At 39.8% G+C, this 288,358-nt stretch overlaps 2 protein-coding genes across 5 annotated transcripts; one reads left to right on the top strand and one right to left on the bottom strand.

The window, feature by feature from the left end:
• Nucleotides 1-118,238: 118,238 nt before the first annotated feature.
• On the bottom strand, nt 118,239-230,897 carry GALNT1 (polypeptide N-acetylgalactosaminyltransferase 1). Of its 4 annotated transcripts, none has more exons than XM_050307406.1 (13): nt 230,740-230,897; nt 180,646-180,820; nt 162,757-162,987; nt 156,501-156,675; nt 141,689-141,855; nt 135,652-135,859; nt 134,006-134,176; nt 132,494-132,611; nt 131,393-131,573; nt 124,049-124,188; nt 123,148-123,246; nt 122,259-122,393; nt 118,239-119,887 (listed from the first exon to the last, which is right to left on the bottom strand). In XM_050307406.1, exons 3-13 carry the CDS (start codon nt 162,893-162,895, stop codon nt 119,741-119,743), a joined length of 1,680 nt encoding a protein of 559 aa, XP_050163363.1. In that variant the 5' UTR covers nt 162,896-162,987; nt 180,646-180,820; nt 230,740-230,897; the 3' UTR covers nt 118,239-119,740. The 4 variants fall into 4 exon arrangements, with proteins under 4 accessions (XP_050163363.1, XP_050163381.1, XP_050163354.1 ...); XM_050307424.1 differs by lacking the exon at nt 230,740-230,897 and adding an exon at nt 204,584-204,742 and having other exon boundaries at nt 180,624-180,820; XM_050307397.1 differs by lacking the exon at nt 230,740-230,897 and adding an exon at nt 204,584-204,742.
• On the top strand, nt 230,338-259,403 carry INO80C (INO80 complex subunit C). Its single transcript, XM_050307520.1, has 5 exons — nt 230,338-230,526; nt 249,449-249,559; nt 252,111-252,222; nt 253,868-253,935; nt 258,628-259,403. The coding sequence occupies exons 1-5, from the start codon at nt 230,395-230,397 to the stop codon at nt 258,757-258,759; spliced, it is 555 nt and encodes a 184-aa protein (XP_050163477.1). The 5' UTR covers nt 230,338-230,394; the 3' UTR covers nt 258,760-259,403.
• The last annotated feature ends 28,955 nt before the right edge of the window (nt 259,404-288,358 follow it).

Here is a 288,358-nt window from a genome sequence, read left to right as displayed (position 1 = left end):
TTACATTTATATAAGTTTAATATTTATGAGCCATGAAACAAGATGTTTCTGGTGAATAAAAGGTGAACTTCTATGCGAGCATGTAAAACTGAACTCTGTTTGGCCTTGATATTTTGAAGATAAAGTGCTGAACTTGAACCCAGAAGAGGAATTTGTGCAGACCCTCCTGACCAAAAAGGTGACACACGCTTGCCCAAGTGAATTAAATTGCTGTCTTTAACCTCTCAGTGCTGCTACTGACACTGACATCACCACTTAGCTGCAAACAGTCCAACCCCTTTGTCAAGAAACTCCAGCTCCTGTCATCAAGGTGTTCATTAGTTTGAAATGAGGACCTCTGACAGAGTTTGGACTTCTTCACAACCCTGACCTCATTGTGCACTATGAAGCAGTTGCATTATTTTAAATGCTTCCCTCGTCAGGTTGCCTTCCCTGTTGCTCTGATGTTCCTGTTTTCATACGTGTCCTTCATTTAAGGAGTCAAAGAGTTTCTGTTTATTTAAACACATACTATGATCTCTGCTCTTCTTTCACATCTCCCAGGAAAATCAAAACCAAAGAACAGCAAAACCTGTTCTATCTGGCGCACAGATCTGTCCCCCACTGCCAGTTGTGCCAACTCCCAGTGAGTGAGATTGTGACTTTTCCTGCTGTTTGCAGGCAGAAGCAGGGTAGCACAGTTCTCCTGCCTGAAATCTCACAGTAGTGGTGCCACTGAGGGTTCCAGCCATCCCATGCAGCCCAGCAGTGCCTGCTGGAGGGCTGCCTGGTGCACCTCAGGAGCATATTTCCTGCGTGTCTGCATGGAGTTTGCCTTCCAAGAGGAACCAGTGACAAAATGTAAAATATAATAAGCCTAATCTTATTAAGAATGACTTCCTGATTGTTGCCTGTTTCTCCTGCCGTGCAGCTAATCTTAAAGCTGCCATCCTCTGTTCTCTGTTAGCACACACTCAAATAGGTGTGGGTCTCCCACTAATGCATTGTCACTTGCTGGAAGTGACTGCCTTTACCTCTGCACCCACCTAGTGCAGCAGCTGAACACAGTATTTGCACTCAGAGCTTCACACCTCATAATACTTCAGCACCTCTTTAACTGCTTTATCCATTTTTACCCATTTGCAAGCCTCAGGCTCCCTACAAGTAGATGGTAAGCGGAGCTTGTAAATTAAAAACCGATATGCTGCAGGTTTTTAGCATTAAAAGACCCAAAAGTTTCCCTAGTTCATACCATCTGCCATTAACATCAACTTCACTGTCAGCAGGTAAATCTGGTGGTAATATTTGCCTATTAAAAATTCTATCACAGGCTTCATTCACTGCCATTATAACTTTCCAGTGTTAGAGAGGAAGTTCAGAGGATTGCAAATGTCTGAAAGTATTCTGCCCAAGGAAGATAAATGTCCGTTTGAAATCAATGTCTGTTGACAAAGAACTAGAAAGGATTTAAAATAAAGAAGAAATTAAATCTGTTTGTCCTGGTATAAATGAGTTGCTCTTAACAGGCTTTTCTGATAACACAGAAGAGGCAGTTGTGTCCAACCACAGCCCCAGGGGGTAAGAACAATATTCTCCACTGGACTCAGATATTGATCTGCTGGGTAGCCTGAGGCTTTCTGACATCTCCTGCTCCTAGTTCTCTCAGCTGATGGCAGGACCAGGAACTGGAGTAAACCATATTAGGACAAGAGGACACAGGCTTAAGCTCTGCCAGGGGAGGTTTAGGTTGGATATTAGAAAGAAGTTCTTTACAGAGAGAGTGATCAGCCCTGCCCAGAGAGGTGGTGGATTCACCATCCCTGGAGGTTTTTAAGATGAGGCTGGATGCGGCACTGAGTGCCATGATCTAGTAATCACAGTGGGGTTGGATCAAGGGTTGGACTTGATGATCTTGGAGGTCTCTTCCAACTCAGTTAATTCTATGATTCTATGATACATATTTGAACAGCAAGGACAGTCATCCAAGAGGCCCACCTTTAAAACATAGATCAAAACCTTTTAAACCTTTTTTTTTTTTCTTTTTCTCCGTTCCTTATGGCTTATGTTCTTCTCTGGGACACTGTTTTCATTGTAGGTCTTAGTCAAATAAGTTCATGACTGTGAACAAATTGCTGATGCCATTCTCTCTCTGATCTCAGTCATGCTTTTGAGAAAAATATAAGAGCTTTGAAACCAAAAACTGAGGTCAGCTTGAATGTATGATATGAAAACATCTTGAATGTCTGTGCTTTAAATCTTATCTTTTTCTGACCCGTGAAAACATTTTGAAGCTTTGTTCTTTAAATCTTATATTTTCTGACCCTCTCTACAGGAATATTACACATCCTACAGGAATGTTGTAAAGAGTAGCTAGAGTATCACTGGGACAGTCAATCATTTTTACAGGGGATGAAGTTGGACCATGTTCCGCTAGGGGACTTTGGAGATCTCAATTACTGTGTAAGTACAAAATGCTATTGAAATGTCAGACGTGCCAAGACAGGGTGGACTGATTCAAAGGCACAGGGCAGAACACTTTTGGAGTACCAAAGTTATGCTTGGTGCTCTAGGGCATAGAAAAAGCACAGAACAAAATCCAGTTCAAATAAATAAGATCATCTTTCTTATGAAAGAGAAAGTGGTGTTTAGTATTTCTCCCTCAAGGCTTATAATCAGCTGCCACTCAGGCAGAATAGATAATACAATTTTCAGACTAATCCATGAAATCAGGAATTGGAATACAAACCTTTCCAAGTGTTGTTTTTCCTTCTGGGTACCATGACTTCTCAGTATGGTGGCTCTCCTGAATAGGGAGGCTGTCATCCCTCTTCAAGGCATGTTCACAAATCACAGAGGAAGAGTTTGCCTAAGATGGAAAGGCAGAAGGTTAGGTTAGCTAGATGGAGATACGCGTGCACAAATCACTAATGATCAGTTTATGAATATGTTCTGTCTTCGCAGACATTAATGACATCCCACACTAACATCAGGTAGAATTATCTTTGTTGGTATGGATTCAGATTCAGTTACTGAGGAAATTCAGAAGCTTGAAAAACCATTCAGCTCTTTGCTAACTACTGTTTTTTCTCAGTAACTTCACGAGTGCACTGGAACTTGGCAGAAGTCTGCAGCTGTGGTAAATGTGCTTGCCTCATGTTCCTCCCAAGATGAGTATGGATCCCTCACATCAGACCATTAGTTCCTTCCTATTCTCACCTGCTCTGCAGTTATTCTAGTCCCCTAACTTCTGCTGCTTTCCTGGAATCTGGAGCAAACTCCATGCGCACCCAGGCTGGGAGCGTGAGCGCTTCAACACTGGACAATGGCAGGGATGCGCAGAGGGAGCTCTGCATTACTCTGAACCGTGGGGAACCAATTTCCAGGGTCTTCTGCAGCTTTTAAGGTTTGGGTGAGATTATGGAGGGGAGATGACAAAGTTTATGTGTTCAGTGGCCAATCTGTTTACGTGTGTGGAGAAGCATCATGGCAGGGATGCCTGGCAACACTGTGATGCTCATGTTATCACTCATGCATCCGAATTCTGGCTGCAGATTTGTTTGCTCTCTGTCACAGAAGAAGGCACAAGCACAGAAAAGCAGAAAACAGCTAATTAACTGTCTCAGTTTGCCAGAGAACCAAACTGATATGTTTCAGAGAGAATCACAGCCTTCAGGCAGAGACGGTGGGTGAGAGGGATAAAAAGTGGTGAAGTAAAGTTTTCCATGAGAAAACTAACTTGTGTAAAGTTGATAATGAGTATTGTCATTGCAGCATTCAGCTGAATCAATTCCCAGCAACAAGCTCTCGAGCAAGCAAGCAGGAGGAAGATAAGCCTCCATCTTCTTTCCCAACAGCTGTAGCCTGGTTTTCTTCCTCTTTCAAAAGCAGAGAACTGGTCTAGAGCATGGTGGGAGTGAATTCAGTGAATTCTTTCTGCATCTTTCTGTCTACTCTACAATAGATTGACTGAGCTTTGGTCATATGAATGATGAGCGGTTTGAGCTTTTTTTCTGCAAAGCCTTCATTTGTGTAGGAGCCAGATTACTTTTGCATGGGAAATATAATTCCTTACAGAGTTATCCTTTATCTCACAATCCAAACCAGCCATCACCAATTCAGCAATCTGAGACCACATATTGAAACTTAGGTGACCAGTCATAACCCGGGCAGCATGAATAGTGAATGAGTGAAGTCTGCAGAAAAGTTGCTGAGGAATATTTGGTTGGGCTTCCCCAGCAAAGAGAGGCTAGAGATCACTAGAGACTACAAATCCCTCCATAAATATAGGTCTGTGAACAACTCATGAACAAGAAGAGAAGTGAATAATTCATCATTATTTGCAGGGAAACATCTCATCTTTATCCTGCAAACTAAGCTAATTAAACGCAGGAATTATGGAGAGATTAGGAGAAATATTTAAGATTAGAATTATACATATAAATTATATACATATAAATTATACTTTACATACAAAATTCCATAACTTGAACATTTTTTTTTCATTTCATTTTTATAGAAAATTTGGCCAGGAGCTTTCCATTACCTGCAGCTTTATATTGGCAGCCAGCAGAGAGTCTCTGGAGCAAACTTCCAAGATATTCCTCAGAATATGTTTCTCTGAATAAGCTGAGAATTTACTTATAAATGTGAATTACCAAGGCCTGAGTCCTGTGGTGATCTTAAAAGAAAGAAAAAAAAAAAAAAGAAAAGAAAGAAAACAGAGAAAGAAAAAGGAAGTAATATTAATAAAGAATTTCATATACCCTAGTTTCAGTTGACTTTATGTAACATCCTTTATTATCCTTGAACCTTCAAATTTCAGGGACCCTTGCTTTTCTAAATCTCTAATTGTTAAGGAATGGAGCCTAGATCAGAGGTGAGAGGATGAAACTCAGTGAGTTTCTTTTTGCTGTCTTAAGTCAGACCTAAGACATTGCTATAGAATAGTTTGCCTTTCCTATCTGATGTGTGCTTTCTTCCTGCTGAAGTTTTCCAGGGCACATTCCTTAGAAATAGAGAGGTTTAGAGACAAAGAGCTCTCTGCTGGGCATATCTGAAACTGCTAGGCCAAGAAATAAAATAACTGGGACTTCTTATTCATGGTTTACTGAGAAGTTTACTAGAAGTCAACATTGTTGTTAAACAAAAACTCACAACTTGTCCCAGACCTGGATTCCTACTGAGGTCTACATGTTTTGCTTCTTTAAGAAGGATCCCAAACATAGCCAGTTGAATTTGATAAATTAAAAAATATCAAATTGCAAGCCTGGGAAGTTATGTCTCTAATAGCTGGTGTTTTAAGCACCTAAAATTACATGCCAGCAGGTCCCTTACTCCTGGTAAACTCTTACTTGTTACTCTTCTGATGTGTCCAAATTGCAAGATAAAATTATAAACTCAGTAACTGACATGTAGAAAGGCCTAAATTTCTTAACTCATTATGTAGAGAAGATTATCTCAGAATGGCATGTCATCTCAAAACTGGATTTTTATGCAGTTTGAGAATTAAAACTGTATTAGACTTAAGATTATCTCACAATCAACCAGCACATTGTCACAGAATCTATTTTAAACATTCAGAAGTGTCATTATCATTATTATTATTGCTCGTTACTTAGACTAATAAGAGCTCCAAGCTCATGACAAGGTTATAGAGCCAGTACAAAAAGAACTTTACAGTTATCATTTGCCTAATACAGTTCAAAACCTTCAAAATATTTCAAAACCATCGTTAAAAGAAGACAGACCATTTTCTTCAAATTCTGCTTGGAGGGGTTTTTGCTTTGTCTAAAAAGAACAAAGAACCATATTTTAGATTTGCAATCAGGCCAAGACTGAAAACAAATGCAGCTGTATAACCTGCTGTGAGACAGAAGGTATAAGAAATTATTTTCTGAACAGGTTTGCAAAAAAAAAAATTTTTGAGCAGATGAAGAGGAACCTTCTCATTAAGTAACAGGACTAGAGCAAAGTCTGAACCATCAGAGCTTACCTACCTTTCTTCACTTTTATGCACTCTGTCTCAGCTTTAGTCTTGGTAAAACATCTGTATTTGATGTGGAGTTGTTATCTTTTAGGCAACTCATAGTTGCTAGAAGATTTGGGAAGGTGACCATATGTGTGACAAACTAAAACATAACCCACTTCTCTGTGTTATAGACGGAAAGACAAACGGACCCAGCATCAATGAGTAAATGTTGGATGGATGCATCCCCCCTGAGCTGCAGATTTGGTTGTGGAATGACTCTCAAACAGATGTCTATGTCTAAAGGGAAAACAGCCAATAACCAGCTTGGCACTGGCAAAACTCAGGGCACCTCCTCAGCTGATGTGACCTGCTGAAGGCTGCATCTGCCTGGCAGTTGCAGTGCAATCATGAGCAGTCTCCCCTGGGGCCTTCACAATCCTACTCTGAAACCATTAGTTTAGCTAAGACTGGGACAAAGGCTTTAGTCACACATTTTCCATGCCTGAGGAGACTGCTTAATAATTTTGTCTGCTTAATTTAAAAGCCCTCTACTATCAGTCTTCTCCTCACAGTTATCAATGGACCATGATCAAGCCACCTCCTAACATTCTCTTCGATAACTCTTGGAAGATGATGTCTTTAGCATTCATATTGTCCTTTTTTTGTTCGTTTGTTTTTAAAATTTCTTTGCATCTTTTCGTTGTCCTTTCAGCATCAAAGACATTAGAAGTAGAAATAAACAGCAGGGGTGTCTTCAGCAGCCCTGCACAGAAAGGCAAGCCTCAGCCTCCATGACAATGGTAAGCATCCTTCTGGGTATTCACCCAAAGTCAACATGTCTTTCTGCTTGCCATTAGCTTTTGGGGACCTTCCCTTCCCTTGGTCATCCTCCATAACATCTCATACATTTCAAGTAGGAGCGCCTAATGAATAGGAAGTTTTAAAGCTTACCTGATGGTTGAGTATGAGGCAACATGGCAAATATTAATTGGGAATCTATTCTTGACCATATGAGACAGCAGGGAATGAAGAACAAACTCATAGTGGGCAAACTGCCTGGAAGCAAAAGATGACCACAGCAACCACTTACTGTGCTAACATGCTGGACTTGTATTAGTTTATTTAATGTTTAGTGTGAATTTCTTCCATACAAGAAAATATTTTCAATCATGCAAGAAAGAAGAGGTCAGTTTTATTCACTTTTTTCAGCGCAACAAAGATGCCCACCTAAATTGAATGGAATCCTGCTCAGAAAACAACTGAAGAGCAGAGACTGGGCAGTATGAGCAGGGACAGTCACTGAGATCCCTTTGCCAGGGCCCTGAAACACTTTGCTTCCTCTTTCGAGTAGTGATGAAATTTAAACTATGTGAGATGAAACATCTGTAAGTATGCAAAAGTTTGACAGGGGACATGGACTGCTTCTGGCACAGCAAGATGCACAACATGAATTACACAGAAATATGGTGAGGGAGGCACAGGACTCCTGGAGCAGCATGGTGATTGGGGTTACACCAAAGACAGTACACAAGTTAAGCTATTAATTGAGGGTGGGGGTGGTGGTTTTTTGGGGGTTTTTTGGTTTTTTTTTTTTTTTTTTTTTATAATTTATTTTAATTAAGCACCTTGTTTCCAACTATACCATCTGTGGTATCATGTTTGGTCTTCATAAGGTACTCTCAAAAGAAGGATAATTATGAATTTAGTAACAAGATGGTACTTTTAATATTTCCTGTAATATGTTTCTAGATTCTTACCCATATGTTTTCAGAAGATTGTATCATAGATAATCAGTGGGAAGCCAAGAACATGGTAATAAATATGTATGGTAGCAAAGCTGAGAAAGAAAATAATGTGCTCTCCCCTCAGACCCATTTCCTGCACTCCCTCTAAGACAAGTAGGTGGTAACATGTTTTCATTCCAAGTATCTGGTCGCTGGAGCAAAGAAAGCATCCTCCACCATGAGGAAAACGGGCAAAGTAGAGGCATATTAACATGAAACAACATCAAAGAAGAGAATAAACAATTTCCCTCCTTAAAATCATAGTTTTAGGATGGCAGCAGCTTCAAATGAGAAACAGACTGTGTGAACTGCTTGACACACTAGATTACATTACATTACTCTGAGGACAACACAACTCACTCTAAAAGCTGCAGAGACCAGTTTGAGAGCTGGTAGACAATGACAGGAAAAAAATCTGCCCTAAATCTGGGAAGAGTTTTTGACAATTATCTGTTCAGAAATACATCAAGCACAACAAGAACAGGGTCTAAAGCACAGTCTGTAAACTGCCATAATTTATTAAAGTGAGGGCATTTTGAGAGCTGGGAGGTGTATAACTGAGCCTCTGGGAAAAGGAAACGACCAAGAAATGAAAGAGTCAGAGAATGCTGCTGCAAAAGGTAAACCATGTAAAAGAAGTTAAAGATGGAAAAGTCCTGCTAGGTCATGTAAGTCAGTGCCCTTACAAGTGCATGAGAGAGAGAGACAACAACAAAAGTGCTCTGGGCTCAAACATCTTACATTGGCTGAGGCTGCAGCAACAAATTAAAGAGAAAATGGGCAGCCACCTCCAGGGAGGGTCTCTGCTGTGACCTCAGGGGAATCAGAAACACAGGGCTTGCTTAATCTTGGCACCTGCCTATTATGCCTCTCTTGGAAAGAGAGAAGTATCTTGGAAAGGCAGTCATAAATATCTGCCCTAAAGCTATTCCTTTTCTACTACTGGTAAATAAAAGACAGTGAAAAAGTCCATGTATGAGAGGACATGAGGTCAGTGAGGGAGAGATGGGACAGAATTTGGTGATGGATTGGATCCTTCTGGCCAGCTATGTTTCCAATTATTTGTAGGAATAGGTCAGTGACAGCAATGCAAGCTGCTTTGCTCAGAGGTAGCAGAATCCAGAAACAAGCATCAGCAAGTAGAAGAGAAAATAGGAGAAAAGAGAAATGAAAGGACAGGAGAAACTTAGCTGAATTTATGCTAACCCAAACAGTACTGGGGAATAAGAATGGCTTTCTCAAATGCCTTGTAGGGGAAAGGAAAGATGCCCAGGAAGTAGTTTCATTAATAAGTGAGGGGAAGATGAAAAAAATAGTATTTTTTCCAAGACCAGATTACCCCTTTACTATTTTTTTCTTGAATAAGATATGAAAAAAAAGGGTGTAGCAATTGGGAAATAATGAAAATCCTAACCAGATAGCCATCACTGTAGTGCATGTTACAGGAACAGTTGGAAATTTTGAATATCCATCATACAGATCAGCTAGTCTGGTTGCACTCATCCTCAGGTGATGAGGGAATAGCCAGTTAATTTACAGAACCATTGGCAATTATTTTTGAAAGTCATGGAGAACTATGGAAGTCCCAAAGGTTGGAAATAAAGCAAATATAGTATTGATTTACACAGAAGGAAGAATGATCTTGGCAATTACTGCCCAGCACTTTTATCTTCAATCTCCAGTAAAATCATCGACCAAGCAGTACAAAAAGAGCTATTAGAAAACTTCAAGAGGGCATTGGAAACACGAGCAACAAGTGACATGGGATAAAGAAGGAATCCATTCTAGGGGGAGATATTGATGTTTTATACATTGAAGACTAGAATCAAAAGGTAAGGGATAAAAGTAATTAAATCGAAACAGAAGCCTCCCTTCAGCAGCACTTAAGCACATACTTAAATCTTTCCAAGTCAGTTTTGAGCAACCACTGGATGAAAGCAAATGCTTGTTTGCATTCTTGAAGTTCAACAATGAGCATAAACAATTTGCTTAATAAAGACCTATAGGGAGAGCTAAAGTAGAGGGGAGACTGGTAAGGAGACCTACACAAAACTGTAGCAGGGAGAGTGATGAGGCAGCAGAAGCAAAATGTTCACAGGGTTCCATCTAGTTTTGACTCTGAGTAATATCTTCATTAGGGATGCAAAAGATGTTGCAAAGTGCACACTCAGGAACAAAAGAAAAAAGGCAAAACCACAGCAATACATATGTATCTACAGAATTGAAGTGAGAAGTAACAAAAGGTAAATCACTGTAAAACAAAACTTGCACTAACCCCTACTAACACAACCCAAAGCAGCATCATCTGAGAAGGAGTAATTCAAAATAAACAATGTCAGGCACTTAGGAAGAACAAAACTGGACAGAAAATTGTTCACTGCTTGTAAATGATGGATAAGAAATACCATAAAGCCAATAGATCACAGTGAAGAGCGGTGATGAACTCTCACCTGTGCAGTGCTGAGGCAGGGGGACCCGCACTGAGAACCCTCATTATGTACCAAACAACCTAATTAGAAAAGCTGGAGAGGGTTCAAAGGACAAAAGGCAAAAATTATTAAGGTGTAAAGGTACAGCATTTGAGGAGACTACGACATTAAAGTTTCATTATTCAACTTGGCTCTGTTATGATAAGACTTCAATCATGCCATCAACTGCATGTCCTACACAGAGAAAATTGAAGAACGATGTCTGGGGGCTGGTCATGTACAATCACTTTTTCTGATGCCTGTAGCTTTGTTACTGGCACAGAGACAAAGATTATGAGTTTACTCATGTGGAGCCCACATACCTCCGTAGAAAATGGAAAGGACAAGGAGTGAGGCTCTGTTGTGTTTCTTGCAAAAGGAAAGATCAAACTTCAAAGCTTAGAGAAAAGGGGGGTGGCACAGACTTAAGCCATGCATTCACGTTTCTAAATCTGAATGACTCCAACATTTATATAGATAAGACAGAGCTACCTTTTAGATTGTCTCATAGGCAATATAATCTCCGCAGCCTTAGCTGAGATTGATGTTAAATGCACATCAGGCATATCAGGGTTTAGGGTTCAGGCCCCTCAAGAATACTAAGCACAACTTCTGCAATTATTTTCTTACTTTACTTTGTCTTTCTGATGGTAATAGATTTTTTTCCCCCTTAAATAATTTCCTTTATTTCTTGCCATCTCTCAGATCATCCCAACTATTTATCATTATTCCTTGCTATTTTTAATGCTTAACATCTGTTTGAAGAATGCATACTCCAGCCTTGAAAAAGAGACTGCTAGTTTATTGAAGAAAATTATAGGTAGATAATGCTGAGAAAATAGTGTCAGAATAACATAGAAATGAGGCAATATATATGGTTGGAAAAATCTGATGTATTAAACACTATATAACTGCTTGGCAAAAGGTCATGGAGGTGGTCAGTTATCATTTCTAGATACCTGATTTAAATCAGACACAGGCCAGAGTTGATAAAAATCTTAATACTCATTAATGACCTCGTGCTGTCAGCTCAGCTCTGATTATTAGCGGGTAACTGTCCAAAAGAGGTGTGGGCTGACACACATGCATAGAGCAGCAGGCTGCCTTATTGCCAATAACTAAACAGGTCAAGACAGGTATAAAATATTCTTTTGATGGCTAAGCATTAGCTCCCAATTCAGGACTGAGACAAGCCTGAATGATGTGGAGAATGAGCACTCTGGCTGCATTCACTCTCCGGCATTTCCCTTTGGAAGAGGATTTACCAGGGAGACTACAAAAGACACAAAAGCATCTCCTTTCATTTGCCTGCTGCTGCATGGCCATATCCTGACACAGAGCTGGAAAGCAGATGTGCTTCTTTAGGGTCCCCTGTCCTTATCACAACTGCCAGTCCCATTCCAGTCTTTCAGTAGTAATATCAATCCCCCAGCTTTTCTAAATATCTAACTGCATCTTTCCACGTAATAATTTAAGCCACCACAGAGATGCACAGTTATGGCTGCTGTAGGATTTTGTTTCCAAGATCTCTTTTTCATTTTCTCAGAAATATCTGTCTCTTGAGCCAAAACTTCCCAAGATTGCTCTATGCCTGAGGGAGAATTTTGTTTTGTCTTTTTGAAAGTTTGATCAAATGCTGTACAGCCAGGGGTTTAGAGCAAGAAGACGAAAGGAAAAGGATGTGGGTTTTTTATAGCAAAAAATAGTTGCGACTTTATTTGAGCTTTCTTTATAGTTTCAGCCACAAAGAGATCAACTGCAAAAATGTTTGACAGGATGGCAGCTTTTACAGAGGATATTATGAGGTTTTGAAAGTCATATTTAGTGACGCAGGGAATTTTGTGCACACGCTCTCTTCTCTCAGCTCCAGCACCTCTAATAATACCACTGCCAAACAGCATTCTCTGAGAGGGCTGCTTGCTGTCTCAATCTTTCTGACTTTTCTTTTTTTTAATTTTGAAATGCTTCAATTTAGATTCAGAAAGCTTTTGTGAGTTAAAGCAATGCTCGTATAACCTATCTGCATTCAAAACAAAGGAGTGAGAATGGGAAGAAATCCAAAAACGCCATCTCACAAAATATATTCAAATCCTCCAACACTTTTAAGGTAACATTATCCCAGTGAGTTAGCTATTTAGTTTTGACACTTTTTGGCTTACGCTCTGCCTAGATAAAACACTAGCTTGTGACCAGTTACAGTTCTGGCCTTTTAGGAAAAAAAAATAATCAGGCAATGCTTAATAAAAGCAAGCAATAGATTATTTTCCATCAACTCAACTGCAGAATTTCTTCAACCAAAATGTCTGACACAGCAGCCATCACATTCTTAAGGACCCTCCAAAGATTTACAGCAATTTATTCTCAAAAAAATTAAAATGAAATCCGGTTTTAGGAGCAAAGACATGGAGGAAGTATTGCCTGGAGGATTAAAAGAAAAAAAACTCACTGAAAGTCTGGGTAATAAAGTCAGAAGCGTTCAGCTTTGGCCATTCACTGGAGGCATTTTCAAATACAGATATATTTTAATATATTAATATTTCTACCGGTTTTTGAGATATTACTAACTCTGCCAGTCTACCGTTCCTGCGGAAACAGTCTCAGGTGCCAGCTCAGGCTTCAGCAGCTACACTAGGAAACCTTCCAACTCACCAAGGTGAAATAGAAGCCCAACAGCATTGTGTTTAATATCCCCCTTGGAAAAGTGCAATTCTTCAGCACTATAACACTCAGGAACACCTTTAGAGTCCTAGTCTGGAAATCCCTAGGCCATCCTATTTCTTCATGCCTTTCTGAGCTGGCTGGTCTCTTCCCTCAGACATCCTGAGGCAAACACGCCCGCTCCCCGGAATGGCTCACAGCAGACATCTGTACCTGTGATGCTTCTTCAGCCCCACTGTCTCTGATGCACAAGCAAACCAGCAGTGTTGAAATGAAAGGAGAATCTTTTAATCGCAGTCAATGAACAATTATGAAGTGGAACACTTTTTACGTCTTCAGCATTATTTTATTAGCGTTGCTGTGAGGAATGTTTTTTAAAAAGAGAATTTAATGGATTCTTTTGGGCTTCACTCTGATTTTAGAGTTGAGCTAAGTGTTAAGTAACTAAATGCTAAATTACAAAGGACTAAAAACATTTCCTATCAGAGTTTCTTTAAATTTAGAGCGGTGAATAACAATGAATTTTCTTCTCTACTGCTCAGGCTGCATGGCAAATATCATGTCCAATTTTGTGTCCCCAGACACAAGTATGTTGACCAACAGAGTGAGCTAAGCAAAGGGCCACCAAAATATTTGGTGTGGTAGCACTTGCTGCATGAGATAGGACTGAAGAAACAAGGTTTGTTCAGACCAGAGAAGAGAAAAAAGTAATAAAAATTGAGGGACCTACCAGCAGCCTGCCAGTATTTACAAAGAGATTTTTGAGAAGATGGAACCAGACTCTTCACTGAGATGTGTGATCATGGAACAGGACAGCAGTCATAAAATGAAATAGGAGTGTCCAGTCAGGATATCAGGAAAAATCCTTCCACCATGGAGACAGTCAGGCTTTGGAGCAGATTACCCAAAAAAGTTGTGCAGGCTCCAACCTTGGAGGTTTCACGTGACTGACTGGATAATGCCCAGAGAAGGCAGGTCTGAATTCAACACTCGATCTGCTTGGAGTCAGAGCTAGGATCTCCCTAGAGCCCTTCCCTCCAGACTACGTGATTCTGCAGTTCTCCTAGGCACTGCACACTACTAATTCATCAACATTTTGGCCACTGCCTGTGGTGACTATATACAGTGGTTATCTTGGTGGAGCACGAGGACTGGGGCAGGCAGGGAGTCCACCTTTCTGTTTTACTGCACACCTGGGGGTTTCAAGAAACTTGGCATTCAAACACTAGTGCATTCCTTATAGCCTAGAGTAATGAATGCCTGTAGTGTTAGTGCATTAACCCATCCTATAGATATCGTGGATGAGTCAGAGTCAGTTTGTCTTCAGCTTCTGTTTCTTAAAGAAGAAACACTCACAGAAAGAAGCAGAAAACTTTCAGTTGTTTTTTTTTTTTAATTCAGTGCCTAGCTTCAGAAGGCTGCTTTGACCTCCTTTCCTTTTACATGACCTGTTTTAACCAGCGCACTCCTAGAGGCAGTGTGCCATGGGGATGTGCAGCTGGGACTCATAGGTATGACTGTTTCTCTAAGTATTTGTTGATGTTCTCTATTGTTCTGTTTGGAACCTTGGGCCATTTAAAAATGCTATCGTCACAAGGAGTTGCTTATGCAGTGATCCAGTTCTGCAAAAGGTGTTTCTCCAGCCATAACCACTCTATATTGAAATGTCTAATGATTTGTACAAACCATTTCTGTGGTTACTAAGCAGACACACACAGTCCCACACCTGCCTGAAACAGCATACTGAGAAGCCAGATATTTCCTCTTTCTTGACTCATTCCTCTCGTGCCTGCTTTCAGAGAGTAAAGGGAAACACCAGAGACTTCTCTGTCTAAATTGGAAAGTTATTTTCAGCATGACTACTCTCTGCCATACTAGGCAGTGAAGGTGGATGTGTTCAGGGCTTAGGGACTGAGCTTCTCCATATTTCCCCTGCTGGATGGGACTCAAATGTTTAATAATCCTGGCCCTCCTTATCCATCCAAGCAACCATTTCTCCACATAGCCACACAGAGCTCTCTGCTACAATATTAATGTAAGTCCCAAGGCTGTGGAGATGGTCCTGAGAACCTCAAAAATTGCCATGAATTGTAGGCAGACCCATGCATATAACAGAACGTTAAGACAGTTACTCTCCCCATCCAAACTCACGCCCCTGTTTCATCTGTGCATGCAGCCATAGGCAGACTGCCTGCACATCCCAGGACAGTGTTGCTGAGAGGTACACCAGACTCCTCCAAGCAAACCCACCCACAAGGTATGGGGCAACAGCAAGAGGGGCTCCAGCACTGGCTCTGGCACAAATTCTTGGCATTTGCTGCTGCATCAGTCTCCCTGCCAGAACCCAGTACACAGATTGGTTTGGATTATCTTACTACGAAGTTTGAGGGCAGAAGGGACTATGACGTGGTTTAATGGAACCTTACATGTATTAAAATTACACCTTCTCCACAAAATGCAGAATGGACCTGGCTTTGGTCAAATACACCTTCTAGAAAGGTATTTGTGGCAGAGAAACCTCTGCCTGGAGCACAGACTTTGGCATCAGGATTTGCGCCACTGTTCTGCCTGGGATGGAAAACCATCTGCAGTATCTAAAGGAGGACGGAATAACAGCAGCCTTTTCTTTCCCTCTGCTGGCAGAAAGGAGAGGAGCACCGTAGCCTTGTTCTCATCCAGAGCCTGCAGAGCTGGGTGCCTTGTACTGTGTTCAGTAAAGGACATGTAACTAGAAACAGCCATATGGATTTTGCTCTCTCTCTCTTTTTTATTTTTTTTTTTGTCAAATTTGCGTCCTTTAGCAGACTCCTTCTGTGCATTTGTTTAGATTAGAGAAAGTGTTTACAGGCCAGTTATGCACTCTTGACAACAGGGTTTTATAACGAATAGAGTTGACAACCCTCTAACTACTGACTCTCACATTAAAAAAAATTGATTGAGATTTCCAGCAGAATAATTATACATGTGTACAATCAGTGATTAATGAGCTTTTTAAGGAGAATTAAAACCACTGAATCATAGCATGTGACTTTCATATCAAGGGCAACAATCACAGCATCAGGATTTTGTAACCTTGCATAAAAACAAAAGGCCAAAATCTGTACTCGTTTTACAATCCACACAAGTCATCAATTTCTCTGAAGTTGGCATGGGGTGTATGTCAAGAGGAATTTATCCTGCACAGCTTTACATTACTTTTTACTCTTATGTCACCTCCATATTATGAGGCTGCCAGTTGATCTGGTTGCTCCATACAAAAAAAACCTGCTCACGTGAAATAATTATTCACCTCTGCATGCTTCCTCTCCCAACCTCCAAAAACATTCTTGTAAAGCTTAAAAGGGACACTTTGGCTGGCTGGGCTTTTTGTTGTTTGAAGGTTGGGCTCTTAAACTTGTTGATAATAAAGAACAGAGGATGGGGAAGCAGGAGAGAGTGCTCCCCTGTACCAAAACCATCATGCGCTTCTGCCACTTCTCGTTTGCGGTGAACAGGAAGGCAAAATATGGAAGCAGTGCAGGAAAGGTCACTCTCAAGTTACTTCAAACCCAGCTGAAGCTCTGATCTGCCAGATGTCTTACAAGAACTTGAGTTCTTTCTCATGAAACTCCATATCAATTTCCACACCAAAGAGGTTCAGATAAGCTTACAGCTCTTCCTGAACCTCCAAACCTTTTGAAGTTTGCCATCACTGCCGTTTTCCCCCTATGCTGCTGTTTTCTCTCATGCTGACTGAGCTCTTACAGAACTACCCAGCCCTGATAACCATGAAGAAAATGATAGGAAAGACAACTTAAAAATAGAAGGAAAAGTAGTGTTTTCAGAAATTACAGGCTGGAGCATGGAGAATTATGGCCAGTGATTCCAGGGTAATCCTAACACAGGATATCTAGTAAGTACGGCTTTGAGCACACATCATTAAATCTAACACAGACATTTGCTTGTTTTATTTTATACCTCTGCTCATGCTGACCTGTCGTGCTCAACCATTTAATCAGACATGACAGAAGGGAGACCTCCATGCAGAAAGTTGTAGGCCTGGAGATCAGGAAGAGGCTTTCTGGTTTTGGCCCTGTTGTTAGCTGCCTACTGCCCTGGGCAGGTCACCTCATCTCTTGCTGTCATGACTGTACACAAAGGAGTCAGAGGATCTTTCCTCTTCACAGGTCATGGTGAGGCTTCACTCATCTTGCACTGAATATGATCTTTCTGTGAATAGCTGCTCTCACCCCATTTGAGAAACATGAAGGTGGGCTAATCTGGAAACTTATGAAGCTGCATTTTACCCTCTGCAAATCCAGGATCTTTGGATGGGTAGGATCACCACCTTTTCCTTTGTGTTTGTAGATGGCAGAGCAAACTGAGAGGACATGGGTGAAATTTTGAATATTGAAAATAAATTAGGAAGTTGAACTCTTGCCAGCAAACCAGAGGCACAATTCCCTACAGAGCCCTTTCCTGTGGCCAGGAGTACAATGCCTATTTGTTATCTGTGAAGGTGTAGTGCTGCCAGGCTAATTGAAACAGACTGCTCCCTCCAGGATACACCAAACAACAGTGCTTTTACAGTGAGGAAGGGCTAGACAAGTAGGGGAACAGAGGAAAAAAAAAACACAGGTAAATACAGGTAAAAGTACTCAGAAATAGCTGAAAGCATGACTTCATTGTGCTCAGCATCACACCAAGCACAGCAATGCTGGTGGCAGATCATCAATGCCTATTTAACTGCAAGCAAGCAGCTGCTTAACTTCCAGGAGAGCAGTGCTTGCCTTTTACTCCCAGAGCTCTTCCTCAGGCTGACAAGTTGGCAATTGCAGCTCAATTGCTGGAGTATTTTATGCAACAGGAATTTTGTGCAGGGATGTGGCAATGCACTCCTGGTGTTTCCCTTGGCTGTTCTGTACCCAGCTAAATTTTTGAGCATGGTAAAGAGTTAACTGTGGATGCTGATCCAAACATCTACGGTTGGAAGAAAAGAGATAGATATTGGCTTCATTTCTCTATGGTCAATACAAAGATGGACAGTATTGTGTTGGTAGTAGGGTTTTGTTCTCTTTTATGTTTTTTACTGTATTCCCCAGACTTGTTCTCCATAATTTCTCACTTTGTAGAAAAAGAGCTGTGGGTTTCCTTCAGCTCTCTTCCAATATCTACATAAAACCTCTGGAGACACAAAAAGATGCAGGCAGAGCAACAAAATAAGCACTCTTGACCCTTTCCTTTGTTGTTAGCAGTTGGGAGCATTGTTATTGCTCAGTATCACAGAGGCATTCAAAATGTGCTGGGTGCTGGAGAGCGAAAACAGACCTCCAGCCCTGGGTGAGTTGTACAGTCTGGGTTGCTGTACAACAGCCAGTAAAAAGACTCAGAACTGGGCTTTGATGAATGGGCATCTTTGCGTCCTGCCTGCTGAAGCCTGGCATCGGATGTAGACTTCATGTCTTGAGCTGTCCCTCTTACAAATAATATACCTGGTGATTTTTGGACCAAAGAAATAGTAGCGAATAGTTACAATTGTGCAATCCTTTTTCTTAACACCCACAGTGTTTCATGAGATCTCAGAAAGGAACTTGGATGATAAATTCCACTTCCTTAACCAAAGCTAGGAACTCATTGGTGGAGCAAAGATAAAAGCAAGCAGCTCATTTCATCATTTTGACTTCCAAAGTGGCAATAACAAAGCTCTGGGCTTCTTTTTCACGATGTTTCCAAATGAACAGAACTTGTTGTGCAGCCACTGAACTGGGGATTTGCTGCCTCATGCTATTCTGGAAGCTCACCAAGACATTGAGAACCACTCTGGATTTTTTCTTCCCCTCACATCTTTACTAGTAATTAATCTTTTACAGGCTAGATTATGAAGTGAAGCTTCCTTGCAACCACTCCACCTGTTAGTCATATGCAAGTCCACTTCTTCCATAACAGAAGCGTGGGATCTGTAATGCTAAGACGAACAGGAAGCAGCAAAAGATATTTTAATTACCAAAGATGGAACACATTTGGAAGACAGATCCAAAATCTACTGATCTCAGCGGAAGTTTTTTTTCACTGACCTAAGCAGGCTTTTGATCAGATCTCCAGTTAAGGAAAATGATTTTGCTGCTGCTTAGCTGTTTTTCCCTGTAGGCTGATCGACCTCTGTCTTTCTCACTTTTCTCAGAGTTGGGCCACTGACTAGCCTGGACAGAAATGCTGGTTCCTTGACTATTCTGGTCATGTTGGTTTTTTACACTACCACTCAATTTTCCCTGCTGCTCTTCCTGGTTGCTTTATGCTGTATTTGCTGACTCCCAGGAGAAGAGACAAAGTTTTACAGGGGAGCAATGAAGCTGAATGACTGATACCAAGAAAAAGAAATCCCTGGATCTCACAGCCCTGCAGAGCCACTGAAATATACAAAAAAGATGAGAGTGGTGAAGAATATACAAAAATGAAAATAGCTTTAGAGGGCTCACCAAACTGATATAGTTCACAAATCATAAGGAACCACCTCTCTAAGTGGTAGGGACAGTTTCTCCACTCTGTAAGAGATCCTCATCCTCTCTAGGACATCTGCAGGAGATCATTTCTGTAAATGCAGTTGGAAAGCCTGTCACCTGATGTGAATGCTAGGGGCAAAAGCAGCATCACTTCAATGCAAACCCAGCATGAAAAAGCTAATAAAATATATGTCACTGAGAAACCAATTGTACCAGTAGGGTAAGAAAAGGTCACATATGAATGCATGAAAACTGGGCATGCAGCATAAACTGTTGATTGAAATCTTCTTTCCACTCCTATGTGAACACACTGAACATAAACAGGATCAGCACGCAAAGAAAAATAAGACCAAGGATTTTTCAGACTAGTGACCTTTGGCTGGATTTTCTTACATTTCTTTTTTCCAGTGGTACACTGGCTACTTAAGCATTAGGTGGGTTGGGCGCTCTTCCTCCTCAGTGAATTACTATTCTCAGACCAATATGTTTTACAGAAGAAATAAAATAATGGAGGCTACTCGCTTTTTCTTTCATGATGTAAAATCCTGGAAGAATTTGGTGGCCTCTCCTCCGAATGTTAAAACCAATGTTACCCGGTGCCAGCAGTTGGATCAGTCTGTTGTGTAAATGCTCGTGAGTGTGGTGACAGTGCTGTTGATTTCAATAGGGCAGCCCCTTTAGAACTGTATCATGTGCTCTGTGGTCTTAAAAATAACAATTGTAAAGAGATAACCTGCCGTGCCAGCAGTTATTTTATCTCCAGGACAAAGAAAGATGTATATAGACTTAATGAAGGGAAAGTGAAGCATTCGTTAGGACTGTAAATGAAATAGGAAATTATTTCATCTAGAGCAGCATATTGGGTGCTGTTGCTTTGTTATCTGATTTCCTGTAGCACTGGTAGAGACAGTGTGTTTTAATTAAGGTTTTATGTAGATTTGAGAAAAGTTTTATGGAACCAGATTCTGTTCATGCAGTTCTACCAAAAGCAGGGGGCTGTATGGAACCAGCAAAAAGTTTCCAGAATTTTCTTTTAAAAGCAAGTTGTGGAAAAGCTATGATTAACATATGCAGACATAGCCTTTCCATACAGTCATATGATACTTCCGTCATTCTGTCACCCTGTGTTGAAATAATTTTTTGTCTAACTTTTTAACAAATTTCATGTTGTATAATATAGCAGATTGCACACAGGAGCAAATTCATAGCACTCCAATTTGCCCTTTGTATGTTTTGCACATTATATAGTGCAATATAATGCAAAATGAGAAGTCAAATTCATAAGGAAACAGATCTAACTGCTTTAAAAGCATTTGTTTCTGTGGATAATTTAAACATCTTTCAATATAGATTCTTATTCACAAGGGTGATGCTCTTTAGAAAGTAGGGTGTCCATCTTCCTTCATAGCTTAGATTCAAATCAGATGAAAAATGAAGAACAGAAAGTCAGGAAAGTCATTTAAGAAGATAGGAAAGACAGAGTAAAAATTTTTACCTTGACACTAACAAAGCTAGATAGCAACAGAAAAGGTTACTAAAGAGACCTAAAAGGTTACTAAAGGGCATGAATACATGCACACACATGTATACCCACGCAGTACAGGACAACCCATGTTCAGTCTCCACATACTTGGTGCCTGACTCCATTTTGGCAGCTGATGAAGTGACCCACACTGAGAGAAAGTGCTTTTTGTCCAAAGCTTGTAATTGGCAATACACAGGGTATGAAAGAAGCATCATCACCCAGTGGAAACCAGACCCAGAAAGACAAAACCCACATAGTGAAGTCCCTTTTAATTCTGTGAGAGCTGCGTGCCTAAATGTCTTTGAAAATTTGCCCTTGAACAACATCTCCAAGGACCAACAGAAAATGTATAGTTGAGTAACATACATAAGCCAGATATTTCTAATGTCCTAATTGAATGCTTTACCCACAGAAATCACTGTTTCCTCCCCTCCTGCATGAGACTGCTGCTCATGTGGCTTTCACTGCCTTATGTTCTCCTGTGATAAGGGGTTGTAACCGTATGCACAGTAGTCTAAGCTGCTCTCAAATAACTAAATTATCAAAAACCAAATAATGTTCACTACCACAGTTTGCTTCACTAGTCATAATTGTAGGAACAAAAGAAATCCTCTTTCCTTTCTTATTAAATGCTTTGACAGTATTAGAAGAATTTCCTGAATTTCTTTATTTATTGTGTTACATTAATAAAGCAGAACTGAAAAGCTTTGAAGAAATGCCTTTCAATCACAAACCAGAAAAGATTACTGGGAGTAAGCCTAAACTCTTTACAAAAAAAATAATTTAAAATGACCAGAATAGAGTCAATGTCCACTCTTACAGGCTTCATCATTCATACAGTGCAAGGCAACTGATGAATAACCCAGAGCTGTTCAGGACCAGATTTTGCTCAGAGTAAGGTCTTTATCAGAACTGGCAGAAGAGAAATGTGCAAATACCTGCAAAGCACATAGAGATGCTACGATAACAACAGGCCCTGGAATATTTCTCCTCCTAAGGTATATGTCATGTTATTTGAAGGTCAGACCACTTTCAGCTAACAGCAAAAGCTGTAGTTCCTGTAACAGAAGAATTAATTAAGCTCCAAGCGAGAGGTGAGTTTTTATTAATCAGTCTGAAGCTGCTAACTTTTCCTGAACCATCCTACCGGTACGTGAAGAGGTTGTTAGCCATTTCTTAAGTCAAAATTACTTAAATTACCTTCAATTTGGAATTGATAGCACCATCTTGAAGTCTCCTTTTACTAAATCACACTGCTCTATAGCATTGAATTAGTGCCAAAAGTGCATGGAGTCCTGTCCAAACAAATTAAACAGGGAAAGAGGGGAAGCCTTGGCCCCTTCAAAATCCATTGAAGCATCTGCACAGGCATCCGTGTGTTCCGGATGGTCTTTTAACAAGAAAGCTACAGCTGGAAATTGTATTTATCCTCTATCAGACATAATGGAAAAAAAGAGCATTTTCTGGTTTTCTTTTATGTTTGGAAATCTCAGCATTCCCAAGAAAGAAATGTTACTGCTGCAGCAGTCACACGGGTGAACTCCTCGCACTTGATACTCAAGATGTTCTGTAAAGGCTTGTTCCTGGCCTTGTGATGGCTCTGGCTCTTGTCCTTGACCTGCCTGAGAGGGAGAGTCTTCTTTGGACACAATCCCATCACTGTTGCAGGGAAACTTTGATCGCAAACTGAACAAGCTATCATAGCTGGGAAAACATTTGTGTTTCATAGAGTGGAGTCAAGCCGCAACAGAGGGAGGACAAAATGTGATGCAAAAGTGCTCTAGGCATAGGAGCAGTGCAGTGGTCTTCGGGCTGGGGTGGGGGGAAGCACTGCAGCTTATCTCTGTTCACTGGAGATTCATGTTAACATTTTCAGCTGTGTGGGAACAGGTCACAGCATTAAACAAAGGAGTTTCAACTCACATCAGTGAGGGAAAGATGGGCAAAGATGTGATAAAAATTATTCTAGCTTCTAGCAAAGTTCCAATTAAAACTAGATGTTAAAGAATGCTGTTAGTCATATAATCAAAATTCTGTGTACATAGTTAAAATGCAATTTTGGTTCATGCAACCAAATGTAGGAAGCAAGATGAAACCTTAGAAACCTTCATTTTTAGGGCCAGCATTTCATCTGTTAATTAAAACATAATGAAAATACAAGGTAGGGGACAACATTTTAAAATCATCTCAGATCAGCACCTGAGATGCCCAGAGTTCCCTGCTCCCAGCCAGTTTACAGCTTTGCTAGAAACATGTGTTTGTATATAGAATAATTCGGCAAATTATTCATGCACATGATGAATTTTCAGACACAGGAGTTACAGGCCTTGCATCACTATCCATGTTGCATAAATATCATATATCTTCAAGGAGAGACTCTGTGATGGTCACAAGAGACATGAAACAGTAATTTAGAAGTATGTCAAACACAGGTGTGCCTGTCAAACACAGCCAGAACACATGAAACACAGCAAACTGCCTTCCTCTTACCTGGCCCACAACAAAGCTTTCAGCTCTTTGGTCAGCAGTGCAGTGCCACCACACAGTGACAGCTGACAAAAGCAGAAAGGATGTTCCTCACTGCTCCTGCCTTCACTGTTGCTCCTCCACCGCCTGCTGACCTCTCACAAGGCCCAGTAGGCAAAGTACCACACCATCAATTCACTGCTGAGATATAGAAGAAGCAAGTTTTCTTTCTTTCTTCCTAGTTATTTGCCAATATATGTGTGTTTTAATTTAACATGCAGCTCACATCTCAGAGAGATGTAGCCCAGTGATGTTGGGGAAAACTGGAGAATGAAGGCTGTGAGTGTTCCTTAAGACCATGGCTGGTGGCACAGCCAGGTTTACTCCTGCTGTGTGTGACCTCCACTGCTGTGAGGGACAAGCTTGAAAGAGGTTTTCCAGTGCAATAAAGGCAGTGAGTAGGGACAGTCTTCCAAAATGAACATCCCACACTTTAAAGAAAAACAAAAAGTCAAGTGGACAGATACGCAGAGAATGGTCAGGACTGGCTTGGGTAGTCAAACATTGAAAAATACTGCTGCATGCCTTTCCAAAATAAATACCTAAACACCTCTTACTTCACTCAGGAACTGCAATAAGCAAAACTAAAATTTGAAATCTTTTCAGACCTGATATATTAAAAAACCCCACACTTTATCCATCCATTTTAATGGACATCAAAAGCACCTGTGAGTGGCTTTAGGGCAGAAGCTTTCCTTGAAACATTGACTTCTAGGATGTTGTTGGAAGTTGGGACTTAAAATATAGTTGAATAGTCACATAAAAAAATAATCTGGAAGGCTGAGATCAACCAATCAGAGAATAAACATGGGCTATATATCTTATGAATGCAACTAAAATTCAAGAAAATTTGAATATCAAATGCATCCCATGACTTGTTTTTGAACACCCACCGGCAGCTTGAGACTCTCTTACACATTATTTTCCTTATATATAAAAATAGGAATGAAAACAGCAAATTTCAAAATAGAAATTATTTCAAGTACCTGTGGGTTTCAGATAATATTTTGCAAAAAGGAGTTTAAGAATATCTACATCTTATGGTACTATAAAATTCCCTTTTAAATTTTGTATTATGTAACATATTCTGTTAAATGTTATATTTTTTTCCTGATCAGATAATTAACAGAAATTATCAGTAAAATATTTCAAACAACAACCAAATTAGTCACGACATATTAATAGACAAACTGGTAAAGAGAAAATAGAAGAGAAAGTAATTGAATAAATTATTCATTACAATTTATTCAGTCAGCTTTGATTAAAATGCTTGTTAATCCTTTGAGGGTTCATGTAGTACAATATTACAGTAGCCCTGGTCAGGAATTCCAATAGATGAAGTATGATTCTTTTTTTTAAAAGTTACATCCTCAGATTTGCCATGCAATGCCAAAGCTGAATAAAAAATTAGTTTGGAGTTCTCAGAACGTTTTGTTTCTCTAGTTGTTTTCTCCAGCAAGAAAATAATAATTTGTTTCAATAGTGTCAAAACATTACAGTACAAAATACTAACGCAAAACATTAATATAATGCAGTATCATAAAAATCAGAAGTACAACAAATGTGGCATATTTTCTCCAATACAAAATTTTATCAAAAATGATAGCTATTTTGTGAAAGATTTGGACAGATTGAACACTTTCTTGACCCTTCTGGACTATGCCAAAAGCTCATGCTGTCTTTCCATGTCCATATTCTATGGCAAGAAACACCTATTCAACACTAATGATAATTCATGAATTAAAATTTCTAAAATTTAAACTGTGAAACTTTGTCAAGAAACCTCTCCACAGTGCTCAACACCCTAGAACATGGTGTTGGTTTCTCTGGAGAGGCATGGGAACAGTAAAATATGTTGTTTCTGTAAAGACCGCCTCACATCTAGACATGGAGCTGTTAGGTATGAGTCTATTACCATGACACCCTCTCACAGAAAAGAACAATTGTTCAAGTAGAAATAAAGGAAGATTCATATTACATGGATTTAAATACAGATCACACATTTTAAAGAGCAAAAACAGTTGTCAGAAACAGCACAAAACCAAGTTTACATATTCACCTGGGCTTTTAATGAACCACAAAAGGGCTAGCGCTCTGTCTGTTTCCTGCTGTTAACAAGCTGTCCGAACATCTGTGAAGCCTCACTGCAAGGATTCAGCTCCTAAGCACAGTGACCTTCCCTAAGGATGGTTCTGATGTGGGAATATATGTTGACTGTCCATATAAACAATTCCTTGGCTGTTGTCAGCAAAACCTCCTGCTTCTGATTTTCTCCAGCCTATAATTTGAGCAAGACATAAGTTTTAACTCTCCTTCAAGAGGTTTGACCAACCTCACCTAAAAATGAGCAATGGTCTTGCCTCTGAGGTCTGACCATGTGGAATCACCTCCTGTCAAAATGATGAAGGGCTGAACTATCTGCAGGCACACCAGTGGCTTGCCAGGAGGTTTAGCACTGCCACTGACCTGTGGAGGCTCAGCTCAGCTCCTTCAAACCAGAGTGTCAAACAGACATGGAGAAACGAGGTTTGCAGAAGTCCATAAAAGAAAGTAATGAGTGATGTTCACAACCAGACTCTGGATGTTCAATATGGTGTGGGCAAACACTTGGATGGATGGGTGGCACAGCTCCTGGTGGGGAGTTGCAGGAGTCTCTACCAGAAAATTGCCCCAACCCCTCCAGAAGAAGAACAAAGTCTCCTGGCTACCTGAACTTTATAGAAAGGGCCAGCAGACAAATATCAGTGGCAGCCAGGATTTCCCTGCATAGCTGCATAGGTTGGGAAATAACACACTTTTCCAAGAAAATGGTATTTCTCCCTCTTTCTCCTCCCCTTCTGGGCCTGCTCGTGTAGTCCAGTGAGGATGGTGCAGGACAGCAATAGAAGATGGTTAGTGTGGGTGAGCCCTTTCCTGCACATGTAACCTGGCACCAGCTGGGACTGTGGCGTGAAGGGCTGCTTGCTGGGCAGAGATCAGTGTGGAGTTAGTGCCCAGGCCCTGCCACGGACAGACAGGCAGAGATGCTTAGGCTGCTGTGTGTGCATACTGTATTAGACCCTAACAGAGTCTGGAATTTGAAAGCTCGCTCATGCTATTCAGTTAATTATAAAAGCTAATTTATATCTTTTATTGTTCTGTGAACTTGAAACTTCTATTTCAGTGAGACCAGAGTGACAGCTGATGCAAAATGTGCTCTTGTAAATAAACATGGGTTGAGGCAAATGCAGGGAGGATGTTCTACAGCAACAATCATTCTCGGTTAGGATATTGGAGGAAAAATTGCAGCACATTAAGAAAGCAATAACACTCAAGAGGGTGTGCATTCATCAGTCAATATGTATGCACAGGGAGCATGCAGGAGCACGAAGAGCAGCCAGCCATGCAAGTTTAGGTAACAATTACTCTGGTGCTGTGTATCAGGACTTGCTTATTGATCACACAAACTGGTGACGAGAAGAAACATCCATGAGTGCAGCTCTCACAGACACCAAGTGCCACTACAGAATTGCCACACCAACCTGGGCAAGTCACATGCTGCCTCTGGTGTCCTATTTTCCTTAAGGAAGAAATGGATTAAACTGACTGACTTTCCCAGGGGAGTCGCTTGTTCCGTACCAGGGAAGAGCAGCAGTACTTCTGCTGCTGCTCTCCATAAAATAAGGATAACATGTCCCCACAGAGGATGGTAGGGAAACTCCTTGTTAGCACAAGTGAGTTGCTCACTATTCAAGGCTGGTAGGAAGGGGGAGCAAGACCTTCTGTTCAGCAAGTGTTAATGTCCAGAAGGGTCCTTGCAAAGATCAGAAGAAAGAGTAAGCCATCAATATCTACTCAAGGCTGCTGCTGGGGCTGACCTGTACTGTAGTTGCCCAGGACCGTGTCTGTCTTGGTTGACCACAGAGGTTGGTTCCACAACCACATGGTACCCAGGGATGTGGATTGCTCTGATCCCCAGCAAAGAAACATCCTGCTACTGTAAGGAAGGCCTCTGAAACACAACCACCCCTTTACAAGTCCAGTCCCTGCTCAACATACTCATCCTGTCATCCCTGACATCAGAATTCATATTCAAAAAATAGTACCAGAATTGAAAAAAATTAAATTTGAGGTTCGCTAGCCCTCTTCCCCACATTGCATTTGCAACTGTGTTGTTTTGGGGAAAAAATGCATTTCATAAGTTCTGGGGTTTCTTTCCTTTTTTTTTTTTATTTTTTTAAAGCAAAACAAAAAAACCCCAAACATCAAAAAACCCTCACAAACAAACAAACAAACAAACCTCAAATTATTCTTTCTAAAAGGAAAATAAAATTAGCAAGGCACACCTCAGGGAATCAGGCAGGTAATCCACAAAACAGCCTTCAAATGCTCCGGTTGATTGTTTCTCACATTTATGATGTATGTGCACATGATATGCATAAATCCACTTGCCTCATACAGAGAAAACAAAAGAAGAGCGAGTTCACGGACTGCTTTTCATTCACTTACCATACACATGTTTCATTGCTGGGCATATGCATGCAGGTCACATAGACAAAGAACAGCAACAGTTACATATGGTGCCTACCGCTGTTAAGAGCCTGTCACACTGCACTTCCCAGTGTTTGAACCAGGGTAGGCTCATTTGAAATGATTTTGCAAACCACTCAGACTTTCATTTTGGAGGAGATGGATAGGAGAGGGTTATAGGACAGCTTAAATGTTATTTTTATGCATGATCATGAAGTTAAGTTCCCTTTCTTTCTCTCTCTCCCCTCTAGCTGACATCTCAGTAGCTACTTGAGAGCACAAATTGACCAGGAGTCTGCATCTGCCAAATAACTCTCCTTCTTAAGCTGTATTCATTAGCCATCTTTTTTTCTCTCTCTCTCTCTCTGCCCTTCAGAAATTAATTCAGTATATTCTTTTCAATATAACCCTTTCCACAAACCACATCTCTTTAATCTAAAAGTAAGCCAACATCTTGAACCAGGGAAAAGAAATTCCTCCTTCTACTGTCCTACCAACAGCCAGGCACAAGTAGATCTAATACACAATGTCGTGTGTGAATAGAGATACAGGTGTTGCAATTAGTGGAGTGCCAGGTCAGAATTTTAAAGTACAATCTTCATGTGCGTGTCCATTACAATGCTCTGTTCCCTAGATTTTCGGTCCATTTTGACCCTGTTTTTTTTTTACACTGGCCAGTTTTCCAACTTCTCTTTTGTGATGCTGGACATGGCTTCAGAAAGTCTTTCACCAGCCAGGTCCACATATCGCTAAAGGGGCACCCCAATAAAAAGTGACCTGGTTGCTCCCCAGCCCTTGTGTACCTTCACAAAAAGAACACTAATGCACTACAGCAAGAATCAGGATTGGCCCTAAAGTGCTTGTCCCATTTTTTGCTTCTAAATGACATGTAGGCAAACTCTATCCATGTATCAGAAAAATGACACAAAATTGGAGAGAAGGAATACTTCTTGTTTGAAGGCAGGCTGAGAGAGTTGGATTTATCCAGTCTGGAGAAAAGAAAGCTCCAGGGAGACCTTAGAGAAGCCTTCCAATACCTAAAGGAGGCTTTGCAAGAACGATGGGGCCAAACATTTTAGTCTTTTTTGACTTTTTAGTCACACTTTTTGTTGTGATAGGACAAGGTGTAATGGTTTTAAACTAAAAGAGGGTTGATTTAGATTACCACAGTGAGGGTGATGAGACAGTAACACAGGTGGCTCAGAGAGGTGGTAGGTGCCCCATTCCTTGTTAGATGGGGCTATGAGCAATCTGTTCTAGTTGAAGATGTCCCTGCTCATTGCAGGGAGGTTGTACTAGTTGACCTTTAAAGGTCCCTTCCGACCCAAATGATTCTATTAATACAGCAATTCTGATTTATTTTTAAACAGATGTAACTATTGTCTTTTTATTAAAATAAGTAAATGCAAACAGTGCGAATTAGAAGCCTCAGCAGAGTCAGCATATATAGAGGGAAGCTAATATCATCGTAGTTAAGTCGAAAATATCCTGTCACTATAAGCCTGATCTTGTCTCCCTGTCACTATTTAGAGTTACAAAAGTTAAACCAGTCTCCTTGAATTTTCATGGACCAGATTTGATGAGAATGTGCAATTTTGTTGGAAAGTCTGGAGTTAAATGGGAAAAAATATCTAGACGAGGTAGATGTATTCCTTCTTCTCTTTTCTTTGGTCATCTTTATTAGTATGCTGTGAAGAACCACCAGTCTTCCTTTTCCTGGAACACCTAGTATCTTTCCAAGGGAAAGGAAAAGAAGCTGATTGCACGCTCTGCAAAGAGCTTCTTACTTGGCCCATGCTTAGAAGCTTCTGCTCTGGACAAGCATCAGTTTCCTTCTGTGAGTATTACGACTTTGCATATGTAAAATGCACATTTACCATATGCATTATGGAGACATTGACTTTTAAAAAATCCCACAGAAGCAGACAGGTTGCAAAAGCAGGCTTGAATGGGATGCTATTGAAGTTGTATTTAGGAAGGAGGGTTTGATCAGGTGAGTGACTGCTCCATAAGGGGTCACCACCTCTGCTTGATGAACTGTCATGAGCTGCTCACACAGTGGACTTGGTGGTTTGGTTTAGACTGACTTCAAGATGAAACAAACATTATTTTGATGAAGGGATGGGCATTGATTAGTCAAGAGTTCAGCAGCCTCTCAAAATCTAAACAACCCCAATCCATGCATAACTTCAGAGGATGAGGCTGGTGTGGGTGGAACAGGAGTGGGAAAGCCACATACAGAGAGGAAGCAGATCCATGGAGGGATGCAACACAGTTCCCTTTTCTGTGTGTCCACAGCAACATGATCCCTTTATCTCTTTCATCTTTGGATAAGGTTGAGCTCAAATTTCTATTGCTGCAGGTTAGGTCCTTGCTTTCTGCTTCTGAATGCAATAAAGCACTATGACTCTGTAAGCATTTTAAATTACTTCGCATATGGTTTTGAATGCTTGACAGATTTATATTAAATAGAAATGGTTTTTATGAAATAACTATATGAAAGTGTTTCTTTGCAAATCACTGTGTCTGCTGTGAGCAGAACTTAAACCCAGGGCTTGAATATACAAATCATAGCTATCTGAAAAGCCTCAGGGAAATAAAAAACAAACCCACAAACAATTGAGCTTATGGTCCACCAAGGGGTTAAGCTGAAGGACAAGAACAGAAATGTAATTTTAATTGCGCATATTTTTCCTAGCTACTCCAGTAGCTTCTACCTCATGAATTCTCATGACAATTGCATAATGCTGAACCTATCTGCTGGGAATCCCAAAGGGAAACCTTAACCCTTTTACTTTCTTTAAGTTTGCTAATTAATTCTATTTCTTTCAGCAATAAGAGACAGCTTACCCAAATGACCAGTCCTGAAACAAACACTGACGTAGGTACTGTACTGCACTGTACGTGCTCTGTGCTTTCAATTTCCCTGCCTGGGTCACAGAGGAATAGGCAAACTCATTCAGGTAAAATTAGAATTGACCCAAACTTTGCTATTTAAATAGGTTTTTGAAACATTAGGGCTTATTAACCACTGCTTTGAGGGGTGGATTCAGTGGCTTCCGTTTAAGCTAATGTACCACTGAAGTCACTACAGGAAGGGTAGAATTAGACCCTGGGTAGTTTGTTTTCCCCAGCAGTGGCTGTCTGCTAATTGCAACTGTTGAATGCATGCATATTCATTACACCACGGAGTTTGGGAAGCTGCACGGTCTGCAGCTAATGTGCTGAATCAGATAGTAAATCACACTGATTAAGATACACACTTTGGTTTAAAAGACACACTAATCACACAGCTTTATCTTTGGAGCTGACTTTTAAATCACAACACAAGGGATGCTGTAGAGAAGGCGGGGACCTGAACAGGTGTCTAACGTCGACCTCCAGCAGCAGTGGGGCAGTGGGGGGAAGGCCAAGTGTCTCCTGCAGGACTGACAACCAGCACAGCCACTGTACCAGGAGGACCAAGAGTGTTTCTTGCAGACACCCAGTGACCTTAGATTTCCCACAGCTCCTCCTGGCTGCTACCACACTCCAGCTGTGGTGCAGTACAAACTCTTGGGAGAATCCAGCAGGATCCTGCAGAGCAATTTTTGCCACCTAGCAGCTAACTCAGCCCAGTGATGCGACTCCTGGTATTTTTAACATTATTCACAAGGGTTTGGATGTGACAAAGTCTTGCTTTGTGGTAAGCTAGAGGCAGTCAGCTGGAGAAGGCTTAACCCTATCACAGAATAGATACACCAGAAAATACATGCAGAGCTGACACTGCAAGCCATGTCTCATGCTTGGAAGCCCTGGGGACCTTATGGTATGAGATTTTGGGGTGCAAGCAACTGTTCCTGCTCCTCTTATGTTCATTCTGTGCCAAAGAAGACAATATGCATGAAGCTGCTCTGCTGTATGCACAGTAGGGCTATTTCTCACCTTAATACACCTTTCTTTACTTGGCTCTCAGATACACTGCAGGAGTCACTCTTAAGAGATGACTGTGGAGAATGCTTGTGGATTCATTATAGAGCACCTTTGGAATAATATCTGTGTTCAGTATTAGCCATTTCATGTCTCTCTGTCCTATAGGAAAGGAGTTCTTCCTTACACAAGTGGTTCTGCATCTGTCTGGAAGCCAAGTGTGGGAGAAGAACAAGACCTCTATAAATGTGCTCAGTGAGTTAAGTTGTTTGTTTTGTGATAAATAGCATACTATACTGATGCCTTCTAGTGTTTAACATTTATGACTCACAATTTAAAGCCTGAAACACATAGTGGTGTTTACTTCCAGATTTAACCTTCTGAAGCCCTCTTTGCTTGTGCTCCAGACTCATTTAGTTTGACAGGGGTGTGAATTCCAGCCATTGGACTGAAATTGCCAGTTAATGAGCAATGCCTCCCCTTTGCACAACAACAACCTCTGAAAAGGTGCATACACATAAAAAAGGCACACTGTGGTTTCAAAGTCTGTCAAGTGTTTGCAAACATATCTCCTTTTTGTCTGGTTCACTCTCAGCCTTCTCTGTAGGGAAGCGAAAGAAGTGGGAGGAAACTTTCCACTACATCTCTCTAGCTATGTCACCGTCACCAGCAGCATACAGAAAAGCACTATAGTCTGTAAGGTGTGACTGGAAGGATGTGTTGGACTTCCCTATTCTACCACAAGTTTTATCAGATCTGCCAGCTTTGGCTTACCTTCCTTGGGCTCTCCTGATACATAGATATCCAACACAGAAGCACATCTGCTGTGTTTGAGCAGAAGAGACACAAAAAGTATCATTGAACCCCCAACAAATACAATGAATTAAACCCTAGATCAAAAGAATCCTCATCTGGGATGAACTTGTATCCCATTCTGCATGTTAAGCTTTTTCTTCATCCTAGTTATAGGACAGCAAACTCAAGTTCTAGCTGTCCTTAAAGCCTGCAAGAGTTCAGAGCTGTGCAATAGCAACTCAAGCCTTTGTCTATCAAGTAGTAATGCTCCTGGAATACACCCTCTTCCATATCTAAATAGCCATCATTCTCCCTGCCTGTGTATTACTCCCCTTCACTTGAATTACCCAGAATCAGGCTGGGAAGACAGCACAGATGCAAGAAACAGATGCGATATATTAGTCATCCTAACAATAATAACCCAGGGAAGAAGTGGTGAATTGGGAAGTAGAAGTGGGAAACATTTCAGCTGAGGTTTGAATGTGCAGGACACAGGTTGGTATAGGTTTGAGAGAAGACAGACCTCTCACCAGCCAGTCAAGCTGTGTGGCAAGACAGAGAGAGGGCCAGGAGCAGGGCAAGACAGACAAGTTAGACTGCAGCAATCCATGGAGAGTTTTCAAAAGTAGAAGAGTGGCTTATAAGTAAAACACAATGTGAGTGGGCAGTGCTGTGTGGTCAATCCCAAATCCATCACCTCAGCATGGAAAAGTGTAAGCATGCCCTGAAATAATGAAATAATACTGGCAAAAATGACAAAAAATGGTAAGCAGCAGCATTCAGCACATACTTTAGTGGCTGCAGAGCAGGCAGCAGGGACACTCAGAAAGGAATGACTATGAGAAATAATTTCAATGTATTGGGGTGGTATAGTTGCACACAGGAAGGGAAAGAGATCTATATCTCTGGTTTTCTGCCACCCTGCTTGTGCCACTGTCCTGGTTTCGGCCAGGACAGGGTTAATTTTTTTCCAGTAGCCAGGAGGGGGCATGGTCAGGACCCTGATGTTATTAGATAGCACCAAAAGTCATTGCCAGGGTGGGGGAAAGGGAATCTCTCTCTCTTCTGAGGAGAATGGTATACTTTTGGGTTGGGAGAAAACGTGGCTGGCAGAATGGTCAGGTAAATTTGTTTATTGTTGGGGGATTTTCCATCTAATTTGTTTCTTTGTCTTATACATTTTGTTACTAATATTGATGCTGTTACTCTTTGTTTTCTCATTGTTGTTTCCAGTAAATTGTTTTCATCTCAACCTGACATCTTTGCCTTTTGTGCCTTCAGCTGGAGCGGGACGGGGGAATAAATGGCAGCATGGTTTTAGAGGCAGCACTAAACTGGAGAATACCGTTCCTAAACCATGACAGCCACTAAGCAAACAAAACCCCACAGTAGGTTGGGGATGGCAGTGGTTTGTAAATACAAAGGATGACTGAGCATTTCAGTTACTGCTCAATAACTACAATGCTACAGAGACTCTGTACCACTCAGGATGTGCCACTATTGATGCCCAAGCTACCATCTCCACCACCTACCTAACCACTAGCAGAGAGGATTGCCCTCATTATCAACCACAAGATGTTTTCCTGCGTCCATAGTTTCAGCAACTGTTTCTTCTTTAAAAGGCACCTTGATGCTGATGTCCTGAACAGCTCCTCTCTTCCACAGTGCTCACACTTTGAACTGCAGTCAGAGCAGGAGGGACAGAAAGCACCACAAGAGGAGCATTTGAGAGAGAGAAAACAGACAAAGGACATCTTTTGTGCTTTCAAAGCCTCTTGCACCAAGTTCTGCAGGTTTGTAACAGTCACTGCCAGAGAAACTCACACGGTGTTAGATTCTGTGGGAGGGAAAGATATATCTTAAAGGAACCTCAAGAGCACGGTAGCAAATAAGCAATGCCATTTCCTTTTTAAGATGAAAACAAACAAGTGCTTCTGAGGAAATAGCTTTCAGTATTTTATTTTCAAAAGCAGATTTTGCAGGATGATGTAGCTAGCCTCTGTAAGTAGGAAGATATCATCTTAAGCCCTGGGCAAGGGAATAGGAAGAAGCAGCGTGCTGCATAGGCAGACCCTTTGCCAACAGGAGAGATTAACTAGCATGCAGATATATACTTTATAGAGGTCCAAATGGATGTTGGGATATGACGAGATACTGCAGTTAAGTGGAAATAAGCTTCACTGAATACATGAAATGCCAAAGGATCTGCAGAGGAACTCTTAGCAGAAAGAGCCATTAATCACTGTAGCCAGCTGCATCCCATACACAGTGCTCACCTTGTGAACCTGAAAAATATTACTGTAATAAGAAAAAAGACGCCCTTCAAAAGCTTCTTCAGGTGCCCTGTGCAGAGACTGCAGTAACTCTTTTGGATGGATTATTTTCTGGCTGTATTTCTTAGTAGGTGGATTCCTCGGCTCCATTTCCAACACCAGCTGACATAACTAACATCACTTTCATCTGTCGCAGTCACCTTCCCCTATCTTTTCCCTACAAAAAGAGCTCAGAGAAGTGTGGGAATGGCAAGGGGGGAAGCTGAAAGGGAAAGAAATGAATTGGTTCATCTAGTTGTAAACTTTACCACCTCCCCCCTGCCATAGGCAGAGCTAAAATTCCTGAAGGCCTTTCATGAAGGGCAAAAACGGTGCCTTTTTTTTTCTCCAATTCTTTTGATGTGGCTGTGATTCTAATCAAACAATGAAAAATAAAACCCCATGCATGGAAACAAAATCACCTCTGGCTTCAATCTGGCTTACATTTCCATCCCCCGGAGTTGAGTCAGCATCAGGCACACCAGCTCCTTAAAGAGAAAAAGGTGAGCTGCAAATATTACTCACAGGCAGAGGCAGCAGCAGGCAGGGACAAGTGAGTCAATTCCCAGTTGGTTCCAAGAGTTCCCATCATCGTCTCTGCATCAGCACATTTTAAAGTAGGTTCAACATGACCTTGTAAAATTGCCCCCTAAGTCACCACAGGGGCTTTGAGGACCTCCTCATTCTTTACAATTCAGTTTTCATCTCTCTCTTTTTCTCATGCATATTGCATTTTATAAGTCACTTGCCCTAAAAAAGCAACAAAAAGTTGTCTGTGTATGTCAAGTTGCCTACAGAGAAGGATCTTTTCTATGAAGGTTTCTCTAGCTGGTACTACTCCCATTAAATCAGAAGCTAACTCCAGAGGATCCAGGACTGCTGCCTGGAACAAGCACTTAATTTTCTAAAAATAAATTGCCATTATTCATAGAATACCAGGCTGGAAGGGGACCTCAAGGATTATCTGGTCTAATTTTTCTTGGCAAAAGCACGGTAGAAGCACAATCTACACAAGGTAGTTCAGCATCCTGCCCAGCCAAATCTTAAAGTGTCCAATTTTGGGAAATCCACCACTTCCCTAGGGAGATTATTTCAATGGTTGATTGTTTTCATTGTGAAAAATTTTCCTCTTGTGTCTAATCAGAATCTCCCTAGAAGTAACCTATACATATTACCCCTAACCTTTTCTAAGTGACTCCCTCTAAAAAGAGATTCTCCATCTTCTTTGTAGCCACCCTTTAAATACTGGAACATGGTGATAAGGTCCTCCCTTAATTTTTTTTTTTTTCTAGGCTGAAAATTCCCAGTTCTCTCAGCCTTTGTCAGGCTTCCTGTTACTTTGATCATCTTTGTGACTCTTCCTCTTACATTCCTTCTAGGGAACCTGCATGCTTGATTACCTCTCTGGAGTGTCTGTGTACAAAGGCACACAGCATGAGGAATAAATAAGAACCAGAAATCTATGTGTGGTAGCAGGACAGTGATTGTTGTCGCAGGACAATTCCAGAGGCATGGCGGGATGACTGGAATGTTGTCACGGACGGCTGTGTGCTTTCCAAAAAGGGCAGGTCAGCAAGGTGAGCTGGTGGAGTTGCTCTTTATGTGAGAGAGCAACTGGAATGTACCAAGCTCTACTCAGGGACAGAGCAATGAGTTGAAAGTTTATGAGTGTGAATTAAGGGGCAGGCTAATATGGGTGACACTGTTGTGGGTGTTTACTGCAGGTCAGCTGATCAGGAGGAGGAAGTTGATAAGGCTTTCTGTGGATAGCTGGAAGTAGCCTCAAGGTCATAGGCCCTGCTTCTCCTGGGGGACTTCAGGTACCCTGATATATGGAGAAAAAAAATGGTTGAGCACACACAGTCCAGGCAGTTCCTGCAGAAGTTCCTGAAGATAACATTTTGATGCCAGTGGTGGATAAGCCAACGAGGAAAGGTGTGTTGCTGGACTTTGTACTAACAAACCGGAAGGGACTGATTGAAGATGTAAAGATTGAAGGCAATCTTGGCTGTAGTGACCTTGAAAAGGTGGAAATCAGGATCCTGTGTGAAGGAAGCAAAGCAGAGAGCAGGACTAGAACCCTGAACTGCTGCTGAATCAGAATGGTGTCCTGGTGACGGAAGACAGAGAGAAGGAGAAATTACTGAGTGTTTTCTTTGCCTCAGCCTTTACTGCTGAGGTCAGCCTTAGAAATCCCAGATCTTGGAGGAAAGAGAGGAAGGATGGAGAAAGAAAGACTTCCCCTTGGTCATAAAGGGCTGGGTGAGGGATTAGATAGACAGACTTAACACCCATAAATCCATGGGCCCTGATGGGATGCACACATGGGTGCTGAGGGACCTGGACAATGTTGCTAAGCCACTCTCCATCATCTTTAAAAAAGATGATCATGGAGAGCTGGAAAGGTGTCCAAGGACTGGAGGAAAGCCAATGTTACTCCCATCTTCAAAAAGAGTGAGAAGGAGGACATGGAAAACTACTGGCCAGTCACCCTCACCTCCACCCCTGGAAAGCTGATGGAACAGAACATTCTGGAAGTCATCACCAACCATGTAAAAAAAGGTCATCAAGAGTAGTCAGCATGGATTCACCAAAGGGAAATTATGCTTGACCAATCTCATAGGCTTCTATGATTGTGTGACAGATGGGTCAATGAGTGGAGAGCAGTGGATGGTGACTACCTCAGCTGCAAAAAGGCCTTTGACACTTTCTGTAACATCTCCAAAGGTAGGCTCAGGAAGTGTGGGTGAGATGAATGGACAGTGAGGTGGATTAAGTACTGTCTGAATGTCAGAGGGTCATGATCAACAGAGTAGAATCCAGCTGGAGGCCTGTAGTCAGTGGTGTTCCCCAGGGATCAGTACTGGATCCAATCTTATCAACTTATTAACAACCTGGACAAAGGGATAGAATGCATCCTCAGCAAGTTTGCTGAGATACAAAACTGAGGGGAGTGGCTCATACACCTGAAGGCTGTGCTGCCATTCCGTAGGACCTCGATAGCCTGGACAGTTGGGTGGGGAGAAACCTAAGGAAGTTCAACAAGGGCAATTGTAGGGTCTGAGGGTGGCAGAGCACTGGAACTGGCTGCCCAGGAAGGCTATACAATCAGCCTCTCTGGAGATATTCCAAACCCACCAGGATATGTTCCTGTTTAACCTGCTTCAGGTGACCCTACCATGGCAGTGGGTTGGACTAGATGATCTCCAGGGGTTCCTTCCAACCCTAAAGATTCTGTGATTCTGTGACTTATTCCATAATTTTCCCAGGGACTGAGGTAAGACTGATGGACCTGTAATTGCCTGGATCCTCCTTTAAGATCCTCCTTTAAGACCTTCTTCCAATCTTCTGGGGCATCCCCCAACCTACAGACTTTTCAAATACTAGAGAGAGTGACCTCAAAATGTTGTCAACAAAAATGTCTCCTAACACCCTTGGATGGAAAACATCAGGTCCCATCAATTTGTGGGGATCAAGCTCCTGTTCCTGAATCAGTACCTCTTTCACTGGCAGTGGGTCTGTGCTCATATCAACATGGATTTTTGTTGTCAAGGCCTGGGGACCTACAGCACTGGCAAAGACAGACATGAAGAACATGTTGAGAACCTCTGTCTTTTCAGCATCATTGGGAACTAATTCACCCCTCCTGTTCAACAACAGGCCAATATTTGCCTTCTGCTTCTACTTGTTTGCATACCCGAAGAACCCATTCTTGTAGTTTTTGACGTTTCTGGACAATTTCAAATCAAGGTGAGCTTTTGCTTTTCTAATTGCATCTCTGCATGCTTTGGCAACGCCCAGATAATTCTCAACTACAACTACTGCATGACTGACTTTCAGGTGAGGTGTGCCTGGTACCGTTGGTTGTACTTTTGCCTTGGGCTAAACGCTTTTACTGAGAAGTTTCTTGTAAAATGCCTGGGACACTGGAAAAGATGAAAAGCTGGAATACCTTATCCTCCTCACATTCACACTAGCCAAAGCAGTTGTGGGTCAAGGTCACCAGCACTCCAGCGTATTCCACAACCTCACAGCTCTTGCATGAAGAGGTAGAGATTGCTGACAGTTTTTATTCTTGCCCTACAAGGTACTTGAGCTTGTCTTCTCTTTTAAAACACAGTTCCTCAGCTGTTGTAAATTGCTTGAGACCCTCCGGCTTTCACAGAACAACTCCAGTTTACAGCAGGTGAAAACTGAGATGAGTTTCCATTCTTTTCACAAAAGAAAAAGAAAATAGAGATCAATAGCTTACCAAGTGGCAGACACTTAAAAATGATAAATCTTAGGATGTCTTTCTGTAAACATATTTATCCATCTGGTTTTATGGCTTGTATAATACCTCTCAAACTATGTATCTAGCATTGTCCTCTGTCTGAGGCAGTCCTTGAAATGTCTTCTCCCTCTTGTCAAGTCTCTCAGAGAGATTTTGCTCTAATTGTGCTCTAATTTGAGCTGTACAAGCTCCATAATACAAAAGACCAGATCCTATCTTACTCACACAAGTACTGACAAAGTTGCTCATACTTTCAGAATTGGGGTCATACAGTGAATGGAAACATGTGTCTTATTTTCCTTTTTGACAGGTACCCTGTCAGTTCATTAATCAGTCACTAATTTCCCTTCCTCCTATTTATAGCTACAAACCTTAAGAGCCTATGCCTTATTGTGCCGTGAGATTGTTGGCCCTCCTACACCTCTTTATAACAAGCAGCAACCCATCAGAAAGATTAGCCTGTGTCTGCTTAGTTTATGGTGATGACTTTGGTAGTAGCGCCCAAAGGAAAGTAATGAATGTTTCATACACAAGAATTATTTCTCACCTACCAGTGATGGATTTGCATCACCTCATTGCTGTACGATCCCCTTAGCTGAATCCTCCCCAGTGACTTAATAACCAAGCTGATTGCCTCAAGCAATTAAAAACTCCAGGATCTATTCCAAACTCATTTTGTTGCCAACTTAACAATACAGTAGTGAAGGTAATTGAGAAGTATTAAATGTTCTTCACTTACCATTTTCCTCTCTGGTTTCACGGCACTCTGAGGACACCTTGCCTTGTAATGGAAGGTGTGGTAATGAACTGAAGGAAGAGGTGAAAGAACTCTTCCCTCGTGGAGGCACTGATGGGCAACCAGTGCAGGTGGGACAGCTGCATGCTTCCTTCTGGCACAGCTGCTACCTTCCATCCTTCACATCCTTCCGTCCTTTAGGGATGTAATTTTCTGGCTTTCCATTGGAAGTCTAGAGCTAACATAGCCTGATCCAGTCTCTGACGTTCAACTGGCTTTTTGTCTCGTACTTTTACGCACACTTTTTAGGGAAAAATAACGTGAGCAATCAAAGTGCTTCATAGGTCTAAAGTAGAAAAATCTTGCCCCTAGGTGGGAAAAGTCCCTGTTCTGAAAATCTGCTGACCAACACACAGAACCATGGCTTCTGAGATGTTTTCCCAAAGCCTTTTAAGTAAAGCTGACTTGAAAATAAAAACGATGCCTTTGGATGGAAAAATGGAAAAGGAAATTTTGAAATGAGGTGCAGAAAGCATGTTTTTGTTGAAATTTGCAATTTTTGAGGGGAGGTTAATCAAAAACTGAGGAAAGTTTCAGTCTTGAGAAATTTCCATCTTGTTTTGAAATAAAATGCCTCTGGGAAAAGATAAAAAAAATTCAAGCAGGCCTACATTTAACCACTTGGAAAAAGTTATTTTAGTCAGGTAAGTTAACATGGAGATTTGCCAGATGATTATGAAGGGAAGAATTAGAAATATTTAGACTTATAATTTTCTATTACATTTCCACATCACATGGACAAAAGTGGTACATTAACTGTTTAAACAACACCCCACCTTCAACAACCTGTGGAAGAGGCCAAAAAGATTTCAAGCTTTTACAAAAATGTCATACAAAGCAACATTATTTAATAAGGAAAAGGGATTGTACTCTTCTGTAACTGAACTTTCTAAGCTTTGTTGAGAAAAAAAGCACGTTCTGAAAGATCAAATAGGCAGCTTTGTCAAATCAGTGAAAAAAAATATTTGAAATGTCTGCCACATCTATAAGGTAATTAAATTTTAACACAACCATGGCCTCCAGCCCTCACCCTTTTTCATCCATCTCACCTTCACCAGGTTTTTTAAAGTTGGTCTGATTTAAGCTCAGTATTGTGGCATATATTTCCAGATAAAAATAATGGCACAGCTAGGTAGCTCTGCTCACATTTTTAAAGCACTTTGATATTTCTTTTAGGACAATATTAACAAAAAGTGGACATGGGACACTCATATAAATAGACACAAGTTCACTTGTTTCTCTGTATTTACCCCCAGCTCTCAGTTTCATTTACTTTTTTAAGCCACTCAAAGGCTTCGTTCTTTAGACTGTTAGAGTCAGAGCAAACAAGCAAGTATATTATCCATCGGTGGGACAAGATATTTGGACTATGCTACAGGAAGATAAGGAATAGGGTATTAATTGCCATCTCCAACTCCCCTTCCAGTCATTTAAAAAAAACCAAAAGCTGTCTGTTCCTCTGCTATAATTGAGATGAGCCTTTACTGAATGTTTCATGCACCAATCTAACACACCACAGCATAATAGTCTTTGACATCTTCTTGCTTCTGTGGCTTTATGATGGCTAGATTTACAATAATTTGCAATTAAAGGAAGGATGACTCTATGCCAAATATACACTTTTGAACCCCAGCTGAGTCAGTACTACAGCTGTTCAAATAAAGTTAAATATCCCTAATAATTGAAAAAGTGTTTGTAAAATATTCTAATGGCAATATATCTTCACTGTAGGCTTGGGACTACTTAGACTATAAAGGAGTTAATGAGTAAAAAAATCCTTATAACAGAGAGTGAAGCTGTGCAGTTGATCGCATAGATCATACATGTGGATTAAACATGAGGAGCATCAACACTGACAGGCTCAGTGTTCCAGGGTAGGAGCCAATGCTAGTGGGATACCTGGATACCCCAAGCTCAGCCAGCCCTTCACTTTTCCAGAAAAAGGGGAAAACAAAGGAATGATTTGCATTTGCTGAATGGATAAACAATTTCTGTGTCCAAAGCAAATGTAAATGCAAATGCATATTGTATAGAGTGGTGGGGAATAAAGAGCCTAAGTCTTCTGCCAGCTGGCCACAACTCCTCTTTGTAGTAGTGTCAAGCAACTGTCTAGTGTTATATAATTTGTAACATGGTTCTCATGGAAAAAAGTTCTGGAGCACTTCTGATGCAGAGCCCAGATCTTGGTTAGGGGATTTGAGGTCCTGATCTGTGAGGGGGCTTGATCTGGAGGGAGATCCAGCATTTGTTTTCACTGCTCAGACTTTTCAAAAGTAAGGCAATGCTTCACGGAATCATAAAATGGTTTGGTTTGGAAGGGGCCTTAAAGATCATCTAATTCCAACCCCCCCTACAATGGGCAGGGACAATTTCCACTAGATCAGGTTGCTCAAAGCCCTATCCAACCTGACCTTGACCACTTCCAGGGATGGGACATCCACAGCTTCTCTAGACAACTTTGTCCTGTCACTACAGCCTTTTGTGAAAAGTCCCTCTCCAGCTTTCTTGGGGGCTCCCTTTAGGTACTGGAAGGCTGATGTAAGGTCTCCCCAGAGACTGCTCTCTTCAGGCTAAGAAAACCCAACTCTCTCAGTCTGTCTTCATAGGAGAGGTGCTCCAGTCCTCTGATCATCTTATTGGCCCTCCTCTGGACTTTCTTCAGCAGGTCCACGTCCTTCTTACGCTGGTGGTCCCAAAGCTAGACACAGTACTCCAGATCGGGTCTCACCAGAGCAGAATAGAGGGACAGAATAACCTCCCCCAACCTGCTGCTTACACTTCTTTTGATGCAGCCCAGCATACAGTTGGCCTTCTGGGCTGCAAGTGTTCATTGCCAGGTGCTCTACAGAGTTTCAGACCAAAAACTGAAGTGTTCAGAAATTTTTATCCACATGTAAACATGGAGTAGTATGATGCCATCCACCTATAAACTCACAGCTGAGGACCTGGATGAAGGGCAGTTTCCCGCAATGGCCAGAGAACAGAGCTATTCAGCACCCTGAAGTAATATATGGCCTTGTGCCAATGTCTCATATGGGTGTCAGAAAGACATCAGCCAAAATTTAACTTACATCAACATTATATGGTGTCTTAAATGTAGAAAGCCATTGCACAAGCATGCTGTGAGGGCAAAAAAGTTTAAGTAAGAAAAAAAAGAAAAATCCTGCAGCAGTCCACTCAATGCTTCTTTCCTTATGGTTGACTTTGTCCCACAGCTGCTCATTGCAGATGTTCATCTTTCTGCCAAACATTTCTGAAAAACCCAAAGACTACAGGTCATGAATAACTGATCTTTCAGTAAGAAAGGTATGAAAACACTGCTGGCAGAGAGGGAGGTAGGCAAGGGCTAAAAGAAAAAGCCAATTTATGGGCTTTCCAATCAGTCTCTCATAATTCATCTGCTGAGAAGGCACATGAGAGAGGGAGTCTTTATGTGCCCTGTGACTTCTAATCCACTACCCAAATCCACTATTGACATGAGCTGTTACCCAAGACAGGCATGCACAATGGTTCTTTCAAGAAGAAATCACCGTGAATGGCTTCCTCCTGGCACCAGCCCCCTCCCTGCACAGGAACAACTGCAAGGTACCTTCCATGGGTTAGAAAGATGCAAACAGCAAATAATCCTGGCTTCAGGCAAACACTGTGGAGACCACAGCGAGCAGTGTGCGACAAGCTCTGCACAGCGCAGAGCCCCACATGCTGGGTGTGAGCACCATCTCTTCCCACCGCAGCAAGGGCAATGTGCAGCAACAGCGGATCACAGCTGATATATTAAGCACGTCTACAGCAAACTCCTGCACCATCACTTAGGGAAAGGAATGTAATGGATAACATTTCCAGCTCAGCTGTACTGACACCAGTCAAGTTAAACCAGGATGGTCTACTCTGTGTATTCATTCTTGGCACAAAAGATACCTAAGTAATTTGGATGGTACCATGTGTGTAAACAAAACGGGATGTGACAGAACATAAAGAAAATGTCATTTCCAATGCCAGTTCATTTGTCCTGAAGCAGAAATAGTGGCATAGCTCTGCCTGCTCCTTGAGAAGTCAAGAAACAGCTTTAACAAGCAGTAGGAGTTCATAAGGATACATACTGTATCTCAAACAATTTGACAATTTCTCTAGTTCCCCAAGTGTGTCTAGTTTAGGAATAAGACACCTGTAAGCTTAAAAAAATCCCAAAGCTAAACATAGAAGACTAGAAGGATAAATTCACAGAAAGGGTAGCTTTCCAAAATAGAGTCAAAAGAGGTCAAGAAAAGCAAGGTGCTGCTTCAACCTCTGTGGATGAATGAGATTCCTACATAATATACAAATTTAATGGGAACATTGAAGCAGATTAATGTAACATTTCTAAGCCAAGTGTGTTACCAGGTAAAATGTAGAAAAGTTTCCAGTTTTTTCTGTTGATGGTTTTCAACCTGTACTACAGAGGTGGGATAAAAAAAATAGACAAAGTTTCTTGACACCAAGACAAAGGATTCCACCAGCAGTCATCAAGGAAAACCCCCGACAAGGTATGTGATGGAGGCTTTGGCATGTTTTGTGCTGTGGAATGTACCTGAAAGGTTACATCTGCTCAAGCTGTAATGTGCATAGAGAGGAATATTATTTGTAGAGGTAACCTGCAGAACAATAGAACCTCAGGTAGATTTCTCATTCAGAGAAACCTACACAAGTTTAAAAACCTTCAAAGATCAGAACCCAGTTCAGAGGTTTGATTACTCACTGAAATGCTAATACTTTTAAAGAGATTAACTCCACTGTACCTATGCACTCTTCCCCTTCCGCTTCTCTGCTCTTTGTTCCCACCACCTTTGTACAGTTTATAATAATTCTGATAACAGCAACTAATTTTGTCACAAGTAATTAGCCATTGCAGCACAGAAAAGGCTAACCCTGAAACAATAATTGTCCTTTCTAGCTTTTTTCCTGTACTTCCTGTGTTCAATATGTGAGCACAGATTTTTTTCCTTGTTTATTTCTTTAATGCTTTATCCTTGTAATGTTATATAATGTTGATGTATGTTAGGAGTCTTCATCACAGAACTCTTTGTTGCCATTCAATTCAAATGAGACACTTAACTATCCCCATGCAGTAAAATTGTTCCTGCTACCATTCAGTCTGTACCACAATCCAAAACCTGGAATAGTAAGAGTAGACTACAGCTTTATATTTTAATTCTGTCTATAAAAGGTTGACGAATGCCATAATCTAGAAACAGCAGAACGGGAATGCGACACAAAGGCTATTCATCAAACTCCTTGAAATTACAAGGATTGCAGTGACCAAAACCTATAGAAAAGTGCCAGATTTATTATAAGAGCCCAACAAGAGTTTCTCTGTTCCCGAAAATCTGTCTTCAACTAAGTTCCAGAACAATCATTAACAATATTTTAAGCATTGCCATTATCTTTAGAAGTTTTTGAAACTGATTACATCAGAGAAAAGAGATTTCATGCACCTTAGTATGAGTTCTTCAGGTTTTCCAGCTCAAACAGACTTATATATGTTTATCAATGAGAAGAGAAGGAAAGTGGGGCAAGATTCTTCAGGAGCAGATAAGCAGTGAGTCCTGCAGCATCACCCTGAAGTTCAGCCAGTTCCCCTCTCCCTTATGTGATCCTCAAATGAAACAGAAAAAACTGCTCAAGCCTCAAAGGGAGGAATCCCAGTGGTGCTTGGAGGCCACTGAGGCATAAGACCATCTCAGTGAACACCTTAGCAGGATAAATATCTCATACACGGACAGATGTTCTACTGTGCTAACACAACTTTGTTAGATGAAGGAAAAGCCTTAACACTCTCCCTCCCTCCCCAACTCTACTCCCCATCTGTACTCAGCAGACCTTCATCCACCCCAATGTAGGTGACCCATCTGCTCAACATGATTCAGCTGATCTATCCATGCCTTAAGAGTAAGGGCAGCTGTGGTAGGTGAGATCAAAAGTCCATTTCACCTAGTGCTTTGCCTCCTACTCTGGCCAAAAGTTGTCATCTAGAGAAGAGTATAGGAACTGGCCACAAGAGTTTCCTTGAGCACTCTCCCTTGAACTATACATGGTTCAGGAATTTCCTGAGCCAGGCACATTTCTAGGTTTTTAGATCTTCATTGCACCTTACTGACATCTGTGTGCCTTATTGGCATCCCTCCCTCTTCTTTGTAAAAGAGGAGGTCTTCCCTGAGGCTGGTTAGCACAGCTGTGCTGACTGACTTCACTCATTTTTCAGAGTCAGAAAGGAGAAAGTAGAATAAGTGCCTTGCTTACCAAATACTGTTCTGTATTTGCTCGTGTTCAAAATAAAAAGATTTTCCGGGAGTCTCTAAAACTGGGGGAAACCACCTCTGCTTCAAAAGAACTCAAGTGAAGGAAGAGTTCCTGAGCCAAACGGTTTGCCCTGAAAGGTAAATACAGTGCCAGGTAGGATCATGCCAGGCAATCATATTAGAGTGGGGGTTGTAGGATGGCAGATGACAAGCAGTTCTGGAAAGAAATGGGTTTGAAGGTCAGCTATTCCTTGCTTACCACAGAAAGTACTGAAAGGCCATGCTATGATGAGCCAGAGGAGAGGACATAATACATGAACTACAGCTTTTCAGATTGGAAATAAACTAGCTCAGTGTCTTAACAAACAGTCTGGATAAGGTGAACAAGGGACTGTTATTCAATTTTATAATATATCGCCATGGAAGAAGTAGGAGGGAACTGGGGAAATTATCAGGTGGCAGGTTTAAAAAGAGACACAAGGAATTGCTCTTTCACACATGTATACATAAGTGTGAAACTCACTGATCTGAGACATTGCTGATGCCAAAAATAAAACTAGGGTAAAAATAAAATGGTTAGACAAATAAAAAAATAGGTTCAACACGGGCTTTTAAATATGTGATGAAAATATATGAAGCCCGTGAACCATAGACTGCTAGAAGGTAGGACAAGATGAGGGAAAAATCACCCTGTGCTCCCTCACTTCTTATGTTTTTTTTTTTTAAACCTCTGCCACTAGCCATTACGGAGAGAAGATACTGAGAGAGATGAACTTTTAGAATGACCCTGAATTGCTGTTCTTATTCCCCAAACTCAATAGAGTTTTTCAGCAACTACTTGTAACAGCATTTGCTTCTGCTGTCACTGTTCTAATGGAGTGTGCCAAGATGTATGGAAATTAATTATCCTTTTTTATTTCTGGAATGTAGGCTGTGGGGATCTGACATTTAATGCATCAAATGCTCTGCATACATTCTATATCTGGTAAGTGCACTTCTCACAACTTCATCAACAAGTTATGGTTCACAGTCCTGATATGATTATAACATTAATTCCTACTGTCAGAGTGTGTTTACTGCACCAGCTTCATGAAGATGGCTCAGAGCCACTGAGCACAGAGAAGTTCTGGTTCCTCTAATCAGTGACAATCCACAATCTAAACTAGGAGTAGAAAGTCCTACTTTTTCACTATCTCACATGTCAAGGGAAAAAATAACACATTCGTCTGAAATGACTGTGTTTAAGAAATCCTCCATCAAGATTTAATAATGGAAGATGATATCATCTTTATCTTGCTTCTGTGCTCTGGTCCCAAATCATTTGACAAATGTTATCTGGCAGGCTGGCAGGATGGGGGAAAGTTGCACTTTTCTGTAGGTCAAGCTCTTTGCAAGACAAAATGCATTAGTTCTCCTTAGGGCACATTTTATATCTGTCCCTATTCCCTGCCTCTTCATGTCCCTCCAGCACTCCCCACTGTGACCCCAGGACTTGTTTCACATGTCCCTTTCTGCCATGGTCCTCACCTCTTCTCTTACTATCTGGCCATGAACATAATAACTACCTCTTCCCCACCACCCTGCTCCTGGCTGGGTCCTCTTTCCCTCTGCCCCATGCAAGTGTATTTGAGCCACACCTTCCACATGGGGCCAGCAAGAGATATGGGACAGAGCAAAAGTCAGGATATTCAGGCCATGAGGTCCAGGACATCATCCAGCACTAGCCACTGCCATGGATAAGTCAGATGCAGTGTTACATGGGTTTGAGTTCTGGAGAGAACCAGTCATGCTGCAAGACATCTCTCCCTCTGCCAGCTGTGGAAAATGCCTACTGTAAGCACATGTGCCCTCGCTCTGCCTCCTAAGCCTGGGTTAGACAGCTAAATGTGGTCACATAGCAGAGAATTTCTATTCTCACTCCTCCCTCCCTATTCTTCATGAGCTTTGCCTTGCCTCCTCTACCACTTTCCCCTAGCAAAATTATTTTCTTTTACCCACTGGGAGAGGCTTGTTATCATATTGTCATGGATTTGCCCCAGCCCCCTCTGGGGCTGAAAATGGTTTTCTCCAGGTGGATTTCTGCAGAAAAAGCCAATCAAAATATTAGTAACGCCTCTGCCAATTACCTATTTAAGAAAACGGAAGAGAAGGTTGTTGTGCAGATGAAATTAAGAGCCATGGAGAGAGAGAGAGAGAGAGAGAGAGAGAGAGAGAGAGAGAGAGAAACATTAGAGAAAAAGCTGGACAAGACGTGCTGGAAAAAGGAATTCCAGAGAGAGAGAGAGCGTGGCCTCCAAAGCTAGAAGCCTAAGGAGAGAGAAGCTCGAAGAGGGGGCTGCTTCTCCCCCCTCTCTCTCTCCCTCTCTCTCCCTTCAGCAGGGAAGAGATTGAAAACTAAAAATCCCTACCATCTGTGGAAAATTGTTGAAAAGTGGGGACCCTCTGCAGTTAATGAAAGAAAGAGAGACCTACGCTGGAGCGAGACGGCCCAGGTAGGATGTAGGATCCGAGTGAGGGATCCATGCTGGTGCAGCTGAATTTGTGACCCTGAGGGACAGCAGAGAATGGAAGAACTGTTACCAGAGGGATGGACCCACGTCAGAGAGGTCTGTCAAGGACTGTTCTCCCGTGGGAAGGGACCCCACAGGAAACAGGGCTGGACTCAAAAGCCATTATCCCCTGTGACCCTGTGGTGAAGATCCATGGTAAACAGGTGTCCCCTTGCAGTCCATGGAAGACCCCACAGGGCCTGGGTAACCCCTCAGCCTCTGGTCTTAGCCCAGAAGGCGGTAGGCCCAGCTCTGACACTGACATAGAAGAAAGAGAAAAAGAAAAACAGTTCCAGCTGCAATGAATCAGAGTTGTCATCCTAGAGATAATAGAAGAAGAACTTTTAAGTGCTGCAAAATTATTTAAAAGACCTGTAGCTCTGGAAATGGAACAGAAACTGCTTCTTCTCCTGAACTGATACAAAGGGGGGAGGGGTATTTTTGTAAATACATAACATTTTTGCCTAATTAGAATTGTTGTAATTATAGTTCTTTAATTTTTATCTTGCTAGTAATAAATCCTAATATTATTCTCCCTAATCAGATCTCTTTTGTCTGCATAAACTTTCTCTCAATTTGTAGCAATTGTGTGGGGGGTAAGAGAAATTGGCCGAGAGCAAACCCATGACACATATATTGTTCAATAGACCTTGGATAAGGTGGGAGTAGCAGACCAAGACTGTTAACTAGGGAAGCTTCCCACCTCTTGCCTTGTTTTTAAAACTCTGGAAAATACTCAAGAGAGGCTTGAAGCAATGTGTGCACTAAGGGGTTTAACCTCTTTTTTCTGCTTAGTGACATTATAGTTCTGCCTCTGAGCACCCAGGTTGTCCCTGGAAATCCTGGAGTTAGTCAGGTGCAATATTTAAAGCGTATCACCATCATCATGCCTCACAGGCTTTGCCACTTAACCCTAATGAGCCTTCACTATAGTGCTCCCATAAACAAGGTGCAATGAAAATAAGTTCAATGGAAATAATTCAGTGTTCTGTGGCGACCCTCATCGAAGATGAGACCTAAACTATCTTTTCTTCCAGCCTGTGTTCAGCTAACGCCACCTGCTCCAGCTAGTTTCAAAAGCTGGGCCATTTGCTGATGAAATAGCTACAGACATTTTGTGCACATTTCATATTTATCAGCAGGTTGCTAACAATGCAGAAATGAGCAGAACAGCAATTTGTAGCTGTGCTCTAATAGTCCAGCCCTCCTCCTTTTGATTTATGAAATTTTTTTCTGTATGGATCTGTCTTAATGACACTCATTTATTGACAAAATTTGCCTTTTATAGACTTGGAATTATTTAGAGGTCAAAAGAATAATTCTTTAATAATACAGTTTCTGCTTCCTCAGCAATAGTATTTATGAAACCATCTTTCTTTTGCTAGGTTATTTCCCTATCTTTAGAACAGCCCATTTCCCTTTTGCTCTGTTAGGCATATTTTAGCAAAACCAAATGGATTATTCCCTCATCACACTTCATCGTTCCTCTTGACCTCCTCTCTGAAAATAACAAAGTGATGAGCAAGAAGACACAGAGAGTTTAACTGATAATCCTTGCCAGAATGTAATTTTTACCTGCTCGGGGCTTGGATAGTTTAGGCAAACCTTCTTCCACAAGCCCTTGAAGACATATGGAGTGTGCCCATACTGCAGTAAAGTGTTCTGATCTAAGCACAGAGATCTGGGCTGTCCCCAGAGCTTTGTGTTACCAAAAGCCTAGTTGCACTCCCACTTGAAGAAAGCTCATTTCAGGCTAACTCATATCATTATCCACCAACAGTTATGACCCAGATTCATCAAGGTGAATCCATCACAGGCATGAGATACAACAGAAATTTTATTTTAAAACAGTAATTTAACAGTTAAAACATGTATTTTTTACTCCATGGTGAAAAGTACTTTCATTTCAGTCAGTTCAGGGTTCATCTAGTCACTGGACTGTCCTGACTGTGGAGCAAGCCCCATGTGATGATAAATGCTGTGCCCAAATAGCATAGCTCAAAATGAGTTCAGCTGCTGACACTGACCTGCAGTGCTGGCTCCAGCCAAGGGCCTCACCTCTCTGGGCTGCCCCTTCCTTTCTCTTGCCTCTCTGGATCATAGACTATTTGCATAACCACCCCATCCTCTATGTGTTCACACTTGCAGGAGCTTGAGTTAGGAGACCTGAGACTTAAATTTTATAGCAGCTAATGCCATGAAAATAATATTGGCGTTGAAAAGATAACGTGACTATCTAATAACAAACACTACATCACACTAAAGATAATACATCTACAAAAATAAAAGGAGGAAGGATTCCAAGGAAAATGAAAATCTAAAATAATTCCAAGAGCCTCCATAAAGCCTAACAAACCAAAAAGAGAGAACTAGCCATCATCAGTGCAGTGAAAAAACAACCTTTAAAAAAAGTATTTTTATTCCCAGCTTTGGACTAACAAAAAGTGTCTCAAGCTGCAAGCTAGAATAGCTAAACTTCTGATATTTTCTAAGACCCTCATGACTTCTACACAGAGACTTTTATTCCATCTCTGAGATTTTAATTTATCAAATGATAATACATCTTTCCATCCCTATTTCAAGGCTGTCATACCAGAAAATAGGCTTATGCTGGCAGACTCCATCTTTCAATAAAGTAGCTGATGAAAATTAAATCTTTTGCCAAATGTACATTTTAAAATACTATAGATTCATTTTTGGACAGGTGTAGGGTTTGGCTGCTTTTCTTTTTTTTTTTTTTTTTTTTTTTAGAAAAGAAACACCAAAACAATAGTAGTAGTTATGCTCTCCATTTCCTTTCACAGTTTCCTTTTCATCATCATAATTTCCCCTTTCCTTATTTTTTTCCTTTGGTTGGTTGTTGTTTGGGGTTTTTTGGTTTTGATTGTGATTTCTATTTTCCCAAGGAAAATAAAACAAGGAGAAACGAAGAAATCAGGAAAAAGTAGTTGAAATTTTCACTTGAAAACTTCTGATAAATGTATTTGTGAAGCAGTGATACAATTAAATTATCTTTCTTTTTGAACTTTAAGAACGAACGACCTCTGTAAAAAAAATTGCAGCTTTTATGTTTCCATTTTTTACTATTTCTAACAACAGATTTGAACAAAATTTTTCATCACCAGAAAGCCCCAAGAAAGTCTGATGCAAGATCAAAACAGACTGTAACCTCTGCAGTTAGCCACATAGTTTGATGTTCATGACGCTATTAATACCTGCTTATTTTTGCTCTTGTGCCAGGGTGTGGTGCCAGTGGGGCTGCGGCAGGAGGGGCTCTGAGCCCGGGTGAACCCCTCATGGGGTGCCATACTTTGGGGTCTGAGCCAGGGGGGCAGAGCTGGGGACAGGTGACAGGCCTCTTTGACAGCATGACAGAGCCAGGGATGAGCCAGATCCAGGATCTGGTCCAGGTCCAGCTGGGAGCAGCTGCAGACGGGGCTTGAGGCAGAGCTGGAGTTAGACCCTCCAGCACTGTGTGTCCAAGGTCTATCCAGGAGAAAAGGGTATCTATCCAAGAGCAGGCTGGAGATAAGCTGCCCACAGTGAGAGTTTGATGTAGGGCGGTACTGGATGGGATGCCCTGACCTGAGGGGGAGCTCCCCGCTCCAAGGGTGGTGGTGGAGGTTTACCCAACACAGCTGCCTCTGGCCATCATGAACCACCACCCAGGGTACCTGGCATTCCGAGACAGTGAAAAGATATTATGATCCAGCTCATTAGCATGACTCATCATGTTTCCTTTTGCTTTTTTTTGCTGGAGAAAATTGGGGGAAAAATCCAAATTATCTCTGCTCTGGCCATGAAATGCAAAGTTTGGGCATAGAGCAAAATCTGGCCTTCCCATGGTTTCAGCAAATTAAGACCAGGATTTAGGTTTAGGCCTATTTCTCTCTTATCTGTAGACTTTTCTTCAAGTGCTATCCTGAGTTAGGGAAGAAAGAAAAAATAACACCCAAGAAACACTCTGAAGTTACCTAACCTCGATCTGAATTCAGATCTAGTCACCAGCTTTGTAATTTTCCTTCTCCATTCTCTGAAAACCCCTTCCTTCCCTCTTACTATGAAACAGTCTAATAAACGCATTGTTCGTGGATTCTTTTCTGTTATTTTTTTCCTATTAAACTCCACCACTTCACACCTGCCTCCTTCTTACTGAATGGTCCTTCTTAGCCTAAAAGTTAGAAAAAGAATCAGTGAAAAAGAAAAGGACAAGGGGGGTTGGATCTCAAGCACTGCAGTTATGCTAATACAACATGGATCACAATCAGGAGCTGCCAGGAAGGGCTGATTAATAATGAGAGGAATATAAGTCTTAATTTTGCAGAAGCACATTATTTCTCACATAGATTTAAAATTTAGGGCTCAGGGCCATAGAGCAGCAGTTAAGGGAGCAAAACAACCCGTAAAGCAGGCAGAGGTTATAGCTAGTTATTGACAGCACAATCATCATATGCCATTATAAAGCAACTGAACACAGTCATAAAAACTCATCCACGATATACCCAAGGCCACAAACCCTGTGTTCAGATTATATTGAAGGTGAGATATGATGATACCACAGTGTTTCAAATTTTTATTGACATCCTGGCCCTGAGAATTAGGAGGTGCCAGAATGCATCTGTGTATTCAGAGGAAGACAATGATATCCCCTGCCCTATCTCAGTTATACTTAACAGCTTACTTGGACTGCAGTGCAGGTGAAAATGAGAAAAGCAAAGGAATGCCACATTAGAGTAGCAGCAGCCCAAATAAGACCAGGCAGTCCAAAGTCATCTGCCAGAGCATGGACCAGAAAACCAATTATTAACTTTGTGACAGTACAGTACGACCTCAATTCACAGTAGCAGACACTGCACATGGGCGTAACACAAGCTGACTTTTACCCACAGAGTTTGAAATACAAAGATTAGAGGACAAACAATAGGTGAATATAAAAAAAAGAAGTTTCTCAAAGGCTCATCTTCTGCTGTCATTCACTAGAGTACACGTACAATAAGTGAGGGGGATCAGAGTCCACATTTATACAGTACCCATTCACTCCAGAAACCACAACTACTACATGCCCTTCTCAAAGAAATCAAAATAGGGATTTAAATTACTTGTCCAGAGATATTTGCAGGACCAAGCACTGATCTATGAGTCCTGCCCACCAGTTCAGAGTCAGAATCATTTGACCACATTCCCTCTTGGAGGCTGGAGCCTGCAAATTATTTCCTGTTTGTAATTACTTCAAGCCGTGTACTTTTTACAAATTATCATTGTCCACATGTGCAGAGTGAGTTGCGACACTTTTCTTGGGGCTTTTATTGCCAAACAGGCTTGGGTAACAACACTCATTAGTTGTTGTCTGATGTCAGAGCTGATGAATGCTTTTTCCTCTTGAAAAATTGTAATGAGCAGAAAAGGCACAACAACATAAATCTGCAGCAGTGACAGTGACTGTGGCCAGAATCAGGAACAGCTCGCACGTAACCAAAGTCTGAATGAGCATTTGGGATTGCTCCTCTGAAAATCACTGTCTGGTGCTGATGGGGCTCTGTGTGCTGCACAGCTCCCCTCACTATCCTCTGGTTATCCAGCAAGATGGAAAAGTAACCTTATTGACTCCAGTGACCTCTTAGTGTCAGGGAAAAAGAAAAAAAAAAAAAGCAGCAAGTTTAACTGTGCATTGGGACATTAATTTTAAAAAGACTTCAAAGGCATGCAAGCACACTGCATGACCCAGAGCAGTCAGTTTTCTTCTGTTCTTTGAGGAAGTTGCTAACCCAATTTCAATCCTACAGATAAAAGTATTTTATGGTTCCAAAAGTCTCTCTTTCAAGTGGGGTTTAAGCACAATCATGGGAAAGGCTGCATCTTATGTTTGTGACCACCAAATTCATCCAGTTCCTCTTTTATCTCTGAGTTTGGAAAGTAAAAAAAAAAAAAAAAAAAAGAAGGAGAATTATTTAATCTTGTCAGTATCCTTCTTGTTAATCCCAAAATGGAGGCTGAATAAAGCTAACCCCCAAAGAAACAAGTCCCTGACATTTGGATGGAATAGTCTAGTGCAGAGATCAGCAGTTTTTGAGGCTATGTTGCTGCTGTAAGAAAGTCCACAGGCATCTCTGGGGTGGAATAAAGACTATAAACTATTTTTCTTTTCTTGAGATTTTTGGAGCATTTTGCAACCCCTGTGCTGGGATAGGGTCTGTCACATCTCCGGGGCATGGGTGCCCATCCCCCCCAGCTGTTTTTTCCAGGAGGGAAGATCAATTTTAGGGCTCAGGGACAAGCACATTCCTGCATAGATGATTGCCCCCACTTTTTGTGGTTCACAGCTGGCTTTAACCTCTCAGCAAAAGGGTTTGTGAGCTGGGCCATGTCCTGTGAACTGTGAAAGGGCACAATTGCTGGGAAAACTCAATGTAGAGCAGGCCCAGAGGCAGCAAGGAGTTATTAGAACCTTGGGCCATGCTCCTAGCACAGATTATTTTCTCCTCTGCTCTTGCACACAGGAAAGCCAAAACTATTAATTCTCTTGTGAAAAAGAAGTACGTAAGAAAAGCTGCAGAGCAGAGAACAGTGCTGCATAAGCTGCTTTAGCAATCCCAGGATTTTGCCAGTGTTTGCCATCTCCTTGGTGCAAGAAGTAGGAGCCTTTGTAGCTGTCAGCCTCTTGGGAGAACCACACAGTGCCCATCAAATCATTAGAGATTCTTGTTACTTGCATAATGATGTGTAGGATTTTAATGTAACCTATTCACTGAGCATCCTGACAGGTGATAAGGGATTGGAGCAGAAACTTGAAAAAGTGAAAGCCAAGCAACCATCCTTGCTGCCAACACATCAGTATTTTACAGCAGCTAAGTGGAGGATTCAGAAGGAAACACTCTGCCTTTAAACCCTTTCCCTTCAAACAAGTGCCAGCTCCACTTCCATAATTACCTGCTGCTGTCTAAAGCAGTCTGTACAGCTCTGCCACAGTCCCATTATTAACTGGTGTCCCATTAGCTACTGTCGATTCATAGCTTTGTGCTGACAAAATAAAATGATTGCTGCAATGTTGATCAACGTATTTGGAGTTTTGCTGAGATGGCTGCACTGGAGATATTGGTTCCCATCAATACCTTACTTTGCTTCTAAATTTCAATAGCAAAGACTGCAAAGCAGCTCACTGAAGCCAGACTGTTGTCACAATAGATTACTATCTGAAATTGATACTGGTGTTGCTTACAGGCTTGCAATGCTTCCTAGGAACTCATGCACACATTTGTATATCTGGCAATTACACAAAATATATATTGTTTTTTAATATTTTTCTGGAACTTTGGGAGAAAAATCAGCCCATGCCAGCTTGAAGTTCTTCTCTGTGGTGACCATTGCCAGGACCCAAGGGAATGTCCTGAAGTTGTGCCAGTGGAGATTTAGGTTGGGTATTAGAAAAAAGTTCTTTATCCAGAGGATGATTGGGCACTGGAGCAGGCTCCCTGGGGAAGTGATTATGGCACCAAGGCTAGTAGAGTTCAAGAAGCATTTGGATGATACTCTTGGGTACATGGTGTGACTATAGGGGATGGTCCTGTGCAGAGATAAGAGTTGGACTCAATAATCCTTGTGGGTTCCTTCACACTCGTCATATGCTGTGACTCCAACTTGTCTTGCCTCTGAAGAGGTTGTGATAGCTTTTAGAAACAAAGGAAGGGCATCTCTTATTCCAGCCTACTCAGAGTAAACAGCTGGGATGCTCTTTTTTGAATATACAGTTCAGAACTCATCTGCACTTATGGAGGGGTTTTGCGTTTTCAATTTACCTTTTACAACAGGCAGAATGTTTGCCAAATAGGGACATTTATTTCCCATAGGGAATTAATAGGCAAACCATCCAGGTTTGCTTTGTTCCTTGTAAGCTACTGAGTACCCCCAGGGCTACTGGAGAGCAGCAACTACCTCTGCTATACTCATCCAGGGCAGCCTGGCAGGGAGGACATGCCACCCTCCCCAAGGTCCAAATGGCCATGTGGCAGGGAGACCCAGCTTGTTCACTGATTCTCTTCTGATCCTTTTCCTCCTTCGTGGACTTCCTTGGAAAATATGCCAAGATAGATGTATGTATAGCCCTGATTTTCATATCATGTTTCCTAAACAACCATCACAGGACCAACTTGAAAATTTCTCATCCCCTTCTCCCTGGGATGGTACCACTGCACACCACAGAGCTTACACCTCAGCTAGGTGTTTTCTTTCTCTTAAGATAGGTCTCTTCACCAGATTACCCCCCTGCCTTGTTTTCCTGCCCCCATGACAACATAGCTGCTAGCACCATCGCAGCGCTTGCTGCATCCCAGGGCTGGCTGACTGTCCTCATCCTATGTCTCACTCATGAATATAGCAGGGTGCCACAGCTTGCAGGCAAGAGTATTTATTCACTTCACTTCACTTACCCCCATTTGCCTCAATTCCTTCATCTGTAAAACATAGATAACATTTCTCTAGTTCACAGGAGATGATGGTCATGTTATTTATATCCAGATTCACATTCAGACTACGCAGCTGTAAACATCCAGTGATATTACATAAGTGTCATTAGCGTAACCACTCACAAGAATGTGGGAGGATTTGTGCAAAGGCACAAACAATGACTTTCAGCAGATGAGGAACGTGTTGCTATTCTGCATGAATCTAAGCATAACATATATGATAAAAATTAATACTAGTGCGCCTTTTTTAGGTCCCTTCTGGCAACTACTGTTTTCTGTTGGAAAGTTTAACACTTGCATTAGTCTTTGATTTGAATGAGAGACAGAAGTGAGGAAGTGAAACACTTCTCTAGTATTTGCTGCTTCTTGTTCCTAATGTCTGCTCATGCTTACAACAGGAAAATAACCGTATTTTTTCCCTCATTCAGAAATTCCCCTCAATCCCTGTGAAAAAGCAATGGTGATTGGTGACGATTTGAGTCATGGACTGATGCCTGTTCCAAATCTCAAGGCTTTTGAAGCTGCTGAGCTGTAGCCAGGTCAATAGACACACTAGGTCATGCCCAATTGATTCCAAAGGTTTTCTGCAGACTCCAGAAAGATGGGAGTTGCTCTATTGGATCAAACCAAAGGGATATACAGTCCAGGATCCTGTTTCCAATGCTGGACAATACCAGATGTTTCAGAGGTTAGATGCCATTTAAGCCCCAGTGACTTCTTTGTACAATAAATTTGAACGGTGTGGACTTATATTGCTACCTGCTGAGAAGAAAATTGAAGATATGGAAATTGCATTTTGTGGCTGAAATGCAATTCAGACCAAAGACGTGAACTAGAATGCTGTGAGAAACGGTTTGAATGTCTGGAAAAGCAGTGTTGTGAAATCCTGTGCAGTAGTGTAGCCATCTAGTGATCATTTCTAGAAGACACTTTTTCTTAGGGAAATAGGATACAATACATTGAGACACAGAGACAATGATGTTGTTTGAAATAAAAAAGCAGTGGTGAAGATCTGAGAGTAACAAGATGCTGTATGTGTGGGGGTAACATTTATAAAGCTGGAAAACATGGTTACCAAGAATTTGGTGACTCTGAAGGATCAAAAGGTTTATATGCAACATGCCCGATACCTGTGAGAACATTTGCACAGTACAAGGAATCAAAAAAACATCATCCAGAGAAGAGAGAGCTCACGTGCCAGAAGATATTCAGAAGTGCTTACAAATTGCAAGCAAGCACCTGAAGAGTGAGACGCACGCAGCAGGACCAAAATTCTCTACCTACTTGCTCACAGGATGCCTATTCAATCTGAGCTGAAAAAAATAAACCCAACCAGAAACAAACACCTTTTTCCTAGATTTCAGGTGGAAGACTTTATTTTCTTTTCAGACGGAAAAAAATTGGAGATTCCCCCAAGTGCAAACTCTCCTGGGGTATCAGGAAAAAGGATTGTGTGTTTGACTGATGCAGCAGGGACAATAACCATATTGATGCATTTATGTCTAGGCAAAGCATGGTGCCAGTCTGCAAGCATTCTGCTGAAGCCAAAAGCTCTGTGCCACTTTACACCACGTGAGGAACTGAAAATCAGCAAGTCCGAAGCTAAGAACTGAAGTCACTAAACCAGTCCCAAGATTAAATGGTCCCAAATGGCTCTGGCCACGGCCTGCACCTTATCCTGCCACAGCTTTCCTGTGAGCCATGTTCTGTTCCACACCATCTCTGGTAGCTGAAGCCCAGTTTAAGCTCTGAAGCAGCAGGCTTGAGAGATCCATCCCTCTGTTTTTGACAATGACTGCTGAATATGAGTGCTGTGGGTATTCTTGATAGGTAGACATAAGGATATCAAGAGAATGGGGTATGAGTTCCAGCAATTAGCATAATAATTCAAATGACAGGCTTAATAAAGTATTTCAGTATCATACCATGGCAATCTGCTCCACAGTTTAGTTAAAAGAAGGCAAAGAAGGAAAGTATTTAATCTTTTCAGTACTGAACTCCACCTCCTTAGTCTTATCATTCTTACTTCATGAAGCAGGGAAAACAGAAGTTCTATCCTTCCTTATATCTGGTCTATTCTTTATTTTATTATGTTTATTCTTTATTACTTTTAATTAAAACCTTTTTATTAATTTTTATAAATATCTTTTTATTCATCTTCTTTCTAAGAGACATACAGACCCTGTCCCATTTGTACCACTTTTACCATGCCCTTAGATCACTTTAACTGCCATCTCTTCTTTACTCTGCACTTTAACATAACATACAGAGCAAACTTCTCTGGGACTTAGCATCAACAGTTATAATGGCACTACACTGGGTATGTTGCTGCTATACCAGACTTCTCCCTATGGAGACAGCATCATAAGTCATCTGTGGGTTATAAGAACACTCAGGTCTTGCTGCAGCTCTAATTTTTCCTGGCTTATTTCTATGCTACTCTGGGCTAAGGCCATATATAACAAAAGCACCGAAGTGACAATAATTGTGTAGTTTCCACTGCACAGTCACAGTGTTCAGAAGATTGCTACATCTGTGGAGCTCTCTGCTACTCATCTGAGGGTTGCATCCTTTCTGTCCTGCCTCCAGTCCTTATGATCTAGTAGAGAATTTGAGAAGCAAACTTCCTCATCAGGTTATGACAGACATCAAAACTCCTTCTGGTTAGTCAGGGGGGTTTGGAATTTCAGCTAGCCTGTAGCAGGTAGCGACATCTGGGCCCAGCCTTAGAAAAGAGGGGGAAAATAGGTACTAGAGACAGAGACTGTAGATAAAAAGAATAATTGTGTAGAGTCACGCAGGCTTACTTAGAATTAGAGGTAGGGATTGCATTTATCCGCTGCTGCACAATAAAGAAGCTAGCAATGTTAAACCTGAGATTAATTTCCTCCTCTCCTCTGCCCAAGAGCTACATTAAATATGCAGAGCAAAAGTATGAACTAACAAAAGAAAAGCAATAACCGGGTATAATTCAAGTCTTAAGCCACTCCTTGTCTTTTTCTTTATAAATCACTCTTGCTTCCTCAGAATTTTCCTGGAATCATTGTTCACAGATTTCTACAAACTGTATCGCTGCTCCTGCATGTGACACTAGAAATAGCGAATAGGTATCTTAATTTTCTCAGTACATAGTCAAAGGCAGCTTTCAGCAAGAGGATCCCAACAGGGGCCAGTGGGTTATCTACCATGTGTCTTCTTCATAGTTGCTATCTATCAGGAAGCAGCCTCTAATCCTGTAAGCGTGGTCTAAATTCTCCAGTTCTGGATGCATGACCTTGAATCTGGCTGCATCGAAAAGGATTTAGCTCCGAAAACTCCAGCCTTATCAAGTAATTCAATTCAGTCTGTAGAATTAGGCTGTCCTTATTTTTCACCCATATGTCATCCACCAATTTTATTAGCAATGATTTTATACATTCTTACAGAAGGCTGGGGTGAATACAAAAGGAACTGAGCCAAGAAGTGATCTCTGGGGAACTCTTGTGGGATATGCTTCTTTTAAAAGATGATTCCTTGTTTGCAATTACTGCTTGAGATTTATTTGTGAGACAGCCTTAACCCATTTAAAATGTGCTACTTTTAATTTCCCCAATGCTAAGCTTAGAATCTTCTGTGGCATCAAGTCTAACACCTGACATATGATGAGAAGCACATCACGTGGACATAATCAACAAAATTGTCATCACATCAAAAAGCTGTCTAAATTCCATAAGACATGTTTTCCACAAAAAACAATACTGAAAGGCAGCAGTTGTCTTCTTGTTTCTTTCTTCTCTAATTATATCTTTCTGGACCAAATTTAATGCTAGGCAAATCAGCCTTTAGTTACCCATGGTTTCAAAGTATCTTTTAAAAAATTGGTATAACCTTATGCAATCAAATTCACATATGTGCACACCCTCCTCTAATGCATTCTTCATGATTTGCTCATAACCAATGTGTGCTCTTCTTGGCTAAATATTTTCTGAACTCCTGAATAAGACTTACTTGGCCATGTAAATTTTAAGATGCTCAGTGATAGCAATGGTTTTCCAGCATTTTCATTAGCTGCTTTCAAAGCAGAATTTCAGTCTCACTGTGACTTCCAAATGTATGACAAAGCACCTTATCTATAATGAATATTAATTTAACTGGTTGTTTTTTTTTCAGTAGTGCCAGTTGTAACAAGTAAGCAACTTACATTTTCTTAAGGGATGGCATTCATTCCAGTATCTGAATTCTTATTGTCCTCAACCTCCTTGGCATATGTACATAAAAATGTTAATTACTCTGCACCAGTTTTGATTGAGGTGGCTGCATATAATCCAGACAATTCCAAAACTGTTTCTTTTCAGCCTTCACAGTCATTTTTGCATTGCACTCAAAACACCTTATATTGTAGTTATTTTCATTTTAAAGTACTGTATGCTCTAGAAATATTTTGCTAGCATCTCCACAGAACTGATGTCATCCTAGCAGGAAAATGAAGTGTTCCTTTGCTATTTTATGGTGAGCAGCAAATTTATTTATTTGATTTGACTTACTCATGGGAAATATTTTTCATTGAGAATATCCTCTAAGCATTAATTCTACTAAAATAACCATAAAGAACATCTAACATATGGCCCTATAAACTGTTGAAAGTAAATATTCATAGGATTATGTCATTACTCCAGCTAACCTGACAGCCATGCTTGCAGCCATGGCATCCCCAGACATTTCCCTTCCCAGCTCCCTGAAATCCCAGCTGCACTCTCTGACGCTCTCCGACATATGCCTTGGAGCCAGCAGCATGCCTGAGATGTCAGGAACTGAGTTGGCTTTAGCTCTAGGTACCAATGCACCACTTTGCTCAGGGTGCTAGAACAACCTTCTGGCCGGCAGGGCTGAAGGCATGAACTTTCCCAGCCACAAACCCTCTGCTCACTGCTGCCACCCTTCTACCTCTCGCACTTCTACCCTCTCACATCATCATTTACTGCCCACAAAAGCAGGAAAGGCAGGCTAATCCCCAGAGCAGCCTCAGCTCACGTGGTTCATGGTGGCAGGGGACACTACTAAGATTGGCCTTAAAAACTGGCATGTATAACCCCAAGTTATAAAGATTATATATATGGGTATCCAACACCCCAGAGTGAAGAAGCGAAAGCACAAGAAGATGCAAGATTGTGAAGCAAACTGAAGCCACCAAAACTGCAATGAATCAATGTAGCACAGCTCCAGCATAACTGGATGCTCCAGCATCCAGTGACAATGCACTGATACTACTTTTTAGATGAACACTTTGGCTGTGGGCAGCACTTTTGGTCCTCAGGATGTGCTAGGGAATGAAAAGGCAACAAAGATTGCGTAGAAGTCACATTATTGTCAACAGCAAACACAGATAGACTTATTAGATATGGCAAGTTGGCAAATGCTGATAATAAATAATCATATTCAGTGATGACCACTTCTTTTCCACTGCTTTATACCCTCTAAGGGACATCTTTCAGGCTAGGGAACTGAAAGTTAAGTTTGTTTGTTTCCCAGCCTTCTAGCAGATCCCACCATCTTGAAAAGTAGCTAAGGGACATCCAGTTAACAAACTCCTGGTAGCCAGTCTCCCAATCTAAGCCACACTTCCCCAGTGAGAAATGATGCTTTCTGATCTGCAAATCTCTTTGTAAGTGGTGAGTGACTCAAGGCAGTGTTTGTCATGAGCAAAACTCTCACTTTTCATCTCCAGCTTCTGGGTAGAAATATTAATCTTTTCTCTTTTCCCTTGACTGCTTAAAGCCCTTTTCTCAGCTATTCACCTTCAATATCTCTGTCTTGGCAGAGCAGGGCATGAAAACCCAAGCAGTGCTGAACAGAAAGCATTACTTCTATACTCCCACTGCAATGACAGCTGCAAAAACAATCAGTTCTGTTACATTGACCATGATCACATCAATCACTGTATATATCAAGTTATGATATTCCTTGTCTTCAGCTGTGATCTATAAAGTCCTAGGAAGCCAGTATTCAACTTTATATTCCTGTATTGGGTACTAGAAGTGGTCCTGAATAGCAAATTTGGATACAGACCCCAGCTGCCCTGCAGTTAAAGGTATTTCTTTTCCAAGTTCTGGTTCAGGTGACTCTCCTGTACAGCGGGATACCAAACCCAGCAGGTTGTTAACAGCTACTCTACTTTCTATATAATACACAGAAACTTTCCCCATTGCCCCCTCCTAAAAAAGTGAGAATGAAAAATCAATGTGATAATTTATCTACACTGCCTGAAAACTCACTACAAACACACACCACAAATAACCAAGTGCAGCAAAGACAAAGAGAGAGAACTTAACGGTGACAAAGAAACCCATGTGCAATTTAGTACAGTCTGCACTCCTGTTTCCCTCTGCAGCACAAAGCAACTTGCCATATTTCTGGCCATATTTCTTCATGAAGAATGTTTTATTAAAGAAAAAAAAAAAACAAAAAAAAAACCACAAAAAACCGCAAACCTTTCTCCTTTCCTCTTTCTCTCTTGCATTGCATTTGCCTTTCTCTTGATTTTCTGTGTGCTCATCTGCACCCATTTCTTTCCCTGATTTGCCTTATTTTTAAAAAAGTCAACCTCTGAGCCGAAGCATATCTGTAAATCTAACCCATCTATCAGCAGTTTCTGAGCCACCTCTTCAACCTATGCAGCCGGGGATTTAGCAAGGCTTTTATCATTTTTATGTGCGCTGCTGCCACCCGCTGTCACAAGGTCACCCTTGGAAATGATACTACGCCTCAGTGGGTACTTTTTCACCTAATAAAATATACAGCAAACTGAATATCATTCATATCATCTAGGGACCAAATACTGAACATTTAAAGGGGGGTAAATGCTTCCCTCTGGATCAATTTTTGACTGCATAGCAGAGGTAACCTCTTTGCCAATGGGACAGTCAGAAAGTCTGGGATTACACTATGGGGAGCCTCCTGAGTCATTTTGGCAGCACAGTCTCTCTTTGCTCTTACATGTTCAAGGAACTAAACACAAAGAAGTTATGAACAAGGTGTGTGACAGACCCAACCATCCAAGCGAATTTCACCACCATCACTTGGGTACTATTTGGTCCATTAGCCCTCCTCGCACATGGGGCAGCATTTGGATAGACTCCTGCAGGTTTTGGAGCTGATGCACACCAATTAGGAGAGAACTCACTGAGCAGTATGTACCTGAGGAGACAACCCACTCCAGGGAAATGCATTTTGGAGCTCACACTGCTTAACTCTGGACTCAGTCCCTGCTTTTCCCTAAGCAAAGAAGCAGCACCTAGAAGTAAACTTGCTTTAGCCATTCTGTTTGTTGCCCCATGCAGCGCTACAGGCTGGGCACAGAGTGGCTGAAGAGCAGCCAGGCAGAAAGGGACCTGGGAGTTTGGATTCACAGGAAGCTGAGCATGAGCCAGCAGTGTGCCCAGGTGGCCAAGAAGGCCAATGGCATCCTGGCCTGCATCAGGAACAGTGTGGCCAGCAGGACCAGGGAGTGATTCTTCCCCTGTACTCAGCACTGGTGAGGCCACACCTTGAGTATTGTGTTCAGTTCTGGGCCCCTCAGTTCAGGAAGGATATTGAGGTGCTGGAGCAGGTCCAGAGAAGAGCAACCAGGCTGGTGAAGGGACTTGAGCACAAGTCCTATGAGGAGAGGCTGAGGGAGCTGGGGTTGTTTAGCCTGGAGAAGAGGAGGTTCAGGGGTGACCTCGTCACTCTCTACAACTCCCTGAAAGGAGGTTGTAGCCAGGTGGGGTTTGGTCTCTTCTCCCAGGCAACCAGCAGTAGGGCAAGAAGGCAAGGGCTTAAGCTGTGCCAGGGGAAGTTTAGATTGAATATTAGGAAGAAATCTTTTACAGAAAGACTAATCAGACACTGGAATGGGCTGCCCGGGGAGGTGCTGGACTCACCGTCCGTGGAGGTTTTTAAGATGAGACTGAATGTGGCACTAAGTGCCATGGTCTAATAACCATTAGGATCAAGATAATAACCACTTGGATCAAGAGTTGAACTTGATGATCTTGGAGGTTTTTTTCAACCTAGTCGGTTCTGTGATTCTGTGAAACTCCCTGGACACAGAACTCCCTGCACCTGATAAACTCAGGTGTAAAGTCAGGTGGCCTCTTTTCCCCCTAAATTAACATCTGTCTCTCCTTTTCTTTCTTATTGGCTGTAATGCAGCTCTAAAAGTCCTTAAGATAAAAAAGAAAGAAGACCAGGCAGATGTACCACCTAATTTATATAAAATCACAGTGATATAAAATATTTTAGAGTGACAGAATTAAAAAAAAAAATTGATGTCCGTACAGCACTTTTGGTTCAAACTCAAGTCAAGGGCCATACCAGAAGGAGAAGACAAGAATGGAAATTTTTGCTGTTACTGCATCGTGTCACAGCTCATATCAACATCAGGACCAGCAAGCCTGGTGCATTAGATGGGCAGTAACAAGTCCAGCCCAGGAGTCTCACAGAACTCACCCACACCTGGACAACTATGTGTGCTAACATGGCAGACACTAGAGTCGAGCTGTCTTTCCAGCATCAGCTCTGGACAGGTAGCTCAAATGTTAGCTGTGGGTGGGGTGGCTCTGCATTCCTACGTGCCCAGCCCCACTCAGCACCTACCCCAACCCTTCCATCCCTGCATCTCCATTGTTAAGCCAAGAATGACTAGGAGTCACATACAAGACTTTTGTCTCTGTCTGGCTGCCTCCTCACCTCTCCTATTACTTCCCTACTCCAGGAAAGCAATGAGCTCCCTGCCTCCCAGAGCCTGCAGAATTAATTTACCCCCTTCCCAGCAGGACCAATGCCTGCTAACAGCACGAGATGTTTCTCACAAGCATTGCTAGCCAGCTCCATGCTGTTTTAAATGAAACACTTCCATTAATGCTACAGGTGGGGTCCAGATACAAAGTTAGCCTCTGGATCCAAACGTGACTCAAATCTGGAAGCAGCTTTTTACAGGTGTGGGCCCAAGATAGTATGCCTTTCACCTAACTGGACACAAATCCTCTCTGTTTAAGGGAGAGGAAAGGCCTTTGCAACCAGGGAACTCAAGAGCAGGTTTATTACAGCATGACTTACAGTCCAACCCTTACTAACTCAGTGCTGCTGAGGACCTTAGTATTCAATAAAAGTCTGAAGAGTACATGAAGACCCTTCCTTGGCATCATCCAAGCTGAAGGTAGCCTACAACAGCAGCCTAATAAAGATTAAAAAAATCATTGGTGAAAGTTCAGTCAGTGCCAGGCCTTTGTTTCAACCTGTTCTTGAGGATGGCAAAATTGAATACTGCAAGAGTACATCTGACAGGTTCTGTCCTCCCTGCTTGGCCCCAGCAATGTTTTGTCATGGTGCTTAGCCAAAACTTACTTACCTCCAGCACTGCTGGCTAGCAGGGAGGAGAGAGGATGATCAGCCCTTCCTTGAAGCTGGAAGGAGAGGGCTTAAGATTGGTTGAGGACCTACAATCAAACTTCCCATCCAACAGCCTTCACATCCCAGGGGATACACATCCAGGACTGCCACAGGGGAAAAGCCGAGGCCTGCCTCACATCCCTGATCTTCCCTCCACCACCAGAAGCCACAGGTAGGCAACATCCAGGGGTTGGGCATGTGTAGGTGTTGGAGATGTTCGTCTAGTCTGCATCAGAACAAGAAGGAAGTCCATGTCCAAGAGGGAAACTGAGCAAGCAACAGATATTTCTCTCAGATGAGGAACTAACAAGAAGCAAACAGACAAAAAAAGGCAATTCGATGTGCTGCAAAGAAATTAATTACCTGACTTACTGGTCAGACACAGCAGGAGTGAGCTCCAGATAACAGCACGGTTTCTGGCATGAAACACAAATCATGACAAAAGTAAGAAAGGAAACAAAAAGTCAGCCTTTTAGTCAGGCACACAAACAAATAAGTCAGCATAATGCTTCAAATTCACCTCATGTAGCTGTAAAATCACTTCTAAGGGCAGGGTTAGGTGATTCCTATCTCACCACTATTCCACTCCAAATAATTAATTGAGTTTATTCAATGGATTTTCTATGAAAGACTTAGAGGGTAAGGAACACAGCTAAGTTTGCAAAGCAGAGTGTAAATCCACAGTACTATAATAAGCTTTTATTAATACAAACAAATCATTTGTCCCTCTCCCCCAAGATCTCCTAAGGCACAAACTAAAGAAATGGTACAGGAAAATGCAGGTGACCTCTCTGGTATTTTATCATTGTTACCGAGCACCACTGCCTGATAAATTCAGCCCCTTATGTGAGCCATTAGCCATCAGTCCCATTCCAGTGAGCAACCCTCTTCTGGCATGAGCACCACAGCTCCTCATCCCCGGGCTGCAGCTCTCCTCTTCAGTTTCTCTCCTGTGACCCGAAATGAAAGAGGCTGGGACTTTAAATCAGCACGCCCTCGTTTTTCTCTCTGGCACCAAAGCTGATTCTATCATCCTCTTCATCAAGTCACTTAAAACAACTGCAGACATCAGCTTATCCAGGCATCAAGCCATTGCAAAAATCTTGAAGAAAAGAGTCTAGGACTGGTAGACCACTGTGAGAGTTGCACTGTACCTCTGCCTCCAAGAGCAGAAGAATACACCATGGACTGCATGTAGACTAAATATTTGCGATTATTATGATATTTGAAATTTCCTGTTCCTCCCTTAAAAACATCAGGAGCCCTTTCCCCCCACTCCCATACTGGCTCCTATGGGCACAAAAAGGTGAAATTGAAGATGCTCAAAACTGGTTTCAGGTCTGCCAGACTAGAGGACAGAACCTTGACTAGGATCCAGAGCTTTTCAGGAGAGCAACATCACCAGCAAAGCTCTGGGCACTAAAGGGTAAATTTTCCTCATTTTCTCTTCCTGCTGGAATTCATATAATTGCCACAAAGACTAAAACATTCAATGAGCCAGATCAGTTGTCATCTGGTGAGGGCACTCGGCTCAGAGGAGAAACCCTTATGTTCCAGACTTTGTTCCAATAAACATTAAACTGCTTTATAGATACTGGAAACCATTAAATGGAGAGATGGCATTTCTCCATCCCAGGATACTATCTGATTCATGGTGCTTGCTAGGGGAGCCTCCAGAGACATAAGTGTGCAAGTGATCTCCCATGACAGGAGAGGTTAAACTTGGTTCTCCAAGTGCTCCAAGCAGCAGAAGAGGTGATATCACATTCAGTTATAAGGGTGAAGAGTCAACCATAATCCACGACAACCTGCAAGATGTGTCTTAACCCAGCACTTGCTGCCTTTGTCTTGTTTTTGCAAAGCAATGCTCAGAATAGAAATAAATTATTTGAGAGAGCTATTCTTTTGTTCCAAGGTGCAATCAATGGTTTTCAGTTCATTAGGAGTACAATAAAACGTTGTCATTCCGGACTGGATCAAACTGGTTTTTGCTTTCTTCCCACCCCAAAGTAAAATCTCACTACTCACTGAAGAGAGGGAATGTCTCCTACAGAGGCAGCATCCTCACCAGTTTTTGCAAAGATGCAACACAAAATACAGTGTACCATGGATGCTTAAGCAAACCAGACAAGATTTCTCAAGAAAATAGACAGAAAAAAAATGTGGGTGTTTGTTTGTTTGTTTGTTTTGGGTTTGGTTTGGTGTTTTTTGTTGGTTTGGTTTTTTTGTGGTTTTTTTTTGGGGTTTTTTGGGTTTTTTTTGTGAAAATAAAGATATTTTCACAGGAACATTAATTTCAAAGAAGTTTGAGAGAGAGGAAACTTGGATGGGGGGCAGGGTGCAATATCATGTACCACAGTTTGTTTTGTTTGTTTTTTTTTTTTTGTTTATATTTAAATATATAATTTTGTCTTCATCAGACTATTGGGCTACATTCTGCATACTGTCATATTTTAAAATTGTTCCTACCCATTTTATAAGATATTATGCTATTTAATGTTGGATTTGCCATTTAATATGACCAAAAAAGGAAAAAAATTAAGCATCTTGAGTTTATCAGAACTCACAAGTTTTTCCAAACTGTGTTTTCTTTAATTTGCATTCCACAGAAATAGTCAGTTTTCCACTTTTCTCTCCAATTTGATAGAAAATAAATTTTGAACTATTTCCTAAGGGATAGGATTGTTATAATCCATAATGCTCCAGTAGAGATGTGGCACTAATGCTCCTCACCTTGTGGATTATGATATACTCTGACTGCTGGGGCTGTGGGGAATGCTCTTGGGACAGACTGATGGCCAGGAACGATGTTTGTGGACATGGCAGGGTGCCATGCAAGCTCAGGTGTGTGACTGTGACAAGAAGGATGCACCTCTGGGCAGACAGAAATCACGTCTGTGAATTCACATGCCGGCTACTGTCTCGATGGCAAAGCGCAGCTGCAGGCAGCCAAGCAGTGACACCTGCAAGCAACAATCCCCACTGCTGACCCTTCAGTGCAAGTGGAAACTCACATTGCTCAAGCGAGAGAGGAAGCCTCCCTCTAAGGCTTATTTTGAAAAGGAGCTATGTGGCTGCTATATCATCATCCCCCAACGAATCTCAACAAGTTCACAACAACATCCTTAGCTCTAGACCCTTTTACCAAGCCTTTCTGTGCAGTTATACTTTCTCCTTTGCTTTTCAAAGCTTGCCCACTCCTTGGCTTCCGGTAGAGCTTCCTCCTGAAGGCCACCCTGGGAACTTCTGGAATCTGACTTCAATCACCATGAGTTCCCTGCTCCTATTTTCAGAAAAAAAAAAATTAAATTCCACTACTATGTTGGCATGTTACAGAAGCATCCCCAGTTTGGCAGGGTTTTCACCTAAGGCACAGAATAGGTGCTCAGGCATTGTCCCCACCCCAAATAAGAGATAGAGTATTTGCTCAGATGAGGGAAACCCAGCTAGCTCCCAGGTCACCCAATCCAAAGAGGAAACCCACAGTTTACAGAGAGGTTCTGAAGAGACTCTCCAGAGATGCTCTTGGCACCCACTGCCACTCCTGCTCAGCCACTTCTTGGTTTCAAGGCAGATGTTATTTTAATTTGAAATCCACCACAACTGATTTTGTGTCAGGACTGGAGGTATAGCAGGAGGATGGGTTGTTCTGCTTTGTTGGGTTTTTTTCCTGAGAACAGACTCAATCTCTAAAATGATCTGCAAATGGCAAAGATAATAGCAATGTACATAGGGAATAATAACACATACAATTTTCTGTGTCCAGTGATGAGACATGAACTGAGAATGCAGCTGTACTGGCCTCATATTTACATTATTTTCAATTTCCCTCTAGACTACTACTCTGATATGCTTGTGAAAATATAAAACCAAACATGAGTTGATGTCCAAAAGGTTGGAATACAATCTGGGAAGGGTGATAGTGTGCAGCTGAGAGATCTGGCAGAGTAAGAAGTGTTCTAACTCAGAAAAAAAAAAAGGGGGAAAAAAGGCAGGGGAAGGAGGGAATGGATAGGAAAGAAAACCTCTTCATTTAAGTAATCAGCAAACACAGCTAGGGGAAAATAAACAATCAAATGTGAGAGGGGAATTTGGGAGAGTTCAAAGTTTTAAAATATTCACCAAGAAGAAAATTGATTTTATAAGGTGAGGCAGGGATTGCTCTCCACCTGAACTGGATACAAGGTGTACAAAGGGCTTCCAGTTTCATCTAAAAATGAATTTTATGCCCCATTTACATTTTCATTATTTATGGAGTTTTTCTGATAATGCCTCCTGCTGGGAAGGAGATGACCACAGTCCCACATCTGTTTACCTTTGTTTACAGCTGGGAACAGAGCCATGGATTTGTTCTGCTTCAGTGAGAAGGCAGACTGATTTGATTATTGCTTTCTAACATACCAAAAGGTTGTTGCTAAGAGTATCACTTAGGAAAGAAATAACAGAAAGCTGCTTTCAGCAAGCTGTAGGAAAGGTGGAGATGAGAAGGCTCAGGATTAAGATGACTTTTTCACCCTCTGGTCCCCAGGGTGCTACCAGTGAGCTTGGTCAGATAAGGTGAGACCAGGGCTAAACAAGGCTCCAGGTTTCACCACTGCAAGAAGGTTTTTCCCTCATTTCAGCAGAGATGAGACCTGCATACACCACTCACCTCTCTCCGATGTGTCCCTGATGCTGCCTGTGGGGGTGTTCCAAAAGTATGGAGGCAGGTAAGACTCTTGCCTGGTGTATCCAAAGTAGCTATGAGCAAGACTCTCCAGTGAAGAGCTGGCACAGGCAGGTATAGGTAATCTCCAAAGAGAGGCCTTTCAGCTTGTCCATGTCCTTAAATACAATCTTTTCTCTGCTATGTCAGTTTCCTGCAGTACTTTTTCTGTCATCCTGATTCATGGGAGTTGGTTTCTGTTTCTGAAGGAAGCCCAGTGGCATACCCAGAAGTAACCCCAAATTAGAGCTGAGAAATTACACTGGGGTTTCTTTAGCTTTAAGAAAAGTATGTGGTCTTTCTGAAGGTGCTGGGCAAACAAATATTTTGTTTCTTTCATGATCTGCATCATCCAAACTTGGTGTACAAATACTATGTAAGCTAAAACCACTGAAACTCTTCTGAAAAAAAAAAAAAAAAACAACAAACCCAAAATAAACGTCTTTAGACTCCTGAAAAAGTCTCAAATTTTGCCAAATCTGATCCAGATTCACAAAGTGGCTTTGGCTGAACTGAGACCGAAAGTTGAAAATCAATGTTCCGTGAAAAAAACCCTCAAATTTTAGTCAAAGTCAAGGATAAGACAACAGGAAGGATACTAGGCAAAGGTTTAGGAGTCTATAAGGCTTTGTCTGGGGATTTGGGATTGGGAGAGGAGTTGTTGGGGGTTTGTCCCTTGTTTAGAGAAAGTAAAGCCTTTTTTTTGGAACTAGCTGATAAAGAACCTGTGAGTTCCTCTAGAACATTTACTGTCCCACAGGCTTACACTACTTGACTGCTCTGGACACTGAATGTCTGCAGGAATTCAAGAGAAGAATGGATGAAAAAAAAGCATTATTAAATTCACAGATTAAGTACATGGTCTAGTAAGTACATTATCAAACACAGAAAACACATCTGACCCTCCCAAAAAGAAAAAAAAAAAAAAAGTTTGGAGAGTATTTGAGGAAAATAACACATACCCTTGCCCTTCCCCATTTCCTGGTCATCCACATGAGGCCATTGCCAGGGGTCATCACAAGTAATGGGGCTCTGTGCACCTTCAACCAAATCCAGGACATGCAGCTTTACATTGTACACAACATCTGGGGCAGATTGGAAAGAACTGTTAACCCCTTTTCACTGAGAAGAGGTGTAAGAAATAAGGCCACACAGCAAACTCTGTGGTAAAATGAGATTACAAATGTTCTGTTGAAAGTCTATCCAAGGACCTAGGACCTTATATTTCCTCTTTCAATAGAGCACAGAAAATGAATTTCAGGTAAGGAGAATCTCCAGAAACACACAAGCTCAGAAGGCACCAAAATGCTTAACGAGAGTGTGCCAAACATCACTCAGAATAATCCCACTACAGTTTGTTTACTCAGAGGTATTTAACGCCAGCCCCACGTCTTTGCACACCAGTTGCTGCAGCTCCTTCAGGCAGTTAGTCACTTGCCTGCTCTCCAAATACTATGTGTTACCAATTCGTTCCCAAGGTGATTCAATTAAGAAGTCAGAGAAACAGCCACATTGCTCACGAGGCAGTAAAGAATTTCCTTTATGGTATAGTTTGCCATGTGTTCTTGTCTCTTATATGCAAAGGAAACAACAGAATGCAGTAAACTGCACTAAGCAATAAACATCTGTTACAATTATTTAAATGACTCAGACTGGCTTCATTGTTTAATTGCCTGCAAAGAAAGCCATTTAACGCCTTTAAATATTTTTTCACCTCCCAGAAACACTATCCTTTACACATAAGACAAAACGTTTTAAAATACAAACGTTTCTTATAATCCTGCATTGTAGTTGCCATGCTGTGAAACATATTCTGGCTTCAGGTTTCCTGCATTCAGTATCCCTCCTTTCTGCATATGCACTCAACCCCAAGACCTTGAAGAACACAGCAGTGGGGTGGTGGTGGGTGGCCAGCATTATTTTCTCCTCACCCCTTATTTCCTGAAAGAGAAATAAAGAGAAATCACATGTCATCGTATCAAACCACAGCTGGACTAAGGCAATGCATACCAATAACACAAAAGAAACAAACCCCCCAGTTCAGCTAAGATTAAATGGGAGAATTCAGGAATACCTGAGGCGAAGCAAAAATAAAATAACAATAATAAAAATCAATGCCATCACTTGGTGCTGATTTGATAGGTTTCAAGTTCAGCAAGCAAGTGCCAGGGAAATTCTTGGGTATCATGAAAGATTCAAAAGCTGGGAAGAGAAAAAGGCTGGCAACCAAACATCAGCTCTGAAACTGCCAACTGGCATTTATGGTGCAGCCTGATCAAGGGGCTGTGCAGTTCCAAAGGTATTGAGGCAAGCCTCAAGTTCCAGGTCACTGGTGTTGGATAAAACTACAGCAAACCCCTGACAGGGGCCCATGTATCCCATCCCAGACAGCACAGAGCTGACAACAAGAGAAACGGGTGCAGAAAGGAGATGAGTGTCTGTGAGACAAGTGGATTATTTTGTTTGTTGAGCTGCTATAAAGTAAGATTTATGCTTTTAATGCAATGTAAAGCTTATTATATGGAAGTTATTACCATGCCACTAAATCCACAACTACATCTGAAAAGCTTCCTATTAAAGCAGAAACTGACTAAGAAATATCAGAGCTAAAACCACCCACACAGCTTCCTTACTTCAGCTTCAAGTTAAAATACAGCCTTTAATTACATGACTGTAAATTATATTTTTATACTGTCTTTCTCAGTGAGTGGTTAAATATTTCTATTTATTTTTACCCTGCTACCATAATATGCATACCTTATCCTTATTTACTTCACATCATCGCAACCCTTCCTCAGAAAAATAAAAAATTGTGTTTTCCTTCCCGTTATTCCCACTACAACATCTTATACTTCACAAATACTAAGAATTCCTTATAGTTTGGTTGGGCTACCCAGGAATTACTTTCCTCATTTTACCAACAGAGGACCAAGACATGGTAAAAGTTAAGTATAGGCTTACAAAAAGCATCTGCAAATTTTGAATAATGAGGCTGAGGCACATTTTCCAGAGTGCTGAGCTTTCTTACAGCTCAGGACCTAGACAAAACTCCCACTAACTGCCTCTGCAGGTAGCTTTTCTTTAAAAAAAAAAAAAAAAAAAAAAAAAAAGACGACCTGTATACCTTATCTTAGACATAGAGAAAAAAAGAATCATGCACTTTGTGGTTAATTTTTCTGTTTAAGGGAGAGAAATAGTTTATGATTGAGCAGGCTGCAGAACCTAGTCCTCCACAAAGGCATCAAGCCTCCCCCTGAGACCATTTTATATCTTTCTGTAGTATCCTGCCTCATTCATTATGCATTTCCAGCCTTCTCCAGCAAGCAAAGCCTGAGTCCTCCAGACAGAAAGTGCCTTCACTACACAGTCCTGCTCTATTTCATTAGTTTCTTCTCTTGGGCACCTACTGAGGCATTTGTCTGCAGAAAAAATAACAGAACATGATATTTTAATTAAAGTCTAGATCACTGTGCATACAAAGGACTGAGCTACAGTTATATTATATTGCTCTGACCTAACTCCCAGGAGTTAGTATTTGAGCCCAAAACATTCTTCCCATTCTACAGGTAGGAGGAAATTCTTGTGTTTTTAAAAAGAGAGAGCACCATAAGTCTGGATATGCAAAAATATATTGACATGGTCAGGATCTCTCAGCCTGCTCAAAGCGGATCTGAACAGAAAGGGTTTTGTACTGGAGCTAAGGGGTTACTTCCCACACTTGCCAGTGAGTGTGTTACCTGGTGTATCTGGTGCCAGCCAGATGTTGGCAGTGGGTTTCAGATGCTTTTACTGTCAAGCACGTGAGTGCAGGCAATAAATGTCCTCATGTTCAGAAAACAAGGCATATGCTTGTGTGCATGTGTAAATATATGTAAATATATGCAATGATAATTTTCAAGTGCATTAAAAAACTGCAATGTCGGCAGCAGGGCTGTGTCTGAAGTTACTAAATGAGCAATATATGGTCATGGGACTGCTGTGATCTTCTCCCCAGGCTCAGCACTGTTGAGTTCACGTTCATAGTGTTCAGAGTGAATAGTTCTCACTGTTCACATCCATGGTTCCAAACCCTGCAGAAGACCTGTTCTTCAGCCACCAAGCTGTTGGCTTGGTTTCTATATTCTGAACACTTCAGAGGAGAGGGTTGTTATCTGGAATATGCAGAGAGGAAAACTGGTAAAAAGAATTCCGCTTTGCTTGGCTTTTTAAACAACATTTAACCTTAAATTAACCAAAAGACAGCAAACAAATCAAGAAAATCAGAATTTTTGGAAAAGAAAAAATAACTAAACACCCTAAGTGTTCCGTGAGCTGCAGAACTAATGAAACTTCCTTTCCCATGAATTTGTGATATGTCCCATAAACTTTCTTTTGCAGTAACTACTTCTGCCTACCCTCACTTGCCTTTGATAGCACCAAGAAAGGGAAACATCTGTGGCAGCCAATTTGAAAACATCTGTGAACAGGTTGGCCAGCAAACACGCATACTGAGGCACTGCTAGAAGCTTCCTGACTTTTTCTCATTGTTTAATCCTAGACCATCAACAGGGACTTTGCTGTTTGGGGACTTTAAGGTCTCTTTCACCTAAGATTGAGACCAGCCAACAGAAAAAACAGTCAGTCAGTGACATCTATCATACAAGCCTTAAGAGAACTGGCCAGCTGGGTTCTCAGAACCATCCCTTGAGTTCAATGCCCTATGTGGGTATCCACATGGTTTAGTTGGGGAGACGCTGATATAGCAACTATTAATGTAATATAAAATTGATAAACCCAGGTTAATTCCCCTGTCTTCTAGAATATTAGCTCAGCACAACATGCTTGAGAAACAAGACCTATAATGCTGGATTTTTACTGTAATTGCAACTCATATTTAAGAAAAGAGACCTTTTTCAGGAAGGCGGGCCTCCGGCATCTCAGATGGACTTGACATGAGCCCTTTTACGGTGCCACATTTAAATATGCACGAAGGACATAGCATTGCTGTCTAGCCTGACTGCCTTCGTGTCTCTCCTAGGCATCAGGATTTGCTTCTCTGCTTAATGGGTCTCATGCTTTTTATTCCATCCTTAAGAAGTCTTGAGCTTTCAAGGGGAACAGACTAAATCAGTCTCTTTGCGCATTACAGGACCTTGGCAGCCATGCAAGAGCCATAATCAGAGCTTGTCTGTTCGTGTAGTCAATACCCCAACAGAGCACTATAAAGACAGATTCAAATCAGAGGGAAAATAACTTGTCAACCGAAGCAAACTCTGTGAAAGATACTGCCTTCAAAAACACAGAGGAATTACTGCTGTGCTCCCCATCTGGTAGAAACGATGAATCAATAGATACTCAATTTTCCCTGAAAAGGGAAAGAAAAAGGATTCCAGCATGGACATGTCTATTATTTCATCAGCTATTCTGTTTGCACATTTCAGACAGAAAGTTGGCCAGGGAAGTCTGGGAGCTCTGGGTACTGTCAGTTTTGCTAGAGTGCATTTAGGCATACATACACACAAAAAATTTCAACAAGGAAAAAAAATCAACAAAACAACAATAACAAGAAAACTACTTACAAAGCAGGATCCTAGTCAGCTAATTAAATCAAATTGCCATGTTTAGAATAGCTGCAGCCCCCAAAATGAGCAAAACCTCACTCAGACAGACAGAGGCTCTAGACCAAATGTTGTTTTTCTTTCCCATCTGTTAAAAATAAAACCTGCAGAATGGCAGGCCAGTTTATCAAAGTCCATCACACTGGAATATTAATCAGTTCATTGTATTTGATATTCATGTGACTATAAATATTGCTTAACATTTTCCCTGTCTTTGTGCATTTTCTGCTGTTGGAAGAACTCTTTACTCTGCAGTCTCATCACCTACTTGCCAAAAATTATCCTTGTTATGCTAAGCAAACACAGTGTTTTATAGCTTTTAAGCAATATGGTCTCTGCTCCTAGGTGGAATACAGTTGAAGTTTCATGGATATGTTTTAACTGATGATGAAGAGAGGGAAGAAAGGGCAAAAGGAAAAGAAAGCAAGCCAGATCATGCTACGTAGAGAACAAAACAGCTTTGTCTAGATATTTAGCAGGAGAAAAGGGAAATAAAAACAGAGAAGGGTACATCCTGCTGGAAGACAAAATAAAAGGGATGTGGAGAATGAAAATATTTAGGAAAAAAGACTTTACTCATGAGGCAGCAGCAGAAGAAAGATAAGGAGAAAATTTAGGGACAGTGGAGTGGCAGCCCACAGAAATAGAAGTGAACTTTAGGTTTTGGTAGTAGCAGGGGTCTTTCTTGTGCCAGAGGGGTACAAAGCATTGAGAAAAGACCAGTGGTTTGGTCAATAAATGCCAGCTAAGCCAGAAACATAGAGATTGGATCAATCCAAGCTGGAATATTTGGTGGTATGAGCAGCACAGGGGACAGAGAGAGAGAGAGACAGAGAGAGAGAGACTGTAGAAACTTGATAAGAAAAGTAGAATGACTTAGTTCAGCTGTGGGTATAAAATGAAGAATCATTTATTTTCAGCGTGACTGAAACCCCAGCAATGGGGAGAGCAGTGGATTTGTTGGTGGCCACAAGTAGAGATGTCAGAGAAATGTGGAGACACCAGGTTAGTTCAGCCTGCTCCATGAAGCCTTGATGGAGATGAAAACAAACAGTGGGAGAGGACAGAGTAGTGAGGGATCCAGGCAAGAGAGATGTCAATACTTGGGTTGCACATCCAAGATGAGATTTGTGCAGGATCCCCACTGGATCAGCACTAACACACAGGAAGCTGCTTTGCTTCGAAACTCAGTACCCTCCACCCAGAAGGGTATCTGGCTTTATTGCCATTTTTTCCACCACATGATCACCTCCTCTAATGCTCTTTTAATTAATGTGCCAGCCATTAATTAGTATAAAGAGCAAACCACAGTTACAATAAAGATCAGATAGTCTGTTTGCCTGCTTTGCCCACTTCCAAAGTCCATGCACTAGAATTTCATATTTACATCATTGTACTATTCCAGGTCATGCACCACTCATAGAAAATTCATAAGTTAAAAGCAAACTAATGACTGTCATTGAATTTTAAGAAGAGTCAGTCTACTTACCTGAGCTCTTATTTCCTCAGTTAGGCATGGGCTGTCAAACACTCAAAGCTGGCTTGAAGTCTGTATTGAACCTGTAAATATTCAATCACAAGCATAAGATTCCCTGCAATTTCTCATCATGCTCCTAAAATATTCATCATGTCAATTAGTTAAACCAATGGCTGGGTCAGAATTTCGATAATAAAGAGGCATAAAGAATCATAAAGTCAATAGCAAAAAACCAAAAACCAAACCAAACCAAACGAAATAAACAAGAACCAAAAGCAAAATAAAAACAAAACCAAACAACAAAAACCAACCAACCAACCAAAAACAACAAAACCAAACAAAAAATACAACCAAAAAATGAAACCGCACATCCCGGCAGCAATGCAACAGGATAGGAAAAGGAAAGTAACGGGATCAAATTTTCAGAAATGTCTGTGGTTCCTTAGTATGGTTCCTCAGTCACTGACAAATTCAGGAGGCCAAGTTTTACTGTAAATTGGAATAGGCTGCCCAGGGAAGTGATGGAATCACTATCCCTGGAAGTATTCAAAAGGCATGTGGATGTGGCACTTGGGAATATGTTTTAGTGTTGAACATGGTTATGGTGGGTTAATGGTTGGACTCAATGATCTTAGAGGTCTTTTCCAAATTGAATTGTAAATCCATAGGGTGTGGTCCCACTTGATGAGCCCTCCTCAGTGACACCCTTCACCATGCCCAAAGCAACATTGCCCTTGCTTTGAAATCCACAACAACTGGTAAGGGACCAGTCTTATGGAGAGCTCATCCACATGGGCACATGCTGTGGGCACCCACTGTCAACCTAACAACCGGGTGCAGAAGCCTGCAGAGGTTACCTCTGAGAGGGGCTGTGAAAGGTACCTAGGAAAAGGCAGCAGGTTTGAACAAACGCCTGCACCTCCTGTGCAAAACCCATGGGCTCTGCAAAATGAGGAAGGCAATGAACCATCACCTCAGGTCACTGGCTCGCTTTTGAGCTTGCCCAGTTGGGTGTAAAGTCCTCCTGCATGACTGGGGAGGCAGGAGACCAGCATCTAAAGGATGAGTCAAACCAGCAGCCCCCGCCCCACCCCACGCTGAGCCTCCTCCTTTCCCAGCCATGTAGGACAGGAGGGGAGGAAAGGGGGGCTGATCTCCAATGACACACAACTGGGACCATTCCAGTGTCTCGCTGTCCTGGATACTCACCTCCCTCCTGCACATCCCCAGGGAGGCATCAGGGTTCTACTACTGTTGGCACAGTGTCCTACCACGTAGAAAAACCTGCCTCCAGCACAGTCCTGAGGAGGACAACAGTCCTGAGGCTGGTCAACAGCTACTCCCTGGAGAAATGTGGGGCTTTTTATTTACATAAATGCCACACTGGACACACACACAGACAGACTAAATTCCCCTGGGCCCAGCAGCCTCTTCATCCTGGGGCTCTCCCACCACCTGCAGTGATGCAGGCACATCTGTCAGGGTTGAGTGGATCTGCAGGTCCACCTTAGCCTTTGAATGCTTCCTCACACTATGTCAGCTGTCCCAGGAGTATCCTGCCATTTTCCAGGTCTGAGTCATGTCAGAGCTTCCCTCAGAACAGTGGGTGAAAACTCACTGTATTCCTGTCTGGAGTTTCACATGCTGGTAACACTGTGGCAGAGCTCTCAAAACATTGAAACCCTTGACCCCCGTTTTGGGCTGTATGGCCCTGATGGCTTACCAGTGTTAACACTTGGAAGAGCTTGTATGGGACTTTGCAAGTGATACGGATCAAGTAACAGCATGCATTTCACCTGGTTACCTCACAAATGACTTAATCATTAGCTTTTAATCAAGGTTTACAGAATACCCTGAGCAGGCACTGCCAGACATCAGAAAAAGAGCTATATTTCATATAGCAGCCTGCCCATTCCCATCAACAGTAACAAGATTGTATTTAAGAAGCCCACTTCAAACAAGCATAAGTGCCAAGTTTACTCTGACAGGAGGACAGTTGTGAAAGAAGTGTCTTGTCCATGAAAGACTTTTACAGAGGCAAAAGACTGCAGGGATCTCCCTCCTTCCTGCACCTCCACCCTCCTCAGGGAGGAACAGAGGGCTGTGGGGTTTCATAGCCAGATGAAAAAAAAGATTTAGTGGATGCCTGGGTTAGAAATAGGGTGATGTTTGCTCAGCTCAGACTAGTACTGTGGCAGAAGCAGAGCACCAGCAGTTTTTAAAAAAAGCACTAGATGGGAGTAAAACATCAAGCAAAATCTGCTTGAGGAGAAGCAGGAACATTTTTTCAAGAGAGGGAGAGTAAGCAGAAGGTGCTGCTGTGAAGGTATGTCTTATTCTGTGCAGCACCACAGTAGTCAAAGTTAACTTAAAATAAATGTGTCTGTAATAAAGTTTGGTGCTGTAATAAAGTTTGGTGCACAGGCAAATAAGCTGAACTTCCCTGACATGATGCAGAGATCTGGCCATCTGTCCAACATAGAGCTGCTGCAATTAAAGGGAAATAGAGGGGCTGCTTCATAGACTAAACAATTTCCTTCCTCAGGTAAGTGTCTATGTGGTGGAGGGTGGTGCTTGTTCCCAAATGTAGGAGTTATCTATCATTAAGCTTGCAGTGGAAATTGCTGACGAGAAGTCACACAATGGGGCCAGGAGGCTAGAAACTCAGCAATATGGGAATTTGGCAGGTTTTGCTTTAAAGCAAGAAACAGCATTTACACTTGCAGAACATCAGCAATGCAGCTTCCTCCTCCTATAAGCCCATTACCAGGAGAAAGCAGTGCTTTCTTTACCTATCAGAAAACCTTAACTGAATTATTTCTTTTTTAATGAATCCTCTCAATTCCCATTTGCACAGAAGACGATGAGCTCATCTTCCAGATATGTAAATGGTGCTTGCAACACTCCCCCCTCTCTCTCCCCCTTCTTTTCTGCCAGCTTTTTGGAGGAAGCTGTGTTTCCCCACTGCATGCAGCCATTCTGAGGATACGAGAGCATGTCACATACCATACACATCACTACATTCAAAATTGTGCACCTGGACTGAACACAACAAGGGACAAAGGGAGACATTATTTCTGCTTTGATTTTTTTTCTTTACTCCCGCATAGAAAAAATAACCAAACCCCAAAATAACTTTAGAGTTGCTGATGTGACTTTAGAGTTGATGAGAAATAGCCAGGCCACAGACCACTGACAAATAAATCTCCCAGACCGCAGTAGTGTAGCACCTCTCTGCATCCAGGTGCTCTTATCCAAGCACTGAAGTCACCCAGGAATGAAAGCTCACACCTTATTCGAGCCCTGTGCAGTTCACTACCCAGGGAATAAGGCAAAAGGTCATCTGGGCTATTTCAGCTTCCTCATCTTTTTCCTCACCAGTTCAGCACTGAAAGTCTCTTCTCTGGGATGCAAGGGGAAGCATGACCTCCCATTAACTCTCCAGATTCACCCACCCTAATGAAAGGCTTCCCAGACCCAAACTAAAACCCCTTGGGCCTTAGGAAAGCTCCAGCCTAAGGGAAGGTGAGGAGCAGTGCCTAATCATGTCTAAGTCAAGAAAAGGTTTTAGCAGGAGTAAGCTGAGGCACAACATCAGTGCCCTCATGGGCAGTTTGGAGCTGTTACATGGTGTGGGCAGCTCCCTCCACGTAGAAGGGGTAAGCTTTCCAGCTGCACTAAAATGCTGCCCATGGTGAAATGCATGTCAAACCACCTCCTCCAGAAAGGACACAGCACAATGCTGCCTCTCCACCTTCATCTCCAGATGTCTGGAGCCAAGTGGGTGCCAAGGCTGGGGCCCTGAGGTACTCCATGCTGTTGCAAGGATTGAGGGCATGGAGGGTTACTCCTCCTTCCCCACTTGCTGCCTTTGCTGTTGCATCTTTCTCTCTCTGACTGCACATTTCTGTCTCTTCACCTTTCCTTTGCTCACATTTATTTTTCTTTCTTGCACCTTATCTCCTTCCCTGTAATTTATCCTCTGCAGTGTAAGCCTTGGGCTGTCCTAGCAGTGCCATTGTTCCTGGAGAGGGCATCATGCCACACTCCAGCACAGAAGCTTGTTACTAGATCCGTACTCTCCTACAGCTCTGCACCTGCGGCACTGGCAGTGTTGTCTCCCTTTCCCACTGCTGAAATAAAAGCAGTATCTGCTTTATGTGAAAGCCAACAACTGTTTAAACAACAGTTCCTGTAGGATTGGTAACAGTGACTGCCTCCAATACCAGCTGAAGGGCAGTTTTACTGCACGGGTTTTCCTCCTCTCACAAGTAAGCAACAGGCACATCAAGCAATCTGTCATCGAGAGGCAATGTTGGACTAAGGGATGTGGGGGAAGGAATACAGCAGTAACTCACAGGAGACACAATTAAAAACACTGTAATTAAATAAACCTTCAACATCAAAATGACATAATCAAAATGACATACATCAGAAAGGCCCAGTCTCTTTTTATTAAATTGGGACCAGCTTTTTGCAAAGAGATGGGCTGGTAGGTAATTAATTCTGTTTGTTTACTCAAAGTTCAATTGTGTTCCACCAGTATTAAGTATTTATTTAATTTCTCTGTGAATAAATGATGGGACATACTAGCACAAAATAGTGACACTAAAAGCTATATCCATTAACTGATGCTTTGCGGGAAGAGGAAAAATTCTACCATGGATCTCACATTATCATCTAATGTAGGAAATAGAGAGGAAATGGCCTTTTCAATTCCCTAAAGCATGCAATTTGACAATTCTCAGCACTCTTATCTTGTGCAGAGATTAGAACTAGGCAAATAAATTAAAGCAGTGTAATCAATGAATGCATTCCTTTTTCCTGTCTGTGAAGAGAGGAGGGAGGCTGGGGTAACATCAGGTGGTCAGGTTAATAAATGCGTTCACAGGCCAGAATTACTAAATAAGTATTTGTACACACACACATACACTGAGCTATTGATTACTCAGAACCTTATTTGCAAAGAAAACTCTGAATACTTTGTAGATCTGATTAGACATTGGAGCTGTGAGGCTATCTGTAGGGACTGCAATTAAAAATATCTGTACCAACCTAACTTACCAAGTTTATTGATTTAACTGCACCAGCATAAGAATCTATCTGCTGTAGGATATTGAATGTGCATTACAGTTTAGTGCTTGTATCATTGCATCAAGTCAGCTGAACATAGTCAACATTGTTCTACCTGAGTGATCTGCCTGAATGACCCAACTTCATGGATGTCTTGGGGCCATAGCTAAAACCACAAGAAGATTGATCTCAGATCAAACACTGCAGTCAAAAATAATTTAATAAAAAATACAGGGAAAAAGATAATAGGTAGAAATAGGGATTCAACCCAAGCAAAAAGCCTGGCCTAAGAGTTGCTGACATGTTTGTAAATTCATTGTATTTTGCAACTTTAGCAACCGTTGTTTTGTATTCCTCAGTAAACAAGGTGAAATAAAGTTAACATGAATGGTAAATGGTTTATGTTGGAAAGGGACCTTAAAGGTCATCTAGTTCCAATATGGCAGGGATACCCAATAGACCAGGTGGATCAAAGCTCCATTCAAACTGGCCTTGAACACTTCCAGGGCTGGGTGACACACAGCTTCTCTTGGCAACCTGTTCCGGTGTCTCACCAGTCTCACAGTAAAGAATTTTTTCCTAATATCTAATCTAAACCCATCCTGTTTCAGCTTAAAGCCATTCCCTCTTCTCCTGTCACTACATGTCCTTGTAAAAAGTCCCTTCCCAGTTTTCTTAAACTTGTGTTTAGTGTAAATGTTCTTCCAAAAATGAGTTGATAGAAAGCATTTCTAGACCAGAGACTCAGGGCTGAGACCTTGAAGTTTTCTGTACTGCTTCAGGATCCCTCAGAGTCAGGGTCTACAGTATTTTCTCATCAGGAAGGTGGGAGAAGCAGACAGAGCTGCCTCACCTCCCAAGCACAATGTAAGCAGGGTGCTCAAGGGTCAGATTGCTCCAGCAGCAAAGGCAGTACCCATCCCAAAAATGCACACATTAATCCAGATAGCTGGCAGAGGGATTTACTGCCATAGCTGAACTATCTGATCTGGCTAGCCTTTGTGCTTATCCCTTGGGGAGTGCAGATTATCTCCTCTCTAATCTCCTCTCTCCTTTCCCTAACCTGCAGGCTGCTACCTGCAAACATGCACTGTTTGGTTTAGCCTTAAGCTGTTAGCTTTTCACCTCAGGGTCCTACCTTCTATTTGGTCACAAAGTCCCAGGCATATTTTGGTGTGGCATAAATTAAAAGGGAAACCATTCGATTCGCTCCTCCTTGTCAGCCGCAGCTTCCTCAGGTTACCTCTTTGTTTGGGAATAATGGTTCTTTTCATACCTTGCATAAATACTGTCAATCCTCTTATAATATTTCCCCTGTGCCTCCACATTCACTTCATCTGTTTCCCCTGGGATGCTTCCAGCTATTTTCAGTGTCTTTCTATGGACATTTATAAGCAGGTCTTTGTCTCCTACAGCAAGGTGCCCGGTGTAATGCAGTGGTGTCCAACTGCACCTGTACTGGAAAGAGGTAGATTTTCAGATTACCAAAAAGAGCAGAGGGCAGGAGGAATCACCATAAAACAACTACAGACACAGTTCTTTTCTTCCAGAGGTCTCACTGCCGAAGATAAGGAACAAACTACTAAAAGATACCCCCTCCACTCCCTATTTCCATGTTTCCTTCTCCAAGACACCAGGAGGATGAAGGCACCCAGATGACAAATAGTAGCCTGCTGCATTCGCCATCAGCCCCTTGCTGCTCCCCATCACACCCAGAGCCCAGATCACCTTCCCTACTTTCCCCAAAAACAGATTTCCCTTCCTCCTGTGCATGTGAAATACAATACCCTGGGCTCCCCCACCACCACATCAGGTGTTTTAACAAGAATATGAAGCAGCTGAATTTATCACCAAGGCTGTGCGAAGATTCAATTCTCAAGTGCACATGCTGCTCTTCAATTTGTAATAACATATAATGTATTGCTAGAGGGAGCCATTACAGTAGCACTGAAGACTGAATAGTTTCTGCCCCCAGCAGATAAGATGCAGCAAGAACAAAACCGTCAGGAACTGTTCAGTCATACACCAATTTTTCTTTCTTACTTTACGTTGCAGTTAAACCTAGCTGAAAACTGCTTTATCCTGATACAAGCTTTTCTGTACGTTACAGTGACATCAAGAGTTACTTGCTAGCATTTGCCAAGCCCTCAATTGCATTGCTTTGCAGCCAGCTAAAAAAAAAAAAAAAGAGTCCCACTGAAGGGTAATATTTGATGGTATAACTTTGTATAGCATAACAGGGGAAAAAAACCCCACAGTGCTTTTCAAGTGAATTCATAGTGTTTTCTAATGGGAGATTTTATGGGAAAAAAAAAATGCAGTACAAAGGAAATCAAAAGCTCACCACAGCGTGCAAGCCCTCCTCCATTCAGTTACTCCAAAGCAGCAAGAACAGCTCATATTTGTATGAGTTGGAAAGTAAAGTCTGCCAAACCCTTTCCCAGGAAATTATTTCGGGGAATGCTACTGAATTCAGAATAGCAGCAGCACTGTTATTTAACTTAAACACAGAGGTGATTTTAGTTTGATTTTGTCCTTTGCACCTCGGATCCACCAAAAAGCAGCCATCCCTGCAAAGGGAAGGAGTAGTGCTTGGCAAGGCGCTGCAGAGCCTAGGGAAAACTTTGGTTAATGATTCACAGACAAAGCTTTGACCTCAGAAGAAGAGCTTTAAAATATCATTAGAACTTTATTAGAGCAGGCAGTCTTTGATTAATAAAGTTTCGTCCAAATAATTATTAGCTATAAAAGCACAAGTACACCTGGGGTCTGCCTCTGTGAGCTTTTTAAGTGGGGAGAGAAAAACAATGGAGAGCTGTGCAGCTGAAGGAGATACAAAGCCTGCTCAGATATGGAGGAGAGACCAGACCTGATCCTGCTCAGACTCGAAAGCAACCCTTATTCTCTGTAGGAGGAATAAGAATAGGCCACAAATCATCTACATTGCTTCATGTTTCCTTCCGAATAGAAAAGAGAGCTGGGAGAAACACACAAATGCCAAAACCTTCTGCTAAGAGGTTGCGTGAAGCTGGCTGTTAGTGATAACTGGTCTACTGCTTTCTTATTGCAGTACCAGCTTCCCTGAATAAATTATGGCTCTAGGTCTTTTACACCAGAATTTGTTCTTCAGCACTCTTTGAATGGGATTTTCTCTTTGGGAGTAAAGTGCCCACAGTGATGACAGCACAAATCACCTCACACAGCCTCTCCAACCTGCCTCCCTGCTTGAAGGGCATGTGATGGGGGCTCAGGGACCTCTGCCCAACCACTCTCTTACATGGCTGCTGGGAACTACTGCCCAGGCTCAACCAAGCATAGTGCTCTGTAGCAGCTTTTCTTGAGGCTATAGAATCACATTGGCTGCTGCATAAATTAACACCAGCAGCTGAGAGCAGTCTCACATGCCTGTGGTCCTATGCTTACACACGTATTTTATAGTAACTCTTCCCCAACACAGCTTGATGAGGGGATGCCTTTAGAGCTGATGGTTCCCTGATTAGAAATAGCACCAAAAAAAAAAAAAAAAAAAAAAAGAAAATTCCCCAAAACCCACAAACAAACAAACGACAAAGTCAAATGCACATTCAAAGGCAAAATTCAGGGATATTGGCCAGAAATCTTAAAATCTTACTACAGGACCTCTTTCTCTAAAATTGAAAGCAAAAGAGTGAATTTAATTTTTTTAGCTGGCAAGTGTCTCCCAGATCTATAGTGAAGACGACGAAAGTGAGGGGAAAATGTAAGAATGGTTAGTGTTTTGTTGTTTTCCTGTGATGCTCCGAGGTAGGGTTTTTCTTATGCTTACTGTACATGAAGCATTATTTTAAAAAACAAGCTGGGAAATTTCCATCAAAATCACTACAGTTTAAGGGTAGAAATCAGCATATTTGTTTCGTCAGGCCTTTAAGAATGTTTGCCTGAAGAATTCCCTATTGAATCACCTGAACACCATGATAGGTGCATAGCAATGTTACTAAAAATATAATATCTATCACTACTAGATATTAGTACTTACTGCAGTGTCTTGAGTCACCTTTTACTCCATGTAGCCCCAGCAAGCAAACCGCACAAAACCCACATTAACCTCTTTTTAAAGTTCCTGTTTGCAGCAGATCTGAGATGAGGAGAAGCACCGTAAGGCCACTGAGAAATTCTATCTAATCGAAATCAGAGTGCTCTTCTTGTCTTCTTGATGGGTAGTTCTTCCACAGTGCTGTCAACTTCTCCTTTCATGAGAAAGGAGGATTTTTTCACTCGAGTAAACCTCAAAGCAAATTTTTTCACAGTCATCCTCCCCTCAACATAGAGTGGCCTCAAGGGCCCTCAGGGTCCTTCTGTTTAACATGCAGTTGGTGGTTTCTTGGTGTTTCCAGATGAAGGCTTATGCTAAAACAAAGAGAGAAGGAATCTGCAGGTTGTCCAAAGGACAATACTTCTGCTGGTGTGAAGCAGATTATCTGCAGCCCAAGGACCCAAGCCAGTGGTGCTCTCTGGCTGCGGAGGATAATGAAGAGGCAGAAGAGAGGGACAAGGTGCTTTCAGGATGACTTATTTCCAGAAAGAATGACAGACAGGGGATTTAGAGGGAAAAAAGCCTAGATATTAATAAACAAGAGCAGAAATGGTGATCAACAACCCTGATATTTTTATACATATTTCAAATTTTAGGAAAAAAAACAAGTATTAGAACTGGAAAATCATTATGGACAGCTGGAGACATCAGAGATGTGGACAATCAAGGTTGCAGGTCACCAGCAAACAGCATGCAGAAAAAAACTGAAGCTTACTTATGAGTCCTTCCAGGATACAGAGCTTGTTTCCCCATGCTGGCATGGTTGCTATTTTCCAGGGATGGGATCCGAGTTGCTGGCTGCAGTCATTTCCTCAGTAGTTATTTTCTTGGAACTCAGCATAGTATTTCTTCCTTTTTTCCCTCCCCAATAGAAAAACATGTAATGTTGTTTAACATGACACACCAGCTTTCCCATCATTTTAATTTCTCTCAAGGAGAAGCACACCACAAGGAAAATACACAATGCCACACAATACCGTACCAAAAGGTCTGAGTGGGGAGCAGGGAAGTCTTTCAGGGTTTGTCTAAGAGGGTGACATGTAATGTAGGGTTTTTTCTTCATTTTCTTTTATTTCCCTTTCTTTTCAAGGCTTTCAGTCAAGTGACATTTTGTTTGATATTCACATCATTTCCCAATTACAGTTCTTCTAAAATTCTTGTGAACAGCTGAAAAATTCCTGGTGTGGCTTTGTTACAGCTCATTTCACTGCATCAGCTTCCACTACCTCTCCTCTTCAGAGGCTGAACCTGGAGATGCAATTCAAATCTCCCTCTTGCATCACTCCCTCTCCACTTTCACTTTTACTGAAGCACATCTCTCTTATCTCAACTTCCATTTCAAAACTTTTCTATTATGACCTGGTTTAGTGTAATTCTCCCAGCATATGATAGCTAAAAGAAAGGTTAAAAGATATCCCAGGGATATAAGTGGCCCAGCAGCTCAGCACTACTTACCTCAGGCATTCTTGATCAGGCAGGGCACTTACAAAACCAGCAGGATCAAGAGCTGTAACACGACTGTTATGTTCAAGACTCTCCAGCACATTTTGCAGTTGAAGGAGAGCAGTACATTCAGAGTAGGATATTCCAAAGCAATAATAAAAAAAAAGAGCAATCCATTTTTTTATGCTTTGAGAAGATAGATGCTCTTTGAATATCTGTCCTGCAAATATTTGTACTCACCGGGAAATTCTTAGATGTAACACAGCCCACTGAACACCACTGACAGGCCTGTCTCAGGTTGGACTATTCACAGGGGAAGAAGTTTTTTTCCCCAGGCACAGCAGAATAAAGTCTGTTATCCCAGAGGCCATCCTAAATGGTTAGTGCAGCCCTGGCTCTGCAGACGAAGTGCTTAGCGATCTGGTTTCTCTCATCTCCCTCTCCCCAGATTAAAATAGATGTGCAAAAGCAGAGTTGAAAATGACAGGCTTACAGAGGAGCCTTGATCATGATCATTAGTGAATTCATCCACAGCTATACCAGCTGAACACAGATTCAGGTGGTAGCCAGCCAGCCACAACTCTGAAGGATTTTTCTGCTGCACGTGCAGATCAACTTTGCATGCCGTGACACCATGGGCACTCAGTGGGGCTGGAGGAGAGCTTCCTGGAACACATAAGGTTTGTTTAAGCTGACTTAATGCCTAGAAAACCACTGAGGAAACAATTCAGTAAGTCAGTCTTCCTACACCTACACTTTGGTGCTTTGTTTTTTTTCCTGAACAAATTGCAGGTATAGCTTAAGCTGCTACCAGGGCTCGGTAGAAAAGGTACCAGGCTGGGGAGTCAGGAGCTTCAACTCCTGTCTTGGCTATGCTGTTAATGCTATGCAATGATGAGCATTGCAATGACCCTGAGTAAACTGAGTTCTGCATCCACAAGCTGGTCTCAGCACTGAGGTTAACACAGTTTTTTTCATACTTCCCTTCTTTATGTATGCGTAGGGAATGAATTCCTCCTCCACTCATAACCCACACCCCAGCTCACACCTGCGCCAAGAGGTTGAGATGTCCTTCCTTTCCCAGCCCAGAAGATGAACAAAGATTGTCTTGAGGTCACCTTTGCAGCAAGAGGCATATTTCTGAGAACATTCCTGACCACAGAGTACCCACTATGCTCTGCTTCTGCTCCACTGAGCCAAGAGTCTATAGATTTCCTGCTCTTAAAATACATTAACGTAATAAAAGTCAGAATTACACAGCCTGGTATTTGTGATTTACAGTCCTGGGCCAAACACAACAAGTAAGAAATAGGAACATCCTGTGGCAACTCAAACAATCCAAGCCTGTTACGCAGGGGTGAACTTTTTACCTGCAATGAGCTACTGTGTCCATTACAGCCAAAACAAAAGTGACAGAGAAACATCTGCAATACCTTTTTTTCTTGGTTTTCAAGTGAGTAGATCAACATAACTAATGACTGGCCTTGGCAGCTGTCCTATCTAATTACTAGATGCACTTGGACATTATCATCTAATATTAATACCACTGGAAAACCTTGTTACATTCAGTTTATCATGATGTCATGTCTGGCTTCTTTTCTGTCTGCTTGAAGTCTGCATAGTTAACCTAGACCTGTATCATTCCCTGCTTCCGGACTGAGAGGGCATTTTCAGACCCTCTTTGCTGAGGATGGTTCTTAAGAAAAACATCACAGGGCAAGGAAATCACTGTATTAGACATTCAGTCTTTGCTCTACAACTAGCTTTAGTTTGTCCAGAAGCTCCTTTTTTCCATATCCACATCGGTATTTAGTCTTTATGCATAAGCACAACCCTAACGACCAACTAATGAGGCTGAACTTTAATTTTAAAATGTGTTCTGACCTGAAGAAAAGTGCTATTACCGGCACTGACTTAAAGACCTCAGTGAACAGCAGCAGCACTCCAGCACTGCACCTGCAGCACCCAGACACAAGACTTTTGCCTTTCAAGCCTACGTATCAATAGCAGAGCCATTCTTTCCTGTTAGCTTCAACATGCAAAAAAGGGTAAATTTTCTCATTGCATTTAAATTAATTACCTTAATAACATTTCTGAAGGAAGACCAAGGACCAATCTAATTCAGGAGAAGACTCAGGCTAAGGATACATTTTACTATGTGTTTGAGGTTCTGCAGTACCAAACCACCAGGAAAACATGCAATGGGGCTCCAACTCAGAGTCTGCATGCTCTTTGGAGGGCAATGTAGGCTCTGTCACATTGGGACCAGAGAAAACCAAGGTTTCACATGTACTGATGTACTGATCTCTAGGTTAAACTTGTGGCAGACAGCAGGAGCTTGTTTTTTCTTGCTAGCACACTTCATCAGCCAGACACCCAGAGAAACACCTCTGCAGGGATGAGAGTCAGATCTTGCCTTTGAGGCTCAGAAGCTTTTTGGCTTTCTCTTGATATCAGCTTCTAGGAAAAGGCCCTGTTTCCAAAAAGATGGATATAAACTGGGCATTTTCCATAAGCCAGTTGGCTTGTTGTTGATGCTTATGAACTACTTTTTCCCCCCACTCTTGCCAGACCTCTGGGGGTATGGGCCTCCCATTCCTTCAGCCTGGTCACTCAGCCCCCTTTCATCATTCTGGAAGCTGCTGCTGTGGCAGTGTTTCAGAAACCAGGTGCTGCTACATCTGAGTTACAAACTGCATGACCCTACTCTGTATAAAAGGGTCACATTAGTCATGGAAAGTGCTTCCAGGAAGGCTAATGGAAGGAAATGGACCTTAGCACTGATGCTTTGCATATTAAGTATCTCTTACTGCAAGGTTCTTTTCTGCTCTTCAATTAAATAATATTCAAAGGAAGTACTGGTCATGAACCTTCTCTACCATCATCCTTAATAGCTGGTAAAACAGTTACTTTGACCCCTTGATGATGTTGCATGACCACAAAAGCAGAGAAGGAGTGGATGCTGTCATCAGGCGCAGTAAGTCAGAAATGACTGCGCCCACAAGGTTGAAGTTTTCTCATGGACATCTGCGTTGAGGTCCTTATCTCCCATGCACCCCTCAGCTGCCCTCAGTTACCTCCATGCTATTCACCTGCCAGAAAAACAGTAGTTGTTTTAGTGAAGAGAACCTAAATTGAGAGCCAAAATTATGATCATGCCACTAGCATATACACATCTTCTCTTCAGAGGAGGGTAGACTTGAGTCCTGAGCCATTACACACAATTTTAGGCAGAATTCTAATATAAATGAAAAAAAATGCCTTTTTAGCATGTCATTAAGCATAATAACAAGCCTGAATCAGAATCAAGTTACCCTACTCTTAAAAAGGAATAAATTACAACTGAATATTGAATGATTCTATACTGAGGATCTTTTCAAAATCACAAATAGGTTTACTGTATCTGGAACGTATGTAAGCTTACATACAATGTCTCATCATCATCATTGTCAACTGAAAGTCTTTAGCCAACTATACTCCTTCTGTACATTTTGGTTTTTTCCACTAGCATGTGGTTTTCCTTTTTCTCTTCAGTGCAAATGTCAAGAAATAGGGTGATTACATTTTTGAGTATTGCCACTATTTTGGCAGGTGAGGGTTTAAGTGGATTAGACAATGTCACACCACAAGCAAGAAACATTTGAGCACTAGGGTTAAATATGATCAAAGGGCATATACCTATCTGGATGTGCTTCCTCTGTTTTTTGCTTGCAAGTAAGTAGTAAGTACTAAAACCTGTGTCCATAATATAAACAATATAGAGTATGGGAATGACAGAAAGGGAAGTGGAGAAGACAAACAGAAATTTTTTTATATAAAACCTCACATTTGAGTTTTTCTTAGAAAACATAATAACGCTCCAGAAAACAGAAATTAAGGGTTTCCATAGCATTAAATGCTATTTGCTGAAGTATGATAACTAGACAAAAAAAAAATCTCTGTCTGGTGGCAAAAGAAAACAAAATCACGAATCTGGTAACAGCTGGAAAATTCGAACAGCTAAGTAAGGGTCTAAGTTGGATAAAACTCAAATGGATTTGAACAAAACACTAATCTGCTGTGTCTCCGGCCAGTGCACAGCAGTAGCACGGAGCTCCAGCATTTCCTGCCCTGTGCAACAGGACACTCCAGGTTCCTGCCATCATTCTCTCTCATGCTGGTTGGTGGTCTTCCATGCATCTATGAGAGGTTATCAAAATGTTTTTAATGTCATCAGCTGTTGAAGAAGTTTCAGTTGTTAAAAAAAAGGTCTTTTTCTCTCCTTCCAATAAAATATGGTTTTCTTTAAGCTTCTGAGTTCAGGACGGCAGCTGTAGTGAAAGGTGAGGATGATTATTTATTTTCTTGCAGAGCAAGCAAGAGCTCTAAACATCTCAGGAATTACTTTAGACCCCAAATGATACTTTACATTAATTTCAGTCCCTCAGATTTTTCCTTCAGGTGAACATTCTTATTGTTTCTGAGTGCATTTCTTCAGGACTGGCAAATTCCCCCTTTTGTGAGAAACAAAGCTGAAGCACTCCCCAGCTGGTTGCTTGCTCCCTTGGGATGCACATGTATGCCTTATGTCAAGAAAGCTGTTCTCAGTCCACCTGTGAAGAGGAATTGTGATTTTCTCATTTGAATGTTGAAGCAACCCCAGGTGAGGCAACAAACTTTGCCAGATGTAGAGGTCAAGAGGGCCCAGTCTCATTTACAGGACTCTAAATCCCATCATTTTTTCATCTCTTTCAGTGTAAAAGCCCCAGCTGTGTCTCATTTGCTGTTGACAGAGGATACCACCTCTGCAGGTGGGGCAAAATGCCAGGTGGAACGAGACATTTCATCCCTTCCCCAAGTCCAGGTGACTCTGACCAAGGCCAAGGTGGCCCCAGCATGTCTCAGATGGTGAGGGAAAGCAGATTCCCCCTCTGAAGTCTGAGGTTTTCACTGATTCCCCTTCCCCACCCTGCCAAACAAGCAGGGTGAAGGCAGCATCTCTCCCCCACACCTCAGCACTGCAGGCATCTCTTCTGCTGCTATTCACACCACCAGTCCCTCACATTAGGCCATGACATGAAACACCAAATGAGATCATGAAAAGCAGCGGTGTGTGTGCAGCACAGCTAAAGGTCACTGCTGCATGTGAATTCACTTTTAAAAATAATTAATTGAACAACAGCTTGACATTTACCCTGCAAAGGGATTTTTGAAAGTTTGCTTGCTGAACCTTGATGTTCACAGGCTGCAATGTTTACTGTTGGGGGAGCAGAGAATCATTGTTATTCTACAGCAAATAAAAGAAAATGGATCAAATTCAACTCTGAATAAAAGGGGCGAAAAAAACCCTGTAGGCAAACCTTGCATTGGATTCACTCAGCTTTGCTCTTTTTCTCCTGCTTTGTTTCATGAGATCGGTGAATACCATTAGGCTGAATAAACATTCCCAATGCAAAAAGTAATTTCTGCTTGCAAGTAATGTCTTTCCTCAGGGCTGAAGTTTCATACACGCCTTCTCCTACCTCAGAAACACCTTTAATAATGTTATTTGGAGGAGTTAGAGTCTGAATAATGGTCAGGCAGGGGTCTCTTTTAGGATGTAGTGGAATAAGAAATAAAAGAAAGGAAATCGTATTCTCCTTACATCTTCTTTTTAACTGATAGCTCAGTTGCAGTGTCTCATCCCTCTGTTTCACAGATGGGCTGGGTGGCATGATCAGCATCAGTTGTGATGGGCCAACAACCTAAACTCATTCATTTTATGTACTTGGCTTCTGTCATGTCTGTGGGTCATTAATTTCCTTCTGACTATACATGCCCTTTAAAGTCCTGGAATGAGCAGACACACACTTATCATTGGTGACATTGAACACAGTGGTTGTTCACCCAGAAGCCTGTTCTACACAATGTTCATTAAGTATTTTGTCTCACAGGAAAGCTAAAATGTGAATTTTCATTGTGGACTTGGACCAGCCTCTATTTTATTTTCAAAGCATCTGAAATTTGAATGGAGAGAATCTCATCCTCTAACCAAATTTCTGTCCATTTAAAAAAAAAAAAAAATTAAGCAAATCTTTACTCCAGTCCCACAGCAACATAGGTTTTTTTACTAACCTCTGGTGTGGGCACTTGCCTCATGCTGTTTGAAAACACATGTACAACACCCTTCCAGGCCCTCCTTATCCACATACTTAGTGACACCACCACTCAGAGGTTACAGTAGGACCCAGAAGGCTACACTGGTAGGTTTCCCTTTAACACAGACCTCCTGACTGCTTCCCACAGGCCTTGTTTATATCTACCTGCCCAATGCTCCTATTCCATCCTATCAGCTCTAACATCTTGTTGCTGCTGAGAGTCAGACTCACAACCCTGTGGTTCCTAGGATGCCCACTAAAGCTTCATTTAGAAAGGGAGTTTACCATTAGGGATTTCAACATACCTTTAAAGAAATGTGCTCTTTATGTGCCACGGTACTGATTTTAAGTTTTGGAAAAGAAAATCTCAGTCTGGTATCTATATATTCTTCTAGACACAGCCACATCTGTGATTCTCAGCGTTACAGCAATTGCAAACAAAAATTTGATTCTTCTTTACATGTCACATGTCTTACCTAATCACCTGCTATTTATTAAGACACAATTTAAAGGGAACTTCATTCACTAGCACATTGTAGCACCTGGCATTAGAATGCATACATAGAGACAGCACATACATCTCCCAAATGCTCCAATATTGATCCACAAAATCAACCAAATATTTTTCTTTAAGCAGTATATGTTTTCTAATGTATTTGCATAATTAGATTTTGTTTGATTTATCACAGTTGCAACCAGCTTTCTGAAGACACATTAACATACACAGCATCACATTGCAGCCTGTGTGTAATACAAAGATACACAAGCCAGACTTTCCAGCTCTGCTACTATATAGATACTCTGGAAAGCAAAAAAGCTGGCTACTGTTTCAGGATGGTCCCTGACATCACATGAGACCGACTGGATAATTTACCTCATGAGTTTACTGCTAGCTTTGAAATTAATGGTACAGCCTGAACAGACCAAGCTTAAGGAGCAGGTAGATTTGCAGATTTACTGCAAATGTATTTAGGTCAATAATTTAAAAAATCATTTTAATTTCCTGAAGGTACATTATGAAGCCAGTTAATCTTATGGCTGGCAGCTAGATGTGACCTGGGACATCTTGTACGTCGTGGCTCTGGATCCCTGCTCTCCTATCTAATGACCAGGCTTATTTATGCTTGACCTCTGTGACAAGCCCAGGTGTGGTACCCAGCCATCAAGCCTGGGGTCCTTTACAGGCCACTTGCTTCTCAAGCACAGCTGATACAAAGACACACTTGGCATGTTTGTCAGCACTCAGTACTAACATTTTGAATTCCTTTATCTGCACACTTCATCAGCGGTTTCTCCTGTTCACAGACTCTGGTCCAAATGCCATTCTGAACTCTATCAGCTCAAGAGAGCTGAGCAGGCAGAAAGATGGCATGTGAGAGTTGGAGTCAAGGTAAGCAAGGAAATACACTTAGAGAAAAATAGCCTACCTGCACCCACACAATGTGAAGCTTGGAAAAGGCAGTTACAACTAAGAAAGGAGAACTTGGAGTGATCATTGACAGCTCCCAACACTTTCTAACAGCATATAGGAGATCAGAAAGAAGAAAAACAATACAAGTTGGGTGTCATCAGGAAGGGTAATGAGAGCAAGACAGAAGGGAACATTTTACCGCCACATATGAAGGTGATGGCCTACACCCTGAAAATGGTGTGCGGCTTCGGTCTCTGCGTCTCAAGAAGGACACAGTGAATATAAAGAAAGTACAGAGAACAGTAACTAAACTGATTAAGGGAACAGTGCAGATGCCCAACCAGGAGAGATTGTAACACACCAGGACTCTTCAATTTGTAAAAGGCAGAGTTGGGGATATCACACAGTGCAACACTAATATCATGACATAATATCAAAGCTGATGGCCATGCTGAACACCAAACTGTTGTTCACCAAAGCTCATACTGCATGAACTAGAAGACACTGCAGGAAACTGCCAGGAAACCAGTTTTAAAAAGCTGAAAGAAAATAATTACTTAAACAGAAAGTAGTGAACTTCTGTGACTTGCTACTGCAGGAGATTGCGGATGTTGGTAGCATTAGCCAGCTAAAAAAGTAATTAAATTCATAGATGATATATAAATGATTTCTGAAAGGACTGCACAATGCTGTGTTCTGTATAATTTTTATGATGGTGTTCGTGGATGTTGGAGAACTATGAAGAGCATGTGCCAACACAAATGGCAGGGCTTGCATAATCTCCCTAAACAGCCCCTCCTGTTGCCACTAAAATCTATGTGAATTTTGCAATCATCTTTGCAATCTATACCACAGAACCAGCATAAGTTTCTGCATGTCATGGATGGGACTTGTTGGTAACCCAGCAGCTAAAGGCTGTGATGGATTAAAAACTGCTTGGTAAGGAAGCTCCCTGTCAGGCTGGATAATCCAGTTCCATCACACACGGCACAAAGTGGACTTCATCAGATCTTGAGCAAATTCTGAATGCAAACATTATGACATACTGCTTGCCAAAATACAAGCAATACGTTGTTAACACTCCCCAATGCACTTCATTGTAATTGAATACTGTAGAGTCACACATATTTATGACGACATCCTAAAGACATCCTTGACATTCAAATTTTAGGATAGAGACAGACAAAGCAACGCACCATTTGGGAAAGAGCCATCAACAAACTGGGATTCAATTAACTGGCCTGCATCAAGGTTTATCTGAGCTTTTCATTTTCTTGATTTAGAGAACTGTTTGGGAGAGCAGGTAGGGACACTCTCAAGAGCAACATTCCCACTTTTATAAGTATCTGCAAAGTATCTCCTGAGCTCCCTGCCTTTGTATCACATATTTTTAAACAATAGGAAATCCATATTACAATAAAAATCCTTTCATATTCAGCTCTTCCAGCAAAATGCCAAAACCATATGGTAACTTATTCATCTGGTTTGAGCTGAGCCTGTAACAGAAAACGAGCAAGACTGAAGGATGGGGCTATTTACAATGGTTTACTAAGTCTTTCCTATGCCAGTTCTTGGTTGGAAGGGTAATACTAGTCACAGTAAAGAGCTTGAGTCAGGCCCTGTATGTCAGCTGATAACATCAAAGACAACACACAAGGGAAACGACCCTTGTAACTACTGATGAGACAGCAGTCCCAGATTATTCATGGCAAAAGGGATGTCTGGCAGTGAGAGAACACTAATACTGCACGTAAAACCTTCAGGAGCTCCTTGATAACCCCATATCTGAGGACCTTGCTACATTACACTCTGCTCATTAAGGTGTCTCTGTCTCAGACACTTGGTAGGCAGCTCAGGCTTCTATAATTCAGGCAGGTGAAGTGGAAAGTTTTTGCTTTGGTTTTGCTATCCCAGAGACTATGAAGGTTGCAGAAATTTCTTAGGTGTGTGCCAACCTACAATTTACTACCAACCAATGTCAGTAAGGAAATCTGAAAGGAGTCTTGCAGGAAAGAACATGAGCATTATATCTCAAGAATAAGAGCTAAAATTATATGCATAATCCCTTACAAAGCCTGTTACTCATTGCAACACAGGTGATCACCCCTGTGATTCTGCTAATGGACAAGTGAGTCCCATTTAATATCTTTCTCCATCAGGTCTGTTTAGATTCCTACAGATCAGCATCAGTTTAGAGAGTCAGAGACAGCAGCAGTTACTCCTTGGCTATCTGAAACAGTAATCACAGGTACTAGACATAGGGTAAAATTCTATTGGCAGTTCATTTCAGAAGCCTTAACCTTTTGCCAAGATACACAGGCATCTTTTACTCCACATGAACTTGTGACTTTTGGGAAAAAAAAAAAAGAAAACCAAACCAAAACAACAAAACAAGACAAACAGCAAACCCCCCAAACAAACCCAAGTTTGTTTGCTTCATTCCAACAATAACTTTTATTTTGGCATAGATAATGTTAATGATTAGTTAAACTCCACTTCACCTCCTTACCACAATGATGCATTTATGGGGGAGCAATATCATAATTCCTCTTTAAGGTTCACATTACACAAACTCCCCCTTTACTCAGCAGCCAAGACACTTTCTGAGGAATTTCTTAGGAGATGAATGAAGGAACAGGTCACAACAGGCTGCTGCCCAGTGCCATCCTAGATAAAACCTGGTAAATACTTACCTTGAAACCTAGATAGAAAGGATCTGTTCATATCATCACAGCTTTTTGATGTGGTTGTGTATTACAGCATCCTGAAAGCTCACTCGCTATTTCAAAGCCTCGGGAGCAGCAAGGCTGATCCGCAACTTTCTGCTTCTTTGATCTATGGATTTTGTTGGGAGTGAGGGGTGGGAGTGGAAGTGTGTGAAATGCTAAATTAAACAAGAGAGTTACATCTGCGGTAACAGGCATTTTCCATCCACAAGCCAAAAGTATTTTCATTTTTTACTTCCTTAAACAGTTTAGCTCTGTTTAACAACTGCTTTTAGAAGCATGTGTTGTAATATCAGCTCCTCCCAGATATTTGGTTATTCCTCTCCACTTCATCTACAATAATATGAGCTCATGTCTGTTGCTTGCTTCTAACCTCTGCTCCCTTTTTGATCAGAGAAGAGATTCCACATGCCTTCATGGACTTAGAGGTGCCTAGCTGAAGGTCAGCTCTGGAGCACATCTCCTCCGACATGAAACAGAGCCAACTTTATACTTTCTGTCTCTCAAGCACACCACACCAGGGCATTTAGGTGCTAGACATTCTCTTAATGCAATTCTGTCCACATGAACTCCAAGTCTCTCTTTTTGATAAGTGTATTTCCGCAGATAGAGTCTCCCCATTAGACACCACTTACCAGATGGTAGCACAAATGGAGAAACAGGAAGGCTGTTCCTCTGATCCACTAATAGTTGAAGGCAGGAAGCAAAGAACTTGTACACACACAAGTTGACACTGCTCCTGACCTCAGATCTTTATTGGTTTGGTTTTAAAAACAGCTAATCAGTAGAATACAGACATGAAAGATGTACAGTGTGTCACTGCTTCTCTGTGATCTGTGCTCTGCCACTACCACCAACCTCTGCAGAAATGTGGTCCTTCCAAAACAAGTTCGGAACTACTTCAGCTGAAAATGAAATAGCCAGTATGCACTAATCCAACTTGTCAATCCAACAACTGCCACTTTTATCCATAAACATGAGTGCAATATTGACTGTACATGATACCCATGTGATACATGAATATTATATGACTTCCAGTGTGCTGCACCTCACTGGTTCACAACACATGAACTTAAAATCTGGCCTGTTTAAACAAAACTGACCTCAAAGTATGGCATTATACCTGCTCCTAATATGTCTGCTTTTTTTTTTTTTCTATTCCTGCAGGCAATTTTCTCCAGTTTGTTAAACTTCCTTTCCCTTTTTATACCCTTTCCCCTCTGAAAAACTTGCTCATATACTAGGCAGACTATACCAACATGCATTTCCAGTCAAGTGAAGGAACACCCAGGCCAGTGTAAAAAATTTGCAAATTGCAGATTAAGGCCTGAGAGAGCAGGACAAAAAGGAAAATGGACAAAGAAATAACTTTTCTTTTTCACCTATAACTTACTGTTGCTAACATTCAAATAACAAAAGTTTCATGGGGATTGTTTAGGAAGGAGGAAAGAAAAGAAAATGTGGGGGCTGTACATTAGCTAAAGAGAAATGCACACTGAGGGGCACATCCACCCAAGTCTGCACAAAGCAGACGATAGGCATTTGAGACAACCACCTGCTTCACCTGCTGACATGTGTTGACAAGCATATACTCCTACACCTGGACTTTGCCTTGATGGAGGCAGCATAACCCAAACTGTGGTTTAATAGCGTGACTGCACTTTTGAAAAACAATTGGTAACTTTGAGTGTTGTTACAATTCAAACCCCTTTCCACCTTTGGACACTTTCTTTCAGTGTAAAACCAGAGCTGATTTTCAACTGATTTTATCTTCATGTGAGGCCAATATGCTTTTAATTAAGGATTCTTCCTCTTTACATATTCCTGCAATCACACAGTATTGAAGACACCAGGTGATTTTCTCATTTTAATTTTGCTCCCAGTAGCTTTCAACAACTGTTCCTTCAGCTGGAAGTCTTTCTGCTGAGCCCTGGCAACACCCCCCAAAAAGCAATGCCGTGTATGACAAGTGCACTTGCCTCTGGCATGTAACCAGAAGAAACTGCAGCTCCAGAGCTTCAGAGCACAATAAGGAGGAAAAGGCCATCCACTCCCAGTACTTACCTCAGTGGGTAGCATGACTTCTGAGGTTGTGATGCTGATGTAACCAGTCTGGAGAGGCAGCAAAGGAAAGGTGTGATTTCAGTTCAAATCAGTAAACATCTGAACTTAAACACGTACAAAAAGAGAACAAACACTGAGAACCTAATATCAAAGCAAGATATCAAATCAAAATCCAGGATTCTGCTTTTCTGATTTTTAAGACCTATGCCACAGAAACAGAGAAAACAAAATGTGTTATGAGGTCCAGAACAAGCAAACTGTAAGGCTTGCTGACTCTCTCTCTCTACCTTCTTTCCAGGGTGCTCCCACTTCTTGGCTTCTTATATCCCACCAACAAATCAGTTGCATGGTAGCAGCTGTAAATACCACAGTGTGGAGAAGGACACCAAGGGTAGAGAGAAGAGTATTGGATCGAGGAGGTGCCTTAAACTCTTCATGGACAGGAAATACCTAGAGAGATTGCCATGAGACCATATTTATCTTATGGTAAGGCAACTCCTTTACTGCAAGTTGTGTACAACCTGAAATGAAGTTCAGGGAACAAAAATAAGGCTTTAATGCTGCAAATAAGTCTGTTCACCTATAGAATTCTTTCTTGTTGCTAGACCCCAGAGAACCCATCAAGCTCCCTCACCTTTTTTTCCCCTCAGTGTCTCTATGTAAAATACAGGCATATCCTTCCTCTCCAAACACTGATGATCTTTCAGAGCTCCTCACTGATATTTCACCATCCTAACCCAAACTTTGAGAAATTAAGTTCCTGCCTTGTATTCCTCTGGTACAATAACTCAAAATTTATTAATCCATTATCTTCCTGTAAAAACTTAGATCTACCTGGCCAGACAAAAATATCTTATCAAGCTTGGTGGATAAATACACTCCTAGAGAGTAGGGTCTGTGGTGGGTGAGTTTCAGGTGCTGAAAGACAGAGGCTGATGGGAAAAGCATCCCAGCCTCCAAGCAGAGGACTGTTTTCTCCCTGGCCTGGCTGCTGCCTTGCTGCCCAGCTGGACCCTGCAGCACCCAGTGCAGGTCACAGCTAGGCCAGCAGACATCTGGCTTTTCAAAACAATGCACCTCACTTTGCTAAACACATAAAATGTCACTGCTAAACCCTACAGATGAATCAACTACACACAGGGCATTGATTAACAGCAAATTAGCAAAGTAAATGACAAAGAGATTATGCTCAGTCTGCTTGTGTGCATGTGCATGGAACAGCAACTTAACATGAAGGTGCCCATTAAATCAGAGGAACACATACAAGTGGCCTAACAAAGACTGTGTCTAAACACATCAATATGCAGCAGTTTGCCTATTTGGATACGTTTTGTTTTGTAGGCCATTTATCTATACTCTCAAAGTAACTTTACTTACTAGCATAAAATTTCCATCGATAAATAGGGACAGTGATTCAGTTGTCTTTTTCTAATTGTCAAACACGGGCCTCACGACCCTAATACCTCTGTAAAATACCCCACCAAAGATACCATATAGACACACATTAATATATTTTAATTATTTTTATATATGCATATAGGCATATTTAATATTCATACAGAAGCTTATACTAAAAAAGGATTCTCCAGCTATTTTCCACCGTAACTACTTGTTATGCTTTATTGCACACAAAAACGATTTTGGAACTTGGAAAATAAATATTGTTTCCGTCATATTCCTCTCAAAAATTAGTAGCTGAACCCATGCATGTACAGTGGCCAGAAAGTGGGTGTGAGTCCACAAGCAGGTGGTTTGGCTGCTAAAGGCCTTATTTCAGCAATGGCGTCCATCAGGTAGAAAAGCATTTCCAGGTACTTGGGTGCCCTGGGACCAGCTCACCGGGCACTGATGATGGCACATGTCCAAACACCTTCTGCCCCATGCAGTTCTCGAACATCCAGCCCCATGGAAAGAATAGTTTGGGTTTGCACACACCTGGAAGAATGAAGGAATTGAATGTTATGGTATTGAGTATATAGAGACCCTCTGGAATGTAAATATTTAAGTGGCATTTCACCCAAGTAAAGTGAAAACTTGCTAATGACAAAGAAGAGGACATTGGTCATTTGGCATAGCAATGTACATGGTACAATTAGCAGCTGCCAGATGCATCAGGCAGAGAAAAGTAATAGGAAGGGTCCAGGATGAGATGAGCAGTACAACACACTTTCGAGTTTGTGATTGATCCAGCAACGATCTTGACCAGCCTCACTGACACTGTCAAGGTCAGAAAAGATATTTGCAGTGGAAGACTCCCAGACTGCAGTGGAAGCCCAAAGCAACAGCCCTAGGGAGACTACCAGAAGACCTGTACTTATTGGTAGATAAATCAATTCAATTTCTGCAGATTGCACACAACCTGAAGCTCGGAGTCTGATACTGCAGTCAGGACTGTCTGCCTCCAAAACCCTGCAGCAGGAAGCCATGCTGATATTGCAAATCTGTTAAGCAAACTGTGTGAAGCTCCACAGATCAAGACAATATTAATACATAGAGGGAGGGAAAAAAAAAAACTTGCATGCAATGGATTGCCTTATTTTTGGCAAACATGCAGTGGACAGAAATGGTCACCTTAGTTAGCATTGCTAACTAAGGGGAACTGACGATCTGTCCATAACCTGCTGCAAAGCACTCTGCAAAGCAAAGGAGATTATTAACTTTCAACTGGACACCATTACACTGTTACAACTCAGTTGCCAGAAACAACAGTCTTAAATGGAAAAAGAACTTCTAGGCACTGAAATTTTGTCAGGGAGTCCAGGGTTTATTGTGAAGAGCCTGTACTGTAAAAGGAGAAAGGAAACTTGATGGTGCTGATTGAACCACCATCAATATTAATGAAGAAGAAAATACTTGTAGCAGTGCTCAGGAAAACAGCACTTTATCTTTACTAGACAAAGGATGGGAACAATCACTCGTTGCTTCAGCACAGAAGCAAAAATCCAAGTGTTTAAATATATAAAACCTGAAGACCTGGTTACGACAACTACAAAATTACATCTTACTAAGTTTCACCCTCCAAATATTTTCCTTGTAGAATGAATGCTTGATTTGGTTAAAAATATGGGGAAGCATAAACAACAATGACTGGTACCTCAGGAAAAAGACAGAGTAAACACAAACCAAAGCAAGTTTCGTAACACAGGAACTGATTAAATAATGAAGCAGCAACTGATAATGGATGTTAGGCTAAAGCGTGTTTAGCACAGATCTAAATTTAAACTGGATCTACAATATAACACAGGTTTCTGGTAAACAAAGTGTTTTTGTGTCAAAAAGCGGGTTGCTGTGATGCTGAAATCTGGTATCAGAGGGGATGGCTTTTTATGGATAAATAAGAGGTAGATAAATCTTCATAGAAAGCTCTACAATATTTGGTTCCAAGTCCCACCTCCACTTTCTGCAACACAAACCTTCATCTGTTGGGGACACCAGGGACTTAGGACAGCAGTCATCTCACCAGCTTGCCACTCATAGGAACGTGCATTGAGAGATAACAGCCACCCTCAGTTTCAGGGCAGAAGGGTGCCAAGACAGAATGAGGACACAACTCCTGCTCCCCATAAAGGCCCCAGGCAACAACCCCAGATGATCAAAACAGTGCCTTGAGAGTGTTACAATAAACAGATAAGGATGTTGCAGTTGCAAGCCCAGGCAGCCACCTGAAGCAACTTGCAACTTAACACCAATAGTAAAACCAGGTGTGAGCCTGGGAGCTGGTGTTGCAGTGCAGCAGACTGAGAAGTTGAGTTTAGCTGGGAAAAGATGGATGTGTTGTGAGGGCCACAATCCTCAGCAGGCTAAGTACCCCTCTTCCAAAGCCCCGAGACAATTATTTTGCTTACACTTTACCTTTGTGTTGTGCAATGTTTTCTTCTGTATAAGAAAAGACAGAAGATAGGGCAAGGAGGGAGAAAAGGAGAAAAGCTAACACATCCTGCCTATTAGAAGACAACACTGACATACTCCCCTGCCAAACCCCTCATGCAAAACCATCCACAGTCTGATGGAAATGCTGCCTGACAGAGCTCAGGAGGCTCATAGGAAGCAAACTGCTGGTATCAGCACAATGCAAATAGATGAACGAAAAGTCCACTGAAAGTGCCGCTTAAACAATAAAGCAAGTTTGTTTGGTAGCAGGTGGTTAGGCTTTCGTGAGGAAGTTAACTATGCTATGAGAGGCTCCCGAGACTGAAATACCCCAAATACTACTGTAATCCCCCTCTTTTTCTTTTTAGTCAGAACTGTATGTATAAGAAATAACAGAAATACATCTGAATAAGAACAGAGCCATTTCACTGGATTATTTCCACACGAAGCCTTAATTTCAAACAGATGATGACTATTACATGACACGAACAAGAGTAAAAAATACTGAGTAATGGTCTCTGAAATGTAATTATTTTAAATGACCTACTTAAACCATAGCTAGCACACTAAATCCACACATCCACTGTCAAGGAAGCGGAAACATAAAGACTAAAAACCTGTGCTGCTCAGCTCAGCACCAAACACTCTAAAGTCTGATGCACACTCAGCACCTTCCCTCTCACTTTTCTCTTTTGAACTCTGGTGTAATCCAAACTCAGCTCAAGAACTTTCAGTAAATGTCTGATCTAAGTTTAAAAAAAGTCAAACTTATGGTCTGAAGCAGTTTCTCCACCTTAACTCTTTGGCACATGGTACAGATGCCAAAGGATGACATTTGTAGCCCAGAGAAACTTCTTTGGTAGAGCCATGCATCAGGAAAGGAGTCCTGCTATGTCACAGAAGAAAACCAATGTCCTCTTCTGAGGGTTTTCTTTAGCCTTCAATTACAGGTTCAGAGCAGCATTGTTATTTCTAAGTTAAAAGCAGACCATGCTATTTTATTCAAATCCTCTCCTCTCTCTTTTTAGCTTTCTCAGTTTACTGGAAATAATTGAAAATTTACTTGCTTTCTTCAGCTGAATGATATGAAAGTTCAATTCAGTTCTAGGTCTTTTCTTGGAGTACAGTAAACTATAAGCACAGAAAGGAAAATTCCCCAGAGCCACCATTATTTTCATCTTAAGAGCCAGGGTGGAAATCAGAGAAGATTCTGTAAATTTCTTATTTGGTTTTAAAACAAACAAGGGTGAGGGTTAAAGCACAATACTTGCACACACGCTGACCTTCAGGACTGAAGTTAAGCCCTATGTAGCTAAGCTGAAAACTAAAAAAGCAGATTAGTTTTTTTGAAATCACAGGGAAGTTGTAGTTTCCCCAGCTGAAAAAAAAAAAAAAAAAAAAAGGAAAAAAAAGAAAAAGGAAAAAAAAGCAAATAAGAAAAAAGAAAAGTACTATCATAGGTACTTTCAATTTACTTAACCAGTCAAGCACAGGAGAGACCATTTATCAGCAGTGCAAATTAATAACTGGAGCCACCTCTGCTCCTTAAATTAGGGCACTTGCTGTCTGTCAAAGCCAAATCTACAAACTAAAGAAAAGTCATGCATAACATGTATTGAAAATTTTAACCATTGTGTACTGAATCAAAACGTGGTGCCAGTAGCAAGTTGGGTTTACATGGGCAGCTGCAAATAGTTTCAGTCACACCTGGAAAGCTGTTTGATACAAGTGTGAAAGATTTGCTTTCTTATTCTTTATATTAGCCTTTTGGAAAGGCCCCAGCGTGGAATACTTTGAACAGGGGTAATTCCTGCATTTTAAGCCAGCTATGACAAAGTTTGACAGCACAGCTGGTTATTTCTGCTAACCCTACAAGTTCCTAAAATTTCAGATCACAGAACTTACAGCATTATTAGGCACAGGAAAGAGGTTTTAATTTCTTTCATATGATTTTACAGCTGCCTGTGGCCTTGCATAGTTGTACTCATAGTAACTGATGCTCCCGGCTTTAGAAAAAATAAAGGGGGTGCCAAAAAGTAGTCCAATACAAACACTTCAGATCTGTTTAAAACAATTGTTTAATGGTTTTCTCTAAGACTTGATGCCTTGCTGACACACAGAAGATTTTGCTTGCAGTATCCAGAAATTTTCTGAAAGGTTTTCATTACTCAGAGGAAAAAAAAAGACTGCACATCTGTGGAGAAACTTAAAATTCAACTCGGAAGTGAGGAGATTGCTACCTAAAGAGATGTCATTTTGGCCGCTCCATGTTCCCTGATTTTAAGTTAGCTCTTCATAGGCACTACTAGATGGACAAAAACTATACTGATGGCTGACAGTCACTGACAAGATCCCTAGTACCCTTCTAGCACCAAACCAAAGCAGCACCTTTTTTCTGTTTTGTTTTTACACTTTTAAAACATTGTCAAAAATCAAAATGCTCACAGGCATTCGAAGTGTATACACCATCTGGAACCAATTCTGGCGTCCATCAATTTTGTCTCTGCCACAGCTTTAAGGTGTCACTCTGAAAAGTGTTGCGACTTACTTATGGGTAGGTGCAAAAAAATTCATTCATACAGTCAAGTGATCCATGGCAAAGCCCATCACTTGAGGATGGTGGCAAGGACAGCAGGAGCCTGGGTGGCCAGTGGCAGCCACAGCAGCCCAGGGCCAGTGTTGGCCATGCTTTAACTGCATCTGCCACAGTGATTCAGTCAGAGAGGCAGTTAAATGAAACCATGGATATGGATCTCCCCTCTCAGTGGGGCTCTGATTCTAAATATATGATATTTTTGCAACAGGGAGGGAAAGCAGAGAGATGTCAGTGGGATACACTCTGTGAAGAGGTTTTGAAATTTGATGATGTCTTTGGTCCATTGTTTGAGTTCTGAAAGATGGGCAGTTGCTCTGATTTGGTGAGGGAAAAGCCACAAGGAGTGACTGCCTGTAACAGTGGAAATAGAGGGAGGCAGAATTATGAGAATAATTACAAACGAGGAAAGCACAGACCAACGCAAGAGCAGCACAGCCCAACCACACCTGCTTGCCTCCTGCTCTGCCCTAGGATTACACCCCTGATGTAAGCACAGAGTTACACTTTTGGCCTTCAAGACAAGGGGGAAAGGAAAAAGAAAAGTGCAGACACATTGCAATGTCAAGAAAAGGGGAATGGGCCCCCAAAAAGGAAAAAATGAGCTCTTTTAGCTGTCATCATCAAAATACTTTGCCAATTCTTTGCAAAATGATGTGTTCTGTATTATTCCCTAAGGATAAAGCTTTCAAAATACTCAGCCACAGAAGTGTTGGGGTTTTTTATGTCTTTAAAAGATTACTTCATGTATTCTTTTTCTGCTTCCCGTGAACTAGATACTCATGCTGACAGCTGCAGAACCCTGACTAGCAGGGCTTTCTGTGCTATTCACTGGAGACCTTTAAGTCTAAACACATTATCTTAAGATTGTCTGCTACACCATACCTGCACCCTCCCTTTTCCACAAAAAGAGAATCTAACCACTGTTTATTCTTTGACTGTTAAGCAAAGCTTCTTTCTCTTTAAAAATAACCCTATTCTACACATGCAGAATAGGGAGAACACAAGCACAATCTTTCCAATGAGAAGAGAAGGATGGCTGTTTTGGGCTATCCCTTTTGCAAACGAAAACTGAACAGGACATGGAGTAACTACAGTGGTCATTCTGACACAGCCATCACTCTTGTGCTTCGGTAAAAGTCCCTGTTACCAGAATTCCAGTCCTGGGTCTGGTGCTGCTTTAACAGTTAGAAAGACACTTCCCCAGCCTCAGCACGCCCACCTCTTTCAGGATATGCACAAATCCCTCCTGTGATGCAGACATAAGTGATGCCATGCAAGTGACAAGGAGTCATGATGAGCAAATCTTCAGAGTGATGCCTCTTCAGTTCACAATGTTTCATATTCGTTTCCAGTTGTCATCATGTTTTAATAGACCTCTACTCTTGTCTCTCTATAACCTGTCCCTGTGCTTACCACAGAACTGAGGAGAACAGGTTCCTGAGCTGTGCTCTGTAGCTGCAGCCCAAAGCAAAAATTCCCTGGGCATCTGCAGGAGCGACATGCAGAGCTGGCCTTTCTCACTGGGTGGGAAGTTCCTCACAGAGGTGACAGGCATTAGTTAAGAAGCACATGAGCTTGATCTCAGTCACTTGTTTCAGATAAAGGATTGTAAAATATGGGTTTAAGTTTAGCTCAAACTTGTGAAGACATCTCTTTTTCCATTAGTGATCAGATAAAATATTTGGCTTTCTAACTTGAAATAAAAATAATTTGTTTTTTCCTAGGACTCAGCTATATGTATCTATTGCAAGCTACTTGAACTAACAGAATGGCTCCTGGGAAAGCATAACTTGCCCCTGTGCTGACCCACAGCATTTCTCATTTAGAGTGGTTGCAGAGACAGCAAAAACTGGTTAAGAAGATACACTAACTTGGACTTCATATGAGAGAAAAATTCTGCTTTCAGTAAGTAGAGAAGCCTTAGAAATTATTATCGAGGTTTTTTTACCACCCTTTTTTTTTTACCATCTCTGTAACTGCAAAAAATTAAAACATAGTATGGCATATGGTTTTTGTTTTGGTTTTTTTCTTTTTTCTCCCCCCCCCCTTTTTTTTTTCCTGTGCCAGCAAGGAACAAATCTATTCCAAGTCGCATTTACCCCATTACCTTTTAATCCAAACACTATCAGGTAGAATATGAGCTTCTATTTCTTCTCTCCGTGACTATATACAGCTGTATTAAATCTATTTTAGCTAGTTAACATTCCTAGTCCAGGCACATCCTAAAAAAATTGAGCTGAACTTTACAGTCATCAAGCTACATCCACAGGATACAGGAAAAATCACTTCATTAGCCTTTTGCAACAGCTTAGCTTTCAATAAGCTTCATGCTCTGAATAATCAAGACAGAAGTCAAAGCTCACTTCATCAATTTAAAAAAATCATACAAAAGTTTGCATACAGTGAGATTACCTCTAACTGGATTTCTTCAAGTTGCAGTCTGCTTGATCATTTGCATCTTGGTTGTATGTATATCACAATTCCTTATTTCTGGTATCCATGGTGGGATACTTCTACTCCTCATATTTGGGGTGCAGTTGTTCCTGGCACCATCTAAGTTCCTTCTTACGCACAAATTGTAAAGACTCTTACGGAATGGGAAAGAAGGGAGGAAAATGAGCACATACATATGGATTAATGGGTTTTAGACTGCTCTATTATCAAAAGAAGGATGTATGAAGTCACCTATAATGTTAACATTAAGTGCCCAACACATTGATAACTACTCATCTGAGGGTTGCTTCTCATAAACACCTTACTGATGCCAATTTAGCTCTAGGTCCTCACATCATCTGCTTGAGAACCGGCAGTAAGAATGCGGTATAAACCCAGTGATAATGTAACTGCAGTGAAGAACTCTGCAAAGGAGGAGGAAGACACGCTGTGTACACCAAGGTGACTGTTTCCCTGGCTTTGTCAACTAATACTACAGACAACATTAGGCAGACTTGTCTAAACAACCCCATACCATGAACTTATGCAAAATTGTGGGTGGTAATACTGTGAAGCACTATGAAGCTTTTGAGATGCATGGTTTAATGAAAAAGAACAGGTACCTTCATGTAACAATTAGAGTGGACCTCAGATTACTACAGGAAGAAATTTATGCTGAACTATCGTATCTCAAAAAACGCTGCTGTAAAGGTTGGTGCAGGGCAGGGGAGTCCCTATCTGTAAGTGTTATCATCTTCTCTGTGTTTCTGGCAGAATTTGTCCCTCTTACAGACACCTTCAGACAAGCTCCATCAGGGGATGCTTAGGATTCAACTAACTTTCTTATGGTGCTGTAACATCAAGGAATGTGAACACAGTGAAGAACAATATACAAAAAATGCCAAACCCACAAAACAAAAACAAAACCCCTTAAATTAATGATTTCCACAAAACCAAAGGACAAACCAGTCTCCTCCAGTTCCTACTGCTCTATTCAGCAATATTAAGGACTGTAAGAACAACAAACTAAAAAACATATATAGGTATATGCTGTATAATCCCTTTTGCTACTGAGGAGAGTATCTTGCAAGGCAGCAGAGATGCTCCTAAAGGAGCTGTCTCACACCCATGCCTGAGATCAAGCACATAACTATTTTGCACATTTCTCCATCAGTATGTCTGGGAGAAGGGACAGCATCGCTGAACAGCTTTGAGAGAGCGATAAAGGCATTCCCGCTGTCACAGTCCCCACCAAACCACATTATTACCACATTACCATCGTTACTATGACTCTAGTTCTGTCATCTCTTTGAAAAATGAAAGAAACTTGTACATCAGTCTTTCCAGTCCTACAGCCAGAATCACATCTAATGGACATCTTTTTTAATTTCCCATACATCATTGACAGGATGAGAACAATTAATGTGTCTTGTTGATGTCCAAGTCAAATACACAATTAATGGGCAGACTCAAATAGCCCCAGGTCAGGAAGAAAGTCCACTACACATTCCTCTGGTATTTCCCACATAAGATATGGGGACTTGAAAACAGAATATTCAGAGTATGTAGTAAAATAAGTCAGAAGCAAATCTGAGGCTCAGTACAGCAATATAGCAGTGGTCAACTGCTGCTACACTAAAACACAAAATTCCATTGTGTTGTAGATATTACACCAGGTGGTCATGTTGTCTTGTCAGCTGCACGTAACAACCCATCAGACACCGATGAAACGCCATGCAAGCAGCATTGCCTGTTTACTGTTCACTATAATACGACCTGATCATGGTGTCCACGTTGCACAGTGGTAGCACCATGCTGGCAGAGGTGCTCACGGGCAGGTGGCTTCCAACACCAGGTGTGCTGAACTGGGCTGAGCCAGGAGCTCTAAAATGCCAATGCCTGAGCATAGTTGAACAGTCATCTCTGGTTACTGGCCCGAAAAAGGCAAAAAATCCCTTCTTTGCTGACAAAGTGTTGGGGGTGGGATTTTTGGGAATCTGAAGAAAACAATTTCTTTTAACGATGCCAGTTATCATTTAAGATCACTCCAACATCTGTTATATATCTGACTGCGGGAACTAACAAAGTAAATGGATTATACTCAAATGAAGCATTCATAAGGCTGGAAGATTATTGATCCAATTGGACTGAAGTGTCAGAGGAACAAAGCATGTCTTAGGAGACTGATCTTGACACATTCAGGAGACCTAGACCCTGGCAAATCTGTAGCCAGAAGAAAACAGACCTTACGGGTCAGGTTTCTACAAAAGCCATGACTCAGAAGATACAATTTCCTTTGAGACATATTTCAGCACTGTTGCATAGGGTTGAAATGCACTTTCCAAGGCAAAAGTACAACACAAAGTGGACATGGCACACAATGCCTCCTGGCAGTCCAAAGCCTTGAAAACGAACAAGAACAATGCAGCGTTTCATCACACCTGGGACCCAACTGAGCACGTCTGAGATGGCAGTGACTAATATATGTACCAAACAGGAGAGGCAGGGCTAAGCATGCCTACAACAGATAACACAGGAGTAAAACAGCCTGTTGCGGGGTTAAGCTTCAGTTCTAACTGAAGTGGTTTAATGTGGTTTGTCTAAACTACTTCACATAAATATGCACATATGCACAATCTGCAACTGAATAATTCTCTGCTTTTTCTTTCAGTAATTGACATTCAAGGTCACAAAACACACAGGTCAGATCAGAATAATGATTGGCTTTGACTACAAAGGGTAATTCTGAGACCTACTACACTCAAACAGGCCTTAAGTCTGGGTAGTGCAGAGCTGGTTCCTGTGGTTTTCAGCATCTGGGAATGTGTGAGAGGATTTTGGGGGTAGCGATTTGTTTCCAGCTCATTCACCATATAAGTACAGCCACATTTAAATGGAATTATACATGCAACTTGATTTCACTGCCTCAAGCATACATTTCGTTCATCATTTCACACGTGGAGAGGTGCTTTACTCTGGGGTAATGGAAATGACACATTCCACTCCCACCACTTCCCTGACTCAAGAGTACAGGGGAAAGTGAAAGCAAAGGGTCACTGGCATGCAACAAGCCATCACTTACCATATTACAGTGATCATCTATAGTGACAGCTGTTATAACCCGGGATCCTAGAACACTTCCCAACAGAATTGGTCACTTGAGCTGTGTCTATCTATGTGCCATAGATCTGAAGATGCCATTTGGCTAATCTGGTTAGCTACCTGAAAACATTTTCAGACCAAAAAGATCCATTAGAGACTCAGATACCCTGATTAATGAATTCCTGTACATCGAAACCAGGACAGGAAACAGCAGCTAGAAAATTCTTCCTGTTTTCACTGAACTTGAAGTAAGGTTTCTGCTCTGAAACAATCCATATCTCCTCATCGTGCAGCCAAGGCAACTACAAAACTTATTCTCAGATTCTTTGGTCTGAATATTTCCAATACTGAAGTGGCCACAGCAATAAAGGCTGGGCTTCTCTCCCACTTCCTGTGGGCTGGACATGGACCGAACAGCTTTTCTTGGACCACTTCACAGGATAGGTGCCTCTCTTTGCCAAAGTTAAGTTTGTAGGAAAGGCGTATTTCTAGAATTTAGAGGAAGCAGTGGTGAAGTCTCTTAAAACACTGGTTTAACCTCCATTCTATTAGCAGTTCACTTTCAGTATATAAACTGTACATGGCCAACTGGTTATATTCCCAGAAACAGGGAAATGACATAGTGGTATCTGCCAAGTAAAGATTTATGATTAACTTTGAAATGCACAGTGAAAGGCACAGACAAGTTGCAGGAAAGGAAATTCTGATTAGGTGTTGGGGGGGGGCAGGTAGGGCACTCTTCACCACGAGAGGTGTCAGACACAAACAGGTTGGCCAGAAGTTTGTATCCTTTAAGACACTGAGAAGCTGACTGGCCAAGGCCCTGAGCAACTTGATCTAACTTTGAAGTCAGCCCTGCTTTTGCAAAGTTTGGACCAGATGACCTGCAGAGGTGTGTTCCAACCCAAGAGAAAAGCAGAAGTGGGAATGTCCAAAACTTGTGACTGAATCAGTATCATTAAGTACTGAGAAAGAAGTCCCAAGTTACTTAAGATAGCAAAACAACCAAAGCCAGGTGATTAAACAGCAAACACTCAAAGAAAGAAAAAATCTATAAATTTGACTTAATGCAAAATGGAACAAAGAGTCACTTCTACAGTCCTGTATTATAAGCTAAATGTTCCTGAAAACATTTACTTAATGCACTATTAGAATGCATAATAGATAATACAAAAAGAATGCACATCTCTAATGGCAGTATAGATGACCTCATCACTATCATAAACACCATAATCCAATATTTGAAAATAAAAGAAAAAACACTCAGGAAAGGTGATAAAAATAAGACAGGACTTAACAAGAGGTGAAGCCAAAAAGGTTTTCTGAAAAATACAAAGCATGAACAACATCAAGGTTATAAGAGAACTCCTAATGACATTCATCTACCAAAAGAAAGAAAGAAGATGTATTTAAAACTGAATGAAAGGAAGTTCTTCTGTGTGTCTTACTCGTACCTTCAGAGGCAAGGAAACCCATGACGGTTGTTTCAGAGGCAGATTACTATCTATGCCCTGAACCAGTGCTGTGACAATTACTTGGTTTATTGTCAGAAACAGCAGTTTGTTTTCATCTCAGAGTTTGACTCTGTTACAGAGTAGCATCATATAGCTAAATGGTAAGGATCAGTTGACACTGCATGAAATGCAAGCAGAATGCTACAAAAACATTATCGAAGATTCAAAAGGAAAACAAGTGAACAATGCAGTGAATTAGTTTTCATCTCAACATCATTATTTCTAGTCTTTAAATAATCTATTTGTTATGGGTCAATTTTGTTTTCTGCATTAAAATCTTATTACAGAAAAAAGGACTGTACACAATGTGTACAACTGTCACATATCACAACTATGCTTAACTGAACAATTCTCAATTATTAGTGTTTAGAGTAAGACGCAAATGTGAGAACTATTTGCTTTAAGGCAACTCTAAGAAATGTTCTCGCGGACCTGGGAGCAAACAGCACTCTGACATTGTGCAAGTTTTTAACTTTGCATATTCCTGTCTTACCCTAAATCTCTACTATTTATGACTAAATTCAGATTAGACGCAAGGCTCCTAAAGCTATCAAAACCTGCTCTGTAACACTTATGCTTTTCCATATTTCTTCCTTTAAAAGCATGGAGGAATAGTTAAATACAGTGAAGGAAAGCTTTGAGTTACTATTTCTCAGTCAATCTTCTGAAGCACATTTGCACCTCCTTACTTACCTTGAAGGGGAAATACAGCAGAATAAATTTGCCAGGATTTTGCCCATCTCTCTGAATGCTTTACATTACTTGAAAAATTAGAGCAAGAATTAGAAAGATTGTCTTAGTTTTACTAATAACTTGAAACAGAGATTCGCTCTTTTTCTTACAGTGCATGTACCTCTGATGAGGACCATTGTTGTAACAAAATGAAAAGCGACTGCTAAGCCCTTTTATATAAAACCACTATAAAAATAAAGCCACTGAAATACAACTTAATTTAATACTGATAAAATAAACTGACTGAGACAATAACAGTCATAGTTGTATGTACACACAGATAACTGTTTTGCAACTTTCAGTATCTGAAAAGACTGAAGATGACCTAATCAGACATGGCACAGTGTAGTTATCTAAAGTTTGTACCATATTATGTAATAGACTTTAACTCATTTAAAAGGCACTGGTGTTTCTCAATAAATGTCTTCACAAAGGCAAACGAGAAGAAAAGGAGAACAGAACACTGCCTTTACAGAATGCATAGGAAATTTATGCTAAATACACTGAGCACAGGACAGACAAAGGTCAAAAAGAGAGTTTACCAATTCTCTTCAAAATGCAACTACTGGGTTTTTTTTCCACTTACTCTGCATGTATTTGCTGTCAATGTCAAATAAGACAACAGTGGTCTTTTTTTTTTTTTTTTCCCCTCTCCTACCTCTGATCTGAACAGCCGTAAGTTCTGAAGCACTGAAGAACAGAGTGGGATTTCTGTTAGAACTTATTCATACATCACATAACAAAGGTGTGTTACATAGTAAGGAAAAAACAAAGCCTTTTTTTTTTTTTTCAGAACAGGTTAAATAAAAATACCTACAGAAGTTCTAAAAATTCCAGCTGAAGACTTCAGTACAAGACAACAGATTAGATGGAAAGGAAATAAGAGTGTCTGTAACTGACAGAGTCAACTAATACTCCTATTCAAAGTCGGTATATATATAGAATAGTGCTATATATATATATAAACTATAAATAGTTATATATATACATATAGAAGCACTATGCCTTTAAGTGGAGGACCACTCCTGGGAGATTACAGCTAAACAGAGTCCTAAGGAAGCCCACTTTCAGCAGGGAGCTCTGGTGATAGCCACATTTGTGACAAGAGAAGCTGTTAAGACAACTGTGTGTGGGAAGCTGTTCTGTGTCCATGTTTGAGAAGTCCTTAACACAACAGATTATTTGAAATGCACATTGCTACAGGGATAGGGAGCCTTTGCAGAAACCCTGTGCTGTCCACCAACACAGCTCAACTGCTGAGCACGTGCCATGGAGACATGGACAAGGTAAGCACAACCCACTGCCCCTCAACCAGCACCAGTTACCGACCAAGGGACTGGCTGAGCTACAGGGTTTTGAGCCAAACACCTCAGGGCTGCAGCCACTCTTTGGTCTGCTGCTTCCCCTCCCCATATTCAGCAGATAAGAACTGATAACATATAGGCTGGAAATCACATTGCTGCTTCAGCTTTCTGAAGCTGACAACTTGATACATGCATTTTAAGTTGTGTGATTATTTTTACTGCAGTTTTATGTGACCAACATATAAAATGACTTGTTGAGCTAAGAAAGGTAAAATCATAGTAAAACTGAAGCCTACCTATAAGTTTAGTTACCTTGCAAGCCATGGCACTTCAGTTTTGTTAACAGGATATCAGAGTAGTAATCATAAGAATTGGAAATATAAAGTGAAAATGTGTTCTTTTTGTGTGTTCCGTGATATGTCCTATGCTTATGAAATCTGAAACATTAAATTAAGAAATTTTGAAAACTTACAGGACTTTTGCACTCCATTTCTGATGCTCCTGCTTCTCATTCCATGAAAGCTTACCCAACTCTGATATAGAGCATCTTTGCTGGCAATTTTTTTAAAGGGATGTGTTTTGTGTTTGTGAAATTGTTTCTGAAGTAACAGATACCCCACTTTTAGGCACCATCACAACCCTGCCCTGCCCTGCCCCACCCCAAAAAAAAAGTACTAGCTTGTTAAGATAAACTAAAAAAAAAACCCCAAAACAACAAAACATGACCCACATCATCATTCACTGGTACACAGCAGAAAACTGAAAACAGCATTTTGGTGGCTAATATGCACTATCAAACACTAACTGTACTTCAGAAACAGTACAAAAGCTGGAGGGACCACAAAGTATCTGAGGAGCAAGAAAATGCATCAATTACACTGTCCCCCACCCTGTTCTCTTCACTGACCATAATAAAGGAATAAGTCTTCTCACATAACCTCTAAGATAGACATTTTCCTTGCCTTTTTTTTTTTTTTTAAGTCATCTTGACACATTTCAATATATTTTTGATAAATTACTTTCATAAGTCCCCTTCGACCTCATAAGATTTGCAGGGCTACCCAAACAGAGGGGTCAATGAAAGTTAGATATTTAGTTAGATATTTTAGATTTATAGTTAGATATTTTGGATGTGATATTAATCCCGTATCATCTCATCTTATGTATTTTTAAAGTAGCAATGCAATATTACAATTTGTTAACATTTGCCCTGCTTTGTGTATGAAAATTCTTGTGTACTGCTGCAGAAATAATGGAGATAACACTGACTACAGCAACTAGGAACAGCAAATCTAAAATGGCCACAACAGCCAAATATAATTCCACACAACTTTTGCATGAGTCTAGGTTTAATTTGCTTTACAGGACAGTTGGCCAAACAGTGACATTTATCATAAAAATATCCTCTCCATTAAGCAAATCTCATTTTTCTTTCCAAAAGAAAATTCAATGTATACTCTGAGCGGTCAATGGCTCATTTTCAAGATCAGCCCACACAGATTTTTTTTAACAAAACAAAACAATTCAGTTAAAAAATGCAGACCAATGTAATGACATAGTCATATTGCTTTTGGATATGTTAACTTTAAAAACCATGCCGATTTTGCTATTTTTCTTTAGGTTTTATTAGAAAAAAAGCAGCAGATCAACATTACAATTCAGAGTCTAATCTAAATATGCACTTGACAATGAAGCACATCTGAATATGAAGTGAAAAAAGATTCCAGAAAACCTTCAGTTTTGCCAATATTCTGCTACCCAAATCATGTATCTTTTCTTCTGGCTTTCTGATGACTGAAATCAAACAAGGAACAAAAGATTTATTGCTATGAAAACAAAACTGTAGTACAGTAGTAGGAGTCTTGGGCACTAAGCTTACTCCACCAAGTTAACTTAATTTCTAAGTGTACTTAAATCTTTTGTTTGGCCATGAAAGTCCATAAGCTGACTGACCCAAGTATAAACTGAAACGGCAGGTCTGGAAAAAAAAAAGTTAGACAGCATGTTAACCTCCAGTTTTCAGACAGTAATAAAAAGATACGATTCCAACAGCCAAGAAATTAAAATTAAAAAAAAAAAAAAAAGTTGATCTGACATTCAAGAGCTAAGTTTATTCTTATGCTCATTTTGTTTGCACCCAAAATAATTTTAGACTCACCAGAAAAAAAATATTTATGGACTATCACACAATTGTAAAAGAGAAACAATTGCCTTTTGACTGGGTTATTTCCCCCCACTGAGGTATAAAATCTACATATAAATTTGATACTTCACTATAACAAATTGTACTTTTCATAGTTCTGATTTAGTTTCATTAAACCCTGTTTACTTTTTGTTTTTAAACCACAGAATTCTTATTTCATGTTACTGAATCTGGTTTCCAGCTCTCTCTTTCATTTATTTGTGGATCTACATTTAGTAGTCTGGTTACTGCTGCTAACCAGGAAAAAATAATTCTCGAAACTTTCTTCGTTACAACAGCACTTTCAGCAGAGGTTACTGATGTGCAAGCAAACTAAAACGATATGTAGCTCTTCAAAGAGACTATTTCATTGATTATGCTTCCACTGTCCAAACGGTCTCTAAATTATTTGCTGGAAGAAACTCTTTCGATCTTGTAAACATCAGTGGGCACAGTTTCACTAGTATGTGTGGTAGTTTCACATCCTTATACAGGAAGGCTGGTTCACAGATACTGAGAAGCTGCAGGAGTTCTAACAGCTGACGAACTGTGGATTCTGCTGAGCAGAAGTTTCTTCTGTTGCTACTTAACAGTGTAGCCAAAATATCAGCCGAGGTAGCCCAGTCAATCTTTGCTTTTCTTTAGAACCTCTCAGAATATTTCTGGAAGGGTGACATTGCGGAGCAGCCACTGCTGGGAGCGGCTGCCGGTGCAGTCTCTGATGCTGGGTACCTGGCTGTCCTCTTCAGTGGCTTTGTCCAGGCACTGGTTACTGTTCACATGCAACAGGGTTAATTTCTTGAAGACAAAATAAAAAGAAATTAGCATTAAAAAAAAATCACCAGGCATAAGGTAATCAAAAAATTACTAGTTGCCACCAAAACTCTTCCATAGGCAAGTAGGAATTAGACAAGACCCCATGGTTACTGATTCCAGATCCCAATCATAAAGAACACTCAAATATGCTATTTGACATTTTAGGTACTAAAAACATTGCTTCATGAAAAAAATGAAACAGTCTGAACTTTTAAATGGTGTTCTTTATGAAGCAACATCCACCATTCTTTAAATAGGACTGTGCAGCTAGGGATCGTCAATGAGTTAGAAATTAAAGTTTGGTAATATATGCAACTTCAATTATTAGTTATAATAATAGCTTTTATCAGATTAGAATGAACACATTGAATATGTATTCACAAGTACTTTTCTTTCTTTCCTCAGTTGGGGACATGAAATTTATTTTACACTATGCTCTTTTAGCACCATGGTCTTTTAAAAAAATATGTTCTTTTATATAAAGTGTGTGCAAATTCACATAAGTATATATCTTTTCTAATACCTACTAATCTTACCTATGCAATCTTTGATACACCACTCCATCTACCTCAGCACTATCCTCATGGAGAAGAGACCTTTGGTGGTTGCATTTTTCCTGCCACTCTACTACAGATACTTATCAGTGCATCAACTTGTCTATTGTACCAGCAGGCAGTATTATCAGTATTTCTTCTCTCATTCAGCAGCACAACCAGAACACTGGGCTGACTGAAAAATGGCAGAACAGGTTGGCCTTATGTGCAGCAAAGGGAAAAAAACCCCAACAAACAATCAAAAACCTGAGCACATCAATCTCCTGCACTCATACAGCCACTGAAGAGTGAAGAACGGAGTCGAACAGAAGCAGAAATAATAAAAAAAAATCACTCAAATATATGGGCATACTTTTAAAGTATTCTCTAACTTATTTTTCTGCTTTATTAGGCAACTTTCAGTAAAGTTATGAAGATTATGCCTAGATTTTCTACTGACAGAATAAAGAGAAAAAACACATAAAACCAAATTTATGGTTGAGGATCAACACAGGGTAAGTTTGTGGCAGTCATTGCAAGAAAGACTATTGCCATTAGGTGTCTCAAGATGCATTTTTCTTACCATTGATAAGTTAAGAAACATAACAAAATGCACTTTCTCTTTGGTGAATCACTGTGAGTAGCAATATTACTCATCTTATTTACTTAAATCAAGTAAACTAACCACATTAAACCCAACAATGAATAGTTCCTGAGACTCATTTATTCCCTTCAATTAACATTTAATCCCACCAGTCTCCAGCGTTCTTCAGTCTCCTATCAACAGTTGCTAGCAATGTACAGAAATCCTAGTAGAGATCCATCATCTTCCACACTAACTGCTATCCTAATCAGAAAATCATCATTCATACATATTTGTTTTAAGTCTTAGAGGCTGCAGGTTTTGTTAACACCTCAGCTATTAAAATCTGTAGCAAGTATATTTAGTCAGAAGTACCCACCTCTTTTTTTTTTAATTAGTGAAATGACTTTTTAGTAGTTAAATATTTAAAGCTCTCCTTAGAAAAGTCATCACAAATACACCGACAAGATTCTTCATCCTCAAGTTGTCTCACAACTGTCTTTTGTAATAACTGATTTTAAATTAACAAGCTTGGGCACTACTTTTTTCTAGCTAGCTATGAAGTTAAGAGTTCTTGACTGCATTACTCAATCACAAAATTGTTTTTAGAGCCTGCAAACCAAATTAGTGATGACTGGATCAATGGACAATGATTTCTAGATCTGGTAGTTCAACGTATGAAATTCAAAGTCAATTTTGACATTATGTACAAGAAAGAGAATTATTAAAATAAAGCTGTTTTAAGCATCTATTTTTTAAATGTACCATGATTAGAAATGTAAAATCACCTTTGTAAGTTTGTGATGCTCTTTTTCTTTTTTAATTAGAAAAGTTTCCTTTTAACTTTGTGCAAGGAAAGACACCAGGTGCTGAATTTGTCACAACTTCGTTAGTGCTACCTTTTACTGGTCCAATGGATACCTGGAATACTTTTCTATTTTTGTTCTCATTCTAATACAACACTACAATAAAAGATTATATTTTTTCTCCAGAGTCTTCAAATGCACATTCAAAATATTCTTCTAAAAGCTGCCTCAAAACTCATCAGGTAATTAAATCAATGCACATGTCCATTGAATGACTACATGGTGAATTAATAACAGAGGGAACATAATCTTGACTTTGTTTCCTGTTTTGACTGTCAAATAGTGGTCCCACACTGGATTATGTTGCTTTGTAGGCTTGTGTAAAAGCCCAATTGTCTCATTTTTCTGTCACAAGTCATTATAAGACTTACCACTGGATCATACTCCCAAAGCTGATTTCCTTTTAAGTGGTGGCACTTGAGCATCGTTACTGGACCATTAAGTTTAGATACATCTAAACACAAATCATCTGTTCGAATTTCTTTATTGGCAGTATATGAGAAAACCTAGACAGGAAAAGAATGAGAGGAACTCAAAAAACCCTTCAACCAAAGATTCCTAGAGTGAGGGAAAGGGGGAACATTTACACACTATTTCATTAATACCCACTATTTTTTTTCTTTTCTATTCTGTTTCCTTTAGCGTGTATAGAAAGATGTATTTTTTTTTTAGGGAACAAATACAAACACCATGTGAACAAGCTCTTCAATCAAAATAGACTTTTTTTTTTTAAAATTGCAGAGTTCTTTCTGTGTAGGAACAGGAGAATCCCCAAACACATGTAATCTTTGTACATTGGAAAACAATTCATCAAGAATAATTAACAAAGCGAAACAAAAAAATAGATGTAAAACAAATCTCACAAGTGACAGCCAGAAAAATATGTATTAAAACACCATTTCAGGCCCAGGCATGTTGTTTTTTTTAAGTAACTATACCAGTCAGAAGGTCTAACCAGAAGGCAGTTCCAGAGAACCTACAGGAGGTGAAGTCTAGCTTATAGCAGTCTCCTCCTCTCCTGACTTTGTTTTTGACTTTAACTTTGCTCTGAAACATACAGCAATCAGGCCTCAAGAACCTACAAGTACAAATCTCATGCATTTCCTCTTACAGGCATCTTCTTTAATGAGGGTTTCCTAAACTTTATAACTTAAGTGTATTTTGATGATAAGTACTGAAAATACTGAAGAACTGTCCCAATGAGAAGTGGTGTTCCAAATGATTCAATACATTAAAATAATTATTTTTAAAAACTGTCACCTGATTTCCACCCATTCCATGGCAGTTAAAGATTCCAACTTTCTCATTTTCTTTTCTTGCCATGTTATCCAGACATTGATTTGTCTCCACGTTTCTTATCTATGAGTGAAAAAGAGCACGTCATCAAAGGTTGATATTTTTAGAAAAGAACTAGGTCTACATCAAACCACAATGGCACAGTTCTCTCTGCTACACACCAGAGGTTATGTGAAATAAAGAAACCGCACTACAATGAGACTCCATTGTCCAAGACTCAAGGTCCCAAGTAAATGTTCAAGCTACTAGGTTACAGAACCATACTTGTTTCTTTGCTTTCTTTGGGGGATTCCATATTGGAACACGTTTTGCTTAAAGATTCAGCTACAATAGAATAGACACAATTGAGTCTCCAGCCCAAAATTTTCATATGTATTAATCCCTGTATTACTTTATAGTAAGTAAGTATGAATATCAAGTCTTCTGATAGTCATGCAGCAGCATGAGCACCTGCTCTATTTTGCTAAAAGTGTTTTAAACCAAACAGAAAAAAAATCACCCTACAACTGGCTCAATGTTTAGCTCAACATGACTTGCATGGGAAGGTAGACGCCTACTTACTTAGGACAGCATCATCTGTACTACCTCTACAGTCACTTAAAAATGCTAAAGAAAAAACCAGAAATGCCCAGCAAGGCTGAGGCATCATTCTGAAGGAATATTTCTAAAGCTTTTCTACGTGACATTTTGTACTGTGCTAAAAAAAAAGGAAAGATTTATCATTTTATAGGTGACAGAACACGGGTGCAAGATACTTGAACTTTGCTGGTGCTAACGTGCTTGTACCACTCAGTTTAAAATACAAACAGCTTACTGCCCAAAGTACTTTATATAAGGAAGATAAATATGAAGGATAAAATCTTACCTCTCCCAGAGAAAAGTAATGGCGTGGAATTTGGGAATCAGGATAAACATTTTCCAGGTACCAGGAGAAAGGCTTGCATTGGAGCTTGCGTCTTAGTCCAAGTCGTGATGATATGTCCCCATAATCAACTTTAGTAACTCCTGTAGAAACAAATAAAGTTTTATTCAGTGGTTGCTAATAAATGTTATATAATACCACTTAAAACAAAAAAATCATCAGTATGATATACTACTTCCATGAAAGACTTTATCTTTTAGAAGCCACCTCTATACAAGTAAGTTTTGCATTATGCTGTTTACACTCAGAGAGGACATATCCATTAAGACCTGTGACTTCTTTTTCCAGTTAATTATACAAAAGATAGAATCACTACATTTGGGCTCTACATGACAATTTCTTACCTCTGGCTTGTGGAACAATTTGAAAGCAGCTGGTTACTAAGTTAACAGAGGAGAAAGGCTGAAACCTTTATAGTCACTTCTGCCATTCTACCCCCAGTAGTAACTGGGGTGCATATCTATGCAGCCTAACACAGCAGTCTCTTTCTGGGGAGCATGGAGAATTTAATTTTAATTTATTTCTGTAAGCCAGATACCACCTGCTGGACCTTTCATCATCTATCTAACTGCACAAAAAAGCAGGTAGAAAGCAGCCTTCATACAGGGAACTTAAACCTTTAATAATTCAGTATTTGTTCAATACAACCACAGCATTCGCAGGAAGTATGTTCACCATTACGACTGTTATAATTTTCTTGTGGTATTTTGCTTGCCTTTTTATTCCTTTGCTCCTCATCTATCATAGTGCTCCTTCTTCCTCTTATCTCCTCACTCCTTAATGGTTACTTTAATTCCTTCTGAAAAATAATTTGTGCAAGTCCCTTCTGCAGATGGGTTGAGGAAGGTACTCATGAACAGTAGATATTTGTGCTTCACCAGAATTAAGCACTATTGTAATTAATATTTCAAATAATAAGAGTAGGATAATTTTTAGTTTGCAAGCGTTATGTCCTTCTCCTATTTTCCACCCCATACTCCATATCTCACAGGTCAAATGCAATACACAAAAACCCAAACCAAACAAAAACCCAAACCAAAAAAAGGAACAAAAAAAGTCATAGCAATTTAAATTCCCCTAACAGACCACAAATATGGCTCAGCTGGCCACCACACTACAGACCTCCAGGTGCATATATTTTTCAGAAATCCCTCCACTCAGAGGACTCTGAGTTACCTCTTAAACTGTTGACCTCCGGAAACACAATTTGAGACATTTCTAAGCTGATATACTGTGTATTAAATCAACTTGCCAGCAGATGGTGTCTTTCTACTCAATTGAGACAGATAATTGGATAATTTCAGCTAAATGTCTGTAAGTATCTAAATATCAATAAAAACATTAGTAATTTCAGTATTCCAGAAAGAAAATGTCCAGGCCTTTTTTTTTTTTTTTCTAGTTGAAGACTTTTTTTTAAAGATACTGGAAAACTATACTGATCAGGCAATGAATGCAAAGGAAAGCCTGTTTTTATAGAATTTCAGAAAATTTCAGTCTGGGCATTCAAGTCACAAAAGAAATCCCTAAACCCAAAATACATAAGACAAATTTGAAAAAAAAAAACTACCCCAGAAAGCTGTCCTATCTTCATGAAAGTAAATATTTGTTCTACATCAAAAGCAGCACTCTCTCAAAAGATAATGCAAGTAAGAACAGAAAGATTCCAACCACAGATAAGTATGGGATTCTTCATTTTTCAGTGATGGAAAAGGAGCTGATGGATGAAATAGTTATTATGCCACCCTCACAACCTTGCAACACAAAACTTATTCAGTTTGCTACACTGACCTCCAGAAAACAACACTGTTAAGGCTATATCACATCACCGAAGAGAAATAAGAATTAAAGTCACAACCATAAATAATTAAATGTAAAGTCAGACTTAATAGCGTACAAGCATGCTGTTTCTTAAAGCAGTTTTAAATGCCACCACATAGAAAATGCCAGCTGATTTTTTTCTCTGCTGCAGTGTATTCCATTTAACCATTTTTATTCTGAGAGATTTTTTAAAAATTGTCTCTGAAGTCAGGTCTGCAGCAGACCATACGTTGTCATATAGATTGCAGTTAGCATCAGGTTAGCAGATGGACTGAAGAGCAGAACAGGTATATTTGCCTTAGGCGTGTCCTCTAATAAGGCTGAATCACTCAGTTTCCAAGATTTCTGGTACATTCCCTATAGTACTCAAAAATAGCTTGAGTATTTCTATCCTGTGCAGTGGCAGTTACTTATGAGGAGGTTGGTTTTTTTTGGGGACAAAAAAGAATGGAAGAAAACAAGGAAAACTGCAGCAAAGTATAAGGCATACCAAAAATTAAGTGCATTATTCCTCCACAGACCAGTAAAACTGCTATCTATCTACACACACAACAGTGACATATGATCTTCTAGTGGTTTTAGACTTTTTTTTCCAAAAGCTTGTCTAAAAACACAAACCAAAAAACAAATGACAAAACATGAATTAACTCAAATCTTCCTCCCAGGAGAAAATTAGGCAAGACTCTACAGGTATGTGCATCATGAGGAAGACAGTCCATGTCCACTTGTTCTTTCAAATCTTTGGTTCATTAAAAAAAAAAAAAATAGGAAAAAATCATATAATCACAGAGTGGTTTGTGTTGGAATGGATCTTAAAGATCATCTCATTCCAAGCGCTCTGGTGTGGGTAGGGACACCTTCCACTGAACTAGGCTGCTCAGAGCCCCATTCCACCTGACCTTGAACACTTCCAGGCATGGGGCATTAAGTAATTTATAACGCTCCTTCCTCATAAAAAAAACAACACACATGTAATGATGTCTATGAGAGGAATACTTCAGTTCAATTGGCTTGGGCACCATATATTTAAACTTCCAATTAGCTGTGTTGCAACAATTCTGCCATCCTCAAAATTTCAACAGCTGAAGATTTGCTTGCCCAAGGTTCAATGTGTGGCAATATATTTATGCTAAACTGCTTTCGAAAAAAACCCAGCAACCCCTGATGTTTTCATCATGATTATAAATTGCTCAATCATTTTCAAAAGCACAGTATGGAAACTGTTTCATCTAAACCTAGTCTTCTGATAAAAATCATATAACCTGTTTTTATTTAGTATTATGAAACTTGATAAGCAATAATAATTTAAATCCAATTTGAATAGATACATTCTTTGCATTCTCAATTCATGCTGATAGGGAATAGTAGCTGAATAAAAAAACACAGGGAATCACTTGGTATGTACTTGAAACATGGGCTTAGCTACACTGCAAGATGTGGAGTCAGTTCCTTCTCTGTCCTCCCTATCAACCATAAATAATATTATCCATCTCAGTCTGTACATACTGAACCATGCTTACCATGCTTGTCTAGAGACTAGTGCACACAGTGATTAGATATGAGGCCTGCTGATCCAGTTTTCATGATAACACACCCATGTCTCTGTATAGGTGACTCTTGCTCAGGTAATGCCATAATGCTGTCTTTTCAGGCCTTCTGCATGCCTGCTTAGCCCCAGGGCAAAGAAGATAGCTTCTAGGGAAACTTTTGGTCAACAATAAAATTAATTTCCATAGAAGCTAGACAAAGCTCTACTTAAGCTCACTGGAGCTGCTTTTGGGGATGTCTTCAGCTCACCAGCTGGGATGCAAGAGGCTGCTGAATGACAAGGATGCACACTGGACAAGGAATATGGGGTGCATGTAGGGGCTGGAACCCAGACTCATGCAGCATGGCAAAGCCAGAGAATCTGCAAGTATCCATGCTTCACCTTTAGATTAAGGATATCAACAAATTCTCTGTCAGTTTTTATCATTAATTAGTTAGGAGAAGGTTAGGGGTAGGCAGCTGTGGTAAGCCAGCCTAATGCCTTGCAGCTGCTGCTGCAGAAAGGGGCAGCTTTCCCTTGCTCAGCCTCAGATTCCTGCAGTTCCTCCTGTGCTGGCACAGGTGCTAACTTAACCCATGGGGAGCCAGCCCACAGAACAAATAATCCTGGCAAGTTCAGCAAGTCACAGAATCAGTTGATGCAGATGAACGATCAGCAAGTGAGGGGAGGTGAAGCCCTATTGCCTGTCAAACCAGGACACCTGCCATGAAAAGCAAGGCACTCTCCCCATAGCAACCTGTGAGACTGACATAACCATCTCATGAAGCCTCACCTTGCACAATCCAGTCCTAATATTTTAGCCTGGAGAAAGTGATGAAAGACCAGCACTAGAAATAAAGAAGTGGCAGAGTCCACAGAATAGAACGACTGGAGCCAGGAATCAGACTATTCACCTGCAAATGGCTGGATTTGTTTGCTGGAAGCCAAAGAGGGAATAGTCTGGGAAACAGGGTCCTGCTGTAACACATGACTGCAAGTAAAACTATCGCCTAATGAGAAAGGACTGCAGCTAGAGCAATTACTGCCGGGGAGAATAGCTGTTGGTGCAATGAGACAGGCTTGATTTTGGCTGAGCACAGCTGCTGCAACACGTTCCTGCCTAACCTCCAGCTGTACCTAGACACTCCTAAGCAGAGAGATGGCTTCTAAAATGCATGCAAGCTTAAAACAGACAAATTTAAGTTTCTACTAGGCTATATGTCTAAAAGAAAAAGATTACAGGCTTACTTTTCAAGAGGGTAGCTCTGCATTTAACTACATTACGTCAATAGTAAAAAGTCCCTTGAGTTCCTATCATTCAAGCAGCAAGCCTTTTTATTCCAGACAACACAGCTTACATGAAGTGGAAAAGCTACCTGAGAATCTTAGGTTTGCTTTCCTGGATGAATCCCTCTGTGATTCACTATCTTAGGAGAACAGAAGAGAAAGTATATAAAGGAAGAAACAAGTGTCTTGTTAGCTAGTCTCAATGATGCTTGTCAGTATATTATCTCATTCAAAATCCAATTTTCTCACCCATATCAACTAATGAGAAAAAACCTGGGTGCTCAGAGGCAATGATTGCCTGTTTTCATTGCTCATCTGCACCCAGGCTTGCAAACCAGCATTAGCTAAGAATCCTCACTTTGGTCCTTGCGAGAACGTGTGACCCTGTCGCAGTAATACTGAAAGAACATGTCGTACTAGCAAACAGTTTCACAGGCTGCACACAGTACCCTGCCTGAGGATTATTAAGCCAGCATTCTGCAAGAACTATATATTTATATTTCTATCTTAGAAAGATATCTCAAAAAAGCAGAGTATGGCTAAATGAGCCAATGTAGCAGAGATTCACTGACTTCCTAAACAACTAATGGCCAGAGAAACTTACTGAAACTTTGACTGATGCTGTTTGTTGTCAATGGGTAAAATCAGGGTCTGCAATGCTCAGCTAAGATTGGAGATACCAGAATAACAAGAATAAGGTGTTTGTGAACTTCCTAAAATAGTAATCCCTGTTAGTTAATATATGCTGGCTCTCACAACTGACGTGGATTTGGGGGCAGAGAGGCACGAGTGGTGCTGAGTACATTTGTGTGCTCATTCTCTGAACAATAGGTATTCATCATAGCTAATGAATGACCCACAGTACTAACCATTCTCCTCACAGCCTCAGGCAACAAATCATTTTCAGAATAACCCATCTTATTCAGATACTATGTAATCCTATTCTCGAAACACTTGGAAATTCTAGCATTAACACTCAGTGCACTATCTGTACTGACATGGGTACCCAAATGAGATCATGTGACAGTCAGCAGGTGCAGACACTAAGAGGAGCCTGGCAAGAAGACATCCCTATGCAACAATCATTCCAGGCTGTTAGCATACAAACTATGCAGACATGTAACTCTTGAGAGGAAATGAAATATACAGTGCAGTTACAGATAATGGCTTAAGTTACTTTCACCATTTCAGAATTTTTGACACTGTCTTTAGACAATGAATGCGTATTCTACAATACTGCAAAGCTATGACAGTCCTATCAAAAAAATAAATCCTATAAAATTAAAACTCCTCTTGTGGATTATGCTTACCACATGATATGGAAGGACTATAGAGATTATATATAAAATAACAGAGCCTTGTCATGGCTTATCACTAATTTACACTTTTTAAAGATTTAGGTTATTTTTGTAGTTGTTCCAGCTATTTTGTACATTTTAAAATCTAGTTTGACATGGATGCATAAAAGCAATCTTAATCAAAAATGATGGCAGCTATTCACATACAACTTTCCTGAATAACTATACAGGTCATTTTTGTATTCATAATGCTGCATTAATTACAAAACAGAGCAGTAACCATAAGATGTTACCTTGTGATTTCACCTCAAAAGCTTTGAGTAGTAGCAAGATATTTTTAATTATAAATCTTACAGTCTCATTTGAGTAATGCATTCTTTTAAGACAAAAACCCACCCTAAATCCACAGTCAGTTGCTCTCATAAGCATTCTTAAAACCCATAATCTAAAATTTGACACTCTTCAGACTCATAATACATCGCATTACAGCTTTTAAATTTCAATACTAATGCAAGTTTAATAAGCATCTCACAAGAAAATATTGGTTTTAAAGAAATCTCTTTGGAAAAGCAGATGTGGCATACAGAACTATCACTTAGTATTTAAAGTCAAACATCTCTGACGTCTTATGTATTTAGAAAGGTTGTCTATTGCCATCCAAAGTTTGTTTGTCTTTTTATACAACAACAAAAATATCCTGTAGTAGAAAGTAATAATTCAATATTACATAGGCTTCCTTTCTTTTCTTTTTATTTCTTTCAGAAAGTTTCAGTTCATAGGAAATTTGCTCTTATATTTTATATCCTCTTGTTTTGTTAAGAAACACAATAAATATCATCAAGTATATCAGCAACTTGTCCCTATCCTCTTGGTTAAGTGCAAATTCTAGCAGCACAGATGATGTTAACCTTTGCCACTCCTGCTAATGGGTTTCACTAAAATCACATCTGATCTATTCAACCTGGAATGCCTACAACACAGAAGCCAGAGGCCAAATTTCAGCACATTATGATATGTATTTGGATGGCTAGTTTTCAGCACTACAGTTGAGCTCTTTGACGTTCCCCTGAGCTTTAATTCTATTTCACAGGAAGCTCATTCATAAATCATGATATTTAAAAAAAAAAGAAAAAACAACAACAATAACCAACCAACCAAACCAAACCTTCAGGGCACATCATCTGACTAACAAAACTATTTTTCAATTAAGACCTTCCTTTTTGTACATCTTATGTGAGTTCTGTCTTAAGAACTTCAAAGTAATAACATTTTTATATAAATAGCTCACGTTATTTCCCAGTAGTAACAACATTTAAATTCTTAATAAGTATTTCTCATAACCAAAGACCTGCTTACCTGGGGAGATGATGTAAAAAAAGTTTTTGAATTCATCCATCCAGACTTCTGCAAGCCGCCTGTTATTTTTATTGATTATCTGCCCTGTACCTCCTGGAAAAGTGTACGGTGTTGCTTTTCTGAATACATGCCCAACATGTGAACAAGTCACAATTTCCAAAGTACCACCACACTGCCAGATCTGGAAGTGATAGAACAATTATTGCACAGTTACAAGTTTTCAAAAGAGAGTTTAAAAATATTAATTACGTTCTTCTGTTCAAGTTGAGAAAACAACATTAGTTGAGGTCTAGAACAAATACATACTGCATGGAAGAGAACTACACATTTTTTCCTGCCTAACAGCTAAAGATGCTCACAAGCCTGAGCAAGGCAGCATAAGAAAGTACTTCAGCCCTCACAGCAATGACGCATCAGCAAGAGGTTATTTTAGACAACCGGGTGAGCTGACCGCAAAGGAAGGAAAAGGCTCGCATGAATCACAGGAACTAACAGGTGTCCAAAAAAGTACATTATAAAACAGAATCTCCATGCAAAAAAAACCATACACTTCTCATGGAAAGTTTCTGAAAATATTTTCAGTTTTGTTTTGGACCTTGAAAAATGGGAGATTCGGAAAGCTGAAGTACTTCATAAATACTTCTCCCTATATACTCTGAGCTGATAAGTAAAGCCAAAGGAAATGGTGCTATATGGCAGGAACAAACAGTGATTAGGTCCACATTTCAAAGAACGCGTGCAATCATTAAGTCATTAAGGAGTAAGAAGAGCAGGTTCGTAACAGAGGTGCTCACATTTCACTGACACACTAAACTGCACTGATGAATCAGCATTAACTGAAGTTCCCCCCTTAGCTTTTCTAACTGAACTCCTTTTAATACACACAAATTTATTCTTCAGAATGATCATCTCAATATTTTAATCACAAAGCTCTACCATGCATTTTTGACTGACAGATAAAATCTTTCCTTATGTCCACTGGAGGAGAGGGAAGTGCTAACTGCAGCAGAAGAGGGCACTGATGCAGGCAGCAGATCTGCATTTTACAGAACTCAATCATGCACTGTCCTGGGTAACAAGACACTGCAGAGTTTTACCTACCCTGAAGGAAATTTCTAAGTTTTCTCCACCCCAAATATCCATTCCAGCATCATATGTTCCAATTTCCTGAAAGTAATCTCTGTCTATTGAAAAAAGACCTCCTGCCATTGTAGGTGTCCTGGGAGAGAGGAAAAAAAAGTGCACCAGTTACTATGAAAACATATACCTAAATACATTTCACACTTACACTTACAAAATACATGTTTATTTCCCAAGATCCTAACATATGCCTTCTCAGTAAGCTTCAATTCAAACTCAGTTCTCATTGATGTATTTGGTAGCTCAAAATTTTCCAGAGATGGAAACAGTTAGTGACAGTTCTTATTTTCCCACTTCAGACTGGAGTCTGGATAGAGAAACAGGTCCTAGAATGCTGCCTCCATTCCTGAGAAAGACTTTTGCCTCCAATGCTGGTAACTCATAAAAAACAAACCAGTTTCACACAGGACAATCATAATTCTGGCTACTGTGCTTGAAAAAGTTATGGGAAGCTATAAAGTAGCCTGTTTGCTTTCACTATTATTGCTTCATAAAAAAAAAAAATTATGCAATCAGGGCTACATCCAGATTTTCCTTTCAAATTTGTTACTGGTAGAAAAATTGAAACAGTGCTAGTAGTTTCTCAGAACTTTAGAAATATCTCTCAAATTTAATCTTTTTTAGACAACAAATACACAATAAGGAAATTATCTTTGATGACATAACTTTGTATTTCAAAGTTCTTTGATGATATAACTTTGTAGTTCAATTATTTACACTTTTAGTATAAATGATTTTATATCACTAGATATTTTCCTGAAACACTTTTGGCTTTTCTGAAATATATATAATATATAAGCTAGGTCACAATCTAACTAAAAATTTATATATCTTTTACCCCTCCTGAAAAGGAAACTGGGGGAGGGGACTAGTACAATTAGACATATCCTGAGAAGACCTCTCAATTTCTTGATTTAAAGACAAACAAACCAGTAAAGGCCATATCTTCAACTTTATGTGAAGTAAATATGGCCCACTTTTCAGAACAGCAAGGGCAGAAAATGTATGTTTGCAACTGTTAAAAGGTACAGGTTATCTTTACCTTTGTCATAAACCTACATGACATCCAAGTATAAATGAATGCTCATACACAAATATATACATACATGCCAAAAATCAATGTAGCTTTTCAAAATACTCTTTACTTTGTTACAATAAAAGGTTCAATTAAAAAATAAAAATAACCTTTGTTAAAACCTTTGTTAAATCATTATAAAAACTAGCTAAAACTAGTAATTCTGCAGTAATTAATATGAAACTTAGAAATATCTCCAAAGTGACAAGCTGATTCCTTCCTTTATTGCTACCAAAAGTTAGCCACAACCAATCCACATAAAAACTTTTATATTGTTCCTTCAACCAGACAAAAAACCTGCTACAATGTTTAAACAAGTACTTAATAACCTCAAGTACTCACAAGTTTAACCTAGAAAGGATATGAAAATCTTAACCAGATGAATAATTTCTCATTACCTAACAGGAAGGGTTCGATCTCCTTTCCGTCGATCCATCTCTCTCTGAGGAACAGGGTACCAGCGAAAATTTAGCTTCCAGTTGAACCCACCATAGGTCATGTCAGAACCTGCCATATATTCGAAGGTGTCATCACTGATTACATCAATGATGGGACACACTACTGTCCTCCTAGTAAAAGGGAAGAACCAAAACCTATTAATAAAGTGTCAAAAAAGATGGTGTTTTTGTTGTTGTTGTTGTTGTTGTTGTGGTGTTGTTTGGTTTTTTTTTTTATTAAACGTTTTTAACACATATGGTTTAAATTTTCATTTGCCATCTCTTAACAACAGTACTCAACAAATTATTACCAGGAAACATTTTCACATTCTGTCATAAGAGTTAATTCTTACACAGGAAAATGTGTTTTTCTGATACAATTTTGGCAATGCCAGATCTTTTTTTTTAATTGTATTTGCATCACTACCAGCAATAAATATTCCTTCCTCTACAGATGGAATTATTGATCCCAGCTTTCTCAATGCTACATAGTGATTGGGTAGAAAACAAGAAGTTCTTGGGTTTAGCTGCATGGTCACAGTAACTTGCATGTTTTGAAATCAAAACTTGGACATAAACTCTGGGAAAGTATTCTTAAAACACCCTCAGGACTAAGAAGTGATAGTCATTGCTAACAAAGTATAACTACTGCATCAAAGTTGACAGAAAGTGGCCTCTCATGGGAAGCTCTGTAAAAAAATTCTGGAGTTGGTTTCAACTGAATTTAAAGGACTTAAGTTTGAGACATTTGGACAAATTATAACAATATATACTTTAGTCTCACTAAAGGTGTATTAATGATAATTTAAAGTTTAGTACTTAGCACTGTGCTGAACAAAGGTTCTTCATTCTTTGTAGCTTATTCATCATGTAATGCTATATTTTGTAACATCAAATTCTAAAAGTGATTTTTATCTATAAACATAAGGACAAAATAGAGATCTGTAACACCATACTTAATATCTATTCTATTTAATATGCTGTCTTCTAATAGACTAGGGTGTAACTACAGCTACTGCTCAGATATATGATTGTTTTAAAAAGCAGACCATTGTCTCACTGTTCCCCCAATACAATTTCTAACACACTATTATGGGTGTAGATGAACATGATTTATTCCATCTGTAAAAAATACATCCCAGAAGACCAAGACACAGCACATATTTCCATAATCAAAACCATTACAAAATAAAGAAATTGCAATGAGAACCTGCAAACAGTAAACCTAACAGTTCTTGCTCACAATGTTGGTGTTATATGAGATCCATCTCTTCCTCAAGAATATCTACCTGAATTCATGAAAGAATAGGCCAGGCTGCAGATTAATAACCTCAGATTCCCTTGCTTTCTCAACTCCATTCATGCTCAGGACTCCTGCTATTTAACACATTATTCCTGCTATTTAACACATTATTCCATGCATTCCAATATAGACTTCACTTGAAACAGAGTTTTACTTTTAAAGAAGTTTAACTGTATTAGCTTTTTATCCTTACACCAATGAGAATTTATTCAGCCCTTCAGAAAGCAGATATTTGCTTGTAGGATACTTGTAATACTCTTAACAACCAAAGAAACCCAACATGGGCGAATAGATGGATAATTACCTGTCAGCTTTGATCCTTGCCAGCAGAGGTTCAAGCCAGCCTACTGTACATTCACAATGAGCATCTAAGAAGGTGATGACCTGGCCTTTAGATGCAGCAGCCCCCTTTAATCTTGCTCTAATCAATCCAGAACGCTGTTCCATTCGAATCACATGAACAGGTACTTTTAATTTTTTCACATAACTCTCCAGAGGTCTTTTCAAGAAGTCTGCAAAGAATGATCAAAACCATGAAAACTGTCAGTTATGTAGTTCAGCCTTTTCTTTTCATGAAGAGACTTAAGAGACATTTCCTCATTTCTTTTCTACTGTTTTCCTACTTTCTCAGCTAGTTTCCTCTGCTGCTTATTCTACACTCCCCAACAGGCCCTTCTACATTTCCAAGTGCTTCACTTGATAGCACAGAAAGTTCTTTCTCCTCTTTATTTCTTCATTATGGAAAACACAAGAATGAAGAGAAGGTAGAATGCTTATACAAAAACCAGATGGGATAGGCAAATTATTATTATGGAGAAGATGTGACTCATATTCAAAAACAAATGCATAAGTGTTCTTGGACATAACATTTCTCTACCAAGAAAATACAGAAATGATTTGACTAGCTGAACACAATGAATTGCCTCCTAAGTTACAGTAATGTAACTTACAGATAATTTCTTTATCAGGAGTTTAAAACATGATCAAAATAATTTTTCAACTGTGCTTTCTCTAGTGTTTTCCGGCTCACATTTGTTTCTACTAAATTATGACTGTAACACCTAAAAAACGCTCCCAGAATCAGCTATACGTAAATCAATATCTGTAACACCAACAAATCTCAACTTAGCTGAGGAACAAATTATTCAGGATAGAACAGCCATAACTGACTACCATACGCCTAGAGACTCAAAATTACTTGCATTGCACAGACCTATTGTGCTATGATGAATGTCAAAGGAAGAACAAAGAATTGAGGGAGAATGAAATTGACAGTCACAGAAACAGACTTCTGCAATAACTTGCAGATTTGCAATCTGTAAAAAAGGCAAAATTGTTTTATGGCACAGCTACGGAATATATCATGTTATACACTCAAAGCACACAGGAGTTGTACTACAACAGTGCAAAGCATAAGGCACTTTTAAGTACCTCATACAAGAATAAGTGTGACACTGGAGAAGGGGGAAAAAGCTCGGCATGAACTCTTAGTGGCTGTTTTGTAAATCTCAGGAGGCAGGGCTGACCTGAGGGTGATTACCATTCCTTACCACTGCTCCGGATGAATGAGTCCCAATTGCCTCCTAATTTTTTTTTCTGTGCATTGTTGGACTGTCACTAAAACCCACAGAAATAAGTTCTGACACATCTTGAAAGCTGAACTGTGCTAAAAGTGCATAAGAGGTTGATACATCTTAAACATTTGTCTCCAGAGAAACTCAAAGCACGTTAATTCTTATTTTGTATATTAACAGAGACTCAAATGTAAAAATGTTTATTAGTACAAACCAAGTGTACATGGCTGAACATTTTGCAGGGCTTACGGGGTTGAGCACAGAGATCGTTTAGCTGACTGCATCTCTAGCATCTCTTTACAGTGCAGCTTTCCAAAGCCACTAATTTAAAAGAACTAGTATCATGGAAATGTTTGTATATGGCTTCCACTATATACATGAAGAGAGCATACAGCATTTCTCTAATCATCTGATGAGCAAGTCACACAAATCAACATGTTTCTCTGCAGATTTCAGGTGTAGTACTGATAAGCCTTTAAAGTAGTTCTAACCACTTTAAAGCTGAATGAATTAGTATGGGCTGTGACAGTGGTTCTTGAATGTAATTACAGTAACAGAATGGTAAAATTCTGACAGGAGGAAGAAAGATTTCAAAAGTACAACTGAGGCCAGTCAAGAACTAACATAAAATGAAAACTTACATTATAGAAAGTCATGGTCAGTACTGCATACAAAAATCTACCTACCTTCATCTCCCCTGTAAAGTATTTAAAATTTCAATTTATCAATTACTTTTAAATTTCCTTTTCTCTATGTGTGCAATGTTTTCACTCTGGAGGGAATAAAGTTAAGAACAGTCCTTCTCCCATGTTTAGCCATGTCCATAAGAACATTCTTATGAACTATCACCTTGTTCAAAACTTCAGAAGGGACTAGTCCCAGAAACAAAGCAATATGACAGACCTTCAGTAACTGTGTCCTTAAAATATTACTATAATTTCAACAAAATAAGCAAAAAAATAGAGCTTGATGTCTCATCCCTACAAAAATATGATAAATAAAACTCAGGCATCAAGATTTCTGAAGTTCCTCTGCTACCAGCAATTAAGATTAAATGCTCAAATCTAAACAGCTATTTTCCCTCCAGAACACCCTCTCTAAAAGCAGTAAACATCCCTCACAAACTGCTCCCTTTTCTTCCAGTAGCAGAAGTTTAGCTTTTTGGATTAATCATACATCCAGAAACTGGTAATAGTTTCTTTTAAGGCAAGACTTTTTTTTCTCTTAAAGAAAGTACTTGACTAGTCTTTCAGTGCATGCAATACATTTTGGCCTATAAGAAACACCAGGATCAAGCTGTAGAATGATCTTCTATGCAAACTTTTTGTCATGGTTTTATTTATACTAAATTCTATATTAATTTATACTAAATTTGATATTAAACACTGTAATGAGAAGTTTGATGCATTACATAGGCCATTGCCTATGAGTGACCCAGGATGACAACTGAATAATTTTTTAGCATTGCTTCATACACTTCCAACAGTGTGAGGTTTGACAATATTAAAAAACCCACACATATACACACACACATGATACTTCTACGTGGAAACAATAATAATTCATGTATTTTTAGAGGTATAACTATAAATCTTTGTGGTAGATATTCTTTTCAACCTTTTTGTCTATCAAAAGGGTGCATAATATTACCTAAGACTATGGATAGTTTAAGGAGCAGCAGCAGAAAGAATGTCAAAAAAGCAAATATATTCAGTTCAAGTCAACTAAGTGTGTTAGTCGAAAAATACCTTGCCAATTCTATTACTGAGTCACAATGATATGAATATAAATGAAAAATTTAGTTTCAAACATTTTTTTATTAAGCTACAATAAAACACAGATTTATCACATACAAGCTTGCCAGTACAGTTTTTTTAAGAAGAGCAAATATTTTTATAAGATGTTATTGGCAGGAATTTAGCTTTGGTTACATTGCTTTGATCTGTATCTGTATCACTAACTTCTGTGGATGTAGTTTATCCTAATGCAATCTGCCTACCACACTGGGTTATTCAGTGCAGACCTAGTTTTAAGTACTGCCTAATCCTGATTTCTCCTGTCAACTTTTTTTAAATAGTTACCAAAGATCAATACTGGAAAACTAAAGTTGCAATCCTGATCAGTAACTAGAGAACAATGATACAGATATGTCTTGTTTCTCCAAAGCTTTTCTTTTCAGTATAAATAAATCTGTGATATTATGCAAATTCATTCTTCTAAGACCATGACACTAACAGGTACAAAGTGTGCTTCAGGCAGACTGAATGCTTACTTTATTCCAATTAAAATTACTCTGATGCTAGAATTCAATATACGCTACTCAGGCTGAACACTGTCTTTTTCTGGAGAAGTACGCTGTTTTAATTTAACACAAACAGAATGCTTAAGTAGCATATGTAAACCCTTCAGATTTTCAGGCATCATACCCATCAGTTTTGTTTAATCTAAAAGCATGCTTGATGGAACCATAATAAGTTTTTGGAAAACAAAACTAAAAAAACCTCCTTTCAGTAATTGTTGAAAATAATGACAAATAAAAGATGCCTAAGTGATCTGAAATGAAGATCACAGGCTTCAAAATGAAGTATTGGAACAGGTTCAATAACCACCAAAAAAAATATGAAATACTCTATCTTTCAGCCTGGAATTAAGTTCCTTTGTTTTTATTGCCTAAACAGAAACAGAAAAGTTATCTAGAGAAAACCACGTTTTTTTCAAGTGGACTATAATTTTATGATTCATAGTGAGAACATGTCTATTGCTATGCTAAAAGTGATTTTTTTCTGAAACAGAAATTGAAGAGGCAACACATTCTACATTATTCTAATGTTAGCTTGCTCTTTATTTCTAGGTCATACAGAAAGCTGACCTGTCACAAACAATAATTAATACTGATTTGAAGTAGTGCCAAGGACTGTTTTAATAAATGAAATGTGGACTTTTTATATAAAGGTTGAAAAACTACAACAAAATTGAGGGGTATTATTACAAATAACCCACAAGTGAAAAAAACAAAAAAAAAAAAGATTTTGTGCCTTTCTAAAAGCAAAAGTTGATCACACCTCTCATCTAATCCAGAACATATTTATGTGGCAGCCTTGCACTTTGCATGGGCATTTCTCTTCTGCTGCCTGCATGTAATTGTATTTAAGGCCTCTGCCCTTTCTTCCAAATCACACTGGAATTGGATGAGGCAGGTAAAGTCAGTATTGGTTAAAAAAGAAAAGCAAAAGCAAGTGAGGGTGCCGGAGAGAGGGAAGAAACACAGCCAAGTACAAACACAACCTCAGTGCATTAGCTGTGCTTCCGTAGGAAAACAGACTGGTCAGAGGCTGATCAGAGTTAGCTGATACGATCTTTCTTTAGTCCACTCAGCTACTCCACAAGTAGCTGTAGATCCACACAGTATGGAACAGGTCAGTTACCATGTAAGGCATCATACACACATGTAACCTGAAGAAGTAACATACACACATGTAACCTGAAGAAGTGAATCATTATACCTTCTATCAGATTCGACATGAAGTGGAAAAATCCACTTCTAATTCTCTTCACCTCCTGTTAATCACTGTAATGGTTCGTCACTATCTATCCTAAAACCTCCTGTTAGTCACTGTAATCCATGTACCATTGTGCTGCTTATACCATATGATCTGAAATCCAGTGTCTTCATACATGCAGATCTCAGGCATATCTTGCTGTTTTGACAACAGTCAGACATCTTACTCTGAAGTTGCAATTACCATAAGCAGCAAAACATGAATTTTGCATCACTGGAATCAGGAGCATCAGGCAGAGATGTCAGTATGCTGAGTGCAAAACCCTTCCATGTCTAAAAGATGGGAATTCCTTCTGATACAGATAATAACCTACAATTGGTGACTATCAAGACTTTTTACTAGTGTTCTAGTAGCCATTAGTCCTAGTAGAAAACTTTCAAAATAGAAATATAGAAAAAGGGATGATTCAATATAAAAATACAGAAATGTTTTAGACAAAAAACCCCCTGTAATACCCTCTCACTTCCATTTACAAACAAGAAAAAAAAAATCCAAGTTATGCTTTATAACCCATACCACCAAGAAAGATTAAGCAAAGAACAAGCAATTAAAATGAAATTTTTAGTGTTGTCTAGAATATTATTTTTATTTTTAATACACTGTAATTTTAAAATACAATGAAGAGTAAAATCTAAATAATATTACATTAAAAAAAAAAAATCAGCTCAAGTTTTGCCTATCACACATGGCAAGTTTCATTCTGTAGCATGAAGCTTTCATCCGGAGCACTATTATTAAGAAATGGAACCTCTAACAGTGTAGAAACTCAATTTTCACTTCCCATGAACTGAATAATCAAAATTAATTCCTCTGAATGCCAAGCCTAATGGTGCTAGTGATAGTGAATTCGGATGTGTGTAACAAACAGTTGCCTTTGCTGTTATTCACCAGGTGATTGAAGGATTAAATGCCCTCAAGCTCTATAAACGTGCTAAAATTTTAAACGCAAAACATGAAAGCTGTAATATGATAAACCTGTTGGCAAACACAAACTCTACACTGTCAACAGAAAAGTAAACAGACAGATAAACTTACACTGGCTTTCAGTGCAGAATGAGCCATCTGTATTTCAAAACAAGTGTTGCTCCCTTCGCTTTCCCCTGCCCCAGCTAATGTGTTTTGCTGAAGAGGGCTAAGCCCATATAAAGTCAGCTTCAATTTTTGAAATAATAAGAGCAGCAAGCTAAAACACAGACATCGTCATTACCTCTTTCACTGGCATCATCAACAAGGACGATTTCTTCCAGCATGTGTCGTGGTGACCGGTTTATCACACTGTGAACAGTTCGTAGAAGGGTGCTCCAAGCTTCATTGTGAAAAACAATGACAACGCTTGTTGTGGGAAGGTTATCTGCATACACCTTCGTTTTACACCTATAAATAAAAATAAAGCATGCATCTGTGAAGGTCAAGCCTTCAGTTAGAGCTGTAAGTTTGAGGTTTATCTCTGAGTATCAATATTAACATTCCTGATAAATCAATTGTATGCAAAGTACAGCAAAGGAGCAAACAGTACACAGATTCATATCTTTACCTATCAACCCCCATGACTTCCATGCATACGTGTATTTACTCCAGCCTACCACTCAGAAAGAGGAACCTAAAGTTCAATAACGAATTCTAGAAATCAATCAGGCAGCCATACTACTAACAGAGTATAGTAACAGATGATTTATTTCCGCTACCCCTGTTTTGTGAAGTGTAGTATGTTCAGATACACTAACCCAAGCCCCTCCTTTAGGCCTGCATTCCCTCAGAGGGCAAGGGGTAAAATCTAGTACTGTAATTGGGACAGAAGGGGAATGGAGTGAGACACAAGATAAGAAATGGCTAATTTAAACTAGGAAGTAAATGTAATAAAGGTATATAAAGAACAACTAAATAATAACTAAAAGAGGTAAAGAATTCGGATACAGCTGATGTTTGGAAAAAGCTGAGACTAAACACATACTACCTGCAGTACCTACAGTGAGTTAAGTATATTTCATAATTTAATATGATTATGCTACATAAAAACCAAAGTTTTCCCACTTCATTGTATAAATGTTTAAGTGCTATAAAGGTTCATCAAATTAAAACAGAATTATGCTCACATGCCAAAGTTAGCATGGAAGACCATAGGTCTAGCTCTGCTAACAGCATATACGGGGCATTTATACAATCCATGACATACACTCCAAGTAACTCCGCATGCAGACAACATTTTTACATTTTGCAATGCTATTTTGTAAAACTAGTGATATTTTCAGTATCTTCTACAGAAATCAGTACACGGTACACAAAGTACTGATCACAGTTCTGAAAAGAGGCAATTCTCTTCTAAAAAGATAACCACGCAAATTTAAGTGTTCTCTGCACAGATCTGTTCCTCCTGCACATTCAAAATCACACTCAATTACTTACATAAGATTTGATAGTACTAAATCTTTTAAGAATCAAAGCTAAAGAGATATATATGTACATCTCAAACACAAGGAAAACATTGAAGCAGAAAAAGAAATATATTCAATGAAGCTGCATTCCAACAAAAAAGCTTTTATTAGATCCCAAATTTTTGAGTCAGGTCACTGTAATGTAACCTGATTTAAATGCTACTAAAATACATTAACAAGTATTCATGACTATCATCCTAACAGCAGCATAGTCCAAGGGCTTGAGCAGTACACAGTGCATATCCTCTACCCTAAACATACAAAAACAATACGGAAGGATCAGCCTGCTGATACAGGATCGTGGTGTCAGCATCCAATACCACGCCAACCAGTGAATGTCAGCCAGAACTAGGCTCCCAACATGAATATTTTATTTGCTGGATAACTTGGTCAGCCAGAGCAACTCTCAGAGAGAGCAGCTCTCACAGCACATTGGCATTTCAGCTCTGAGGTGGTGACAAAAGCCCAGTGTGCACAGATATCTCAGAAGAGATCAGTAAGTCCGGGTACAAACAAGAATATCCGCAAGAGCTTCTGTGGAATCATTTTCCATTTCTAAGAATTGAAGCAGTAGGATCAGGCACTATCTGTCTTCAATATTATACTTACTTATTATACAACTATAGCCATATTTAATTATTCATCACACTGAACTGAACATTATAAAATCTTTATGAAAAAATCTTTGTGAAAATTGGTGTTATCCCGATTTATTTCATGTATAAAAATACACTTGCAAAGTGTGTCAACTGAAAAAGTTATTTCTTTAGTATCCCTTGAAAAATAAAAGAGCTTCTCAAAACAATGCTATGAATTTCAGAGGAAAAATTCCCACAAGTCAAATAATTTTATCACCCAGTTTGCCACTTGTTAAGTCTATTTTGCTATTTTAAAACCAAAATGTTTTATTCCTTCTACTGTACTGCTCCCTAGACCAGAAAATAAGTGTGTCTGATTGTAGACCTTCAGCTACAATAGTAATACAAATTCACCAATTGCTCCTCTACTTTTTGGGAGAATATTTGTAAAAAAGTCAAGCCTGTTACCATTTCTCTACAAAAAGCAGTAATAATGTGGTGAATGTCATTCACCAGGAATATCATGCTGGGGTAGCCACAGGATCCACTATTGTAGTATGACATCTCTCATCTCCAGCCTTGCTTTTTATCATGGCCTTACGGAAGATTTCATTTTACTGAGCTCAAATCAATGAACTGTTATAAATGACAGCCAAGTGATCAGGGACTACAGTGTTTATACAACATTACACTGTCTGAAGTATGAATATATTAAAACATTTGAGATCCATCTTTGAAGGGGAACTTTTTAGCACCAAGAGGAAGGCTTACAAGAATTTTTGGGGACAACCCTCCCACTCCTGCAAGGCATTCCTACTGCCCTTCCTGCAGAAGGTGAACATGCTCCTTGCCATAACGAGATGTGCTCGTTCTCACCCCCAGAGATCAACGCCTTCTGTGGTAAGAATCTAAGAATGACCACAGTCTGGTAATTGGTCGCTGGCTGGGTTTAAACCATGACACTCGATTACCGAGATGTAAAAGGCTGCCACACATAACACAAGGGTGTTTCATAACAAAACTGGCTTGACATTTTTGAATGCTCTTCTTAATAAAGTGTTTGGTATGAAATTATCCTGAAAAGATTCATCGATGCAGGCAGGATAAATGAAAGAATTAAGAGTATGAGACCTGGTTTTAAATACTCCTTTTACCTGCCTCTCTACATATATCTTTTTAGCTATATTTGTACAAATTGTTGTCCATATACACAAATAAAACCTCCTGGTTTTAATTTTGAAAACACTGATAACTCCTTTACCCCCTGGAATATATTGCTGCAGAACATAAGACAAATAAAATAGAACACTTGATGCCTGTGATTAGACATTAGCATTCTATGTAAACCTCATGTTTTATTCTTATTAACAAACATTCAAATTAAGAATCCTTTTTGTCTTTCATTTGTAAACAAATTACCCCAGAAAGGGAGTACTATAGAATTTAAAATGAAGCATTAGCTTCAACCAACAGTTATGCAACATTAGAAGCAGAGTATAACCATGAGGGGTATGACACATAGGCTATGAATTAAGGACAATTTGAATTTTAATGACCTACTAATATATTGTGTTCCCTTCGTTGAATCATGCCTCAAACAATTTTAAAATTGAGTGCATAATATTAGGAAGGCATACCATCTCCAGTAATTTAATGAAGACTCCAAACAGCAGATGAGAATACCTACTCCACATGGAATGCATCACCCTTTCCTTAATCTACAGCATTCACCATGAAAACTCTCAGCTATTGTGACTCCATTTATTATTTAGATTGTGGAAACTCCCCCAAAATTTCAGACATTTTAAATACAAGCAGAGACTTACTGTCCTATTACCTAAAAACATAGAAAAAGAATAGACCAGATTGGTAAAATATGATCAAGACAAAAATCCTTCTTGATGTACACAGTACCATGCTCAAAACAATTATGTTCTTAATTTCATAGCAAGTCTCTGTCTCATGCACTGAAATCCCCATTTTCAGTGGCATTAGCCTTGCATTATTCCCTAATATTTGATTTATTATTTTCATGTAATTAGGAAATTGTGCTCATTTTGGCTGGGGTAGAGGTAATTTCTCCACAGTAGCCAATACGGGGCCATGTTTTGGATTTGTGATGAAAACAACATCAATAATTCAGGGACTCTTTTCATCCCTGCTGAGCAGTGCTTGCATAGAGTCAAGAACTCTTCTCTTTCTCACCTCACCCAACCAGCAAGGAGGCTGAGGGTGCACAAGAAGTTGGGAAGGGACACAGCTGGGACAGGTGACCTCAGATGACCCAAAGGACATCGCATGCCATATGTTGTCATACTCAGTATATAAAGATGGGGAGAGAAGAAGGAAAAGGAGGTGATATTCAGAGTGATGTCATGATGACTTTGGAAAACAAATGCCATGTGATAGTAGCCCTGATTTCCTGGGGATGGCTGAACACCTGCCTGCCCATGGGAAGCACTGAATGAATTCCTTGTTTTGTTTTGCTTGTGTGCGTGGCTTTTGCTTTCCTGATTAAATTGTCTATCTCATCACACAAATTTTCACTTTTACCCTTGCAATTCTCTCTCCCAACCCTCTGTGGGGTGAGTGAGCAAGTGGCTGCATGAGGCTTAGTTGCTGGTTGGGGTCAAAAAACAGCAGAAATGAAGTGGACAATTACATAGGAAATAGATTTTTAATCACAGTCAAATCTTTTAGTCAAAGATTTTTAATGTCCCATCAAAATTACATCTGAGAAAAAATAATTAAGTTAGAAACTAGTCTTTTTAAGGTTGTTTTATGAAGAAGCCACAGGACTATAAAGACATGACTCTCTCTGACCTCTGTAAGATGCTCCTATACATTCTTCACAGAATTTAATTTTTTTGCAATTTTGCATCATATATTTAGAATATCGCATTCTGCTCTGGGGCCTCCAACGCAAGAAGGACATGCTCTTGTTAGAGAGTCCAGAGGAGTGATAGAACAAGGGAGAATGGCTTTAAATCGAAAGAGAGTAGGCTTAGATTGGATATTAGGAAGAAATTCTTTACAGTGAGTGTGGTAAGGCAGTGGAACAGGTTGCCCAGAGAAGTTGTGGATATGCCCTCCCTGGAAGTTTTCAAGGCCAGATTGGATGGAGCTTTGAGCAACCTGTCTAGTGAAGGGTGTCCCTGCCAATGGCAGGGGGGGTTGGAACTAGAGGATCTTTAAGGTCCCTTCTAACCCAATCCATTCTATGATTCTATGAGAATAGTTTGGCCCAGTTCATTATAACTACATAGGTATTCCTATGTCCATATCTCCCCAAGAACACATGGCAGTGCAACAGGTCAGAATCCTTCATAAATTGAAATCAAGTTTAATGGACTAAAAGCAAAGGTAGACAGATCCTAGCATATATCTGTATAACACTGCTAAAGAAGAAGCGACAGCAAAAGAAATATATGTTGTTGTCCCTAACACCCTGCAGCCAGATTCCAAAATTTTAAATCCATTAAAAAAGTTTTTTAAATGAAAGGCTAAAAACAACTGAGTTTTGTTTTGCTACTCTATTATTGTGACTCTTTGTGAAGGTATTAGTTGAATCTTACATATAAGCTCCACATGCTTTACATGATGATGTTCAGAAAAATAAACTCAGAGAATTTTATTCAGTGGATTAAAGCCACTTGAAAACTATCTGATGCTTCTTCAAATGCACCTGAAGAGCCTCTGAATAAACTGCTTTCCTACTTTCTCTTTCAGCCCAGAGTACAAATAGTCCACAGGAGACATTACAAAAATAACCTGAAGAGACAACAATAAGGCAATTCTGTCCAAATAAAATTAAATCATTAAATCTCAGAGTTTAATTGCTACTTCAGCACTATCTTGCACAGAAGGAAGACAACTTTTCATTTTGCACTTTCCACAAGACCACAACCATACACACTCAATCCTCCTCCACATCTGGCAGAACTGGAAGCCTCTCTTCCCTCATGCCAGTAAAGGAATGAAAAAAAGACATACTTCACCACTGGAGGGACAGACGAAATCTACGAGGTGATCACACAAGATCCTTCGATTGAACCCATCAGAAGGTTATATTCTTCTGATACTTATCTGCTCTGCTCAGTGATCAACCTGGAGGTCAATAAAGCTTACCTGCTCTATCCATCAGCACACACAGGATGCAGACATGCCAGGAACTCAAGACATCACCCTTCACTATCCTCATGCCACCTCCTTCAGATTACTATTGGGTCTTGGACAAACACCCCAAATGTTACCTCAAAAAAAATGCAACTGTGCAGCCATCTTATTACAGAATAGCACTTGGCATTTTATCAATATTATGAAATTGTATTCATGGATCAATTTACTAAGAAATTATTCCCAAAACCTAAGATTGAGTGCTACACATTTAATATTGTCAAACCTTAAAAGATAAATATTTACAATGTTAGCAATGATCTGTTTGCACACCCTTCAGAGTCATGCTAAATCATTTCTGAAGGTAAAAACTGAGGATTTAATATTCAGATAGCTCTTAAATACTTTTGTTTCACCAGCTAAAAAATTCACACCCCAAACAAAGCTACAAACAGGGTAGAGGTCTTGTAGGAAATAAGTTATATGCTACCATAATGTTTATGCAGTGAACACAATGAGGAAAATCTCATTCACTGAGTAAAAACATGAAATAAATTGTAGCTAATTTTCTAGAAAGATGAGGTCATAATTATATTCTGCATAAGAAATAAATGCTGAATTTCTAAATACTACAGGGCAAATCTCTATCCCCTCTGATACTGCCAACATGTTATTCTCCACAGAGGAGAAATCAGAGAACAAGTTAACATTGGAACATGTTTTTAATATGGATTTTTCAAAACAAGGCCACTCATGCTTAACTAATCATGAAAATTAATAGACTCAGACACTACCTGAGCCATGATTTGCTATACCTGATACCAATTTTATTCCCAGATTCCACCAGCCTTTCAAACAAACAAGTCATGAGCAATAATTTACAGTGGCTCAAAAACATTAACAGCAGTAAAACACATACGTAATCCTTGTTTTCTAGCCCAGTGCATGCAGCCCAGAGCACTCTGATAAAGGACAGAGATGCAACAAAAGTAAAAGTGTCTCCTGTGCACTAAGCAGCTCAGTTGGGAAATCCCAGAGGAGCTCGGATTGGTGCTCGTACATGCAGTATGATGACACAGTGCCAGTACATTTTTGAAAGCTGTACTAGCAAGAGATAGGGGCAGGAAGGGGAGCATCTTTAGTCATCTTACAAATTTAGTACAATCTTTTATCTTGGATACTACAAACAACAGTTATAAGTAAACTGCATCTCAGAACTTAAATTTGACAATGACACATAGGAATAATCCTAGTCTTGCTGAAAATCAGGTTAGAGCTGAGGTTTTGAGGAAATACTACACAGCACAGCCCCTGCAATAAATCTGTTTAATATTGCAGATGCAGTACAAGCAGAGTACAGAGTATTAAAATATATTGAGAGTCTCTGAAAAGGAAGCACTGGTATCCTTTGACTTGAAAACACACATTTATTGTCCTTTGAGGTTATCAAACTTAATTCCTGATCGATAGAAAACAAAATCGGGAAATCTGAACTCCTCTCATGAAACCTCAGGTTTAATTACTGATACCTGATGAATATCACTGCAGTGCCATAAAATGTCAGTATTCCATTGCTTACCTGTTCATATGCCTTAAGTTATAGCCTGCAATAAAGTTAATGTAACAAAGCTGAGGCACAGCTATGCCCAATAAAAAAACCTCCTCTCTACTTAAATCATGGGTGAAACCAGTTTTGAAATAAGACTCTTGAGAGTCACCCTGAAGCTGCTGAGGCTGACCTACATTTCCATCAGAGGGGAACTCCCTGTAGCAAGGTGGCAGAAAAAGTGTCAAAACACTACAGCAAGAATCACCAGGACTCAAGTCAAGGGGTGTGTCTTTCCTGAATATAAGCAGCAGCCTCATAGTATCATTTAAACAAGGGTGTTAATAAATCTACTTCCTATGTAAATTTTACGAATGCTACAAGCTCCCAAATTGAAGACAATCAAGTTGGATAAAGATCTGATTTTCATACAGAAACAAAACAGCTAAAAGGATTAAAAGCAATACTTCTGAGAAAGATGGAATCACTGGCTGTTGTAACATGTGAAACCATGTTTCACTACAGACTTTGCATACAACCACAGCTTTAACTAGCAGCAGCACAAAGAGAAAGCACTGCAGATAAGGTTGAAACAAAACTTCACACTACCCTGAAGCTGCTTCTTCCAATCAAATCAGAATAATTTAGTTTAGAAAGAGGTCTTCATTTCTACAATTCATATCACAGCTCCAATTAATCTTTCTGAACAGGTGCCTTGAATGCAGGCAAATCCCTTATTCTTATTTAAACATTTCAGTGCAGCCTGCTTAATGTCTGCCTTCAATAGTATTACATAATTTACCTGACACCAAGAGTATGAAACTTTCCTTTCTTCTGATCTCAAAGATTTGGATATAAGAAAGGTCGCATTATCTCATGAGTCAAGTAGAAATCTTCTTTAAACCCTGAAAACAAAATCCAAAATGGTTCTTAAAACCATTGTGGTTACAGAATTCAAGCAGAACTTCACAAAAATAATAATAGCTGTAATTGACTCTTTCCTTATCCTGAAAGTGATCACAGGAAAGCATCTCTTGACAGAAGCAAACCAAATTCTGTCCTCAGAGACTGAAACTGAACCTTAAGATCTCTAGACAAATTATTTTCCATACCTGATCTATCAATTTGAATAAAGTTCAGGATATGGCAGCTCATCCAAAATGGACGAGCAGAACTAAGAAGACTGCTGTTAAGAATGTGTTTGTGCATGTATACATGTATATGCGTGTGTGTATGTAGCATTAAAAAAAAAGAGAGAGAAAAAGCCAATTTACAGGAAGCAAACTGATTTTTAAAGTGACTTTTTTTGCCCTCTAAGCTTTCTCTAGGAAAAAGATTTACAGGCAATTTCTTCCAGCTAACTCACTAAATCAACGTGAACAAGAACAATTCCAAACATTGATTCTACAGGGGGCCAGTAACAAGCTATATGCACCACAAAAGCCAGATGAAAAAACATTCCTGCTTGAAAGAACAGTAAAGTCTTTAATACCTCACATGCTTTCAGACTTCCATGACATTGCTGAAAGTTACATTCCTGGCGATCAGGTCAGCAGATTTTCTTTACAGATGCCACGTTAATTAACAGCCTGGATTTCAAGCATGTATCAAAATGTTGAATGAACTCTTGAAGTCTTACACCACCTATGTTGACAACTCTGCCCTTTTTTAATTATCTTTACATTACTATTACCTGAGCTAAATGAATACCAAAAGTTCACAAAGCTTATCACAATTTACGGGGCTATTTAAATCCCCATAGCCTTATGGGGATTTAATACACAGATCCTGTAAGAAAGCTTTTTTTCCACCATATTTCACCTAATCTGGTGTGACTGTGGGCTGCTGCCAAAAGCAACAAACCCACGTTTCACCACTGCAGTTTTGTCCCATCCCATTCTTTGCACCAGATCTGGTACTCATACAGCTGCTGTCTGCATTGCTTCACTTTGCTGAATCAACAAAATATACTCTTTTTTCCCTTTTTGCTGTCAGTGAATGTCAAGGCCACACAATCACTAGAGAATTATCAATAGAAGCAGTGAGAAATTTGTTTTGTCTGCCAGTCCACATTTACACCAGATTTTATGCAGTATAAAACTACCCCCCTAACTATTCTCCTGAATTAAAATAACTAACAGCAAAGCAAGCATACCTCCATAAGCCTCATATAGAAGCAAATACCTTGAGTGTTGTCATTTAAAAACCCCATGAAATGTCACATCTGAGTTCAAAAAGCACAGTCTTGCCTGTCTGCCTCTACTAGTTTTACTATGAATAGGTCTACCCAAAATATTTTCTTCACAGAGGGACTGTGTTAATTTTATGAACGCATTATATTAAGATGCAGCCATAGTATCCCAAAGTATACAGCAAATAAATCTGTTTTGAGAAATCCAAATTCCAGTGTATTCTCACGTGCATATTTCGTACTTGAAAATCAACATTACATTTTTAAAGCACAGATATGAAAACCTGATTGCGGTCCTGTAACTGAAAAGCATGATATTGTATCATCTAATTAACAGTGCCTAAACATAAATTCTGTTCTTTCTAATCAAAGAGATGACAGAATTAGTTAGAATTACTATTCTAAATAGACTTACTCAAAAAGAAACCCAGCATAATTGCTATAAACTCCTCAACATACATGTAACTGACGAGTTAGAACGGCTTTTAATCCAAGAAAATTGTCTACTTCCTCCTGGTTGTAAAAGTAAGCTTGGCAGCAGGAACTGAACAGGGTAGTTTGATTCAGAAAAAAAGCCTTCAGTAATAAAAAACTGACAACATGAACATACCAGTTACATTTGAAGGCCTCAGAGATCTGCACTTTGTTTTTTCCATTAAGTGGCTGAAGTCATAGTTTACATGGATTTAGACCCAGTTCACTCAAATATGTAGGACCATCTGGCTAAAAACTCTGATGATACCCTAACATGACTTACACCACTCAAAACTCCACCACACCTACCTTCCTGAATACAGACAGTTTGAGAAAAGGACAGTTAAAAGGTCCCAAACTTCATGTAGAACTAACTGAGGTGTAATAAGATGTCAGATACCTTAAATCTGGCTAAATTATACCAGCTAAGGAAAAATGACAAGGAAGATCTTTTATGCCAAATTGTATAGAACCTGCAGCCTTAGAGAAAGGGTTGTTGAGGAGTCAGCAAGGAGAGTGGATACTCCTCCTTGCTGAAGGTCTGTTTGAGGAAGCCCATCCCTCTTCCAAGGAATCTCAACCTGCAAAATATGACACCCTCCTAGAGCTGCATCATAAGCTCCAGTGGGGACCAGAGTTTACATGAACAACATCATTCTGCCCCAGCTATGTCTCCATTGTTTCCAACCGATTGCTTGTGCCTGAGAAAGAAGAGTGTTTTAAGAAGGTCTTTTCACCTGTAAAAACCTCAGAATCTGGTTTAAACTCTCACAACAGGAAAACACAAATGTCATCTTTAACATTTTAAATATTCCACAAATTATTCTATAATGAATTCAGGCTGGAAAGCTCTGCTTTAGAACACTATACTCATTCTTCATTTTGCAAACCAGCTTCAAAGTCACCTTCAACAGCACTGAGAGCGAAACCAGGTCATAAGACGTGCAAATTTTGTGCTTTCAACCACCCTACTTTCCAATCTGAACACCAGTCTAAGACACACAGGCACACAGGCACAGCTGAACATGCACTTTAGTCATTGACACCTATTTTATTCGTTGCCTCCCTCATCTTCAGCAAAATCAAGGCCAGACTCTCGTGTTCCTAATCATCCATCTTGTACTCTCTGCTGTCATGTCAAGCCCACAGCTGCATATTTTCCTGGCAACTGTGAATCAACTCTCACTTTGATGACTGAGTCATGGACTAGAATAAGACATGCTTACAAGAATTATTCTATTAACAACTTAAAACCAATCTGGTATGCCCAGCTGCTTATTCTCCAGCAACAACTCTCCTCCAGAGGTTGTAGCCCTGTCCATTATATTAGTTTGTTACAGTAACATACCCCAGAGTCCAGATTCAGGGAAATATCCAGGCTAAAAAAATTACTTCTGGTTTAGCTTTTTCTGTTGAGCAAAACACATTCAGCTGGGATAATAAGAAGAATAAGTAGAGCAATGTTCCTGGTTTCAGATACAAAGTGACTAGCAATTCAGGCACATGTCAATGATTTTTAAGGCATTTATGTGCATCAGTAATTTTGTGCCAAATAATAAAAATAAATATAAACCTGTTAATACCACTAGGGCCCAGCTCAGCAGAATAGAGGCGTAAATGTCTGTACCTGTCCTGTACTGAGGACTTCCCTTAGCTGGGGAAGGGCTTAGAAGTTATTAAAACAGCTCCTATTTTTATTCTTCTAGAAGGTAACAAAATTTCTTGGCCAAAACATAAACAGAATGCCCAGAGTGGGTCATCTGTAGAGATTAACCTATGAGCACTCTAGGACCAAGTACATACACCAATGAACTTGTCTTTACACAGATGGCAGGGGGCTTGGCAGAACCAGAAAATAATTAAAGGATAATGTAGACTACTTCAAAAGTTGCTCTCCAGCTGACAGGTCATGCCATCCCCATTAAATACATGTGGCAAATTGGTCCTGGCACTCTTAATTCCACCAGCTTTCCCATGATTAACTGTTAAGGCAAAACTTTTACAGGCTTCTGTACTTCAGAAAACCTGACATGCTGGAGAATTAGAGGACTTTAAATAATCACATCTTCCCTCTACACCACATTAAAGGAAACAACCCACAAAACCTGTGAAGAAAATAATTACATGGTTGAACAGCTAAGTGTGCCTTTGAACATATCCTACTTTTTCAAAACCTTGATTGAAAGTGCTACTGGCAGCTGTTCCGTAGGCACATAAATGTGGTAAGGAATCATTAAAAACTACCCCTTCTCCTTCTCCACAAACTATTTACATATAACCAGGGATATAGATAGAACAAGTTATAACTCCAATAATGCAGCACAAAGCGTTTCTGACCTTTGAGTATTTTGACTAATCAGATAGTTTCATAACACATACACACAACACCAGAGGACATTTATAGTTTTCACAATTCTGAAAATAGTTACAGTGTTCTGGGAAAGTAATGCTAATCCATAAATACAGATTAGGATATCCTTACATTGTAAACACAGTATTGTTCTCAAATTTGCTGGGGAAATGCTAACACACTCCCCAGCTTCTTAATTAGCATAACCTTATAAAGTACATGTTGAAAAAAGACAAAGGAGATTTTTTGGAATAATTTTTCTCTCAAAATCTACTAAATAATGCACACAGCAAGTAAATGTTAAAAATTTTGGCAGGAATTTACAAGAACAGAAAATCCAACTCTGCCCTGAAACTTTACCTAGAATTTTATTCTAAGATTCCACTTTCACACACGGAGTACAGTAACACTATTATATCCAGAAAAATGGAAAAGAGAAGCAAATGCAACATTACAAAACTTACAGTGTATGTCTTACTGCAAAACACAATAATGCTAGAGCGTAACCAAGTGTGAAAGACAAAAATTTCCTATAGCTAAACTTCTTTATAGAATTGTAATTTCATTTTTCTGCAAGCTTGAGTGATGCTTAGGCAATAATTTTTTTAGTAGTTTGTAGCAATTTCTCTTTCCATTTTTGGCCAATTCAAAGTCTAGACCTCACAAAGCTTAATTTTAAAGTGGATTAATTCAACTTTTTAGATCCACAAATTTATTTTCTTATCTTTGCACTTACATTATGGAAATGGTAGAATATATACATGCAAGTTTTCCAATATGAATGCTGAAAAAAGATGAGATTTAATTTCTTCATACTTCAAGGTCATAATGAAGACTTTACTTCTGTTTACCATCCAAATAACAAAAAATCGTAACTATTGCTTCCCCAAACTTTTGTTAATTCCTTCCATTACGCTCTTCCAGAAAAACATGCAGAAATCATCCCATATTAGTATCTCAGCTTGGTCAAAATTCTCCAATGAAGTAGATGATTTTCCTCGCAGCTAAAACAAGTTAAGAATCCTAACTACAAGTTCTTTACCAGGGGAAGTCACCACTAAGCAGGGAGGTAATTTCTTACCCTATAGAGTGTGATAAAGGGGCAGACATTACATATGAACTTACATAAATCCAAGAGATCCCATTTTTGCCAAGTTACAACAATGACCAGAGCAATAACACAAGAGACAAGGATATACCTCTCCCCCACCAAACAACATCTGTCATATTGGAAAGAAAGCCCTGCAAGTTCATGATTTGCATTCTTACACTACAGACAAGCACTGACCAAAAAATCTGACTAAAAATATATCTGAAAATCGATTGAAAAGTTACACTAATTCAGGATTGTGAAATCATATTTTGTAAGATATGTCTCAATTATTAAGAAAACCAGCACTATCAGGAACTCACACACTACACAGAATCACTTTCATCACAACAGATGAAGGTACCTACAAACGAGCTCTTTATCACTTATTAAAAATGAAAAGCAGAGAGCGCTTCGTCTCATTCTGTTAATATTAATCTTCTGAGGTAGGAGATGAAAACAAATTCATCCAGAAGCTAGGCCTTGTGTATATAGCAGAAAAGCAGAGCTTCTAAAGAAATAGGGTATCTATAAGCATCTAATTCTTGCAGGAGAATGCAGATAATTGGGAAAATTTCGTTTCATGAGCTTTATTGAACTGGAATGTCCCATTCATAAACAAGAGGGGATGGGGGTGGGGGGAGTCATCAGCTACTCTGTCAGAGTCGTCCCAGGAGAGTAACACAAGCTCAGTTTTCTTTAAAACAAGGCTGCAATTTTCTTTTTAATTACTTATGACTCAAATAGCTCTGAAAGGATCAATATTTCAGAGGCAAGATCAAAACCAAACCAGATGGATATTAGAAAACATTATAATGCAATCTAAATGAGGCTTTGCACATTTCATTAGGTAACAAAATTTTAAAGTATTTCTCTCATCATCCAATCTTTTCTATTTTATATAATGCAGAATTTTAGTCTGCCTCCTTACAAGCAGTGCATGGATTTTTCAAATAAGTCATTTTTTCCTGAAATGCCAAGTCTTAAGTAACTTTGTTTTCCTTCAACCAAATTAATTTCTATTCCATGAACAGGCTTCATACTTGTAATCAGATTTGAAGTTAAATATCACTGATGAAAACTGGTTTTCTGCTGTTCGATCTTAAAGTATCTTATATACAGGAAATTATCGTACTGTTTGCTTGAAAGTTACATCTTACAGAACTGAACTGGTTTGGATTACTCTTTGCACAGTCTTCATTTAAATAAAAGTACATTTTTAATACAACATAAAGTACTTACCCTTCTAACCTGACATCAGGTAAAGATCTGTTGAGTGCAATCATTTCACTTGCCATTAAATTAAATTGATTTATTTTAAACATTTCTTTCATTTTTTCTTGCTCCTCTTTAGGAATGACCACAGGCTTCCCCATCTCTCCAGGTCCTTCATGTGGTTTTTGTATGGGTTCTGGAACTAATAACAAATAAAACATTACCAACTACTTTTAGGCTTGCATTTGGTTGTTTATACATTATTTTACACTGTAGAAACATTTATATTTAAAACAGTCTTAAACCCCACCATGTTTTGAAAATGAAAACAAATCTTCACATTTGGGAGTTTAACAGAACTGTTTAAGAGCTATTCTTAGAGACCACAATTCATGTAAAAAAAAAAAAAATGGATTTATTTCTATCCATCATTACATCATAATTGACTTTACTAAAGTTTCTGTAAAGGAATATCCAACTTTTCCAGGAAAGCCTGTGTGTGCAAGAAAAATCTGAGATATAAATGAGGGGAGATCACACAGTAGTCTACACCTTCCTCATGAGGTGAAGTGGAGGGGCAGGCATTGATCTTTTCTCTCTGGTGACCAGTGAGAGAACCCAACGGAATGGCCTGAAGTTGTGTCAGGGGCGGTTTAGGTTGGATATTAGGAAAAGGTTCTTCACTCAAAGGGTGGTTGGGCACTGGAACAGACTCCCCAGGGAAGTGGTCACAGCACCAAGCCTGACAGAGTTCAAGAACTGCTCGGACAATGTTCTCGGGCACGTGGTGTGGTTCTTGGGGCTTTCCTGTGCAGGGCCAGGAATTGGACTTCAATGATCCTTGTGGGTCCCTTCCAACTCCAGATATCCTGTGATTCTGTGATAAATGTCTGATGTTCCAGAACAGTAAAGGTTCTAAAGTAAAAGTGTAGCTTTACATTTATTTATTTACACATTTTTATTTTGACAGAATGACATTGGCATTTACACTTTAGAAATTATTTCTCCTGTTTGCACTAACACTATTTTTAGTCAACAAAATTACATTTGGAGTTTAACATTAGTTAAACCAGTAACACTATACATCTTTAAACTAACAAAATCCTAAGTATCAAATATCTGATCAAATTGAAGAGGGAGAGAGGGAGGAAAAAAGGAATTCAGACTCTTGAATTATTTGGGGGTTTAAACAAAATTAGTGAAAACCAGATGTCTTTAAAAAAGTTACACTTCTCTTTACAAGTACCGTTCACTTTTCTTCTGAAAAGAAATGCCAAAATAATGAATTTGAAGTATTTTACTCCTTTACAAATTCAGTAGAAATATTAATTAAAAAAAATAGTACTTTTGGATCCAAACAGAGGAATAGGAAGTATTTTAAAATAAAGGTACCAATTCCTTTAGAAATAAGTCTAGGTTCAAATTACCTTTAATTTGCATCTTTGGATAGCACAGTGTAATTAAAGCTTATGCCAAGAGCAAATAGTCACGTAAGGAATAAAAGTAAAATTAAAAAAAAAGAAAAGCCCAAGCCTTCCACCATTGCTGAAACACTGAGGTTTAAAATATATATTACTAATAAATAAGACTTTATGCCAGCCTGCATTTAGCGCTAATTGGTAACACGCACAACGTGCTCCTTAAGAAACTTTCATTTTCAAGTACCTGAAGAAATTGCACTAGTTGCATTCACACAGTAACATTTTAGCAGAGAAAATCCTCCCATCACAAGGGTGCCTTTTTTTTAACAAACTCCCCACAACTGTCTGTTGAGCTATAAAATTCTAGAAGTCGTGAGCCAGCCACTCAAACACTGAAAATCGATAGAATAAGTATGTTCAAGCAGATCCTGAACAGATTGGCCTAGGTGTTTGTTTTGGCCATGGGCTAAACTGAACAAGCACCTTGCTTTGGATCATTGCCTCTTAAGAAGGTATGATTGAACCTGCATCAAAACTTGCTGATTTGCAATTCACCACCTTTTAAACTAGAATTTGTGCCTTTTGGGGTGTAATTGGCATAAAATTATGGTATACAATGAGGTAATTATTTGGGCTTAATTTTATATAGTCAGTTTGGTATTATTACGTGGACTACCACAATAATTTTAACTGTATAGCAATGAGTATATCATTCACTTAGACAGAAAATGATTAGACAATGAGTGTTCCACATACTTAAACCAAACCAAAACTATCAGAATATAGTTATATTCTCCATGTTTTTCAGAACTCTGAAGAGTGAATTTCTTATCCTACCGAATTACCTATTTAGAAGAAAAAATCATTTCCTGTTTCATTTACACTTCCAGTTGTTCCTTAACATTCATTAAACCAGCTAAATTGAATAGCTAAATTAACTGAAAACTCATCTGTCACATTTGCAGATCTTGCTGTCAGATAAGAATTTAGCACACTAGTGACTTGGATCCTGGTGTACAAATTCCACAAATTCATCAGTTGAATTTTTAAATTTCATTAGTAAATACATATTACTTGATTGCACATTTTACCTCAATAATGTACTTCATTCTCTTGCAGAAAAATTTAGCAAAAACAAACCAGATCCAGATATTTTGTGCAACCCATTAAATGCAAAGGCAGTCAAACTTGGTGCACAGGCAGGGTAATGACTTTCCAAGAAAAGTTAACCATCTTAAGTTTCTGAGAACCATCTTCTCTTGCCTTTTTTTTATGGTTTTCTGTTTTCCCTCAACAGCACGTAGTTTTCACATAAGCAGAAACCAACAATGTTCTCCCAAAATGACTAATACTAATTGTTAAGAATTCAAACCACAGTGCTCTTTTGGTCAGTTAAATATGAAAAAAATATTTCCTTTGAAGGACTCTGGACATGTACTGATGACATACTTCTAACAAACAGAAATTTAATTTACAGCTACAAGTTTCAGAACTAAATGAATTAAGTCATTAATCATCACCTGATCCAACGGGAAATCTAGTAATGTTTTCCAAGACATTTCTTATTTGTATCAATAAACCATTAGTTTCAAAGGGGGCTTGATCTCTTCCAGATCTTCATTAAAAAATAAGGAACTGCTTGTGTCTGTGGACTACAAATTTCTTTTTACCAGGCAATATGCCTGATGAAAGCCAGATACTTCAAAATCTAAGACCATCTACAGCCAGGAAAAAGGGGTGGATTCTTCTGGTGAGGTGTCTTTAGGGACCACAAGAATGTAAACTGACCAGTGAAAAATCCAGTCACCTTTGGAGGCATCACCATAATTGCAAGAAAGCTGTTTGGACAGGTAAAAGTTCAGAGAAGTTCTATCTCTTGCACACACCTCAGCCTTAACAAAACAAAACTGATTTACAATGAACAGTTCGCATTTTCAAAAATTCAACCTGTGTTTTATATCTTGAAATTGGTCACTTTTCTTAGGATTTTTTTCATGCAGGTGAGATTTCTCAGAACCAAGACACAATTTAGAGATTCTATCTTTACCAGAGCTTAAAATTCAGAACACAAGACTTGACTGGCACTTCACAAAAATTGCTGGCCATATTTTAAATTTGTCATTGCTCAAGAAAAGAGCATAAGCAGCAAGGAGCTGAGGCTACAAGACTCTTGCAATACCAATCCTAAGTCTGAAAGATTCCCCACCATCCTGCGATTCTAATAATTAAACAAGGGGAATGCACTTTGAGGGAAAAAAAAAGGGAAAAAGAATAAGTTTGAAAGTTTATTTAGCAACTACATCATGTGCCAAAGCTGCAAGTTGATTTGCAATTATACATTTAAGAAATTTATAAGAGGGGGTAAAGAAGGACTCATTTCCTATGGAAAACATCCTAACTTCATGAAAGCCCAAACTGTCCAAAATTATCCTCAAAATCCTGTGCTCCTGCTGATATAGCTAAAGACCAATTTTTACAACTAGACAAGCACAACCTAAAATAAACAAAAACTCCTCAGAAAAACTTACTTATATGTCAAGTAGGTTCATTAAATGCTAGGAAATTCTTCCATGAATTGCAAAGTGAAGCTATATACCAGAGTGACATGGACAAGAGGCTATTAAATTCAGAACTCTTACATAATTTATGCTGAATCAAGAAAATTAATTCAATTATGGAAATTATTAGGAGTGAAGAAAGTGAAGTGAAAAAGCAGATTTTGATAAAAGCTTCACAGAAAAAATAGCCTCAATGTTATCTGAAGATTCTAGACATTCTGAGCAGGAATCAATCTACTACAGATTACAAGCTGGTAAACTACTGGAACAAGTAAAAATATCTATGATCAAACATGCAACTTGGTTAAAAGGAAGTGTCACAGGGTCAACTACAACCATGGTTTCTAGCAGACCTATTTCTGCATATACCTTATTACAAGTCAACTGTATAAAAAGCCCCAAGAAAACGTACAAAAGTATACATAAGGTTTTGTTTGTTTGGTTTGTGTGGTTTTATGTGGGTTTTGTTTGTTTGTTTGTTTTGGGTTTTTTGTTTTTGTTGTTTGTTTGGTGTTTTGTTTTTGTTTCGTTTTGTTTTTGTTCACCAGTCAACCATAAGATATTAAAAAGATACCAAGGATTTTAACACACATAGATTAGGGAAAGGTCAGAATGAAGACTGTACTCACCTAAGCAAAGCTATTGTTGCATAGGGAAAGTCATAATACTGATCTGTCAAAACTGCAGGCTTTCCCTCACCTGAAAGTTCCCCCCACTGACTTTATAGATAAAGTCATTATAATTTCAACATCATTAAAATATCAAACTAAGTGGATCTATTCCTATACAACAATATATCAGTCATCTATTCAGAATTTCAAAACTTCTGAAAAAAAAAAAGTAAAATAAAAAGAGAACAAAGAAAAGACTGAATTTTCCCGTTCCTCTTACTGAAAAAGAAACCCAAACATTTAAATGCAAGCAAGTGAAAATTTAAGTTCCTTCTGCAAAACTTATGTGAATTAGAACCTCTCTAAAATACATGCATGCAGTTGTGGAAACAACAGCTCAGAGATACTGAGCACAGAAATTCTACATTCCTACACATTGTTATTCTCTGTGGAGATATATTAGCCTGTTTTCATTATGGGGAAAAAACCCAGTGAAACCAAATCTGACATTTCCTAAATATCTCCCCAGTGTTATTCTGCAACAGAGCAACACTATTCTTACAATACTTCAGAAAATTTCCCAGGAAGGTCAAGGTTGCCCATACCAGATGTTGACAGCTGAAAAAGTTTTTTGTGATGGAAAGCATTAATCTTGAGTACAATTGGCTGATTAGACTTAATAACTAGTATCACTGCATAAGTTTCTTATTTCAGCAGTGAAACACAGACATAGCCTTTCAGGTGGGAGAGACACCAGACTACAAAATTAGATGTTTCACAAATGAACTGGAGGCGGCAACCGCCTGCAGTTCTAAATGCATATGCTGAGACATTTCAGGGATGAGAAATCTCCCCACACCAATCCTTTCTCCCACATGATCAACTATGTTGACCTCCTTAAAACAAAGCTGGCAACATAAATAGAAACGTTTTCAAAAAAAAACCAAAAAAACAAACCCCCAAAAAAACCCCACAAAAAAACCAATGAAACCCCACACTCAGCTCATCTAACTGTTACTCAAAATCTAAGACAGCAATAACAAAACTGAAAGTTTATCTGAAGACCTTAAGCATGCAATAATAAAGCTGTCACTTAAAAAAAGCTGCATACATAAGCATGTTCTCATTTGTCACTTCTCCAACCAAGGTAATCATATTTATTTTCATAAACTTATTTTCATTACAATATTCATTGTCCCTTGTTGCTATAGTCATTGTTCAAATTTTTGCTTAGGTGGGGTTGGGGGACAGGGGATATTTTTTGGTTTAGTTGTTTGGTTGAGGTCTTTTTTGCAGGGGCAGGCAGTCAAGTAAGCTTGGTTGTTGGTTTAGTTTGTTTTACTACCAAGTCTAGTGAAGAAAATAGTGCCTTTGCTTCCTCACCAAGAGAAATCTAAAATATACTTCAGACTATATTAACATAGCTTACATTCTTGAACTTCTTGTTGCATAGTTTTATTATTTTTTTCATTTACATTAGTGCTTAAAATGCTATGTCTTACGCATTTAAGTCTGCATCACACATCTCAGGCAATGTGGTTATTCCCTTGTCATTCAAAGAAACATGGAACATTCTGCAACATCTAAATGCTGATGCAATGCTATATTGCTGGGGGAAAAAAATCCCAAATGTTTAAAAAGAGTGCAATTTTAAATGACCATAATTTAAAGAACACTCAGGCAGAAGACTTACCATCTCCAGCAGGCAGGCCTCGTTCTTTTTTCTCATCACATTTGTTGCATTCACTGAAGTACAGCAATAGAAACATATCCAGAAGGACCCAAACCAAAGAGGTGGCAAGGACCACCTTGCAATATGCAAATTTTTTCATGGCACTTTAAGTCAAATACAAAAAAATAAAAAAGTGTAAATAAAAATATCAACAGGTTGTTTTAATCCAGTTTGAGAGACCACGTTCTATATCTGGAAAAAAAAAAAAACAAACGAAAAGAAAGTCACCAAATTTACCTGAGAACAGATGCTAAAAGCAGAAATTTTAACTCCATTTCATAGTAGCAATTTAATCACCAAATGCTGTATGTAAGAAAATGAATGCTCTAGGCATTCCAGTGAGATTAAGAGAACACGGTCAATTAAAGCAGCATTACTCCAGTCCTTTACTATGTCAATATTCATTATCTGAAATGTTAAAATGAGTGATCAAAACAGTCCTCTCCTGTGCCACTGGAAAAGAAGGTAGGCACATCGAATGAAATTAGAACTCTCTGGATCCTCTGGAAATCAGAACAACCTAAACAAATGAAAAACAGGAACATCCTAGGAAGCAAGGTATCAATCTGTACTGTGTGAAGCCCATGGCTAATATTTCTCATGTTCCTCCCATGTAGTGCACACTGACTTTCTGGGCCCATACTAGGAGTACTAGCCTACAAAAGCCTCTATTTTACGTAGGGTCTAATGGCACATTACACATTTCTCACAAAGAAAACGCTTTGCTTTCAGCAAACCAAAAATAAACATCCCTCTTGACAAAGTTAAACAGTAGACAAGGTTAACAAAGTACCCATAAGCCACCATGATCACTTACTAGGTATTCAAAGCTAAAGGTAACAACTAGTAATTCTGAAACTTACAGTGACTTTAACAGCTTAATGCTTGATTAAAGAGCAAACCTTTATACGTTTTTCAACATGTATACATTAGAATTTTAGAATGCCAACCTTTGAAATTCTCTATTGCCCTACTCAATTACAAAGAAACTTTGTTAAGAAAACTTGCTTATTTCCATGACTGGTAATGCAGAATCAAGAAGTGCTGAGCCTGGTCACTTACACTGCAATATGCTTTTTAAATATTTATTTTTTAACTAACATTTTACTAACTAACTTTTTTTTTTTCCTGCCATTGCAGACATATTTCAATACAAGGTACTCCCAAAATGCTTCCCAGTGGGGAGAGCTTACCAGTTAAAATTAGAATTGCAGATATTCTTAATTTATAAAGAGAAAATAAGACTCTACTAATGCATACCAGAATTTTAAAAGGTACACGCACACAGTTTTCTGTACAGGCTTTCAGTGCAAACTGAAGAATTGATTGAAAAGGAGAACTTTAATCACAAGCCATTGTGCTGGTTTTGGCTGGGGTAGAGTTAATTTTCTTCACAGAACCTAGTAGGGGTCACGTTTTGGATTAGTGCTGGAAACAGCATTGGTAACACGGGGATGTTTTTGTCAGTGCTGAGCAGTTCTTACACAGAGTAGAGGCCTTTCTGCCTCTCACCCAACCCCACCAGCAAGGAGGCTGGGTGCGCACAAGGAGCTGCGAGGGGCCACAGCTGGGACAGCTGACCCTGGCTGGTCCAAGTGATATTCCATACCTTCATCACACTCATCATATAAAGCTAGGCGAAGAAAAAAGAACTGGGGGATGTTTGGAATGATGGCATTTGTCTTCCCTACCTATTGTTACACATGATTGGGCTCTGCTTTCCTGGGAGTGGCTGAACACCTGCCTACCCATGGGAGATAGTGAATGAATCCCCTTTCTTGTTTGTGTAGCTTTTGCTTTATCTCAATCCATGAATTTTCTCATTTTTATTCTTCCAATTCTTTCCCCCTTCCTACCAGGGTGGGAGGACAGTGAGCAAGTGGCTGTGTGGGGCTTGTTTGCCAGCTGGGGTTTAACCACATCAGCCATGACTATGCAAAAAACCTCACAAAAAAACCTGTATCATTTAAGACTGCCCTTCCTTTAGCATTTCACTGTCATAATTTGGCCCCTGCTTCCCCTCGGCCTTCTGAAGGGAAAATAAGATGACAACCCTCTTCTAAATACAGCTTATTTCTTCTTACTGGCAGCAGACACATCCATGCATCCATATGCACTGAATTAGCATAGGTTGGGATGGCATAGCAACATCGAAGCCTTCCAGTTGTACAGTGCTAGAAGGGTATATATCCCTCTGCTTCCTGCATAAGGGAACATCAAATGCCAAGAATGAATTTTGTTTGGGATCCCAGTTTGCATCTATATAATTTCAGTGTACCAGGATGGCTGTATGAAATTAAGAACTGCAAAAGTATCTATAATTAACAACTTAAGGATAAAATGGACAAAATTACCACAACAAAACATTAAGTGAGGTATGTTAAGAAAAAAATCCTAGGGCTTGTTTGTTTGGGTTTTTTGGTTGGTTTTTTTGGTGCCTTTTATTTTTTTTAAATAGACACGAGGATAGACCTGAATTCTGGATCTTGGGAGCTGCACTATAAAGTTCTGTAAAACTACCGGCAGCAGTAAAAGAAAAATAATTTGCTACAGACTACTAAGTAGAGAGCAAAAACCAAACCAACACTATGCCATTAAATAGTATCTGCTTTCTCATCTTGAGTACTGTGTGAACATCCAGTCTTGTCATTTCAAAAAGGATATAGAAGGATTAGAAGGAACAAGTGAGAAATGTGAAAGGATGAATACAACAGAGAACAGCTTCATTATAAGATGAAAGCAGCATTTTTACTGGCTGAAAAGATGTAACCTAAATCAAGTGGCAGGTCTGTGAAATCAAAAGCTTTACGGAGATGGTAAATCGAGATCAACTGTTGCCTTTCACTCCTCCGTCTTGTGTTGGCAGAAATCAAGTGACTTTAGCAGCAAGAGGTTAAAAAACCGAAAAGGAATGTGTTCCCTACAATGTGTAGTCACACAGGGGAAGTGCCTGCCACCACACACTGCCAGTGCTGCAAGTCTGTTCATCAGCTATTAAATACCAAGTCCTCACCCCTAATTCAGGCAGTCCCTGACTGTGAACCTCAAGTCACTGCATGCTAGGAGAGTACAGTGAGGAAGTATCCTTACAATTTCCCCTATTCTCTTCCCTAGATATGTGTATCAACCATTAGAAGAAACGAATACTGCATACAGACAAGATCTCTCTGACATAGTATGACTGCACTTAAACTCTCCATACAATAGTTTTCTTTTACTCCAAATCAGGACACTGTAGAAATGATATGGTAAAGAATCAAGTCATACCACTATCCTGCTTGTACTTAAGGAACAAAATGCTAATAAAACATAACATGTTTTGAAAGAAAACTATATCAATTCTTATAGTCTCAGAATTCTTGAAGTTCAGACTTGTGAGATATTAGGTTATAAAAGAAAGTGTACAACACACAGGAACACAGTGCTCAGGGATTTCAAATTAGCAAAACACAGGGAAAATCATAATCATAATCTAGACTTTCTGTCCATAAAAATACTAAATATATCACGTGTTTTGGAATGCATAGGCTGGTATATCTGCCTCTAACACAAGAAATTCCTTTGACAGTTCAGTGAAATGTCAAAGAGACACTTTGTGAACCCTGTGAATCTTCTGAGGATTCAGGGAAGTCATGAGGAGATGGTTATGCAGAAGTTCAGCACACTGTTTACCACTGATAAGGCTCTTCCCTCTACCTTCAGATGAAACCTTTCACTCCCTTGGGCAGTTTACCATCTCAAGATTTTTTTACCACTGACTTTATGACAGCAGTCCCCCTGTTTGCTCACCAGCCAAATTCAGACAGCACAATGGTGAAGCAGGGGGGCCCAGAAACTCGGATGAAACAAATGCTCTTAGCGTACCAGAACCTTGACCCAGAGGTCTGGGAAGAGGACTCCACCATCCTGGGCTTGGGTTATATGTTTGGGCTATATGCCTTCTTCTCCCTAGTGCTGAAGCAGTGGTGGTGGCCTCACCTACAGGACGGATGCTTTGCCCAAGGTGTTGCTTCTTCAGTGGAAGGGTCTACGTGACAAAGTGACCAGTGATGAACAGGAGACAGATGCATCTTCAAAGAGACCTTGCAGCACCACAAGTCTGAGTCCCATGATGCAAGAAAGAAGAGACAGCTAGGTATTGCACTCAATGGATAAGTGGATGGAGACTCCCAAGATGGGGAGCGAGTGAGAGACAAATCCAGGAAATTAGTGACGTGTGGCAACAGAAGGAAAGCCTGTGGATGTGCCTTTCCAGAACAGTTATACTGCTTGGGATGATGTTGAAAGACTGATGAATCGGCCTGAGTTTACCTTTTAGATAAGCACCCCTTGGCTATTCATTCAGGTATGAATCAATGACACTGCCAAGTGCCACACAAACCTGAGCATATGAGCAGGGACAGCAGAGGTGTGACAATAGAGTGTAGCAGGCATGGGATCCAGATACTGCTCCCTCAATTGCTCCAGTGGGGTGGCAAGCATGCACACAACCTGTCAACACCTGGCTGCACTGGTGGTCTCAAAGGCAGGCTTCTAAGACCACAGGACCTGCTTTGAGGAATGATGGCTGTTGGCCAGGAATTGCAAAGTGAGGCATGCAGCATCATGGAGAGGCTCTTGCTCTACTTCTGTGACACACACAAAGTGGAAGTACAGCTGCTTTGGAGAATTACAGAAACATTTCCTGAGCATGTGGAGAGGTTTTCAGATAATCCTGGACTCTAAGTTCAAAAGAAACTAAAGCAGCAACAAGAAAGGCACATTAACGATACTGGGAAAAAAAAAAAAAGAAAAAGACTGAGAATAATGCAGGTCCAGTGCTCAGCATAGAAACAGCCAAGATATTCAGTGCCTTTTTTGCCTCCTTTGTTATTAGGTGCAGAGTCCAGTGGCAGAGTCTGCAGGAGTTAAACTTCACATGCAGTACAGACAGACTGAGTCAAGGATCTCATAAGCCACTTGAACGTGTGCAATTCCATGGCACCAGATAGGTGGCATCTGAGTCTGCTGAAGGAGCAGGTTGACCTTACTGCAGGGTCATTCTCTATCATCTCTGAAAGGTCATGGTGATCCAGAGTTGCTTCAAGGTTAGGAAAAAAAGCTATCATCAGGAAGGAAAAGAAGAATCTGGAGAACCATCTGCTAGTCAGTCTCACTCCAGTCCCTGCAAAGATCATGGAAGAAATCATACATACAAAACCACAAAAAACCCAAACAAAATCAAACAAAAAAACCCAAGCAACAAAACAAAACAAATCCAACCCCAAACAGGTGGGGGTTGGTCTCTTCTCCCAGGCAACCAACAACAGGACAAGGGGACATGGGCTCAACCTCTGCCAGGGGAAGTTTAGGTTAGATGTTAGGAAGAAATTCTTTACAGAGAGGGTGATCAGGCATTGGAACGGCCTGCCCAGAGAGGTGGTGGATTCACCATCCCTGGAAGTTTTTAAAAAGAGATTGGACATGGCCCTTAGTGCCATGATATAGTAATTAGAGTTGGATCAGGGGTTGGACTTGATGATCTTGGAGGTCTTTTCCAACCCAATCTATTCTATGATTCTATGATAACACAAAAACTATACCCTACTTGAACAACTTGGCAGCTTGCTTTAAGAAGACAACTGGTTTGGTAAACAGGGTAAGAGTAGTGAATGCTGTTTACATAAACTTCAACAGGGACTGTGACAGTCTTCCAGAGGACCTTTTCAGACTCTAATGAAATTCAACCTGAAGAAGCGGCCTACCAACAAGGTGGACTGCTAGCTGGTCCACCAGGCGTTATGGGTTCGGACCACCAGTACGAAGTCCAGCTGACAGACAATCTCCAGTGGTAATGGTCTGTGGCCAAAACTGGAGGTGATACTGCTTAATGTCTTTACTGAGCACCCGGCAGATGGGACTGAATGCATGCTCAGCAAGGTTGCTGGTGACACTCAACTGAGGTGGAGCATGCAGACAATACCATTAAACAAGTATGCAGGAATGGCCCAGGGTGGCTGATTCAAGAGACGTCCAAGGGCAAGAAAAACAGACAGGTTGAAACCTCAAAAAGTCCAGTAAATGCAAGTACAAAGTCCTGCATGCAGCACAGAATAACCTTATTCCATGAAAGACCAAGTTGGATGGGACCTTGAGCACCCTGATCTAGCTGGTGGCATCCCTGCCTGTGGCAAGGGGACTGGAACTAGATGATCTTGACTTCCCTTCCAACCCAAACCATTCTGTGATTCTGTGATTATTATTCATATATCACAGAATCAACAACCAGATTGGAAAAGATCTCTGAGATCATAGAGTCCAACCTATGACCCAACACCATTCTGTCAACTAGACCATGGCTTTAAGTGCCACATCCAACCTCTTCTTAAATACCTCCAGGGACTATGAAACCACCACCTTCCCAGGCAGCCCATTCCAATGTCTGATCACTCTCTCTCTAAAAAATTTCTTTCTAATGTCTAACCTAAATCTCCACCGGTACAGCTTAAGACTGTACCCTCTTGTCCTACCTCTGGTTGCCTAGGAGAAGAGAGTAACAGCCACCTTGCTCCAACCTCCTCTTGGGTAGTTGTAGAGAATGATGAGGTCACCCCTGAGCCTCCTCTTCTCCAGGCTAAACAACCCCAGCTCCCTCATAAAGCCTCTCCTCATAAAGCCTGTGCTCCAGTCCCTTCACCAGGCTCATTGCCCTTCTTTGGACACTCTGCAGCACCTCAGTGTCCTTCCTAAACTGAGAGGCCCAGAAATGGACACAGTACTGAAGCTGGGTATTAGCATGCTAGAAAGCTGCTCTGCAGAAAGAAACCTTTGGAGCCTGATAGCAATTTTAACATGAATCAGCAGTGTGTTCTTGTGGCAAATAAAGTCGACTGCATTTATAAACAAGTCCAGTAACCACAGAAATAATCCCCAAATGCATAGGTTTAATAACTGTATTTACCTATTGAGCAATGTAATAAAATTGAAAATTTTTGCAAAACCAAGTATTTTTAATCCCTTTGAAATACTGGATAGTAGATGACAAAACTCTTACACCATGGAAGAAAAAGGAGTATTAAAAACACCTTGGAAAGGGTAAAAACAAAGGCTGTAATTTATCAAGAATAAAGTGAAAAGAGGAAAAATGTGTACGTTCAAGTCTTGTTACTTCTGAAGGTCAAGTGCATTTTTTTTTCACTCTGTGACAAAATCCATGATACATTTGACACTATAGGAAAAGGTCATCTTTAAAATTACTGCTCACATAAAGAGCATTGTTTCACTTTACCATCTCTTTTACAAACACAGTTGGCACAGGAAAGTGAGCTTACTCTTTTTTCAGTATGATACATAACTCTTCAGTCAATTTTTATCTTTGGATCAACTTCATCTTTGTTTATACAAGTGATCAGTCTTCAATATGACTTTGTAACAGACTTGACAAAGGACTTCATTGCCGTTATACAGTTAAATCAGGATTCTACACTGGATGCGTCACGTAGCCAGACAAAGCTGACGTAAACTTTGTTTTCTAGACTTTCAGATATGAATACACAGAAGCTGGCACAAAGTAAGGGCTCATCAAAATCCTGACACAACATTTACTATGTTTAAGCTATTAATATCAATTTAAACCAAATGGAAAATGATTAACCGAACAGCATCTAAGGAAAGATTGATGGCCTACACAAAATTGAATTTTCAGCTTCTCAGTCTACTTAGTAATGAGGGAGAAAAGACTGGCATACTCTAAGGTAAAATATTAGGCATATGTGCAGATTTTGGAGCACACTTGTAAAAAATGAAGCCAATGCAAATTGTCATGAGCAGCGTCTACAACTCCATATCTCTGAACTATCAATGGGACCAATCCAGTTGATTACACCCATATTTTAAAACAGAAGTGATGCCAACAATACAACTTTTGCTACTGTCCTGATGTGGTGTTTGATTTTTTTTTTTTTTACTGGCTGGTCCATTCTCTGTTAAATTGGTTTTAGTGCTTGTTTGCAGAGGGCTCATTACTATCAGATCATCAGTAAACAGGTCAGTTTGACAATAAATAAAGAACCACCTTTCAATGCTATAAAAGCAAATGTAAAAAAAAAAAAAAATTCAAAACGAAGATCAACCCATCACCTGTGGAAAATGTGTGTATTTGGCATCTTCTACACAGAAACACAACTGCATCCAGTAAATTTCAACAGGTAAAAAAATTACTGATGAGTTTGAGGGTGTCAGTACTCTACTGCTCAGAAGTTAATAAAAAAGAAGTACTTTTCATCTGGCTATGCTCATTTGATGGATTTTGAAAGGTTTTAGTTCGGTACAATTCAGCAAGTAAGTTCTGAAGAGGTGATGATAGAAAACATCATACTAGTCTGAGCACTATGAAAACAATGAATGAAATTCTATTCTTAGAAAAATCTGAGAAATGTAGGTCAGTAAAATCAATTTCTATTCTTCTTGCTCTGTGCAGGAAGACTATACTTTAAATTCATTAGAAGAGATTTTTTAATTAATAAATCAATTTTTTAATTGACATTTGAAAAAATATCAATTATGTTTCTAAAACTTGTAGGCCTTGGAACGAAGGAAGAACAAACACAGGAGTAGCTAACTACAGTTGAAAACCGAGGATGAACTTCATACACAAAGGTATAAGCTACTGGTTGGTAAACGCTTTCCTACAAATAAAAAGAATGCATTTTAGGCTTATAAAAGCAGAAGCTCTTGTGAGATTAAAATCTGTCTCATCACACAGGAAAACAATACCAAAACCAGAACAATAGGTATGCACTCCATCCACAATTTTGTCCAACTCTTTAAAACTGTATGGAACTCAGTCACTGTGTACTTAAACTTCTGATTCTCCCTGTCTAGAATCAGAAAATCATAGAATACTTTGAGTTGGAAGGGACTTCTTACCTAAATAGTTTTTTACTTAAACTCTAAATTTTTAAGATTAGTTCTAATTACTTCTACAGATAAACAGTAAAGAAATAACATTTCTAAACGGAATTAAAAGGTTTTTAAAACCATGTTATTTCAGTTAATGCAAGAAGTTAATTGAAAATACATTGGTATTTTGGTACCTATAGTTTTCAGAAACATCTTTACTATAATCATGAAACTTCTGAAAACAGTGTATCATTTTGCAAATCAGTGCTTAATGGTTTCTCAAATGAGATTGTAGGTATGCCAAAATCCCTCAAAAGATAATTTTTGAGAATGAAACAAAAACATTATTTGCACAATTCCTTAAATGAAAACCTTTGAACTCACTTAAATTACATTTTTCCCCAGCCATACTTGAAGTCAATAGTTTTTAGATTGACTTGAAGAAAGCCCTATCTTGCTTTGCAGGCAGAATGGCCTAGGTTTCAAAGAACCGGATGAATAATATTATGGTCAAATTCAATCCACAGATTTTGGATTTACATTCTTTTTACAACAATTTTTGCTATACAAGAAAAAGAATAAATTGATCCAGGAGGGAGGCGAATTGTTCCCTATCAGAATATCACTGTAAATATTACAAGAGCTCAAACAGATAGCTAAAATTTGGAAATTAAGAATGCAACAAAAGTACAAAGAATAATGCTGTCATATAAACAGCTGAGAGTCACTAGATGTCTATTTGATAACTTTAAAGTACCTCTCAAATGTCTGAGGAAACAATTTTATTTCTCTGTCTGCTCTCCAGGTTGAATGAAAATTATCTAAAAATAGACATCTCATTCAGGGATCTTTCATACATTTCCATTCTCTTAACTGCTCTGAAATTTAAAATATCCTCCTATTATGTCCAGTGAATAATCAGTATACATTACTTAATATTGCCAATCCTATAACAAAAAAACAACTATAAATCTATTTACAGTACTTCCTCAAATAATTGGAGTACATCATTAGTCCAAGTTAACTGCAACACATAACAAAATGAATAGACAGATATATAGAACCTTGAAGCAAAGAGCAGTAAGTGTTTGCATAGGCATTAAGTTATTACAGTATTACAGTACTGGCAGGGAAGTTCAAACCCCCGCTATTCAAATCTGTTCCATCTCATACTGAATGGCAGATATTGCCTCTCCTGACAGCTGCAGAATAGGCAATACTTTTAGAAAAGCAGATTTATAATCCGATAGACAGTTATTTTTTTCCTGAAACAACTGTAGTCTTAAATTGGGCAACTGACACCTCAGATGCTGACAGAGAGCAAACATTCCTCTTCAAAGCCATAGCTACTTCACATGTGCGCTCCAGGAGGGCTACTGAGTGTGCTTAACTAGGAGTAACAGCCAGTTAGAGAATACAGGAGGTATTTTCATCAGTGAGTATCACAGGCAGCATGAAGACAACAAGCAATTCATGAGGCAAAAGCTTTTGTTATTAACAGCAGAATGAGATGATTTAAACACCAAGCTCATAAACCCTTGACATGTAATAGTTAATGGGTGAAGATGCATCAGTAAGACCTATTTAAGCCTTCTGCTACCCTTCACAGCAGCCTAGAAGGCTGAGATCGAATTTTCTTTGCTTTTGTCTTTTTTGAAGGTTCACAGATGGCGACCCAGCACTAGCTTTTTCAGCACAGCAACACTCCTGACGATCAGCATCCCAGAGCTACAAACTGACTCCAGTCTTTAATAAATCCCTGAAGAGCTGTGCTCGTTGGTCTTTCAACCCCAAGACTACAAGACTTTTAGAGGAAAATCGAGGTCACATCAACACAGGTGTTCTAGGTGAGGACCTCCATTTCCTCAAGAAAAACAATTTTGTCATGTGAACTACAGACTGTTTAAGTTCACCATTACTCAGAAGAAGCAGTTTAAAACTAAGTAATTTTAGCTTCCCTATCAGATCTAAACAGTCTTTTAAAAAATAAAATGCTGAACTACCCAGAATTTATATTGTAGTGGAATGGTGTCACAGGAGTAGAAATTAGGCTATTAGTATCCTATTTGCTGTCTGCAAGAAAAAACTGTAAAGACCTCCACGTCTTAAATAGTCAGGCTTGTGACACGATGTAACACAGCATGAAGGCTTCTAGCCAAATGCAGCATCACTTGGCCTTATTAAAATATTCTAATTTCTAATAATTAAGAAGTCATATATTCCACAGACTATTTTAAATACCTTGGCAGGAGCCAAGTAGTAGCTGTAAGTAGAACAGACTAGCTGATAGGACTTCTTTTAAAGTTAAAATTCTCTCTGAAAAAAATTAAATTTAGTATTGTCAGCAATCTTGAAGAAATCATATGCACTAGATTAGACCATGTGAAAGTAAACCGTAGTAAGCTGTTTCATATTTTCAGTTTCATATTTCCTTTATAACGTTTCTGCATGGTCCAGAAAATCAAATTGACTTTCAAAATATTTTAAAAGTTCTACATTAAAATGTTCAACTCCAAATTCAGAATTTACCAGCTAAGACTGAACTAAAATGAATACTATCCTTATCAATAGGTCACTCTTCATACAGACATGTCAAATAATAGAATTTTCTGCAGAGGATACTTTCTTCAGTTTGCTCATTTCAACACTCAAAAATGTCAGGTAGCATTTGCTTTTGAAGTATTTTGAAGGAATAAGCAAATTCTTCTTGAAAACACTGACAAACATAGACAAAAGGGTTTCGAATTTATTCTCTATTCTGCTATTTAGGTAGAAGTTAGAAGAGAAGAAAACTAGAAACTGGTATCAGCATTGAAGAATTACAAATTTCAGGAAGAAATCTTTGACTACTTAAAGGTCAGGAGAATTCATCATCACTAAGCTAGTTACACAGTTTTCATAGACAAAGACCTAAGCAGACTCTGAACAATCAAGTGAATAAATCTTTATACAAGACATTCTCAACAACTTCCTCGTATGTTGCGAGAAATTGTGAAATCTTTCAAGCTAAGTCTCAAATGTTCTAAAATAACCAATCTCCATAAAGCTTCTGATTACTTTTTAAGTATGTATCAAAGCCAAAAGCTAGAGTGGAATAAAATTGTTCATTAATTCTTCAAACACTTTTAGAGATGGCAGAAAATTACATGGGCCAATAGTCAGCATTAAGGATGAATCACTAATAGGCAAGAATTTGAATCAAAGTAAAGCAGAGTCAGCTAATTAGAAAAAAATTATTACAGAGGAGACTTCTGGAAACACTGGGTAAACTGCAGTCAAAAGATTCAATCATGCTTATGTGATTAACTACAGAAACCTTCAATCCTGCAAACTTTCTACAATAAACTAAAAAATCTAAAGGGAAACTTGAGAAATAGCAAATAACTTTGAAAAACACATTTTCTCTGCCTTTGGTATCTGGAGAATACTCAAAATACTGTGTTTCAGAAGAAAAGCTTTGAAAAAAAACACAGGTAAAGAAAAATTTAAGTTTCATGCTGGGTGTTTATCCTAGAGAAGCTGACTTAATTCTGCCTAGAGTAACTGCAGAACTTGCTGACAAATCAAATACAGGCAGATATGGAGTTAAAAACTGCTGACAGCATAATGCATGTGACTAATTGTGAAGACTTAAAGAATTAGGAAATACAATTTGAAAAAATAAGGGCAACAATTATTTAACATATTGTGGGTTATTTAACCACAAGTAAAATGAGGAATGGTAAAGAATTCAAAGGTTTTGTTAGCAAGTTTTACTTCCCATCCCATGTCTTGGGAAACACCATAATTGTAATCAAAAGTAGCTCAGCAGCTTTGCAGGGCTAACCCCTTTTTGAAACAGAGAGAAAACATCAGATCTCCTTCCAAAAAAATGTATCATTAAAAAAAAGAAAAAAAATCAGAACATATGCTTGTTTCTCTTTCTCTAGAAAGAAAAGACTGATCAGATAGATATGGAGAAAAAAAGGAAAGCTAGCATCATCCCATTTTGTGATACATTCATGAAATTTTTGCAAGGTTTCTCAATAAGACTTGTGCTCCTTGGCTATATCCATATGCAAATATAAAGTCTACCTAGAAAGAAAAAGGCAGCATTTATACAGAAAGGTCATACAGTTTTTAAGCCTATATTCACACATAAGTCTGTTCGCACATCATAAAGCTGTCTGCTCAGCAGGTAACTTCTGCTGCTAACAACTGTTTTGTACTTAATTAACACGCACAGTTTTTCACTAAGGATAAAATTCTTCACATCCATCCTTCCCTTTCCTTTTTAGACTCACTTGTTTTAGATGTAGTTTTTCTTAATTCTGTCTTCCCAGGAACTGCTGACAATACAAGATTGGGAAATACCATCATTCTAAGTTCTTTGTTTTGATTGCTAATCCATGCAAATGTACAGATGGTATAAAAAGAACAACCATGAGATTTTCTTCAAGGACCCATAAACTTGTCCATGTAAAGTCTTTCTAAAGTAAGCAATATCCATATTTTGAGTTCTACTTTGAGTAGGTGAGAGAGAAGAAAAGAACTGTCAGATAAAAAGCTAAAAAAGGCAGAATAATAAAAGCAGAGTTCTGGAAATCCTTTACAACTCGGGATCATTTTGCAAGACTGGACAAAGAAAGAAGAAACTGAAAGGGAGAAGTTGCTAGAATAGTTGGTAAACAGACCAAGACAGCAATGGTTCTTCTTCAGCACTAGTGTCCTGGATATTTTCTTTGTCCCTATGGCATATTGGTCTTCAGCACTGGTACCGGTATTTCCACAGGAACAGACCTTAAACTCCAGAATTCAGACTTCAGGTGAGCTACAGAGGTTTATATGTTGAAGCACCTGTGATAACCTGACAGTACAAGAGAATTTTTACAGAGGTATCAGTACTGTCCATTTTCAACAAAGGGTTGATTCACATTTTGGGACGTTCTCACCACAGAGGTCTACCCTTCCTTTCTTTTTCACTGCATTTTTCCCTTTATTATTCAAACAAGCAAACCATCCTTAACTCTCAGATAGGCTGCAGCTATGACCAAGTCAGTTACATGCAAGCAGATGCACTCTCCTTCCCCATTGCTCTTACATCTACATTTCGTAGATTGTTGCCATACAAACAAAAAATGGTAACAGGTAAAGTAGGTACAGGATGGAAAAGTGATCTTCTGTTGCTGCTGGACTCAAGACCATAGAACAAAAGAAGGAGAAAGAAGCAGAAGTTAAGAATCCACCTATCTGAGAAATATAAACCAGCCCGTATGATTCAAAAAGCCTGGAACACACAGTATTCACCTATCCACAAAATGCCTTTCTGTAACTGTAAAAGTAGACAATTATAAATGATGGACCAGATTACAGAAATTTTAATTGACCACTATAAGGTATTAACTGGCAGAGTTAACAGGAAGAAAAAAGTTCTGCAAATAGGAGGATATAAATTTAAATAGGTTCTTCGGATAGCCCTATCAAGTCACTGTTACCACAGCATTTGTGCAGGATTGGATGTAAATTTTTGGTTTTCCAAAGGTTAAACAGAACCACTGAGCACTTTTCCCAACTTTCAACTTCCTCGAAAAACACAAAAATTGACATTCAAGTTCCCATTTTATCAAAAGCAGCAGTATGGAAAAGATAAGTTCTACAGAAAACAGCAATTATCTTTTGTTAACAGCTTCAAAAATCTTCACTTTTTAAGAATAAGAACAAACCTACCATGTTTTGAGTTCATTTGTGAAAAAAATGCTAGAAAACAAAACAAAAAAATCAGTAAAACTGCAAAATATTAGTTTTCACTTAGATCATGGAAATTATTAAACCAAAGTCCTTTTCAAAAGAAAATGCTGTGTTTTTCATTCTTCTGCAATAAATGCTTTTCAAATGCTACTGGATTTTATTTCTTAATACTGCAGAAGAAAAATGGCAGATTCACTCACATGTTAAATTTCAAGACTAAACTCTTACAGCCAGTGATTCCAAAAAAGGTTTTCCATCTGGCCTAACTTGTAAGTTTTCACCTTAGTATGAAAAAAGTTTGAAAAATTTAAATAAAATAGCCATGTCAAGATGTAGGAAATGCATCAGTAAGGTAAAAAAGCAAATAAAACTTAGAATTTGTTATTTGTTGTGCTGTGCATCAGTCCACAGAAATATGAAGAGTGTGATATGTAATTTGAGGCAGAAAGATTATTTCACGGAAGAGTTCACTTGCTTCCCCAGTTACCTATAAGAGACGGTAACAATTTTTCTGCATAGTTGCATAGAGAAAACAATCGGCAGAACATTAGGTATGGCAGGCATGTATCAGACTTCACTAAATTACTTAAGTTTCTTCAAATACGTAGTGCTTATTACTTCATCAATTGTTTTGCAGAAACTGTCAGGCACTTTGTGAAAAGCAGCTAGTGCATTTAATTTGACACATGACTTTCGAAGGTACAAAGCTTGTAGCAACTTAAGCTTTTTTACAATTCAAAATTAATTCATGACTAGAAGCCAAGAGAGAAACAGGTCACCATAAAAAGGTTAATCTGTCAGAAAACATTAAAAAAGGGAATATGACAGAACTGTTTTGCAAATTTAGCTATACATTAATTGAAAACCACAGAATTTGTGTAATACAATCACTAAAAAAAATTAAACTAAATCAGATCAGAGATCAGATACTTTTTAAAGACTCTTTGAAAATTCTGTGCTCTGAGACATTTAAAATTACTTTTCAGTACCCTTCCTGAAAGATTTTCAACTTTTCTGAAAATACTAGAATCTTGACAAGAAGAGAGAGCAGACATGTCTGAGAAGCCAGGCCACATGATCACACCATGGTTAAGGATTAATCAACACACTATTTCTGTGTAAGTAGCTGCTAATCCACCACGCTAGCCTTATGCTTTGCCAACAAAAATCTACAGAGCAATGAAGAAACTTAACTAGAGAACTGACACAACTGAAAAATAACCAAGAACAACTGTGTCTAGTCAGCCACATCAGTCTCTCAGCGCAGACCCAGACCAATCAGGTATTCCCCTCAGCAGCAGTTATTTCTACTCAAGTCTCTTATCTCACTAAACTTACCATTAGAGTCAACAACCACAGAAGAGGTGACTGGGCTACCACAAAAGTAGTATCACTGAAGCTACAGCTTGAGTAGTAAATCCAGAAGTAAAAAATTTGTTCTGTTTTTTTTCTCTAGATTTTTTTTTCTCAGTAGCTTCTACCACTGGGAAACAGTATTAGGCAGTAATTTGGGATATATTTTTCCCTCTCTGCTAAAGTGATGCTTGTTCAAACTGTACCTTTTAAGTAGTGAATTTAAGAGCACATGTTAGATCTTTTGAAGTTGACTGGAAAAGGACCCACTCAAATCTGAAACAGCCTTTTCTCATTTTACCGTGCTGAACCTGAACTTCAGAGTTGGACCCAAAAAGTTCTTCAGATCTCAGCCTGTGGAAACTAGTATATGAAAACTTCTAACAGGTTTCAGGAAAGAAAAAAAAAAAAACAAGATGACAAATAAGCACAAAATGTCAATACCAATGATACCAAGTGCAGGACACCAGTTGACACAATAAATACAACTGCACTGGTTAATCTTTTCTGCCAGAGGAAATGAACTTGTCATACTACATCTTTGCCAGTCTGTCCCATTAAACTTTGGTTCTCCATCTTCTTTCAATCAGTCTTAAAAAATGTGGGACATGCACACAGAGAGAATGCTTCAGAAGGACTCAGTTGTTAAATACCTCACTAGGCAGCCAGTGATTACACAGTAGTAGTTTAATAAATCATCTCTTATCTGACAAGGATGTTTTCAGGGAACTGTATTTACTATAGAAACACAGAAAATAAAACTCAGGCTTTCTTAGTTCATCTGGATGGAAAGTTGATCTGAATTCCAGCTCATTGGCCTAGATCATTCTTTTCAAGATATATGTAGAGGGTAAAGACAAATCTAGGAAAACTAAAAATGGGGTACTTTACCTACTTGGATATTGTACTTTCCACAACCATAGTAACAGTTAAATTAGGTGCACTAAGATCTAAAGGGATTCTTATAGATTGTTAAATAGCTCCAGACAACTGAACTGGTCCAACAGGACCCTGAAGGAACAGAACAATATGGAATTTCCATGTGGTGGATTGACCCAGGCTGAATGCCAGGTGCCCAAAGGTGCTCTATCACTCCCCTTCTCAGTTAGACAGGGGAGAGAAAATATAACAAAAGGCTCCTGGGTTGAGATAAAGGGAGGGAGAGATCACTCACCAGATGCCATCACAGGCAAAATAGACTCAATGAGGGGAAATCAGTTCCATTTATTACCAATCAAATCAGAGAACAATGAGAAATAAAACCAAATCTTAAGAACACCTTACCCTCTCACCCATCTCTTCTTCCTAGGCTCAACTTCACTCCCTATTTTTCTACCACCTCCTCCTCCCTCCAATAGCGCAGGTGGCCACGGAACGAGGTTTACAGCCAGTTCATCACACTCTGGCTCTGCCTCTTCTTCCTCCACATAAAAAGGATTCTTCACACTTCACCCCTGTTCGCATTGGAAACAGTCCTCCATAAATTTCTGCTACATTCTTCACTGGCATTGGTGTCTGCAGGGCTGTTTCCCTCACATATTCTCACTCCTCTCTTCAGCTGCAAGGTTTTTTTATCCTCTCTTCTTAGACACATATCCCAGAGATGCTACCACTGTAACTGATAGGCTCAGCCTTGGTCAGTGGCAGGTCCCTCTTGGACATGGCTGGCATTGGCTCCATTGGACACAGGAGTAGTTTTAGCAGCTTCTCACAAAATTCACCTCTGTAACTAATTTGCTACCAAAACCTTGCCACACAAACCCAATACAATCCAAGGACAAAGCAGTAGCAGCATACATGCAGTCGTTAAGTGCTCCCTTTGCCCTAAGGCACAAAGCAGACAGATCTGACCAAAGCATCAAAAATACCTGCAATATGTTCTGTACAAACCTCCTCTGAAGGTTTACAGCCATCTGGATGGTCCACTAGCACTGGTGGCAAAATCCCGATCCATTGCTGTAGAGCACCCGTGGCAGGAACCGTAGAGCAACAGACTGGTCTAGGCCATTCCGACACGGACATAGAAGCAAAAGAGGTCTTCCACCCACAGAGTCTTAAGGCTGTCCTAGAAGAAAAACAGAAATTCATGTAAGTTCCTACCTCAGTTCTGGTAGGGCTTGAGGTAGAAGGGGAGGAATGTTTCGCATTAAAGATTTCAAAATCCAAATTCCTGTGCAAGGGAGAAGGAGTCAAAGATTGTTTCTAAAAAGAGGCAGTGAACTGAGCTTGTGAGGAAAACAACATATGCAGGGTAGAGTGGAGAGGTGGAACAAGTCATCAACATTTTTTAGCCTTTCAGATGATATGATTTAAGTGGGAGGACTGCCTGTCCTCCCAAATAAGCAGTTATCTATTTTTGAGTTCTATATATGTCATCCTCTATCCAATCATGAACACTTAGCACAACAAACTATGAATTGTTCTCAATAAGGCTAGAAAACAGCCTCCTCAACAGCACACATTCACATGAGTAGTTCTCCAGATGATCATTCTTCTGGACTAAATTTTCCCACACATATTCAAGTTTATAGATATAGGGGGTTTTACATTCTTTCATCTCTCGCCCACAAGTTAAACATTAGCATTTATAATGACAGCTTTTGTTAAAAAAAAAAAAAAAAAGTGATATTATACTAACATAGACCTGATGCTTAGGAAGTAATGTTTTTTCACTTCTAAAAAAAAGAGTGACACCTTAAAAATGATGCCTGAGCCTTTCCAAGTCTTATTTGTTTAGCAATACTGAATGAATTCCTTCCTTTACCCAGTAAATACAGCAATGTCTGAAGGAAATTCTAAGCAGATGAAAAGTAAAGATTACATCATAACAGACAAGAGAGGAGGTTTGTTCAATTTTTAATGCAATTGTAATTTGTCAGCACTTAGGTAATATTTGCCATATATTACATGAGTTTATATCTTGTATCTGCCATATAATATATGAGCCTACTAAGTTATTCAAGTTTATTGCTCTACCTATTCAAACTCTTAGCTGTATGTGCCTGTCCAGATGAAAAATTATGTATAAGGGAGAAAAAAATAAGATGCTGACACTATGACAACATGACAGTATGGGGGAAGTACATGCAAAGGAAAGCTAAGATTGGCAGTGATAGAAAAGGTGTTTGTCAACTGCTTATTCTGAAACAAATTATTATGGCAGTACTAAAGCAGGTGAAGTAAGTATAGTACTTGGCAGTTTCCCATTTATTTGCATACCAAAGCAGAAAGGGAAAATGTCTCAACTCCTAATTTTGGTCTCCATTGGATAGATTACCAAAATACTGATAAAGTATACTGATAGAATAGGAATACTAAGCAGAAGTGGCTTAAAGTCTGATTTTTAGAAGAACTGGCTAAGGATCTCCCAGAAATGACACTAAATTTTACCAAATCTGAAAAAAACAGGGAAGTTTCAAAGGCCAGAAAAACATGATCCAAGACACACCAAGCAGGACACCTAACATAAATCATGTTTGTTTCCTTTCTGAACATGTTAATATAAGAGATGATGACATAATTTTGAAGAGACCCAATCTCCTTTATCACAGCAAATTAGTTGGTGTCTTCATGAAGGTTAAACACCAACTTCCATGATATATCTGACTAGACTCTTCACATTGCACTGCAATGTGAAGGCCAAGAAAGTCAGTGTTGCTTAAGTTAAATTAGCTTTTTGTGTATTTTCTTCACTAAAGCTCAGGTGCCTTACAGAGGCAGAGAACATGATCCATTTTTACAGACAGGAAAACTGTTACTGGCTAAGTGGCTGGCATCTGGAAGCAAATTTTCTTTTATCTTCTTGAGAGTTTTAACTGATGTATCTATCTATACATCTATCAGGTTAGATGAAGATGCTTGTATTAGTGATTTTGCTAATTCATATAGTTTTTCAAAGGAGCCTAAGATGGCAGGCTCTTTGTTCAGTGCTGTCCAGACACTGAATAGAAATAGCCCTTATAAAACACAAAACTAAAAAGCAAACATTGAGAGCAGGACACAGAGAACAGTCCATGTTGCTGTTAGTAAGCAAGGCACATCTACCAAGGGTAGATGTTTGCTTATTTGTAGTGAGCTTCCACACACTTAAAAGCTTGTGATCTCCCTTGATCTCTTCTTTGGGTCACAAAAATGCCAATTCAATCACTCCTTCTGTACATACCATGTTTTCTAAATCATCCGTCATTACCATTACACCCTGAGGCAAATTAACTGTGCCTACAGCTTTTTTGAAGTACAATGGCCAAAACTGACAAAAGTACTTGAATTCCACAACATAGAATGGAGCAAAAGGTTCAACTTCACATCCTCCAGATTATACCACCATTTAGTCATACCAATACATACACACACCTCTTCTTTGTGAACAATTCTGCATTGCTAACTCTCATTTTATAATCTGTGGTAGGAATGGGGTGGCAGGAACAACTGAACAGTTGTTCTCCATATTTTATTTTATTTTGACCTAAACATAAAGCATTTCACTTATTCATGTAAATCATATCCTGTTCTTTTAAGCTATCTTTCCAACATTTATGACTTTTCTGAATTCCCATCCCAGCTTTGTGTAACATCTTGTCTTCAGATTTCATAACCATATGCTAATTACCCAGTTCATGAACAAGAACAGTAAGCTGAAACAACTACACAAAACCCCATGCAATATGCTTTCCTTGCTGGAAGTGAACTACTGAAAAAACCTCTGGCTACTGTTAACCTAACCATTTTACGCACATCCTAAATATTTTTTTTTTTATCTGGGCCATCTTTCCTTAGCTTGCTGTGTAAGAGTATCATGTGTGGTTTTCTCCAGTCCACAAGCTTCCTGTTGCAGAGGATGTCACATTGGCTTGATGATGCATTTCTAATCTTCATAGAATCATTGAATGGTTTGGGATTGGAACCAGATGATCATTAAGTCCATTCCAATCCCCCTGCCATGGGCAGGGACACATTCCACTAGAACAGGTTGCTCAAAGCCCCATTCAACCTGGCCTCTAACACTTCCAGGGAGGGGCATCCACAGCTTCTCTGGGCAGCCTGCTCCAGTGACTCACCATCCACTCAGTAAAGAATTTCTTTCTTATATCTAATCTGTACCTGCCCCTTGTCCTATCACTATATGTCCCTGTAAAAAGTCCCTCTCCAGCTCTCCTGTGGGCCCTCCTTAGGTACTGGAAGTTCAGTGGTCTCCCTGTAGCCTTCTCTTCTCCAGCCTGAACAGCCCCAACTGCCTCAGCCTGTCTTCCACGGGAGAGGTACTCCAGCCCTCTGATCATCTTCGTGGTCCTCCTCTGAACTCACTGCAGCAGATGCACATGTTTCTTATGTTGGGGGCTCCAGAGCTGTTTGCAGCATGCCAGGTAGGGTCTCACAAGAGCAGAGTAGAGGGGGACAATCATCTCCCTGGACCTGCTGTTACTTTTGCTGCAGTCGAGGACACGGCTGGCTTTTTGGGCTGCAAGTGCACATTGCAGGTCACACTGAGCTTCTCATCAACCAACAAAACCATCCTCCACTCAGCCTATATTTGTACTCCAGGCTGATTCCTCACCCTTGGTTTATAGACAGGGCATGGCACTCTACGATATGCATTATCCCTTTGGTCAGTTCCGGCCAGTTGCCCTGGTCATGCTCCCTCCCAGCTTTTTGTGCACCCCCTCACTGCCAAGAGCATGAGGCACTAAAAATCCTTGACTTAGAGTAAGCACTACTCAGCAACAACTACAACATCAGTGTGTTATCAGTATTATTCTCATACTGAAACCAAAATACAGCTCTGCACCAGCTACTAGAAAGAAAATTAATTCTATCCCAGCTAAAACCTAAAAGTGAAGAAAAGCTTTTTTTGAAAATTGACTTTTCAGGAGAATCCAATATTCTGAGCTTTTATTTAAGCCTAAACAAATTTTAGCCAGTCACTCTAATATGTTGACCAGATTCAAAGCCATAATATTTGTAAAGTGCAAAATACAATTGTCTCATACTCAAGCAAGTGTCTATACTAAATAGTTTCAATACTTCCATTCCTATTATACAGAGAACTTTCTTCTGACACATTTAATAACAGCAGCAATCATCCAGAGGTCTCTCTGCACAGTATCCTTTCCTAACTGTAACACCCCACTTACCACTTTCACCTCTTCTTCAATATAATATGGATTGACTGCACGATTTTTCATTCACGCATTATCTTCCCAGCCTTTTCAATCAACTTCTGTTTATTCACTGACACTCCTACACACACACACAAAATCATGCAGCTGCCATAAATTATGGAGCCAACTCCATTGCGTCAACTTATTTTTCTACCACATCAGTACAGTGGTATGACCCTGCACATGGTCAGAAACATCAGCGCAAGAAACTGAACAGCAAATCATGAAAAGGAGAAAAAAATTTAGTAGCCTGCCATTAAACTCCACAGAAAACAGATCTGTAACACTGAGAAACCCACATCTTCTACCTGTTGTTCTTGAGGTAACCAACAATATTTAAAAAACCAGCACAAAACAACCACAGTTTTATTCCATAAGTCTCCATGGTTTTATCTTATACAGAAAGACAGCAAGGGGAAAAAACGAATTGAATTCTTAATGGAGACAATCCAAAGGCCTTTTTCCTGCATACAATTTGTCAGGAAAAAAAGATTCATAGGCATCCTTTATAACAGAATCAGCAAAACCATAAAGACACGTATGTGTTTAGCAGGTGTAAAGTACACACTGCTATGATACTATCTCCCAAAACTCAGAAATCTGACGTTGTCAGCTAACACTTACTTTGATCAGACTGACAGCTAAAGTGTATGCCATTACTTTTCTTAGCCTTGACCAATAGCTTGTTCATGAAACAAGCAATGGTTCTGGAAACTACAGCCATGCAAACAACACAGCAGCACCTTCTTCTCACAGGCCTCCCACTGCCTCCTCTCTTCTGGGGACACTGAGTCAAAGCAACACAAGAAGTGTATGAAAGGGACCAAGAGTGACTGAACCCATAAGGGTATTTTAAAGTAAACATGATTTTTAGAGATCAACTGTAAAATGTACCCCAATCCCCACCCCCAAATCAAGACCATTGCAAAGCTCATTGTCACACTGCTTGAGAGTACTACACTGCTGGAAAGCACAAGAAAAAAATAAAAACACAAGACAGTCGACTACATTTACCAGTGAAGTGTCTCCTGTCATATTCAGCATCATTACTAAATCTCTTTGGACTGTACGAAACAGTTTTTTCATAATTCAAACTGTACCTACACAGAATTGCTCAACACGAAAAAAAACCCAGCTATCTTTCATAACCTCACAACTGCTCTCCAGAAAGACATAAAACCAAATTATTTGCAAATCATGAGTAGCACCGCTGCCATTGTAAAGACAATAGAAATCTTTCTTAAGTATCATGATGCAAAACATTAGTAAGGCAATCAGCAAAGATGGTTTATTTTGATAGCATTAACTTACATCAGCTTTAAGTAGGAGCATGGAGCATCAATCCAGGCACGCTTGCCTTCAGTGGGACTGTCAACAAAGAGTTGTGTGTTGACTGCTGCGAGCTGGCAGACACCCTCTGCACCTTCTCTTCAGCCACCAGGAAACACTACCCTCATTGTTTCACAAGTATGCAAAGCAACCAGAAAGGGTGCGTATGGAGGATGTGAGCCACAGTGCAAAATGCATTAGACACCTCTCAGCTCCTTCAGTTTACAAAACATTTACTATGAAGGAACACAGAAGTCAAAAAAACAAGATTCAGTGTCAAGTAAAGTTTTTTGTTTGCACTGTTTTTTTATAAAGAGTGGGTAGTTTAGTTTTCCAGCAATACTTCTATTGTAATAGGCTATGAAAACAGAGACTGAGCTGTACTTCACTCTCAAAACTTCCACCTTCCTATCCTATACTGCAACAGTTTCAGTCTTGTCCTCTTGCTCCCTGCTCATGTGAGCTGAGGTGGGACCAGCAGCAGATGCATATCCCTAACACTACAGACAACACATTTCTTGTGTAAAAAGCACGGACTTTGGAACTCACTGACAACTCTTTACCAGAAATCACATGAAGCTCAGGAGAAATCAGATAATTATCTCTTGCTCTAACATCTCATTTTGTCATCTTCCTCAACAAATGCAAGCATTGACAACCGCCTTAAACCAAGCAGCAGCAACTAGGCAGAAGCATCAGCCCCTCCCACATGTCAAGCTGGATCAACCCCAACTACCTGTATAGGAGTGTGCATGTGCATAGCCTTGTACACAAAGTAGATTTCTTCATCTAGTTTTTATAAAAGTTGTTCAATTTCTGTTTTCCAAATACGGTTCTTTGCAAGAAAAAGTGTACATAATATGAACACTGGCAAACAAACAGAGGATCCCTTCAACTGAGAAAGATGGTCTGTTTCATCTTTTCTAGTCTTCCCTGACTTATCAGAAAAGAGTAAAAGTTTCCAGCCCCACTGAGGAAAAAACATCCTATTAAATTATGAATACAAAATAGTTAAATATATAATTACATTAAAATCAATGACAGCTGCCCTCATAAATTTTACGTTCTGTACAATTGCATGCCCTATGATCAATGCTTTCTTCCAACAGCAAAGCAGAGGGCTTCAGAAAAGCTGCCTGCTATATTCTCAGGTCTAATACTCAAATGAATAATTTGTAACATCCCTTTCTCTGATGTGATGCAAAAACCCCAGAAAGCAGGAAAGCTTACAGGTGGATGGCACAGGAGAACAGAGCTTAGGAAAAAAAATGTACATGATTTAGTGACATACCTAGAGTTCTCCATTTCCATTGATAATTACTAATGGAACTACAGAGAGTGAAATACCTACAAATATTTCCCATTACCTCAGATATGATCAGAGGGATTCAAAATTGCAAACACCCAAATATGTTGCTTTAATGGTGCTTAAAAGACTACAACCTCTGCCTTTCATGGGCCAAGAACTCAGTTTGCAAGTGGTAACAAGCCACTGTGGGATAATAAAGTTACAGCAGAGAAATACATATTCTCCTATATGCAGAGAAAAGGAACTACAGAATGTTCTACTTCTAATAAAAGGCTTAGATTTTTTGAGTTCACACATACACAGAGAGTATTATAGCAGGCACTGTAGCACATTACTTAAAGTGAAAAGAAGTGGGAGGGGGAGATATCTAAGCAAGATCCTAAGAACTGACATTCACAAGAGGTAGTACTTGAAATAAATCAACTGGCAAATTTGTAAAAGCAAATGTCAAATTTACACAGTGCTTCTCAACATTTACAAAGGAACTCAATGATATTAATATTTTCGCACAAAGATAATAAACAAAGTGCTAAGTGATAGAAAGTCCCCTAGGTCAAACCACTGCTCCACACATTCAATTATATCTCTTTAGACACTAAGAAATAATTTCTTCCAGCACTCTGGCATAAGAGACAGACTACTGTCCATTCAGCTCTATAGTTTTATTGCAAAAGAGATATAAATATTAGAGTTCTAAACCAAATCATTTGTGAGTGGTGTATACAGAGCTAAAAGAGGCCGTTTATATATTTAATGACTTAGGAACTGAATGAAAGCATAGAAAATGCTCACAAATCAAAAAGGAAGTAGTCTCTTGCAATATGTAATTAGCACTTGTTAATCAAAGAGGAAAATGAGAAAATTGTATTCTTGTCCACAAGCTGTTACAAAGTCCTATATTATCACACATTACAACATTAGTTCCCCAGTAAATAATGGAAATATTAGACATAGCTGTTTAAAAAGTGAGCAAGGATATCAGAACTCCAAAGTCCAAAATAACACACTGCTTATTAAGAGGACTTTAACTACGGGAGCAGTTAAGTTTACAGTACATAAAAGTAAATCTTTAGAAAAAAGTTAGCCTAGGGCACAGAAGTAATACATAGAACCTCCCCTAGGAAAAAAAGTCTGGCCTGGGGACTCAGTCCTTTAAAAATATTAATGCTCTATTTAAAACCAAAATTTTGTGGTGAGGGAAATAAATGGAAGCAAAGAGGGAATGGGTTTTGGCCTTCTGCCAGATTTAAAGCATTTTAGTAAGACTGTCTGTCAGTGTCACCAGGAGAAAACGTACCCAAACCAACAAACTGCTTGACTGAACATATGTCTTCATACACAAATACTAACCCTCCCACAGAAATTCTAGTTTTGGATACATGCATCTGCCTCCAGGCAAAGCTCTGCTGCTTGCAACAGTATCTGAAATTTGGCTGAGCTGACAAATGACTATCATTTCTCACTTGCAAGAGTAGGAAGATCACTTTAAACAAAAAAAAAGCAACACACACACACACACACACACAAAAACAAACCCCACACAAATATTCCATTCTTCTAAGTAGAACAGAGCAGACAAACTCCTTCTGGCTTCAGGTGAGATAATGGTCCTTAATTCAGGAAGTTTTGTTTACCACAAAGGAACACAGGAAACATTACGTTACCAAGTTTCCAAAACAATGGATTCAGTTAGTAACACAGATCCTAGTTTCTTTCTTGTCCCTTTCTGTAAAATCAGTAACAGGTAGTTGAAACAGAATACCGAGAGCTATTAACACTGTAATAATAAGGATGAGGAAACTGCGACAATAAGCCAATGAATTAGCTCTTCTAAAAAAAGCACTGCTGTTTTAATGCAGCCTTTGGCAAAGCAGCAATCTGGCATACAATTTCCCAATTCATGCTGCAAACCTTAAGGTTTCTTCCTAGGAATATCCTTATTCACTTGGTTTACTAATTGCTGAGTCAGTCAACTGTTTGCACTGTCTTTCTTTTTACAAGCACGAACCCAGAAGATACTTTGGTACGCAGGAAAAAAAGGTATGCAGTTGACATATACATCATGCCTAAAACAAAAAGGAAAAAAAAAGTCAAGAGTACTGAAAAGCAGCACTGCAGCTCAAGGAATGCATAGTAATGTCCTCTAGTCCCAAAGCATCCATCCCCACATTCCTTTCTGACATTTCATTTGGGTACAGGTTGGAGATAATTCAGCACAGAAATATAGTGCAATCCAGAAAATTTTGCAATCTATTTCACAATACATGCCTAAGGAAGGGAAAGAATGGCCAGGAAAAGACTGTTTACTTCAGCAACAGTGGCAGACTGGCATGCTCACTCAGCCAACAACTTAGTCCTTAAACTTTGAGAGTTGCCACTGTTCTTACACTAAATCTCACTAAATCGCATAATTACCACTACTATGTGATAATTATGTCTTCTATTTTCTCCAATTCTTTGGTTTTTTTCAGTTATTCTGTATCAATTTTTCACCCCAGTTTAAACACCCCTTTAGCAGCTGGCCCCAAAAACATTGTGAATTACATCATAACATCATGTGGGAAGGATTACCTGGCAGAATGCTTCAGAGTCTGAGAAATTTTCATTACTGGAAATCTCCATCAGTTATTCAGATATTATTTCAACCACGTAGCATTTTCAGTAACTGGAAAGATACCAGTTGTATGAACCCTTGCTTCCCTAAAATACCTGACTGATTCACGATTGAGGAATTATTCTCAATATTTCAAAAAGGGATGAAACAGTAATCTTCCATATAGAAGCTCATCCCAGTGTACATCAAAAGCTAGGCAGCAATATGAAAACATGCAGAATATTTCAGTTTCTAATAAGCTCCTAAAACCAAAATTACTGAAGTTAAAATAATGTAACAAGTAGGTTAGGTACTTGCTATACTGAAAAGAAGGTCAAGATACAGAGAACTATGACTTACAGAAGAAAAAATATGAACATTTTATTTGATAGCAGGTATACTATACTGGAGGACACTTCAGCAAGTAACAAAATGAAAGAAGGCACCTTTTAAAAATACAGTTAAAAACAATAAAAAAAAATTAATGCACTACTTTTGTTCAATCAACACTGAATTACTTTTATTCCTGATGGGAAAAATCTTTGGAAGTACTACACTCTCTTAAACCACTTATCCAAAAATGCTTAACTTGTCATTCAGAAAAGCAAGCAGGGAGTTTTCAACACTTTTGCACACCTCGTGACAGGCCAAAACATTCAGCTCCCAACTCATTTGTTCCCAGCCCAACTGTTTGACGAAGTCACATGCTTAGCAAACAACTTCTTAACATTTCCTCAGCTGAAAAGTATCAACTAACTTTTTTGTATAGGTTAGGAAAAGTATTATGTTTTTTAAAGACTCAAATTCATTTCATCAAACTAGAGAAGCAGTACCAGCTGAAACAGCATTTCTAAGACCTTCCTCAGCAACTGAAAACTTGGGGCTTGCAATTACCCTCCCTGTGAGGCTCCCACCAAAACATAAGATGATCCATTTGTCAAAATACCTGAGCTGGATTTCTATGATATGAGATATGAACACTTAGCTCCAAATTATGTTGAAAGAAAATAGGTAGAACCAACATATAAGTAGCATCTCAAGTGCTTCATCGTCTTCAAAAGAGTAGCAAACGCTTCTACAAAACAAGTATGCTCAAACCACTGATTTGTCAGCATTGCTCTTAGATTTGCACCAGAAAAGTGTTGCACACTTCCAGAAAGTAAGTTCTGAACAAACTCTAAATAAAAATTTGATGACTTATATATGATCCTTTCAGCAAAAGCCTTATCAACCTTCCAAATTTGTGGAAAAATTACATACAGAATGGAAAATTCAATTTTATTTTCCACATCATAACAACAACATTCTGCTTATTCATCAAGAATGAATACGGCAAAAAAGGTCTGTAAAAGACTATAGTTCAGTGCTATCTACAGTATATGTATGTAAAAGAAAATTACAAGTATTTAAAGAACATGTACATCTAAATTTTATATATGGTCCATGGTTTGGTCTACCACGTAACTTTTTGTTCAAAGGACAACACATCTTATGCAAATACATCAGCTGCCTTTCCTACCTCCCAAACAATTACTCCAACACACCCCAGGGCTACAGTGGTGTGCCCTATGCTGTAAATGAAAGCAGACGGTGTGTCTATTCTACATTTTACTGGGGTATATAAACTCATCCTATTTATTGTAAAGATCCCACTGGTGTTTTCCTGGAAAATAAATCCTATGTCAAGAGTAAATTTTACCCTTGTCAGGGTCAAGAGGGGCAGGAAGGAAGAAGGTTAAACAGATTTTATCATGCGTGACATTGGCTAGACAGACAAATCACGCTAGTCAAAAGTCTAACCTGCTTGCTACACCTCCATAACTGTCACTATTTGACAAAAGAAATAAGGAGATACTATTTAGCCATTTAGAATCATAGAATCATAGAATAGATTGGGTTGGAAAAGACCTCCAAGATCATCAAGTCCAACCCCTATTATTTAAATATTTTTATTATCTTCTAGAGCAAAAATTTACATTTTATTCTCTCTTGCCAATTCTTCTGTTCTCATCTCCTACGGGTTTTATATTGCCCAGTTACTGTCTGCCTTCATTTTGAGCCCCCCAACACCTTTAGACAAAGCACTGACCAGGAGACTCTTCAATACTGTTTGTAGTTGCAATAAATTAAAAAATTGAAAAGGTGAATGTCATTACTTCCTTCTCATTGATCAGTGCAGTTGTCCATGGAAGACCGGAGATCACAGCTTTAGTCTTATCAACAGGATTGTGTACCAGAGTTCCTATTAAAACCCCGTTCAGATGCTACCAAAGCCTCTAATTGTGACCCACCCTTAACTACTTTTATTCACTAGAAGATGTAACATCACTTGTGCCATCCAGTCCCAGTTTTCCTCAGTCTCAAACATTTGCTCTTTGAGGCAATTTGTTTCTGTAAGACCTTTCAACAAAGCAATGCTTCATTATCAGATTTTGTTTTATTTTTTAAAGCAGAGGCAGGGTAGGTGACAATGATGTTAAAAGTATGTCCATTCTTACATTAACACTTTATTTTAGCAACAATCAAGTCTCAAAACAACACATTCGGTAAATGCATATTGAACAGTTCCTTAGCAAACTGTGGAAACTTTGTTTCAGGGAGAAGAAACTACATGACCAACTACTCATTAATGCAACCAAAAGTTTAACTTTTACCACTATGTTCTTCTAAAAAAACTACTCTGTAGCAACAGCTGTCTACCTTTATATAATTTAAAAGAACCATCTGCAGTAGGAGTAAAACAAACTGAAAAAAAAGTTTGATGTAATGTTGATCCTTAGAAATAAACTACAGTCTATCTGGAAACAGCCCTTATTAAAACAAATTATCCTTCCTTGTGGAAAGTGGAACTTTGGGGTTGATCTCCCACAGAAAGCCCCTTGCTGCTGCCCCTTATGAGCTCTCCTGTATTCTTCCACCTCCAAAATGTCCATTCTCCACACAGTACTATGATATCTTCCCTGTGTCTCTTAATTACTTAATCAGCAAGAGGTATCAGAAGCTAGGGTTTGTTCCAAGGTTTAGCTGTGCCATCTGGTCAGTGAAAAGCTCATCTCACTGGTAAACTGGCAGGATAGAAAAGAATAGGTAACTGTTGAGTTGCCTTTCTTCCTTAGGATCAGTTTTCTCCAAACCTGGGCCAATTTAATATTTTAGGGATTTTTGCCCATTAAGTATGACTAAAAGCAGTCTAAAAATTGGAGGAGAAGAGTGGCACAGGGTGAGCATGACGGAGGGCTGAGGGTGAACAGAGCAGATCAAACTGTCTCAAAAGGCAAGTTTTCCTCTCCAGCCAAAGCAAGTTTTGTTGCCTGACTGGGGTAGGCATTCATTCAACTAAAAACACTCTTAGCTTTTACAAGAATGACTACCACAGGGCATGATGTCACCATATTTGACACAAGATTAGAAAACAGACAAACTGCAGGCAAGGAGCAGAATCCCAGCCAGTGCTAGTACAGCCAGGGAAACACCCCTCCCATCACTTGAAGACTGGACATTTGATCCATACAGATGCATCCAAAGCCAAGTGCTTTCAAGTTTTGTGTATTCACTTTTTGTGTATTAAAGTTTTGTCTTTAACTTTCCTCTCTCCTGAAGGATGCATGGAAATAAAAAACAAAACCAAAAAACTAAAACTTTCTTTTTGAAGCAGAACAGAAAACAGTATTTCTTCCATAAATCTTCATTTACAGTAGACACAAAGATTTTCAGACATATACACGGTTTTAAGATAGAAGCATCTTAAAATTTCCCTAGTTTTCCAGTTATGTTCCTTCATAAACACTCAAGATTTTATAAATACTTCATGATTTTTACCCCTCCATCTGAAACAAATCCCTTCTGGAAAAGAAAAATAATTCTTCAACAAGTTTGCATAAGACTGTCTAAAGTTCTCCTTTTTGTGTCTGAAAGTGACTGCTCAGTGCATTACAAATTTCATGATGCCAGAGTAGTAGCAGTTCTAGACACCACCAAAGAGTGAAACTAATCTCCTTTTCCCCCAAATCTAAGACTCAGATATGGAAATTTTAAACTTTTTGTCAGTTGGGTCACTGTGATCATTTCCTCTTCAACACGCCTGACAATAAATTGATTTCAATTTACTTCAAAAATGAGTCATTACTTTTCTCTTAAAGATGTCTTGTCTCACTCCCCTGGCATATCCTAGTTTACCTTTTTATGTAACAGTTTAATACATTGTTAAAACACAAAGAAACTCCAAGTTATTCAAAATATATTGAAATATCTCTAGTAAATTAAATTATGTCAAGAACTGACATGCAAAGAAAAACACAAAACTTTGCATCATTCTGAATACTCTCCAAGACCAGTACTGTAAAATGAACATTCTCAGCAAGCTAACTTTGAGGTAATTTCCTTCCTTTTTTTTTTTTTTTTTTTAAATACTTGAGTTACACTAAAAGTGATGATGTTCTGAAAAAGGTTGAGCTTCATTTTCAGACAGGCAAGTCTCTAAGATGTGAAACTATGTATCAAAGAACCCGAATTAATAGCAATTTCTATTACTTTGATTTCTTTCATACACATTTCTCCACTCGCACTCTTGAATCATTACCACATCCTTCTGAATAAAAATTAATGTTAGACCCAACCACTCATTACACACTCAAACATATGGAAGAAATGGAGAAATCACAAATTATGGAAAACTTAAGTTAGTATGCTACAACAGTAACTGATATGAGCTGTTTCAAATTAGCGAACATTTTACAAGTGATAGACAAAGAAGCAGTCTCTTAGAATAACGAGAAATTCTTCTTGGGTTTGCTCCATAGAAATATACCGTACCACTCATACCTGCAGATGGAAGCAGTAGTGAATCATAATTTCATTAGCCTGTGCAATAAAAGATAGTTTTATTATAAGAAACTTGGTATCAAATATTTTTACAGTCGTGGAGTTGAAAATTTAACTATGAAGATTGCAAGGTCAAACATTTGATTTGGAAATCAGTGCCTGACTTGCATGCTATTTAACTCTTCTGCATAGAAGTGACAATAAAGAAAGCCTGTTCATTTTAAAAACCATTCCATTGTGGATTCTTTGTTTAAAAGTGCTAATGATCCAAACTATTGGATTAGTGGAAACTAGTGACTGCAATTCAGTGCTATTGAACTCTACTGCAAATAACATGAGGTATTCCATTAAAAAAAAAAAAATAAAATAAAAGGTACTGTTTTTTCTGGCAGAAGCCAAGATGTTTTATGAAGTTTTCAACAAAAAGGAAAATGTGGTTAGAAGAGTTGTTAGATGCCTTTCAAATATACATAACACTCACAAAATATAGAGGAACTATTGTTTCAGTTCTTAGAAGTTCTTACTGTGTTTGCGAAAGCACAATTTTGGGGAAAAAATGAATAGTCACAATACTCTAAAACTGCATAAGAAAGCTTTAATATGGTCCAAAGCAAGCAAATTACATATTGTTGTACTTCTGCGAATCAGATCACAGTTGAGATTGGGTCAATTGGTTTCTTGACACAGCAGATTTCAAGAATTAGCTGCTTGCAGAAAAGTGATTAGTTTTCCTGGGCATGGAAAGACAAAATAAAATATATGATTTGAGAACTCTGCAATATCCAAAAGCAACTCAAAGAGAAACATGAGGAAGGAAGGAAGGAAAATAATGACTAGTAAACATGGGTCTTGGTTTTCTGGGTTTTAGAGGGTTAGTTTTTTAAAGATTTAACAAATTCAATACACAAGGTTACTTTGTTTCTTTTGGGGAATTGGTTATCTTAAATTTTTTTTTAAAATTAACTACTGCAGATATAAAGATTTTATGATTTAGAACTGCAGTGCAAAATTAGATACAGAGCCTGACAAGTATGTTTTGCTAGAGAAAAAAAGTTTTGTGCTGAGTCTACATACACAATCTGCTCATTGTATTAAAATATTTTAACCAGATCTAGTTTCATAGAATCATAGAATCAATTTCTCACTAGACTTCTAGAATTCTTCATGTTTTTTAAACACCCTTTTTCATTTGATGAGATGACACCATAGCAGAATAATGCGAATAATATTATGAAATAGCACTTGAATTTGTAACACCAAAAAAAAGGAAAAAATTAAAGCTGTACAATATGCCTTTTGAATATGCAAGCATGCAAGTTAAGATTTTTTCAGATGCTCTTGTCAGAGTAACTCTGATTCTGATGTACTACATTTAGGTATCTATCTTTCAACTACACTTTCACAAGACTTGATGAATTGTTTAATATTTTCTGCATGAGCCTGTTAGTGTTATTGGACAATGATGATAACAATTTTTTTCTCATTCTTTAACATTTTGTACAACCAAGCAGTATTTCAACTACCAACATACAACTTATTTTAGACTTGATAAAATATTAATGCAGCTCCCAGCAATTCAATGAATCTATTCACAGCTAAACATCAGATACAGATTTTAGAGCACAAAAAAACCTATAACGAACACTATTTTTTTCTAAAGCTATATTAACAATACTTTTAAGTACATTAGTTATTTTGAAGGCTAGATTATCAACCATCTACTTCTGGAACTCTGTGCAGCCTAAGCTGTCCTTAAAGATGATGTTGATCTCTACTGTTTGAAACTACTTTAGTCCAACGTTCATAAAACCTGCAATACCATACATTAAAACCTATTTGAAGCTGAAAAAAAACCCTCAAACTAAAGCATTTCTGATGAGTATGTCATCTAACATAGCAGCAGCTGCCCCACTGTTCTGCTTTAGCAGGGAACTTGAGCTTTTACAAAGAGTGAAGAATTCCTGGGCATCCTTCCTGTCACATTATTCTCTCTATTCATTTCAGCACCCAAATAAACCAGAGTAGAAGTTGAAGCAAAGGGACCACTGAGCAGCTTGGAGTTTTTCCCCACAGCTATCTCAGACCACGTGTCCAAACGGTTACCAGGCTGTTCTTTGAAGGGGACAGATAATTACATTAAAGTCTCAAGCAAACCTAAGTTTAACTTACTGGACTTTCCTATCCTATCTGAAACCCTTTCTATACTAAAACAGTACTGGAGCAAGGAGCAGGTCACAGTAAGAATCTGAGAGAATCTGAGAAGACTGTAAGAAGGTACAAAGAGTGTATAATTTTTGACAAATATTACGGCTCCTGGAAGTGGTACTGTCCTTTTCTACTCCCTAAAGTTATTGAAAAACTTTGTATTTTTCATGCCCCTTCTGAGACTTTCATTTCACAAAAATAAACCACAAAATCAAATATTTAGGAATGTCAGCATGAAAAAATACTTCAATTTTATAACCATTCTTTGCAGGCAGAGAGCCTTAAGGGGCAAGTTTTATTTTTCTTGAAATATAAATTTAAAATAAATGTATTTAAATCATAGTACCTCTGCTGCACTTTTAGGAAGCTTAGTATTTGTTGTATGCTGTGTGTACATATCCTAGCTCCAGAATTTGAAGACTCAAAACAGAACACCTTTACTAAACTGTTCCTTATTTAAGTACATATATTTCTTAAACTTCTGAACAGAGAGTACTGAAGAAAAAATTGTTATAGTATGTTGGAAAAGGGATGAACGAAGTTACACACTGCTAGCAGGGGCAGGGGTTTTCTTAGCTATTCTAAGTGGACCTGTTATCTCTTTGAAACAGGACTGCTCTGGTATGCTGTCTTCAACCATTTTTCAAAGATAAAGACAGCAGACATTTATTTCATTCACATGACACTATAGACAATAGAGTTTAAAACCACAAGCTGGTCTAAAAAAAAAAAGTTCTGTGAAAAGGCATCCTTAACTTCCTCATGACAAACTCACCAACTGGACCTTCAAGGTAGTATTCTTATCAGCAGAAACTGAAGTAATTCTTTACAGAAGCATTGTCTGGAAATAACAGTGAAAGCTGAGTTTTGCATCTAGAATTAGGATTCAGCTTCTGTGTTTGAAAAGTATATCAATCCCAATTACCTTGAGTACATAACGAACTGAAAATTAAATAAATCCATTAGTTTAATTTTAACTTAAATGAGTCCTTAAAGATACTTTAAAAATGCCCCATCAGTGACTGCTCTCTCTTGAATGTATTTAATGCAGAAACATAATGAACAGGATACGCACATAAGAGCCTGGGCTGTTCTTAATGCTAAATTATTCATAATGGTAATCAAACTGATGAATGTCACCGAGTGAAAACACAACTCTGATCAGCCCTATTTTTTCCCCTACAACTAATATGCATTTGGACCATCTGAAGATTCAGATGTACCTTTGGTATGGGTTTTTCGTTTTAAAAAACCCTATCACCTAGCAATGACCACATAAAATTACATCTGTTTGTTACCCACTTTTGGTTGGGGTGAGAAACAGCTTTATGCTTGATCTTAGTCCTTGCTCATCCTGGTCACAGTAGTTAAACTCATTTTAAAATACTGTAGTGGAGACATCTGATTAAGACCAGTACTAAATACCTCTTTCTCTTTACAGACATTCATGGTCATTTGTTCAGTTTCTCATTTTGCTTTTCAGTCAGCTACTGAATTCAGTATCTAATGAGCACTTCCAAATCTCTCTCGACATACTGACAAGTGATTCCAACCTGTTACCAGTATTCTCATCCCCTGGTTTGTTCCTCACATCCCCTGGTTGGTTCCTCACATTATCAATTTCCTTTTAATTTTCAGCGTAATTCTAATTATCATTCACAGTTTGCACCAAAGTATTGCTGGTATACAGAGCACAAGCTTAAAAGGTATGAAAAACTCTAAGGTAACAATGACCTGTGGCTGTGGGAAAAAAAAACAGATTGGGATTCAAGTTCTTCAGGTTCTGTTGGCCTTTGTCATGGAATCACAGAATCAACTAGGTTGGAAAAGACCTCTGAGATCATCAAGTCCAACCCATAAACGTTGTCATGTTGCGCCTGTAAAATGAGGCTAGTATTCCTGCCTCCTGTAGAACTACTTACTGTGAGATATTTATGCACTGTGTTATTATCATCATTCCCGTGGCTGACAGGAAGCACCAGCTGAAACTCTGGAATCTATTCTAATGCACTGTAAAAATAAAAAGTCAAGGAACATGTCATACCCTCTTGCTTGCCTTTAACAAGTTTTCACAAGCAACTTAGATGTTGAATATCATTCTGACTCAATTGTTCCACTTAACCAGGATGACAAATTCTGTTTTACGACTTCATTTACACATCAGGAACTCTCTTACATGAAGTTATATTGGAATTCAACATGAAAAGAGTGCTGCATCCCATTACCAAAAAATACTATTTCTACAAAAAATGTTAAGAGTTTACCTGCAGTAAGAAATCCCATCCAAAACATAATTTCTAGAGATTCTAACACTTGCACTGCTTAACCAATATTAGTACTAGTGAAAACAAAGGAGACTTTCCAAAACATTTACAATATTACACTGGCTTACAATTTACAGGACAAAGTCTTATAAAGCAAGATGAGAATTATAGAACAAAAGAGTAGTTCATACATTCTGCCTACAAAGGATGCTAATGCTCTTTCAGCTAGACAGTAAAACACTGAACTGGCTTATTTTTTGGATAAGTATTTTGACAGAGTATAAGTTTCTGAAAGTTGATACCGGCATGGCATGAGGGGAAAAAAATTATGAAAACATTTTCCTCCTTAATTAGGAATGAATTTCACAGCAGCTGTACATTAGCTGGTCCCAGAGTTGAATTTCCACAGCAGCCAATTGCTGCTGCTTTATACTGTTCTTCACTAGCAGTAACTTCTCACAGGAAAGCAAACACAAATGTCTTGAGGACCACCAAGTTACACAGAACAGCAACACAACACATTGTTCAATATCCCTACCTATACATTTCTTTTAAATGCTGGAAAAGATTCGATAATAAAGGAAAAACATGAGCTGAAACTATCAATGTCAGTTGCTGTGGTCATTAAACACAGATTCCGGTGAAAAGGCACCATTACAAAGCTCTGATTGTTGAGGCTAACTTTAATTCCAAAGACACAAAACTGACTACTCTAATGCCAAAAGCAAATACCTTGGTAAGAAAAAAAAAAGTTTTGAAGCTACTTCCCAATCAAGTTCCATACCACAGTTACCTACTACTTAAAGGCAGAAGAAGTGAAGGGGAAAAAAAAAAAAAAAAAGAGAGTTGTGTTGGGTTTTTTTAATAATTGAAAATAAAACCCTGGATTACAAAAGCAAGGGTGGTAAATTCTATCAAGAGACAATTTTGGGAAACTATCTTGCCAAGGGTACCTTTTCTTAACTAAGCAGGTCTCCAAGCACATTTGCTTTCAGTGACAACTGAGGTTATCAACTAGACACACCTTTCAATGTTGACTGCACAGTTCCATTAGCCCTTCAAACAAAGACACAAGGAGTCAAAATCTTATCTCCTACAAGAAACTACAAACCATTACTCAGTAATGTGCATAGTCCAGGGCTTTAGAATTCAAGTTATTTCTCTCTCCTGGATTATAAAAAGACCTTTATGTGAACCCAATTGTAAGAATGGCTCAGTGAGTTGGGAGTTACTACAGCAGCACATGTGTGAGATATTTATGCAGTGCTCAAAGTCACAAGATTCCAATTTAGCTGAAAGTAAATGCTGCTTAAGAACCTTCATATTTCATAGTGCAAAACCGTATTTAAGTAATCAAAAAGTGAATAATAGAGCAGTTAGCCAGCTCTTTAATACATTAGCTAAAAGTATATCAATTCCATTGATTTTTAAAATGGGCTGATTTCACATAATGGATTAAGCTCACTAGAAAGGCCATAAATGGGAAAAAATGCTTTGCCAGAATTAGTGGAAGATGGTGTCAAAATGCTTTTGTGACAAGCATACAGTTAAAACATTTTATTTGGAGATGCTAAATTTAGAATACTTCTGTCAAGAATAGACCTGGTGCTAACAGTTGAGTAAAAGCCATGATTTCAACACTGCAGATATATTTTGCAGATTCCAGTTACATTTTGCTTTAAATATTTTATTTCTACCTAAGAAACAGGAAGCTTGGACTATGAATACGTAATCAAACTTCAACACGGCAAAAGGTTAACAACAGGATGTTTCAAGGATCCATAAAGCAAGCAACATCTAAAGGTACTAATTAATGAGCTGAAAAAGAAAGTAGAAACCTTAGCACTTATATAGGTTAGTACAGTACACAAGACCAAAAATGTAACCAACTGGAAGCTAATTGACCATGATGTACAGGTAATACAGTGTCAGACAAAATTTCACATTAATAAATGCAGAAGAAGTGTCACTGCAACTTAAATAATTATTAGTATGGTCAGCAACCTTCTAAATTAAGTAGGCCTAGTATAAACAAGAGGATTACAAGCATCCCTGTGGAACCCAGGAAAGATCTATGCTCAATATGAGAACACTACTGCTGAAAATTAAAAATATCAAGATTCAAAAGCAGCAGTGGCAAGCATTAGCAAAACTGTGGTATCTTCATATAAAATTAATGTTTCATTCTTAATCATTACCTGAAAAAGGCTGCTGTAGTATAAGATTAGGAGAAGAATTAGAAATCAAATACGAAGATTCACAAAGCAAAACATGAAAAACCAGTAATAAAAAGACTAAACAATGTAAGCAGAAGAGAAACACTTTAATCCCCAGAAATAAGGATGCTGCTCAGTGAAAGAGTATATAGTTCAGAGGTATGCTATTGTGATACAATACATAATTAAATATTCAAAGCTATCTCTAGTGAGTCCTTATTATAAACAATCTGTCAATATTCAAAGAAAAATAAAAAAATGGACTGAGATGAGGAGCATCCCATTTAAGGATCCAAGCCTAGTTTTATTAAGCTCTGGTGCAAGACTCATTCCACAAAAGAAAAATTCAACATTTGCCTCTTTTAACACTTCTATCTGTCATGAACTATTCATTCAGATGAACTCCAGATAAACCCCCGTGTCACAATTTCAGTACTAAAAGCACCATGCTGACTATGCAAGGGAGGAGGAGGGCACCAAAAAACCACCTTCCAAACAAACTTTAAACATTAAGATCCTAAAGAGCAACACCGGAATGAAAAACATGTGCTATAACTTGGCCTGAAGGACAGCACTACATACTTTCAGCTTTTGGGTATAATTTAAGACAGATACAAGAACTCAAAAATTCTTGATAAAGTGATCAATTAGGTATGAAACAGCACCTTTTTAAAAAGCACAACAACAACTGCTAAAAGGTATTTTAATGCATCTTACACACACACACACAAAGTAAATAGTTCTATTTGAATTTGTAGGCTGTTCCTTTTCCTTACAAGCACTGACAGTTCCCGATACAGATCAACTTGCATCTAGAGGTGTTTCCTGCACTTCCACACAGAAGCCACTTAAAGACACAGGCTGGGTAAGACTGCAGAGCCAAAGACCATACCATTTTGGTCCCATGAATCAAACTTCTCTGCTAGGTGGATAGTCTGAAACTTATGTGCTCTAAAATAAAAATAAAAAAAAAATCACTACAAATATAAAATGCCAAATCTGTCAATAATCTCTTGCTTCTTGAACTAAACATAATGTAAATTGCATTCAAAGGATTTAAGTATTTGGAAGTACTCAATTCTTGGATGAGTGTCCCTTGAGCTACATTTTGTTCTTAGCCCAAAGACCAAGATTACACTCTTTCTGTGACAGGGAAAAGAAAAATATTTAACAAGTTTATAGTTAACATATAGATTATCAACACATATGCAACAAAGACAGTAGGGTATGATTTCACTAAAGTAGCAATTTGTCATTGAAATTTATTCCAAAGTACCTCCACTCTTTTTCTGTATAGCTTATCCCTGAACTTATTTGAAAAAATCCAGTATGATTTTTTGAGATGATGAGGGGGGAGGAATAAATCTTTGTATAAAAGTGAAACAGTACCACCTCACCACTAGGCTATGCAATGATTGTCACATGGTATTTTTAAAGCATTTCCATGACTTTCATTAGTGTCTTTGAACTGCCCTATTCCTATAGGAACAAGGTATATGAGAAATAAGGTATATCCATTCATGCAGCTTACAGTTCTGAACAGACAGCCAGCATCCAGGAATAGTCCATGTGTTGTCACTATCACCTTGATCTCAAGGGTGGCTTGTGTGTGGTGTCCTTGCCAGGTATCATTTGTATCATTTTTCTTAAGATGACCATGCTGCCACAATCTCCCTATTTGACTATATTTGCCTCTGATGTACATTCATGTTTCACAGATCAGGCTGATAAAATGCAGCAAAATCAAATTCAGAGTGCTAGCAACACCACTCAAAAAACAGGCCAGCATCACAGGAGGACACAGACAAAATTCCAAGTCACAGAAAACGACGAAGCTTGCACTAGAAAGTAAAGTGCTCTCCCAATATAAGCAATCCTTTGTATTTACAAGAAAAACAGCTTCTGCGGTGTTCCAAGTGTTCAGAGTAGCATGATCTTGAATGCCTTTGCAAAGGAGCGAAGTTGAGAGCAGCAGTGTATAATAATACATGGTTAGTTACATAGTTTTGGTTTGCACAGCTGTTGGCTATGTTCATTTAGAGTTCATGTAGTGCCAACATCATTTATATAAACAGAAGACTGTTTCACTCCTGTTCATCGCCATAAAAGTTATTTCTCTCAGCAGCTGCTGCACAAAAATCAGTTTCTATTTCAGTATCTCACCCAGTAAGTTTACAAAGTAGCAGGTTCTAGAGTTTGCTAAAACCAAGCAGGACCTAAAGAAACTTGCCTGGACTTAATAATAAAAGGGGAGCGGAGGTGGAAAAGGCAGATGACACACACTTCTGCTTTCTTGAAGTGGAAGGAGGTAGTAACCCTCTGTTAACACGGGTAAAGTCACATGAAAAACAAGTTCCTGTAGGCAACCGCTTGGAATGAGTCTTAGCTTCCCCGACCCTCCTCAGCTTTATGAATTAAAAGGAAATAAAATAGGGCTGATCCGGATTCCAGCAGATAAGAGAAAGACTAAAATATTAGTCACATGTTACATAATAAACATTAACTGCACGAACTTGATACGACAGCGGTGCAGAGGTAGAGCCGGGGATGCTGCCCTAGTACTGCCCCTCTGCACACACACACACACACACACACTCACAGGCACGCTGCCGGAGGCTGTGACACACAGCAGCTCCCGACCCCTGGAAGCAGCAACAGGACGTCCCCAGTTCCCCCGGCCATGGAGCACCTCGGGGAGCCGCCGGAAGGCAGCCGCGGGCTGTGTGTGCCTGTTTCCCCCGGCGGCTGCCCCCGGGCAGCACCGCGGCGAGGCCACCCCTCTCGGAGGAAGCAGCGATCGGCCGAGGCGGCGGCTCCCCCGCGGGCGGACCGAGAGGGAAGAAGCCCGGCGCTGCCTAAACTTGGCGCTTCCCTTCCCCCGAGCCCCAGCGCGGGGGGAAGCGGAACCCGAGGCGCCCGGAGCCCACACTCACCTCGGCCCTCCTCTCCGTCGCTGCAGGGCGGGCGTCGGGGAGAGGCGAGGGGCTCCGCCGGCCCCGCCTGTCACCGGGCGCCCGAGGAGCAGAGTCCAGAGGGGTAAATCCTCCGGGCGGCGGCGGGGACGAGCCGCGCTCCGCCCGCTCGTCGCGGCGGCCGCTGCCTCGCACCAAGTTGAGGCGCGGCCGCCGCTGCCGCTGCGCTGCCGGCGGCGGCCGCTACGGCCACGGGGAGCCGGCGCCTCCGCTCGCCGCCTCGCCCCGCGGCCGGGGGAGCAGCGCCGCACCGCCGCCGCCTCGGCCCCCCTCTTCCTGCGGCTGCCGGGAGCCGCGCTCCGGGCGCAGCGGCGCGGTCACACGGAGCCCCGCGGAGGAGCCGCCGCCGCCTCCCTCGGCGCCTCGGAACCCGCAGCTGCAGCCCCCCGGCGGCGCCCGCCCCGCATGCCCCGCGTTCCGCCGCTCCCGCTGCTGCCGCCGGCGGCGGCGCCCCCGCCCGCTCTCCCGCGCACCACCGCTGCCGCCCGACCCGCTCAGCGCCGCGTCTCCATCACCGGCGGCGGCGGCGCGGGGAGGCGGGACCAGCGAAGGGGCGGTGACCGCCCCTCTCGGCCCCGCTCCGCCCAGCCGCTGCCCCGGATGTGCGGGGGTCGCTGCGGTGGGGTGGGGGTGGTCGCTGTCGCGGGCGTGCCGATACCTGGCGAGGTCGGGGACTGCCGCCCACCCCCGTATAGCAAAGCCGGCGGGCGCCGGTGCCCTCGGTGCCCGCCTGTCGCCGTGCGGGGGGCGCTGCTCGCTTGGGCCGGTTCAGGTCCAACACGTGTCGCCCTGGGGGCCCCTGACTGAGCGGGGTGTGCGCTGCTTCGTGCACGGCACTGTGCGCTGTGGGTGCGTGGCCGCCGCTCGGGTTTGCGGCTGCCCGTGGTGTCTTCCCTCGGGTCTGTAGCCGGTGGGCAGGTGTGGTGTTTTCCTGTTTCATCCCTGCTGCGCTGGCACCTGCTGCACCCGCGGCTACGTGTGCCTTAAAAGTAGGTTGGGGCTTGTGAGGACGCACGAGAACCGCGTGGCACCGAGCTGTCCTTCCCACGCCTTGAGATGGGGGTCAGCGGCAGCTCCCAGCTCCTTGCTGGGCCACGGGTGGCTTTGGCACAGCTTGGGTACCGTCACCGTGGTGCTCCAGCAGCGATGTTGGGACTCATGGCCGAAAGATGTTGCAGCGGATCATTAGGCTGCAGCAAGCCTCTTCTCATCAGTGGGCCCTGGGCAAGGCAGCAGCAAAATATTAAGACATCTGCCCTAGAAACATGTTTGTGGACTAAGATTATTCAATATAACTAGAAAATTACTTACCATACACAAAACCACACACCCCTCAAGATATGTTTTTGACACTTGAATTCTGGAAAGTGTTTTATCATCTTCCTACTCTTAAATTCAGCTTTTTACAGCTTATAGATCAAAGTTCATATGCCCTCTTTAGAAAAGTCTAACTAGCAAAGTTTCAGTGAAGAAAACACTGGGTTTCCTTGACGAGTGAATCTTAAGTCTCTGAAGTGATGTACAACTTTAAAGAGGTATTTGTTTACAGAACCCGAAAAACACGCTGTGCTCATTATGAACGTTTTTAACGAGTTCCTTGGCAGAAACCCTATATTCAAAATAGAATTTAAACAGGGAAAGGAAAAAACAATGTGCAGACAAAGTTAGGTGAGTGCCAAACACGTGTCAAACTGATGCCTCATAATTTTGTGGGGAATTTTGCTGGTGCTTCCCTTTATTTCTCTCTTTAAAGATGTTTCTGTTCAGTCGCTGACTGGTACTAGCCCTTTACCCACCATACACTGCCACTAGTTCTATGGTATTTTTATTTTTTCCTACCGATTTTTTTTTTAGACTGACCTTTTTATTCTGTTTGCCACATATACAGGTGCTATTTGCTTTTGCCTCCTTCGGAAGTAACTTAGGCCTCTTTTAAAGGCTCTTAGGTTTTCAAACCATTCATTTGTGATGCTTTTTCTTCAGACAAAACCAGAATCCTCATATGCCCTTACAGATCTGTTGAGGAGGAGTATTTAATTTGCTATGTAGCATACACGATCCTGTTTCTCCATATATTTTGGTGTATATTTTGAAGCTGTTTCAGGCCCAATCTCTTTAAGCAGGAGAGTGCCAGGCAGCAGCATGGTGGTTGCACTTGAACTCCATCTGCGCCTGCTCTCTCCTCACTGGGGAAAAGTCAAAAGTGCAGGATGGATTCCTGAGGAGACACCTAGCCAGAGTGAGCTGAGGATTAGACTAAAAGGGGATTTGACTAATATTGACAGAAATAGTTTGAATAAAAAGCATTTTGAAAAACACTTCAAGTTATAGTCAGGTGACAGAGTCAACATTCCTATGAAAATACCAAGGTAGCCAGTGCATAAACAGTAGGACAAGGAGGCATTCTTAGCCCAGCACAGGGCTCTCACATGTGTTCACCTTCAGTAAGCTGAATGGGATTCCTTGTGTGCTTAAACAACTTAAATGTTTGAGCTTTGCTGTATTGCTCAGCTGATACACTGAACAGGGAGTGTGTACTATGACAGGTAGCTTCCCTGTGAGATGTAATGCACACAAAAGCTATCGAGATACTTTCATTTAGCATTTATAGGCTGGGGACTGAATATGTGTGTGCTTATACATGGGCAGATAATATAAGAAGTATCAGGCTTTCCCATGCAAAAAAACCCGTGTATTTTCAGTTTACACTATATGTTTGAGATTTGTTGTATGCAAGCAGCTTAACACTTGTTCTGTTATGATTGATGATGCTGTAGGATATATCCCAAATCCCTCTGGTGCAATGCCTTTATTACACCTTGATTATCTATTTTATTACGCTGCAACCAAGTCCAGGAAATTCACTTAGCAAAAACATTATCAATTTCATGAAAAGAAAAAGTCAATGCAATATGTCTGTATACAGCGAAAGACACTTTAAGAAGTTATATGAATTTACTAAACCATGTAAATAAAAAGATGTAATTTTGGAGTAAGTCAACTTTCAAAAATGTAGTCTATAAAGACTACATTTTTTGGCATTTGTATTAAGAGAAGCGTACTGCAACACTGCTAAGTCAACTTTGTAAATTACAACTGGAGGGATCTTTTAAAATATGTACATCTCCAAGACATGAGATCAATGAAATACAATTTAAAAATCCTTGTGATAGTTTGTAATTATAGTCCATGGAAGCCTTCTGATTTCATGAGACTCTCAAATTCCTCTAACCTACATGCTGCAAAGTTGCCTGGATGGGAGAAAGACAAAAAAAAAAAAAAGAAAGAAAAGAAAAGAAAAGAAAAGAGTATTTTTCTTTCTTTGGTTACATGTTTGCCCAAGCTGTGCCACTCCTCTGATGTGCCCAGAACCCCACAAAATACCAGGTTTAAGGAAAATGTAGAGGAGAACCTCCTGTGTAATTTGTATTGTACCAGGCATTAATGGCACAGTTAAGTGCATAAGTCTCCATCCTACATCTGCAGCCCACCTACAGCTGCAGAGAGGTGAACTGAGATTGACCAACACAAATGCCAAAGCTACCAAACTCTGGGCAGATGAGGAACTGAAGTTCAGACTACCTACAAGGTAAACAGAAGCATCAGTGACCAGATCCCACAGACAAGGTATGTGTCACCATAATTCACCTCAGCAGCACGGCTCAGTGTCATGAGGACAACAGCCAGGAGCAGCCTTGCCAAAGAATCCTCACAGAACTGGAAATAAAGTGTTCCCCAGCTGAAGCAGGTCACTGTGTCAGGATTTGGCAGTTTGCTGCATATGAAGCAGCATCCCACTTGAACTGAATGCACAGAGGCAGCACATTAGTGGAGGTCATTTGAACTCATTCAGTATTTAAATGATGCTTAGAAATCTTAGAAATAAAAAGTACACTTATGTGCCAGATACAGCCAGTTTTGTAAAAAAGAAAGAAATATGTAAACACTGTCTTCATGTCAACTTTGGGGAAGTGTTTGTCTCACCAGAGCTAATTGCCAATGAGGAAATTGGCATTTATTGTTGAGGTTGTTACAAAGGGTGTCATAAACTAACTTTATTATAGCAAATGTTGAACTGTATTTGCATTATTTCCATTGCATCGTCTTTGCTTTACAAGCTGTCTGCAATAGCTGTTCTTGGAAGGTCTCCAATAAAACATTCTCTTTGGGGCTACTAACTGCAAATAAGATTAAAGCTTAATATGTCTGGTAATCAGTTTTCTTTTAAAGAGTGCAATTTGATTTCTTATGGTCAGTTGGGATCCCACATATCCTCATCTCTGTTTTTCAACTTGCTGTTCTCAATAACCAAAAAAAGCAATTTGCCAACAGATGTCCTTTCACCAATTTTCCTGAATTGGAGCGTCATCTGAGAGGCACTCATACACAGCTTCTACTCCAGGATCCCAGACTTCTGTCTATTAAATGCAACCTCCTTTTTTTTTTTTCCTTTCCCCTTGAGCCTGGGCAAGAACGAAGTGCTTTATGTCCTCCATTTGTTCCCACGACATGCAGTGAATAAAGATGGGAAAAGCTCCTTAGCTCAAAACCAAACAACAGAAGCAGGTAATCTCTGTACTCCTCACCCAAATAATTGATTTGCTCCAAGAGAACTGTGGCTGTACTGAGTAGATTTTTTTCTTGATAATAACAAAAACACCCTTTGGGGCAAATGGCAAAAAGAAAGAGAGAGCACCACAAGAATGTGTCTGTCTTTCATGAACCCAATCTCACCTCCCAGCTGATCTCACCTGACTTGTAAGGCTGGGAGACAAGGACAGCTGGGATCTGTGCTGATACCCAGAGGGAGGATAAGGACAACATCTCACCTCCCAAGGTGAGGAATGCAAGGGACCCAGCACTCTCACTTCCCGTGAATGTTCCCTGAGCCCATAAGCACCTAGCCCTTGTCTGCTTTGCTCCTTTGCTGGAAAGGACTAGAGGGAGAACAGGTCTCCTTCACACCACTTCTTCCCCTTTATTGGACTGGAACTGGGATGCTATCTTGTGTCTGAGAAGAAAATTAAGGACACAGAAACAGTGAGACTGGACTGGCAAAACTGGACTGGGTAAGCCTAGCTCTAAAGATACCATGTTGGTTTGACAACCTAATAATTATTAAATCATTTGGCACCATGGGCAAGCTGAATAGCAGCCACATGGTGCTACTGACATCTATGATGTAATATTGTACCACAGAATGGTCAGGAGTTGTAGGAGACTGTGAATTATTAAGCAAAGCATTTGGTAAAAGAGAATGCTGTTTGTGACCCTTGCAATTTTTTTTTTCCAATATTTCTAAAATTCATCTTGACTGATACTTTAGTCTTCCTATTGGGCCTCCTGGAAGAAACCACCAGGGGATAACAGTGTTAATTCCTTGTTAAGGTAGAGTTTCTCAAATTACAACCCTTAAATTTTTAGTTTTGCTAACTCTCCTATTGAACAGGAGACCTAGAGAGATTGTGGTGTCTCCCTCACTGGAGATACTCGAGAACTGTTTGGACGCAAACCTGTGCAACTTGCTCTAGGATGACCCTGCTTGAGAAGAGAGGTTGGACTAGATGCCCCACTGTGGTCCCTTCCAACCATACTTCTTCTGAGTTCTGGGGTTCTGTGAAAACAAGCTTTCAGATAACATCAGGGTATATTTGTCAGCTTCGTTGTCAGAGGTCCAAGAGGATTTTAAAAAGTTTGCCAAAGTAGGAAGTTGCTTCTAGATATAAACATTTCAAAGAATGTAAACACCAGTTTTCAAAATGTTGTTAAAAGGTTTTGGCAGGTATGAAAGTGCTTCCATTTCCATCTACATTAAACCTGGAACATATTCATCACTCTTACACAGCCTGTTGCTATTCCGTATGTCATACTTTGTTTTGATACTTATTTCTAAGTTCTGTAACAGGAAAAAAAGTGAGTCCTGTGTTTTTTGGACAATTTTGTCACAACAGTGATATGTTTCAATATACTTAATCCACAGCTACAAAATGTGGATGTTTAAAAGACAAAAGAAAAATAACTATTATATTTCATACAAATATACATGTGACTGAAAGGACTGAAGATTTATCACAAACAGCTCCAGCTTTTACTAAGTAGTCGTATTCTGGAAGAAATCTAAACGCGCTTTCTCCAAAGAAAAATAGAAGTGGCCTGAGGGCAACATAAAGGTATAGCAAACTTCTAAAAGATTAAGTCTCTGTTTTATTTTTACTGGAATAACTTTATGATATGGATAAATAAAGACAAGATATAATTTTATGCAGCCACTTGAAAGTTCATAAGCCTGGCTAAAGCAACTTTTCATGAGCAATCTTAAAAAACAACAGTAAAACTAGCAACTAATATCTTTGCCTGATATACTGTCAAATGTACACGATAGTAAGATCTAACACTACCCATTCTCCCTGCAGATGGGATCCCAGTATTCCTATTTCAGCAGGATGTTTTTGTCACTGACTTAAAAATAATAAGCGATTAAAGTGAGAGCAGATACTAAATGTTTTCACATAAAAGCCTGTCACAGATTTCTCACCCAACTGCTTCCATCTATCCTTCACTATTTACCATCACCGTTCACACAGTGGGCCAGCAATACAATTTTTTGCCAAGTGTGAAACAAGGCAATTATGTAGGGGATGCTGGAAGCCACTTGGAAAACAACTGCTTGAAGGAGGCGGTACCTTCTGAAAAGCGACTGTAGAAGTGGCTCCTGAGGCTTCAACTTTGTATCCTGATGGCTTCTTTAATAAACAGGCTCTGTTTACCACATGCAGAAGAGAAAAGGAGAGGAAATGGGCTTTCCACAGACAGGTCTGCAAGTACCGTCTGCTTCACACACCATAGATTAGGCACATTAAAAAGGTTGAATTCATCAGTGTAGAGATACACTACATCATTAAATTATGCCTTCAGTGACAACTGCATAGTCCATTTGCCTTCAGCAGGTTTCTAGTGGAGGCAATGACTGAAACTTAATAAACAGTTGTGTTAGGAAACTGCTATTTCTTATATGCACAAGCAGTAGAAGAAAGCAGGAACTTTTTTTTTTTTTGTTAGAAGCATGAGAAGAAATTACTAGTAGGTGAAGGAAGTGGACTAATGTGATAAAAATACACTACTTACCACTCACTTTTCAGGTAGAACAAGCCTTTAAGATGTATTTTGTAGGTTTTCCCATTAGGAAAATGTTCCTAAAGTATGTATTGAGTAACATTCCTACATGTTATTTTCATTCAAAGCACTCCACCCTTAACCTAGATTCCAGTTTGCTTGTCCTGTTAGGTTTTTAAAATGATCAACACCCACTGAAATTAAATTATTTAACTATATTTACCATTTACCTAAATGACATTGCAAATGGGCTACACCTGCACCAGCGTATGGTTTGGGTCAGACTAAAGGACCGTATCTTCTCTCTGACATCTCTCAAAATGAGTACCCAGATAAAGATTGCATGGGTCACTATAAACACATGGTATGAACTTGGGTTTCGTTTCTCTTTTCAATACAAAGGTAATTTGCAGTTTTTTACCACTTGCAGGAGTCTGCAGGGGCAGTAATGCTGAGAATGATTCTTAGATAGTTTTCTCCTTAAATACACACCTAATTGAAATGTACTGATAATATGTAATTTCTGCAGGTGAGCTTTGTAGGCATGCAAGCTGCTGGCAAAAGCAAAAGGTAAGAATGACCTCTATGTCTTAATTCAGTTTCTCTCTTATGGTCTGCCCAGACCATGGGAATTCACACACCTTCCCTAGGAGTCTGATTTCTGGAAACAGTGGAGGACATGTGTGTGGAACTCAAATAATTTATCCAAAGTATAAAGACACTTTTCTGTAAAAACAAGGAATAATCCATCACTCAGACTTCTTTTTTAAACAATTTTCAAGAATTAGGAAGATGTCTAAATTTCTACAGCTCCATTCTTATTATTAAATCCTTCTACCCCTCAATCTCAAAGTATATACTAGTATAAAATACCTGACTCAGGATACAATTAAGTGATAAGGGCATTCCTTCTGTCTTGCTGTGTACCAGTGATCTTTGATCTTAGTACATTCGCTGCCTTCCTTGCAGGCTTGCACTGATTTTAGACAAGGTGGATGAAAATCCCTCCACCTGGAGCTGTTTTAATGCTTACTACCCACTTCCTAAATGCTGTACAGGAACAGAGTGCACTGTGGCTGAGCACAAGCCCAGGATGGAGGGATTAGAGAAAAAAAAAAATCCAGCACCTCAAGGCAGTACTTGGCAGCTGCTGTTTTAGCCCTAGAGCTACAGCAGCTGCCACAGCCAGAGCAGCACTGCTTGGCACAGACAAAATAAGGAAGGTCTGCCTGATCTACTTCTAATTCCCACCTTGTGGCTTGCCTGCATTCTTTAACTCTTGCTTTACATGATGCAAATACTTCTACCTCAAGAATAATCTGGTGGATCCAGGGGAAAGACTATGTTTTCATCCCTATTACACAATAAAGCCACCGAAACCTCCATCTGTTTCTCCCAGCCTCAGTCAAACATTATGTTGAATTAAACACAAGCCACATTATTTTCAGCAATTATATATTAAATAATTATATACTATTATATGTTATAATTATGTATCAGAAATCCTAGCACAGATGGATAGTACAGAAAGATCATTTCCTCAAATGTAACAAACATGGAGACCATGCAAGGAATGAGCTAAACACTTGAGAAATGAGAAAAAGATTCAGCATATAGTCTAGAACCAGCAGAGCAGCATTAATTTATTTAATTCTATATGAATCTATTTTCATACTGTTCTTTTCCTCCAGTCTTTTCCAGAAAAAGTTTTAACTCTCCAGAGTGCCATTTCTGAGATGGTTTCTCATAATGGAAAAGCAAAAAGTCTACAAGCTTTCCAGTATAATAAGTGAGCAGCAGATGTGCGTGAGTACAGTTCAGTAAGTAGGTATTTCCAGAGAGCTTAGATAAAGTGCTTAATACAATGCCAAAATACCACAAGTCCCAGTGGGATCTTGAAGCTTGCTATGGAAAAGAGACAATGGAAGAAAGTCAAAGACAATGCAGGAATATTATGATTCCTTTTTGAACCATTTCAGAGTATGACAGCCTTCGTGTGAACTTGTCTGATGAAGTAACAGAAAGATGCAGCATGGGCTGTGGCCATGGAAGGTAAAATAGTACCTGCTAAGTCTTATTAACTGCATTCCAGTTGTCCTATACTAATGCTGGGGCTAATCATCAGTCAGGAGTAAGCACAATATTATAATTTCTAAAATATTGTTTTAAAGTTGCACTTTTGCATCTAAACAAAGTCTTGCTTTTTGCTACTCATCTGAATTTACACAAGATCTGAGTTTTATTAAATACTGGGAGCATTGGCATTGGCTAGAGCAAGTCTTAGGTGAGTAAGCATGCATATCCAACCACACTTTTTTCCTGAGGTTCTCAAAGCTTTTGGGGATGCAACTGTCTGAGTCCCATTCTTCTTAGACAGACAGCTACACTTGCACCAAGGCCAGGAGACACTACACTTAATCATAACTAAACTACATGTGACCCTGTAATGCAGAGTGCAACCCTGTGACCTCCGTCCCTGCTTTTTGGGAGGCAAACTGGGGTCTTGCTTCAGCTTGCAAAGCAAATCAATGACATAGTGCCAAAAGGATTCAAGGTCTCACCTCCCCTCCCTTTCCTGGGCTTCATTTCATGCTTCTATTTTGCTATGTGCATCTCACTTTTCATTACAGCATATCACTGTTTAGCATAATTTTAACAATGAAACTTGCTTTATAGTTTGAAATATCCTTCTTTAGAGAAAGAGAAAAGCGTTTTATTTGAAAATACACTCTCATCTTGCAAAATAAGTGTTAAATCTCTGTAGCTGAAAGACTATTTATGGTCTGCATAGATATTCTTTCAGGGTATGACATCATCCTTAGCACATGCATAGCCCAGAACACAATTATTCTCCCTGAAAATTCTTTTCATTACTCTCAGACTGTTAAACAACACCCAGTGGCAAATTAGTAACTGGTGTCTGTTGTCTGAAATTGATTTGCATGCTTATTTCTTTTGTTAACTCACTGGGGTCCCTTACCTTTTGTATCTAAAATAGAACTAAGGATGTAAATATTTTAGGATTGAGGGAATAAATTATTTTAGCCTATTTGCTGTTTTCTAAACCTGTATTTATTTACTTTTTACAAACTACTTTCTGTATTGCAAACAATACTTATTCACACAGTTTACACATCCTCTGGTATTACCTCAGATGCAAAATATAATTTTCTACCCAGCCTTTGATGAGGAACTTCAGCCTCCTGCGCAGCCAACTTCTGCCCATAGCCATTATCCCTGACTTTGTAAAGGAGTGACCTTTTCAAGCTGACACAGTTTTATTCATTCAGTATCACTACTCCAAGTAGTTGAAAAGTATCAGTATGATCTGATGCCTCTGAAAGCAAAAGGTTTAATCAGAACCCCTCATTCAGTCTTTGGGAGTATTCTTCAGAAAGACAATATAGGCTTAAAATTGATTTCTTGCAGGACCTCTGTGCTGCTGCAGTAGAGAATAAGGAGACAACATAGATAGGAGTCCCATGAGGAAAATCACTCTAACCTAAAGAACACTGGAATTCTCAAAAGCTGAATGGTGATGAATGCAATTACCTGAGAACATGGGCAGTGTTTTGATGGTTTTGCTGTTGCCTTTTCTTCCTGGCTTTTGGAGTTGTTTTTCTCTTAGTTCCAGTAGTAAAACCAGTATCTGCTGTTTGCTGCTGTCTACTCAGCTAAGCAAGTGACAAGTATTACCCTTTTGTTATGGTGGATCAGGCCCTTAATCTGAATAGTACTGTCTGTAATGAACCAAATAACCTCCAGGGCAGTTCTCTTGTATACAGCACAGTTATTTACTTCCATATAAATCACGCTTTTTAGGCACAAGTGCTGTGCTGCTCCTAACATCCAAACAGTGATGAATTCCTCATCACATATTCAAACAGAGCAGCAAATACCTGCCTTTCTTTCAGCTATGCTGTCGATCAACACAGTTTCTATTTCTATTAAAGAGGCAGATTTTCCTTCCCTCATGTGTCCAATAAAAGCAACCTACTCTAGTGGAAGGTGTCTCTGCCCACGGCAGGAGGGTTGGAACTAGATGATCGTTAAGGTCCCTTCCAAACCAAGACAATCTGTGACTATGATATTTTTTTGTTTGGGCTCTCATAGTTGATCACCTTGCTACATACCAAACAACCTGAATGGTGCCCTTATTAGGATTGTTGTTCTAGAGGCACTTCCCTGGAAATTCGGTTGAATTTTTAGATGCACACAGATACAGAGGTGAAGAAAGAAAATGAACAAAACTGATTATGTTACTGTTTGAAACCAATTTTTCCTGCTGTTCTAGACAGATGGAGAAGAAAAAAGGTAGTACTTAATGAGGTGGGACATACTGTACTCCTTGACAGCACTGCTGAGCCAGAATACCATTTTTTAACTAGAAAACCAATGCAGTAGATAATGTGCCTTTCAAATACAGATTTAAAATAAAAAACAATAAAGAAATCAACTCATCTCACCTAATTCCCTCTTAACAATGATAGACTAGTTTGTTTTTATTGCCAACATTTGTATTTATTAGGGCTCCCTCTTCCTCCCATTTCCTACCTCCCCCTTTTTTTTTTTCTGAAAAGAGAAGATAAACAGATGCTAGCAGAGTAACCCTCAAGATAAAAATACCTAAGAAACCACGCACGATTTCCCATTAATTCTTTCAAAGCATGCTCCTAAAGGAATATCATTATGTAAGCCTCATAACTGAGCTCTGGTCAGTGTGGGACATTGTTTTACACCAGTAGAATAGCAACGCTGCTCTAACTGTATCAAAAAGCTTGCAAAGTTTATAAACTTACAAAGTTTAGAAATTCTCTGCTGGCAAGGTCGAATTATCCCCTGCTCTGAAAGGAAAGATTGAAACCTTCTAGGAAGTAAAAAAATGAGGTGTCAATAATCTAAAACAAGCTTGTGCTTTACATACAGCTTACTAATATAGTCAGACCACAGCAATTCTACTGAGCAAACCCAGACTGCAGAAAACTTATTTTAGGCAGGTGGTTTGGGAAGCATGCAGACCAGAGCCGGTGCAATCAGTTGGAAGAATACTATTAACTGGATCGAGTTCAAAGGACTCTGATGGGTAAGAACAGATACCTTTGGCTGTCAGCAACAGAGCTAACAAAAGCTGTGGTTTTCTACATTTACTCCCAGTTATAAGTTACTTTCACTATTAATGTTCATCAGCAGGTTGGAATCTTTACTATTCAAGGCCTAGAATCCTTCCTCTCTAAAAAAAAAAAAAAAATCCTTATTTCTCTAAGACCCTTTTCCAATGAAAGCCAAATCAGACAACTCCTGGAGCAACGTTCAAAACAGTAGCTTTTGAAATTTCAGAAAGTCAACTCAAATTCTTCAGACATAATTTTGGAATAATTCTAATTTAATTGTTGTCTTTTGCCTCAGAGTTTTTGTACCTCTGTGTTTCAATTAACATTTTCAAGCCAAAACCTAAAAGCATTTTGCTGTAAGTAACAGGAGAAGCTAATGTAAAAGCTAATGGAGATTGCCCTTACCATTGAATAAGGCACAAAGGAAAATAAAAGCCCCAAAGAATTTACCATCTAAGGGCTCATTAAATTCAGTGGGCCTACTTCCAAGATTAAATGAACACTTGTGGGCTAAGTATTTGTGAGATCAGTTTCATACTGCAGACGTAAGATACAGAATTGGCCCTTGAGACTGGGAGAATAATTATGCATGACAGGAGGAATGTACTCACTCTTACTGTACTCTATAGCAAAGCTTTAATGATGGTAGGAGAGCCCTCTGAAGTGCTTTTTACATACACTCACACTTCTATATACATATATAGATATTTTATCTTTTATCCAAATATATATATATATAATCCTTTTATCCACAAATAGATATATATTTGTGTCTGGGTATGTGACTTCCAGTCACATAATACCGAAGTCCCTATATATTGATATAGGTATATATATATATTTATTAAAATCCAATCTACCACTACTGCATGGCACCTAGTACATAGGTAAGAATATGAGAATAAGAATACATAAGCTAAGAAAGCAAGGGGATGGTTAGAAACAAAGTCTTTCATACAGGTTACAGCTACATTCTCATAAGACATCAGAGACTTCCAGTTTTAGAGACATCTTAAGCATATGAAGTGAATTCTCTTTCTGCAGCAATTCTAGCTTCTGCTATGGTCAATGGAGAGTTTTCCACCATTTCCACAAGGAATCAGCCCAGGTCTTGCTCCATCCAAACAGAAATCACTCAGGCAAGATTATGATGCAGAAGTTACATATTTTAAAGCAGTAGATATTTTATAAGCACCATAATCACCAATACAGGAGAAAAAAACCCAAAACCCAAATAGCACAAAACCCAAACCACACTTAACTAAGCCTATTTCTTATATGGATTATTTCAGATGTAGTAAAATTCCCTCATTGCAACCTAACATACAATTTTAAACAGTCAGAGTTTTATGGAAGTGGGAAAGTGGATATTGACCACTGCTCTGGGAGGCTAACATTCTAAAAAATATAAGGACTTCAACCTTAAAATTACAAGGGATTATGATCTGCAAGAGAATCCTTACACCTTGCCATGCCTTTCAAACTAGTTTCTGGTATTCATACTGAGCTTCCACCAGGTTGGATTTTTGTTTGTTCCAACACTAATTTGGGATTTATGCAAACATTCCTGAAATATAATTAACTTACTACATTTTTAAGTACGAGATTGGAAACTGCCTACCTGCCTACAAAATCATCACTGCTCCATCAGTTAAAATCACATCCCACATTGCTCACATTTAATCAAATGCCAATCTTGTTAAGTTACTAAAACAAATTGGCTTCTTGATGTTAGCTAATACCAACGTTAAACAAACAAAACCAAACTTATAGCTCATTCAAAAATTAAGGCAAGTGTGAAAAGGAAAAAAAAAATAATATAATTGGAGTAGACTCTTTTCTCCAAGAAATAAAGAGAAAATATTGTCAGTTTTCAACAAGCATTGGCAGAGCACACATTAAGATTTTCATCATGGTAAAAGTAAGATAGCATCAATATTTTAGATTCTGTAACATCTGTTTACAGTCAAGATTTTTTCCTGAAGTACTATAAATTGTCAATTGTTTATCTACAGTAATGGACTCAATTACTGCTGCTCCAGATTATGCAATAAGCATATTTAGTAACTGAGATAATTAAGCAATACACATATACTTTAAGCTACAGCAAAGACTTGCCAGCATTAATTCTGCCAAATCAGAAGACATGCACACATTGCAATGTCATTTCTTCACACTTCATTTTTCAGTATTATGTCCCTCGCTGTTTGCTTCTGTAATGCTAAGGCACTATTACTTTGAAAATAATTAAAATTACGGTCTCACCACACATAGATTGAAGAAATTAATGTGTGACCTTCAACACTACACAGAAACACATGCATGACAGATAGCAAGGTAATGCAGCATTAGGGAAACCACTACATGCAAAGTTATGCACATTATAAAAGTCAATACACTAACCGAAATTTTTAAAGGCACCTTTTGGTTGCACAAAGATGTGTTTGTTACAGCCTGATGCTATAGAAAATGTATTTTTTTTTAAACATCTCCCTCAAAGTCTCAATTTAGCCACCACCATTTGTCTCCAGTCTTTTAATCTGTCAATTCTTTGTTTCCATTAATTGTTCATTCTTTTTTTTTTTTTTTGTAGGTCCAACACTTAAGTTGCTGATGGTTGTCTTTGAAGGCCTAAACGTCCTTAACTTTACTAAATCCATGGCAGAACAAAAATGCTTCACATCATCAAACCTGCATTATCTAACATCTCTTAGAACTTGCTAATTGGGAGAGACTGAACGTCACTGCAGATTAATGCACCTTCTTTCAGTTTGAGCACCTGAGTTGAATCTAATCTGCACAGAAGTGACTAAAAATCAATCTAATCTGACAGTGGTGAAATTATTAGGTATAATTATATGCATTCTCAGACCCTTAGCTGGAGAAGACAAATTCCTTGGAACATTTCAAGAGAAGAATTTAAATATTTGTAGGGTGTTTTTGTTTTAATCAAAAACATACAGAAAACATTTGATTTCAATCATAAAAGATGAAAGGTGATCAAGACAATATCTTCTGTTCATATCAGCCCTCAGTATTTGCTACAGGAAACAACACATTCCCATGCCAGGAGTGTGTTGGAGGAAGGAAGGAATTGGGGGAAGGGAAAAACCTTGAAAAGTACTCAGATGCCTAATTTTTAATTACCTAAAAATGTGCATTAAACTTTTTATGATAGGCTCTTTTCCATTAAAGGAGTAGAGATCTTAGCTTGCTCATACAATGACATAATTAGCAAAATTTCTTTTTTGCAAAGGGTTGCATATATTCACCTAATACAAGCAAGTAAACTTATCCTTTTTACCAAACTCAGAGTAATGGACATGACAGGAGAGCATAATCCTGACTTGAAGCTACTTTTTCTTTTTCCTCACTCACACAGCTCGCTGAGTGATATTCAAATACAAATTAGGAAATATAAAAGACAATACACCTATTTTTTTGTCAATAATCCCAGCAATAACAAAACACTAAACAGTGCTGCAAAAACAATTTAGTTTGTTTCAATAGGCATGATTAGTATTTAAAAGATTCAAATGTTTTTGCAAATTGTTTATTGTATAACATGAAATACTCAACAGCACTCAGTTAACAATATTCTTCATCAAAGTCTTTCTTCAAGCAGTATAATGCATCCATTTCTGATTATATTTTTTTATTGTTACTAATTCCAGTATTCAAAAAATGAAGACGCAGATGATGAAACTGTGTTCTGAGAATTATAAAGCACAGCAAGTCCATGTGTCAGAACTAGAAATGTGATAGTGTGATTAAACTAACAAATTTGTATTTGGTGAAGAGAATAGTTCCTCATGTAAAAGACAATCACATTGTTTGCTACTACTGTCTTATTTTTGTTCCCAAAAGAACATTGTCAGTGGAAATCCAGTTGATATAATCTATCTGGATTTCCAGGAGGCTTAAGGAACCTAAGTACCTACCAAGAAATTAAGAAGGCCATTGCACAGATAGAGAACTTGCCAAAACTTAGCATATAATTACATACAGGAGTTAGGGAAGTAAACAGTCCTCACAGAAATCTCTCCTGGGGCTCATGCTGCTCCTTGTACTTATAAGCAAGCTAGAAAAGGGGGTGTAGCAAGGTGGCAAAAGTTGCTGATGCTACTTTATTATTTAGGGTAGTGAAGGTGAGGGCTCATAATAAAGAATCACCTTATGTGACTTAGAAATTAAGCAATAAACCAGCACAGGAAATTTGCTACAGACAAATGTTAAAAGATACACAGGAGAATAAAGCTGTCCAAATTTCATATATACAATAAGTTGACCAATATTACTTAGGAAGGGGGGCCTTGAGGTTAGGACAGCCAGATAATGGAAACATTAACTTAGTGCTCGACAGCAGTACAAAAAACAAAAAAATCACCTATTTGAAAAGAGATTGAGAAAACACCTCTTTGCTACCTATAGTCTGCATTTTAACTTGTGCTTGCAGTTTGTTCCCTCCATCTAATCCAAAGAGTGCAACAAGGAGAATCCAAGCATCATAGCTAAGTGAGCCAGAACTCTTGAGTCTAGACACAGAAATGTTTAAGAATGAATAAGGCAAAGGTCTATAAAGTCTTTAGCTGCAATGGAGAGAGTGAGTCTTTAATGTCCATCTGAAAAAAACAAGAGCCAAGAAGCACCAAATGTAGCTAAAATGGGGTCAGGTTAAAACCAAGAGAAAGGTCTTCACACACGTGATTGAGCTCTAAGAGCTTCTGCTTGTGGAATACCGGGAACACTAACAACTCAGACTTTTTCAAGGGACACCAGATAAATTCATGGAACTGGAATCTAACAAAAGCTACTAAATACACAGAAGCCATCAACAGAGAAAGTATCGTCCTGTGTAGTCACCCTGTTTGTACAGTCGCCCCTGCACATCTGCTTTCAGCTCGCACTAGGGTGGTGTACTGGGTTAAACAGTCTGACCATACAGCCACTCTCAGTGCTCACTTCTCCCTGGGAAGGCACATGCCTTTAAAGAATAACGATGGAACTGACAGAATCACAGAAAACAGAACTGGAAAAATTCTTGAGAGGTCATCTAATCTCCTCTCCTGTCTCTTGGTAGAATCAGTTGTGCATGATCATTTGTGGCAGATGTCTAACCTGTTTTTCAAAACCTTCAAAAGCAAGCTATTCTAGTGTGAATAGCCTTCTCTGGCCTTCTCTGAAAAAAAGTTCTTTGTAATATAACCTGAATCTTCCTTGCTGCAAAGTTAATCCCTTTATTTCTTCATTGTTACAGACACAGAGAGAGATGGCCCCTCCCCCTTTCCAATGACCTTTCATATCCTTCGACTTATCTACCAAAACCTAGAAAGAAAACCCAAGCCCTCTTAAATTGTAGTCATCTAATCATTGAAAGAAAAAAACAAACATCATCCTTGCAAATACCAAAATTCCTCTACATATTACCCACTTGAGTGCATCACAGAAAGTAACAAAACAGATTCTTCTAGTAGGGTCACTACTAGTCTAAAAAAAAACCCCGAAACCAAACCAAAAAACCAACAACAACAAAAAAATTGCTAAACAACAAAGAAAAAGAAAACTAATAAAAAACTCAAACAAAAACTAAAAAACAACCAAAAAATGCCCAAACGTGTGAAGTATGGTTAGTATATAAAGAATAGCCTGTAGTGCATAATAAATTGAGTTCATCTGTAACAGGCACAGAGAACGTCTTCCTTTTCTGCAAAAATCTCCTCCAGTCCCCTTCTTCTCCTTACCCTTTACCACACAGGTAACCCAAATTCTCAGTCACTCTTCACAGACCGTGCTCCCTGGACCTCAGAGCATCCTCTTCTCTTCAAGAAAGACAGGAAAGATTTGGAGAGTCCAGAGTGTAATGCCCAAAGCTAGACATAGCATTGAAATTGAGCCTAACCAAAGCTTTGACAAGCAAAAGGATTACAGCGTGTGCCTTGCAGGCTTCCTGCTTGTGTGATGTGTGTGTTTCAAGGCATTGCAATACCGCTGATTCATAGCCAGCTCATAAATCACCCAGGCTCTGCCATGCCTTCTACTGCAACTGTTATCCACTCATTTTTACCCCAGCCCATGATTTATGTAGTTTCAATCATTACAATTTTTTTTCTTTCATATGGAACACTTTGTACTCAAGAAGAGATGACCTCTTTAGGACTGTCTCAAAAATTGCACTGATGCTAAGCAGTATCAATTTGCCTCTCTTGGCCACTTCACATGCTGTCTAAGGATTTCCCAGGATCAACAGATGAGACTTTTAAAAATCACTGGCTGTAGAAATAATGTATAAATTTGGGCTTGTCTGTGATGATTTATATATATATATATATATAAAACTCCAAACCAACAAAAGACAAAAAACAAACAAACAAAAACCAAAACAACAAACCCAAACAACATCAAAAAAAACCGAACCCAGAAACATTTTCTCTAAGTTCTAATCTTGTGCTCCAACTAGGCTCCTCTTCCTCTTGAGTACCTGTAAATTTAGTTAGGGTTTTTTGTCTATTCAATCATCTGGTCTGAGTAGCAACTCAGCAGAGATCTTGGCTAAGACACTGGGTGCAGTCTGACTAGCTCAGCATACACCAGCGTGGTTTATCTAGCACTTGAATTCCTAGCTTGCATTTGGAAAAGAAAACAAGTGCACCTGACAAATAATCACCAAAGTCAAGATGCCATCAAGCAGATGTAACTTACTGGCTACATTTTGCATCTTCATCTTTCAGGGTTTTTTTCTTGCACTGAGAACATAATAGTGAGCAAAGCAGATAACATTCACAGATGGCCCATGAACACTCAGAGATACTGTAGTCATTATTAACTTCCTCAAATTTATACCCTAATTGCAATAAAAATACCACATCCTTAATCTACAGGCAAATGCAAAATTAGTATAGACCTAATAGTGCTACAGCATCAGAAAGCTTGTTCTAACAAGGAGAGATGCATGAGCTAATCCCTGTGAGCAATTTATTCAGTGACTTCAACCCCTGCTCTGCTAATGAATTCAACGGGACATTTTTATTGCTGGGAATTTATTCTTTAAAATTATTAATAAATTAATTATATGACCATGCTTAGTCTCCAGATTGCTTGCAAACTATTTGCCATCCCACCAAGATTTTATGTTCATAAACCAGATTACTCAGTCAGCTAATCCACATTTTTTTCAGTCTACAAACCCACAGCATTTTCAAGGTGGTTACTGCACTAAATATTATGCAAATGAGTATCATGACATTTTTATCTTTCTCAGCTGAGCATTTCGGAAATCAAGAACTTGTTCACATGAATAACTGCAGAAAACATTCATCAGACTCTGAATGCAAACTAAATAGGGAAATTCTTAACCCGTTTCCACTTTCAAAAAGATAAGATTAAATTTATTATGATAAATTAATTCATAAATCTTTTGAGACACTATGTAAATATGCCAAATATTGTGTAATAATTAATTATCCAGGATATAGAGAATACAGGATTCCATTAACTTGCACAATGGCCAGTTTCTCCCTTTCACAGTGTATGCAAAGAGAATAATGTTTAAAATCAAAGTCAAATACTACATGTAATTTTTTTTTTTTTCTGGTATATAACTCTATTTCACCATAGTGAAATCAGTATTTAACAAAACCTTCTGGGTCAGATTTCCCTTGCCTACACAGTATTTTGGTAAAACTTGCCAGGCACAGCATGAATACAATTTTTGGTCAGTAGTCCACCCTTTAAGTAACAACACTGATAAATGGCAAGTGTGCTACCAACATAACTTTACTTGAGTTACTAGCAAAAATTCAAGTACAACTAAGCTGCAAACAGAACAGCACTTTGACTCTTATTGCTCATTTCTGATGTGTCAAATTCGTCACATTTTAAAATAAACTTTAAGAAGGAAAGGCTACTAGGAAAATGACACAAAAGGCATTTCTAAAGACCTTGCTTCTCTTTTTGTGTTGCTAAGAATATAGAAAAGGCTTCAGGAAGATTGCATTGAATGTTAGATATTTGATGTGTGCAGTAAAAAGGCCTTTAATATTACAAAAGTAGTCTCCTTAATCCACAGTTCAAACACCTATTTTAAAGGCATTTGGCATTATATTTAAACAAAGCTAGTGCAGTGCCTGCAGCTGCAAATTGCAGGGAACAAATGCAAATCACAAGAGTTCACACTGCAGGCTCTGAAAAGTCATCAAAGCCTCCAAGTATTTTTAAAGAATAACGTACAAAATGCCACCAAGACCTCACAAGCTACCCTGCAGGAATCCATTGCTTTTTACCTGTCAGAGTAGCAAAGATAAGAACTTCAATCCTTCCTTTTTACAGAGCCTCTATAAAAATGCAAAAGACATCCAGTAAACACATGCACTACCAAATAGGAGAAAAACCATAAAACCATAACACTCCAAAACACAAAACCAAACAGTTGCTATTCTTATTTTTAGTAAGAGTTGTGTCTTTTTTTATTAAAAATTTACAAATTATAGCACAAATTGCACCTGTGCAACACTGCTAGAGATGGCCAGATTAACAGATTTGCCTGAAACTGTTGGATACTGTTGCCTGAAAATAGTAATAGTACAAATCACTATGTAACAATCATTAGCAGCTACTTCTCAAGTGCCACAACTTCTTATCTTTATTTCAACCTAGCTACAAGTAAAGTTATCCCCACTTTATAGACATGTAAAAAAAACCCCTCCAAAAAAAACCCAACACAAACAAACAAACAAAAACCAAACAAAAACACACAAAAAACCCCAAACCAAGAGGTTATTTAAGAATTGTAAAGCCTTCACTTTAATTCAGTGATATACAGAGAGATTATGCATATTCTCTCACACCATTTTAGCTACCTGATAATCTTACAAACTGCAAGATGGCCAACAAGCGAAGCCACAAACAATATCATTTTTAACCCACCCGTTTTTCTCATGGTACAGAAGTATGAATAGTAGGAATATTGAAAGCTAAACAGCCAGATGCGATGTGAATTAGGTCCTGAGAGAGACCCAAGAACAAAGCTGGGAGTAGAATAAATTCAGTTTTGAGACCAGCCTTTTCCTTTTGAATGGAGCCGAAGAGCACCCATGCATTTGGTTTGAAAGCATCCAAGACTTTTACTTCCAGGCAGCTTGAATGTGTCAGCCAGAAAGCACCTTACCACACCCAGCTACTCCACTGGGCCAGCTCCCCAATAGGAGGAGAACTGGCAGAGCTCTCTCACTAGGAAGCTGCACCTGGAGCAGGGAGCAGCTCCGTCCAAGAGTATGCTACCCCAGCCCTTTCTTCCTATGTATCTTCTCCATCAGCTGCCCTTGCTGCTCCAGACACACATTATTGACATTCTTAGTGGTAGGCCATGCTCCTCCATTCCAGGTCAGTCCTTGCTGTCCCAGTGGTTGATGTCACACCTTACAGTCCACAGCAGAGCCCTTTGTGTGACAGAGCCCTCCCATGACCCCTGCAGCCCACAGCCACAGACTGCACGGGGGCCTCACATGGCTGCTGGGGACCCTGCTCTCTCCACTCTGCTTATTCCAACTCATGCTAAAGATCCTTCTGCTTGTTTTCCAAACATTTTGTTTTTCTCTCATCACTTTTTTTCCTGCAGTAAAAACATTAAGACTTAAATTATCCTAATTATGAGGCACTCACCACCCTTCATATGCCTCAATAAGCTTCACATTGGAGAAACTCCCTCTGTACATAGAAAATTATCACGACCAATTTTCACTCAGCCAAAGGGTGAAAAGAACAAACAACAACAAACAAAAAACCCAAGCCAACTTCAAAAACCTGGATAGGACCCTGAGATCTTCCCTAATTCAGGAGATTCCTGCATTTTCCTCCAAATATTATTGAAAAAATACTAACAGGAGCCTTTCCAGCTCTCTGAGACTATTACAGGTGGGTGACTGCTCATGTCAAAGAGCGTGTAGAGTTGTTGCTGAGCTGCTTTTCATTTTCCTATTAGAAAGATATAAATAGATCTTGCACACTAGAAAGGGAAAAGGTGTTCAACTCAAGCCAGGTTCAAAATGAACAGCAGGAAGAGCCATGTCACACCCAGCCAGACTAGCAATTGCAATTTGCACTTCTTCAGGGGAGTACTTGCCCCTATCACAAAGCAACTGCCTATGTAAGCCTGTAACAGGGACCCAGCAAGATACACATGGCACTTGTTCAGCAGAAAAACATCTCATAATTTTCAGGGCTGGTTCTGGACAGTCAATCAAGGAGCAGGGAGAAGGAACCATGCAACTCCACAGCCCTTCTCCCATCCTCAATTCTCCTACTCGTTCCCTGCAGACACTCTCACCATTTACATTGCCATTGTTGCTATTTCTCAATGAGTTATGGGTCTTCTGGAATTCTAAGTGAGGTGGATTGAGAACTGGATGAACAGCAGATCCCAGAGGGTCACAATCAGTGGCACAGGGTCTAGAAGGAGGCCTGTCATTAGTGGTGCCCCCCAAGATCCAACATTGGGCCCAGTATTGTTTAACTTATTCATCAATGACTTGGATGAAGGGGCAGATCCTTTCTCAGCAAGTTCACTGTTGACACAAAGCTGGGAGGAGTGGCTGATACCTCAGAGTGCTGTGCAGCCCTTCAGAAGGACCTCTACAGGTTGGAGAGGTGGGCAGAGAGGAACCTTCTGAAATACAGCAAAGGCAAGTGCAGGGTCCTGCACCTGGGTAAGAATAACCCCAGGCAGTACAGGCTGGGGGCTGACCTACTGCAAAGCAGCTCTGCAGAGAGCTCTGGGGGTCCTGGTGGACAACAAGCTGTCCATGAGCCAGCTGTGTGCCCTGGGGGCCAAGAAGGCCAATGGTATCCTGGGGTGCATTAGCAAGAGCATTGCCAGCAGGTCGAGGGAGGTGATCCTGCCCTGCTGCTCTGCCCTACTGAGGCCACATCTGGAGTGCTGTGTCCACTTCTGGGTTCCTCAGGACAAGAGAGAGGGAACTCCTGGAGCAGGTCCAGCAGGGGGCTATGAAGATGATTAAGGGACTGGAGTGCCCCCCTTATGAGGAAAGGTTGAGGGAGCTGGGCCTGTTCAGCCTTGAGAAGAGACAATCAAGAGGGGACCTCATCAGTGTCTGTAAGTATTTGAAAGGAGGGTGCCAAGATGCTCTTCTCAGTGGTGCCAAGCAACAGGACAAGAGGCAACAGGCAGAAACTGATGCACAGAAAATTCCACCTGAATATGAGGAAAAACTTCTTTACTATGCAGGTAACTCTGAATAGGTTGCCCAGAGATGTTGTGGAGTCTCCCTCACTGGAGATATCTAGAACAACCTGGACACAATCCTGTGCCATGTGCTCTAGGATGACCCTGCTTGAGCAGGGAGGAGGTTGGACCAGATGACCCACTGTGGTCCCTTCGGACTGGACCCATTCTGTGATTCTGTAAAGCATTTGGTACCGTGTAAAATTCCATTGTACTTAATATTGCTGCAATACACGTGACCCATTTGATTTTTAGTAAAAAAACTGATAAAAGTGGGCACAGGTAAGAAAATGCCTGGCTAAGTGCTGTTTAAAAACTTTCACTGATGCAGCACGTTAATTCTCTGCATGATGCACTTTCATTAAAGACGTTCCTCTCAGTAAAAACATCCCTGTGATAAGGTAAGCTTCCTATTTAATTGGTTATGCCTGGGAGCTGAGCACACAGCATGTGCAGAGGAAAGAGATGGGCCCCAGCCCTGGGAACGAGAAAAGGCTGACTAAGACAAGATCAACACTCTGAGCAGACAGCAAAGCAAATCTGCCTTTGTCAAGGGACACAACTCCCCTGCAATTCCCAGTACCCCCGCTAATTCCACACTCAAGTCACCATCGCAAGCATGCGACGGCAGGCTGCCTATTTAAGCGAGAAGCAACATGTACTGCATAGCACACACAAGCCTGAAACAATCACTAGGGGCAAATGCAATTGAGTTTACCAGTTTTCTTTGTGATGCTGTTGGCAGCCTGTGTGCTCACACAGAAAGACAGCAACCACAGTTGGGAAGGAGAATATGGGACTTGGATGCTTGTACAAGGCCTTGCTTATGCCCCTGGAAAGCAAATCTTGTCCTGCTTTTCTGCTATATACACAGGTGCCTGGAACACAGCCTGAAAAGTCCAGGCTTTTGTCTTCAACTCTTTTTCAGGCCACCTTCAAAGCTTTTGTTTTACACAGCACTGCCTGGCACCCCTACTGTGACCAAGCTCTGTCCTCATTACAGCACTGTCTATAAATGTGACCTAATTTTTATGCCTGAATATCAACTTCTTGGACCTCTGCCTCTCCACAAGGCATGTGCTGGGGCAGGATCTCATACAGCTGCAGCTAGAAACCTAGAAGTCAGGCATTGCATAGAAGGAGCTCAAACAAATACAGCAATAAGTTGACCAGCAGGTTGAATGCAGGTGCACATATGCATAAAAAGTTTTCTCAATCATCAAGCAGCTTAAGAACTGTGTGCAACCCCACATCACCACCAACCAGTTCTCTGGGGCATGGCATGAAACACCACAGACAGCACAAGGGCTGTGAAAACACTTTGGAGCACACTCCAAGTCCCCTCAAATTTATTCTTGTATGTTTCTCCAGGGCAAAATTACTCCAGATTCCAACAGGAGCTAAAAACTCTGGACCAGGACACTAGCTACGGCAAACACTGTGGAAACAACCAAATCTGTAACAGTATGAATTACCCAGAAAGGCAAAAAGTACCAGCTATTTGTAGTTATAGCTTGAATTTTTTAATGACAACGGTAATTACTTGCAACTTGAATTTTAACAGCTTAGACAGTAAAGTGTGGACGACCACAAGGAACACTCACTGATTAGGGTCCTCAGAGCTCACCATCTGAGAACTGAAGGGAGCAATTAAACCACTCTGCGTATTTTATTGAAGCAACTTGAACAAAAGCTGACACGCCTGAGACTCGCACACCATTCTCATCGTTATTAGGGCTTTTCGATAAGCTTTATCTGACCTTGGGCAGGTCGCAGCAGCAGCTGCCCGCCCAGCACAGTGACTGCTCCCGCGCCCGCTCTGTGCGGTGACAAGGTCCCCACCTCCAAAACCACAGCCTGAATTCAGCCGGCTCTCGCACAGCTCTTTACTGCACACCTGCAAAGGCCTCTTTGGCACACAAGGCTCAGACTCAGACCCAGCGCCCTTTCCAGCTCTCGCTCGCCCTCGACGGCGAGCAAACCCACACCTCGACACACCGTCACCTCCCACGGCACTCGGGCTCCCTGGGGCCGGCTCTGCCACCACAGCCAGGCCTCCAAGGAGGTGCCCTCGACACCGCAGGGCAACGAGGAGGAAGCCGGGCTGCTCCCCCTGAGGCCCCGGGCGCGGTGGCTGCGGGCTTGGTCCCTCCCGAGCCCCGACTGCCGCCCCGCCCGCTACGCCCGCCCCGGCCGGCACCGGCCGGGGGTGGAGGGGCCGCGCCGCCGCCACTGCGCATGCGCGCCAGCAGCGCCGCCGCCGCGCCCGGGAAGGGGGGAGCGCTGCCGGCCGCGGAGCCGAGCGGGGCGGCATGGCCAGCCTGCTCCCCGCCGCCGCTTCGCCCGCCGGCGCCGCCTCCCGCAGCAAGAAGCGCCCGGCGAGCCCGGGCACCGGCGGCGGCCCCGCCAAGAAAAAGAAAGCGACGGCACCGGGTGGCTCGCAGGTAATGGTGGGAGCGGGCGACCAGCGCGCATGCGCCGCGGCAACCTTCCCTTCCCTTCCCTGTCCCGCCCCCTCGGCGGGGACTGTCACCGTTCCCGGTACCGCCGGCTGTCCCGGGACACTGCACCGCCTCCCGCCTGGCTTCCCGCGGCACTCCTCCTTCCACGCTGGAAGCTGCCGAGCCCCAGAGAAGGGCCGGCCGCTGGGTGCTTACCGGAGGGCCGCCGTGTCCCTCGGGCTCTCAGGTCCCTTCCAGGCGCTGGAACGCCGAGTTTCGGGCCGCTTCCTTCGTCCCGATGTATCGTGGAGATTGTGTCCCCTCGATGTGCGCAGCCGGGCCGGTGGTGTCGTTCTCACGCCTTCCCCGGCCGGGTGTGTGGGTCAGAGGCAAGGCTTAACCGGGATGCTGCGTTTGGAAGCACGGAGATGTCGAGTGTGGTGACAAAGTGTGCGGGGACACAGGTGTGCGGTGACACTTGCTGATCCAGCCGCCCCGCAGCTGCTCATTGTTCCCCGCGCTCATCCTTCAGCTTTGTGCCTGAGCTCTGAGCACACACCCCCGCGCATAACCCTCTGATTTGTGCGCGATGGTGATTTTAGTTCGAGGTAGCTGGTGCGTCACGGAGGAGACACTAGTGCTGGACAGAGCACAGCTCAAGAGCTGCTACTTCTGCTGTGCGCAGCTCAGGTGGCCTTCTCTCAGTGGGGCTAAGTGGGTAGAAGAGTTAAAAGTGAAATGAAGATGTAACTTCAGAGCCTGAGTTTTGAGGAACAAAGCCAGGGGAGAGAGAAGGGCTGTTAAGGTGAGTTTCTCCTAAACTCCAACCCTCAGTCGCAGTGGGTGGTACAGACTCTGTTTCTGCATCGTGTGACACCACCACCCATCCCCAGTTAACATCTTCTGCCTCTTGATGATGGTAGAATCTCATGCTCCAAAGCTAAGTCCCAGCAAGTCTTCAGAGTCAGTGTGTATGTGACACCTGTATAGATGTCGTATGTCTCGGATTACTTCTTCAAGAAAGATTTTGGTAGCTAAAGTGGTCAAAAGAGGGTTGGAAAAAACGGCTGTCTTTTTTCTTTCCCCTAGAAATTACTCTTCTCAGTCATATTTCATGAACTATAACAGTAGCTACAAAGTATGCCCTACTGCTAGTTAGGTTGCTTATTTTCACATGAGCCATCAGATCAGGGGAACATTTATGCATTTTTCAGCAGATCTTCTCTCCAGGCAAATAAAAGCCATTGCACACATACCAGAGCACAGACAGAAACCCTTCCTCATCTGAATGATCCTGTTGTAACACTTGTTTTCACCCTGTGGTAGTTCCATGGTTTCTCATCTGGTGGGCTTATCCCTAGGAGAGGGAGTATGCACCGTAGTGCTTAATGTCACTAACAAACTGCACCACATCACGTTTGACAACTTTTTCAAGGTGGAATACAGATAACAATCTGGATTTTCTCCTGTGGAGCATGCTGCTCTGTGCGTGTGTGCGTGTATGCAGATATAAAACATTACATATTTACTTATTATTTAAATGTGTACAGAATAATTCATATTTAAAAAACTTCCCCAAACCCTTCCATCTTTAAAACTGTTTCTGAAGTTGATGCCAAACTAAAGCTTCCAGTATTATGAGCCTTTTGTACTCTAACTGGGTTTCAATAGTGTGTGATAAACAGTTTTTGTAATTCTTCTCATAAGTGATTTCAGTGGAGAAAGAAGTAATTTCTCAACACTACGTCCGAACCAGCGTACACATTCTTTGACTTCAGCAGTGAAGATCAATCCAATAAGGAAAAGAAAAAATGAGTCTCAGAAAAAGTGTAACGTCAGTAATGGGACAAGGAACAGCTCGTTGATCTAGCAATCTCATTCAATGTTGCTGACTAGCTCTGGAATGAGGCAGTTCAAACAGAAGTGAAATGGGGGCTTTGAATTTTTTGAGTTAGAAATGTTGGTCATCGAGCACCTTATTCTGCTTTGTGTTATTTAATCTTAATCTCCAGCAGTCCTTAAAAGACCTTGGTTAATTGCTGATTAATATACTTTTCCTGGATAAGGAACCTGTGACACAATGAAACAATAATTCTAGTCTAACGAGTTGTTCAAAATGTAGCCGTCAACAAGCACTTAATGCTCTCTTTTTTTATAATATACTCAGTCTTTAAGTGCCTCAGTCAGTCAGGGACTAGGTCATCCATGACTTAAATACTTTTTCTGAATATATTATATACCCAATATCCAATAATGGTGGGATTTTTTTTTATTATTATTTTTTAACTCTAAACAAGTGACATTCATCTGGTAGTCTGATTACACACTTTTCATGCACACCACTTTCAGCACAAGTTTGGAGGTCACATTTATTAGTCTTCTGACCATTCACTTTGCTAATTAACCCCTTTGATATTTTTACAGCATTTTACAACCTATTTTCAGCCCTTTGGAAGCTGAATGTATCCTGCTCAGCATTAAATGGTTTCTATTTTAAGCAAACTGACATTCTGAAAGGGATAGAGAAATAGTGAATTATTTCCTTAGTTAAGTAGCAAACTACAGGTAAGAGAATCCCCACTGACAGGTTTATAACTCCTTTCAGGAGTCAACTTAGAATCTGGGGACTCTCCATTATATTAGCTAGTAACTTTTGCTGAGAACCTTGTGCCAGCCTATGTGAAAATAAACTCCACATTGTTCCAGCTGGGAACGTACCCACATCTCTGATTCCATCATTGTGAAATTAAACAAAAAAGGATTTTTGTAGGTTCTGCAAATCACATACTTATTTTTTTCTTTTGTGTGCTCTATGTCACAAGTAGCTATCACAATGCTCACCCTGAAAGACTCACCAGTCTGGTAAGAGTGTAAATTTAAAAAATGTGTTTATTTTTAATATAACAAATTTGCTTAAGCATAGCAATGTTCTCAACTAGTTTGAGTACCTGTGTGTATCCTACAAGAAGGCACACAGAATTACACAGCATACAGATTTTTTTAAGCCCCAATTTGATTATGTTTCTCCAGCACGTGAATTGCTGCTTTCTCCAGACACATGTTAGGAGCATTACCAAGAAACACTCTTCATCATTTGGTTGGAGCATGGTGCTCATAACACCAAGATTGTGGGTTCAATCCCCATATGGGCCATTCACTTTAAGAGTTGGACTCGATGATCCTTGTGGGTCCCTTCCAGCTCAGAACATTCTGTGTGATTTGTATGAGTTACTGACCCAAAGGTATTGAGTCATGTTTGTTTTGGAAGCACATTGTGCGTAGGGCTTGTCAGTCATGCCAGCAGAAGGAGACACATGCTTTTTGGATATAATGTCTGTATTTACCAAATGTAAAATTAAAAATGATTTTACAGGAAAGTATGATTGCAAATTGATTACTTCACTTTCATTAGTATTACACAATTATTCCTCCCATGCTGTTGTGCCACTGAAAAATACCTCAGTCTTTGCTGCGGCAATGTTGAGGATTATTATGTATATTAAATGGTAACATTAATATGTCAAAACCAGTGCTGTGTAGTGATTTACACAGCACCATTCAGTCAGATGTCCCTGCCCAGTGGTTCCCAACAGCTGCTGTGCTGATTCAGCTTCACTGCTGGTTCTTGTGTGGACTTGTCTCCAGGCCTTCTGTCTTATTAATTACTATCACTTAGCCTGGGTTTGACACTGATCTTAAAATGCCACTGGTTCTTTACCTTAATGTTCACACCATTATTTTTATAAATTATACAACAACAAGAAGCTTTAAAAAGAGTATGTTCTAGATGTAATTAATGAAACTAAATGCTTGCCCATGACATCCAACAAGCTTAAAGATAAAATTTCCAGTAAAATAAGAGAATGATTTGGAAAAAAAAAGTCTCTGATTTTGTCATAAGACAATTAAAGAGAGAAAATATACTAAATATTGTGGTAAATCTGTATTTGCTTACATTATTTGTGAAGCAATTTTATACTTAACCTGATGAAGTATAATAAACACTTTACTTTGAAAATGATGTCATGTTTTGTTTTACATTTTTAATTGATGTAAACTACCCTGTGAACTACAGAAATACACAGAGAATACTTTTTGCTTCCCTCCTCTCCATTGCTGTAACAGCAACAGATGTTGGTACCATTTAGAAAATAAAGGCCAAACTTCTGTTGTGATATTTAGAAGTTATTAAATATATGGATTTTATCTACAGTTAGGATTATTGCAGCAGTACTGGTAACCTTCATTTTATGTAACTAGCTCTCATTTGTATACTTAATACTTACTGTATTTCTTGTTCTATGCTTCAAAACAAAAGCTATACAACAATATTAGAAAATAGAATGGTTTAAAGTTATCATCTTCTTAAATAAACTCTTCTAATACACAACATGAAAAAAACCCGCGTGACTCAAAGATACACTTAGAAATCCATTTTTATTCTAAAGGTAACTGAATTCTGATTATATATCATAAACTGAAGATCATCAGATTTCAAAGTTCTGATAGAGAGCTGTAAGTTCAACAAGTGAACTTAAATATATGCATGGTTGCTGTTACATACTCAGAAGCTGCACACTAAAAACAGAGAGCTTACCCTAGTACATAAATGGCATGGAATTGGACCCTGAACCATCAGTAAATTTGATCAATTATCCTGTTACACTATTTTACCAAGCCTATAACTTTTAGTAGGAAACAATCAAATCAGTTTAAAAATAACTTTGTTTTGAAGAGTCCATTTGATCTGACTGTAATTTCCTGAAAAATGAGGTTAGAGTGAAGGAGTTTAACTACAGAATTGGCAAGTACCACTGCAACTACTAAGGTGAACTACTGTTCTCTATGTTCTGGGACATATATCTGCTCTAGTGCAGCATGGCATAATAACTTTCTGATCTGAAATTTAAAATTACCTACTTATGACCTTGTTTACTCCCATCAGTATAATACTAAACTTACTCTGATTATTATAACACCATTCCACGTAAGACCTTCTATTACAGAAGATAGTTGGAAGTTTAATAAACAAGTAGCGTTTAGTAGTGCCTGAAAGAGACAGAAGGAACCTGACACAGCATGATAGTAGGGAGATATGAATACAAATGTATTTGCCAGTTTATTAAAAAGCTATCATGTCATTATGCGTTAGACTACACTTTTTGTGTTAAAACATCTCTCAGCCCTTAAGATTATGACAGTAACCGAAAAGATGTGAATTTAACCAATGAAGCAGTGCCAGTCTGAAGCTATTGCTTGCTTGGAGTGATATCTTTGAAAGAGATAATGTGTTCCCATGGGATGTTAATTCAAATGTAATTAAATTGATTTAAATGACACTTTAATTTGATAAAGTATAGATACCATGATACATTGCAGGTGATTGCTAGTTACTGATAAGAACTGCTAAGGTGAGCTCTTCAAGTTCAGCCACTTGCACGCTTATTCCCAACCCTACCAAAGAGTCTTGGCTCTTACAAAACCAGCAGCCACTTTAAAACAAATTGGCATGTCTCAATAAGAGTTTTAGCAGGTAGCGTTTAAATTGGGATAGCTATCCCACATGTAGGTAACATACTCTGGCATCACACTGCATGTCACCAGAGCACAGAGCACTGAAAATCCCCCAAACCTGCAGTTTCCTGTATGAAACTCTCAGAGGGTCGCTGCTTACATCTCCTAATCCTTTCAGACACTGCACCACAAAAATACTTCCTGCAACAAAGCCGAAAGTGAATAGCTGAAATACTCATCCCAAAAAACATCTTATTTTCAGGCAGTTCACTAATGAGAGCCAGGATTATCCAGTTTTTGTCACTTGCACATTTGAAGTCAAGTCTGTTAAAGATCCAGAATCTCTCTGGTGCCTGATGGGGAAAAATGGTAATTAAAAGACAATTAGCAGATTTTCTAGGGAAATCTGCCAAAATTTATGTGTATTTTAAGTTTAGCTTCATTTTTAAAAGGGAATTGTTTTTATAGAGCAATCTAGGTTAAAATGGAGACTGTCAAAACAGAGCTAAGAATTGACTTTATTTGACATTTATCACATTTTGAAGGCTTCAGATGATCTGTAATTGTAAAAGCATGTGAATTTCTAAACCATACTGTGCCTGTCTCAGAGAATTATCTAGCCCCCAACCAAATGTGATTAGACTTTAAATTTAGAGTAAACACAGATGGGTTATGTTGTAGAAAGGCAAAAGCACATGTGTGTTGGCTTTTACTATGGGTGTCAGTATGCTGGTATCATGGGGTTTTTACTCTTCTGCACTTAGTAGATAATTTTATTCTTTCTTTTAGCTAACCAGAAAGGGAATTTTACTACGATCGCTCCTAATTTCAGGATTAATAATAAACATGGAAGAAACTTAGGAGAGTTAATAAAGATGGCTCACTGCTTCTATCGTAAGGAGATAAAATAGGACATGTTATTTTTTGAGAAAGAAAGAGCGATCTAAAACACGTCATGCATGTACTTTAAAGTGACATTTTTTCTGAGAGGTAGTAATCCTGAAAAGTGATCTCAGAATCCAGTTTGTTCTTTAAAAGGTTCAGATTAGCAAAAGAAAACGTGGAATAACTTAACTGTCTAGATAGTGCAGATTTAAAGAGGTGTCAGACTGTTTTTCACTTTTTTATAAAGTGTAATTCTTGTGTTAGGCAGTAACTTCAGTTCTTGTTATAGCAAGGTGCTGGTAGTTATATCAGTGTATTCATTTTGGATTAGAAAGGCTAAAAGAAATATTAGTTTGGTAGCCTGGGAGGGTTTTGAGCACATTTTTCAAACGTTCCAAGAAAACAAATTGAAAGATTGGCTGTTTATATAGACCTGCAGAAAGCCATAAAAGTTGTGGCACTCTCTGCATTGTGAAATACACCTGGCCTTGACAGCAGAATTCATATCCATGAACAGCATCTGTTGCCTCACTGCAAAGCATACCTGCAACTTCCAGAGGCTCAGTTAGGCAATGCATTGGTTTGTCCTTATCAAAAAGGAAAGAGTCCAAGTCTTCTTCTATCTTCTTCACTGTTATCCTGCTCCACAAGTCTGAGCTGCAGGCTCCTGCTTCTGGCATCACACCAGCTTTGGTACTCACCAGACCTGTTCCCACTGATAGAGGTCAGCAGTCAGAAGACTAACTTACCAAAGCTTCCCCCTCTCCTGGAAGCTGCGTTGTCTCTACTGCATTGATGAGCTGAGCTGATTCACAGGGAGGTCTAACAGCTGTTGGATGTAGCACAAGGAAGAAACATGACCATGTGGCAAGGAAAATCACTTTTCCACTGGAAGCATTCAAGTCTTTTTTCAAATCTGAAGCAGCAACTTCCCAAGTTAAATACAGAGTGACTGCTTAAAGTTTGGTTAGGTATGTATCAAGTAGACCATGTTTGACGAAAAGGTTACTGGCATCCCAGGAGCACAGGGGATGTTCATCAGGCAAGGGAGACATTTATGTGAAAACACTAATCATTTAGGTGAAAGAAGGAGGTAGTCAACATCCTCTAGGAAACTGTGTTAAGTTTGTGTGCCATAAAAGCTTTCTATTGAGTCAATATTGGTATGCAGTCCATCCAGAAACTTGTCTTAATTTTCCAGATAAACAAGTACATTTAATAAAAGATGACCCCTCTGTTTAAAAACTTTGTGACATTTATGCCCTGAAACCATCAAGACTACAGCAAAATACTGCTGAATTGGGACATGGAGAAATTAGGGCAGTAATTAACATGAGTTATATTGACTGCTCATGACAAAAAGTGCTTTTTGTTAATAAAACCAGTATTTTCTATTTTATAGGGTATTGATTTCTATCCAAGGAGATGGAGAGCTGCACAGAGACCTGTGCAATCTCTGCTCTTGGAAGTATTCAGGACCTGCTGGGACAAAACCCTAAAAGCCTAGACCGAGGTCAGTTTTGCCCCTGCTTTGAGCAGGAGGTTGGCTAGTGACCTCCTGAGACTCCTTCCAGCTTCAGTGATTTAGTGTTCCCATGTCAACTTTCAGACATTTGATTTATGTGATTAAGATGAGTGTGTCCTCTCCTTACAACAAGCAGTTGTACACTTGTTCCATGGGCAGGTTCAAATATGAAAATGACCAAAAAAATTCAGTGAATACATTTAGACAGTATTTAGTTCTCCCTACACTGTAGCAATGGTTTAAGTTTTCGTAGAACTGCTCTTCCCTGGAAATGACAGGACAATATTCTTACTGTAAAATTAACTATTAAAATCAACAAACTGGAATAGGAGAAGGCAATTTTTCCTTGACATATGCAGTATATTCAGGCTCCTCAAACCAAACTAGTAATCTGGAAAGGCTTTATTCCTTAAATTGATTACCTTTGTTTACATAATCTAGAACTAGCAATTCTAGGTTGAGTCTCACATTAATGACCTTGAATTTTCTCAAGTCAGAAATTCCATTTTCTTGTGAATTTTTGCTAAACCTATATGTTACAGCCAGAATTACCTTTTGTTACAGATACAGAATTGCCCTTTTTATTCTCGTCCTTTTCATATGTCCAAAAGGTGTCTTTTTATTTGCTGAATAATTCATTGTGGGAAATGTCTTAAAATAGAATCCTGTTAAACCCACCACAAAATATGAAATACTATGTTTTTCTCTCACCTACGATACTGGATGTGATACCAAAACTTCACTAGTTCTAATGTAGTGGAAAAGTCAAGTCTTTTAATAATACTTCTGTTCTGTTTCAAGTCCAGCAAAAAAGGCAGTCGGGATAGAAGTGAATAAGCAAAACTCTGAACTGTCTGGCGCTTTTCAGGTCTGCTGCAGTTCCTCGACTTCAATATATAGTATCAGGGTGAAGTGCTACAGAACTTTTATAGTTGAGTAAACAACCACCTACTTGTGCAAATGTTTCTGCAGAAATATTTCAGAAATTTGCCTTGAAATTAGTTCTACCATACAACTCTCTTCTCCCTTTTCCTCCCAAGCTGCCTCAAAATAGCCTAAAATAGATACTTGTATTACCTTATTTTCATCTAAATTAGAATTTGCCGTATGTTTATTTTAGTTCAGTCATCAGGGTTTTTTTTTTCATTATCCAGTTAAATGTAGGTATCTGTAGGATAATGCACCTACAATTTTGCTGCTTACAGGAGACCTGGTGTTCTCTTCAAACTGGAATGATTGGTGTTAAGTTTACTGGATGAAGGAAAGTAAATGCAGTATTCAGGGCATGTGCAACCAGATTTTTTGTCCCATAATATGAGACAAACAATAAAGATGGCATTTGTAGTCTGAAGGATTTTAAAAACTAAGGTATAGTTTCTTTTCTTGTCTTCTTTAAAAGACCTTTTGGGGCATCTGATACAATTACTACTCTGATACGTTCTCTGATGCCTTTGATAACTTTTTGAAGGTTTGAATAAAGAATGTTTCTTTCCATTCTCAGTTCCTGTAGAAGTGGAATGTTCCATACATCAGTGTACCTAAACTTTGTCTTTCTGAGATAGTGTTCGAGTATGACTGTCTTATGTACCTGTACACAAATGGAAAAACCTTCTTCTGAGTAACTTTAGACTGCAATGCAGTAGCAGTGTAGTTAGCAGGAATGAAGTAAAATTTTTGTCTTCTTAAAGTGACAAGAAAGAAGAAAGTGATAAAATGTGTAAAAAATAGAAAAAATGCAAAAGTAAAGTTTCGTTTTCTGTATAGGTTTTTCAGTTAATCCATAATGTCTTGAAGGTAAAATTTGACTGTTCTAATTCCAGCATGTTTTTTCCTAAGCAAAATAGATAGAATAGGAGCTCTGAGAGAAAGATACACTCTGTTTTCACTTAAAACTAATTAATAGCCTTTCCTTGAAGAAATGCTGTTTTGTTTTTCTTTGTTACTCAAACATTGTTTCCTGTCAGAATGGATAACATTTTACAGAATAAAATACAACTAGGAAATGGATTATTTTTCTTTTTTTCTTTTCTTTTTTTTTTTTTTCCCAGAAGAAATTACTTTCCCATCAGTCATAGGAGCCAATAGCTTTTTGCTTTGCTTGTCCCTAATTCAGTCACATGTAGATGAATGGACTTGGATCCTTCTTCTGCCTTGGCTGAAGTCTGTTACTTGACAGAGGGATTCTGGTATGCTCCCTGAGCAGCATTATAATGTTAACAGCACATGAGCATATTGTAATCCTCCACTCTTTTCTCCAGAAATACTTTGACCTTAACTGTTCTGTATCAAATGATGTATTTTAAACTTTAAAAAGCAGTTTAGTCAAAGTCCTTGACTGAACTGAATTTTTCTGATAGAGAAAGGAACGTACTGGCAGTTTTTATAAAAATTCAATTGTGATTTACTGTAGTCCTTTTTGCTAGTATGCTTCCATCCATTTTCAGTCTTAAAGCTCATCAATTTAGAAGCCCTTTTTTTTCTCTAGAGGCATCAAAATACTCTGTTAGCTGGGCTCACTTTTACCCTTGGTGAAAGTATGACCTGACATGTGCATTTTGATTCCGTATATTCTGAAAGTTTTAGCTTCAGAGGTGCTTTAGTGCGCCATTCAGCTTGTGAATTTGTCCAAGTTACAATTTTCTTAATAAAGAAAACTGTCAAGCTTTATAAGCAAGGAGTAGTCCCAATCCACCAAATGAAATCTAAAAGTAAGAGATCCTTGGCAATTATTTAAGCCGAAGGCAGCTTTGTGGCAAATGCAAATTAAAGCAAGCTTTTCTGGAATAGAGTGAAGCTATTCACAGTTGCGTCCCAATTACATTTTATTTGAGGCTTTTCCCCACAGGAAACAGTAATTTTTTTTCCCTTTAAATATCTATAAGTTATAAAACTTTGCCTATCACAGTACTTGAAAGTTTTAAGTGGAAAAACGTGTTTGGCATCTGAAATCTCCTGAGAATAAATCCAAGCTTTTTACTGAAGCTTGCTGGGCTTTTTCTGTGTTTGATAGTTTAATAATTTTGAATAGAAGAAAGTAAACTTGAGGTTTTTCTGAAAAATTTTTTTTTAAGTGAGCAGTACCATTATGAAAGGAGATCCTGTGTCATGAAATTGTTACATTTTTTCCCCTAGGTTTTTAAGAAATGTTTGAGAGGTGGAGAATGTAATTAAAATCTTATTCTCCCTTTGGCTGCATTTTTAATTTTCAATTCAAACCCTCACACAGCATAATAGAGCTTTGCGTTAGGGTGTTTTATACCTCTATCAAAGTGACTAAAGTAATTAGTATTTTATACATTTTGGTAAGTATTTTGTCACTGGAAGCACCAGTGCAGGTGAACAATAATGGTTTGAAGCTCAGGCAATGACAGGACCCTAAATGAGAATGTCGCCTTTTAATCAAGAGCACTTGGAGTCTATGGTATTGAAATGCCCTACAGAGAGCATAGGAAAGCCATCCATCACTTTGTGACAGTCCAATCTTTTAGTGCATGAGTAAAATTTTATTCAGCCTTTCTAAGGCAGTTGAAATGTGAGATGTTTTAACTCACCTCAAAGCAGCAAAAGTTCGAAAGCATGAGGTAGAGAGTGCTATCTGGACATCGTATGTCTCTTTATGTATTATCTTTATTTATTTAGATTGCAGTTGGAATATTTTCCATGTCCTGCTTCAGAACCTCCCCCCTAACTCTTATATACTTAATAGCAGAGATTATAGCTAAATTTTAGTAGTATGTTTGGAGTTAATTTGCATAGTTGATTAATTCCTGATACTCAGAAGAAATACTCAGCAAGTTAGAGCAAAAGAACTGCTGCTTTAGAAAGGGCAGATTTTGTAAGTCTCGCACAGATAAGTAGTTTGGCACGTGACTCAGAAGTCCTCTGGGGAATGCTTAGAAGAAGTACATTTAGTGACACGTACTTGGAATTATAGACTATTATTATAATAATCCAAAACTTTAATTTCAAGCTTTGTGTTGTTATATTTGTTTTTAACAACCCTCCTTCTGCTTTCTTTATAAGTGAAAGCAGCAGTAGCATCTGAGCACAATGTGGTAATTTAAACAAAAATATTTTTGTTGTCAGGCCTTTGGGAGATTTACTTTTGATGTCAGTAGAAGCAGAAACCTATACTGGGACTTTTGTCTTTTGAGATGAGTTGATAATTATTAAACCCACTGACTTTAATGGGTTTACTCCCAATTTACACCGTATACATGAATATATTGCCAATCCTACTAGCTGCTTGAAATCAAGGACAATGATCTGCACTGCACTTCATAGCTGTTTTCAGCTGGCTACTACTCAGGGATTTTTTTGTTTAGTAAATTCAGTTTTTCACTGGCCTGTGGAACAAAATTTGCTGTGAATATGCAAAATTAGGGGGTTTTCCCCTTCTGGCATTTGAACATTTTCAAGCTTAACTATTTTTTGTCCTATCCCAAAATAAGGTAAGATGTTCTGTGAAGGGAGACCATTCCTAAAATGCTACCATGTACCAAAGAGCTGAGAAAGAAAAGGCTGGGGAAATTTTATTTGGCTTTATTTTAGTGAATGGAATGAAGAGGAAAAAGGTTTTTCCTGCTGAATGCAAGAACTAGTAAAATGCAACTAGATGAGGAAGGCTTGTTTATATATCTTACTGAATAAGTTTCCAGCAAACCCTTCTGTCACAGACATGGAGTTAACCTTGTTCAAGAGAGTGCTGTTCCCTCACTCTTACATTCTGAGTCTTCAGTGAGTTTGCTTTCAGAACTATACTATGGTAAGAATGTTGGCAATGAAAAATTTTTTAGCCATCATTTTAACTTGAGCTTAAGCACATCTAATTCTGACACCTTTCTCTATGAATTATTCCCAGCAATGTAAAGAGCTGCATTTTTGTCTGCCAGAGGGTACGTGTTCAAGTTTTAATGGCTCCTGTCATGTCATCATGCTAAGTTAAATGATTTAAATATTCAGAATGTGCAAGAGCCTGGGCCAGCCTTGTTATAGTGAGAGCTAATATATTAATCAAACAGCTTAATATATGTTCCAGTATGAGCAGTATTAGCTGGCAGTCCGTTAAATAGCTGACATTCAAGATCTACTCTCAATTTTAAAAAGTCTGCTCATATCATCGCTGCTGTCATCTAGTGACATTCGTGCTCTGTTTCCATGTGGCATTCTCACTCACTGTAATTGTCTGCTAGTGAAAATACAGGTATTATCCATCGATTTTATAAATTACCATTTTCTTCCCTGGCTGCATGCCACAGCTCTGTCAGGATACCACAGAACTTACACTCAACTAAAAGCTGAGTAAATTGCTACAAGTTGGATATTGCTGCTTTAGAAGTAACCCACTACAGGAATAATTAAATGTATGCCATTATTGAAGCTGAGTTAAAACAACATTGTAGTAGTATTGTGATTATGAAAGTCAGCTACCAAAAGTAACTAAAAATAATATAAACTGCATATTGAATTTCACATACAAAGGTTGGAGACAAGTGGATTCCTCAGTAAGCCAAACTGGCTGCTTGGGGCAAAGTTATCACCAAGGGTGAGGGCTTGATTTAGAACTAGACCCCTCTTATTACTTGTTTTTCAGCAGTGACATACTGTCCCACAGTCATCACTGTGGGACAAAGTCAGCATTTCAGAAATACTGAATGCAGAAAGAGAACCAAACCAAAAGACAATGTATGTAATCACCTTCATCTATAATTCCTGTATATATATTATATTGTTAAAAATAACAGATGAATGATTTGCAGCAATGTTTTCAGTATCCCTTTTGCTTCCTTAAACTAGAAACTCCCTTTCCAGTTCTTATGGAATTTATTTATGCATTTAAGTTTTCTTTTACCAGCACACTGCTCAGTTGCCTTCTGTTTTTAAATTTTGTTTTAGAACGTAAAACTGTAACAGCTAGCAGAAATGGCCACTGATGATCATCGTGTATCTTCAGTGCAAATCCTTTTTTTTTTCTAAGCCTTGACGTGCATGGTATGTGGTGATAGGATGCCAGAAATGCTCACATTTATGTCTTTGACTTTTCTATTTCATAAAATCCTATTTGTCTAAAATGATAATTAAAAAAAAATCCTTACAGAATATAATCAAAACAGAAATAGGTAAGAAATGATACTTCAGGATATAATGCACAGTTTTAATCCTTGCTGGGTAAAAAAAAAAATAAAAAAATAAAAAAATCCTGAGTCAAACAAGCACTTTCATAAGCTAATTCCACCTGATATTTAGTCCCATCACAGGCACCCATCCCAAACCCCACAATGCTGATTCCACCTAGAAATAGCCAAAACAAAGAATTCAGCTTCTGTGGTCTACAAGTTTTTCTTGTTCTCACTCTAAATAAAACCAGACAGATGGAGCAATCTTCGGAAATCATGTGAAAACCTCTGCAGTAGGGAATTTGGAACAAAATATATTAAAAAAATTATTAGTTCTACCAAAACCCAATACTGAAAGTAGTATATGAATAGGCAGCCTCTCAGTGTGGTTTCTCCTACTGCAGACAGCACATACAGCGGGGTCCAAACTAGGCTCATTCCTGGGGTTTGGCTTTACTCAAAAGAAACCAGTGTTAAGGTAGCAAAGCTCAACTCAGGTCTCTTCCCCAGGCTGCTGCTCTTACAACAAACTTATTAGGACTCCCAAGTGTTTGCTGTAGGTTTTCACTGTCAAATTTTTGCTGTCAACCAAGAGAAGTCCTCAGCCAGCTTACTCCCTTGGGTGAATGTCACCTAGTCCTAGTATATACCAGGTAGGGCAGTGTTCCATCCTGCAGGGATGCGCCGAATACTCGATAGATAGTCTTGTGAAAAGAAGTGCAGAATAGAATCTGATCCCCTCACTGTTGTTCTTGTCTGTCTGAGGTGGGATAGGGTTTGCCAACCTGTCACCCTGTGGTTGTAGTTAAAACTCAGCTAAAGCACATAAACACAACTTTTCAGAGGGAATAAAATCGCACAAGTAGTCCTGTAAGAAGCCTGTAATTGAGCTGCTGCCTATGATTTTTAATACATACTATTCCAATCAAAGTTGCTCTGTGCCTGAGGGATACTGGGAGGAGAAGGAGGAGGAGAACAGAGAGAGGTAACATGAGATGTGGCAGCATGGACTTCAGTTAATGGGAGAGGGTGAACATAGTTACTGATGGCTTAGATGAAGTCTTTACTGCAGTGTTTTTATCATTATGAGGTAAAACTAGCATAAGCATGTTCAGCTGTACTGAAATCACACCTTCATTTTCCCATGCAGGTGTACCCTGTAAATGTAAAGTCACTCCAAAGTCTTTGTTGCTAAAATCTTCAACAGACTATGGAGGAAAACATATACTGCTTAGTGACTAATGTAGCACAAATTCCCTGTAGCCCTAGTTACATAAACCACCATTTAAAAGACACAGTTTAGTTATAAAGTGCACGTTAAAAGCTGCTTTCTCCTTGAATTGTATATTGAATTCCCCGTAAAGATTGTTTACAAGATCAGTTAAAAAGTTTTAAAGAAACTTTTGAGAGTTTCAGCACACGGTTACACCTTCTTTCTAGCCCCACAGCAAAGCATTTGGGATTATCCTAGAACTCTGGGGGTGAGCCAGTTATCTAAGAGACTGGCTGGGTAGGGAAAATGTGCTGGGGATTGGCTGTGAAATGGGCAGGAAGGGGAAGTTGCCCCCTGCGTGACTGGGGGTTACGGCACACATTGAGTAGTGCGTGTTCCCTGGTGACAGGCACTTCCTCGCTGTGCTCATGAGGCCACCATCACTTCACAGGACTACAAAGGGAATTTGAATTCTTCCTGTTTGTTTGTCCCAACGCATGACAGTGAAGAATGTACTGTCTTCCAATCTGGACGACCAAGAAAACAAGCACATTTGGGAGAGATTTGTTCAACTGATGTTAAAAGTTAAAGATTACCTTTACTGTGCAGTAATTGTTCACTGAGGAATCTTTTAACAGGCTGTAAATAATGGTTTGTATTATCACCGTATTATTCACTTTCAGAAAACATGAGTTTTGCAGTACAAAGGTAGATCCATATCCCCTGACTTTAAAAAAAACTTTCCAAAAACAATCCTGAAGCATTACATGATGTTTCCTATGCTTTAAATCCTGGTATTTAAAATGTAGGCTGGACAAATTTGTAGGTTCTGGAGACACCTGCAGTTTGTGGCTATAAAGCTGCAGAGGATATCAGCTGAGATTTCTGCAGGCTGCATGGAAAGAGCATTTCAAAGCTCTGTACTCTCCAGAGTTCACGGCTCTATAAAGTAGCACATTATTCTGGAAGCAGTGCTTCTACTCAACTCTTTAATGTTTTTCCAGAAAGAAAAGCATATTAGGTAGGTGTGCCTCTTCCATAGTGCCACTGCTAAAAATCAGAGTTTTCATACAAGCAATGTTGAGTGAGGGAACTGGCATGCCCTTTACAGTATGTCTTTGTCTCAGTTCCCAGCATTAACTGGGATCATAGTCTTATTTGCTTCCCAGTCTATCACAGGGCTCTGAAATCATGGTATCAGTTGCATACCTCACTGGTATGCAAGCTGCTTTACAGTCCTACACACCAACCTGGACCCTTTGCCTTGGAGAGGAAACCCCTGCTCTCAAACTGTCCATGACAGATCCAGAAGCTAGTGCTAGCATTATTTGTCAGTGAGACTGGAAGATAACTTGGGTGTCCATATGACCTAGAAAAGCAGAAGTTGTTGCTCCAGATCCTGCTACCTCTGCCACTATGCAAAGAATACTGGCAAAACCTAATTCAACATCTGGCCTGTAGCGAGAGTTAGCCCAACTCTTAGCAGCACTAATACCTAAAATCCCTTAGGGGTTGGTCCGGAAAAGAAATGACATATAGAATTTACATTGAGGAATTTTCCTGCCAGGGAAGAATTCCTTACTTTCCTTCCCGATGCACTAGCAAGATTAGCACTGAATTCACACAGTGTAGTATGTAAGTATATCCAGCTGCAGAAATTAAGGACTCTTATTTGTAAGGAAGTTTCTTGCCCTTTACTATTTGACTGTTTTTATTTGCTCTATCTCACTGTATTAGTTACTGTTTTGAGATATTGGTGAAATGCTGCTCAAAGACTGCTTCATAAAAACCAGAATACTTAGGAGAAGATCACTGAAGGGACAGAAGTGATAAAGTAATTATCTGTAGGATTGGATTTAACACAGACCAGATGGTACCAAAGAAGAGGCAAGAATGCTTTGAAGAATAACTGTGAGTGCTGATTCCTCCATTTAGAGAATTTACACTGATAATGAGCAGTATCAGAGATAATTAATTCATCAGAAGTATCTTGTATCTCAGGCCTTGTCTTTCTTAAGACTGAATAACATTGCTGCTGAAATCTGAAGTGCTGGAAGCGTGTCATGTGCAAGAATATACTTTGAAACCTAGAAACTCATTGTATAAAGCCACTTTACTCAGGAGTTATGAAGGTATTTCTTCTGCTGACTGCCACATAATGTACATGTTTCTAAACATCTATCTGCATTTCTTCTGTTTCTCTGACAGTCTCTGCCTTTTAATGTTGTCTGTCCTCTTAATGGAAGAATCAAGTTTAAGGTACACACTTCAGTGTTGCTTCTGCTGATATTGTTATGGGAGTACCCCCCTATGCCTACAGAGTAAGACTGTTGTTTTTAAAGTAGATTATTTCTATTAAAATATTTCATTTTAATAAGGCACTAGAAACATTTGTTTTATATGATACTTTCAATACTTAAGACCTCTCTTTGCTGTGTTAAAAACAGGCACTGTAGAATCACTAAAATATTTTCCCAAAGAAGAGTTTAACTTGCCTAGTTCTTAATCCTGTAATTACTTATGCATGTAGTTAAGACTAAAACCACTTCCTTTGTAATCACATGGAGAAGGATATGATGAATCATGGCCTTTGCTGTATAGTCTCAGTGTCTAGAGGTACTCACATAAGTCACAAATAATAATGATCCTTTTTTCTCCTACCTAAGTAAGTATTGTATCAACACAAAAGGTTTTGAATACAGGTTTTTACAGGAAAATATTTTTTGTTCTAAGTATTATCTACCTGACGGTAACATAAAGCAACATTTTAACCACCCATTCAGTAAATATTGACTTAGCTTTTAGCCATGCTTTTTGTACTCCAAGAGAAAAAAAAATCGAAGTATGATATCCTATTGACTAAAATGCCAAACTCAGGTACAAAATTCTCATTGTCTTTCGTATAGATGAGGATTTCACAAGAAATATGTATGTATGTAGCATGGGCTAGTTCTGGTAGTGTGGAGACTTACAGGCCACTGACAAAATAAAAAACAACATCAACTCAGCCATGCAGAACTATCAGAAATTGGTTAGAACACCGCACAACTTTTTTAGCTTTCCAGTCACACACACACCTTCTCCAACTGCTCTTCCTGCTAAATAAATAAACCATAAAAGAACCCTAGAAAACCCTATAGCACCCATGTAGATTTTATGAGGCTTGTATATAAAAATAATATATAAAAATATACTTTTTCTCTCAGTTCTCACTCAGGCACAGTTGAAGCCAAGGATGAAGTATAAAATGATTAATCAATTTTTCTTTAAAATCTTGAGAAAAAAACTTTTTATAAATTTTATATATTCCTATTAATACTTTATACAGAACATTCTGAAATAGATCCAGTGTACATTTCTGCAGTTTCGTGTTGCACATGCTGACTTGCACTTTATAGAGATGGCTTTCATTAATGCTGAAGTAAACTCAGTGTGGTTTTTACTCAGTGGGCTTTGACCACTCTATCCCCCTCTTCCCCTTTATGTGTCAGTTGTAAATTGCTTGATAAATGCTCAGTTTCATGCTTCCCCACTCTTGGCTTGCAACATCTTTAAAGATTCAAAAGACATAGGAAGGCTGAAAAGGCAACAGGTAGGTAATACAGCAGATGGCTCTGGTTCAAGTTAAACTTGCTCAGAGTAACAAGCAGTAAGATTGTATTTTTTCTGCAGAGTGCAGGGGGAGAGGCCATGAATGAAAATAAACTTCTGAACACGGACTCCAGCACAGGATCAGTGGAAACTACCGTCAAGCCCTTACCATTTAAAGATCCAAACTTCATCGTAAGTATATTATTTGAACAATTTGAAATTCTAAACTTTTCCCATAAAATGTTAACTATGATTCCAGTAACCATATTCCTAATGTAAATATTAACAAAATAAGCTTAACAGTCAAATAAAAGGTTGACAGTTTTTTAAGAAATTCACCTCAAGTCTATGGTCCAAAGTGCAGACTATATTATAGCATGAAAATGGCACTGCTCCAGAGGCAGAACTGCTATATTAAATTCTGGAATGGAGTCAGAAAACCTGCTAGATCCAGGTAAGTGTGGAAATTTTATGATGCGGTATCTCACAAACTACCAAAGCTAGAGAGGAACAATTAACACGGCTGTGAAAGGCAGGAATCCCATGTTCCAGTTCCTAGCCAAGGCAGGCTGCAAAGCAGTTGAACTAGAAATCAGCCAGCGAGTCAGTACCAAATGGCATTTTGCTCCTCTTCTGGTCCCTGAAAGTCTTAACAGAGTTGTGGTGTCTTCTTCCAGTCACTGCTAGATTTAAAGCAAATGCCAGAAGACTGGCTTGCCGGCATTCAGAATCATTTTAATGCTGACAGCTGATGAAATACAGGCTCCTAAACACTCTGAGGTTTAAACTGGGGGAGAAGGTGAAGGAAGATTACAGCTAGTAATGCTGTCACTGCTAGTTTGTTTTTAATATCTTTTTATCTTGCTGTGCCAAAGCCAACTCATTGGCACACTGTACAAATGCTTTCTAGACAAGCAAACTTCTCAGACTGCTGGTCCTAAGCCAGTACTTAGAAAGAAGGATTTTATCCCAGATTTCATTCTGCATGAATAAGATACAATATCTCACAGCATAAACCCTGAGTAACTGGGCAACGTGCAGCTAACTAAGTACAGGTTTGGCAGGGGGTATAAAATTTATCTTTGACGTGCAAGTCGCTCTATGTCTGCTTTGCAGACAACGTCTGTCATGGGAGGGGCATTCAAACGACCGTATACTTTGCTCACTAATCCTCCAGCAAGCACCAGCATCTTTGAGAAATGGGGCTTATTGGAAAAGCTCCTTTTGTGCCCAGAGGCGTTCCATGTAGCTTCCATATAGGATTTAAATAACCAAGAGGCCTTGTGCTGATCCTTCAGTTCTTAGAGGATGTCACTATTTCCAAAGAGGCAATAATAATGTCTGCATGCTTGACATACTAATGAATGTACAGGGCCTTTGGCAACTGCTGCAGAAATAATAGGCAGTTGTAATAAAAAATATTAAATTGTCCTCTCCAGTACAGTTACTAATTTGAGAAGAAATGCATTAACTAGCATTTCATAGGTATGACCTAGTAGTAACAACTTGGATGACTTTTTGCATCCTTTCACCTAATTTGCATTAAAAGGAAGAAAATAAATCAAATAGTGTCTATCTCATACGTATGCCAAAGTTTGAACCATTTGTTCACAGCAGAGGATATACTTGAGAGCATAGAAGAGGGGAGAAATTGCCTTTTCCTCAACTTTCGAATGGAATTTACATCCCTTGGCAATGGGGAAGGGGAAGAAGACTTTCTGACAGTTGTATAGAGCAATATCTGCTATAGAGCGGTAGCTCCACCTGTCCTAGCTCCAGCTTTCTCTGAACTTCACTAGTGCAGAAGTAGCTTGGTTCATATACCTTATCTTAATATAGCTTTTGTCTACAAAAAACGCTTTTAATAGGTTAATTTAGAAACCATTCGCAGCAGAAGACTGTTTGCAGAACTTTGCTGAGTTTCTATGAGACTCATGTGATAGGTAGTAATTATTAACAGAAATAACGACTCCTCAATTGTAAGAACATTTTCTTTTCTGACATAGAGCTGTAAATCTGTGTCCTTTGATCATTTAGAAGTATTACAGTATGTTGTGCAGCTTCTGTCTCTGGAGGGACATAAATAGTCTTTAGCAATCACATTTGATAACTGAAAATACCTTTATAGAACTTGTGACAAGCCTTCCATTAATGTACCTTTCAAAATGCAAAATTGTCTTGGCAGCCAACATTCTATTTATTATTCTTTTTCTATTATTCTGTCTTTTATCCTTTGGAAGAAAAATAAAATTTCCAGAAAGTTTCTCATAGTATTTATTACATTTTGCAAGATCACTTGTGTTTGCTACAGTCATGGATAATTTGTAAAAGAGCTAGAACTTCACCTTTAATATGCCATAAAAAGGAGAGAAAAATTTAGCTGTGTAATCTCAATTTCAGACACAGATTCAGAGTAATGAGTTCTAATACAAAGGGAGTACATACAGAATCCTGGAATCTCAGGCTAAACCTAACCACATTGATTTTTTATTTCCATGTAAAGAGCAGATTTTAATTTCCCTCATTTAATCGAAAACATAGAAGCTTTGACACAGTCCAAAAAGCTTTGTTTTTCTTGCAGCCAAGATTAAAGTGTACAGTATATTATCCTACTGATGAAATAAGTGAGGATAACAAATCGTTCATGACAAGATGAGGCGTATCAGAAAGACTATGAAATAGAAGTGTTATTAGTATTCTTTGTTTATTTTTTTTTCTCTAAACACCATATTTTTGATTCTAGCACTCTGGCATTGGTGGAGCAGCAGCTGGCAAGAAGAACAGAACTTGGAAGAACCTAAAACAAATTCTTGCTTCTGAAAGGGCATTGCCATGGCAACTAAATGATCCTAGCTGTAAGCTGCTTAGATGCTTTGCATGTATTTATAAATAATAGAATCCACACAAATAACTTTCTTTACAACAAATCTGAATTATTTCATCAGTGCATGCCATATCCTGCTTGAACAGGGGTCAGTACAATGTTTAAGGCTAGTCCAATCACAACGGTGAGCCCTAAGTGGGAAGTAAGGGGAAGCAAATGATTTGGAGTATCATGACAAAGTTCAAATACATTTGGAGAGAGAGTTTAATAAACGAAATGTATTTATCCAAACCAGGTCAGAAACTCTTATTCCCATCAAGTTTTTGTCACCTCTTCACTGGTTAGGAGCCTCCCCTTCCTCTGCATACAGCCCAGAGGGCTTCTGATGGGTGGCTGCTGTTTGATTAGCTATATTTTAACTATGTTCAAATTGATTCTGCTAAGCCACATACCTGCAGAAGCTTAGACCTTAGCCCAAGCTTCCTATCTAGCCCCTTATCCTAGATTCTTGGGAGATTTAAATCCTACATCCCCTCTTTAGTACAGCACAGCTGAAACTACATTATTATCAGTCCCAATTAGCAGTCCTAGCTGGTGTACATCCACAGAGCAGAGTTATAGCAGTGGTCTTAATCTAGAGATATTACAAGTCTACTTGTAAAGTAGGATACTATTGAACTTAGCTAGAGGCAGAATGGGATCCTCAGATTTTACTTAAGCAAGTGGAGGCATTTCAGAATTGAGCATATTCATATACTTTTTGTCAGACGTGGTGCTTTATCCAAAAATAGCTTGCCATTTTTTGAAGTCTTTTAGGCACAACTGTTACAGAAAAATGCAGACTACTCTGTGTTCCTGGCTATTGTAACTGACAATCTGCTGATGTTGCTATTTCTACTATGCTCTGTTTGCAACCATAAATTTACAGGATTTTTTTAAGAAGGAGGGAAGAGAAATTCAGTTTCATATTTAAAACCAGCTGTCTGTGACATTAGGGTCTTTTGAATTATGAGATGGTAAGTTAAAAATCTGATATGGAGGGAACATTTGAATTGATCATAGTATTTGAATGAGTTGCAAGTGAGATCAGGAAAGAACAAAGAAATGAATCAGGTACAAGATCTTTTTGTAAACATCCAAAATTGGGGATTTAAATACTTAAACATACTAACTGTATCTTGAAAAATGTTTGTGAATGAGAGTTGCCATCTAAAGGGCACCAAAGAACAGCAATTTCCACCACTTAATTTAAACATTCAGACAATTTTCTAGGTCACTGACTGGGCTTAAAGTGGTACATGCTTAAAGATTTAACTGATTTAAAAGATTACTTTGCTTTTGTGGATTATAGTATTTCAGAGCTTCAATCTTGAGCGATGTTTCATGATCTTAACATATAGCATGCATATGATAAAGGCTATTCTTTGCATGTGTCTGGCTGCAAGGGAATTCATTAAGACTTGGAAAAAATCAGTACATTACGAATAACTCTTGCATTTTTCCTTTTGGGGGGAAGTTCTACTTGCTGAACTCTATTAGAGAGGTGAGCAGGGTCAGAGGTAATTCTGTTCATATTTCTTTGCTTTAGTCTTGCTAATTAATAGACACCTCAGAAATTAGGTTTATGTATTAAAATATATATAAAACACTGAGTTTATCCCTTTGTTTCTCTCTAGATTTTAATATTGATGCTCCTCCTTCCTTTAAGCCTGCCAAGAAATATTCTGACATTTCAGGACTTCCGGTAAGTATTTTATCTTTCATTCCAAAATTAGTGTCTCACTTTTCACAGTGAAGTAGTGTTGGTGCATTGTTTTGTAAAAGATGTACATGCTGAAGTTCCTATTCAGCCTCAGGCTTAGTAGTTTTCTAGTGATTTAGGACCAAACCCCAACTACTATCGCTGCATCGCAAAATCCTTAGGTTGTTAATAGATGTCAGGACAGATTAAATAGCTTGTCCTGCCAGGTGGCTCCTATGACACCACTTCCTTAGTTGTAGAATCTACACTGGTCCCCACCATTTCTAAATCTCTGGATCTTTGCACTGAAAGCTGGTAGTCCCCATGACTGCTAGCTTTGCCAAGCTATAACCACACCGACTGAAACTTTCCATGCTGAGTATTTGCATGAGGCTGATCTATTTCATTGTATCTTGTAGAGGAAGTTTTAAAAAGATGGCTCAGCAATTTTCAATAATGAGATTAGGCAAAATTATATTGATTGGCCCAGGTTAAAAAAAAATCCTTGTTATCATTGCTCTCAAACTTTCCCTCAAACAAATCAGCCAGAAACAGACACTTGGCATAGACTTTTGAGAATTTCAAATACCCCCATGCTTCAGAGCTGGAACTCGGAGCTTGGCAGATGTATATCCTATGTGTCACATATGGCCTCTTTTGCATATTTTTGTTGAAGAATAAAGAAAAAGGGGAAAAAAAACCCAACCCCACGTTTGACTTAGATAGAGTTTGCACATGCTCCAAAAAGTCTTGGTAGTTACAATTTGGTGTCTGAATTCCCCAAAGATTCTGTTGGCACAAAACTGGAGTAAAGTCATTGCATTCTGCCCAACAGAAAATTTGTATCTGCTGCTGAAACTGTTCCTACGTGACATGAATAATTTTACTTAAAACAAAGCAGGTGTTAGTAACAGCATATCTTTTCACTTTTCACCTTCAGCTCCTGGGGATTTATTTTTCAGAAACCTGTGTATCTAATGCAATTGAAATGAATGGGTTGTTGTATTTTGGACTAAAAAAATGCTTAAGTAATGGTTACACTAACTAACTACAGTGATGAAAACTCTCTGACATCAAAGAATCTCAGACAGAATTTCTGGGTCCCTTTTCCCAGTTAAATCTATTTTTCATCCATAACGCACCAGCCCACCTTCACAGGCTTGATATCACTTCACAGGTAATTTTAAGGTACACATTTCTTATGCTGATGCAGGTTAACATACCATTTACATTCTGTACACTGAATTAGGCAAAAGTCCTCATTATGAAACAAAATGGGTGAGCACTTAACTAAGGACTGCCTTATAGTGCATACACAGTGTAAGGCACCAAAGAACAGCTATAGCACCAACTGTAATCCTGCATATCCTAGCATGTGTTTTCTTTGACTTTTTAATTTTATAACTAACACATTTAAATAAGGCACCTAGGAGATGGCATGTTTCCAGCCTGTGCCTCCTAATGTGATTTGGAAATGGAGTGGGTTGCTCAGCTAGAGGCTGGTAACCCTTGATGTTCAAGAGGGAGTGGGAAAGCAACATCTCCCTCACAGATGAACAAGCAGACAGCAAATGGAAGAGACTGCTCACAAACCTAGGGAAAATAATTCCCTCCAGCCAGTCAGACTTACATTCTTGTACTTGTAGCAATATTGCTTTGATATGATAGCAGCTTGTTTTCAGAGAAAGAGCGGGGATCAGTTGAATACAGCACTTTGTGTAAGTACCACTGCTCTATATAAAGATGCAGTGGATAGAGGAATGGGGAATAGGTGGGCATATGAAATAATAATGAGTAGATTTCACCAACATAGCAAAAATTCTATACTGAGTCACTTAGTGGTGTTCATCTTTTCCCTATCCTCTCCCCTTAGAGTTGCTTTGCAAGTGTTAGTACCACTCACACCACGTGTTATTAAGTTGTTGCAACATCTCTGCTCTGTTTGGAGCTAAGCTATGGGGCAGAAGGCATAGGAGCATAAGTTCCTTTCACTGCTCCATCTCCAAGGAAATATAATGCTTTCCAGCGCTGACCTTTGATGCATTTCAAAATTAGTCAGTCGCACCTATCGTGAGGTGAGGATGCAGGATATAGATGAGAGTGGAGACCACATCCCTACCAATTAAGGATCAGCTTAGTCATAGGAAATGAGTTATTCTCTCAGTTCCTCAGCTTTCTTTACCATCTCCTGCTTTCCATCAGTGATTTATGTACTCTGAGTATTCTAGCTCAGTATAAATGCTTTCTATACAAATCCATTCAGTGCTTCTTTTGTTTCCTTTTTCTGTTTCCACTTTCTCTTTCCAGAAATTTTTTTTCCCCTTAATTTTCCATCCTCTAATTGCATTGTGAGTCAAGTTTCCTATTTTACCTGGCCTGCAAGGTTTCTCCAGACTATGATAAAATTACTGTGTTTAAAAAAATCTTTTTTATTAAAATAACTGAGTCAGTGTGTCCTTTAAATTGCTAGTCTAGAAATGTTTAATAAGAAGCACTAAATATGCTTTCAAGATCATTTCCTAGTGGAAAGATATGTAGGACAATAGAATATTTTAGAAATCTAGTATTAGAAAAATGCCCCTGTATTTTCTGTGTAAAATCTAAAAACATTTATGTAACAATATATTTTCTATGGGAATGCTGGATTCCCAATGGGGACAAAAAAAAAAAAAAAGAAAACAAATTCCTTAGCAGTACCCATTTAGAGAGAATTAAATGATCTAGCAGGTAGAAAAAGAGAAGTATATTAAAACACTCTCAATTAGTATACTTGCACTTATATTAAATGCCACAATTAAATTCTGCTGATCCTCTTTCTATGTGTAACACAAATGGAATTAAATTTACCAGTGTTCTCAGCAGAACAGCCTATATATATTTGTAAGGCAGTTTAGAATTCAAAAGCTATTATTTTGTATATTGACACTGCAAAATAAACCTATTATTTCCAAACTTGGAAGATACGTGTTTAGATGTTTTAACATGCAAAACAGAGTAATTTATTGTAAAGCAGATTAAAAAAAAAAGCAACGAAACTTCAAATGTTTATATTTCTCTTCCTTTTCTGAAAATGGATCAGCCCAGTTACCATAGAAACAGATTGAGATAACTAGTTTATTGTATTTTAAGAGTGTGTCTCTCTGACCTTTGGCTTAATTTTTAAACATGACGGAGTTTTTTCTTTGCAAAATCTTCTTACTTTACTCTTCTAATCTGCTTAATTATTGCTGAAGTACTGGTAAAGTTTATTTTCAGACTGAAGTCATGGCATAAATGAGTTATCATACATCAGTGTCTGCAAACAGTGCAGCTCAATACAAAGTATCAGAATGGTGGAGAATTACCATAGTATTTTTAACCTAGATTGGTGCACAATACAAATTGCAGATATTGCTTGGCTAGCTTATTACTGAATCATGCATGTTTGAGAAACAGTCTGCTTGGTTAGTCTTTTCTTATATGAGGCCAGAGGTAAAGTTTGAAATAAAAATAAATTTATACCTGCTGTAACCATGAAGTTACCACCACGGATAAATTTACTCCTAATATTCTAACTTTACCATTTGTTTGAAAATTAATTGATGACTTGACTGTTAGCTGACTACATTTAATTAACCTAGTGGCATTTCTTTGTAAAGAAAAAAGCTACAAATAACACTAAATTTTCTAAGCTATATCACAACAAACAATTAACTGGATTGTTACCACAGTCAACAGATGTTTTCCGACATAAAAATGATAGAGGCCTCTGCTCCAGCTCTTCCTGGCCTTTTCTATTTTTAGTACCAATGTCTTAAGGGATCTCAAGTGCCTGTGCCTTGCAGCCTGCCACCATCTCGTGTTGAAGAGAGGTACGGAAAACACTTTCAGAGTTTTGGGAGACTCTTGGTAATCCATTGCTGAACAGGCAGTGATTATCCTAGAGGCTGAAGGTGGACAGGCAGTACCCTGAAGCCTGCCTTCTCCCAGCACAGCCTCCTGGCCTACCCCTGAGCTCATCTGAGCTCCAGGTTTCTGTAGCAACAGGGAAGGGGAGTCGATAGAAGGAAACTGGCACTGCTCCCAGGCACCCAGGGTCCAAATATAGCTGGGGATACAAGCGTAGTCCAGGGTGAGCTGGCCAGGCTGTTATCCTAAAAGCAGGCATCTGTAGCAAAACACAACACTGAGTTCAAATTTCTTATCAGTTCAGTCACAGAACCGTAAGCTGAGACTCCCTAGCTTTAACAACCACTTTAAAGTAAATTAAAAGCTAAGTTGTATGCAGCAAAAGAAAAGCAGTCCAAAGCTATCAGAGCACCCATAATTCAGCCTCTTTGTGGGTAATTTATTGGCAGCAGCTTGACTGTTTGGAGAGCTGCCTTGAGAGAGACCGCACAAGGCACAGAGCTGCTAGGGTGAGTTTAGAATTGAGGAATTTCTTTTGCGCTGTGTTTTATATGTAACTTATTTCAGCCCTCTGTTATGTTTAATGCATTTCTAATGTGATTTTATAGGGGTCTGTTAACGTCTCATAAGTTCTGACATGAGGAGAAAGAAAAAGAGACAAACTTTTGGTCACATGGTAGAACAGCAGTGCTGTTACTGGGAACAGAAATGCACTATTTTGTGGTCTCGTAATAAAAAGGACACTTTTTTACTATTATGGTTTGAAATTTTATTTGAATAGTGTATCTACCATTGTTTGTTTTTCAGGCAAATTACACAGATCCCCAGAGCAAGCTAAGGTTTAGTACTATTGAAGAATTTGCGTATATTCGGATGCTCCCTTCAGATGTGGTTACGGGATACCTAGCTCTAAGGAAAGCAACAAGTATTGTTTCCTGAAGAGACTAAATACTGTCGTACATCGCTTATGAACAGAGCTAATTTTGAGCATCATGATGGAAACTGACTGTGGGACTGAGGTTCTTTAAAACTATCCATGGATTTTTACATCTGGAAGTAGTTGATGATACATGCATTTGAAGAACACATGGATTTGATTTTCATAAATGCTGATATTTGTTAGTTTGCCAATTTGTTAGCAATTTGGTTTGGTGAACAGAATAACGTAGGCCTTAAGGATATGTATTTGTACCATAATATCTCATTTATATTAATTGCTGTAGAGACAGGATTTCATCTCCACCCTGTATATTTTATGCACTGCCCTGGCTCAGAAGGAATCCTCATTTGAATTAAGGAAAAGGCACCAAGATATGCAAACATCTAAACCCCCTTACCAGATGTGCTTGCCACTTGGCTATGAATAAGTTTGTCCCATCTGTAAAATGAAGCTAAAATACCTAGCAAGTACTGCTTTTGTGATGACTATTTATGGTGCTGAGCACTGTGGAAATGAACAGCTTCACAGAAATATTTCCATTGAAACACTGCCAACATAAATAAAGTTGGACTCATACTTGTTTGTAAAATACCCTAATGAGTACACATAACAGGATTAAATCAAATCACTGGGTAACTCTTAATCGTGACACTTTGCAGTTTTTGAGTGCTTCATTTCTCAACCTGACTATTCTACCTTTCCTAGTTAGAACAATATTAGTACTAAGTAGTATGAAAAAAGTACTTATTTCCCAGACTTTTAAAAAAAGATGCTAAAGAGCAGGAGTTCCACTGTCCATTGGCAGTGTTCTGCCACCCAGATGGTCTTCAGAAAGGCGAGACCTTCTACATGAGAGCACAGAACTCAGCACCATGACACACCAAAAGAATAATTGAGAGCAAGTGAACATTGTCACACTTTAGAGGAAAGAGACTGAAGGAGAGTTTGGGCTCTTGGTGGGGTGATGGCTGACAAGTAGATGCCAACATCAGAATGACCATGACTTCCTGAAACTAAGTCTAGGGGCCAGGGGGTCAGAGGGTTTTCTGCTCATTCTTTCTTTCTGTCCTCTTTCTTATGACAAGCTGCTGATTTGATGTTTTCCAACTTCTGAATCTTTGTCCCAGCCTCCGGCTCATGTAAGGTTTTGATCTGGACTCTGAGTTCAGGCTTAAGCACTTCTACCCCCCAGTCACACAGCCTTCACTCCCATTTATTGCCCTTTAGTTGTGGCATTTCCCTCCATTATCTTTCGGAGCCAGTGGATGTTAGCCTGAAGGGCTGCTAGACAAGTTCCTCCTTGCTGTGGGAATGCTCTCTTCCCACGTACAAAACTGCCAAGTGGAAGACTTGCACCATAGCTTGTTAGTTCTGGACTTCCCAGGTCACTAGAGAGGTAAGGTGCTGGTCACAGGACAGCACTCCTGTAGCACTGAAGCTCCATCATGGACATCAGGATCTTGTGTAAGGCACATTCTTCTCTTTGACTGCACAAGCAGCACGCAGTAGGTTTAGTTGGTTTCTAAGCTGCACTTTGAATGCACATTTCTATAGACATAACAATTAAGATTGGTTTTTTTCTCATTGAAAAAATAAATACGCAAAGTGTTATTATGCTAGTTTAATTTCAGCTCCAAACCGGGAAAAGCAATAATGGCATACATTTTTTAATGAAAGTCAGTGGAACTCATTCTTCAGTTTTTGTGATCTAATATTGCCAAAAACAAATTTTAAGTCTTTGACATGCTTACAATAGATCTTTCAAAGCCCTAGATATCAGATAATGCTACAGCTGAATCACAGTACAAAAAAGAATAAGACAGGTTATCTCTCTGCATGCCAGTAAGCATCCAAGCCACATTCTCTTTGCATCCGAGTTTTATAGTGGATGTTTTTAACTTACTTTACATACTGAAGATGTGTTTATAAGATAAGCTTAGCATTGATATGAAAAGAAAACAAATAGAACTGCTGTAAGATCATTTTTGTTTTAAATAAATAGACAGCAGCTCAGAAAATCAATTTCATGAGCTTGTTGTCTCCCACAAATATTTTTAACATTCTTTGGGAATGACTGTGTAGGAGCCCAGGCTCCTCCACCATCAGAAGCGCTCCATGCACTACTGCACTCTATATTAAGATATTGCCTCCCAGCTAATTTCTGCTGCACAGCATTTATGTATTCCATTTTCAAAATCTAAGTGTCCTGCTGAATAAATCAGCATCATAAATACATCTTAGATTTGGAAGAAACATTAGTGACTCTTCTCTCAATGTTCTGTATCCATATGATGATGGCTGCTAGATTCCCTTTTCTTCCTTTCCATGTTTCTTCCATTGTTGGCTATTTTTTCCTAGTCGTTAGTACTTCCCTTTTACTCTTTACACTGTGCAGTAGTCAAGCCAAGAGTGATGAATCAGCCACCAGCACCATTCAGCATTACATCGATCAGTGACTGTTTACTATGTGGAACAATCAAAACAAATTTGTTTTAGCAGGAAGCTGAGGACAGAACAGATCTAGCAGCCAACATGTACGATGGTGTTCAGTCCAGCTGGGTTCCTTTTGGGAACAGCATGTGAACCTGCTGCTCTCATCAGTGCCCTCTCTGAGAGAACTGACCAGTGCCTCCCTTGCTTTATATAAGAGAAAATATGGATGAGTGAAAAGCTTATCAGTGCAACAGAGTAGTTATAAAGTGTCTTATCGACAGGTCTAGAAGAAGTGAAAATTGAGAAGTACGTTTATATGTAAATAGGATTGTATCTAGATAAATATACATAAGTTGAATTTAAATTGGAAAGAGGACAAAACGAAAGAGAAGCAGCAACAAAATGCCATTTCAGACTCGGGGAGAATGTTTTGACTAATACTACTGCCACATCTATAAAGTAGAAAGCCAGCAGTCAGGGTGAGGACTAATCTATTCAAGTACGACTGTTACTATCTGGGAAGTATCACCTGAATGCATTATTTAATATAGACCATGGATGGCTTCAGCCTCACATGCATTTGCATTAATATGTTCCCCTGTCATCCCCCTGTAACGGCTTACAGCGCGCCAGTTGCTAAGCTCCCACAGAAATCCCACTGACATTAATGGGAATTGAGCTTGTCCAGCAACTTGCAAGGAGCAGTCCAACTGGCAAAGCTTTAGCCTTAGTCTTTTTGGCAAGTGGAAAACATATTTTCCTTGCCTCATCTATCCTATCCCAGAGGCCAAGCTCCTGTTTTCCTATGCAGCTACCTACCGAACACACATCACTGGTCCAGCAAACACTGGAGATGGTGTTGCATCCAGCTTACTGTGGGGTTTTCTGTTTTTATTTAAGACTGCAGTAGCTTGTATTTACCCCATACTTTGGGTGGATCTGCTTGCTCTCAAAGGCCAGGACAAAGCAGGCAACTGCCTCTGCAGTGGTCAACCTCAGGGTAGCAGAACCTCTGTAGCTGGACTGCCTGGTGTGGCCTAAACCCTGGCACTGCAAGGATGCTGTGCTGAGCTGGGGCAGGGGTTGGATCACATGGAGCTCTGGGACTGTGGAGCCAGCTGCTCCCAAGGGAAGGGGTTCATTGAGAGCTATGAGAGGAATGAAGCTCTCAACAGCTGCAGTTGCTGCCTCCATGCTCTTTAGAGGATGGGAAAGCAGGGTGCAGGAGCTCCAGGGCTCTTTCCTTTATTATTTGCTGCTGGTTCAAACATCAGGTGTGTACCCATGGAAACTTCCTGCCCCAGCCCTTCCCTTTGCTGTGTCTGTACCAGGAATGACCTTGGCCCCATGTCCTGGAAAGCAGCAAAATTCAATTCAGAGAGGCCTTGGGCCAGCTCATTTTGGAGCCCCTGCATTTCACTATCCTGTATTTCCTGGCTTTCTCCCATCATAACCTCCTGGATCCCTATGGAGTTGCTATATATGGGCTTCAGTGGAGGACAGGAGTAGCAGGCACATGCAAGGACATGTGTCTTGATTTCCTTTGACAGAGGCCTATAAGTGTCAAATCCCACCAAATTACAAAAAAATGAAGGTAAGCAAAGTGAAGGGCTTTTACTGGGGAAAAATATCAAGGTAAAAAGTAACCAATATAAGCATAAAAAGGTTTTTCTAAGTCTACTCTGTCAAAGAAAAAAGCTTGAAAAGCATGATTACAATCTTCTTTTGAAGGGCTAAGTAATCTTTAATAAATTAATACAACAATAATTTATTATTTATTAGAAAACTTAGGAACTGGTTTTAAGGCCTCTTACAATCTCTAACAATGTACGTGGTTTATATACTAAAAACAAATAGCACATAGTTTTTCTTTCTGAATAACTTAAAGGAAGAAGACTTTCACAGACTTGATGTGAGGTTCTGGGAGAAAAACCCTGACTTTTACACAAGAAGAGTCAAGCAGTGTATGTATTGTTACTGAACACTTCAGACACACTAAGATGATCATACCACTAATATTACAATTCATAAAATTCCTTCATTTTCCCACATTTCAGTATGTGTCTTCCAATGACAGACCACTTGGCCTGTTGGCCAGTGGATGGTTGGAATGTAATAAAATAATACATCTGGAGGAAAGAAAAACATTTTCTTTAAGTCCGTCGGGTAAGTATTGTTTGTTTTTGTATTATCTGAGAAGCTTAATAAATCCAGTATTTTCAGGTGATTACACTACTGTAAATCACAACCTAAGACAGCAATGACACTAATCTCTTGGGAGAGATAATAACAGCAATTAACAAACACTATTGAAAATTCTGGTTAGTAGTGCCTATGTAATGGCACACAGTTTATGACTTATGAGGTGACATGTACAGAACATTGCTGTCTCTGACACTGTAGCCTAAAATCAATAATCTGTACATAAAAAACATAATACTAGTGGATTAGATAATAAATTGGTTCTGGGGCTGGCTGTGGTTACTGTTTACCAGCATGTTCTCCTCTAGGCAAGAGCTCCCATCAGTTATCACATGCTGACTGCTGTGGCTCTGTTACTTGACTCCAGTGCACCCTGTACAGCACCCAGAAAACTGCATCTGATTCACGGACTTTCTGAAGTCTTCTCCAATGTCCCAAATCTGGGATGTAAAAAGTATTCTTCTCTCAATTGAAGAAATCATTTACAAGTCTCTAACCAGACATAGCCCATGAGAATAGTGTCCCTTTTCTCTGCAAGTCTTGAATCCAAAGCATAGTTTGTGGTAAAGAAGAATAGGTATCTTGTATGCGGGTACTTCTGTTTCAGCATAGGTCACACACAAGCAAGTTCTCAGCATCAGGTTTTGGAATTTCTGAAGACAGCTATCAACCTGTGCATGGGAAGAAAGTGTTTCCTGCCTCACTGTATCAAAATAAATGGTATATGTGCACACTGAATGCCAATGTATAGATCAGACAAATATACAGCAAATATACCCTTGTAAGCAGAGGTGAAGGCCTGGTCTGCTTGGCTGATACTTGGGCTGTGTTGGGCACTGAGTAAGCAAGGGTAAATAGGGAAGTTTGAATTTTGTCTGTGATCTCATTTATATCCTGAGGGACAGCAGTTTAATCCCTTGATTTTCTTCTCCCAGGAGGAAGAGATGCCTCTGAAAGGACACCATAAACTCACACACATTACCTACATACTGTGTGTCTGGTCATTAGTTCCATGACTGATATGTAAAGATGACACAGAGGGACAGAATTAAGGAAGTTTTAATAAATTGTCTGTGGGCCCAAATCCTCTCTTAGGTAGCTTGGATGCTGGTAACCCCTGCCGTGCTCATGGAAGGGCATGATGGAGTGACCCTACCTACACAGAGGAGTGTTCTGTGGTCTGAGCTTCGGCCCAATGATTAGAGCAGTTAATTGTGTGAAACCTCCAGGTCATGGTAGGGCTGGCAGTACAGCGTGCACCTCTCCTGTCCTGTGTCTACAGCTGCATCCTTCACCAGCTGGATAGGCAGACATGGTGGGGATGAATACGTACAGGCAATCTCCTGTTGGGAGTCAGACTTCCAGCTCAGGACCCAAATGTAGGCACCCACTTTCCAACAACTGGAAAAAGGCAGCAGCCTCTAGGAGTGTGCCTGAATAGCAGTTCTTTCATGGGGGAAAACAGAGGCAGTGTGGGGTCTGGTAATAACCTTAATAAAAGAGAATCCCAGGGATTTTAACAGGAGCTGGCCTTAGACTAAGGTGGGAGGACTGGAAGTGGGACTGCAGAAGTAATTTCTCTGACGATATAAGGATATGTTGAAGAGAAATCTTCTATAGAACATTCTGTGGGTGATTCGTAATCCTTTAAGTAACACTTGGCATTATGGTGGCTTTATATTTGAAATAAAGAATTTAAATGGAGCATAAATCACTACTTCAAATTGTGCCTTTCAAGAAGGTATGTATATGTCATAGCTGGTGATATGGAGTCAATGGCTGCCATCAGTCTCATGTGCACAAGTTACAGAAGCTAATAGGTACAAGCCTTGTTCTCCTCCTATTAAACAGACTTTTGTTACTGAAACTGATGGTGAAGCACAATCAACCAAACATTTTTCGCCTCTTAACAACCAAGAATTTGTTTGTCATGCTGCATCCCTTGTGCCAGACTGTACAAAATCAGGCAGCTAAGAAATAACTACCAGTAAGTCCTTTCCAGTGGTATGTGAGCCCCTCCCAAGAGCTTTGTAAATTGAGAATTATTACCTTCATTTTAGTGAAGTGTGAGGTGTTCCGTGTCAGTACCCTGGTTTGGCCCAATGCTTCCTTAACCCTTGGGAAACAGCATGTCCAACCCCACTGTGAAACACCCCCCTTCAACAGTTTATTTCAGCAGTTTTCTCCACATTGTTATAATTTACCTAATAATGAATTGGAAGCCCAATTCTCCATGGACCTTGAGATGTCCTTCTGAAGGATCACACTGGGACAGAGAGTTCAAATGCCATTCTTCCTGTGCATTTCCTGTATAGGATTCCACTTGGACACACAGACCCCTCCAGAGCCTTTAGGCAGTGATTGTCATGCCAAGGTCTGCTTGTATCTTCCATAGAAACTATTCATCAGCCACAGGGATGATTTCTGGAAGAGGCAGTGGAATCCTATTCTTCCCACTTCTGCATACATGCTCTACTCACTGCATTTAACAGTTGCTCGATTAATCCTTCCAACTCTAAGAATTGTGGGATTGCAACCACTGCAAAACAGTTACACAGTTATACAGCCCTGGAAGTTCAGATATTCTCCAGAGAATGGGAGAAGAGGTTTAAATCTGTTAGCTGAAAGAAGAGACTGAGCCCATGTGAGAGGAGTAGGCAGGATAGGGGGAGAAGCATCCTCACCCTGGGTGGTTGGATAAGGAGAACAGGAACTGCAGCATTGCTGCTGTACTTCAAATAAGGGCAATAGCCTACAATAGCCCTTTTTTGCAGAGTGTGATCTAGAAAAGCACTGCATCTGCTGCTGTGGAACAGAACATGGGCAGGAGGCTGTCACTGAGCTTCTCAGTTCTGTTGAGGATGACATGACTCTGGGCATGCTCAAAAGCAGAGCTTCAGGGGTCTGGGTAACCATCCAGGATCCAGTCAGCAGCCGTGTGAGGACACAGAGGATGGCAGGTTTAGTTGTAGACCGTCTAAACTCAGGCCAGGTCTCTTTTGGGGATCTGAAGCTCTCTGAAGACTTGGGAATGGGTCTTATCAATTCAGTGGATTTTGACTCAGCACCTGTATCATCTGACCAGCTCACATAGCACTTATTTCTTGTCACCAGAAGGTACCTGGTATTGCTTCCAATACTGGATCTGAAGTGATGAAAGCACAAGCATTAGAGAAGGAAAAAAAAAGTCAAGGGCAGACAGGGGCCCTTTTGTCATTCTCCCAGAACTTCTCTGTCTCTAAGGCCATGTCCCTACTACCTTCACAACGTAGGTTGCACTACCATCTACCTCCAGCTTTTTCCAACTTGGATAAGAGATGGACAAGGTTAAAAATACTGTTCTACAGCAGACATTTCTAAGTAGTTCTCAGAAAACAACCAGAATTCAGCATTTAAGAGGTGTCCTAAATAACCTCCTTTGCACCTCCGTATCGCAATAGGTGGCAAAGTTTTGGTAGGAGGGAGGCTGCAGGGGTAGCCTCTCTGGGAAAGATTTCAGGGGCTATAGGATGTGTAAGAACTACAGATGCAGTTTCCTGGCCCCCTAAAAATAAATATATGAAGTGACAGCTTGTTTTTTGGGTCATATAGAAAGAGAGGCTTTATTTTGTCCTAAATAGCACATATCAGTTTGATCAAGTAGTAATTATATCTGAGCCATGAAGAAATAATCTCCAAGACATAATTAGTAACAGCACCTTCCCTGGGAGATGTGATTCCCTCCACCTCTCACTTCCCCTCCCTGCTCTGAAAACAGAGCTCTGTGCTATTCATCTGAAGAAAGATGACTGAAAAATAAATGACCAGTTTAATAAAAGGAAGGCGTTTATATAGAATGGGTAGAATTCACCTGCAGATCTGCAGAAACTGCTTGTTGAAAAGAGAAAAGAAGCACTAGAAGAAGAAAAACACCAAGTGGAAAAGCAAGAAGTAAAGCTGAAACCACAAGAGAAAAGGTAATGGTCGATGTTGCCAAAAAGGCAGACTTCTGCAGAGGATAAACAAAATGCCAGGGTGGGCCAAAGACAGAAGCATCCTCTACAGTTGTCAAAAGGCCCACTGAAGCAAAGCAAAGCTTAAAATGGAATGAGTTCACCTGAAAATAAAAAATGTCTTGCCATGAGGCCAGGCAGTTGTCCTAATATAGTACAATTGTATTTCAGCAAGCATATTTTTGTTGCTTGAACTGTATGGCTACCCAAGGCTCACAGTTACTGCTTAAGAAACTTAAACCAACTTGGGTAAATGAAAAAGACACAGGCACACACTGAGACCCTGCAGATTTTCACTCAGGCAAGTACACAGGCACTTACTCTGTTCTTACACTGCCTCTTTCTTGACAACTTGTCTAGATTAGGGATATTTGTCACACTGTAACTATATCTACAAACCCCGAGTGTAAATATATATACAAACCCTGAGTGCAAATATATGCATCAAAAGGATTTTGCCAGGAACTTAGTAGTGCATGAGCACTTCAGGCTTATCTCTAGGTAAGGAGTTCTATTCGATTCTGCTAAAACTAATTCTCATCTAGACCAGTCAGTCCACATCCAGAGCTGTGCAGCCAGCAGGTACCAACCTCCACACCTTGACCTCAGGCTACTGTAGGAAGCAGCGCTGGGGATTGGCATGGTGATCACTTGCCACAAGAGAGCCAGGCTTTACTGGGAGATTTATTTTTCTTGGCTCAAACTTTATACACATCTCCATACAGAACACCCCACTCCCTCCACATGACACTTTTAATGGTACTCTGTTATATAAACAACATAACTGGAAAAACTATTGCACCTGCATAGGGTTGCACCTTATAAATAATTTAGTATAGTTAAGCAAAAGCTAAAGGATCAACTTTTATTTTGTTTGCTTAAATATAATATGTCAAATTGCTAATAAGCCACTAGGAGCTATTTGAAAGACTATCTATTACAAGAAATCTTGCCAGGATGCTCCAGTGGTTTATGACCATCTTGGATACATTGTGAAAGGTGAAATGGGTCTAATGTATTTGAAGTTTTGTGGGGTTTTGAGAAATCCAGACATGTGTGTTTTAATATTTGGAAAATCCTGCGATCAGCAAGACTATCATCTGCAGGATTCAACCACAAGTTGGACCCACTTCTTAGGAAGTCTAAAAGTCTTATGACTGCTGTAAAAGCAACACCCCCCACCCCAACCAAAAAAAAAAAAACAAAACCCAACCCTTTTTTAATGTGTACACATAATGATGGGGTTTGCCCTGTAAAACATTTATCTTTAAATGGCAGAGTAGAATATGAGAATTCATGCTTTCTTCATATCCAAGTTAACTGGATGTGTCTCAGTGACTGATTTAAGTAACTGCAGCTTTTCACCTTGTTCTTTGTCTGCAATGTGTGTATTGCAGCTCTGTGTGTCAGCAACACAGAAAGGGATACGAGCATGTCAAACACTGTGCAAGACTCATAGGCTCACAAAGCACTCCTTCTGCCTTTTAAATGGTCCTGTTACACTGCTACCATCACATCTACTTCTCATGGGGGGAATTTTTCTTAAACACGAGGTATGTGGTTCAACTGAGAGGTGCTGCATGTACACACCAGTGCTTTTTGCTGACAGGCACACTTTTTAAAGTTTCACATTTCCTCTCTTTTTACCTGTCCTTTCATATTTGAAATTCAGGAAAGATGAGAATGCAGGTCTAACTCTTCACAATATTTGAGATTTTGAGTTATGTGGGACACTGAAATAGCTCCAACACTGTCAGCAGGGACTTCCAACTAAAAACGTAGTAACACAATGACTTTCCTTTTGATGTAAAAATCAATCATGCCAAGCAATCATATTTACACATCCCTTCATACGTACTAATGTACACCACCATAACTGCTTTACACATTTCTAGTATTTACTTTGGCTTCCTACATCCTCTGTTAATCAAGTCTTACTTTTCCATGACACAGGCAGCTGTCCTGAACTTTTCTAGAATCTGATATGACACACTCCGCTTTGGAAACTGCAATAAAACATGAGTGCACACCCAATGCCATAACTGCAATAATTAGAGTCACTGCCCATTAAAAAGTGAAAATAGGAGGATTGTGCTGTGCCGTGCGTCAGTGCTGTGGCAGAAATACTGCACTGCTCCATAAACGAGAGAAAAAAATCCTCAAACATTAAAGTCATTTATTGTACTTGTCTCCAACAAGGACACTAATTCCAGGTATTTGGAACAAAGAACACAGTGTACTTTACTCTTTTTTCATCTTTCTGCTTCTAGACTGGGCAAATTAACATTGTTTTCTTACCACAGACCTCTGGAGACATCATGGTTTAAGAATGTTTTTCTGAACTCTCATGCTAAAAAGTAGTCAACCAGCTACTGAACTTCGGAGGAAGGAGGTGGCATATGTGTTCATAAACCCACCTTAAATTGTGTAAACTGGGGCTAGGCAAAAATACCACAACATCTTTTCCTTCCCATCCAGAGCTGGCATAGCTCACTAAATCCAGTATTTTACACACATCATATGACAATCTTAGATTAAAAGACATACACACTTTTTCAGTGTGCCCTACCATTGTCTAAATCATCAGCTATATGCTGACTTAGACAAGCAGAGAGGCAAATTGAACCTCTCCCTCTCCATACAGGGGAAATGCTTCTGCCACAGAAAGCTAGTCTGCTGCCAGCTGTCCTAGAGCAGCCCTAGCGCAGCACTGTGTGATGGAGGTTGCTGGAAACTGCAGTGGTGGGAACCCTACTACAGAAGAAATGTTTGTGCATGGCTAAGAGGGAGAAAAAAAGGAAAGAAACAAGACTGTAATCCAATCTGCAACATATTTCTCTAGAGAAAAGTAATTTTGTTATATTTTATACCTTCTTTTCCACGGTGGCCAAGTTTTAGTGGAGCAAAACTAACTTCAGTTAGTCTCTGAGAAAGGAACCAGAGATTTGCTGCCTTGGCAATGGGGTGTGGAAGGGAGAAGAACTGACAAAATAACTTTTTACCTTTTGCAATAGGCTCACACAGGACCTACCAGGTCTGCCAAACCTACCCCAAGCCAAGCAGCTGGGGAGCCCAGGGGCTGAATCAGCGGTGTAAAATGTCTATCTGAACCTCCCAGAACACACAGATGCTGGGTTTGATATCTGCCAGACAGATAGGTTTCCTGGAAAAAAACCTGCCCCTTCCCCCACTTCCGTGCCTCTCTCCTGCCATCAAGTACAGGAATGAGCCATCTGCTTCCCTGAGCTCACCGGAGCAATGCCTACATCCGAGCCGGTCACAGCGTGTGCTCTCCACAGCACTATCCGCTTTCCGCTCCAAGCTGTGACGCACCGCGACATTCCCCTCCGGCCGGGGACTCCAGGAAGCGAGCTGTTTGACTTGGACGTGGGTACTGTGACACAGACACAGGTGGTTCCATCTATTACGCAGGGTCAAGTTTGCTGCAAAGGTTCCTACTAGCCCCATTTGTTTCTCTAGGGATCAGGAAATAGGGTGAAAAGTAGGGCCCTTGCTGGAATTAAATTCTAGTAAAGTTCACTCCATGAGTACCTGTGCAGCTCCCTAGCATTTCTTGATAAATCAGCCAAGGCCCCAACAACAGGCAGAGGAGAAAATGAGGAAAGTGTAATTTCTGTACTATATTTGGGGAAAATTACAACCCAGACTTGGAATTTTACAACCCCCACTTGCTTTGTGGCTGACATACACTTCCACTGCAGACCTAGGCAAAATCCTAATCCCAGATGACTCCTGTTGCAGGACATTTGGGTCTGGCACAGAGTTGGACAGGTACTTGTCCTCTGCAGTAGAAACTCCCTGGATGAAAGATGTACCTGCTAGGATGTGGAACATCTCCAAATGGATGCTGTTTTGATTTTGAACTCCTCTTTCTCTGCTGTTTCTTTCACCTCTTCTTGATTTTTGGTGTAACATCCATTTTAATATGTTTTCTGCCATCTTTTACCTGGGGGTATTTTGCTCCAGTGGGAGACAGCACCAGTGTTTTAAATGTATTTGAGGGAAAAATAAAAACTAAGAGTCAAGCTCTCTCTCAGTGACAAGGGCTCCTTCCTTTTCTGGATGGTCTACACGTACTTCATTGCTGCTAATAACTTTATCCTGGATAAAATTGGATGGAGACCTCTACCTGCCAGGCCTGAGGCAAGCAATTCACTGACTGACTCGGCCAGCATGTCAGATATCGCTCTAAATACTAATTCTGCTTTGCCAGCACTGTTTGATTAGGATGCAGGAGGGAAATGCTCCAATTAGTGAGGGTGAATGTTGTATGAAAAGGCATATCTCAGAGAGGGTACAAAAGCACAGTTCTTCCTAATGGGGAGCAGGGAAAGGGAGGCTGCAATGTTCGGCCTCAGTGGTCACTTCCCTCCTCTTTCCGTCTGCAGACTTCTTGGCCAACACCAGGGGTGATTCACAACTTGGAACTTGTGTGCCCCTCACCCCCTGTCTCTTTTTCATCACTGATCTGGCAGTGGAAAGGCTTCCCACATGATCCTCGAGCCAAATCCTCCTGGAACTGCAGTTGTCCCATGCTGTTTTCATCCCAAATAGCTTAGCTGCTATGCTGGCTTCTGTAGTTAGGAACTGCTTAAATTTTCTGTTACCTGAAGAGAGTGTATTTCTTGGTAGGCACAGTGAATCTGGGATTGAGAGCAGGACTATGGCATAAAGAACAAAAAAAAAAAGTCCAGTATTGCACAAGTGGTTCACATGTCTTCTAAAGATTTCATTTGCAATGCTCTTCTGGAGCATTCACTGCCAAGTACTGTAACTGAAATATTCAGTAAGGGTGATGTGTTGTACTTGATACTTCTTCTGACCACAAATGGATAGTATTTTTCACAGTCTTTTCTTATAACCATCTGGTGAAGAGGTTCAATAAAAGCAATTTTTGCCTGTGTGTTGCTGAATGGTACCAATATCTCCAAGTGTTTTTGTTCAGGATTCAAATATGCTGTGAGACTGGTTACCCATGTTAAAAAATATGGTTTCTATTCCCTATCCAGATTCTTATAGAAGCCAGGACTACCCAGAATATTCAAAAAGGCATTGAAAGGAGATATAGGGAGAGGAAAATTTAGAAAAGTCAGCAATCTTCTCTTCTCTTTCAAAAGAAAGTGCCTCATATAAGGCTAGACACATGCAGTTCAGACTTGAAAATACCCACGTTCTTCCTACACTTGAAGATACATCTGTCTTGATGGTTTTACCCAACACATTTACTCCAAGTCCTGCCTTGTACATGTATATTTTGAGTTTTTTATTACAAAAGGTACCTACAGGTCAGTTTACTACGTTCAAATATAAATGCCTACTTGAAGGTTCACAGAGACGCTTACTTTCATATTGTACATACCTCATATTATTTTACATATTTACTGGTTCTGTGAATGGGTTGTGTCTGCTTTATATTGTGTTGTGGCTGGCTAAGTACAGCACTTCCAGGTGTGTAAGGTGCACAAGAGCGTTCAGGAACCCAAGGATCTTCTAGGTTCCTGGGAACTTCAGGCCTCACCTATCTCAAAGTTCTCTCCTATCAGTTTTTGCCACCACAAAGAACTATGATGAGGTGGAAGCAATTGAGGTCCTCTGATGTGGCTCCCAGAGGGAGGTCTCCAAACTAGTGAGAATGTCAAACAGGAGCACACTGCTTTCACCTGGGATTTCTGTCTTTGGCGTTTTGCTGCTGGAGAATGTGTGTTTAGTGTTCGAGGGAGAGGAGACATGCCATGTGCTTTTGCACAGAGGACCTCTTTCTCGTCCACCACCAAATACCCTTATCCTGATTTTGTACACCCTGATATTCAGGCTAACAAGTTTTAAAACATATTTTAAGATGTATCCTCTAGATATCAAGATTAATGCCTAAACTCTAACAGCAGTAAAGTCAATGAACTAAACTGTCAGCCTGTCCCAAAAACCTCTTCAAAACAAACTGCTTGCTGTCTGTGGCTTGAGGCAACTTTATATTTCATTTTGTAATACAAGCTCTATGACTTCTCATGCTAGAGACTGCTTAGGATATTAAAACTCACAGATTCCACTGGGGTAAGTGTTATGTCTAAATCCACCACTTAAAAAAAAAAAAAAAAAGGAAAAGAAAAGAAAAATAAACTTATAGTTTGAACTGTAAGTCCTGCAGTTTGCATTTATGAATGTGTTGTTTCTTTACCTTGATGTAATGTAACTACTTGGATTTCATGCAGATATAACACAGGTTTCATAGAATCATTAAGGTTGGAAAATATCTCCGAGATGATTCAATACAACCTTCAACCGAACACCACTATGCTCACTAAACCATATCATGCAGTGCCACATCTCGTTGTTTTTTGAATTTCTCCAGGGATGATGACTCTACCACTTACCTGGGCAGCCTATTCCAATACTTAACCACTCTTTCAGTGAAGAAATTTTTTCTAACCTGAATGCCCCTGGCTTTAAAATATTTGAAAAGTTCTGTAGCATGTACATAAAGAGCTAGCACTGTTGTACAGGGTAAAGCTTTCTCTAGCTTCACAGAACAGATAAGGAGCAGTTTATTTTAATAAAACATCTGGAAACACAGTGCCATTGTTATTGGTCTTTAAACAGTAGCTGGCTCTGAGGGCTGACTATCTATAGCAATACCATGTCAAGCTCAACGAGTATGGATAAAATTTAAAAGGCTGTGTTTCATTTATTTAAACTTGTATAAGCATACTTAAAAAATATATATCGGGCTCTTATTTCAGCCACTCTTAGCTTTGTACTTTTTATAGTGAAAACGTACTTATACTTCAAATAAATATTTTCCTCAAAATGCACATGCTGCTGTAGAACATCAGCAATAAGGATGATACATGCAGTCCCTCAGAAAGTAAGGCAAATAACAAATGAGAAATATGCAGCGCCAAGAGTCAAGCACTGAAATATATAACCTTGACAAACCTTGCTTTATGTAACCAGCCATTGGAAGAGCTCTTCATATGTTGAAAAGAGATTGGATAACAAAAGCTGAATCCTGTCTGCCTTTGCTACTTATACAGGTAATCTTCTGGAGGCTCAGACAACTTAAATGCTATGTTACATAAATGCAATTGGAAGTATAAAAGCCCTACATTGGTTTCACAACCTCTACAATGTTCTAAGATCTAAGTTGGTTTTTCAGGTAAGTCATACGGTCATCCTAGAATATTATATCATCAAAAATTACATATTTTAAATAAGGATGTGGTTAAAAGCCCAAACAAAATTTCTTCTGCATGTCAGGTAATAGAGTAAATAAATTAAACTCTTTAAAAATTGTGAAAGAAGGAGAAACTAGTAAGAATGCACATTTTCTATGCCATAAATTCAGTGACAATACAAAGTGTAGTACAAATGAACTCTATTATCAAAATGCGTTTACTGGGCACTAAAGCAGAAAATATGTTATCATTTGCTGGAAACAGCCTAAATATGTATCTGCAAAAGAATAAAAGAATAAAAATCAAAGAATAAAAAGAGTAAAGAATAAAACAATTTACAAGGAGACCTTCCTGTGTCTAATGGGAGTATGTGTTTAACAATTTTTCTTTCTTCATATTGGTATTTGAACTGGGTCACATACATTGCTCTTAAGATGACAGTTTAGAACCTATTTATAGACACTCATCCTGTCTGCCACTTCTTGTTTCAATTAAAATTTGATCTTGAAACAAGTCAGAAGGATGGAAGTGGGGGGACACTGCTGTACCAACTACTGATGATCTATTAAAAGTTAATGCTGCCCTTTGAACGGAAGGGAAACTTACAGGAAAATACCAGCACAGAAGCACTGCCCTGAAAACCTGAAAAGCCTCTTTCGGTAGCAGGAAAAGGACAATCCCAGATGCCTCCTCCCTTTCTACCAGCAGGACATGAGCCATGCTTTTTAGAAGTTGCTTTCAGACCTGCTGGCCCTGTTGTTCACACATCTTTTGCCTTTTTATGCCCCATTTCTCTGTGTTTTTCAGAGCACAAGACTACTATCTAGTTTAGAACAAGCTGTTGCATTTCAGACTTTTATTTATCAAAAGTCTTCATGGATTTCTGTTTCAAATGTGTTTCTGGGACACATTTAATCAACTCCCGCATCCCTCCTTTTCACCCCAGTAACTCCAGTTCATCTCCCACATTCCCAGTGATCTCAACCTTCCCAATATTTTCTGCCACTTCTCCTTTCCACAGGTCTCTTGCCTGCAACATTACATCTGGCTGACTCTCAAGTCTTTCAGGTCCCCCTTGAGGAGGACTGAGATCTCCTCTACGTTTCTGTCCGGATGAGAATGACACATGTGGACATGAACAGGGTCAGAGATGAGGTAACACTTGGGGAGGAAAGATGGATAGAAATGTCAGAAAGCCTAAAAAGATAATTTGTAAATTTATTGCTGTGGCCCCCCTCTTGTAAAAGAAAGCACCTTATTTTAGGCTTCATATGGTACATTTCAGACTTTAAAATAACTGTACTCTTTTTAAAAAGGCAGAGAGCTCTGCCTTGGGGCATCTGAAAATTCCTGATCGATCTCCCTTTCCACACAAATAGACAATACCTTAATATCTACTGACCCTCTGCCCTCTCAAGTGAGACTGAAATCATCCAGCTGGTTCAAAATCCACTGGAGAAATGATGGAGAAAACTTGCACTGTGATGAATAAAAATAAAACCCCTAACATTGTTGCTGCCGATGCCTTGGCCCAGCATTGTCAGTGGGAAGCAAGAGGATTCGGAAGTATTGCCCTAGGCTGCTGAGAACAAGCCTGGTCTTGACACCACAGCTGCACCTCATCACAACAGGCACTCAGAGCTGCCAAAACACATAACACACATTTCGTACCTGGCCTGAAAAATGGAGAGACATTTGGGCATCTCCACCCTTATTCCTCAGACTCCCACTGGCCCAGGCCCCACACCTCTCCTTGGCTTATGCTACCGTCTGAGGTCACAGCAGTCCCCAGCAGTCCTCCCAGCTCCTGCATTCCCCAAACGTGGGGTTTCACCACCTTGACTCTCCTTGGCAATTGCACTCATCCCATGCTGACCTGAGCCCTCTGGTCCCCTCCTTCTGCCTCTTACATTACCCCAGACAGCTGTATTCACTCCTGCCTGCTCACACACACACACTCTCACATTTCCTTCCTCCATTCTTCTGTCTCTGAAGTTAGACAGTTTTAATGTTTTTATGTTAATTGCTTTTGAATAACAGCCTTTCTGGAAAACAAAAGGTTTCCCAGAGTACTGGTTTCTTTGGAATTGTTCCCATGGCCAACTACAAGCTGAAATAATAACAGTACTAGGAAAATTTCTACATAAGTATACAGGACCTTTTTTAACAACTGGTAATAAAGTTATGGAGTTCTCTTTGGTTGCTTGGGGTTTGGGTTTGGTTTGTTTTTGATGTTTTCAGGCCAGTTTTCCCCTCTAGCCTCCCAATCCTCCAATCCTATAAGGGGACAGGCATAAAGCGGAGTCTTGTTGCAGTCTGCTTCAAGACAGCAAGAGGCAGCAACCTTGTTTACTGAGAGCACCCTTAGTGTGAATGAGCAAAGAGCTGTGTGGAAAGGCTGCCTGACTTGGCTGGCATTCCTCTGTTGTTAAAGAGCACAGGAAATGATGGACATTTCTAAACCGGAAAAATTTGCAAGCAAGCTTTGGCTAACCACAAGAAAATAAAGCACACGGCAAGAATCACAAGGCTCATGGCAGAAGAGGAAAAGCTGACAACTTTTGATACATGTGCTGTTAGAGCTTACGATGCTGCCATCAAACATTATGGAAATGAAGCCACCATTTTGAACACTAAAGAAGTAGCTGCTTCAGCAAAGAAATGCAGCTTTTTTTCATGTACTTGTATGTGGATTGGTGGTAAAGTTGGGCTGGTCTCAAAGAGACTATGACACAGGGGTGGTGGAAGTGGTTGTGAGGGTCAACACACATGCTGAGCAGTACAAGACCTTGCTGGCTTGCCTCACTCCCATCTCCCCTAATTTCTGGAGCTTTCTAATGTCCCCTTCCCCTTCAATGAGGGTCTGATGGCAGTGGCACAGACTGAGCCGACGGTTCCATTATAGCCAATGTGAGTTGGTGAAAGATTAACAACCACATAGATACAATCCTAACTTTTTGCCTTTTGCTCTGATAACCACAAACTGCAGGTTTTCCTTTCAGTTTGTTCCTCTCAGCTTGTCCTGTCTTCCTCTGTTATGCTCCAGTTCCATAGACTTCCTAAAACAAAAAAGAATAATTCAAAAGGTCCTGTAAAGGAAAGCATACATTACACACTATTTCATTTCCATGTAGGATTTTTCTCACAGCGTACACATAATGTTCCTTAACTACTAAAATACCACAAAGAGTATCACCATCTCATATGTTGAGTTGGCAGAGAGGAAAAGCATTTCACAACTTACCTTCCACCAGTGACTGACACACTTCGGGGCTTGGCAAGGAAAGATTGTACTGAACTACGTTCTGCCAGTGCAGAGATTTCCCCTGTGCTGGCACTGGCACAGCTATGCCTGGGGTTGTCTGCATATAGGGCTGCCAGCAAAGAGGGAAGTAATCACAGGATCATAGAAGGTAGGGACCTTCAAGATGATCTAATTCCAAACCCCTGCCATGGGCAGACACACCTTGCACTAGAGCAGGTTGCTCAAAGGGAAGAAGGTTTTGCTCGTGGGCCCATCTTTGCACCAATAATCTCACAGCATGCATAGGGTGGAGGAAGATAAAGCAGAGAAGTATGGTGGGACTGGGAGCTAAAGGGCTTCATGAAGGTTTCCCAGTACAGTGCCACCCAGGGGTGCTGGTAAGAAAGTTGCTGAGTCCTCCACTTTTCTCATGAACAATTCTTTTCAGTCACAGAGGGCATGAAAACAGAAAAAGAAAGGACCCAAAAGTAACCTCAAGGTGGAAAAAGGAAAGGAATACTTGTAAGCTGAAAGAGAGAGCATGCTGGCAAACAGCAGCTGTTACTAAAAAAGGCCCAAGAGGCCGCAGGTGCTCATTTTTCTCTAGGTTTAAAGCAACAGTTTGCAGCAAGTCTGCTGGAGCTTTGCAGGGGCCTGTGAGCCAGGCAGGGACTATCAGCTCAAGCATGAAAACCAGAAGATATCATAGAGTGGTTTGGGTTGGAAGGGACTTTACTTAAAGACCATCTAGTTCCAATTGCCTGACCATGGACAGAGGCACCTTCCACTAGAGCAGGTTGTTTAGGGACACATAACTTGGTCTTGAATGCTTCCAGTGGCAGGGCATCCACAGCTTCCAGTGTCCTACCTCACAGTGTTTTTACTCCTTTCAAAAAGTGTTTTCTGTGTTCAGTCTTGAACCAGCTCTTGGTCTGCCCTCTAAGTAAAGTTTTCATGAGGTTTGTGAAAGCTGCCTATCTTGATTCCACTTGTGTTAGAAAAGCAAACTTCCTCGTGAGCCAGGTGAAAACACAGTTTCTAAATTGGGGATCCATACAAACAAATTTTTGCTACTGAGCCTGTTGTTAGAATGGAGTTTTAATTTTCTTAGGCATACAATGCTTGCACCAGGTTGAAAAGGAGACAAACACCTTGCTATGTGGCTGCAATGCTTGTTTGCCACCCATTGCCTGTGCGTGCATGCAGAGTGATGAAAGTGATGAAAGAATGGCTGTGCCTTACTCACACCTGCTGCTGGAAATTGTGCTGTAACAGCATCCAAAATCTTTCTCCAAGAGCCCTCAGTGAAAAACTCCTTGCCCATAATCACTGACCTAGGTAGCCTCTACTTATTCCAGTAGAAATAGGGCATGGATAGACAGATAGAGAGCCAATAGACTTTGGTACTGTTTTTGCAACAGACTATTTACACGGACATCAGGATTCATATTTCCAGATAGGCATCTTATACATGTTGCAGTCACAGGGGTCAGCTTCCCATCTGCTGCAGGCCCCTATTCCTTTAGTGTGTTTTTCCTCTCAGATCCCAGAAAACAGGAGGTGTGGTATCAATGTATGTCTTATATTTTATGTCTATGAGTATCATCTACAGTAAAGGTAGATCCTTAAAATATGAAACAGGTAAGAGAAATTTGGAGGGAAGAGTCAGCTGAAATGACAAATATTGGTGAGCCTGAGGTTATGAGCATACAGATGATGAGTGAAAAAGATTTATTCATTGAGAGACGGAAAAAATAAACAGAAAATTCAATATACTGCCTGTCTGTGCTGCACATATCCAGATGAAAATAACAAAAATGCATCTCTCTGCCTCTCATGCAAATTTAACAAAACATAAATGAACTGTGCTCCTCTACTACTCTGGAGGCATGAAGGAGGGATGAACTAGTGTCAGATGCTGAAATGAGTGAAGTAACCACTTTAGCTTTGCAAACTAGCATGAAGCAGTGTGAGACAGTCACCTAGCCATGTGTAAGCACCACTGCAGAGCACCAGCTACTGACTGAGTCCAGTTCTGGTATCAAGAGAGCAGAGAGGGACAGGCTGCTGCTGCTGCAGATGGATCTGCACAACAGCAACATACACTCACTGCAAGGCAGAGCGATGTGGGAAGTGGTGGTTGTGCCTAAAGATGTGGAGAGATCAACAGCAGAGAGGGACTTCAGCATACTGATCTTCATCACTGCAGGAATTTGCTGTTAATCTCCCGCACTTGCCAAGAGAAGCTATAGCCATCTCAAGTTATTTCAGTTGAGGCTGTCTAGATACTGTTAGCAAACTGTTTGAAGTTCCTGCAATTGAGGGATAAGCAGCTTTTATGCAGAAAAAGCTGGCACTTCAAAATTTTTAAAAATTCAGACATCACACAAGGAAGTCCTTAAAAGCTGCCACTGATAGGGATTTTGTGTAATGAACAACTGCTTTTCCCTCAAATGGCAGAGAGGTAAAGAAATGGCATTCTCCTCTCCTAGAGTGCTGAAAGCAGCTATAGGCTGAATGTAAATGCAAACATCTAAAATTGTTTTGGATGACATTCATTAAAAAAGAAAAAAAGGTTGCCAATACTTTATACTGATTACTAATGTATCTGGCAAATAATGAATGTTCAGTTCTCTGAGACTGCATTGCTGAATTGTCTCAGTGGTAACACCACCTTTTTACCTTTGTTTCTATTCTTACTATTTGTTTCTCCTCGTCATTGCACTGCACAAGCAGCAGTGAGCTCCCCACAGCAGTGACTGCCCCTGGTGGTGTGTGAGCTCTAGCCTACTGAGGGCCTGTGTACACGCAAAAAGTGATTGTATCAATCCTTCAGGCACATTATTTGGTTGGGGACAGCTTTGGACATCCACACAACAGTGTTCTTTTAACTGTTTGTTACTGACAGCTTGAAGAGTGTCACATTACAGATTACTTGGACCAGCTCTCCTGTTCACTCTCAAATGCAGCATATGGGGAGTGCTATAAGTGGTGTCTGCTGTAAGCCCTTACCTTACTGTAGCTAAACTAGAAATCAGTCCTCTATTAATGTGGGGAAACCCCAAATCTTTTCAAGGACACACATGAATCGTGTCCCACCTGTTTTCTGTTTAATTTACTGCATTTTCATGTAGTATCACCAGCATTCACATATTGCAAACAGGAAAACTGAGGCAGGAAGTTTGGGAACTTCTCTTATGTCATGGATTAAAAAAAAAAACAAAACCAACTTAAACCAGCACATCAGTTACTGTGCTTCTACTGAACAACAGACTAATAAATTCTAGTATTGCATATGCTGTATAGTAAAATTTAACAATCCCTTATTCTTCAGATTAAGTGTCTCCTCATACAAAACACACCCTGAAGTGCTCAGCAACAATATTTTTATCATATATCCAGGTATTTATATGGTTCCCATCACTGTGGTACCTGCTTTTATGGTAGCTGTGAAATACAGAGTCATAGAATTAGAACCAGGAAACATTGATTGTCCAATGTTGGCTTACTATATAAGCCAACAAGGGAAACTAAGCAAGAATCCCAATGAGCTCCAAGTTCTTATGATGTTGGATCGCTTGACTTTTCGTTTATGGATTGCAAATTGCTATTGTTAAGATTAAGTATAAGCATCACCTACAAGAAAATTACCTCTTCTTGAGAGACTGTGATGTGAGCTACAGAGAAGAGTGTGATTCCCATTTCTTCTCTTACAAAACCCTCAAAAAGGAAAATATTTCTCTTGCACACAACCTTCAATTGGTATTAGTCACTCTTAACTTTGATTCTGTAAAAAAACAGTAAAGAAATGAGAAGCGCAAATAAGAAAGTAAGTGCTCTTACATCCCATCTGTTATGTGCTGCCTCTTAGAATAAAATGGTATTATCTCCTCAGGGAAGGCCCACTTCATTTTGCTCCCACAGTCATTAGCATCTTCACAAAGTAAATACAAGAGACAGCATTGGGCATTGCTTTGTAGTCTCTGCAGGGATGTGCTTCACGGTATAAGACTGCGGAAGAATCAGAACAGTGAGAACATAAAGCTTTCATATGCCTATATTTCTTGTGAACACAGAATGCTTTCAGTAATGAACATGCTCAGGTATTCTGATCTCAGACAGAAACAGGGATTTTACTTCTGAGGAACCATTCAGGTGAACAGGCTGAAGCATCCAATGCATGGGGCCAAGGTGCAGCTCTACCTGCAGCTGCAGCACAGCAGACAGGGACCTGCTACCAAGAGTGAAGGCACACAGGGATCCTGAGGGCAAGCACCCTCAGAGCTGAGAGCAATATGGAGGTAAAGTAGGGTAATGTCCCTTTCAGAATTGGGAGGTGTAGGGAGAAGTATGTGCAAGAGGGAAGGGAGGTCGGGAGTAAAATGGACATGATATAAAATCAGCTTGGGAACACTCTGGTTGCCCAGAGAAGAACTGCTGCCATACATATTGAGATGTATTAAGACTTTCCCCAAGGAAAGGTTCTCTGGGAACCTCTACAGCACCAGGCTGCAGCAGGCAAACCATCTGACCAGTAGGTCAGTGGGAACACAGAATCATAGAATAGAATCACAGAATCAACCAGGTTGAAAAAGACCTCTGAGAACATCAAGTCCAACCCTTGATCCAACACCGTTATGGTTATTAGACTATGGCACTAAGTTCCACATTCAGTCTCATCTTGAAAACCTCCAGGGAGAGTGAATCCACCACCTCTCTGGGTAGCCCATTCCAATGTCTGAATACTCTCTGCAAAAAATTTCTTCCTAATATCCAACCCTAACTGTGGGATCTGGTTACAGGTGCTGCAAAGCATCCTGGGAGTTGTAGTTGTAAGTATTCTATCACAATGCACAGTTAAATGCTTGTATAGGATTGGCTGATAAGGTCACGTGTTGTGACGTGTCAGAATTTGAAACTACTATATAAGTTGTGCCTCTTTCAATAAACGATGCTTTTGTTACACACCATATTGGTGCCTGCGTGGTCCTTTGGGCCCATTACTTATTATATTAATAACTGCTACACCAAACTTCCCTTGGCACAGCTTAAGACCATGTCCTCTTGTCCTACTGCTGGTTGCCTGGGAGAAGAGAACGACCCCCACCTGGCTACAGCCTCCTCTCAGGTAGCTGTAGAGAGTGATGAGGTCTCCCCTGAGCCTCCTCTTCTCCTAAACAACCCCAGCTCCCTCAGCCTCTCCTCACAGGACTTGTGCTCAAGTCCCTTCACCAGCCTGGTTGCTCTTCTCTGGACCTGCTCCAGCACCTCAATATCCTTCCTGAACTGAGGGGCCCAGAATTGGACACAATACTCAAGGTGCGGCCTCACCAACGCAGAGTACAGGCGAAGGATCACTTCCCTGCTCCTGCTGGCCACACTGTTCTTGATGCAGGCCAGGATGCCATTGGCCTTCTTGGCCACCTGGGCACACTGCTGGCTCATGTTCAGCTTCCTGTCAATCCAAACTCCCACGTCCCTTTCTACCTGCCTGCTCTCCAGCCACTCTGTTCCCAGCCTGTAGCGCTGCAGGGGTTGTTGTGACCAAAGTGCAGGACCTGGCACTTGGCCTTGTTGAACCTCATCCCACCAGAATCAAACCATCTCTCCAGCTTGTCCAGGTCTCTCTGAAGAGCCCTCCTGCCTTCCAGAAGATCAACTCTCCCCCCCCGAAAGCTGTCATCTGCAAATTTGCTAATGGTACATTCAAGCCCCTCATCCAGATCATCGATAAAGATGTTAAACAGGACTGGGTCCAGCACTGGTCCCTGGGGGACACTACCTGTGACCAGCCACCAGCTGGATGCAGCCCCGTTCACCAGCACTCTCTGGGCCCGGCCCTCCAGCCAGTTCCTGACCCAGCACAGAGTGCCCCTGTCCAAGCCATGGGCTGCTAGCTTTTCCAGGAGTATGCTGTGTGAGATGGTGTCAAAGGCTTTGCTGAAGTCCAGATAGACACATCCACAGCCTTCCCCTCATCCACCAGGCAGGTCACTTGATCATAAAAGGAGATCAAGTTAGTCAGACAGGACCTCTTTCTAAACCATACTGGTTGGGTCTGATCTTGTAGGTGTTGTGTGATTGCACTCAGGATAATCTGCTCCATAACCGACATCAGGCTGATGGACCTGTAGTTTCCTGGGTCCTCCTTGCAGCCATTTTTGTGGATCGGCGTGACATTTGCCAACTTCCAGTCATCTGGGACCTCCCCAGTGAGCCAGGACTATTGGTAAATGATGGAGAGCGGCTTGGCAAGCTCTTCCGCCAGCTCTGTCATCACCCTAGGGTGGATCCCATCTGGTCCCATAGACTTGTGAGGATCCAAGTGGTTCAGCAGGCTGCAAACTGTCTCCTCCTGGATTACGGGAGGGCTATTCAGCTTCTTGTCTCCATCTACCAACTCTGGAGGTCAGCTGTCCTGAGGACAACCTGTCTTACTGTAGAAAACTGAGGCAAAGAAGGTGTTAAGTACCTCAGCCTTTTCCTCATGTTTGGTGATTATGTTCCCACTCATGTCCAACAAAGAATGGAGGTTTTCGTTGCCCCTCCTTTTGCTATTGATGTATTTGTAGAAGCACTTCTTGTTATCCCTAACAGAAGTGGCAAGATTGAGTTCAAACTGTGCCTTTGTGTCTCTAATTTTCTTTCTACACGACCTAACTATATTCCTACATTCTTCATGAGTAGTGAGCCCTTTTTTCCATAATCAGTAAGCTCTCTTTTTTCCCCTATTTTCCTTCAAAATCTCCCTGTTCAGTCAGACTGGTCATGTTATCCTCCGGCTGCACCCTGGGACAGCCTGCTTCTGTGCGTTCGAGTCTTCCTTCTGGAAGCATGTCCATCTCTCCTGGACCCCTTTGCTTTCAAGGGCTGTTTCCCAAGGTACCCTCTGAAACAGTCTACTGGGTAGGCCGAAATCTGCCCTGTGGAAGTCTAGGGTAGTAGAAGTTTTATTGATGGCCCTCTTTATGTCCCTGAGTATTGAAAACTTCATCATTTCGTGGTCACTGTGCCGCGGCAGCCTCCGACCACCACATCTCCCACCAGCCCCTCTCTGTTTGTGAACAGCAGGTCTAGAGGGACCCCACCCCTGGTAGGGTCATTTACCAACTGAAGCAAGAAATTATCCTCTATACTCTCAAGGAATCTCCTAGACTGTCTCTTCTCTGCTGTGTTGAGTTCCCAGCAGACATCCAGCAGGCTAAAGTCACCCACAAGAACAAGGGCTAGTGATTTTGACACATCTGCCAGCTGCTTGTAGAATAATTCATCACCCATATCATCCTGGTTGGGTGGTCTGTAACAGACTTCCATCAGGATTCAGCCTTGTTGGCCTTCCTCCTGATTTTGATTAACAGGCACTAAACCTTATCGTTACTGACTTCAAGTTCTACCGAGTCAAGAGACTTTCTAACGTACAGAGCCACGCCTCCACCTCTCCTACCTTGCCTGTCCCTTCTGAAGAGCTTGTAGCCACCCACAGCAGCACTCCAGTTGTGTGAGTCATCCCACCACGTTTCTGTGATGGCAACTACACCATAGCTCTCCTGCTGCACAATGGCTTCCAGCTCCTCCTGTTTGTTACCCATACTGTGTGCATTGGTGTATCTGCACTTCAGCTGGGCTGCTGATTTCGCTGTTAACTCAGGCTTTCCACCCCTAGGCTCATCTCTGGAGAGCCTGGTTTCAACCCCTTTCCCTTTCAAACCTAGTTTAAAGCCCTCCTGATCAGCCCTGACAAGCTATGGGCTAGAGTCCTTTTGCCCTTTCTAGATAGATGAAGATCACAGAAAGTTCCCCTTCCAGTTTCATATCACTCAGCCATGGACAATTCCCACAACAAACATTACTTTGTCAAGGATCTGTCTCGTTTTTCGTGAGTATCTCAGACAAACCTTTAGTCTGCAAAACACAAGAAGTCTAGAGAGCAAGACAGAGAGAGAACCAGCCACCAGAGAAGGTCTGGTCCAAGAAGTGCTTAGCAGTCAGCATTATGGTAGGCCAGAAACACATGAACAAGCAAACATGGGGTCTCAGACAGAAGCAGTGTTTGTGCAGTAAGTAAGTGCTGGGTTTAAGTCTGTGTTTCAGACAAGACATCTCTCGTATGCTGTAGTGAGCTCTAGCGTGACCAGCATGTACAATGAAATCTGTATTACTTGATTAAAAGAGAGGCCAGAATCTTCTTAGTTCATCCACTGAAATGTCAAGGAGCAAGCAGAAAAGGAGGTGTTCCTTCACAGGAAACACATCTCTCTGACACTGCCACTTCACAAAGAAGTTGAAATGAGACAGGAAAAACACCTGCAGTGGTTCTGTTCTCTGTTTCTGAGGCAAGGGCAGAGGGGAAGAGAAAGGGTTGCCAAATGTCATTTTGAAAGCAGCTTTTCTGTGTCTGATATTACCAGGCCACCTGTGGATGCACGTGATGCCCATGCTGACAGACCTTCCTGAAGGGTGAAGCCAGGGAAGGAGGCTCAGGTTCTGTAGCACCCAGGATCACCCAGAACCAAGCACTCAGGGTGGGAGAGCATGACAGAAGTCCAGACCCACTGTGGCTGTCACAGTTCCCTCATATAGGGAACTAGGTCCCACCTCTTCTCCAGGGCTACCGAGGATTAAACTTAGAAACAGCCCTGCACAGGCAAGGTGGCAAACTACACAGTTTACACAGGCCCAGAAATCAACACTTGCTATTCCTTACCTTGTTTTTGAGGATTTATTGCAACCCCATAGGTGGCTATAAGGGTGGGTTCCTCTGTAAGACCCTGTGTGTTCACCCTGTTTAACCCAGATCTGACATGGCAGCTTCTGGGTGGGTGCTTTGGGGAAGGAGAAGCTGGGGAATTACATTTCCACTGCAAAGTGACTGCATGGTAGAGAGGAAGAAGCACATGGGGGTGGAGGCCATGGTGCTTCAGGGACTCTGAAACAGGTATGGTGTGGGTCACTGCTTCTAGACAATGTTTCAGAAGCGGTGCCCCACGAACTCCCTCGTGCCCCTCACTGGATCTGATCACTGTCTCAGTCACACCAACTAGGAACAGTCTTTCTGACCGCAGGTCTCAGGCTGAGTGATAGAGAGGACATCAAGCGACAGAAGTCTTTACTTCTTCCAGAGCTTGGGTCAGAAGTAAGAAAATAAGTAGAATCTCTGGCTCTCTCCTGCTCTCTGATGTTGGTATATCACCTCCCTGGAGAATTTAGGGAGGAAAAAAAAAGATCAACATAGTCTGGCTAAGCCTGTGTGTCTTTTTACCACAAACACCTTCTGTTCTGGCCTATGCAGTTGCTTTCACAGCTGGAAAGGGAATAATTTTTACCTTAAATAAAAAGGAAAAAATGTCTGGACTGTTTTCAGTGTGCTCTGGGGAGCTTCAGGAAGCCACATGAAACTAAAATGCTCTCCATCACACCTCCGGCACCTTGCCACAGCTCCCCGGGTGTCACTGTGAATTAAGTTATGTTGGCTACACTTACAACTTTTTGTTGGACATGACTCATCAAAGGTAAACACTTGGAAAACCTCTGGCTTTGGTAGCAATTAATAGAGATATCTTGATGACAAAACCACATGTTCCCTCAGGGCTGGCCTTAAGCATTTTGCCTTTTAGTATGCCTGCGCTGAGGTGACCCTCGAAAGACACTTTCTGCTGCTTGCCTGAAAGGCTGGATGAGGAAGTCTAAGGGGAAGCTGAAACCTGTTACAACAGAGCTTCTGCTTTCATAGCATGATCAGACCCCATACAAGGACTGGGCACAGACAGGAGGGAACAGAAAGCATGTACCCATTCGCTATAAAACACTCCTCAGCTACCAAACACTTCCCTAGATATTCTCCCCCCTCTCCAAGAACAGCTAATCCCTCCAGCAACCTGGGTGACCAGTGTCGTCATTCCAACCAGGTTTCCCTTACCAGCTCTTCTCATGCATAGCCCAGCCCCTTGGTCTGCCTTCCTTGAGAGGCACTGCACAGTGAGTGTGCAGAGAAGTTTCTCTGGAGTTTATTTTCTTTCCCTTCTGGCCTGCCTGCATGGCAGTGACTCACTTGCAGGATGTAAGCCATCCCAGCCCCAGGAGAAGCCTGCATGCAAGCATAGACAGGACCCCTTTGCAAGGACTAAACACTGCAACAAGGGACTCTGAAGAAATGATGTGGCTTATTCCTGAGGGAAGGTGAGGAGGGGAGAGTTGTGTCTGTGGCTACTCTCTGTCCGTGTGGTTATTCAAATAGAGAAGGTTTTCTTCCCCATGCAGATGTATGAATAGGGTTTGCTAACATGACTTTCATTAAGGGAGGGATGGAGCACCTTATATGTTTTCCTTCCTTTCACTACATGATTTTTAAGACAAAAGTACTTAATAGAGTGGGACTGACCCCAACCTTATACCAGTACAACTTAGACTTCACTGACGTGTATTTCTATTTATACTGGAAGAAAACAGAATCAGTTTCTACTCATAACAGCACTACAAAGATGAGAAGAAAAAGGACTGTGAGTGCTATAAGACTGAGTTGTCATAGCAGCATAAT

The sequence above is a fragment of the Myiozetetes cayanensis genome, unplaced genomic scaffold, assembly GCF_022539395.1.
Source record: "Myiozetetes cayanensis isolate MyiCay16 unplaced genomic scaffold, myiCay2020 scf1, whole genome shotgun sequence".
NCBI classification, from domain to species: Eukaryota; Metazoa; Chordata; class Aves; order Passeriformes; family Tyrannidae; genus Myiozetetes; species Myiozetetes cayanensis.
Note: the sequence above shows the minus strand (reverse complement) of the source record. Positions and strands in the feature narration are given on the sequence as shown.

Bases quoted from the DNA above. Each gene is read 5' to 3' on its own strand.
- GALNT1 (XM_050307406.1), bottom strand. From the start codon at position 162,895: ATGAAAAAATTTGCATATTGCAAGGTGGTCCTTGCCACCTCTTTGGTT. The intron at 124,189-131,392 runs GTAAGCAGGTCT...TTGTTTCTACAG, and splicing joins TTTTTACATCATCTCCCCAG to GAGTTACTAAAGTTGATTAT. The intron at 119,888-122,258 runs GTAAGTCTTATA...TTTGTCTTCAAG, and splicing joins TTTGGGAGTATGATCCAGTG to AAATTAACCCTGTTGCATGT.
- INO80C (XM_050307520.1), top strand. From the start codon at position 230,395: ATGGCCAGCCTGCTCCCCGCCGCCGCTTCGCCCGCCGGCGCCGCCTCC. The intron at 249,560-252,110 runs GTAAGTATATTA...TTTTGATTCTAG, and splicing joins TTAAAGATCCAAACTTCATC to CACTCTGGCATTGGTGGAGC. The intron at 252,223-253,867 runs GTAAGCTGCTTA...GTTTCTCTCTAG, and splicing joins GCAACTAAATGATCCTAGCT to ATTTTAATATTGATGCTCCT.